Source organism: Apis mellifera, linkage group LG1 (genome assembly GCF_003254395.2).
Source record: "Apis mellifera strain DH4 linkage group LG1, Amel_HAv3.1, whole genome shotgun sequence".
Taxonomy (NCBI): domain Eukaryota; kingdom Metazoa; phylum Arthropoda; class Insecta; order Hymenoptera; family Apidae; genus Apis; species Apis mellifera.
The window spans coordinates 1,491,058-1,764,396 of record NC_037638.1 but is presented as its reverse complement, the minus strand read 5'-3'; the positions used below and the strand labels follow the sequence as shown (position 1 = coordinate 1,764,396).

The following is a 273,339-nucleotide window of genomic DNA, read 5'->3' as shown; positions in this document are numbered from 1 at the left end:
ATTTACTTTTCTTTTGTAGACATTGATATACAAACAATAATACGAGCAAAGCTAGAAGCTACTTGAATTAAAAGATAGACTAAGATCTTAAAATATAACTCATTTACGAATAAAATTTTTATAAATTGCTTTTAAAAATATTTTTCGTAAGAAAACAAGTTATAAGCGACCGATAATAAAAGACGAGAATCTCAAATAGACTCGTGCTTTTACGTTCTATTCGACTTATTATATTGCCTTTTGTCTGCGCTTGGTCGATGTTACCCGAAATTATCCGTAAATACCCGAATCTTAGCCGAAGTTTCCCGAAGTAATTACTCGAATCTTGCTCGATATTGTTCGTTATTTAAATTTTGCTTATTGCTCGAAATTATTCGACATTATTCGATTTTTTAACTTTATTATTCGATATAATATCAGAAAATTCTTATCAAAAACAATTATCGAACAAGATTAATTTGTTCATTTTATACGTAAAATTCTATCTAATTTTAAACACAACAATAAAATTTTGAAAAATCTATATTATCATTAAAAGTTTATTGTGTCCACGTTATATCACGCAAAATCGTGTAATCAAAGCGGAATCAAAGGTCTTGATGGTGATTTCCGAGTATTGTCACGAAACTTCACACACGAAGTTACGACGAGCTTGGATGCGACAAGAAAAATGATCATGTCGTTTATGCATGCGAAGTCCCGTTACATTACCACGTAATTTTCGAGGCAAGTGTGCGATAAGAAAGTTCAACGATAATTATAACCTGCACGAAACTAACTCTCATACGATACTTACATACGTTCTTGTGTTTAAACGTATAGTAAACACACTATACCGAAGAAATAACGTGTATTTATATACGTATATACTGTCGCTCAAAAATTTTAGAATATTTTGTCTTTAATTAAACTTTAATATATAATATAAAATATGTAATGTTTTAAATTAAATTGTGCGCGTTTTCTTCGATAAAATAATTGATGTACAATCGAACTTCCATAACCTCGAAAGCAAAAAGAAGATTTTTATTAATCCGTTGTAGGCGAATATTCATCAAAATTACAATTAAATAAAGTTTCCACGAAATAATTTTTCTTAATATTTATATCTTTAATTTATAATTTTATTTTAAGTAAAAAATATTCTCGATTTGTCAAGAATTAAGATCGAGAGATTATTCGATCGCAAAGAATTATTTCTATTATATATTAAAACTTTTACTAAATCGAAACTTAAACATATTTCGAATAATAATTTGCTATTATGTTAAGTGTATCATTTCGTCTTCATATTTCGAATTCAGATTAACTCAATTTCTGTAAGTGGAAGTTATTGCTTTTACAATTTGAAATACTAACCATTCATCATTTTGGTAACATTCGGAATCTACAAAAATAAAAAATGTTATCTACGAGAAGAATAATTTAATGTAATGTATACATATAGATTTTTTTCAATAAATTTCAAAAATTCATTTCCCTTCTCAACTGAAAGATTAATTGATTATTTATCTCTTTTTTCCATTTTTCTTAACTGAAAAATGTTCATTTCTAATTTAATGATTCGTTTCATTATTGATTTTCGATTAATTTCTTTTAAATTTCGTTTCGACAAATAAAATAAAAATTCATATTATAAATATTTTCACAATATAACCTAACTTTTCAGCAATTTGTTGAGCGTTTGCGATTGCATAAATTAAATTAAATACTTTTTAAAAATTAAAATAATTGCTAAATATCACGAGAAATAAAATTCTGAACGATATATATAATGAATATGTTTTTTTTTTATCAAATCTAGATAATTATTTTTAGAATTAAAGAAAAGTTCTTCATTTCCCATAATATTTACTTTTTTTTCTATTAAACAAAATAAAATTTTCTAATATTTTCTTCTCCGCAACGAATAAACAATAAAAATTTCTCGATTACCATTCCTCTCCTCATTTTCGTCTAATCAAAAAAAATTGAAAATATACATACATCACAAGCATTCAGAACGAATGTGCTCATTCTAATTCTCAAATGTTTCTCCAAATTTTTCTTCTAAATATTCCTTGCACAATATTTTCGCAAAAATTTATTTGTCGCGTTGAAACAGAATTTGGATCTTGTATTCTTGATTAAAATCCAGATTGTATATGCGAATACAGCCACGTGGACGAGAGTGAAAAGGAAAGCTAAATGTTGTAAACACGATTATTGCTTTCACGTTCGTTTAACTACGTATCAGAAGAGTCGATTAGAAATGTATATATTCGGTCCAAGGTGTTCCGCCATACATAGGCATAGACTATATTTGTCACAACGTGTTTTTACGCTACATTCATTTTTTTTTTCCCTTTCTTCTTATTTCCATGAGAAAACACTCGTTTAAAACGCAATTATTCCTAGATATTACGAACCCGATAAATTAAACGTAGCTTTCCTTAGCTGTCTAATTCGGACGAAAGGCGCTATTAATAAATCCAGAACGAAACAAAACACGTAGGATGAGGTTAAGTGCTCACGTGATGGTGAACGAAAATGATAACAAGTATGTATGTACAATGTAGTCGGTGAATAATATTAAAATGTGTTGCTCGTTCGTGACAGATTTCGAAATGAATTAATCCGTAAAAGAAGTTAAAGTAACAATCTTTAATCTTAATTAATAAATAGAATCATTAAAAATCAGTGGTTTTTTTTTCTTTTATCGTATAAAATCGATCGATCACTCGAGGCCGTTGTGACGAGAAATAAATTCTATCCTATTTTATCATTTTCGTGTATTAGAATGGAACGAGAGAGATTCTTGAGAAATTCTTGAATTCTTTTTGAACTGTCAAATCTGATTGATTAATTTTTTAAATACACACCGTTTAAAAATTTTTATCATTTTCTTCCACTTCGTAATTTGCAGATCCAACGAAAAAAATATTTATTTCAGAAGAATTTTTAATCGCAAAATTTGAAAGGTTAAAAAAAAAAAACAAAGTTTTCCTTTATTCGTGCAATTTCTTTTCGTTTCATCCTAATATTTATTTTTTACATTTGCAAAAATTCAGAGATGTAGAAATAGCCTCGACGGATGGATCGATTTTGAACAGAGACGATACAATTCCATAGAAAATAGAAAATAGAAACGTTTCGTAGAAAAAAGAGAAACGCTCCTCGAGAGAGCGTCGAGAGATTCTTGACGAGGAACAAAGAAGCTTCCGCAACGAAGCACACCGCAGCAACGTAATCAATCGTAATAAGCGTAATACGCGTATTATATCGTTTAGGGACCTTAAAAAACCTCTTTTTTTTTTTTGTTGTTCGCGATTATAAAAGTGGTTTCGACGGCAATTGTTATATCGCAATTGTTAAAAATTATTCAAAATTTACCCTCGAGTAACAGATCGGCGAAATTAGCGCGGGAAAACAATGAATTTCAAGTAAGCGTAATTCGTAACAGCGTCGATCATCGATTGAGGATCAAAATGGATCTCGTATATCCAATATTTATATTAATATATATTTTAATTTTTTAAAGTAAGCATTTAATCGCTTCAAATTAATGTTAATGATCCCAGAATTATGCAAAAAGATCATGTCGTTCAATTATTCACATTCGATATCGACAATATCGTTGATAGAAAGAAAATAAATATTAAAAAATCTCGAAATCTTCGATTCGAATTGCAAATTATCGACCGATATATTTCGGTCGATAATAAAGAACGCGTCCATGCATCCGTTCCTCAATTCATGAAAGACGATCCTTTCGGGAGAGTATCGAATCTTAAAAAGAGCGCGAAACGGTAAAAAAGTTCGAAGTTAGCGCACGCGCATAGAAAAAGTTGAATGGCGCGTCTATTCAACGAGCTTAAATTAATTTACCAAACTATTTACACTGATCGCATTAAACGGAAGGTTGTCGAGCTTGTTATTAAACAACACGTGCTCGTCTCTCGCTTTCACTTAAGCTTAGCAGCTTACAATTAGATACAGATATCTTAGTTAGTTCAGAGATAACTCGTGCGTGTATCATTATTATTATTATTATTATTATTAGAGTGTATGTATATATATATATATATAGTTTTTTTTGTTTTCTTTATGTATATGCATCATGTTGTATTATATTATTATATAATATACTATTTATTATTATATATATATCACTAGCACTAGGTGAGTGAGAATTGAAAAAACATGGAGGTTACATTCGTGGAATTCCTTCCTCGTTCACCTAGTGCCCAACGCTTTGTAAAATAACTTACAACTGTTCTCATATACATATATAATCGGTGTAACTTTTTGTAATAACTTTAAGTGGACCCCAACGGTAGTCGAACGTGCACGCCTATGCCTCGAGAAGAGTTTTTCTTTTTTTTCTTTTTTTTTTTCCCCTCCCCTTTTTATTCAATATTAAGATTTTATAATTATCAAATTCAATTATTATTGAATGTGAAAATTTACAGGGGAGAAACTTAAGTGAATTGTAAAGTTGGGAGAATGCTTTTCTATCAGTTTTTTTTTTTTTACATTGGATGGTATTGATTAAAAGTGGAGGAATATGGTCAATGCATTCATAGTTTGAAGTATAAATTTGATAAAAATTCTTAATAATGTGAATATACTTGTTCGTTTAAAATAAAATTATAAATATATATTATACAAATATATATGTATGTACAGTGATGGAAACAAAACAAAAATAAAATTATTATTATTTGTATTATGATGATATTCATGATATCATTCTGAATAAGTATTATGCGATTAAAAATATAATAATATAAAATTATGAATATAAAATTTTGATAATAATTTTGAATTATTGATAATTATTTTTGAATTATGATAATATAAAAATTTGAATTACAGAATAATAAAAATTATCCTTTTGAATATTGTCCTTTTCTCTCTTTTTCTCACATATTTCATATTTATTTATTTTTCCTTTTTATAAAATAACGATGACGATGTTGTATATCAAACTTTCTTTTCTTTTCTTCCATATCCCATATTGTATATAAGTATACAAAGTTAAGTACAATAAATATGATAAGTATACTTTAAATAATTATAATCAGAGATAACAATAAAAAAACTTGTCTGACTCTCTTCTTTCCATTGTTCGTACAACATACAATTTTACAATTGTGCCTAACTATTTGAAAAATACGATATATAGTCCATACAGTCCATAAAATTCTAAAAAGTTTTGCAATAAGATATATATCGTCGATATTAAAAGATCTATAGATATACGCACTATCTACTTTCTCGGTCGTGAAATATATAATTTGTAAAAAGATGTATCAATTCCCACGAAAGTCTTCTCGACACACGGGCATAGAAGAATTTGTAACTGTTCTTTTATTTATTATTTTTTTTTTCTTTTACCTTTTTTCCCTTTTTTTTTTTTTTTAAGTATAAATATTGCAGTGTAAATAGATAATTTAAATATTTTTGTTACTCGAAAGACACATCTAGATCGCATTTTCTCACATTTGCGCCGTAAGAAATCATCGGAAATTATACATACTCGCTACGATTTCTCTCTCTCTCTCCCTCTCTCTCTCTCTCTTTTTGAAAATTTCACCTCGAAAAAATAACATCGAAGATGGGTGCAGGTGCTGAGTTTACATTTATCGACAAGGTGTTGTAAAATACTCATAGTGACGTCCCGTAATTACTTCCTCTATTTTATTCTTATCCCAATCGTTCCTCCCTCGAACGCAACACCGGTTTTTTATTTTTTTTTCTTTTTTTTGCGTAGTATAAGGCTCTTCGAGAAAGATGCGAATAAATCGTCTAACATAGACACGTCGTTTTCTAAAAAAGTCGTCGATTTCTAGCTCTATTCGTCTTCTTTTTTATCAACGTGTTGCCACATTTCATATCTACGAACAGGCACGAGATTTCCAGTTTATTATTTTTTCTTCTTTTTCTTCTTTTTCTTTTTTTTTTTTTTAATCATGACACATCATGATACATCAAATATCTTTTTAACCCATTATGGACCAAAATTAGATGCATGAAAATCGAGATTCAAATCAATGTATTTATAGAATTATTGAAATTGAATTTCGATATCAAAAAGTTCTATTTGTATTTTTTTTTCAAACGGTGAAAAAAACCGTATATTTATAGAGTAGAATTACATTGAAATTTAATTCCGATATAATATAATCAAATTCTCTTTACTTGTTAAACGTATAACTCGTAAAAAAATGGAGGTTAATTTCCTCCAAAATTCGCAATATCCTATTTTTCATCTAAAATATTAAAATAAGTAAATCCTCAAAAAGATCATTGATCCTTAATGGGTTAAAGTATAAAACAAGTCTAAAGAAGTCTTTTGTTTTTTTTTTAAGAGATCAATTTCTTCGAGAAAAACAAATTTTCAATATATTATCGATTAATTATCGATACACTGGTGTATCGAGATATAGAAATCATACGGTCGAATTTAATATAGAAAATGGTTCCTGTAAACGTCTAATTGGTCGTGACAGAAAGTTATCGATATAACGATATACATATAAAAATCAATCTAACAATTTCTACGGAATATCAACGTGCTACGAACATTCTAAGTACCACTTTAATTTGTTTTTTTGTTGTTCATTATTCACGGAACGATTCACCACAATACGTTTTTAAATAGGCCTGGCGCGCGCACACGATTGGTCGAGACAGAAGCTTCTCGCGAAAGGTAAAAAGTGCAAGACAGAGAATAGAATCGTATCGTCGACTTTAACCTCCCGTAATCGAAATTGTGAATAATAATAACCACGAATCGTCGAAGGAACTTTTGAGAAGAAAAAATCATTTTTATACATGAAGTGAAATTTTAATTGATATATATACATATATATATTTAATTGATATATAGAGAAATTGAAATATTAACTCTTTGATTAATTTTGAGAAAAAGATATTAAATTTAAAGTCCCTTCGATTTCACAACGTTTAGAAAACGTTGAATAATTATCGGGATAAAGTCGAGATAGAATTCTTTTTTTATAGACAAGTTTTGAATTTTCAGTTTCTTAACCTCTTATGAATGTGTTATGATGTTAAATGATTTACAGTGCGATAATACAATAAAGTGTATTTTCTAAATAAAATTTTTGTGTTCTAGTTTTGTATACAGAATGGTCCATGATTCATAATCGTGTAAAATATTATTGTAAATTTTAAAAAAATTAAATAAATATTATCAACTATAATCAAAATACATATATTTATATGTATATATAATAAATATATTTTAAAGATTGATTTCTTTATCTTGTAAATTATTATAGATTTACAAATATATCAAAATGTTACTTTAAAATATTGATTCATATATATATTAACAATTAACGCAAGATATCACGGACCATTTTGTATATTCAAGGTAATAAATATGTTTGTCAAACAATATAGACATCTTTAAATTAGAAGAATTAAAATAGATGGTTCTCGAGATTCAGAAGATGTTTATGATAAATTTGTAAAACTACTCGAAGCTAGGCCAATTTTTTTAGATTTCTAACATCTTTTTTAACATTGTATCTTATCGTATTAGAATTTGTATTTACACACACACACATATGTGCGCGTATATATATCGTGATCAACATATATGAAACTATCGAGGAACGTTATGAAAAGAGAGTGCACGAGGAAGTATTACAATATAATATTCTTTTGCACTACTATAAATTTAACTGAACGATCTAAAAATTTTTTAAATTGGCACTTAAAATCATATCTAACAATTTCCATTATTATTTTTTTCTCATTGAATTCAAGAATAATATTTTGTTAATAATTAAATTCGTTAAAATTCATTAAATTTACTTCATCGATTTTTCTAATCTATTTCTCCTTTGACGATGTTTGAATACTTTTTTCTCAGATTTTTCTTCTTCTTCGCGCGTTTTCAAGAATTTATTTGTTCTTATCTTCTGTCTCATTATGCTCGTGCGTTCCGGTTTAATCGCATTAGAAATATACATATAATGCATCTATTCTATGTATACAACATGTTTGTTTTATATATATATATATATTTTTTTTGTACAGAGTTTTTCTTTGGTTTTTGAAAAAGAAGGAGTTAGTCTTTTTATAATGATTTTTATAACGAACAGTTTTCAATTGCATGCATGGTGTTCGATTTGAGAATTTTTTTTTTCTCCTTTTCCCCATTTTGTGTTATAAATTAATCTTTTCTCGTGGAAGAACTATAATTACTCAACTATAATTACTATTTTCCTTATAATTAAATTCCTAATCTGCTAACATTATTACGTACAAATCAATATACATATTAAATGAAATATTTCTGCAAAAAAAAAAAAATAAAACATTCATAAATTATCAACAATATTCAGTACTTTCTGAGATAGAGTAAAAAAAAAATCTTATTTAAAATACGCTTAACATTTATTTCCTTCAACTTTAAATGATTTTTAAAGTTAAAACAAGATTGCAAACTTCCAAGAAAAATTTTCTCTTTATATATATAAAGGTTCGTTCATAAAATTCTATACCACGTTGATCGACTTTGTCTTCAGAAACTGCGATAAGAAAGTTATTCCACTCCTTATTTCCTATGCAAGATCTTTCAACCACTATTTGCATCTATAAGTAATCGAAAGAATCTCTATCTACGAACCATCTTTATCCAAGAAGAGTAATAACATCAATAAAACGATATCGTGGTTAGATAAAGTCCGAACACCAAGCGTACAAGATAGAAAAGTGCACTTTCCTCAGCGACGATTCAAACTGAGTACATGTATGCATGTCGATAATATATATGTATATATAGTATGTGTATGTATGTATATACATATATATATATACATACATATATATATATATATATATATATATATATATATATATATATATATATATAGAAAGTTACAAAAGATAAAAGAATCGAGTATAATATACACGTGCAGACTCTTCTCACCATTTACTCTCCATTTTACTTTTCAGAAGCTTTAATCTATATTTTTTCGCAATTTTCTCTTTAATCTTTCTTCATCTATATTTCTTTCTTTCTCTTTGTAATTTGGTTTGCAACGATTCAGAAGTTCTCTCTTCCATATATATATATATATATATATATATATATTATATATTATATATTATATATTATATATTATATATATATACTTTCATGATTAAGTGAATCCATTTAATTAACCGGTGTATTCTAATATCGATTATTAGGCTTCATCGGAATGAGAACTCTGAGAACTGCGTTTCTTGTGATTGCCATGGTGATGATGATGATGCTGATGATGCTGATGATGATGTTCAGGGTGCATTAACGCGTCGGTCTCTGGTTGATTCTGATGACCGACCAAAAGATCCATCGTGCCTCGCGGAAGTCCAGCTTGATCATTGGTGGGAGGCGGAAGTGGCGTCGCTACGGGCGACTCGGTCGGTAATGGGACGCAGTGCAACACGTAGCATCTGACACCGGCCAAAATGATGCCTGAAAATTATAAAGTTATTGTACTATGTTTTAAAGAGATTTTTCAAATTGTTTTTTTTAGAAAAAAAAAACCCATAAAAGTATTCCATAGTAGAAAATTATTTATACAGAATCTACATCTCTAATTGACTAATGATTATTATTTTTGATAATAATTCAGTAACGAAAATTAAAGTTTCAGCCAAAGAAATAATTAAAATTAGAAATTTCCAGTTAAGTTATGTTCTCGTATCTTTAAGATATATTATACAGAAGCAAATAATAAAGTAATAATGAATGTCTGACTAAATATTTGGATTCACTACTAATAGATGTACATTTGCATACATATTATATGTATTTAAAATCCTTTGATATTCTTAATTAGAAATTTAATATTCTATAATATTCTTCTTCTAAATTTTTGTTATATTTATACATATGTATTTATTCACTTTTTTAGAGTGAAGATGTAATTGCAAGTAAAATTTTCACCAATTATTATCTAAAAAATATTAATTGTTTCACTTATTGAAAGTAATTGTCATATTAACTTATAAAAATAATTAATTCGCGAAATTTTTATTATTAAATAAATTCATTTTTAGAATTTACATTATCTAAATATTTATAATAATAAATAAATTTTTCTGACAATGACAAACATCCTGTACTGAATTCAGAAATTTAATTACATATTAATTTAATAATACAAGAATGTATATTCAAATTTGTTAATTTAAATCTTCGTTTAATTAAAGAAAATAAGCACCTGTAGTTTATGTTGCGATAATTTTCGTAGGTTAGGCCATAATTAGTTTAGTGTTACGCAAATCCGATCAAAATTTATGTAGAACTTCCGAAAATCCATAGAAAATTTATGTTAATCATTCGTCTATAAATTTCCCATTAATATCGTATAATTAATACGCTTTGAAGTATATTTTTCGAATTTAATTCTCCCCATCGTTAAGTTTACGACTGCGCTTTGATAATCGTTGTATATGAATTTCATCGAGATACTTTAATGAATGCAAATATTACAAAGTTTCTTAATTGCATCTGCATTTAAACATGGTTGGCAATAAAACAACGTTCTATCATCGAATTAGATAAACGTATATAATCTTTTTCTCATCCATAATCAACATTTTAATTTCTTTCATCAAAATGCATTAATATTGTATACTAGAGATAATTGTGATAATTGTGTAAAATTTTTGTAAATTTTGAAAAAATATATAATATTAAGTAAATAATATAATTAAACGAATCTGAAAAAGAAAAGAAAATAAAAATTAAAAGTAGAATTTTTTTAATTTGATAAAAAAAAATTAACAAATTAATTAATAAATTTTTTAATACAAAGATGGATAAATATATATCAAGAAATTTTTAATTTCATTTAAAATTAGGAAAAAGATTCAACCAATTAAAACTTTTTTTATGTGAAATTATTCCATTCCTTTTGTAAATACTCGTATATTTTTGCTTCATCATTATAAAATATAATATTACATACTCGAAATTAGATGATAAAAAGAAAAAGAAAAAAGGATTTATCCACATAATGAGAATTAAATTTTTGTTTCAAGAATCTTATTAAAAACATTTCTATTTCAAAATATCAAACAATAACGATAATAAACAAGTAATAACAATTTTCATGGAATGAAAATCACGTTATTCAAATTTTCTCTTGGTCGAGTCAAATAACAGACATCGTTTTTATTCGCAATTACAATGGTTAACTGAACAGTAACTTGGTTACCTTGGAACGGCAGAAATACGATTGGTTTATAAAATCTTCGAGAAAGACGAGAAAGATCTTTCCAAGCTTTCTCATTGTCCAAGTATTTCACTTCTACGAAATAAATAATAGAAACTTTATTTCTACAAAGCAAAGTAAAATTTCTTTTTTTCAATAATTTATAGATTTATCGAATCGTATATTACGTATTCAAATCACAATTCACTTTAAAATTCTTTTAAAACACATCAATGAGTAAATTCTATATAACACCCATACATGTCACATATATCATTATCAATCCTTCTTAAATTATTGAATTGCACTTCTCACGATATTCTCTTAACGATTCATTCCTCTTTTCCGATTTTATTCGAAATCAAACAGAAACAAAGAATGGTATATTTCCTTGACCCATTCTCCTTTCCCATTCGTCAAGAAGGAACGAGTCGTTCTGGCATGAGTTCAGCATTTTCTTGGTACAGTTTCACGAAATAAGAAAAAGGAAAAAATGGCTCACCCAAGAGAAGTAGAATAGAACCCGCAACGAGCAAAGCGAGTCTATGATCTGTAGTCGTCGCACCCGGCGCAAGTTGTACCAAACCGACGACTAACACCACTGCACCCAACAATAGGCACACCACAACCGCGTGCAGGCCAGATATCTGCGAATAACGATGCCTCCATTTAAATATTTCCACAAATATTTTAAGCTTTTGCGAATCGTACGAATTTTCCTCTTCTCGGATTCTCGGAGAAATTTGAATTGTTCGTTTCTCCTCTCTAAACGTTTCTATAGAACGTTGTTGACATACGTACTTCTGTTCACTGCTAGAAAGAAGTCTCGCGAAACGAATGTACGAATCTGATTGGTTAATTTTGGAAGGAAACGCCTACTTCACACGCATCTTTGTTTCATTGTATTTGTCACATATACTAATCCAGTAAAACAGCGATCTGTATCTTATGCATTAGCGTAGGCATAAAAATCAAGAGAATTCTAACATATCGATATAATATAATATAATATATATAATTTTTTCATTTCTCATAATATGCATAGAATAATTATATAATATTTATAGTTTAATTTATAAATATCATTTTCGAGTTAAGAATAATAGAAATATAATAAAAGAATAAAAGAATAATTGTACGAATATGAATAAGCTACACATACTATAGATTTTCTATTAATATTGTATCAAAATAATTAATAGTTTCAAAAATTTTAGCTTCCAATGATGCTTCCAATTTTAGATGATTATTCTAACGTAACTTTATAAATGAAAATAATTTTTACGATTTGAATATTCAAATTATAACTCTTCTACTACTATGTAGTGTGTAGTAATATCAGGATTGTCAACAAAGTCTGAAGTAAAAATGGGCGGTCCTAACGAAAGACCCCTCTTACTCTTGTGTCGTCCCGCGAGATTTCTTTCCAGCAGTGAACAGTATATTTGTAGAACTAGTCTTTGAAAGATCGATTATCCGAGGGATAAAACGAATGTGAAAGTTGATATGAAAAAATGTCGAGACTTTTTTATTATATATAGAAGGTGTCCCAAAAATGTTGGAATAATCCACAAACTGTAGGTAATTTCAAGCAACATTTACGAAAATTTTCTTTACGATTTTGTTAACGGAGCGTATAACCTGGTAGAGCCATGATAATAACGTTGGTTATCGACCGAGCACGAACGACCAACTACAATCGTGTTGAAAAAAATGTATTGGATGTAATAAATATTTTTTTACCGATAAAAATTTATATCGAATTATATTACGAACAATGAATAAATAAATAAATATATATTTCGTTATAATATTCAATACTTTCTTCGAGATTTATTGCTTGGACTTGTTCATATTTAATCGATGATATATAGTTAATGCTATTGTCACTATATACACTATTCGATACACGCTATTCGAAATTGATCAGTGTTTTTTTGTTAATAATTCGTTAATAAAGTCGTAACGAAAGCTTTTGCAAAGGAAAATATTATTTGAAATTGTCTCAGGAATCTTCACGGATATTAGATAGAAATAATATTTTTGGGATACCTTGTATATATGAGTTTATAAGTAGACCGCGGATATTTGTGCGAAATGAAATTTTTATGAACGTGAATAACGAGATGGAATAGAGACTTGGCTTATTCTTCAAATATCATAATGCGCGTTATACTTCGAATATTACATTTTTGCCCATCATGTGCAATGTGAAATATCGCATTTAAATACAATAAATATCCGCAATCTACTTATAAGAAATGTTTCTGTTGGATAAAGCGAGATGGAGATAAAAATAGTTCTTTGATCGTAATTACGTGGCATTCGAATAATGCGATTAATTAAAATATTACTTTTACTAATTAAAAAGTACAGTGAATACAAAAAGTATTTTTATGCCATTATTACATTTATCACGTAATTTATTTAATTAAATTAAGACATATATAGATATATATTAAATTTTGTATTATTTAATACAACTTATGACTAGAATTTGATATTTTACTTTGATAAAAGTAAATCATATAAATTTCATATCATATAAATTTTATAAAATTCAAATTAAAATATCTAATGATATCTAAAATAATAATATTTTACTATAAATGACTTAGTAATTTTTTTAGTTATAAAAATAATAATCTGCATCGATTAATTGATTAAAAGATACGTGATTAAAAAAAGAATTTGACCTTCGTACGTCCTTCCAAATATCCTTTCATTAGCAAAAAAATTATTTATATCTCTTTACATATTATACAACTTTTATTGTTATAATTTATTACAAGTTATTTGAAGTTATCATATTACTCACTCTGCGAGTTTATACACACATTTCTTATTACGTGTACGGTAAATTTTTCTTTTATTTCTTTCATTGAAAAAAATATAAACACGCAATGCAAATACTTTTCTTCACTCACCGTACTATCCGAATAATAGCTTCAATAATTTTTTAAAACGTTCAGATAGCTTACTGTCCATTATATCCACTGCCCATAATTGGACAGGGCGCAAAAATCGAACATTCTTCGTGCTATCACACGAAGCACACCCACGATGCGTATCGTGAGATCGATAAAATAGTGACGACGGGGCTCGGTCATTGCGACATATGTCGAGAAATTTTTACCTTGCCACAGAGATACAGCTCGGGCAAAGGCTCGAGGTGGCTGTTGTGGCCATGGGGGCTGGGTGTGGGTGGCGAACCTTGAGGCGGTGGCATCCATTGGCCCCCCAGGTAAAGCTGGCTAGGACGTTTTAATCTTTTTTCCTGCCGTTTACGCTCGTGGCGTACTGCCACCGCTGGCATCGCACCGATCATCCTGAAAAACAGCGAGGCAAAGTTAGCGAAATAACTAAAAAAAAAAAAAACTTCTCCACTTTGGTGGCTCGAGATTAAAATTGATATTTTCACTTCTTTTTTCTTTTGCAATTTCTTTTTGAAACGAGTATGAGTATTTTTTTTTTTTTTTTTGTAATTTTGATCGATTAGATTTTAAAATGTTTACTTTTGAAATTTGAAAATTGAGAATTAATTCAAACTTCGAAATATTAAAAAAAAATCTTCTATTTTGGTAGCTTAAGGTTAAAAATGATATTTTGTTTTTTTTTGTAATTTTAATTGATTGAATCTTGAGATTTTGGAAAATTGGAATTATTTTAAATATTAGAAACAATATTTTTCATATTTTTTTTTGCAATCTTGTTTTTTTAAAGTTATAAATTTATTTGGTTATTTTTTTTTTTAAATTTTGATTCATTGAATTTTTAGGGATTTTTATTTTTTGGAAATTTGTTGGAAATTAGAAATTTGAAATTTCGAAATATTTTAAAATTCGAAAGATTTCAAAGTTTTTATTTCGAATTTTTTTTATATACCTGTATTAATAATTCATGAATGTTTAAAAATATTTTATTATTGTGCCTCATTCGAAATTTTGAAAATTTTTAAAATTAAAAAAAAAGTTTTTGAAATATCTTGTTATTTTAGAATTTAAAATTCTCAAAAAAGAGATAAAAAATAATTCATATGTAACTATGCAATAGGTAATAATATAAGTAATATTTTATATAGTAATTTAAATAAAAAATTTATTGTTAAAAATATGGATATATATTTTTATTCAACTAATGATAGTCCAATTGAGTAGAAATATATTATATTCTTATATTTTTCAAAAGAAATTGAATACGCCCCACTAGAAAATTCCATGTTCCATACTATAATTCATCTACCCCTTCTTTTCAAGTGTGAAAGTATCTGACGCGTGTCGATGAATCTGTTTGCCCCAATTCCCAAAGTTTACACAAGATTTTACCGTTTTATCTTCCACATATGACGCATGAAAAATGATATATCATAATTCAAAGAATAATGATGATAACAGAAAGAAATTATTTTACATAAAATTTTACATATAACATAAATTTCATATTCTTCACGTATCAAAAACAAAATTATTTTATTTGATTATAAATATTTTTTTTTATAAATATTTATTTATAAATTTATAAAAATATTTTGTTTTTATTTTTAATTTAAGCGAGTATATTCTATCGTATTAAAAATAGTATAAAAAAATATTTAAAAAGTTTAATAAAATCTCAATAATCGAAATCTTGATAATTATTTCTTTAAATAACTTTTAAAGGAAAGGATTCACGTGTGTTTGAAACACTGCATTATAGCACAAATTGTAACAGTGCGGAGAGATCTATAAATATGTACAAGCACGACTGTTTCTCATTTTCGTTTACTTTGATTACAATGAGAACACAGTTGCCAGTAGAATAACTGGTAACTAGTCAGACACGTTGGATTCAACAACAAGATACGATTCTCTTGCAACATTCTACCGAATGAATATCTCTCAATGTAATTAAACTCTGTTCCGTATCGAAGCAAACGAATTGTTATTTTAACATTAAGTTTGATTTGTACAACAAACAAATCAATTATCTCATTATAGTAAATTATCGGTATTCGAGAAAAAAATTAATATTCTTTAAATATTTCGAAAATATCTGATTAAGATTTACACGTATACACAATGTAATTTATTTTTATCTGTAAATACAATTATATTTATTATTCAACATTTTTTAAACTGAACTTGCTCTATTTCAAATAAATATAAATATTGTAGTTTGGTAGTTGACTTCTTAAAAAAAAGTTACTAAACAAAAAGTCACTAGATCGCAAGATATCTTCAATTTTATTTTACCCTATGAAAAATGAGAAACACAATAGCCCAGTGTTTTACATTTCCCTTATCTTGCAAATTTTTCAAATATAAATTGTAAAATATCTCCTAAATAACAAATAACCTTGTTACAAACATGGCTCGATACTAGAATTACCAAATAAATTTTGACTTGGAAACAATCCCATTTGAAAAATCGTTCGAACGACCAATAATTCACTAGGCTAGGAATAATTGCTCTCACAATGGGTTACTCCGTTACATTCATCGATCGATCTCTCGATAAATGTATTCGATACCGTGATATCGATCGTGATCGATCGAGAACAGGTTGAAAGTTCCAATTTCAAAACTTTTTGACTCGAAAAATCGTTTCGCCAATAATAATCTAAATAGAGATTCACAATTTCTTTCACAGACGAAAATGGGTCGTTTCGTTATATTCATCGATCGATCTTTCGAAAAAACGTATTCGATACTCGCGATATCGATCGTTTCACGAAAACAGAGAGAATAGGTTAGATTTTCAAAATTTTTGAAAAATCATTCGACCAATGATAAATAATTCTTTTTCACAGATCAAAATGTCACTCTGTTATTAATTCATCGATCGATCTCTCGAAAAAACGTATTCGATATTCGCGATATCGATCGATGTTTCAGGAAAACAGAGAGAATAGGTTAGATTTTCAAAATTTTTGAAAAATCATTCGACCAATGATAAATAATTCTTTTTCACAGATCAAAATGTTACAAATGTTATTAATTCATCGATCGATCTCTCGAAAAAATGTATTCGATATTCGCGATATCGATCGTTTCACGAAAACAGAGAAAATAGGTTAGATTTTTGATTTCAAAATTTTTGATCATTCGAAAAATCATTCGATCAATAATAATTCTTTTTCACAGATCAAAATATCACAAATATTATTATAATTCATCGATCGATCTCTCGAAAAAACGTATTCGATATTCGCGATATCGATCGATGTTTCAGGAAAACAGAGAGAATAGGTTAGATTTTCAAAACTTTTGAAAAATCATTCGACCAATGATAAATAATTCTTTTTCACAGATCAAAATATCACTCTGTTATTAATTCATCGATCGATCTCTCGAAAAAACGTATTCGATATTCGCGATATCGATCGATGTTTCACGAAAACAGAGAAAATAGGTTAGATTTTCAATTTCAAAATTTTTGATCATTCGAAAAATCATTCGACCAATAATAATTCTTTTTCACAGATCAAAATGTCACTCTGTTATTAATTCATCGATCGATCTCTCGAAAAAACGATATTCGATATTCGCGATATCGATCGATGTTTCAGGAAAACAGAGAGAATAGGTTAGATTTTCAAAATTTTTGAAAAATCATTCGACCAATGATAAATAATTCTTTTTCACAGATCAAAATGTCACTCTGTTATTAATTCATCGATCGAAAAAACATATTCGATATTCGCGATATCGATCGTTTCACGAAAACAGATTTCAAAATTTTTGATCATTCGAAAAATCATTCGACCGATGATAAATAATTCTTTCTCACAGATCAAAATGTCACAAATGTTATTATAATTCATCGATCGATCTCTCGAAAAAACGTATTCGATATTCGCGATATCGATCTATGTTTCACGAAAACAGATTTCAAAATTTTTGATCATTCGAAAAATCATTCGACCAATGATAAATAATTCTTTTTCACAGATCGACCAAAAAACGTATTCGATATTCGCGATATCGATCGATGTTTCACGAAAACAGAGAAAATAGGTTAGATTTTCAATTTCAAAATTTTTGATCATTCGAAAAATCATTCGACCAATAAATAATTCTTTTTCACAGATCAAAATGTCACAAATGTTATTATAATTCATCGATCGATCTCTCATGAAAAATATATACAAATTATACATACGTTTAAACTCGCAGGAAACTGAAACGGAAAAAACGAAAAGGAATAAGAGTTTCGATTTCGTCGAAAATAGTGGCCCCGTCGATAAGAGTAATAGCGGTCGCGAGTTCGGCGAGTTCGTGAACCAGGAGACGCGCTATGAACTTTAGTGACCCCAGATGACCCCGTCGGTCGATACGTTACTACATCCGCCCCCCTTTTCGCCCTGCTCGCTCACCAGCTAGCTGGAACCGTAGCCGGGTTTCTATGGGGTTGCGCGGATCGACGTTAAAAACGAGGTTGCGATGCTTTTAATCGTTCCCCTGCTATGTATACATATATATATATGCTCCCATTACCAGAAATCCTGGGGATTTTTGCTAAATGCCTGTGAAACGATAAATAAAAAGAAGGATCCAAAGCGTGGAAAATAACTTTCTCCTCGCGTTTAAACTATTTTTCATCCTCGAAAAATTTCCTTTCGAGAATTTTTATCGTATAATTATCACTTTCGATCGATCGAGAAAAAGAAGAAAAATTTACGAAGAGTTTCGTCAAACAAAAATATTTATATAGTTCTTTCCATCTTTAAGACGATTTTGAAATTATTCTTTCTGATTGGAAAAAGGAAAAAAAAAAATAAAAAGGAAAGAATTTATGGAAATTTTGTTAAATATTGTAGAATATTGTTTATTAAACATTTTATTTTTAATTTTTTTTAAGGATTTTTAGGTTTATTATAATAAATAAAGATATAAATAAGATAAAGATAATAAATAAGATTTTAATTATTTTCTCTGGTTCTCTTCGATAAATAAAAAGAAGGATCCAAAGCGTGGAAAATAACTTTCTCTTCGCGTTTAAACTATTTTTCATCCTCGAAAAATTTCCTTTCGAGAATTTTTATCGTATAATTATCACTTTCGATCGATCGAGGGAAAAGGAAAAAAGAAGAAAAATTTACGAAGAGTTTCGTCAAACAAAAACTGGAATATTTATATAAGACGATTTTGCAATTATTCTTTCAGATTGGAAAAAGGAAAAAAAAAAATAAAAAGGAAAGAATTTATGGAAATTTTGTTAAATATTGTAGAATATTGTTTATTAAACGTTGTATTTTTAATTTTTTTTTAAGGATTTTATTTATTATAATAAACAAGATATAAATAAGATTATAATAATAAATAAGATAAAGACAATAAATAAGATTTTAATTATTTTCTCTGGTTGATTGACTGAAGAGAAGGAAGAGGAGAGAGAGAGAGAAAAAAAAAGAAAAATTTATGGGAATTCGATAGCGCTGTTGAAACAGAGGAGAACCGAGATTAGAGTAGGTCGTCGAGATAGTATTACATGGTATTATCTAGGCGCAAAGTTATCGATATCCGAGCTTTATTCTTGTTTAACAATGATATTAACTTGATATCTACGGTTGCTTAAAAATCTTGACCGTTTATAATGAGGAATAAGGGTATAAAAGATGTACTTTATCCTCAAGTTTAATTATTGCCACAGTTTATCTAATAAAATTACATCGTTCGATGAATTATAATATTTAATAATAATTAACTTTTAATGATTAGCTCTTTTCTTTATAAATGGTAAAGAAAAATTTCATTAAATTTATTAATTTCGTGATGAAAATCGACAATGTTAAGTTTTAGTCTTTTTCGTTCAAAATTCTTTTTTTATTATTATTATTATTGTTTATTATTTTAAACTGTAATATTTGTTTCGAAAAATATTTTTTCGCGAAATATTTATTCAATATCTCTCTTTTAGATTGTTGTTACTTTTCCTATATGCGTTAAAAATTACGTTGTTTCGTCGTAAAATTCAAAATGTTTTTCCATCAAATTTTTACACGGCAATGTTTAAGAAAATATTTGGCATGGAACGTATACCTTTTTCATAAAAATAAAAAAAAATAAATGTCCCATAAACGCAGGTTTATTTTGAGATTGAAAGTGTTGCGACGAAAACGTGAAATGTAAAATAATGTATTTTATTTATTTTTCCAGTTTCGTTTAAAAATATTATCAGATCGTTTCGATATGGATCGAAAAGGTTGAATCCGTTTTCTTCTCGAATTTCGCGAACAGTTTTAAATTATTGGGAAAATTAACCCTTTTATTTATTCTATTATCGAGTATTTTCTAGTATGCTCTATTTATTTTTCTCAGTTATTCGTAACTTTTATAACGACAATATTTTTTTAAATTTTGTAATTCATTCTTTTTTTATAAATTACATTATTATAATATAAAAAAAAATATATAGGAAAATTTTACAAAATATACGTATATAAAAATATTTCCATTTTTCAAAACAAATATTACAGTTTAAAATAATAAACAATAAACGTATATATTTATGCAGAATCGTTTCCATTAATTTATATTTATATTTTCAATTTTTAAAATATGGATTATATCGTTATATATTTGAAAGAAAATTCTTTTTCATAAAAGTTTCAATCTTTTAATATTCATTCTTTCGTATTCTCTTTTATATTCGATAAAACTTTTATTTAGTTGAATAGTATATATACAAATGCATTATTAAATTTCTTTTCTCTTTTTGTTTAAATCGCTTGAAAAGTTTTCAAATAATTTGAATTGTTTCTAAAATAATAATAATAATAATAATAAATAAATTATCTTGCAGAAGAATATTTCCTACATTCTAAAAAAAAAAATCATTGAAATAATTTTTATAGATAAAAATGAAATTTTATTTTTATCTTAAAAATATAACAATTTCATCATTTCATATTTTCTTAATTTAAAAAAATCAATCACTGTCAAATTATATGAATATAATCAATTATCAACTCGTAAAATTATATGAATATAATTGATTATATGAATATAATCAATTATCACTCGTAAAATATAACCTTATTTAAAATTTGTTGACACGAAAGAATATAATAATTCAATTTAATAATAATACAATAATTTAATTATTTTATATTTCCTTTCTAATTTTTAAACGAATTAATCGATATATCCAGTAAATCCGTTTACTTGCCAAATTGATACAATCAATTATCATATTTGTAAAAGATAACCTTAAAATTGGTTGGCACACGAAGAATATGTCACGAATATGTATTATTACGCGAGGAATAACTATCTGAATATATTCCATTGCAATACATTTTACGCGATAAAGAATACCAGGAAGCAATTGGCGAACTAGTCACTTCTCGACATAAATCTTTCTCGTTAAAGAGCAACCTCTCTCTCTGCATATTTCGTGCCAAAAATATAACGTCTTACAGAATCGGATGTCATGCATATTCGCTCGAGCTCGGCCGATAATAAAGTACGAGCCGGTGAGCGAAGCAACTTTTTATCCAGGTCGTTGAATTTGTCTCGTTGCGCAGTAGAGCAAAAATCCATATCGCGCGCAAACATCGTGGAAAAGGAAAAAATAACTTTGCATCTGATCCCCAATTTTCGTTCGCATGTCGATGAAACTATCCATTACGTATCAAATTATTCAAAGACTGCTTTAAAATCCTATTTTTACGTTTGAATTAATAAAAATGAAATAAATATTTGTTAAATACTGAGTAATAAAATTTTAGTTAGTGACTTTTCGAAGGGATAGTTATCATTATTGAGAATTATCCATTAGTATCAAAAATTATTCAAAGGTTAAAAATTGATGTTTCAATGATTGGAAAAATTAATTATCAATCGTTTGATAAATACAAGATTGTCCGTAAATTTTAAACGACATTTATTATCGATTTGAAATTTTATCGACAGAAAATGAAATTGAATATCGAATAATATTGAAAATTCGTCGTTATTAATACAAGGAAAATTTATCATTTTTTTTTTTTGGATTATAATCTAATTATAATATATCCTATTATAAAAATGATTCTAAATATTTTTAAATTTTTTTATAAACAATTGTAATTAATTTCACTTTAGTTTCGACGAAATAACTTAAAATTATGAATACTCTTGATATAGAATTATTATATTATCGATATTTGGTTTAACAAGGTGGATGGCATAGAGAAGAACATCAAAGTAACGTAACATCGGGATAGGATCAAAGTGGTGTGCTAAATAATTGTTACTTCATTATTAAGTTCCAGGTTAAATCAATGTCTGAAATTCTATCATAAGATTGAAATGTCATTATAGAATAATTATAAATCGATCGATAAATCCTATCACGTTTAAACGTAAATTAAGTTTGAAAAAAATTATGTCAAATAAACAGAGCTAAATAAATCGTTTAATTTTTACATTCTATTTAAGTAATTCGTTTTATAAAAAGATGTATTAAAAAAAAAAGATTTTATTACGAGATGTAATGAAAGAAAAGATTAAAAGTTTAATTGTTTTCGACAATCCTTCGGGAAGAAATTAATTTTCTTTCTTGCCGTTAAAATGCTTTTATCCTCGAATTAATTAATCAGATATTTGCCTTGATTATGATTATTAATTAAATAAATAAAATTATTGTTACATTAATCCACATCCTATCGAATCGTATTAACAAATTTTAATGTATTATAATGTATTATAACACGTATTGTCAATTCATTAATTATTTTCAAACAATTTTAAAAAGATTTTTTGAGAGTTTGACATCAAACGTGCCTTCCTGATAAAAATTCTTTATTCCAGAATCACTTCGATGGAACGTATTTCTTCTAGAAACGAGAAGATGAATGAAAACTTCAAAGATTGTGGACATAAAGAAATCATGGAACGTCACGTTCGATCATGTCTGTCGCACAGAGAGAACACAGTGTCTCTCAACCTTTTTACAGCTGCGAATCTGATATCTGATATCCAAGTTATTTAACTTGCTACCATCTCTTTCTTGTGATAAATAAGACAAATTTAAAAAAAAAATATCAAAAATCATCGTTTAAAAATATTATAATGACCCTTCACATGAAACAAATAAATTGTGTTTTTCTTTTTGATAATTGCGACCAACCACTGGTTGAGAACCACTGAATGAGAACCACTGGTTGAGAACCACTGGTTGAGAACCACCGGTTGAGAACCACTGGATGAGAACCACTGAATGAGAACCACTGAATGAGAACCACTGGTTGAGAACCACTGGTATACGAGAAGCTCCAAGTCCTTCGTCATGAACACGTTTTCACCATGGAAAATTGATTTTAAGATTATTTTACTTAAAATTCACATTGGAAATTCCAATATGTGTATAACCTTAAAAATCTCGTTCAGATTAATTCAAGTCAAGTTGAATTCAAGAAGATGGAACGAAACGAATTTTCTTAATTTTATTGCATCTTTCCCGAAAGATGTTACGTTAAATATTTCATAAAGTATGCTTTTAACTTTTTTACAAAACTAAAAAAAAAAAAACGTTTAATACACGGCTAAACATTGTCACGTCGGTCGACAGGTTATGTATATACAACATCAGATTTTTATTCGGATACCTGAAAGAATTGATATTAATATATTTTGACGTGGCCAAGTTAAATTAATTTTCGAATTCATATTCAAAGCAAGGTGTATAACATACGTGACAAACGCAAAATTTTAATCAGAGTTGGGCCGAAAAATTTAATTATAAGTTATAATATATATTTCGTATAAAAGTTAAAGTAACAAATATTATTTAAAATTCTACGAATAATAACATTTATTAATTGCTATATTTTTATATAATTCCATCTTCTTAAATTATATAAATAAATTGTCGTAAAACTTTATTTGTTAACTTTCGATCGAAAATTTTGAAATAGTCTGTGATTTTGACAAGCGTATCAGGGTATGGGAAAAAGAAAGAAAGAAAGTAAGAAATAAAAGATTCTAGAGAGAACAGCCAAAGTTACAAAGACTGGAGCGTTTCATAAAGATTTATTCTCGAAAAATCGTGCATCAGGTGTATATAAGTGGTACAATAGAGAAACGGCATAAGAAAGCTTATTAATTCCTAATTCATAATAATATGCGGTAATAATATGTATTGCAAGTATGTATGCAATAGACATAGTGTATGCAAGAGTTATATATAATTCTAACAATGATAAAGAATCGTCGCTGCCCAACATCAGCATCATCATCATCATCAATCATCATCATCAGCCATACACGTATTCTTTTAATTCTTATCACTTATCTTACGATCTAATAGAACTTAAATAAGTACTTACAATAAGTATAGAATAAGATTACGACGAATTCTCTTCGAATTGGATTCTGCTCTTCTGATAATCTCCTCCGTTCACGTAATTCAAAATTCGTTGCTTTAGAAGAAAATAACTCTTTGGCTTTCCTTAGAATCATAAAGAATATGAATGATCGATTCAATTTAATTTTAATTTAATTTCACTCGTACTCATAAGAAAAAATATTCGTAAGATCTCACCTTTAAGTGGAATAAATTTTTATTTGTATTTTTTTTTAATCGTCAAAGTGCATTCTCATTATAGAAACTCACTTCTTAGATAAGATCTCGGTTTTAAACAGTAGAGAGAATTTTTTATTATAATTCTACGCGATAATTACAATTGTGTGAGTTTTCCTATTTAATTTAGATCGTTGTCTATTATTTTTCACTTGTTCACATTTTGCTTTCTTTTTTTTTTTCTTCGATTCAAATATGCTTTAACAACAACGAGAATTAACGAGGAAGTGATTATAAATTAAAAATTAAATTAAAAAAAAGAGTTATAATTTTCTTCTTCTGCAACAAATTTTAAGAAGAGAAATTTTGAAAGGAGAAAAATACCAGAACATTACACATTTTCACCGCTTGAAAAAAATGATACGTTTCCCCTGTTGATTCACGTTTCCTTCCTTCCTTCTTTTCCTTAGTAAGTAAACATACCATACGTCCGTTTGTAAAGGTCGGTTTCCAATTGTGATTCGTCCACAAGTTGGAAACGCGTCCAACGAAGGAGAACAGCGATGCGTATTTCAACCCGCTCAGGCGATACGACGGATTCCTTATTATTACCAAAGAACAAAATTCTATGCCTCGAGAGAATTTCTCGCTGGCCTAAGTCCTTTTTTTTTTTCCACCCTTTTTTTCCACTTATCGAATCGATATGAACGAAGAAGTTTCTCGTCGCTCTATTATCGTCCCTATGGGACCATTCTCGCGGCAAATAAAACACGAGTTTTATCAGGTTCTCCTGTGAGCAAAACGGCTCGTGGATGTTCGAAGAAATCGATGATAATAAATATAACGAAGTTCCAATTAAAGTTTCCAACGTGGTATTAGAAAGAAATGGACCTCGAATATAAAATTTTTTAAATATTTATTCATTTAGTTTCCAAATAGATAAATCGATGAAAATTTATATCGAATTTTGTGAATTGTATCGAATCATACAGCGATTAATTCAACCATTTTCGCTGCAGATGTCGCGACGTGTCAGACGATCTCAGTATCTCGGCAGTATCTTAACCTTCAATTGCTTCAAATGTGAAAAAGTGTGAATTTTCGATTCATAACTAAATATCTATATACGGAATCTTCGAAGGTAACAACAATTGCCAATATGTTTTCACAAATTTTATTTCTTTTCGAACGAGATAACGTGATTAATTGTGTTCAATTTTATCGAGAATCGGATTACAGAATATCTTATAAATATAAGATCACTATAGCGTGACAGTGAAACAATAGTGAGTGTATTAGTAATATCTGTATAAACAGTTTTCGATATATGCCGAAAATTTTTCATCAATATTTCGGAAACTAATATAATTGTATTGTTCATAGCCAAATATAATATAAATAATCGAAGCTAAAATTTTACATTTGAAGTCCAACAAATTTCGCGTCGAATCACTAGAGAGAATTCTTTTCGAAATTACAGCTCGAGAACCAGTCGACATTTACGGATGACATATCGTCGACGTACACGTCCGTCCGTTAATTAATCCCAAGGGTTTTCTTTACAAGCCTCGATTTTCAAATTGCCGTAGAAAATGGTCGATTGAATTTCCGCGAAGGCCTTGCAATTTCTTCCGGAATATGCCGTGTTCGAGGACCTCTTCCAAGAGCACTTGCCCATGCCGATTGTGATTTTTCTCTTTTCACTTGACTTTTTATGGAAAAAAGTGTATAACAATTTTCTCGAATGTAATTGAAAGCAAGAAAAGGCTTGTCGAAAGGAAGCTTATCAAGAAATGTTTCGAAAAAAAAAAAAAGAAAAATGAAATCAATTCATCCGAGATAAAATTTAATTGATAAAATTGGCAATTTTGTATCAATGATAATTTAAAATGAATTGAAAAATACAAGAGAAAATATTGTATCGTTATAAAAGAATATAAAAATATCTTTTTTAAAAGATGCATTGTTTAAATATTTTTTATTCTTCTTAGCAAGTATATATTAAAAATTTTTAATTCTTTAATATCTAGAACAGAAATAAATAACTAAAAGTAAGAAGAAAAATGATATAAATATTTAACGAGAAATATACATAAAACAAATTTATAATATAGGAAGAGATTCAAATCTATTTGGAATATTTTTGACAAAATGGATGTTCGAATTAAATCGATCTTATTTCATCAACTATAACTTTTAATTTATAAATTAATACGATTAATACAAAATAAAATTAAAAATAAAATTTTAAATACATCTCGTTACTTCTCCCATAATGTAAACAAAATCAAAAATTTTTTCATATATTTTAACTAATTTTTCGAAGAGATCCTCGACATCACCAAATTTCGTTTCCTCGTTTCAAAGTTTTCATTTTATAAATGCGCACAAAGTACTACGTAAAAGTGATTGTATCACTTATTTTTAGGATTATATATCTTTGTATCTGAAATTAACGTGGAACCCGTCGCCTTCGACTGCAACGCCATCTCCAACTTTCAATAGGTAGAATATACATGTATACAGGAATACGCATTCCTAACGTATTCCTAACGGGAGATCGTGCGTTAAAAATCGATTACAATGTACAGCGATAAAAAACGTTACAATCTGATACGATATACAGAGTAAGTCCACCTTTCGAAGAAGATAGATGTACATATAGATCGTTTAAATAAACGCGAGAAAAGTACAGGAGTATACTTATGATTTAAAGTTAATCTGCGGTTTCAGCCTTTCAGTTTCGAGGGAATGAAATGGAAGAATGAAATCAATCAAGATTTACAATTCGAATCATTAATAACGAGTAATTAAATAATTTCTAAAGATAAAAATACGAAGCAGTAATTATCTCGAATTATTTTTCAAGGAATTTTGAAAATCATTTTTCTTAAAATCCTTTTAAGATTCCAGGCAATTCAAATACTGTGATAATTACTGGTTCATTTTTTTAAACGTATACAGGATGTTTCAAAAACTTTGAAAGCTTCGAAGAGTAGTAAAAGAAAATTTTTTTTAAATATCATCGTTGTAAAACATCCTATATATCGTAAAAAAAAATATTGTGCATTGAACCGATCGATGTATCGATCGATAGAAAATTAGAAAAATTAAACCGTTCCATCTTCCGTTGAATAAATATTATCGATACAATTCCCAATTTCATCGTGATCGTCGCAAGTGGAAACGCTGTTACGTGTTGAGTTAAACGAAAGCAATTGGTTCCCTTCAACACCGAAAAGCTACACGGAATTACGAAACACATCGCAAAAGGCACTTTCACTCAACATTCAATCGAACCAAATCGCTTCGTTTAATTTTCTCTCTTCTTTTTTTATTTTTATTTTTTATTTTTTATTTTTTTTTTTTTCCTTTTTAAAGTTCACTTCTCTCACAACTCAATTTACATTTTTCCCTATCTTTAACTTCTTCTCTCATATTTTCATACGTACTTTGTCGCTTTTTCTCGCTCTCATTCTCTTCCAGCTTTGCAAGAGCATACAAAAAGTTGGAATCGCGCAAAATGCAAAAAGTGGAGACACCACTTATTTCTTCTTTCATTCATATGATTTTCTTTGGCTGTTCTTTTTTTTTTTTTTTTTTTTTTTCTTCTTATTTTCCTCTCCTCCCTTTTTTTTCTTCTAGTTTTCTCCTCTTAATAAATACACGGTGTCCCAATTTAAAAAAGGTAGAGATATATAATAATATAATATATATATACAGAGTAAGATTCCTCGAAAGAACATTATTCACTTTTTCTCGGTATGAGATTTAATTAATTAATTAATTAATTAATTAATTTTTTCATTGGATCACAGAATGATAGCGCCCGAGCGTGGCAATCTCTTCTTGAAGACGTTTCGAAAACGACCTGCCTATATGAATACACATAGAAAATCTTGCTGTTCGTGAAAAAAAAAAGACGTCTTTCTTTTTTTTTTTACCGTGCTCTACTATTCGCGTGATCATCATTAGATTGTCGCATATGAAATGGTCGATTTAAAAAATCGATATACAACGCTTTTATTTCATTCTATGATCAAAATGTACCAACTCTTATTTATCGTAGTTTAATTAATATTATTCTCAATATATAACGTTATAAAAGTTGGATATTCTATTCGAGAATCAAACCATTTCATTTACACTACTTTATCGATAATGCAATTACCGATCAATCGACACACGAAACGTAAACGTCGACCGTGTACCGTAGTATCGGGTCGTTTTCGAAAATCTCGCCGTCTAAAGCTAGCAATATGTAATTAAATACCCAAGGTATTATAAAATGGAATATAGCATATTAAAATTATGAACTATCTTAATAGTAAGTATCAGCGCTATCAGTCACTGGACACTGGACATCCCGGATCGATAAAACAGGGACGTCGAGAAAAAGATTTCAAGCTGCCTCCACTAATTATAGGTTAAGTTATTATTAACCTGTGTACGACTTCGTATTTCGATCATTTATTTCGTTTCACGAGAGAAAAGCGGCACGTAATATACATTGCGTAAATGCAATTAATTCGAGACTACCGAGGATAACGTCGAATAAAATGTCAAGATGTACAATAGCGTTCGAATCTGGACGCAATTTTCGATTTTTAAGTCGTCGTGCTTCCTAAATGTTTTCATCGTTTAAGGTCACTTCTCACGCTACGGACGTAAACATCTGAAACCACGCCCACTTTTACGAGTACACTAGATGTCTCAACTTGGTTGCAATACATCGTAGATTATATGTGTGTGTGTATATATACTTTTTTTTCTTTGTTTTCTTTTTTTTTTTGTTTTTTTTTTTCTAACTCGTCTCGCAGTCTTTTCTCTCACTTTGGATATTAACCAATTCGAGGTCAGGATTTTAGGATAAATTGATAAAGGATCTTGACCATCATTTGGTTTTTTACTTTGGTTCGTATCATCGCTACAAATATAATTTCTTTAATTTAATCTCTTCGATCCATTCGCTTGCCGCGTATATCGAATACTGAAAGTCGACGATCGATCGTGCGTGTTGTTATTCGATGATCGTATCGAAGAGGTTAATTTCTATTTATTGAAATTGATCGATAATAATATATCGAACGTAATTCGATGTTATAAGGCAAAGGGTGAATTTTAATCTATTAAATGTCATTATTTGTACTTAATATAACTTTGTACTTTCTTATTATTTAACGGATTTTATAATGTAAAACTCACTAAATTAATTAAAAATAATATAATAATAATATAACACTCTTATAAAGTTATAAAATACCAATGTAAACAATGACAGAAAAGAATTTTTCATTTTATTATCTTTGCGTTACGTTATTTATTTTGCTTTACATTGGAAATAAACATTTTTGTTCAAATGAAAAAAAATACACGAGAAATAAGATTCAATAAGATTCGAGAATTTATTTTACTTTGTTGTACCAAAGCATTTTCATATTTTATAAAGTTTCTGTATCATCCTGCGAAATACTGTATACTCACTGACCTCGAATGTGTTAAGTATATACTCTTACTCTTTATCCTTAGTCGCTTTTTAAGGCGAAATCTCGTTTCTTAAATCCTCATAAGGCGTAGAGGAGAGACAAGTAAATAAGTAGATAGTAAATAACGTGATGGAAAAAGCGTCTTCTTTAGTGGCCTTAAGCGACTGACATTTTTAGGAAAAGGAAAAAAAATTTTTTTCTTTTTTTTTTTTTTTTTTTTTTAGAACGCAAAATGGAAAATTCGTATTATCTCTGGACTAAATTCTTTTCAAAATCAAAAATTGCTCGAGATTCAAGATATTCTCTACGATCAAATATTTTCTCTCGACTAGATATATTTCTATTTTAAATTCCCTACAAATTCGATTATTCTTTCGCGTAATTAATCGTAAATCGTAAAATTCGACGATTTAAAGCTATTAAAGACTTTGTAAGTTAATTCGAATGGAATGTTTGGTTGTAATGCAATCGAATGCGAAATTGGAATGCAATTTTAAAGAAAACGAAAATCGAAGAGCGACAGATCGTATTATCCATTAATTATTATTATTCTTGATTAATTGATTACATGAGATCTAATAAAAAAAAAAGAAAAAAAAGACAATTTGTATAATTATTTTCGTACACACAGTTACGATAAAAATCGAACGTATTAATTCATATTGTATTACGAATTCGATAAATTGAGAAAATGAATAAATGGGGAAAAAAAAAAAAAAAAAAAGAAAAGAAAATTTGATGAAACGCATATTTCATTCGTATTTATAAAAATGGAAATATTACGAAAGAGAACAAGAAAAATACTTCGAAGAACAAGTGGAAAAAGATAAAACGTATCGGACACAGAGAGAGAGAGAGAGAGAGAGAGAGAGAGAGAGAGAGAGAGATGATGAAATAATAAAATTACCAAGATATTGTACGATACGAGATAAAAAAAAGTTGCTATTAAATTTAGAACCACGTTAAAAACTCCATTATTCGATTATATAAAACCCGATAAGAACGAAACTCGGGTAAAGAAATTTTTTAATTAAAAATTGCGAAGCAGAAACGATCTTTTTTTTCTCCTTCCACGTCAAATCACGTGTAATATAAATCTGCATATACACGTACAATGACTGATATATCGGACCAATATCGATACCGGGACACTTTCTTTCTTAATTTTCTTAAACGTTAAAGGACATTATTCACCTCGAACGAATCGAGCTAAGATTAAATCGAGAGCCCCGAGAGGAAAGGGCCCTTCAAAGTCCCCCGAAAATCGGGGCCCCGTTTTCCCCCTCTTAAGAATTTACATAATTTTTAAACAGTAATGAATATGTTGGCGTCGAAGAGACCTTCGTATATATTTCTTACGAGTCTATTAAATCGAATTCTCGGATTATATTACGATCGATTATAGATTATGATTAACCGGATGAATCTGATCCATTGATATTATTCCACTGATATTCCACCGAGGAGAAATCATCAGCCATTACGATTATCGTACCGCCTCCCCCCCCTCTTTTGCCGCACGTTCCCTCTCCATTCCAGAATCCGCCATTTGCCCCGCGATAATCTTCCTTAAAATTGTCTACTTTCGAGAATTATTACCTTCGAATTAATTATATCTTGGTCCTTGAGTGCATGATTTTTTTTTTCTTTTTTTACATTTTTCAACCCGATTCAACAACTTCCCCCCCCTTTTTCAACGACCCCTCTCCTCCCTCTCCAATAATACTTTCTGATATCTCACATATAGCACATATATTTTCTCGCCTAAAAGGCGTACTTCCTTTGCACGCGGTAAATCCACGACGAACGATCCTGAAATATCCTCGATATTATTATTTCCACGCACGATGTATCGAGGCACGAGAATTCGAAAAATTTCTTCCAGCGATTTTTCTATCGATCGCTTACTTTACACACTTAACGAGGATTAAATCGGTTTTGGTCGAGAAAACTTTTATCTTAAACTTTCTCTAAAGTTTTTCTCCTCTCCCGAGATAAAGAGAGATGGGGAGAGAAAAAGAAAGAAAGAAAGAAAGAAATCGTCATTTCTAATCGGAAAAGTCTTTAATGGACGAAAAGTTTTGCAGCATTTCACTCGCGATCTTATCACTCGCAAATTTCGTCACGGAAGATTTCACTCTTAAGGTAAGTTTACACTTGCTTGTACTTTGCGTTATACCGAGTGATCCATTGCAATGAGAATAGAAATGAATCTTCTACAAGTTGATTCAATATCGTGTTTTTAATACGCTCGATGTATTATTTCGTTCTTCAAGATGAGAATATCAATTTACACTTAACCATATAAAACTCACAAATCCAATGAAATTCGTTGTTTCAAGTACAACAAACAAATTTTACCGACCTCTCAGTTTTTTGCTTCTTCTTACGATCGATTTTTTCCCCCTCTTCGATCTTTTTCATCGTCTCGATATTTAACAAGCATAAACTCACTTTTGAACTTTGCAAAGCGTTAAAAAAAAAAGAAATACACGCGTATCGTCGTTATTTCCACGATTCTGTACTGAAACTATCGAGATCTCGATCGAGTTCCCCTCATAATCGACAATGCCGGTGTAATTCGTCGAGGAAATTGATTTTCTATCGTGTGTCCAAGGAGAAGGTGTCCAACTTTTCCTAACGTAACAAGCACAAAAGGAACTTGTTGCCCTCGACGAGAGAGACTCGATATCGTTTCTATCGGATTTCCTCGCAGGAAATTGGTCGAGTTCGATCCTCGAATAGAATAATGAATAAAACGCGGAGAGGCTATTGCGACAATACGAAACTTTCGAAGAGATAAAAAGGCTCGGATCGAAATTAGCGCAGAGGAAATATTCGACTACGCGGATATACACTTTTGTCGACACGATCTCGATAGTAAATTGCTCACTTCATGACGAATTTGATTCCGCCATCTAGGATCTCTCAAAATAAATGCGAACCTGGTTGATTTATCGATCATCGGTATCAATCGATGACGAAATCAATATTCGAATTTTGAAAAACTGTTCATCAACGATTTTTTTGCATTTGTTTTGCATTGATTTTAAACGAAATTTAACGTTTGCAAAGAAACTTTGGTCCCACTTCAATCAAGTTTTCTTTTGCGAACAATTAAAGCCAGCTTTCTCCTCGCTTTTGCGAGGGGCTGCCTTCTTAATTGGAAACTCGTATGGAGAGTTAAATTAAACGCGAAATCCCCGGATAAAATTACGTTTTAAATGGCTATTACTGTTGAGAGATCTCTTAACGATATCTCGACAAATTAAAAAAAAAAAAAAAACTATCGACTTATATTACCGATAATCGATAATCACGTTGCGAAAAGAAAACCGATTAATCGGACGATTTCTTCTTCTTTTTTTCTTTTTTTTTTTCGAAATACCTCGTCATCATCTCCATAAACCATCACGATGATCCTTTCCCCTCTCAATACGTACGTAGATCCTCGTGATCCTTTTAATTAAACATTCGAGCCAAACCAGGCTCCCAACCATACCCCTCCCACCAAAGTGTCTAAATCCTGGACACGTAAAGCGACCGATGAATCTGCTGAGGATTTCCATTCTGCTTCGAGTAACGAGGATTTTGCAACAATTCCCTGGTCTCGCTTGGCGAGCCGGGGCTCAAGCTGTTGGTAGTCGAGGTTTCCACGCGATCACTGATGATCTCCTCCTCGGTAATCTGTTCGAGGTAGAGGGACGACTGGACGGCCTGGTGATCGCCGTTCATCGCAGGTGGGGAGTAAGCAGGTGGGGGGCTTCTGGGTGGGGAGTCGGGGTTCTTCTCGTTGTGCGTCTCGATCGAGTCGATCTGCTGCTCTTGCTGCTGTTGCAGCATCTGCTTCGCCCTCTTAGCCTGTTTCGTGGTCAAACCGCCTGTCTCCGCGTCTCTCTCCAACCTGTGCCCGGACTTGGACCTGGTCAACTGCCTCTGCACGTACTCCTCCAAGTCGTTCTCCTCCCTCTTGGCGATCACTTTGTTCAACACGATCAGGAATATGCCGAACACGATGGCGAACAAACCTATTGCGACCAACTCGTTCCACCAACCGCCCGACGCTTTCGTGCCCCAACGGGCGAGATCGCCCGGCAGAAGGCCGCTCATTAGGAGGAATGCGCCGAAAACGAGGAAAACGACGCCTATGTGAAGCATCCCCACCGACGTGACCACCTTCGAGTCCAACATACCCTGACCGGCCGAGCGACTCGAGTGGCCGGCCTTGTGGTGCCTCGGTTGATGATCCAAAGAACCGGTAGATGCCCTCGGCGACGTGAGACCGCTCTCGCCCGATTGCGCGCTATAGCGCCGCTCGCGGGCACGACGCTGCTCGTCCCGCCGCTTTCTCTGACGCTTGATGGCCAGCGCCGAATGCAATCCAACCGCGTGCATCCTGCAACACCGGAAACACAACCCTTGCTCAGTCGATCTTTCACAACTCGTTCTCTCTCTCTCTCTCGTTCTCGCTCTCTCTCTCTCTCTCTCTCCCTATTTGCCCGACTACCATTTTTAATTTATACGACGCGCGAATCGCGAGACGAGCATCGCGATTCACTCAAAGCGATATAGATAAGGATACGCTAATTTTAACTAATCTAGTTTTCTCTATATGTATATATATATGTGTTTGTGTGTGTAATATATGCGTTCGCATGCTGTACGCGCCTATAATCCACTACTACGTGACTATTTATTCTTTTTTTTTTTCCTTTTTTTACAAAAGCGGATAGGAGGATTGTATCGTATGCAATTGTATAATAATAATAATGGTTATCAAGAGGTAACAAGAGACAGAAATGATATCCCGCCGGTTTCGAATGTGCGACACGATGCTCGTCCAACGGTTCGATCGATCGGTCGGTACGTAGGTCGCGCTCTAAACAAGGCTGTACAGGGTTTCGCTCACAGGGTTCACAGGATGCACTGCGATAGAATCGCCGCGTTTGTAATATTCGCTAAGTTGTCTAATTCGATTACCAAATACGAGCGTGTGGCCAACCATCAGTGGTCGTCGTACCTGTGGAAAAATTCGTATCTTCCTTATCGGACATCGTCCACTCTCGTCCCTCCATTGTGCGATGTGCTCGGTCGACATGGAAGAAAGGAGATGAGATGAATGTGTCCTTATTGCGGTTTAAAAAGCTGATACGGCTCTTCTCTTTTTGCGCAAAATGGAGAGAAAAAAAAAAAAAAAAAAAGAATTCTTATATTTCGTTTCTCTTTTTTTTTTTTTTTTTTTCTTTTTCGCAGAGAACAGAGTAGAAGAAAGTAGAGTAGGAGAAGTCCATTGTAAGGAACTTTTAATTATTCTGTTACACCTCATTTCCTTTTTTCTCGGCCTCCGTGTACGAGAGTACAATAGTTGGATCTTCGTTAAACATTTGAATCGATACCGTGTTCTTTGATTCGTATTACGGTGAATATTCGTTGGAAAAAAGATCGTTGAAAATATTATATGGTGCAAAATTAATGGATGAGGAAGAAAAATTTGAAATAAGTCGAGAGGAAATAATATTATTTGAAAATTATTATATTGTATTATATTATATTTGTAGTAATATTAATGATTATAATCAGTTATGACAATATTTTTTCAAACAAATATTCTTTTTTATTCGTGTTTCGATTCTACTTTATCAAAAATTAATTTATTTCTATCTCTACGTTTTTTCAAAAAAATCTATTTTCCTGTTGTTCAGAATATAGTTCCGACTTTTCTCTCCTGTTGACGTTGTTTCGACTTCCGATTCATGCATGTATGTCGGAAGTTGATCAATTTACCGACTGATGTCTGGTCGGTAAATACGAACAGAGAAAAATCAAGAAACTTTCGAATTGACGTGTTTACTAAAGATACTTACAGATTTGAGAAAGAAACATAATTTTACAAATCTAAGAACGATTTTTTCTTAAGAAGAACTATAATTACTTCTTAAGTAATTATATTAAATAAAGATGAACGAAATAATTTGATGTATCGGTTATTACTTTGCGGGAAATTAAGTTGAAAGAAAGTTAAAAAGCATTCTTTAATATTAACTTTACAATGTTCTCTTCCCTATAATATCATTATATTTGCTTTTACGGTCGCAAACGGTGCTTTCATAAAAGTGCTTCCACAGTGTTAATTTTCATGGTTTAACTTTTTTTTTCCTCCCCACGTAAAGGCAATAAAAGAAAATTCATCTCGAGAAATTGAAACCGTGAAGTCACCCACCTTTTATTAACATTTAAGAATAAAAAAAAAATCGATGCGACGAATGCAAATCAATCTCGTAAATAAGAATTTACGCGAGAAAGAAAATTCGTCAAGGCGAAACGAACATCGTAATATTACATAAATAATATATTATGTAACGAAGAAAACTCTCAAAATATAAATCTTAATTTGTAAAATTAATTTTTCCGAATAATATTACCCATACGCTTCAAACGTATACTATAAAATTGAGAAAGAAGGAAAAATCTCCTCTTTAAATAATTTCCATACCTTTCATACTTTTTTTCACATAATTCTATGTAACCGAATGTTCCACTTTTTCTCAGAAGGGAGCATTATCGTGCTACGTGATACGAATATAAAATATCATCTTCAAGATTCATTATTAGAAAATATAAATTTCATTCTATCGTAGAAATTATTCAAGAAACGAATGCGACGAAATTTTCACATTCTCACGAAATATCCCTATACAAATATAGAAACGATTTTCGAACGAAATGGAAACTAATTCACTACTTATTTGAATCTTTTCTTTTAACACTTGTTCAAAAAGTTTTCGACTCGTCTTTATCGACGGGGAGAGGAATAAATACACCAGTTGCCGCGTGGAAAAACATTTCTTCCTCGGTTCGAGGGGGGATTCTCGAGCCGAGAAGAATGTATTCTCGTTGCTTTGCGGCTAATCTCCCCTGCCTCTTATGGCTCCTTTTGGACGCCATTGCTCTCTCTCTCTCTCTATCCCCACCATCGTCCCTGGGACGTACTTACGTAAGCCAGGATTCTTGCAAACTGCATTACGTGGAGACATATCTTGCCGGAAAGCTCGCCATATTTCCCGTGTAAGAAAGTTGCCAACGGCGTAAGGAATCTTTTTTTCTCTCTCTCGTAGAATTTATTCCTTATTCCTTTTATTTCTTATTAAGAAACAAAGATATGAAATTATTTGATTCTTGAGAGAAGAAGAAGAAGATATTGGAAATATTTAATAAAACAGTTGAAGAAAATTTCAAGTTTTGTTATGTTCTTAAGAAAAAAAAAATAAAGTATAAAGATATTTTTGATAAAAATTCAAACTGAAATTTTGTTATTCTATTTTTAACATATTTAATGAAATTCAATTATTCAATTGTTTAGAATATTATTGTGTTGGAAAGTTATAAATATATTTAAACTTTGTATCGAAAAATAATGTTAGATATTTTTGATAAAAATTCAAACTGAAATTTTGCTATTCTATTTTTAACATACTTAATGAAATTTCAATTACTCAATTGTTTAGAATATTATCGTGTTAGAAAGTTATAAATATATTTAAACTTCGTTGATCGAAATTTTGCTATTCTAATTTTAATATACTTAATGAAATTCAATTATTGAATTGTTTAGAATATTATCGTGTTGGAAGGTTATAAATAAAATCGAAAAATGATGTTAGATATTTTTGATAAGAATTCTAATTGAAATTTTGTTATTCTATTTTTAACATATTTAATGAAATTCAATTATTCAATTGTTTAGAATATTATCGTGTTGGAAGGTTATAAATATATTTAAACTTCGTCGATCGAAAAATGATGTTAGATATTTTTGATAAGAATTCAAACTGAAATTTTGTTATTCTAATTTTAATATACTTAATGAAATTCAATTATTCAATTGTTTAAAATATTATCGTGTTGGAAGGTTATAAATATATTTAAATTTCGTATCGAAAAATGATGTTGGATATTTTTGATAAGAATTCAAACTGAAATTTTGTTATTCTATTTTTAACATATTTAATGAAATTCAATTATTCAATTGTTTAGAATATTATCGTATTGGAAGGTTAAATATATATATAATAAATATATATATTTAAATATATATATAAGGTTAAATATAAATATATTTAAACTTCGTCGATCGAAAAATGATGTTAGATATTTTTGATAAGAATTCAAACTGAAATTTTGTTATTCTAATTTTAATATACTTAATGAAATTCAATTATTCAATTGTTTAAAATATTATCGTGTTGGAAGATTATAAATATATTTAAACTTCGTATCGTCGATCGAAAAATGATGTTGGATATTTTTGATAACAATTCAAACTGAAATTTTGCTATTCTATTTTTAACATATTTAATGAAATTCAATTATTCAATTGTTTAGAATATTATCGTATTGGAAGGTTAAATATATATATAATAAATATATATATTTAAATATATATATATATAAGATTAAATATAAATATATTTAAACTTCGTCGATCGAAAAATGATGTTGGTTATTTTTGATCCATATCCGAGGTTTGTAGATACTAAATGTCATTCATACAGCGAGAAATAGAACGGATTAGAAAAATGATCTGACTTAGTTGAACCGAAGATTAACAAAACGAAGATTGCAAAACTAGGCAAAAATTGGAATTTTTCTATTCTATATTTTATAATATAAAATTTAAATTTAATTTTTTAAAATTTTACATTTTTCTTTTAATTTTTGGATTTGCTATCTTTCGTGATTGGTCAACAAAATTACACAGAAGAATAGAAAACAACTCCTTTCTGTGCCTCTCTTTAAATTATTCAACCTACTTTCTTCGCGATACAGGGTTGCCAAAAGATCATCTTTGAAGATTGCATATTCATATTTTATACCAATATTGATTCATCTCATTAATTCTATTCGGGATGCTAAGCTCCTTTCTAAGCTGGATATATTTATCTTTTCGAGATTTAGTCAGCCTTTCTTTTTCTTTTTTATTTTTTTTTTTTTTATTTTCTAAAAAAAGAGATCGATTCGCATCCTCTCGATGCATGCACATTAATGATGAAAAATATTAAAAAAATAAAAAAAGAATTGCATCTTTATCGTTGTGTTATATCTAATTTTTTTTTTTTTTCTTTAAGGAATAAAATTGATTTGTTTTCATTCGAACGTTGTTGAATCCTCCATATTCGAAACTATGATTTCTATTTTAATTCGAGTTAAGTATATATAAAACACTCGCGAGAAATATATTTTTAACTTTTTCATGCAACAAACACTGGTCACTTTTATTTTATAACTCGAGGTATCGTGGAATCGATAAACTAAAAATAAGTTTATTATTAAATCGCTTCCAGTATAATGAAACGTTCCATATTCAAAAAGCCAAACTAGTTTTCGTGTTTCAGCAAGTGAAAAAATAATATTCTTCGAAAATCCCCATACATCCCTCCCCCTCCCTCCTCATCGATGAATTTTATATGCAACGAAACTAATTCTGTTTGAAAATTTAATTCTTCCATTTCAAACTTTCTCCAACTTGTTAAGTTATCTCATATATATCCAATCCTTTCCCACGCAACAAATGATAATTAACTCGATTACCAGCATGCTTCAAAAACTAGATATTTCCTTTTATATTCATATTCACGAATGAAGCAACGTTCAACATCTCGAATTTAATTTTTCTCAACACGAATACACGATACTCGCTTCGTCTCTGAAAGTAAAAAATCTCTAGTTCCTTTCAATTACGCAAAATGAATTCGAGATATATTATACAACGTCGAACTTGATTCTTTCATTTCAAACTGCATTTCGTCCTCCTCCAACAACTTCCTTCTCTAATTTTCACAGACTTCTCTTCAAGAAAAGTAAAGCGTACAATTTCTTCAAAATTTAATCCTTCCTCCAACAACGAGATACAAGCTTCTCCAATTTCCAATCCAATTTTCGAAGAATAAAGAGTAATAAATTAAATCGAATATTCCAAATATTCCCCTCAATACTGGAACAAATTTCTCCAAACATTGCATCAGACACGAACAATTTTCTATCTCTCTCGAATTTAACGCCCTCTCCCTTCCAACAACACGTCTTCTCAATTCTCGATCGAACGTAACGTTCGGAATAACCTTCGAATCCTTTTCGAAAATTAACTCGATACTCCTGCACTATCTGATCTTTTCACACGTAGAATTGTATATCCCTCTTTCCATTCACCATCCTCCGCGAAAAAGTTTCCCTCTGAAAAGGCTCAATTTCGCGCCTCCGAACCGAAGGTAATTTCCTTCGTGAATTCGCACACGACACAATGGGCGCATTCTCATGACGCGTTCGTTCGAGAACGCATCGACACGCCTCCCCACCCAATTCCCCCACCCAACTCGCGCAGCCACGCTCGATTGTTTTGCTGAAAACTTTCTTTATCTCTCGGTCACGGAGTGTGTGTTTCGAACGCGCGTTTATATTTATAACCAAATGGAAAATATAGGTCGAGCTTCTCTACGAGGATAGGAAAAGCGGGGATAAGATTTTTATCTTGGTGGCTTTGTTGACCCGTCGTAAACAACGATAATCCTGTTCCCTTCGATCGTATCTTTGTATCGCAGATTGGTATCTTTCTCTTTCTCTCTCTCTCGATGGTTAACGAGATATCTCTGTTCGGATGGGAAGTTGAAGCGCGAGACGAATGCGGATTTCGTGGCATTTAATCGCGCGATCGATGACCGAGGGGATTACCGAGTGGTTTATGGACTTCGTGTTCTTTCGTGAAATTGAGGATTTTGTTGTCGTCGTGCATAGATGTGTGTGTGGTTTATGAATGTTTTCTGCGAAATTTTGGGACATATTTGCGCTATATTTATGGATTATTTTGTTGAGATATAGAGTCAAGTTTGGAATAGATTGAGAGGTTAGGTTTGAGATAGTTTTGATTAGATGTGAATTGTGTCTTTTAATCCATGTTTTAATCCATTTGAAATATAAGTTGAAATATATTAGTTGATCACAATAGTTCGTCAATTAATCTGAATAGTGCCATATCTTTTAATTCAATCGAATTGGTATTATAATTGAATTAAATTTGAAGTTGAACTTGGAATAAGTTGAAGATAAGTTTTGATATAGATTGTTTTGTTTAACTTTATAGTTTAGAGATCATCAGTTAATATACTAGAACGTCAATTAGCCAAACTTCGACTATCTGAACTAGTGTTGCCATTTTGTATTATCGCTTTCTCCGTCCTCTGTTGAAACCAATAAATAACAATTTGGATAATATACATACATTATATATACACATTTCAAAGTACAGAAATAATATTCTTGTATTTAATAAGTAATTTTAAATATAATTCTTATGATTATAAACTGAATAAGTCCGCTCGTGCTTTATTATCCGGACAACTCGATTCTTCGAGCCATTCTCCAATTAGTCCAGATAATCGATTCGCTCTACTGTAATTGAATGCTTTTGGATTTGATTTGAATTGATCCGATCTTGTGAATTTATTTATATTCAAAATAACGAGCTTCCAAGGATATGATTCCAAGGATATCTAGAAAAATTTTGAATTTCATTTTTTCTCTTCTTTTTCTTCTTCCACTTCTTCTTCACGCCATCAAAATATAATAAAATACGAATAAATAAATGTATATACAATCTCATTGTCCCAATTTTTCAAATTTTTCCACTCGACTCGAAGGGATCGCGTGGTAATTAAATGGATGAATTAAAATATTCCAAACCAATTAAGAAAGCCAAGTACCATTTATAATATATATATAAAACTACTCCCGGATAAATCCTATTCAAAAACAATTTGCTTCCAATCACGTGAATCCGGTTGCTTTCGATCAAATGTATTCAAAGATATTCCGCTGTATATAATTATACACAGGAATTACGATTGATTGAAGACGTTCCGTCCCGGGCAAAATATTCAACAGTTATTAAAATATGTACATATATACAAGCAAACCGGTGTCATCGGATCTCGGTCCCCGAGAAATTCTGCCTCGTTTCTCTCGTCTCTGCGAACGATGAAAAATTGCACGTCTTCCACTTTCGCGCATCGCTCGAGAGTCCCTTGGTATATATTCTTGCCTTTTGCCGGAGAGTACACGATTTAAGACGTTCGCGAGAGCGCACTTACCAACCGTCGGTATCAAAAGTCTTGAAAATTTAAAAGGGACGCTCTCGTCGGCGGTTAAAAACGTCTCATTTCCCTCTCCCCTCTACCCCTCTCCTCCTAGATCGTTCCACAATAGCAATATACCACAATCCTTTCTCGCGCAACTTTTATTCGCTGCGGAACGAGGATATTAAATCGTAGGAAGGAAATACTCGAGAGCAGGCGAATAGTAATTAAGAGTTTAACGGATCTTTCATTCGTTCCTTTTTTTTTTTCATTTCGCGTTCAACGATCGTTTGGCGATTTTTTTTTTTTCATGAAATTTAAAATAAGCTTTATTTTATCTTATTAAGCTTGTGATTATTTCAGGAATGAAATATTGAATTAAAAGAAATAGTCGGAAAAGAATAATTATATAAGATGAAAAAATGTTTCATATCGTTTAGTAATTTTTTGTAATTTCGAATACGAAATTATTCTCGTTCTTTTCTTTACGAGATTTATTTTTGTGATTGTTTATTACAATACAGGAATAAAATATTGAATTACGCGAGAGAAATAGTCAGAAATAACAAAGTGTATAATATCAAAGTGAAGGATTCGTATTTCTTTTTCATTTTCATCGTTTTGAAAACTTGTTTAACGTTCATAATAATAAGGAATTAATAATAAGGATAAATTGAATATTGTCAAGGGAAATTATTCACGAGAAACGTTTAATTAGTTATATTTGACTTGATTCTAAATTAGAACCGATTAGAAGTTTGAAAACAAAGATTCGAAGTTGAAGAGTTATTTATGTTATAATTCTCCGTCTCGTTACTCGAATGAATATTTCATTATGAGAAATTTCTGTTGATTTAATCTCTCGTTGGAAATCGAAGCGTACAAAATTGAACATTTCTGACTGTTAAATAAGATAATTTCGAAAGACATATTTTTTTAAAGAATCACGCTTATAATTAATGGAAAGAATATAAATTTCAATCTTTATCCTCAATATATCTATCTCTATTATCTCTATTATTTTATTGAATCTGAGATATCATTACTCTTTATTTATCAAATTCAGTCTTTCAATCTTCGAAAATTACATTTCAGATTTATTCAATACATATGAGTGTATTTATCGATCAAGGATCGAAAAAAAAAAATCAAAATATTTTTCTAAATTTTACCTGTTCAATTTTCGAAAATTCAAATATATTCATAATCATCATTTATACAAATATTTATGTAAATATTCCATCTAAGAATCGAAAGAAAAATTTTTTCCCTAAATTTTCGATCCTATTTTCGTTTTTCGAAAGATACGAATAATCATCATGTTCAATTACAAATATTTCATCTAAAAGAGTAAAAAAAAAAAAAAAAAATTTCTCCCCATTAAATTTCCCTATATCCGTCGATTCGCAAATCGTTCGATCGAAGAACGTGGAAGCAAATAATCGTTCAGCCTTCTCGGCCGAAGGGACGAGAAAAATGTCAAAGAGAGGACGACACACTCTCGTCCCTCGAAGGAATAGATTGATGGGAACCGATGGTTTTCGCGATCACGAGGGCGCGGGGACGCAGAATCGTTTCCTCCACGACCGATCAATAAGCCATCCCCTTTTGCGGAACGCAAACGCAAAGTACATACGGGTTGGGATAGCGCAGTACGCGCAACCGGGTCACACATGTGCTCGTGCATCGTTGCGTGAGCGTGTGTGGGACGCTAGGCGCCGCGACGCTTCGTCGCTATGAACACGACCAGGAAATTAACGCTCTGCGATGACCTTAATTCCCGTGCGAAACGCAGTCTCCTCGGGGTGTTTCGATTGCCCACCATCGATCTTTTCTTCCTTTCCTTTTCTTTCTCTTTTTCTTTTCTTGTCTTCGTCTTCGTCTTCTTTCGTATCGACTGTAGGGAATCATTTTTCTTGTCTTCGAACGACATTCGTTCGATTTGCTTTCTTCTCGTGTCGATATAGGATAAAAAGAGCGATGAAATAGATTTGTATCTTTCGTATGAAAAATTTCGTATAAGTTAATACGTTGAACTATAATATAGAAAGCATTGTTCATATTAAAGATGCGTTAAGCAGACACGTTGAGAAGGTTATGTTAGATGTCGCTCGATGTTGGTCGATTTGTTTTCTTCTCGCGTTATAGGATAAAAGATGAAATAGATTTCGTATGTTTCGTATGAAAAATTTCCTATAAGTTGAATTATAAATGAGGTAAGATCATTTTTTTTCGAATTAAAGACTTGTTACTGAACAATGTTCAATGTCGATAAAATAGATTTGTATCTTTCGTGTGAAAAATTTTATGCGGATTAATATGTTCGTATGATATCTCTTGAGTTATAAACCTAGATGGAGACAGGATCCACTCTCCTTCGAATTAGAAATATGTTAAAACACGTGAAAAGATTTGTGAAATGGTGTTCAATATCGGTCGATTCGCTTTTTCTTTTCTTCTCTCGTAGGATAAAAAAGAAGAACTAGGATTTGTATATTTCACATGAAAAATTTTGTATAAGTTAATACTTTGAACTATAAATGGTGATAAAAATCATTTTTTTTTTTTTTCAAATTACGTTAAACAAAGAGTGGAAAGCTTATGTTGGACGACGTTCAATGTCGATTTGCCTTTTTTCCTCTCGTGTTACTCATAGGATAAAAGAGCGATGAAATAGATTTGTGTCTTTCGTATAAAAAATTTTGTGCGGATTAATATGTTCGTACGATACCTTTTATTGAGCTATAAATCTAGATAATGGGGGCAAAAACCACTCTTCTTTGAATTAGAGATGTGTTAAACAAAGCATGTGAAGAGGTTATGTTGGACGACGTTCAATATCGGTCGATTTGCTTTCTTCTCGCGTTGGTCGTAAGATAAAAAAGCGATGAAATAAATTTGTGTCTTTTGTATGAAAAATTTTGTATAGATTAATATGTTCGTACGATACCTTTTATTGAGCTATAAATCTAGATAATGGGGATAGGAACTACTCTTCTTCAAATCAGAGATGCGTCGAGCAAAGACACGTGAAAAGGTTATGTTGGACGTTATTCAACGTTGGTCGATTTGCTTTTTTGTCGTATTAGTCATAAGATGAAAGAGATAGATTCGTGTTTTTCATATGAAAAATTTTGTGAAATAAAAGTTAAAATATTTTTGGAATATTTTTGAAGAATTGAATCTAGACATAAAAAATGTGGATAATTATTTTATTTAATGAAAAGTTTTATAAATAATTTAATAAATAAATTTCAATTGAGATTTTTATACGTTAAAAATCCTAAACAAAAAGAAATAGAATTAAACGAATTATTTTGAGTATATAAGAACATGTAAAAATATGATTAATAATAATTATAATAATTATAAAATAGTTACTTTTATTGGCTTCGTTGGAACTTTTGTGTTTGTTTTAACATAGAATCGATTCTTCAAAGATGTTCCAAGAATATATTAGTTCTCTATATATGGTTGATCTTTATAATTTTATAGTGATTCTATCTTCTTCGAAATTTTATTAATTATGAAATATAAATATTTTGTTTATCGAATTTATGACGACTACTTGAAAACTTTCGAATATTACCATTATTACCAAAACTTGAGAACAAGATATGAATATTAGAATTTAAATTTTGTTTTTCTTCAGAACGATTTTCAGAAATTAAATAAAATTAAAGTAAATTTATCAACGCAATGGAATTACTCGAATCACAAAACATAACGTTTGTGAAATATAAAAACGTTGTAAACGTTTAATTCGTAATAAAGTTGATATCTCGTTTCATGTCACGAAGCAACAATTAGTTCAGCAATTCTGAAATCGAAGTTCTGAAACAAGTAATTTGTTTCTCGAACAACTTTCACAGATTGGAGAAGCAACTGTTGCTTTTCACGGATCAATTAAACGAATTATCGAACTCGTTCACGTCCGTCAAAACTCGCCGAAAGAAATAATTGCGATTTCTTTCAAATTCTATCGAATATAATCGAAACAAATTATACAAAAATCGTTCTTTATAAATATAAAAGAATATTTTAAATTGATGGAAATATTCCACACTTGCTTTCCATACTTTAACTAACTCGATCGTTTTTTTTAAATTAGTAGCCTCGACACCTCTTTGAAGCACGTAATCAATTCATCGTTTATGAAAGATGACAAGATGACAAGCTCGATATTTATCAAACGATGATTCCAAACGTTTACCATCCATCTTTCGGCATTACAATTATCCGTAATCCTCCATCTCCAGTTTCCATTAATATCTCGACGATGATTGTCAACGAATGTCGTTTTCGTTTGTCTTCGATTTACCATTCTCTCTCTCTCTCTCTCTCTCTCTCTCTCTCTCTCTCTCTCTCTCTCTCTCTCGTTTTTACGAGACTTAAGCTATTATTGTTTTTTTTCCACCCTTCTTCTTCTTCTTTTTTTTTTTCCTACCTCTCCAGCTAATTCCACGTTATTTCTGTATCTTTTACGGGAAATGCGCCATTGTATCGATTTATTGGTATCGGCAAGGCCTTAATAGGGTTATTCGTTTTTAATCGATCACCACGGTCCATTCTGCGAAACGATCTCAATTCATGTTGGAACTTTCGATTAGATATTCGCTTCGAGATTCGCGTCGATTTTCGAGAAGTAAACATAGGGTGGAAGTTTGTCAAAAATAAAAAAAAAAAAAAAAGCTTTGTTCAAAGGAAAGAGGAATATTTTTTTGAAAAAATATCGGATATATTACTCGGCCTTCGATCTCGATAATATTTTAATACGTCGTCAAGGTCGTCATATGGAACGATGTGTGCGAAATTTTATGATCGTTGTTTATAAAAAAAAAAAAAAAAAAGTTATCAACAGTTTAATAGTTTAGATAAGGTTAGATCGTTTATTAAAAAATTATTAATACAAATTAATAATGATTCGAGTCTATATTATATGAACTACACGAAGTGTAATAAATATAATTTTTGTCTTCATATCAATTAATTTAATCCTTTAATTTCGTCAAATTGAAAAATTTTAACTAATTTTGGGCTAATTTAATAGTTTTGTATTAGGTTTGGATTAATTTTTTCGATTCATCAATTGTCTGTAGCAACCTAACCTAAAAAGTTTCGAGAGAAAATTTTTTTATATAATATAATTTTTGTCTTGATATCAATTAATTTAATCCTTTAATTTCGTCAAATTGGAAAATTTTAACTGATTTTGAACTAATTTAATGATTTTGTATTCGGTTTAGATTAATTTTCTCGATTCATCAATTGTCTATATTGTCATCTGCAATCTAACCTAAAAAGTTTCGAGAAGAAACTCTTTTGTTAATAATTCTTCGATGAACGATAAATGTCAAATTTTTTGTTCAAAGTAACGAATTTGAAAAATTAAAAAATTTCAATTTCACAAATTTAAACACAATTTATCGAAAAAAGTATATTTATATTTCTCGAAACGATATTATCATACAACATCGTGATACGCGAAAATAGGGGAATTAACGAATTAAAAATTTTAAACACGTGCACGTTTCTCGCTTGTAACAAAAATTGTATACGTTATAATAAAACTTTAAAACTTGCAAAGCGTGTATGTATACATGTGTGTATGGTTTCATCTTTTTTAAAATGATGAATTTCCGCGGAGGAAACAAGTGTCGCTCGTATTGCATAATTCATCGTGCTCTGTACTCGCGAAAAGTAACATTAAAATCTAGGGACATTTTAGATTGGATAGTTTCTCTTGCAAAATATCGATTTTTCGATCGAGATTTTCCAGCTACTGACCCAGATCTCTCTCTCTCTCTCTCTCTCTCTCTCTCTCTCTCTCTCTCTCTCTCTCTCTCTCTCTCTCTCTCTCTCTCTATCTCGAGTGTTTGTCAATACTTAATCTCTATGCCTAAACCTAGTTTTTTTTTTTTTCTTTTCTTTTTGAATCGTGTCAATCCTTGATATTCGATACACGTGAAAAATACACGAGAATCTTATTATTGCGATATTCTGTCGTAAAAGAACGAACACTCGAGAAAAAAAATTTATGAAATATCACAAATATAATATTTATAATATTTATATATAAATATTATTGAATACAATAAGAAACGATATACGCTTCTTTTCGATATTCGAATCGAAAGAATTTTGAAATATCGAAGAATTTATTAACAAATGTTTATAATATTCTGACTCGAATTTATAGAAATATATCGTGAGAACGATGTATTTATTAGCCGAGATAAACTTAATTGTGAGTTAAATTTTATTAATTGATTACATGTAACGTAAATTAAGATTATAATTAGAATTAATTGGCCCCACAATTCGTCAACATTAGATTCAGACTCGCTGTAATTTCAATAATTCGTGAAATTAGCGTTATCAATCCTGTTACACGATGTATAACAACAATTCTAGTAATTTTAATTGATCCATCAGTTTTGTGTGCAAATCTTATTCTTCGATATTTCGTGATAAAATTTTGAATAAAAGATCAAATTTTCGCTTGATCAAACCGATCTAATAAAATCTATCCACTTTGTGATTACATTCAAACAATTTTGATTGCACAACAAAAATTTCGTTTCTTACTTTTTATTTAATTATTAATTTTATTTTAATTAATATTTATATTAATTTAATTAATATATTTTAATTAATAATTAAATAAAACTTTTAATTTTTATTTATTATTTATATATATATAATTATTTATATATTATAATTTTATTTATTTATTAATTCCAAAAACTTTGAACTGTTGCAATAAAATATTTCAACGTCGAATCACAATTAAATCGATTAATAAAAATAATGGAGATCAGATTAGATTTAATAGATACTTGAAATTTTCACGTTTATTAAACGATATCCGTTATTATCGATCGTGAAAGAAAAAAAAAAAAAAAAAATACGAGGAAATGAGATTTGCACAAAGATGGCTGGCCGACGAACTCCATTCATCCGGAAAATTCAGATATGGAGGCAGGCAAGGAACGGGCAAGGGGGATATCTGCATGACAAATCGATCATCTTTATTGCTCTCTATTTATTTGATCCACGACAATTGAGCCTATCCTCCCCCCGTTTCGCGATTAAATGCCTTTCATTGTCGATTCTGGTCGTCGATTGTGCATCGTGCGAAAATTTTCGAGAAAACGATCGAGTGTTTGCGAATAATGAGAAAAGCTCGTTCGATTGTGTTCAAATTCACGAGCCATGGGATGTGGTCGAATTTGATTGTGCAACGATCAGAAAATATTTAACTATGCGGTTGTGTTGAAACGCGAGGCAGATTTTAAGGCTCGTTCACAAGTGAGGAAAAAATATACATAAATGATTTGTTGTAAAATATTTTTATGTTAAGAAATCTTGCATCGAGATAAAGATTGTCGTTTTTTGATTTATTCGATCACTGAATATTGAAAAATTAAAAAAATTTTTTGGAATATTCAAATTGGTTCTCTTATTTAAATTATCATATTAACAATTAAAATTTTGTTTGATATATAAAATCTCATTTATCTATGAATTTGGGTGTAATTGTTTTTTGCTAGCAAGAAAAAAACACATTATTCATTTAAACGCGAGTTTTAATTAATAAATAATCGAAGTTAAGAAATTAGAAAAAGAAATATCACATAATCGTTATATCTTCCTTACCTTGTGATGGTAATTTCAAGAAGAATCTTATTTAAAGGAAATTTTGATTTAAAATCTAATTTTTCCCCAAAGCAAATTATTGTAAATTGTGTCAATTGATACCAAGCCCAAAGTTTCGAACACAAACTCAATCAATAATTGTTCCGAATCGCAAAAACAGTAAGAAGTTTCGAGGTTAGGTTAGGAACTCGAAACTTGCAGAGTTTCGTGGTTTCGAGCGTTCCATTCCTGCTATTATAACAGAATGAAGATAGAATTGGAATGTACTAGAAGTTTAATAAAAAGGAATATGCAGATGACATAAGTTCATGTAATACCTTAAAGTTCTTAAAATTACACGAATATATAAATATATTCGTGTGGGAGGAAATTATCGTGTATTTTCTGAAAAAAATTTGTATACGAGAATTTTTAGGTTATATATTCGAATAATGTTAAATATTTAAATAATATAATTAAATGAAAATGAAATATATATATATCAGTAATATAAATTAATAATAATGTATTTTCTTCGCAATTCTATTTCTCTTTTAAAAAATTCAATGTTATTAAATACATAAAATATAAAGATTGATTCAATTGGCATTTCTGAGCTGAAAAATTATAATTTTTTAAAAGAATATTGAAAGAAGATACTATTGATAAAGAATTCTGAATTTTTAATGTATCAATATGATATATTTTTAAGAAAAATTGATATAAAAAAGTTCAACTGATTTAATTTTTAATCTACAAATTTTTATGACCTGGTCAAAAACTAGCCACGTTATCAAGTTTACCCAAGCAAATTTTGACTCTGCAACTTTTTTGTGGATGATGAGCAATATTATCCCAAAAACGGGCAACCGAGTCGAGAAACCGGTGAAAAATGTTCTGAAACCAGCTGGTCGATAATGCTATCGTCGAATAAACGTTGTTTCATGTTTTTTAAGAGATAAAATATACCTTATAAAGAGAGTAAACAAACATTTGATATATTTAGAATAATAAATATTTTAATTATATTGATTAAAAGTTATATTTTTTTTGTTTAACAAATATGTTGAAAAAATTAAAAATCATTAACTATCGATTTACACAATCGAGAAGAATTTCACGAATATATTGGAATAAAAATTCCGATCGTAAGAAACAACGCTATATAATTAATTATTATGCTAATAAAGGGCGATTAAAGTGAACAAATGTTGATTTTCGTGGTTTCAATTCGTACGATAATCATCAGTTCAAACAGAGGCTCGAAATGTTCCACGCGGATTAATCAGAAACACAAATGGATAAAGTACGAAGATTCAAATGTAAGAATAATTGATTAATTGTGTGGAGAAGTGTTTGTATTTACTGAAAAGGTAACACTAACGCAATAATTAATTCATCTTCTGTATTTCTAATTGAATTAATCCTTTTATTTATTTCATTAAATTATTAAAAAATATTAAATATAATATTGTTAACAAAAAATTAAATAAATCGATAAAGAATATGAATAACTGTTGCAAAAATTAAACTAAATAATATACGAATATATATCAATTAATAATTATCATGTTAGAATATTTTAATTTTTGTAATTGGAAAATCATTGAATATTTTTAATCATCGATATTTAATGAACGTAAATTCGAAGAATAATGAATTAATAGGGAAAGGAAAGAGAGAGAGAGAGAGAGAGAGAGAGAGAGAGAGAGAGAGAGAGAGAGAGAATGGATAATTGAAATGAGTACGATTGCTTTGAAGGATGTAAAATCCGAGTTAATTCAACCCATTCGAATAGATTCTCGACCTAAAAATATTAAGTTTCGAAAGAAGTAACGAATTTTCTTTTATATGCGCAATCACTCTTTTATCCTTCTCTTCTTCGATCGAGTTACGTACTTTTACTTATATACACCTTGCTAATTTATCTGCTCTTCTCTTAGTTAAAATATTTAATATTTCGAAACATAGTTTGCCATAAAAGTTTTCGTATTTGAGAGAAAATTTTATAATTTAAAAAAAAAAAAAAAATTAAATTTCGAATAAAATTTATTTTCAAAACAGTTCGACATTTATTATACGTAAAATTAAATTAAATTACGCGTTAGTCGATTATTAAATGAATATTTACAAAAATAAGAAAAATAACACACATCGTATTTCATTGCGTAAAATAAATTGCATCTATTTAAAGAACTAGCGCCAATTCCGTGAAAATGGAAATTTTCGTTCGAATATTCGATAGGTTATGTTATATAGTCAACCATGTTTAAATTCACGCTGAATGCGTTTAAATAAACGGCGTTATTATCTTCACTGATCTATTTGCCGCGCGACAGTTGTCTCCGTAATGTAATTAAAGATTAAACCAAACTCAACAGAATAGGGATTACCCTATCGTAGTCACTGTGAAATCGGCTTTATGAGCAGAAAGTGAATCTATTCATCGGAAGGCACGACCGGAAATGAGCAGCAGAGATCGCGTAACGTCGAAACGATTCAACGTAAGCTGCCTTTTGTCGCATTGAATTCACTCGAAGACATGAGTTTAATTCTGGAACTAGCTAGATTCGCTTTTTTTCACTTAGCAAACTATTCGATTCATGATTGTTGCGAGAAAGAATATTAGGAAAACTACATTGATCGAATCGAGAGTTACCAGTTACCAAACAAAATTCAATTAATTTATTGTTACTTAATTATTATTGTTACTTATAAGACTAAGTGAAAATGACGAATGATCACTGTTGAATGAAATTTATATAATTTGTTGGTTATTGACAAAATATTGACAAATGGATATTATAATTTTGATATATTTTCATTAATTATCCATGTGATTAATCTATTAAATAGTAAACAATAAGAATGGCGTAATATTTTTGAAAATTGAAATATTTAATATAATACTGATATTAATTGTCCATATTACTATAAGAAAATATCATGTTTCACTAACCTCAAATATAAATCTACTTATAAACACCACCAAATCGATATGTAATAGAAAACACATATACATAAAAGGAAGTTTCTGTCCTTCAAAATGAAATAAACATTTCTTTTTTTCAATTTTTCGTTTCTTCTTATTTATATCTATTCTTTATTATAATATAATTCAATTCTATTTATTAAATATTATGTTGATTGCAATAAATTAACGACATTTAAATATTTTATAACACATAGATATCACATGAAAAAATATTAAAATAAACGTAATTTTTGAAGGAAAACGTATCACTACTGAAACACTGTAATATAATTTATTTAAAGACGACAGAACCGGTCAAATTGAGCAATTTCCGCGTGCCATCTTGAAACTTAGTTCGTTGAGCACCTAATGATACGACATCTCGAGTCAAGATTATGAACTAAGGATGTTATATAGAATAATAAGCTATTTATTGCAGAGACGTATAACACTTAAGAAACGCTTAGAAACAGAATAATCGATGCTTTTATTGAAATTTTGACTTTGTGTTTTATTTGAATATTTTTGGAAAAAATTAATAACGTATTATTAAACAAATTTCAAGGTTTCATTAATATTATATATAAATTGAAAACTAAAACTCTTTACATTTAAAATTAAAAAAATAAACTGATATTATTAAATATTATATTGCAAGAAATGTTCAAATAAATAAAATTATTATTAATATTCGCATATATTTTAATAAAAAAAAATTTTTAGAAAATTCGATGTAAATAGAATTAAAAAAAAGATTCAAAACTTTTGATCGATGATATATAATAGTGAATAAGAACTGCTACCTAAAATATTCACGCCATTGATAAATGTATTTTTTTTTTTTGAAGATGATATCATTGCATATTTTTTTTTTTATATTTTATAATGCTAATAAAAAAATACAAATTTAATCTACATTTTTTGTTACACAAACTTTTATATTTGTTTTAACTTCTGAAAAATCAACTTCCAAATGTATCACATAAATATATTAAGCATCCTGTAAATATTCGATGCAGATTTTAAAATTTTGAAAATATATATTCGCCTTAAAGTATTAAAAAAAATTATTACTTAAAGAGTTTCGCAGTAAATAAAAGACTGTTCTTGATAATAAAAATGTAATCTTAGAATGATCAGGCGAAAGAGAATTTATACGAATTTCTATCGCGAGGATCGCGATTCGTGAATATTCGTGATGGACGGTCTGCATACGCCTTCTGTCACGAATAAAGCGATCACCACTGTATTATATCATAATATGCACCATCCCCCGACTAATAAAGAATAAATGGAAACATACGATGCAGTATATCGCCGTTAATCTAGTCAGTTAAAACAAACAAGACGAAGTAAAGTTCGAAATTACATCCGATCTAATAGTATTAGAAAATAACGAACGTGACGAAACGGAGAATAATTTATCTTTGTATTTTGACAGCGAGGAAACAGTTTACACGGTTGCCGGCATGCGGCGCAATTTTATTTTCGCTACGAATACTGTTCCTCGACACTGGTACCCCGGATCGCGCGCCAAATCGTTCTTTTCCTTGAACAAACAAATAATAAAGCTCGAAGAAAATCACGAACAAGGTAAAAATATCTGTCGAGATGTTATGCACGGATCGAGAAATTTTCATCGATAAAATTCTGTACCCGAGGCAAAGATTTGGAATAATGCAAATTCGTAGAATCGATCTTTTCTACGAATATATCGAATGATTCTTTCGTTAGTGGATCGAAGAATGACGAGATAATTAAAAAAATTGATGTCGAATATTTCGTCGTTTAAAAAATAAGATAATGCCTATTAAATATTTATAGATTGAAAAGCATTTTCGATTATTTTATAAATAAAAAATCATATCAGATCATATCCGTCATATCAGATTGTTAAAAGATTTTTCTTCGGTATTATCTTGCATTAACGTATCACATTAAAAAAGAAAACAAGTAGAAACTTTATACACGTGTAGATAAATACAAATGAATATGAATAAAGTCGCCAAGTGTAACTTTTGTATTTGTTTTAATTTCAAGAAAGAAATGTTCCATTATTAAATAATCTTACAGAATAAAATAACTAAAATTAGTCTATTTATGTGTTTATATAATAATAAACGCGAAATACAAACAAAGTGGCCAATTGTAACTCTTATATTTGTTTTGATTTCTAGACTCTTCTTTGTATCACAAATATATTAATATCCCGTTTTAAAGGGTTAGAAAAGAAGAATGAAACGTCTATTTATACGCCACAAGTATGAACAAAGTCGCCAAGTGTTATCGTGTCTCGAACGTTGAACAATCCTCGACCCTTCTCCGATCATTTTCGGCCATCGTGGCTTCGGTATATAGAGATACATATCGAGAAAATTAGGTGCAACACCGCGCCACACGTGCCATCTATACGACGAACTATCGAACGATCATAGGCGAGGATGAGCTAGCAAAGCTAGAGAGACAGGAGGAAAGAAGAAAGTTTCCGAGCTATTGTCACGCGTATCCAAGAGGCCGAACGAAGGCAAAATTAGTTGAAAACTGTTGCTTCTGCTCTTGAAAGCGATCGTTGAAAGATAGATAAGTTCAAGTGGCTATGGATATATCCTCGATCGTCTCTCTCTTCTGGATCGTGCAAGATTGTGATAATTAAAAGTGAACGACGATGACGTAAAATGTCTATTGAAGTGTTTAGTTTATCGACGATGCTCATCGATAGATGCGCGAATATATTACGAATTTTTTCTTCTCTTCGATTTCCTATTGCAAGGTGATGATATCGTATAGGATTCTTGAATTTTCGTTACGATTATTTTGTTGTCCAATTTTGTCAATTTTATTGGATTAATGAGTTAAAGAAAATTCAACAGAAAAGAAAAATGAAAATCCACTGGTTCCCTTTGATATTTCAAGCTTCGCGTTTAAACTTTAATCGCATTTGACATTCGCGAAATTTTATTTCAGATTAATATTGAAAGAGATAAATCAATAAATTTGACGGGTGAACATTGGAAAAATAATATAGAAATCTCTGTCATAAACACGAGATTAAAATTTTGAATTTAGCATACTAAAATAATAGATGGAATCTATGTGTCAATTAATCTGGAGAAAATAATAAAGAATTTATTTTTTTTTATTTTAAATTTTATCTAATTCGCGCAATAAATCAAATAATGAAAAGTGATGAAATTTGAACAAGAGCTAAAAGTAAATTTTTTAAATATTTCTTCGAATAAATAAAAATAAGTCATGTCTAGAATTTGAAAAATTTGCCAAAAACTAAAATAAAAACATATAATCTTAACAACTATTACTTATATAAAAATATATATTTTTACACAGCATTATTTCTTCTTTAATATTAAGATGAGGATTTTTAAAAAAAAATTTTTTTCCGTTTCCTTTAAAGTTGGTAAAAATATATCTGTAAGATCTTCATTTCCTGTTACTGGTGAAACGTTGTTTTTATTATTCTCCACGTGGTTCCAGATCGGTGAACGTTTGCGCGATATCCTCGACCCGGCTTCAATTCTTGGCAACATAACGCCGCGTCGGTTGTAAAACACGAGTCGCTCGTAAAAACGAGTCGAAATCGCGCAGAGTGATCTCTCACGTGCGGTAAAACAACAAAATTCGCTTTTAGCACGAGGATAACAAACGTCTGGCGTTCCACATTGGTGTTTTCTTTTTAGCGAACACGCATCGACATTTTTAAGAAGATTCGAGTTCTCTTAAGTATTTCGATATTGAAACCAATGATTTTTATTAAAAAATAAAAAAGAAAATATTTTCAAACTTAATTTGTATAATTAATTGAAAGCAAAATTGTAACAAATTTAATTGTTTTTTTAATTTTCTGATGATACGCATTTGCAGAATAATCTTCAAAGCAAGATTGAAACTGATCGAAGATAAAAAAGTATATACAATAGAACGGAACCTAACCTAACTTAATCACTATATTCGTTAAAAAATTATAATCCGTTTCTCGAGGACGGAAGAATACGAATTAACAAAAAAAGAAATTCCAACCTCCATGCAATAAGAAACTTTTAAATATTAAATTTTTGGATGAACATCGAAATATTTTCTTGTCGAAAAAATCTTACGAATATTAATCCAACTTGATCTAATCTCTATACTCGTTATTATAATCTATTTTTGAAGATAGACAAAATAATATTACAGAATATCAATTTTTTCAATATTAACAAAAAAAAAATCGATTTTCAGTCTCAGAAAATAAATAAAATCCTAAGCAAATATCTAACTTTTGTCGAAAAGTTGTGATTCATGCAAAAAGAAACTTTCGATTACGAATATTGAATTTTTGAAACGAATATCGATTTTCTTTAAAAAAAAAAAAATGCGACGAATATTTGATTTGATAAATGTAGAAGACAAATACGGAGGTTTTCATCTACAATTAACATCAATATATAACTAATCCAATTGATTTACATTTTCGTATAGAGTTACACGGTATTTTTCATCAAGATCATGAGACATCCTCGTTTACTTGGCACCATATTTCGTAATTCCTTAGAGGTTGGTCGCATGAAACTTCCGTCCGCGAACAAGATTCCTCTCTTTTTACTATTATGCAAATCCTGATCGTCGCTTATTTTTCGTTATTTTCAGACTGGCGAGCCGCCAATCCTTTTTGCCCGTCATTGTGCTATCTCTTGAAAGACAGATGCATACCTTTCGATTTGCATTAACCGTCTTCGATGTACGACGTTCTTCTTCTATACTCTTTGTGCAATATCTTTTACTTCGTGCAACGGAAGAAGAGCAAAGAAAAATTCGAACTCGTAATTATAACGTAATTTATGTTTCTGGATATTAATATGTTTTTAGATATGGATAATATCGTTTTAAATATTACATGATTTGTAGATCCTTTATAAATATTTTTAAATACACGAAGCAATTTGTGACGTATGAATATTAATATTCTTAGTATTTTTTTTTTTGTGATATTTGAAAAATTTTTGGAAATATCTTTGCTATTTTTACATAAAGGATAAAAGAACATTTAAAGTTACCATATAAATATATTTTTGATGTATCTTTTCTATTTTTATTATATTATTTTATGGAAATATTGATCTTGTGATAAAAAATTTTGTACAATTCAGATAACAGTTAACATTTTGATCCAAAATTAATTTTATCCATAGTCTCTAAATAAAATCTTCGAATTTTTTCTTTTCCTCCATAATTTAATGGAATAAAAATTTTCAATTTCTGGATCTTCAGAGAAAACTTTCATGAAATTAAAGTTTTTAAAGAAAATTAATATGTCCATAACTCATTGTTCACTAAGAGTTATTTAAAAAATAAATTATAACTTTAATTAATTTTATTAATTTAATCATTCTTAATATACACAATATTTTAATTATTATTATACTAGAAAAATTGAAATTAAAATTGTTACTCATTTTACTCAATTTAATCCTTATATTTTCAATTTTCATCCTTAACAGCAAAATACGAAAATAATGCGAAAAAGAAATAAATAAAAAATATGAATCTTGTTTTTTAAAAAAATAACGAAACTTAAAAAAGCTATTGCTCTCAACGTGAGATCACATAGCGTGTTCGTTTATTTATGGACGATTCACAAATTGAATTTCGCTAAGAATTCTATTCGAATGAAAATAGAAATTGGGGGAAATTCGAAATCGGTTGTTTTTCGAATGAACGATAAATACACGCTGTCTCTGATTTTTTTATTAACTCGCATATCTTGATACATCGTCTTGTAGATGGAAATTGCATAAACAATCTCGAAAATGATATACTAAAATCATTCACAGACTCGCACAAATATAAATAAATCTGGCAGTGTAAATTTTTTTCTCGTTTCGCTTTACGAACGTAAAATACATTCTAACTAGTTTTATTTTCTTGGATTTTTTAAATTTTTGATGACAATGGAATTTTTATAAAATCAATTTTCTTTTTTCGTTTAAATATTAACTGGAAAACGAATGATCGATTCTTCGAATCTTAAATAAAAATATTTAAATAGAAATTTAATTTTTATCGTACAATAAGAAATTTTTGACGAATGAATATCGAGAATACGTTAAAAATTAATAGTCAAATTATTATTATTTTTTAATAATATTTTTCAATTCTACGTTACAATTATAAAATATTTTCTTATTTTATATTATTTTATATTATTTTATATTTTATTATTTTATATATTTTATATTTTATATATAAATTAATTTGACGAATGAATATCGAGAGTATGTTAAGAATTAATGGTCAAATTATTATTATTATTTTTTAATAATGTTTTTCAATTCTACATTACAATTATAAAATATTTTCTTATTTTATATTATTTTATATATTTTATATTTTATATATAAATTAATTTGACGAACGAATATCGAGAGTATGTTAAGAATTAATGGTCAAATTATTATTATTATTATTTTTTAATAATATTTTTCAATTCTACGTTACAATTATAAAATATTTTCTTATTTTATATTATTTTATATTATTTTATATTTTATTATTTTATATATTTTATATTTTATATATAAATTAATTTAACGAATGAATATCGAGAGTATGTTAAGAATTAATATTATTATTATTTTTTAATAATATTTTTCAATTCTACATTAAAATTATAAAATATTTTCTTATTTCAAATTAATTTGACAAATGAATATCGAAAGTATGTTAAGAATTAATGGTCAAATTATTATTATTATTATTATTTTTTAATAATATTTTTCAATTTTACATTAAAATTATAAAATATTTTCTTATTTTATATTATTTTATATTTTATATATAAATTAATTTGACGAACGAATATCGAGAGTATGTTAAGAATTAATATTATTATTATTTTTTAATAATATTTTTCAATTCTACAAATTCTTCTTAAAATTATAAAATATTTTCTTATTTCAAATTAATTTGACGAACGACGTCCTTTTTCGCGAGTCTCCGAGTCTTTCGACGCGCATCACTTTAATTACAACGAATCGAACATCCACGCTAGATCACCCATCCTTTTAATATACGCATAGTTTGCTCGTAATCACGCGTGTTCCCGGAATCCACGTAATTCCCCATCTGTATGAAAATTCGTATCCGCGGTGAGAGAGGTGAATATGGGTCATGCGAATAACCTTTTGAATTGGCAGCAATCGTTCCCGCTCTTTCGAAATCGATCGCGCTTCTCTTCTATTAACGACAGACAGGGAGAGCGTGAGTTTGAAATCTTGGAATACGCGTAACGCGTGGCGTGAAAATTCGCGATTTTGATCTCGACGCGAATTTTCCACGCGAAACGAAAATTAATTTTTATTTTTTCATAGAAAGAAACCTTATCCACGCATAATTTTTAAAAGATCGGAGAAAAGAATTATATTTTTGTGTAAACTTTGAAACTATCGTAAGATGTAAATAGAATTAACCAAATAATTTAAAGTATGACATTTTTCGATCTTATTTCATTTTTATTTTTACGAAATTATCTATTTCAACAAAAATCATTCTCTTCAATGCCTTTTAACACGCGATGTTTCATTCGTTGTATAATTATGAAATATCCATTCCAAATCTATAAAACTCTTTATATTCGTCGCAATGTATACGAAAAGGTTTTCAAAGCGGTTCATCGCTGCTATTCCATTTCAGTTTCGTTTTTTATATCGATGCCAATTTTTACCACACGCCAACGTTCAACATATGTTCTCCAATTTCAAAACACGATTTCTATTATGCGCAGTATATTTTTTCGATACTTTTACTCGAGAAACAAATATAAATTTTTTTTTTTTTTGCAAAATATGCTTTCTAGAGATGCTTAAAAAACAATCGATAACGATATTTTTTTAATATTCGATACTTAATTTATTTTTCGTCGAAATATTTATTCGAAATTTTTCACACGAAACTATTTGTTCAAAAATCTTTACATCTTCGACGTAAAGTGTATTTTAAGAGAAAAGTAGTTAAAATCGATTATTATTATTTCTTACGTGTATATTTTTTAATATTCGATATTTGAACACGCGATTTATTAATCGTTTACTCTCCATCGAAATCTTTGCATTCGACGATAAAGTGTATATTCTAGGAGAAAAATGTTTCAAAGCGATCGATAAACTCAGCTATATTCGAGATGTTTTCGAGTCCTGCTTGTTTTGATTGCAGGATTCATCGGATTCCATCGCACCGATACGATGCGTCCTCACAGAGGCGCGTTCACAAATTGATAAAAAAATACATGAAATCAAAACAGGGTTCGTGTCCCGGCTAAAAGTACCGAGAAAGGAAAACACTCGATCGAAAGAATAATGTGAAATAATGCGTGTTGAACCTTCAATATTTTTCGTTTCGACTCAATAAACATTTCGTTTACATCGTAAATTTTATTTTTTTGAAATAAAATAAATAGAAATGAATACTTATGTTTAATATCCGCTCAGGCAAAATTTTTACTTCAAATTTGCCATTTTGGGAAAATTTTTTTGGGTCACTGAAATCCAAAAAAATGAAACGAATGATTTTTAAATAAATAAAAAATAGTTGAAAAATTTTCGAAATAAATCGATTCTCCGCGAGTATATATTATTACTTGGTTGATGTAAATCCTTCGTCTAAATCTGAATAATTCGTTTCTAATGTTTCTAATTTAATTTAATTCGTTGTTAATTCGACTAAGAGTTATTTTATTTTTTAAATTATTTTACGATCAGCTTATATTGGAAAGATTCAAGACATTTTAAAAATGAAATGATTATTATTTAATTTAGTTTGACTCAAAAAAAATTTGAATCAAAATTTAACTTGAACTATAATTATATCCAAATATTTTTATTCCTTCGAATGAGTTTGTGAATAAAATGAAAATTATAAGAAATAATATTTCAATTATATTTTATTTAAGTTAAACTTCAATTTATACAAAATTTGTTATTTTGAAGAGTAGAATCTAAAAATATATTTAGATGGATAAGATAAAATAAAATTAAAAATTTACGAAATAATGAATCAATCATTTAAAGTTTAATGAATAATAATTGGCCGTAAATTTTGGAAGATTATTTTTATTGCAACAAAATTCAATTAAAAACTCGTATTTTCAATTATATTAAAAAAAAAAAATTATCAATCGTTCGACAAAACAAAGAAGAGAGCATAAAATATTATTTTCATTCGCCATGATCAGTCATCGACCGAAGTACTTAAGTACATTATAGTGTTTACATTCACGTATCCATTACAGATATCTTTAACCTGCCCTTTACTTTAACTCGAAGAGAGGGAAAGATTGTTCGATGAAAAGCAATTTCATCTTCTCGTTGCATCAAAAATACGCGATTTATTTACATTAAACAGTAAAAAAAATTTTCTTTCTTTTCATAATTAAAACAAAATATATAATATATATATAATAAATATATTTTTGAATAATAAAGTATAATCTTATATTGGATTGATTTTGGATGATAAAAGTTAAATTTTTAATAATTAATTGATTTAATTTTAATCATTGTAAATATACAATTTAATTTTTTAGTAATTTAATTGGATCGTAAAAATAAAAAAAATATAGAAAATTTAAAAAATATTTTTATATAAATTAATATTTTTTTGAATTAATTATTACGATCTAAAATTATTTATTAAATTAGCAATCATTTCTGCCTAATTTTCAATCTCTATAATCTCTAAATATCAGTGATAATACATAAACCTGTGATTTCATTTAACTAGTTCCATTCTATGAAGCGTATTGATGAATATTGTCTGTCTGCGGTTTATATACTGTTTTTACATATTCTTTCTTGCGTATTCGAACTCTACAAACATAACCTGTTGCAAAAATCCATATACTACACATACCAATGTCTTTCTATACAAACGCAAGCTGGCAAACAAATTTGACCTATAATATAATCAACTAGGTAAAAACAGAACATTGTTTTGAATGTAAAATGGAGTTAAAAAATGTTTTCGAATAAGGAAAATATATATATAGATATAATCTTGTATAGATTTACTTCAAACAAATATGTATACTTTCTATCGATTAAATAAAATTCTTATTAATATTAAAAAAAAGAAGGTTAAATACAAATGTGATAAAAATAAGAAGATATATGATTATTGAAATCATGATTGATATTTACAGTCAATAAGTTAAAGTATTAAAAATTCGTAATTAAATTTGTATTTCAGATACTCAACAAAAGATGAAAAGAAAGAGCATACTACGTCATACAAATAACCGACTAGAATAATTTTACGTAAAACGCCAATATAATTTTTAAAAATTCGCAAAATCGTATTTTTTATTTACAATTATTTAATATTTTTATACATCATTTCCAAAAATTCAATCCGACAAAATTTACTGTCAATTTCGACAAAATTTTATACATATATGATTTAATGGATGATTTTTCACGTTCGTTTATCTATATATTCGCGAACAAGCAAATAGATTTAAAAAAGCCGGTATAGCAAGGCAAACAGCGAAGCGAGTAAATCGTAAATTCGTCTGATAATTATTCAAGAAACAAATGAAAATATGAGAAAAATATATTTACATGGCCACATACCTGATTTTTCTCAAGTTTCAGCTTTCGTAGAGAAATAATTCAACGAACGAACGGTGCCGATGTTTCACGCCATGGATCCCCTCTGCAAGATGCTTCACTCACGAGCCGTGTGACACAGGAAAAAAGATATCACCTCTTTCTCTTCTTCTGTTTAAGCCAATTTTCCAGACAACTGGCCTCACTATTGAGATCGTTACATTTTCGCGTGCAAGACGATTCTATATCTAGGATTTTTTGATGCGGCGTCTCTGTTACTTGTAGAAGTGGTACGTGGCGACCCGGCCGGACGCGAACAAGATCCACTTCTCTCTTTCTTCCTTCTTTTTCTTTCTCGTTAGAGACACGCACACTCCAGTACGAAAGCTCGTTGACGAGTAAAAGCCCAACCGCGGCTCCGATGATCGAGCCAGGATACACCTTTCGAAAGCACCGCGCAAGCTCAGACTGTTTGTGCGGAATCTGGTCCCCATAGTCGTGTTAAGGGTCGTGTTTCCTCGGCTATGTTCGGCCACCAATGGTAAACTCGACCTGCAACGTTTCGCATGAATAGGACAGACTTGTGCTTTGTTATGATTACACATTACACAAAAGAAAAAAGAAAAATGTTATGGGATACCTTTAGAAGTTTTCAAGAAATCCATAACGAGAATATGATATTAATAATATTGCAATTGTATTATCCTGAAAATTGCATTTTGACAAAATTGCTATGTTTTAATTTGTAAATAGAATTTATGATTATGAATAATATGTAATGTGGCCTATTAGATATAAATGTTCATTTACGTTTGATATTTGAATAATGAATATTAGATTAATTTGGTATATTTAATATCATGTGATATATAATTTAATTAAATACAATAATTTGTATAATAATAAATCAAGTTAAATTTATATATTTGAAACAGAAAAGATATTGATTTTTTATAAAAATGTCGAATATGAAGGTTAAATTTTAATAATACGATAGCTTCATATAAAATCCAATTTATTCTTATTTAAAAAATGAAAAATATGAATGATAAAAGCTATAATTATTAATTATTAGATAAAATAAATAAAGATTGATTTATTATAAATTAGAAACTTTATTTATATTATATTTCTGAAGTAAATTGAAATTTTTTTAATATCGACATTAGAGTATGTATGTTTCAATAAAATATTTCGATATTATTAATAGCATCTTTCGAGTATCGATATGATATAGAATTACGATATATCGATTATTTCACAATCAAATACAGTTATCGATAATACTGTATATTTAATCTACTAGAATACATAAGTTAACATAAAGTTAACTGGGAATGTAAAAATTAATGTGCATATTATTATATAATAAAATACATTTGAAATAAAATTCTTTTTCTATATTATCAAATATGGACGAAATCGATAATCCTCCAACTGTAGTAAGCATATATTAATTTATACTTAACCTATATTCTCTTTAATATTATTTAATTTTTATTATTTTCAAAAATAAAATCATATCATAAATTTGTAAACAATATTTTTTGTAAAAGAGAGACATAATAATATTTTTATAATTCTATTTTTTATTCTGATTATTATACAAATATATTTAAATTAAATTATATCATTTTATTCATGATATAATTTCTTAATTAAATAATAAATAAATATAATTTATATTATATTTTTAAAAATATATTAAGAAAAATATTTTTTGTTTCTAGGATATTCCAAATATTTCTAAAGATCATCTTATTGCTGGAAGGTGGATAAATAGTAGTAGAATCAGTATATATACTACTAAAGTTACAAAAGAAAAAAGTTCAAAAAAATATGATTCAACAGTACATATGTTAAAACCAGAAGTAATTTTATTTTCACCACAATTACGTAAACTAGTAAATGAAAGTAATGGTGTCTTTTTATCCATTAAAAAACTTAAATCTTTTTCTGGAGATATCAGACTTGAACTTTTAAAACACAGTAAACAATATAGATCTATCTTGAGAGCATGTATAGAAAGTTTGCAAGATATATGTGGAAAATGTCTTTCTGAAAAAAGAGAATCACTAGAAAATTTCTTGACCATATTTTATCAAATAGAATGTGTATGGCATTTGGTGGAAATTCTTTACGTAGATGTCATACCAGGTAAATTATATTAAAAATAAAAAATGTATGTACAAAAATCAAAAATTTATCAAAAAATTCTAATATATAATATTTTAAATTTAGGTGATGTAGTTTTACCACAATTGTTAGAATGGATTAAATTTCATTTTCCATCTAGAGAACTTATAGCAGTTAAAATATTAGCTCAAAAGACTATTGGTGCTGATTTGGAATATCCAAATTATTGGGAAGTTGTAATAGGTTGTGCATTACATGGAAAATTAGATTTAGTAAGAGCTTTATTAGCATTGCATAGTAAAGCAGATCATCCTGCTTTTGTAATGGCAGAAAATGCTCTTAAAACTATGCCTGTATATAATGTATATGGTGGTTATTCTATAAATGAATTTACTTTGTGTTGGAAACATTGGCAACTAGATTTATGTTCAAATTTAAATAGTAAAGCTTTTGTTATTGATACTAATTTAGAAATGATTATGAAGGTATTTATAATAATATATAATATTAAGATACATATATATTTAAAAATAAAATTCTCAATAGTTACTCTCATTTATAAATATAATAAAATTTAAAAAAACAATAAAATAATAAATTTAATAAAATTATTAAAAACATTTAATATAGTTAATTGCAGGAGAACAAGATATATTGTGGCAATTTTCACAATATACAGATGCTTGGTACGAATTATTAGCAGCAAAATTATTTTATACTTCTCCATGTTGTAAACAACCTGAGCTTTCTCATCATGCTAATAATATTTCTAAAAGATGGCAAGCTAATAGACCTTCTGATAATGCTATACGTGCTTTGATGGAAAGTAACTTACATCTTGTTATTAAAGAAATACAATATATGGGGGATAATGGATGGTTTGCTGCTCATTTGGTAGATTTATTATATATTTGTGGAAAACTTAAAATATTAGATGAAGATCAAATAGAGTAAGTTATTATAATTTATATTATATTTAACAAATATTCATAAAATAAATTTTATTTTTTTTATAGAGTCAGTAATCAGCTTCATGAATCTCTTATATTGGAATATGGTAACACATTAATGGGACATCATTCTTTGTGGCAATGTGGTGCAAGTTATTTAATACATTGTCCTACTCAAGGCTTAGCTAGACTAGAGATATTGTTACAATCATTACCAATGGGGTCAGAAGCAAGAGTAAATAAGATTTTAGACATAGCACGAGATAATAAAATGAATCATATAGGTTAGTCTTATTTTTTAAAATATTAGTGTAACATAAAATATGTATATATTGGTTATTTAAAAAAAAATTTTTTTTTTTAGTTACTAGTATTTGCAAAATTCAAGGATTAAAATCTATGAAACAAGGAAGATTAGGAAATGCACTTGCATGGGCTTTAAAAGCTCAAGATAATATTTTTATAACATACATTGCAGATCAGTTTTTGAAACGTTATGTAGAATATGGAAAATTGGATTGTCGTGATTTATTAGAAAATTTAGGTTTTTGTATGATGGCTAGTGATAGGCTAACATTTTTAGGTAAATCAATTTTAAAATGTTAAAATTACAAACAATTTTTAAGAATGTTTAATATCAATTATAACTTTTATTATTTTTTATAATTAGGAAAATATTGCGAATTTCATCAAATGTATGGTATTGGAGAATTTAAAGAAGCAGCAAGTTTGTTAGTGTCTCTTTTAGTTTCAAATTTAACACCGAAATAGTAAGTTTTAAATATAAATAAATTTTAAATTTAAATTAAAAGCTATATTTGAAAATATTTGTTTCAGTTTTTGGTCAATACTTTTATCAGATGCTATTCCATTATTGGAAGCCAAAGATGTAATTTTGTCTTCCAATGATTGTTATGAATTATTACGATGTGTAGAAGCGCATGGCGATGATCCGAAATTTCAAAATGAAATTGATATCTTCCGATTAGCTGTTGCTAGAAATCTAGCTCGAGCATTGAGTCTTGAAGGCTGTCAAAAATGAAACATTAAAATGTTTATTATCAATTTGTAATGTAAGAATTTTCTAATTTTTTAATTAAAAAATCTTTATATAATATATATATATATAATCTTAATACATCCATTAAAGCACAATACACATATATCTCTTTTATGTACATATATTGATTTAAAAATTTTTAACTATATATATTTTATTATCATGAATATATATTCAAATAGAAAAATCTTGAATACTTGACAAGATATGCACATAAAAATTTATTGGTTATAATACATATGATATTGAGATCAAGGTCTATTTACATTTATAATTAATAATTAAAATTTTTGTATTAAAATTAAATAAAGAAAAATTAGATTTTTCATGAATTTTTTAAGATAAATGTAACATTAAATAATATTTATATATTATATATTATAATGAAAATTTGTTATTTTTTGATAATTTTTTTACAATATATTCTTAGCAAATATATTAAAATTTTTAAAAATATTTATTATATTATAATCTTCTAACATAAATAAATAAATTTATATATATATATAAATATTTATTACAATATTTTTTATCTTTAAATTAAAATATATGTTACTATAAAAAAAGAAATTATAGTTTGCACATATATATCAGAATTATATAGTTTATTATAATATTTAAAATAATTAATCAAAAAAATTGTTTACTTTATTTATGGTTAAGTCTAAATAAAATGTTTTTATAATAATAATATAATATCATAATAATATGGCATTATAATAATCAAATGAAGAGAAAGATCAGTAATTATATTATGAGGAAGATACTACAAACAATTTTACAGACAAGATATAATATAAATCTATCATTCAATTTTATAATTATTGTAAATAATTATAATTATTTTTGAATCTATTATTTTTAAAAAATTTTTTCTTTAAAAAAATTCAAAAAAACATTTTATAAATTTACAAAAATTTCATTGTATTTTTTAAAATATTTTTACGATTAATATTATTTTACATATAAATCTTATTAGAATTAATATGAAATGAAAAATAAATGCAAAACGAACAAATTTGAACAAAAATTTAAAATAAGTATATAAATATATTTCTTATTTATGGAAAAAATAAAAATAATTCAAAATAGAACACAATTTTTGTACATATTTAGATAATTCTAATATATATCACTTATAATATATATCATATATATATATCCATATCATGATAAAATTTGAATCATTATTCGTGAAATACTATGTTTTTCTGAAACTTATATATATATATATATATATATTTATATATAATATATGAATATTCTTTTATTATAAATTTAATATTGTTCAAAATTGCATTATAATACGGGATTAAAATAAAATTTGAATTCATTATCATTTCATATTATTAAATCTATTAATAATTTTCTTATTATACTTTAGTAAGAAATACGAGAATCATTTTTTAATCGTGAATGATTCGTGATTTTTAATCTGACACGGCAAATTGTGTCGACAGTTCACTAGTCTCATTGTCGATCACACAATACAATATACAATATAAAATTTTGATGTATTGGTGCAATAGAAAACATTTTTTACCACTACTAACTTTACAAAGTTTAACAGTTAGATTGATTATACTCTATACTAAATTCATTTCTTTAATTCATAAAAGATTCTTTTTACACGATCGGTATTTCAGTTTGTGTAATGCGAAGTTTTATAAGTTAATAGATCTATTCTATATTTCGTTTTTGCTAATGCTATTTATTTAAATCGATCCGATATTATTCATGTATAAAATTATAGCTAAAGATGTGTACAGTCGATAAAGAGAACTGGCAAAATGGCGATTATTAAGAGTTATGTTTAGTATCGCACTGGTTTTTCGTTTCATATTAAACGAATTGTTATTGTAATTGTCAGTGCAAAAAAGATACATAAAAAACATGGAGAAAAATTATATGTGTACAGTGAATAATGAAAAATTAAAAAATATCGATCGAACATGATTTTTGTAACATATTCAATCGTGCTCCGATTGATATGTGTTTTGATGTATATGTATGTAAGTTTTTCTACTTATGCATTGAATTTTAAATCACAAATTACAAAAGATTATTCTTTTATAATGAAAAGAAATTTTATAATGAAAAGAACAATCTTATTAAAATTACATTAAAGTCAAAAATTCTATTCAAAAAAATATATATATATATAATTTTTAATATAAAAATAACTAAAATAATAATCGAAATTTTACAAATGTATATAAACAATTTCAAGTATCTAACTTCCACTTTGAACACAGTGGATCTGAAATTTATAAAGAATGATAAAATTTTTTATATTTTAAATTGTATTGAATTAAAAACATTCAAATTTGATCAAATTGAAAATAAAAAATCATATTATGTAAAATATCATAAAAGAAGAGTGTATCAACAATATGACTATATAACTGATCAAATGAATTTATAATCATGTAATCAAGATATTTATATTCAAGATATAATTAGTAAGTACAAAATAATATTTTTATTACGTAGAAAAATATTGTAAAAAATATTAATATAACAATATAAAATGTAAATATTTATAGTTTACAGTATAATCATGGAAGATTATACTCCTATTGATGAAGATTTTCCTGGTCGTTTGTTACATCAAGCTGCTCTATGGGATAATGCAGAATTATTAGAAGATCTTTTAAGAGGAGAGCATGCACAATATATAAATAGTCAAGATTCATGGGGTAGGACACCATTACATGCTGCAGCTATTACTGAAAATTCAAGATGTTTAGATGTACTACTTTTTGCTGGAGCAAATCCAAATATACCATGTGGACCCAGAGGTCATTATCGAACACCATTACACATTTGTGCAGAACACGGTCATAGTTCCAATATTGAAAAACTTTTAAAATTCAATGCTAGTCTAATGATTCAAGACAATAACGGTGAGAGACCATTAGATGTGGCTGAAGAAGCTAAGCAAGATGTTTGTATAAATTTGCTTAAATCAGCAGCTGAAAAATATGAATTGGCAAAACTTGCTGTACATGCTTCTTTGCGTGCAATATGTATCCAAGGAGATTTTGTGGCAGCTAAAAATATCATTCAAAATCATATGTCGGATTTAGATTGCATTATCAATATGGCACCGAATGGCGCAAATACTTTACTTTTTATAGCCAGTGAGATGGGTCACAAGGATATAGTTCGTTTGCTTTTAGAACATAGTGCAGATTGTAGAGTGCATCCTGTTACCAAATACTGTCCATTATATATAGCCTGTTACAATGGTAAAGTAGAAATAGTAGAATTGCTTCTTCGACATTTTCCTAAACAAGTACAATCTTTAACCGTTGAAAAATGGTTACCGATTCACGTAGCGGCTATAAACGGCCATCATTTAGTTATTGATTTGTTATTAAAATTCGAATATCCACAAAATACGTATCAACGTTACAAAGACTCGTCCGGTGAATTTGAATACGAGATGCCATTCGATATCAATTCTCAAGATGTAACAGGACAAAATATTCTTTACATATCTAGTATGCTTGGGAATATTAAAATCGTAGAGTTATTGCTGAATTATAAAGTAAAAGCGAGAAAAATTAAAGAGGAAGATATGGGGGTGGCGCAGCCACTTCCCATGTCGAAAAGAAAAATTTCAAGTGGGATACAAAGATTGATGTCCAGTTTGAATTTTAGAAGCAAAGCATTCGATAAAAAGGACGACAATATGATATGCCCATTAAATTTAGATTTGTATTGCAATAATTCCACTGAAACTTCTTTACATGCAGCGGTGAAAGGCAAGCATACAGAAGTAGTTGGCGCTTTATTATTGGCAGGTGCTGATCCTAATTTGCCTGTGAAAGTTCCTTACGATCAGAACGATCCGGAAAATAATTACTCCAGCGCGTTAATTATAGCTTGTCAACAACGTGACATCAAAATTGCAGATCTATTACTGAAACACGGTGCCGTGGACAATACATGCAAAGCTATCAAAATTGCTGCACAAAACCGTGACGAAGCTCTCACGGCAAAATTATTGTCTATAAAAGCTTATCCTGACTCGGAATACAAAATCAATAAAAAAGCTATGACCGAATGCACTCAAACATCTCACTTTTCTGCATTATCCTCATTTGGCAATGTCACATATTCGACGCTATTTCCAAATACACCGACAATGATAAATTGGCATAATCAACAATGTCATCTCTCACAAATACGGGCTCAATGGTTAACAGATGCCGTGTTACACGTAAATAAAAAGTTGAGCGCCAAAAATAACGATTTGGTGTTGTATGCTATCACGAGGATAGATATTTCTCATAATTCAATCACTTCTGTACCATCCATTGTATTTTATTTACAAAGCCTACGGTATCTTAACATGGCTCAAAATAAAATAGATACTCTTACAGCCGAGCCAAAAAGTTCTAAGGATAAATTGTGTCCAGTTTTAGAAGAGATGTATCTTCAAGACAATCGATTGGAGCAATTGCCGGAATTCATAATGAGCTTACCCACGTTGGAGATTATGGATGTCTCAAACAATAAATTGCAGTGTCTTCCGGATAATTTGTGGCGAGCCCCAAAATTAAAAGAGTTGAACGTTTCCTTCAATCTGTTGAAAGATTTACCGAGTCAAGTTTCTCAAAATATTTCACGAAAAACACAACGAGAAGATTGTTTGAACAACAGTCCTAGCAGTCGAAGTTTAGCATCGCAATTGGCCATTTCTCGCGAAGATTCTTTAGAATTTGAATCATTTACCAAAATAGCAAATGCACAAATCATAGAGATGGATCGGCCCCACGTCTGGACCAAATCCGTTCAAGTATCGGAAAAAGTTTCGGATGATAACGAAGGTGGGGCAAGATCAGTGCTCACGTCCTTGAATTTGGCCCATAATTTGTTCAACAGCATCCCGGTAGCTTTGCCATGCTTAGCTGTTAATCTAGTGAGATTAAACATGGCTTATAATTCTCTTCGATCAATGAGTCACATAACGTCGTATCCGGCAAGTTTGAAACAATTAGATTTATCCAATAATCAGATCTCTCGATGGCCCAGTTTGCCACAAGTGGACGGTGCCGATTTGATGGAACAAGCAAACACTGCGTGTTATTGCCCTACAACGAACGTGCAATCTCCAATCGTTCCCGGCAGCAACAGGCAAACAGCTACGTCCTTGCGCGACGTGGTTCTCATGTCGGTTTGCACGCATAGGCGCCATCTGCGTTTAGAAAATTTAAGAACGTTAATTCTTGCCAATAATTTATTGAACAGAATACAATTGACGTCGGTCGATGATGGAGAAATGCCAAATCTAGAAGAGGAGAATATAGATAGGGATACAAAAACTAATTATTCCGGTTCAAAATTGTACCTTCTGTTCCCTAATGTCAGCATGCTTGATGTCAGTAACAACAAGTTGAAAGAGATTCCACAAAATATTTATGAGCTTAATAATCTATCTGTTCTGAATATAAGCGGTAATCCGGACATCGTCGAATTGCCACCACAAATGGGATTACTTTCTCGTTTGTGGAATTTAAACACTCAAGGTTGTAAACTGCAAGAACCTTTGAAAACTATGATTGAATCGAAAAAATATAAAACGATGGACGTGATTGGATATTTAAAATCAATCTTGGAGGATGCCAAATCGTATGCACGTATGAAATTAATGATCGTAGGGATTCAAGGTATCGGTAAGACTAGCTTGTTGGAACAATTGAGACAAGAAGGTGAGGTTCCAAATAAAAAAAAAGCTACAGAACATTGGGCGAAAAGAATGGGGAATAAAAACATTAATGCAAAGACTGCTAGAGGGACAACAATATCCACTGTTGGAGTCGATATTGGGGATTGGATTTACGAGAAAAAAGTGAGAGGGCAGTCATCTCATGGTCCGGTTTATTTTAGAACGTGGGATTTTGGTGGGCAAAGAGAGTATTATGCAACGCATCAATATTTTTTGTCTAAGCGGAGTTTATATTTAGTTGTATGGAGAATCACAGATGGTTTTAAAGGTGTATCAGAAATATTTCAGTGGTTGGTAAATATACAAAGCAGAGCTCCCAACTCGCCTGTAATTATCGTTGGCACTCATTATGATATATCATACGAACATAGCGAGGCTTTGCAACAATATATTCGTGATAAATTTATAAATGTAGTTGATGCTGAAAAATGTGGCTTGCCAAAAGTGATGGAGACTATCGAAGTGAGCTGTAAAACGAAGCATAATATAAAAATGCTGTGTAATTTAATATACGATGTTGTATTTAGTTTAAGATCACCTGGAAGCAAAGAATTATTACTCGAACAAAAAGTTCCTGCCAGTTATCTTGCCTTGGAAGACGTGGTGATACAGCTTGCACATGATAGGAAATTATCAGGTACGGATCCAGTTTTGAAAGCTGATCAGTATTATACGGCAGTAAATAACGAGCTTCAAAAATTGCATAGATCATTTAGAGATCCTGCTGAATTACATCAAGCGACGCTTTTTCTCCATGAAAATGGTATTATTTTACATTATGACGATGCTACTTTGAAAGATTTATATTTTCTCGATCCACAATGGCTTTGTGACATGTTAGCACACGTAGTAACAATACGTGAAATTAATCCTTTTGCCAGATGTGGTATAATGAAATTAGATGATATTCAACATGTATTTAAATCTTCTACTATATCATCTATAGATACGCAAGGATATATCGTTAGCTTATTAAATAAGTTCGAAGTTGCATTAACTTGGGACTATCGCACTTTGTTAATTCCCTCTTTATTGCCAACTGAAGAGGATATTTTAAGAAATAATCAAATAATCAAAATTCCTGTAAAAACACGAGGTTGGCATATACGTTCTAAAAAAATTACATCTCCAATGATAACATTTCAAAATTCTTCTGGAGATAAATCGAATACAGAATGTGTATTGACATCTAGATCACAACCAGATTGTTCTGTTACGCGATTACTTTTAATGTCTTATTTTCCTAGTGGTTTTTGGTCAAGGCTCATAACTAGAATTTTAGCCGACGATGCTATTGTTGAAATTGTGATGTCATTTTTAGCGCCTTTCAAAGATTTTGTTGATGATAATATCTTTACGAGTTTGTTAGATACACAAGCAGAGTGGATACTTTGGCAAACAGGAATAGAGTTAAAATATTCTAATATCACTTTATTGCGTCTTAAAGAAGTCAATTATAATTTAAAGAATTCGCCATATGATTATAGACAATTTAAATTTAAACTGAAACAGGATGGAATATGGTGTACAGTAGATTTAAAAAATTCTGCAATTTTAGAAATTTGGTTTCCAGTTGATACTTTGGTGATAAAACAACCTATAATGTCGGATTCAGCTGAAGAAGAACCAATGGGCTATCAAGCAATTGTAGTAGAACCTCGACCAGAAAGTATGCCACAATTATTGGCCTTAATAGTTGATCATATCGATATTTTATTAGAAGATTGGTATCCTACATTAGGAACACGTTTTGTGCATACATCTGAAGGTAAACTATTAGTTACACGATTGATACCATGTCCACGCTGTCTGTTAAATAATGGAGAAAATGAAAATGAAATTAGCGATAATGATCGTTTAACGGAAGATATCCAAAAATATTATATAAATAAAGAAAGGCAAAGTCAAGATAGTTATAAGTCTGATGGTGATAGTGGTGTGGGATATGATAGCCTAACGTCAAGTAGAATGCCATCTTTAGAAGGTCATCCAGATATTATTAAGCAAAATAGCCATTCTGAAGGTATTTTAGCATATTCTTGGATGGTCGAAGAATGTATTTTATCTGCTTATAGTAATAAACCAATAAGTTGTCCTAAACATTCTGATATACCATTATCACATGTAGCTCCCGATATAATTTTTATGGATCTCGGATCGAAACATTTAATAAAATCAGAAGATATTAAATTGGGAAAATTATTAGGTCGAGGAGCATTTGGATTTGTATTTAAAGGTGTTTGTCGATTACCAGGAACTTATCAAAAGATCGATGTTGCCATCAAAATGTTACAACCAGTTCCACCAGGTCCAAATTCAAAACAATCTGCTGTTCTTGCTTATAAAGCAGCTCAAAGTAAATGGGATAGAGATCCATTACAATATGCTTGTAAAGCTTACTGTACAGCAAGACAAGAATTAAACATTTTGTTGACTCTCAGACATACAAATATTGTACCTTTAATTGGAATAGTAGTTAGTCCATTAGCACTAGTACTAGATTTAGCACCAGAGGGTGCATTGGATAATGTACTGAAAAATTATAGACGTTCTGGTGCTAAATTAGATCCGTATACATTACAAGCTATAATTCTTCAAGTAGCAAAAGCTGTAGAATATCTTCATCAACAACATGTAATTTATAGGGATTTAAAATCAGAAAATGTTTTAGTTTGGCAAATGCCTTTACCATTTCAAGATTATCCTGAACATCCTGTTCATGTTAAAGTTGCCGATTATGGTATATCCAGACTTACATTACCAACTGGTGCTAAAGGATTTGGTGGAACTGAAGGATTTATGGCACCTGAAATTATTAAATATAATGGTGAAGAAGAATATACTGAAAAAGTTGATTCTTTTTCATTTGGAATGTTTATATATGAATTAATTACTTTAAGACAACCATTTGAGGGTCATGAAGCAGTTAAAGAATGTATTTTGGAAGGTGGAAGACCACCATTAACATATAGAGAAACATTTCATCCTTGTTATGCTCTTGATTTAATGGTTATATGTTGGGCTCAAAATCCAAAAGATCGACCTACTGCAAGTCAAATAGTTTCTATTGCATCAGCACCTGAATTTACACATCTTATAGATGTTATATTATTAACAGAAAGAACTCAAGTAACTGCTATTACTATGACAAATAGAACTATAGAAGAAAATTTAAATGGAGATGAAATTTGGTTTGGACATAATAATGGTGAAGTTGATATGTTATTAGGAACACAAAAAGGTTGGTTACAACATGTTAGGATTGAAACTCCTATAATACCATATGCAATGTGCGGAGTAGATGGATATATATGGATTGGTGATGATATAGGACAAGTACATGTTTATTTAGGCAGTAATTTTGGTTGTGTTGCTAGTTATAATCTTGAACCTGATCATAGCATAGAATCTAAAATAGTAGGTTTAATTTATTTAGAACAAATAAAACATTTTGCAGTAGCACTGCATAGTGGAAAAACATTTTTATTATCAAATTCATTTACACAAATGAAAAAAATGGAAATTACGACTGATATTCAAGACAATGTAAAGACATATTCTTTAGCAGCTGTTTATAAAAAAAAGCGCATATTGGAATTATGGATTGGACAAAGTTTTGGTAAAGTATCAATTTATGTTTTAAGAGACAATAATTTAATAGATACAGCACAAGTTTCTCATGTAACTGGAGAGGCAGCTATTAAAAATTTATTTGCTACACATTTATTAAGTGCAGAAAATTCTGTATTATCATATACATATCCTGGATGCATTGTGTATCAATGGGATGTGGATACTAGACAAATAATAAATAAATTAGATATGTCTAAGTTAGTACCTTGTTCAGAGAGTTTAAAATCCATTTCTATAGAAGAAAATTTATCAACAGAAAAGTGCCAAGTAACAGCTCTGGAAACTTGTAGGAATCAGTTGTATATTGGTACTACTTGGGGATGTATTGTAGTAGCTGAATGTAATTCACTTAGACCTATTACTGTTTTCAGACCTTTTGAAGGTAAGGTATGTCAAATTATATCATTTAAATCAACAGATGAAAAGAAATTAGTATTGGCAACTGTTGGTCAAGGTTACCGAAGTTTAATTTCGCGATATACAGATTTTTTGATTGATAGTTTAGATGCAGAAGATCTTAAGCATAGTATGTATGCTCTCCTATGGAGATCTGAACATTGGTCAGCTGCTTAGTCATAATTTAATTATGATAAAGTAAAGCCAAACCAGTGTTTTGTGGTGCAAAAAGTGATATAATTGTGTGTGATTGATAATTCTATACGTCCATATTTTAGATTGTAGATTTTAAGCTTTCAATCTTGCCTCATCTTATATCTTTTGAACTGAAGACAAAAATATTTATTCTTTATTCTGTCCAAGCTATATGGTGCTTGATTGATACATTCTTTGCAAAATTTTTATTTATGAAATAATATAAAATATAATTTAAATATAATTTAAACAGAATATTTTTATCTTCATATGAGGTATCACAATATAGTTTTATAACTTATCATAAGTACTTAGATTTTTAAAATAATTATATAATTATTTGATAAAAAAAAAATTAGAAAAATTTATTATTAGCTTTGCAATATATCAGAAAAATTTATTTAATGATCTCTGAAATATCACTATATAATTATTGATAATTATTATATTGATCACTATCAAATATTTATATATTTTATTTGAGATAATTTATTGTGTATGCTTTTACTTGATTAAAAATTACAGGCAGGTATAATTAATGTAGTATCAATGTAATATATTTGTACAATATTTGCTTAAAATTCCCTTCGATATAATCTAAGATTAATAAGTGATAACAAATAATGATTCCAAGATGATAATGGTTTTACTATTAAAAAAGTTATCAAATGTAAAACCAAATTTTATTATAATTATAAAAATAAAAGTGAAAGTGAATTTTTTAATAATAATTATGATTATTAATATGTAAAAAAAAACAGGAATGTATGAAAATTATGAATGAGAATATTAAGAAATATGATCTAAAGATGGTAGTTCTTCCATAGTTTCAATGTTATATTTCAGAATTAGGTCTTGACCTCTGTATAAAAAATATCCCTTAAAAAATTGCCCTCGTAACATATAAGGAAACCAATATTCATCATCCGGCCACATTTCTTTAAAAGGAATATCTTTCAAATTATACCATTTTGGTCGCATTTCTGAACAAAAAAAATATAAATATAATTACAATGTATTTATTATATTTTTTAAAAAATACATATTAGATTATATTGCATATAATATGTATATTTTAAAGTTTTTCATTTTGCTCAAATGTATTTTCTGTTTTTTTTCTATTTAATTGATCACCACAATTTGTATAATTTAAGCAGTCACATGCAATTTTATGCTTATAATTAAATAAAAATTACAACATGATTAAAATAAACAAATATAAAATCATTGAATAATAATTGCACATAAAAATATATACTAATTACTATTACTAATTAGAATAAATATTTCATTATAATATTAATATTGTAATACTATTGTTTAAAAAAATTATTTAAAATTTAAATACCTTCAGATTCTATTATCTCTCCATAATATTTATATGTTTCAAAAACATGAACTTCTAATAGAACTTCATTTTCTTCAAATTCAAATTCTAGAATTCCAATTTTTCTTAATTCTTGTGCAGATAAACCACATTCTTCTTTTAATTCACTATAAAATTATGCACTGATTTGAAATTTACTTTCTAATTCCTATCTATTTGTGATAGAAATATTTCGACATGATATAATGTATAATAGAAATAATATACGTAATATTTATATTATGCAGCATACATTATACTTTTAGCTTAAATATTTTTTATACTATTTTTACTAATCACATACAATTTTAATTTAGACATATATATATAATATTTTATATTTATTTAATTATTTAAAAGTGTACCTGTATATACAAGATGATTCATAAAAAATATTAAAAATTTCTTTTAAATGATAAAATATAGATTTAAATAAAATTAAGAAAATAATTTAATTATTATATATAGTAATAATATAGTATTATATTATTAAAAAAATTTAAAGTAAAAAATCATATATATATATATATATATATATATATTTTGTTACTTTAATATAATAGTATAATTTATATATAACTTTTTTGTTACTTTAATAAAAATGCTTTTATAAATAATAGAGAATTTAACTAATATTTTTTTAATTATATTTTTTATGAATCATCTTATATATTGTTAAATAATATGATAAAAATCTTTGTTGAAATTCGTTGTTATTAATGTATTGGTTATTATGAAATATAAAATATTGTTGAATATAAAATTCTTAACTTATTACATATAGAACATATTTTCTATTTAAAAAAGTTCACATTAATTTTAATTTATATTTTTTTTATTGTTACAGATAAAATATTTTTTATAAATTTTTTAAAATTATTTACCGCATGGCTCCGTGTAAAATTGATTCTCCTGGTTCTATTTTACCGCCAAAACCATTCCATTTATCTTTTCCGAATCCTCGTTTTTTTAAACCCAATAAAATTTCTGTTGATTTTCTAATAAAAACTAATGAAAAAGCTTTTCTTATAGACATTTTAATCTATTTAATTAATTTATCAGAAATTTAATTTTCCTTTTGAAAAATTATTAATAATAGTTTTATATAGTTTTTATTTTACACAATTTAAAACTAATTTATATTTTTTTACTTAAGTAAAAATCAACTTATCAATAAAAAATATATTATAACATGATACTATAATATAAATTTGAATGCTTTAATTTGAAAAATACTTGGTAGGTTATGCTATTAAAAGAACGCTAAATAGAACTTGCTTACTAAGGGTAGTTTCCGAATCTATATACTATATTCTATCTTACGAAAATCATGGAAAATTTTATAATTATGCAATTTTTTTTTATTTTTATTTGATTTATCTTTTATTATTTATTATATTATTAATATCTTTAATATTAAATTAAATTTTGCATTTAATTTAATTTAATTTATTTATTTTTTTTTGAAAGAGTAAAATGAAGAGTGAAATGATAAAAATTAAACATTTTTATTAATTTATTATATTTATATTTATTATATAAATTAAAAATAATTTATTATATATTAAATGTATTATATATAATTAAAATAATTAAAATAATAATAAAATAACTTTATATTTCTACCACATTTATAAAAAAAATAAAGAATAAATATATATTATATATGATTAATTTTGTTTTTATTTTTACAATATGTTATTATAAATATAATCTATTCAAAATTCTATTTCTTGTTATTTTTTGTAATTTTTAGTGTCTTTATATGATTTATATGATGTCTCTGATTTAGGTATTTTAACATTATAAGTTTCTTTATAATTTTGCAATGCCTTTTCATATGCTTCTTCTTCTTTAATATTATCCTATTTAAAATAAATATATAGTTTTTATCTGATTTTTTATGTAAAACTGTTATATAATTATATAAAAATATAATAATATTGAAAAAGTAATAAAATTTGTATTTCATATTACCTTTAAAAAATTTTTATATAAAGATAAAAAGATTTGAGTTTGCGTAACATTGTCATGTTTCATATCTACCATAGGAATTTGTATATCTTCGTGAAATTTTCTATAAAAATATATATTTGAAATGTAAACATAAGTTATGTTTATTAATAATAAATATATTTATATGAATTATTTATATGAAAATTAAAATTTTTACTTACGCTCTTATAATATCTTCAGCATAAAATATATCTTGTATTTTTTTCTGTGATGGTTTTCTAGCAAAAACTGGTTCATCTTTTGGAGGAAAGTTTTTATATATGTCATACCATAATGGCAAATTATTTGGATGTATTACATCTGTGCGTGCTAATGCTGTTATTCTAAAATTAATATAAAAATATATTATTTAAAAATTATATAAAAATTATTTAGCAATAGTTTATAATAACTAACTAAAATGTTTTCTATTTTTTCAGAATCGTAAAATAATAAAATTTAAATTTAATTATATTTTAAATAATAGGATTTTGACTTTGTATTTTTAATAATTTTTAATAAAATTTTTTTTTAATTAATTTTTTATTTTAATTGTTTTATATAAATATATAATTGATTATAATTTGTTAAATGAATATATAATATATATAATAATAAATTATCTATCAATAATTTAAAAATATAAATTTTAACCTATTTTATAATAATTTAAATTTTCATAAAATATGTTAAAAGAAATTTTACCTTGTAAAAATTGTTCCAATTCTTTCTGTTCTACTTTGCGCCATATTTTAAAAATAGAATTATAATTTATAAGCTAATTTTATGTATGTAAGTTTCTACTTATTATGAATATATATACATATATATATATATATAATATGTATACTAATAATTAATGCGCATATAAGTATAGGCCTTACGGCTTGTGTTATCTTTTTTTCAGAAATGTTGACTATTTGATATATTCATTTTTATACTTAACCTCAAAAATAGTTTAGTATATAATTTCATGTGTAAAAATTATTATAAAAAGTGACATCGTATATGTGACATCGTAAATAGTGAAATAAGTTTTATAAAATACTAATAAACTCATATACTTAATTGATTTGATTTAAAAAATATGTTGGAAGTAAATGAGAATCAAATTTATGCAATTGGCCATGTCTTAAATGATCAAACTCGACCACTAAAAGAAAGATTTCGTGCTTTATTTACCTTAAAAAATATTGGTGGAACAGAAGCTATTCAACAAATTCATAATTGTTTTAAAGATGAATCAGCTCTATTAAAACATGAACTTGCATATTGTCTTGGTCAAATGCAAGATTCCCGTGCTATACCAATTCTTATTGAAATATTAAAAGATACTACACAAGAACCAATGGTTCGCCATGAAGCAGGTTTTTATCATATATTAGATTAGATATCATATATTTATATTTTTACTATAAATATTTTACTAAAAATATATTTTTTTATAATAGGTGAAGCTTTAGGTGCAATTGGAGATTCAATTGTAATACCTATATTGGAAGAATATAGCAAAGATTGTGTATTAGAAGTTGCAGAAACATGTCAATTGGCATTATCTCGTATACAGTGGTTAAAATCAAATAATAATTCAATTAATTTACAAAAAAGTCCTTATATGTCAGTAGATCCAGCACCACCAACAAATATTACCGATATTAAAAAATTAAAAGAAATTCTTTTAGATGAAAATATTTCTTTGTTTGAAAGATACAGAGCCATGTTCTCCTTGAGAAATATAAATACTCCAGAAAGTATTCTTGCTCTTAGTGAAGGTAAAATAATGATTCATTATTTTTTATAATAGTGATTTCTATAATAATTATATAATATTTATTTATTTTCTTTTTTATCAATGTAATTTATAATTTTAAAAATGTAAAAATTTATTGCACAAATAGGTCTAAAAGTAGGAAGTGCTTTGTTCAAACATGAGATAGCTTTTGTTCTTGGACAACTTCAGAAAGAGATAGCTATCCCACATTTAGAAGCATCCTTAAAAAATACAGAAGAAAATGAAATGGTGCGTCACGAATGTGCAGAAGCATTAGGTTCCATTGCTACTCAAGATTGTTTTGATATTTTAAACAAATATTTAAGTGATAATAAAAGAGTTGTAAGAGAAAGTTGTGTAATTGCATTGGATATGTGCGAATATGAAAATAGTTCAGAATTTCAGTATGCTAATACATTAGGAAAAGTTATGGTCTAAAATTGTATTTTATATTTATTTCTTTGTAAATAAATAAAAGTTTATTCATGAAATAAATTTTTTTTAAAGTCAAATACATAATAAAATTGCTAAATGTCGTATAATTTATTATATATTATATTATAATTATATTAAAATTTATTGATAATATTTTATCTTTTTAGCCAAATTAATTAAATAGAATATTTTTCATTTGATTTATTGATTTTTTTTTGTTTATAAGAATTTTTAAGTTTTGAAAAAAAGGAAATTTTAGCATACAATTAAAATAAGAAAATATGCATATTACAACTGCTTTTTGTATTTTTTTGAAAATTAAGGAATCTTTTAAAGAGATTCGAAGAGGACGAAATTACGATAAAAATGAATCCAAAGTTTGTAACAGGTTAAAAGTGATATTCAGTTGTACAAATATCACGTGTGTCACAAAATATCAAAATATTTCAAGTATTTAAAAATTTTAAAAATGGGAAATTTGCTTACTTATCCATTCCCATATCTCTATAAAAAAAAACAGGAATGGCAGGAAGATAAGTATGTCAAAAGTATTTATGCACTAGATGTCAAAAAAATGAAAGAAATTTGGTCGATTGTAGAGAGGGATAGCATGTATTATGGATTTGCACTATGCACAATGTAATTATAATATTACAATGTAATTTTTGCAAATATAATTATGTACTTATCAATTCATTTCATACAAGCTAAACGAACTCGCAGAATTTTTGAAACTCATCCAGAATACGTGAAATATTTCGAAGATACATCACTTCCATATTTCGTTCAAGAAGCAAAACTTAAAAAAAAATTTAGGAATATATGCGAAATATTGTGTGCTTTATTTATAAATTATGACAATACATCAATGAAAAATGATTTTCTCGGCTACATTGCTATGATTCATAAAGATATGGGATTAACAATTTTTGATTTCGAAGTTTGTTAATTTTTATGTATAAATGCAATAAAAAAAAATTAAATTAATTAAATTTCATTTACAGAATTTCACATCAAATGTATTAGATATGTTAATACAAGAGTTTCCACACCTAATGACAAAAGAATTCATTATCACGCAAAAAATATGTTATAACGATGTATGTAGGTTGTTGGTAAAATTTATAAACAAAAATTCTAGAAAGATAATTGAAATGCAAAATGTATCACATACATCCAAAAAAGTATGCTCTTTTTTTGAAAGATCTTATTATATTATTGTATCATCTTATCTTATTTGTCATATTGTAAAATTAAGGGTGAACTTTGAATAGTGTTTTAAAGGTGAAATAGATCCAATGTCACAGATTCTTCACGGATATCCATTAAGTCATTGGGAATCTAGAAAACGATATTGGATCGATAAGAGAAATTTATGGATGTCATTGGAATCAGATGCGATTAATTTTGATCATTATAATGTACCAAAAGATGACAGGTATTTTAACGAAAAAAAAAGTCGTAAGAAACAATTAAAAAAAAAAATATCGAAGAAAGAGGTAAGTTGGACGCATATGAATTGAATAACACAACGTAAATATTTTAAGCCATTTTATACCATTTTTAATTAACGATAATATGATTTAAAACATAAAATTTAAATTTTTTTAATCTGAATTTCCTTTTATTAAAATTCAACATTTATCTTATTTTATTAACAAAAACTGAATGATTTAATTTTATTCTATTCTAATTATCGTTAAAAAAGATAACTAGCAAAACAAGAAAAAAAAAAAACATATGAGCCAAAATGGTGAGAATCATTTCATAATTATTAATAAATGAAAGCAACTGCTTTTAAATTCAGATTTTCCTCTATGGAAATTATTCAAGAAATAGAATAAATTTTTTTTTACATTTTCCTATTTATTTTATTTATTACATAAATGATATTTTATTATTTTATGTATATTTTATGCAAGGGCAATATCCGAAAGAGACGTATTAGCGTAAATATTTTTTTTTTCTTAGATAAGATATGAATCTAATAATAATGATGATTATGTCAAGAAAACGGCACAAGAAATCTCTTTGGAAGGTATAAATATACTTTTGTATATTTAATAACTTGATTTTTGGTATTTATTTTTATTCTTCCTTTATTATCTATCAATCCAATTGTAAGATAAAATTTTTTTATATTAAAGATGCGATCAAAAAAGTGGTACAATTGACACCAAGAGAACGTAAACGAATGCGTAATAAGCATTAAATAATTTAATGTATTATTTTGGTAAGCCACGCAAATTATATAATTACAATAAAAACGTGTGAAATAATTTTTAAAAATCTTTTCTATCTACCATTTTTATTTTTGTTTTGTTGTTGTTAACATTTTCGTGAAATTTCTTTTTGATCAAATTCATGCACGCGAATACGTTCGAAAACAACGCTTATCTTCTCGGAAAGTTCTTCCCTAGGCAATTCGACAACAATTTGAAAAAAAAAGGGATTTCAACAATATAAAGAGAACCATAGATGAAAATTGAATAAATAGAATGCAAAATCATTTATTGTCTTTCCTTTATTTCTTCTTGTGTCCTTTCAATATTTCCTGAATGTCGTTGAAAGATTTGGACGACGTTTCCGGCAATGCTATGTTCAAGATAATGCCAATTATAAAGTCGACAACGCCGAAGACAAGGAATATCACGTATCCATATTTTTCGCTCAAAAACCGATAAACGTTGTACACGATTATGAACAATATGAATCCAAAAATATTGGAGATCATTGTTGCCCAATTTTTCATGTTTGTCAGGAAAATTTCCGAGGAGACTATATACGGAATTGAGGTTAAACCGTACGAGAAAATAATGAAGTAAATCGCAAGAGCGACCAATGGGATCGTGGAATAACTGCTGATTTTTATCCCTATGTGTTCGGCAAAGAAATAACCACCAATCACGAGAAGGCATAGAACAGTGCCGTACGTCGATATTAGAAGAACAGATTTTCTGCCGAGTTTGTCGACGGTAACCGCGGATAATAAACTTGCAACTAGAAACATCGCGCTTATTACGAGAAGGAGATAATCCTGTTCGAATTGTACGTTGAATTTTCTGATCAAATCGCCGCAGTTGAATAAAATGGCTGCGAATCCTGACAATTGTTGGGCCGCCATCAGTAACAGTAGAAGCGTCAGTGCTTTCCCGTATGGTGAATATTTCGTGAATAATTTTTTGAAGCCATTTTGACCTCTTTCTATCTTTATCAACTCATTTATCTCATTCAACTCTTTGTGGTTCTCCTTCTTGCGTCTTAGCCATACCAAAGTTAACTCCGCGGCGTTTGAATTGTTTTTCGCGTAATAATAATAAGGCGATTCTGGTAACCATGGCATGGTTAGGAGAAATACGGCTATCGATATTAAATTGATAATTGACAGATTCTGGAAAAAAAAAGAAAAATTCATATATTAATGATTACATATCTTTGCGTGTACTTTCGTGTACAAACAAATCTATTTAAATATTACGTCATCTTAAATTTATCGTGAATATGCATAATAGATAAATTTACACGAAGTCGTAAGTTGACTGATACAAGCGAAAACATATATCAATTTCATTTTTTTTTTTTTTTCAGAAAATTGATATCGCTTGCATCACCCGTTTCGCATATAATACGCAATAATACACAACAATCGTTATGTATTCGATATTTTAACGCAATAGCATTCCGATTTCGATGAAAAATTTGAAAAATAAAATTAAATAAAATTAAATAATTCTCACCTGTCTGCTTAAAATTGGTTCAAGACCGAATTCGAACATGATTCCCAGATTAAACATGAATGATAATATGGTGTAACTCGCTCCTCTGATTCTTGGCTCTACCAGTTCTCCTATGTACAATGGGGCCATGGAATACAAGGCGCCGACCGATATACCGGATACCAGTCTCGCCACTAAAATTTCAATCCAAGAATTTGCGAAGTAATTGAGCAACCAACAGACTATGAACGGTACACTGGTCGCGTAGAGGAACCATTTTCTGCCTACGACGTTCAATAATGAACCGGATAAAATTGCTCCAACAATGGCGCCCACCGGTATCGCGTTAATTATCAAAATTCCATCGTTTTCGCTTATACGAAAATTGGAAGAGGTTTCATTTTCCAACTTTGGAACACTGATTATCGGCCAACCGACGGAGATCCCGGCGGAGAATGATGCTAGGCTAACTGGAATGAGAATAATATAATTTTATATATATATAATATAATTTTTATTTCTTTCAATTATAATGATGATCTTTTTTTTTTTTCTTTTTTCCAGATAGAGAAATAGTATTCTAAATAATGAAACTTTATTATTGTATATAAAAAACAAACGAATATTCAAGTTTTTTTTAATATTTATTTTAACTTATTTCATTTCAAATAGTATTCTAAATAATGAAACTTTATTATTGTATATAAAAAACAAACGAATGTTTAAGTTTTTTTTAATATTTATTTTAATTTATTTCACATTTTCTCTGCTCGAAGTTGCACATTGGAATTTTTTTAGCTTTCCACATTTATAAAAAAAATTTTGAAAAAAATCAACGAATATTTCATATTCCTATATTTTAAATCGTATAATCACGAAAATTACAAGTCCTTTATTTAGATGACGAAAGATCCCATTGCACAGTTGATAAAGAAAAGATTTACATTTAAAAATTTCTTTATTGCCAAAAATTTTCTTTCAATTTCGTTTCATGATAAAAAAAAAAAAAATTCATACCTATAAAACTTGATATTAACTGTAAATGAATCTTGCTTTCATTATTGCATTCATTATTAACATTGAAATGTAAGTTCGGTGCTTCAGCCATAGTTGATTTATTCTGTTTATCTTTCCCTATATTTATATCCTTGTCTTTCGTCTCGCTTTTTTCAATATCTTGATTTATTTCCCTGAAAAAGAAAATAATCACGTGAACGCGACGATCGAAGATCCGATTAAATCCGATCGATCGTAAAGCAATGGAGGGGAGAAGGGGGTCAAAAAATTCGAGGAAAATTTTGAAGAAAAAAAAAAAAAAAATATTTCGAGAAACATTTCGAGGAAGGATTAGCGCCTCGCGCTGCATCGTAATCGTTTTCTTCTAATCGCCACGTACGTGAATCGCATGTTGAAAGCGATGTTGCAATTTTCAACCACCTGACAGGTGCGCATTAACCGCTCATTCGTTGGACAAGGAAGACGTTCATTAATCGATGCACGTTTTAGAGGCAGCCGCGCGCGCGAGAGACCTTTAGAGATTTATCGTCTTAAGAATCGTTAAATAGTTTTTTAATACGCATACGTTTCGAAAATTTTGCGACATTACACATCTCGATCCTCTTATTCGTATTATTATTTTATTTCTCCGCGACGTAAACGAGACGTAAAATTTCTCTCTATTTATCTCTCGTCTTTTCTCGTACGGATAGTCCTTTTGGGAGCCTCTTTGTATATCCGATATAGTTCACGATTCGAATGACGTCAACTCGGAGAGAAATTTATCCAGTCAGGATTATACGGACATCGATCACGAAACGTTACGTTTCCCCCCTCCCCATTTCTCTTCTTTTAAGAAGGAAGCTGGAATCAAACTGTTCCATTTAAATCTTACGATTTAACAATTTTTGAATAATATATTATTGCATTATTATCGTTTATCGAAATTCGAAGCAATCTTGTTATTATTAAAAAAGAGAAAAATAGTATGTGCAATGTTAGTGCATTTAATTGAAGAAAAAAAAGGAAAAAATAATTCGTGATATTATAAGAGAATAAAATAATAAGATATAATAAGATGTGTCTTTGAGCCAAGATAAGCACTTCGCATGCAACATCGAAAACTGATTTCAATCGTCAATTAAAAAAAAAAAAAAAAGAAAAGAGAAGATATAGATTGGAGAGCTACGATAAACTAATAATATATTTTCAACAATTACGCGACAATTTATCGCGCAATCACGACATCTATATTTTAACAATCTAAGAGATAATTTTCTCAGATTAATTCTTTTTTTCCGAGCCGCGTCTCGCAGCTCTTATCTCGGATGACGATCCTCAATTTTATCGCGTTTTATGTTTCATGCAATTGATATACAATAAGAAAAAAATTCCTTTCGATCCCCCTCCTCTTCGAAGAAAGGAACGGAAAGAGAGTCGAAAACGGGAAAGGGGGATGCGTTGTAACGAGTTGGCGATAGCCGACGCATCGATGCATCCGCGCAAGGATTGATCGATCGAAATTAACGAGGCTGCCATATCGAGATAACTCGATACGAATTAATTAACCGGATGTCACCCGGGTGGATCGTAAAGCAATTTGGGGAGTTAAAACGAGAGGGTTTGGCCGTTCCATCGCCTGGTTCCATCTCCCCCCTCCCCTTCCCTTTTTTTTAGGTCCAACGATCGAACGATCGAATTCGATTTGAAAGAGAAAATGTATATATATATATATGTATATATTATATGTATACGAGAGTTCAGTGACCAAACGCAGGCGTTAACCAAGTCGAATAATCGGTTAACCGACTTAACCGGTTGGCCGCTGATCGTGTAAAGAGAGGCTTTAATAATTTTAATCATTTAACCGCGTGGCCATTAGCCGGTGGCGGAGGCGTGTTGGCGGAGGGGGTGGATTTAAAATAGCATTAGATAGGCAGTGGCCGTCAGTCGGGCACGAAGAACGAGTAGTCGGCGTCCAACCGTGTCAGCGATTGAGCGAATTGAAAAACGACAGTACGTGGCACGTGACATATCATACAGAATTACGGTAAATTGTGGTGGCTCGATCCGTATCCCGACCGTGTTCGATAACTCGGTTTCATCATGACGTCTCACAGAATTCGCTCTATTTATTATTAAATAAGATCCTCCATTCGTTCTATCTTCTTCTCTTTCTCTTTCTCTTTCTCTTCTTCTTCTTATTCTCCTTTTCTTTCCTTCCTTCCGTTCCGTTCGTTTCTTCTTTCTCTTTCTACTTTTTTTGCACATCTCTCGTCGAGATCCTCTTAAAGATAAAGTGTCACGTGTATATATTATGGTATAATATCGTCAGGCAAGCGTATTCCTTCCACTACAAACATTCCTACCGAATGCTTTTTTTGTTTGCCTTCGGTTCCGTATAGGAGGAGGGGAGGAGGAGAAGGAGGAGGGGAAGGAGACTCATTCCTCGCCTATTTCTGACTTGAAAGAAAGCTCGTTCTTTTTTTTTTTTTTTTTTTTTTTTTTCCCCCCTCCCTTTTCTTTTCTTTCTTTCTTCTCTTTTGCCCAACGACGATACCCAACAGACGCGGAGCGATGGGAACGTTTCTACGTTTCCTCGGGATTTCGTCATCGGACGATAACAGGATCGATCAGGCGACAGGGTTGACCGAGAGGCAGAAGAAATTGGTGCAGAACACGTGGGCAGTCGTCAGGAAGGACGAGGTGGCTTCCGGGATCGCCGTGATGACCGCGTAAGTTTTGCTTTTAAGAGCGGGATGCGTGCGTGTGCGTACGCGTGTGTGTATGCGCGCGCGCGTGTATGTGTACGCGCATGCGCGCGTGTATATTTCTTTTATTATTATTATTATTATCATTATCGTTATTCGAAAAATCGATTGTCGTATCGCGATCGTATCGTAATAAAGGGAAGTCGCTCGAATGGAAACTCTTTTGAAACTCTCTAGTCGTTGTAAACGTTTATTTATCTTTTATTCTTTTATTTTTTGTTTCTTTCTTTCTTTCTTTCTTTTTTTTGTCTCCTTAATCTCGAGAAACACGTTGTCTCTCGAGAACATGAAGTTGCATTATCGATAACCTTCGTCGTAACGATGATGTAAAAAATTGATAATGTAAAAAAATAAGAGAGATAAAATTATTCCTCGTTTGTCATTGCAATTTCATGTCGTTCCTTTTTCTTTCTTTCTTTTTTTTTATTCCCGTTATCTTCAATATCGACACGATTTTTCTCAATTCGCCCTTTCAATCGCGTTTCTACTCGTTCTTCGAATATCTTGAAACCGAAATTTCCTACCACGAATTTTTCTCTCTATTTAAATTCCCCCCCCTATTTTCTTTTCCCCTCGGCGATCGATCGATTCATCCCATCACGTTTTCAACGAATTTTCAGATTCTTTAAAAAATATCCGGAATATCAGCGATACTTTACCGCTTTCATGGACACTCCCTTGAACGAATTGCCGGCTAATAAACGGTTTCAAGCTCATTGTGCCGGCGTAATTACCGCTTTAAATAATGTTATCGATTTCTTGCACGACCCGGGATTAATGGAGGCTAGCCTGATCGGTTTGGTCGAAAGGCATAAAAAACGCGGCCAAACGAAGGAAGAATTCCAGGTACGAGAGTGAAAATTAGAAAATCGAGAGAATCTTATATATATATAATCTAAATGAAAAGACTTTGATCACGGAAGAATTAATATCCTTCGATAACGATTTTTCCTTCTCTCAAATATTCGACGAATATTCGTCGAATATTTCGTTATCGATTTTTGTTTTCTTTTTCTTTGTATCTAGAAATTTGGAAGAAACAAAACTCAAGATATAACAAATATATATATATATATAAAAGATATTAATATAATAACAGGGAAGAAGATTTTTTTGACAACTCTCTCAATTTCTAGAACTTGAAGGAAGTAATGTTGGAAGTTCTTCGCCAAGCGTTGGGGAAGCAATACACGCCGGAAGTGGCCGAGGCGTGGAACAAAACTTTGGACATGATGTTCGGGAAAATATATCAGGTTTTCGCTTCTTGAAGAACGAGACGAGTTTATCCGTTATTATTTCCTCTCTCTCTCTCTCTCTCTCTCTAATTTAGTCGATTAAAAATTGCATCATATATATATATATATAAAATAAATAATTTTACTCGCGATTTACAAATTAAAAATTGAAAGAAACGAATAGAAGAATATTTCGAAAGTTTGATATGGAAATATATATTTTTAAAATGATTTCTGTGAACAATAATAATATTATATATATATGTATATACGAATATAATATTGTTTTACGTTATTTTGTGTACCTTACTGTTGTGTATTTCGCACAACAAATTGATATATATTTTAATTAAAGATACGCAACTATTATTTAAGACAGATTTTCAATTTATTTAAATTATGAGCGAATTTTTAAAAAAAAACTAACTTCTCCTATCTTTCGTTCTTCTTCTTTCTTTCTTTTATTTTTTTTTATCAAAAAAATTCCAAACAAAGCATCTTTGATACTTTATAGAATATTTTCCTCGATTTTTTTGAAATTCAAATTTCAAACTGCAATAATTTGCAAAAAGTGTAATTGTTATTATTTTCTTTTTTTTTTTCGGATCCAGTATGTATGTACGTATTAGAAATGATCGGAGTGGATGATCGAAGGAAGGATCGATCGATCGATAGAATTTAATTGAAACAAGCGATATCGAGAATAATTCGTCGGAAATAATAATAATAATAATAAAGAGCAAAGTGGATCTACGGAAGTAGACGGTGGACGTTTACAGTAGAAAATACTTACTTGATTACTTGATGAGACGAGTATATGTTTCGCGTATAATCAAAAATGCGTTCCATAGTAGAAGGTTCAAGGGTCGTCTAGAATTCTATTAGAAGACTATTCATATTCGAGGTGACCTACTCGGAAACGAAAGCGATATGTAAAAAAAATGTTGTTGCACAATTGTTCGACGGAAACAAAGACGAGAAAAACGATATTCTTCTACGCGTGAAACGCGTGGTTAAGTAAAGTTGATTGAGATTCAAATTCACGAATTTGGAGGAATTTCAACTTAAACAAAAAAAAAAAAAGTTGAGGGGGAGGGAGGAGAAAGAAAAAGAAAAAGAAGAAGAAGAAGAAGAAAAAGAAAAAAATGAAAATTGATAAATTACTCACCTCACAGATGATATTTAAATTGCATACGCGAAGCTCATAATCAGACGTCACAATTTTTTTTCTCTTCTCGATTTGATTCTTACACTCACTGCTTGCTATTTCGATTCGATCATTTTTCTTTTTTCTTTTTCCTTCAAAAATTCAACCGATCAGACAATACATTTACTCACATTAAGGGATGATGAAGTTGTCATCACGATTCCAGCACGATTTGTAACCAAGATTCATACCCGTTGTCTATAATATATAGATTGACATCATAATCGACAATAAAATTATCTTTACCTTTTGTTTAGATAATATTGTTTAGTTGTATGTTTTGTGTCTATCATCATTGCTGGTATTACAGTATTTCTTTTTCTTTTTCTTTTTTTTTTTTTTTTCCTCTCTCCACTTTTTATATTAATAATCTAGCATTATCTATTAGATATAATATATAGATAATATATTTATATATATAATATATATATATATAATTTTAAATTCTTATCTCGAATGAAATCACTTTGAGCGGATAAAAAAAAAAATTTTTTCATTTGTTAAATTTTCCATCGATTTATCTCTATATATTTGATCTTATAAAATTTCAATAAAATTTTAAACTCATTTTCGTCATTCATCCTCTCGTTCGATTAATTATTTTAATAATAATAATCTTTCAAGAGATCGAGCTCGAGAGATTTGAAATACTCTTAAATAAACTTTGACGTGAAGTAAAAATGGCATTTACAAACAAATGGAAGAGATTAAGAGATAATTGTTAATTTCCGATTGATCGTGGATGTTTTCCATAACGACGAATTATATACGCAAGAATAAAAAAAAAAAGAAAAAAAAAATCGCATTCCACGAATATTTACATATTTATTAACAACAGCGCGCAGCTGGCTCGTAAACACGAGCTTATTCCTTTGGTCCAAAGAACGGTCGTTTCGAGTTACAACTGCGAAACCAGTTTCACCGATCGTGGATAAAAACAAACAATATTATTTGTCCCTAACATTTTCGTTGAATTACACAACGTGACAAGTGAACAAACATCAAGTTAATACCGGTGGTTTATTTTTTTAATTAACAATAACCTTCTAAGTGCATCTTGTGTTGTATCATTTAAATATATGCAATGCTAATACATACATATGTACCAACCGAGTAAATACGACCTCTATGATAAATCAATCGCGTTACAATAATATTGAAGCTACAATAATATTCTTAGCTACAAATAATAATAACAATGATTTATATACAGATCGAATATCGATATATCCGAAGAAAAATACGCGACAATTGTTAAAATTCTATATCTATATTATTTTTTTTTCGATTATCCGACAATTGTATCGATTCGAAAGTTGTGAGAGAAACGTGGGACATGTTACGTGTGCATTCGATAGACAGCCGTTTCGCTATTATGATAAGGTAAGTCGATGAATTGTACTTTCGTTTTATATTATACATATATATATATAAAAGATTACGTAATATTGAATTTAGAAAACGTATGAACATTATAGAAAATAAATTCCGTGAGTTTCTTTCCTCGAAATAAAATTTATATATATATTTATATAATAATACTTCTAAAAATATTTCATTAGTTATTTCAGAAAATATTCCCAATATCATGTTCCTCATTTTTAAGAATACATCGATGAGTTATCGTCTAATGAAAAGCTAATTTCAAAGCTCATTGTCGAAATATCGTAGTGAGCGGCTGTATCGATGCTTTCGACGATGTTGACTTAATGGAAGCATATTGCGAGAGACACAGGCGACGAGGTTAGGATAGGCAACAGTTTATTGTAAGTTCGTGCGATTTATTGCTGCCGCGTTCGCTCGTTCTTTTCGCTTATAATATTTTTAATTGGAAATGTTAATTGATAAGATTAATCTTCATTGCATAAAATAATAATCGCAACGTAATATAATTGCGTGGATGAAAAAAGGAAAGGAAATTGGATTTTACTTGGAAATATATAATTGAAAGTTAATTTAAAAAAAATTGAATTTTGACGATGATTAAGAACCGATTATCGCAATCGCGATCATTTTAAGTAACTTGCAATTGTATACGATGAAAGGAAGGGAATGATTTTTACACATTTTCTTTAATTTTGAGATTTTTAATAAATATAAAAAATAATAATAGATTCATCGCATTGCGCGTACTTTGATCCTGTTTCCGAATATGCTCCGTTTATTTTAATGATATTTTATCGATATTTTTATCAGATATGGAAGTTCGATTAAATAAATTGCACAAGTCGATAATTATCTACGTGTTTTAACAAAGATGAATCTTTGGAATCTTCATTATTTGAGTAGTATTTTATCATTATGATGTACAACCATATCGCTTATTCTATATAAATAATAATAATAATAATAATAATTAATCACGAATTATTATATACAACAATGATCAATTATTATCAAAAATAATAAATTCTTTGTTTTGTAAAATAGAATTAATGTTTCTTAGAGAAAAAAAAAAATTGTAAAAAATTGTAAAAAATATTTCTGCGTATAAATTCGTGCTGCCATGATTTTTTTTCACTGAACTGCTAACTTAAAAGAGAAAAAAATCCATTGAAAGTGAAAAGGAGGGAAAGATTGAAACGACGCATGATGAAGGATTTTTCTGGAACAAGGTCAAGACTTGTAGCCGGAAGTTTTCAACGGTTTCAACATTGAGTTGACAATAGCCTTCCGGATTCGAGGAAGGTCATTTTTTTTTCTCTTGATAACAATAACTTCAAGCTTGATTTTATCGACGAGCGAAATAGAATGGAACAATAAGCAGTTTTATAAGTGCAAATTGTAATTTGATTGCTTATTCAATAAAGGCTATTAAATATATAGAACAATGAGTAGTTTTATAAGTGCAAATTGTAATTTGATATTTTATTGCTTATTCAAATATAGACCATTACAATTAATATAGAATTTATATACTTTTCTATTTATTAATAAAAATCTATTCGTACATATATTATATATTACATAATTTCTATAATTTATATATATATTACATAATTTCTTAACTTTAAAGACAATAGTAGTACGCGTATATTTCTATATCTTAATTAATTATAAAATGTAATGCATGGTATAGTTGTTGTTCGAGATTATTTAATAAATTTTACAATCTATAATAATAAGATCAGTAACTATGATTTCAAGTTGAAAAATAATGATAACATTTCAACATCTACAATTATTCTTCAGAATAAATGTTATAAGATAACGATTGCATCAGTAAATTTTACTGATTACTTTTTTTATTAACATTTATTAATAAATTCATTTAAAATGTGTATCATACTTGTTATATGTTATTTTTATCTTACATTTCATTATCACAAAATGATAATGGAGGTAATGAAAGACACGTTGAAATCGAAATTTACTATTGAAGTAGCTTGGGATAAAACGATTGATATCCTTTAAAAAATACTCGAAGACATCGGAAACTCTGCTTCTTGAGTTTGCAAATAAACATTCTTTTATACATCCGTGTCCGAATCGCTTTCTAGATATATATAATCAGTAGTTCCGCTAGTACTGCTTTCAGTGTATTTCTTCTTTGTTTTTTTTTTATTTTGTTTTACATTCTCGTTTTGCTTTACTTTTCTACAATTTAAGCGATAATTTTTTTTTAATTTTTCGATAATTGCGTTTATTTTACTTAATAATATAAAAAAAAATGAAAATAAAAATATAATAACAATCGTACTTGTATTTGATTTTATGTCTGATTCTTTGTATAACCGTGGCGCATATAAGTGTTAACAAAGTTCCTAATAATGCTAATAAAATGGCTATAAGAATAACATCGACTTGTAACCAAGGATCTTCTTTCTCACGTTTACGTGGTTCAAGAGTTACGGGATGACTGCCAAGTAAATTAGAATTATATTATTTATCGTATTTTTAGAAATATAATATTTCAATATTTCTCGATCTTTTCAAGACATCAATTCTTTTTCTAATATAATAAAAACTTACTCTCTCTTCTCACAATTGCATAAAAATGATGTGAAAAAAATATTTATTATCTGAACGATTGTTATTCGAAAAATTCTCATCAAGATTATCGGATGATTTTAATACTTAAGATGCGTGTGGATATTCGAGCAGACTCGGGTGAAATCGGACAAGTTCGGGTGTGTCTCGGGTTGAGATGCAAGTTTCAAATGTCCCGAATATCCGTTTAAGCCCGACTTCTTCCGAATCTGCCCGAAGCATCGAAGCATATTTGCACACTCCTAACCAATATATTTGGATTTCATTTCGATTCCATTGCGCTTACGGTAATTCCGTTTCCTGTTTTCCGAGTTCTTCGAACGTCGTTATCATCGCCCTCTGAAGATCTTTTCCTAATTGTTTAAAAGTGGATTTTCCTAACCAATCTGCCAGATCATCTCGACCTAATTGTCGAAGTCTGTGAGTTAAAATTTCATGAGTGGTGCCTTTGCCCTCGGCTGGAGCACTGTTCCAATGCACGAGATGTCGAATACAAGGAATGGTTTCATCCACGTTACGTTCTTGAAAAAACAAACGAAAATAGATAGGTGGATTGAAGTGCATAAATGTTGCAATAATAGAATAATCACGATATAATTTATTTACTAATCACGATATTTATCGAAATCAAGATTTTTGATTGTTGATATTTCTATGAATGTAGGTGTTTATTCACACACTTGAAAAGGATTTATTTCAATTTTCGGTGGATTTTATGAATACGTTATATTTCTTCTAACAAATAGAAGAGAAAATAATCGTTAATGCATTTTATTCAATCATTAGTCGATTTACCAGCACCTGCCAGATCTCTTGGTAGCTCGTAAGTGGTGTAATGAAGTGCGGCTATCAGTCGTCGACACTCGAAGTGATTAAGACGAGCGGCTAAATATTCCAATTCATTTAAATTAACATCGATCGTGGCAAGGACATCGTATCGCAACAGAATAACAATGAAGCTTAACCGTGTGGGCCATTCGTGCCCATTTTTCGACGATCCTTTCATCGTGAGATTAACGAAATAACCTTTTCGTTTCGCGAGAAATTGGCTCTCGCGAATTTCATAGAGGATACAATCAATGTATGCGACAAATTTCACGAAAGATTTTTAAAATGGATTCACAATTTAAAAAAAGCTCGATCAATCGTGTGATCTACGGAGTATCGATCGATTATTGAAATTATGTTAGTTTATGTAGATTTAGAAGAACCATTCATTGATTCGTTAAGTATTTCTAAAAAGATTGAGTTGTATTATAAAAATAATTGTACAAATTAAATATTTTCATGACTTTGTAATATCCTCGTTTTATAACATTATACAAATGTAGTCCGATAATTCATTTAATGTTAAAATAAAATTACAGGTGTGAACATTTGAGAGCTTTATACAATTTTTGTGTTGAATTTAATATATTCAACACATTTTTTTTAATTACACGCTTTATCTATGCGGTCTTTTCGCTGCTCTCTTTCGTTTCTTCTTGAAACATCTTTGGCAACCTGGTGACTTCGTTGTCTCTTCCGCCTCTTTCGCGGGCGTCGCGGGAACTGCAGCGTTTTGTGTGGCAGTGTTCACCATTTCGTATGATGGCGCCCTTTTCCTTTTCCTTCGTGGCTTTCGAAGGAAGTAACTTCTAGATATATCTCCTCCCTCTTCTTCGATCATAATAAATTTACTAACCAATTATTATTATTATTATTATTATTATTATTACTATTATTATTCATTGAGTTTATTATTACAATAAATTTTTTCGAATTAATCACACTTATAATATTACCCTTTTTTCTTCTTTCCTCGTAATCGATCGAACAGATGCCCGAATTTTTTCTTTATAAACAGAGTGCAACAACATGTAATTAATATAATTGAAATAACAATGATCGTTGCAGTTTGCACCGATAATGTGAAAGTGGTGAGCCCTGCAAATGGTAAGAATATTTATTTATCACGATCAAGGGGGAATTGTTATAGCTGAGAAAAATTTATTACTGATTTTCTCGATTTGTTTCGGCAATTTAGCGTTTGGCGTTGTATTCGGTTGTTGATATTCATCATAGTCTCTGGAGAATCATAAATAAAATTGTTACGGAATGAGAAAAACATTAGTCTGAAACTTACGTCTGTTTATTCTAGATGTCGCAAATAGTATTTCTAGGAACATATGCGTTGTGTTTTCTCTAGTTTTATTTGAGTCATATTTATATTTGGCAGAAATTTCTGAAATAGCTTAAGTGCATGGTGGACGAAAACGAAAATGTTTCTTCTTATTAAAAAAGAAGAAGAAGAAGTATTATTTTAATATTTTTATACATACTGATTATCATGAGAATTATCATGAAGATTGTCATGAAGATTGTCATGAGGATTGTCATGAGGATTGTCCTGAGGATTGTCATGAGGATTGTCATGAGGATTGTCATGAGGATTGTTGTGAAGATTGTTGTGAAGATTGTTGTGAAGATTGATGTCAAAATTTGGCGGACACTCTGAAGTTTGGAACAGCTTGTAGTATCTGTACATTGTAACAAAATATATCAAAGTTTTATCGATTATTCTAACAAATATTAAACGTCAAAGATTTTTTTTAAACATCAAGTTTCCTCAAATTATTTCTCGAGGAAGTAGAATTTATTCATTATCAAATATTAATATCTTACCCAATAGGTTGGATTTGACGAATCACCTTTGGGGCATTCGTAGTTTTCATACTGAATTCTGCGAGGCACGCGACCAAATCTCTTCTTCCGATTCGTTCAAGACGATCGTTCAAAATCGGATACGTGTTCCTTGTGTTCGTTTTCAATTGGCATATCCATTTCACGAGCCTTCGAAAACAGCTTTGATCTCGGGCTAATTTTTGTATCTGCGTTTCCGATAAAGGAGCTGTCGTAATAATTCGTAATAATGTACCTTATTCTTCGAATAATTATTTTTTATCGAATTATTATTATTTTATATAAAAAGAAATTTGTTCATTGCTTATCGAGCGCATATCGCTTCGATGTGATAATTAGAATTTTATTATATTCGATATGGATATTATCTTTGACATGACGATTGACATATTTTTATCGTATCGAAAGTGTATCATCTTGGAAATGAATCACGATGCTAACTAACACTATGTAATTGTGTTACACGTATATTTATCTTGTCATTTTAGAATTAATATCAGTTTTAATTTAATCATTAATTTAGAATCCAACAGTAGATATATATATATAAAACGATAATTTAATTGTAAGTCATGTATAAAGTATTGATATTTAATAAATATTAATACCGATACGTGTTGTTGTTGAAACATTTATCGAATAATAATATGGCTCGGCTTTAAAAAAACGTCATTGAATCATTTTTGTTTAAGGGTATGAGAAATGATTTTAGATTTTATCTCACGCGTATGTGACTCTGCATAGAAAATATTTTTTCAAAATTCTAAATAGGGAGAACAATAACGTTTGTTCACTTACAATTAGAACCTAAGGATACAAGTTTGACACATTCTTCAGGCTTCAAGTTTGACGCTAACAGCTGGAGTTCTGGTACATCAACCTCAGTAATGATCTTCACATAAATAAAAGACGGTACATAATTTTTTTTTTTTACAATTATTTAAGTTACTTATTTAAAATATTTTTGAACGAGATTCTTATCTTGCCTGATCAATTTATATCATTTCATGAAATGAAGTATACCTGGAGGAAAGAAGGGATAAGGTAAAGTAAAAGTAGAATCAGTGCAATTTCTAATGTGTTTCTTAAGTTCATCGAGGTTTCCAAGGAATTAATACAATTCAATTACATTTTTTTTTTAATGATTCTTAATACTAGTTTTCTTAAATTAATGCATTCTTATTCTTCGAGTAAAGTAACACTGATTGTCCGATTTTTATATTCAAATCAAATCTGTTAAATATCCTGTAATAAATAGAATCGGTCGGTTAACGAAAAGTGGTAGAAATATAGTAAGTGAATGGAGAAATTCAAACCTTAAAAACGAAACTTCGTTTGGTACGCTATCCAACATAACCTATAACCTGATATTTGGTTAAAAAAAAAAGTGACATAGAATAATCTTCAATTCCTTAACTATACTACACAAGAAACGACACAGACGAAACAGAATGTTTTAAAATATTTTCAATCGAGCAACTTCATCCATCAATTTCATGTTTCAAACTAATCCGTTTTGCAATACTTATGCGTACAACGTGAACATAGTCAGTTTGATTCACATTATACGTGCAATTAAAAATGATTTGTGATGTCAAATAGATCAGGTTTTGAAATAATTCATTAAAATATTTATAACCGAGGAAAGATATAGTCGCTTGAATAATCGATAGCATTAAAACGACAGTCGATTATGGATCTGTCAAAAATGTATTTTCTCGTCTGACAACAAAATGTAATTCCACCGATTTATACGAATTTTACATGCCCATTTTAGAATGAAATTTGTATGCTCAATTTACATTTTATTTGTGATTTTTGCCGAAAACAAGGTGAGCCTTTACAAGAGAATCTATGATTGTTTAATCGTTTAATTTTACAAAATTTAATAAAAATTATTATCATATCACATGGCGTAACGCGTTGACGACACACTGTGATAAGACAGTGTGAAGATAATCAAATGATTTTTTAACTGCACAATATCATGTTTGGCGCCTTTTGAGTTTTGAATCATAGGAATTTTTTTAGAATTTATTATATTTATTCTTTAATTTTAATTTCTATTATCTCTACAATTCTAACTAATTCTAATTTTTGCAATATTAGTTATCATTTCATATGAAATTTTTAATGTAATTCATTTCAAAAGAAAGTAGGATAAATATTATTTAAAAAAAAATATCAATTTGAAATATTTTATACGATTGTTTGTTAAAAAGATGTTATATTGCAAAAATTAACACAAAATATTATGTGTTTGAATTAATTTAATTTTTTAATTGATGTTCAAGGAAAAATTTTTCGTACAATGTATCGCCAATATAAAGGAGAACGAACTCGTATATCTGTCAAACTTGTTAAACCCTGTAGAATGTTTGCAACTTGTACAAGCTATATACGAAGTAACTCCGATGAAAACGGAACGTAGAGTGAAAAAGTATGAAACTTTGATGAATAAAGATTTCGCTGGAATGTCGACATTGTCGAAGGAATGTCTTCTTAATCTTGAAGAATGGAGCCAAGATTTTCCAAGTAAAAATAATTAGAATCAAAGGTGTAAAGATAGGTGAACATATCTGTTGATATATTATTTATTATTATTAATTAATTTTGTGTATATATTATACTATCTTCAATAATTAGTTCATTCTACTTTTTTTTTTTTTTTTAAAAAATTAATCGAATGTTGAATTCTTCATGAAAAAATAATTTCTTCGTAGCAAATGCGAGACCAAGCGGAAGGACAACGATGGAGATGATATTAAGATGGTTGGGACGACCAGATTTGGCAAAGTACGTGAGAGAAAATCGCAGATCGAGTATTGACTACTACTACGATACAGAGAATTTAGCAGATACGTTAGAATTTCCAGGACACAGAGTGTCGAAAAGGCATACCTCGGAAAAGGATAAAAAAAAGAAGAAAAACAAAAAAAACAATAAGAGAAAGCAGAAAAATTCTAAAACGCAAAATAAAAAAGTTGGGAAAACAGTTGCAGCAACGGGAGCGCATGCTAAAGTGTAACAATTTTTTCAATCTTGCCATGTTTCTTTTTTCTTCTTTTTTTTTTTTTTTTGAATCATATGATTGTGTAAACGATTTTTACACTCAACAAGTATATGTACAAAATTAATATGATTTATTATTATATGAAAAATAATTTTTTTCAACGAAATAATTTTAAAAGCAAAATAAATTTTATTTAACCTAAATCATATTTATTTATTTCAGTAACAAGAATCATCACGACTTAAAAAAGAAAGATAATCGTCATTCAAGACAGCCTAATAACAGTACTAATAAATACATCGCGCACACATCGATGTACTGTTCAATTTTGCTTATTCTATTCTTTATTACCATTTGCCTTGTCGCTGCCTACTACTTTTACAAGCGAAATAGTACGAAGGCACGTGGTACGCGATTCAAGTAATTATCGTAGAGAAAACTAAGCATAATCTGCCAATTTTTTTCATAACGTATCCTTTTTTTTCTTTTTTTTTTTCATTATTATCAAGTCAATAATTTCACGATGCGATTTTCTATCAATTTCATTGCAACTAAATTTTATCATTTCTTTTGCGTATATATATATATATAATAATAATATTGATTGAAAATCGCATAATCATGAAAAACGTATTTAAAACTAACTATCGTTTTGCACAAATTTCGAATTGATTTTAAATATTTATTCTTAATTTTTTATTTTCAGTCATATATTGCATATCTCTATTAATATTTTATCTGAATTATTTATGCATCTCGAATTTAGGCATATGCGGCGACCCAAAGAGGACAAAGATACCGTCACCGATTTGGAATGGAAGGACGAAATTATTTGCTCGTGTACGGATATGGAGGAGTGTTGCACGGGAGAATGTTCGTTGTGCAAAGAAAGTGATTACAAACAACACATGATAGATCGTCGAAGTAGTAGCAGTGACGAGTCTATCAAAGAATTGAATTTTGTGGCGCGTAATAAACCGAAGAAGAAAGAAAAGAAAAGAAAACGATTTGCCTTTTTCCAAAACTCTTGTCAAAATAAGAAGAAGGAAAAGGAACAGGAAAAGGAATATCGGGATAGGAAGTGCGTAAAAAGGAGGAATCTTGGTACGATAGAATTTAAAAATAAGCAAGATGCATCACGATCGTTTAATGCTAATAATTTTTAACCTCAAATAACGTGATGCATCTTGTTGTAGAGTTATTAATAATATAATGGATTTTTCTTTTTCCGAATCAAGGAAAATTTTGGAGAATATGATGAATATGAAGAAACATGAAAAACTATATCCAATGGTTCCAAACAATGTATGTTGTAAATGTTGTAAATGTTCTGTGTATATTAGAGGTATGATTATAACGAGATTTGATTTATCCTTTAAATTCATGTTATATTCTATGCTGAACTTATATATGTATATAGATAAAATATTACGTGAAAAGAAAGCGAAAGAAAAGAAAGCGAGGAAAAAGAAAGAAAAGGAAGAAAAGAAAAGGAAAAAGGAAAAATTGCGAAAAGCAGAAGTACGTCCAAATAATGTATGTTTCAGAGATACGTGTAAATAAACTATTGCTTGATTTGCTACTTAATTGCTTTTATTACTATTTAAAATATTTGAAAGATTTAGAAAGGAGAAAATAATGAAATAATTATTAGATAAATATAAAAAAAATATCAATATTCGATAAACTATCAAATAACATTAGCATAACAATTAAAAAAGAGAACACGTGATCGTAACTATATGTGATGTAAATAATAATTAATAAGCTTTTTTTAATTCGGTATCGTTCATAACTTTTGATTCTCGATTATAAATACGCATTTTTGAAAAATAATTTTTTCTTTCGTTCATTAACAAAAATTTCTTATATTATAAAATTTATTTATTTTTAATTGTAAAAAGATCTGTTATAAAATATTGAAATATTTACATATAACTTATTAGATATATAATAACGAAAATCATGATTGTAAATATCATGTTACAATTTTGATATTAAAATTATTTACAATAAAAATGAATGTTTTATTAATATTAATCTGTGTACTGCATATGGATAATAATATATCCGTGGAATGTATTTCTTATCACAGTTGAAAATACTAAGTTGAAGTTGAAATTATAAATTATTTATAAAAATATGCTTTAATTTAATATAAGTTTAATTTAATAGGTATGTAAAATGAATAATTATTTAAATAACTTTAAAAGAATTGATTATTTTTCATATTAATTATACAAAAAAAATTATTTATATATTTGTATATTATTCATATATTAGTCAAAATAAAATATCGCAATATATAGAAACATTAATAAAATAACAAATATTATGACAATAATAATATTTTTTTTATGATATTATTTTAAATAAATTGATTTTATCTAAATTATTTGAGTTATTAATTTTTTTTGTTTTTTGATGTCATTAAAAGTTATTAATTTATGTTTAATCAATTTTTATTTATTTATATGAAAATATAATTTTTCAATTATGTATAAGTATTTTTTGTAATAGAGATCTGATTAGCAATCCTTTTTTGTATTTAATAATTTAACTCAATTAAACTTAAATCATTAAAAAAAATATATATATAAAAAAAAAATATAGTCATAAATAAAATCAATTATTCAATTTTTTTTCAATAATAAACTATGAAAATAAAGTTAATAAATCATAATTATCAAATCATTTTCCATTATAATGCACATATTATATGAAGCTATCTTATATGTTATCTTATGTTAAACGTATTTGGTTTAACTAGACAATATTTTTTTAAAATTGTTTAATATATTAACTGTAATAATAAAAAATCATTGAACTATACTTTATACAACTGTCAAATCAAATGCAACTTCAATTTCAATCTTCTTTAAGGATCTTCGAATTGACCTTCCTCGTAGTTAGATAGCCAAACTAAAGTCCCGTTTTGTAACATCTTTAAAACTCGCGTCATAATTCGATCCTCATGGAAATCCGCAGGACGATATATTTGTTCAAATGGCTGATAAAATGTGAATGGCGGAAATGTTCGCCTTTTTGGTTCTTTATTTTCTAAAACAAAAACATAACTACTTTATCTAACCTTTAATATCTATGACATTTATTTTAATAACTATAGTTTAATAAATATATTTATTGAAACTATTATGCTATAAAAAACTACTTTATAACTATATTTTTATACTAAACTTATCATGTTTAAATTATTAAATGAAATATTAATTATTTTTCAATTGTTCGTGCTACGAACTAATTCGTGTTATACGAATGCTATATAGAAGGAATTATGAATATTTATGAGTATATTTAAGTTATAAAGAAATGATTATTTTCAATCAATTAATTAATTTCCGATTTATTATAAATATTAAATTTATGTATCTTTATTTTACCGTGAGGATCAAATTCGTCGGCCGAATCTTCCGAACTATCCCAATGTTCATCAAATATTTCGTTATGAGATCCTTCTGGTCTAAAATAATATTATTTTATTTAAAAGTAAAATAAATTTAATAATATTGGAAAATTTAATGTAATTTAATTCTTTGCTGAAACTTTTGTTTTGATTTTTAACATTTTTAGTAACAACTTACAATACGCATAAAAGACATTCGTCGAATGAAGAGCTTGATGATGAAAAACTTTTTTCACTTCCAGTTGGTGATTTCATTTTTGATCCACAAGGAGATTCATAGCCAAATATAGGATCCAACCAATAATGTCTCAAAGTATCTCTCATATCTTTATAATTAGGACACCTAGTGTACTATTGATTTGATCCATTAATATAGAATATCCATAATAATTTTTTAAAAATAAACAATGTCAATTGTCGTATTACATAAAAAATTTAAGATGATCTTAAATGAAATTTGGCTTGTTTTTAATCATGAAACCGTATCTTTTGTACTTATATCCTTACCCATAAACATTCAGTTGAAAAATAATTTTGTTCAAAATCTAATCCTTTCAGATTTGGTAAATTAAATATTATTTCTGGTGCCATTTCAAATTCATTGTTATATAGATCTATATATTTCAAGTTGTGCAATAATTTTATACTTTCAGGTAATTCATTTAAATAATTATGACGTAATTTTAATTCTTCTAACAATGTCAATTCTCCAATATTTTCAGGAAGATTTGTCAAGTGATTATTATTTATTATTAATCTACTCAAATTTTTTAAAGAACAAATTTCTTCTGGCAAGAAAAAGATATTATTGTAACCTAAATTTAGTTCAGATAAATTGGTAAATTTGTTTATCATTTCAGGTATGCTTGAAAGTCCCGTATTACATATGTCAATTGTTTTGAGACTAGATAAAATTTTTTTTGTATTAATAGGCATAGTTGTAAAAAAATTTTGATAACATACTTTTCCATTTCCAATTATTAGTTCTTCAAGATTCGTCATTCCAATAATTATGGTTTCAATATCTTCAGTGCTAAGATTGCATTGTTTCATCAATAATTTTTTAACATAGGATATAGATGATTTCTTTGGCAAATTTAATGTTTGAAATCTTGTTTCATTCAGTGATACAGTTTCAAGTTTCTTATATCTGGAATTCAATATCCATTTTGGAAATGAAAGACAAACATTATTTTTTTCTGCATAAAATGTAGTTAAATTAGTACTCAGAGGATAAAAATCCAATTTTGAATTTATGTTGCATGAAAATTCAAGAATTTGCAAATTTTTCATTCCTTTGCTTATACAATTTGGAATCCATTTAAATTTATTGTCATTAAGATAAAGAACTTCTAATTTATTTAATTTTGCACATGAATCTGGAAGATTTGTTAAATGATTTGTATTTAAAGATAAAACCTCTAAATTCAATAAATTTCCTAAATTACTAGGAAGTTGATTCAATTTATTCTGAGAAACATATAATTTTTTCAATTGATGTAATTCACAGATTACATTTGATAAGAAAGATAAACAATTATTATTTAAATTTAAATATTGCAATTCTTTTAGCATGTTTAAAGAATTAGGTATATTATAAAGTTGACTATTGGATAAATTAAGATCAATAAGCTTTAAAACTGGTTTAGTAACAAAATATTTTATATGGGATTGTTTTTCTAATAAAAATAAATTTTCAATGATTTCTTTTTTTGTCATATTTATAATTTCTTTATCAGTTCCTTGTATCAATAATATATTTAAATCATTTTCATATATTATATTATGTGCTGTTGCACTTAATAATGTATTATTGTTTGATAAACTTTTTGAGTTCTGTTCCTTTGTCATATCTAAAAAATAATTTAAAATAATATACTTTATATTTAATTTATGTTTATGAAATATATATAAAATATAGTATCTATATTTTATATCTAGTATCTATATTTTATATATATATATATATCTGGAAATTGTTTTGGTATTTTTCTATTTTCCAAATAAATTTGTAATAAATATATAAATAAATCATTTTTATTCAATATAAATATAACCTAATAAAAAACTATTGTAATTTTTAATTATTTCTTATATATAAAAATAAAAAATTTTGTACTTTATATTTATTATTTTCAAAATAGTTTATCAATGTTTACCTTTGTTAAAATTAAAATTTATTATAAAAAAAAAAAATACTATAGGCAAAAAAAATATTAGATTAAAAATTGTATAAAAGTGACATCATCTGATAGTAAACATATTGTATATCATATATCTATTATATAGTAGTTCTACCATAGATTACCTAGATAGGAAATAAACTTCTCATACAATATTTTTTTTTTATTACCGGAAATAAGAAATTACATAATATGATTATTTTACATGTTGCATTATCGATTCAGAATATAATTACAAAATATATATAATTAATAAAATTATTACAAACTAAAATCAAATTAATTGTATTCAAAATTACGATTAACGATTATTATATTCATATTCATATTATATTAATATATTATTTTTTATACTTATTTTTTATACAATATTTTATACAATTCTTCATATTTATTCTTTATTATATTTTTTAAAAAGTAATACTTATAATTTACTTTTTTTTTATATTACTTTCTTTATGAAATTTATGATATGATTTAAGATAGTTACAATATAATATTACGATGAAACGTTTGGAAAAAAAGAAACACGTTTTTTTCGGAAAATAAAAAAAGATGCTCTTTTTCTGAAATTATTAAAATATTTTCTTTGATTTTTCTTAATGGAATATTCTATCAAAATGGCTGACAAGATGTTATCATATTTTTTAAGAGAAAAAGCGTTATTTTTAGAATACTGCAAATAAAATTAGTTTATAAAGAAGAACAAATAGTACAAAAATATAAAATAAAACAAAAAAATAGAATACTGTAAAAATTAAGGAATTAGCACCATTTTTAGAGTACCGTAAATAAAATTAAATTATAAATAAGAAAAACAAATAATATAAAAAAAATAGAGATGGCGTTAATTGCTATATTGTAACTTTATCCTCCTTATTTATATTAGTTCATATTAGTTTCACTTAAACATTTCAGAGATGGCACTGATTTCCTTATTTTTCTGCCATTTTTGTTTTTCTTACCTATATTTGTTTTGATAAATAAGATCAGAGATATCGATTATCATTTTTTCATTATTTCTCTTTCAAAAGTGCAATGTGTTTTAATCTTTAATATCAAACATAGATATTACATTTTTGATTATCTTCAATATTTTGTAAAGGATAGTATAGTTTGATGCGAGTTTTTGAAAGTTTGATCTGACAACAAATGAAATAAAAAGAAATTCTGAATATGAAGCAATAAGGAATAACAAATACATTAAATTTTAAATCTATCTTATACTATATCCTATAATCTATCCCATTGTTTAATATTTATCCTAAAATAGAATTATATCTATTTGAAGATATATTTATTGGTATTAAATAAATACATACTCTTATTTCAATGATGATATAAGAAAAACAAATAAAAACAATTCATTTTGATAACAAATTGTATATATATTTATATTTTATAACTATATAATATTTTATAACTATTGTTTCTTTTTGCCATATTTTAATTTGTTTTTTAATTTTTTTGGATTTATTCCATACATTCTTAATCTTTCAGGATTTAGTGAAGCAATATCATTATTGATTTCTTTGTTCTTTAAATTTTTCTTCTTTTTTTCATCGAATTTCTTCTTTATAATCTTTTCCTTTAATTTTGCTTTTTTCAAATGTTTGACATTTGACTCATTATGATTTTGATCATTAAGTTTTCTTTTAGATATAGATTTTTTATTAATAAATTTATCAGTAACTTCTTTTTGCATTTCATTTTTGGTAGACTCTTTGAAATTGTTAATTTTTAACTTTTCTTGCTTTGATTGCTCAAGCTGTTCTTGCTGATTTTTCTTTTCTTTAGATTTTAGATTTTTCTTTGATTTTTTTTGTTGTGTTTCATCAATATTATTTATAATCTTCTTCTTATTAATATCATACTTTTTATTATCTATTAATGTTTCATGATTAATTTTAGCAATAGATGAGTTGTTTTCTATTCCTTGTATATTTTTTTGCTTTTCTCGAGGTTTCTTTTTTGTTTCCATATTGATGGTGTTAATAGTATTTACAACTTGCTTTTTATCTTCTTCATCTTTTTCATCTTCAGGTTCTCTAAAAAAACATCGAATACAGATAAGTAAATAATAAAAATATAATTAAAAAAATAATTAAAATTATATTTCTCTTTCTTTTTTTCTTACTTGTATAAACTACTAAGTATCTTTCTTTTAAGTGCTTCATTTTTAGCTTTTTGTTTAAACATTCGAACATCATTAAGTTCTGCATAATCTGGCTTATGTTGAAGAGCTTTTTTTAAAGAGCACCATTTGTTCAGTTCTTTATCATCAGCCATTAATATCTGATAAAAAATATAAATATAATTAAGATTTTTTAAAAATTAATAATAATGAATAATTAATAAATAATAAATAAAGAAAATTTCTTACTTCTTCCATGGTTAAACCATAATCGTTTGGTACAACTTTTCTATATTTAAATCTACATGGTATATCACCAATCATATCCTCATAATCCAATGAATAATATTTATCAAAATATTCTTCATAAGATTTATATTGTTGTGGATCAAATTTTGGCTTTTCTTGTGCCATAAGTTCTGCGAATTTAGATTTTCGTTTGCGTCTTCTTCTTTTAGGATCTTCTATTTCTTTTTGAATCTTTTTTAATGGATCATAATCTGCATCCATCTGAAATAATTTTTAAATTTTATTTCTTTTGTTAAAATTTATAATAATTAAAAACAAAATTACGTTAATAATAATTAATATAGTTAATAAATAGTTAATAATAAAATTACATTAAAATCTGCATCTTCGCAGTGCGGCTCTTTATATTCTTCTTCTTCATAATTCTCTGTATTTGGATCATAATCATCCCACGTATTTTCAATTTCTAGTTGATCATCAATATCTGGAAATTCAGGTTTAACATCTGTTTCGGGGACGGCATAATAATCATCATTAAAAATTTGTGTCATTTTTCGATCATGTTCGGTAGGATCAAAATCACCTTCCAAATCAAGATTATTAAATTGTATATCATCATTTCCTGTAACCTCTCTTAATGTTTCCATTTTTTCTTCAATTTCTTTTCTCTTTAATGCTTTTAACTGCATAAGTTCCTCTTTCTTTCTTAGTTTTTCGTCTTCTTTTCTTTTTTTTACTTCTGCTCTTTTTTCAGCTCTACGAGTATCTTTTCGTCTTAAAGAATTTTCCATAGTACGTGGGTATCGTTTAATAAATTCCTGATCAGGTTCTTCGAATCTAAAATTATATTTATGCTCAAACTGTTCTTGTTTTTCAATATTTCTTTCATCTTCTGATAAATTTTCGTCACTATCGTGAATTGCGTAAGTTTCATGTTCATTGCTAATATCATCTGATCCTGTATAATTTTTATCTAGATATTTATTATTGAGCACATAATCTCTTAAAAATTTTTCATTAGCATCTAAATTTGGATTTGTCCAAAAATCACGTAAAGGTTTGAGTACTTCTTGTTCATTTTCATTTATATTTGTTTTTTGACCTTTTAACCATTCTTTATAATCAGCCTCTTCCTAAACAATAAAAATAAAATAATAATTCTATTTTTTTTTTTATAAAAAATAGAAAAGATTAACTTACTTTTTCTTTTTCACTTTCAGATTTGATTTTTGGTTTTAATAAGTCATCTTCTTCTTCCTCTTCTTGCAATGCATTTTTAAAACTTTCTTTTAATTCTTTTTGCTCTTGAATATATGTAATTTTCTCAAATTCTTTATTTTTTTTTTGAACACTCTCATCTTCACTATCACTAAATTTTCCTTCTCTTTCTACAATAATCTTTCTTTCGTAATCTCTTAAAAAAATAGCTTTTTCTTTTTTAGTTTTTTGTTTCTTCTTTTCTGAATATAATTCCTGTGTCTTGTTAGTATCGTCGAAAAATGTTACATCTTGATTATAAATTTTTGGATCTTTATTTTTTAAAAGAGCTAATGTCTTGTAAAAGTCTTTATCAAATTGCTCTGTCAGCTCCTATAAAAAATATCTAATTAGGAAATAAAATATATTTAAATATTATAATATATTATAATATATATATTTATAAAACTTTATAAATGTGAAAAAATTTTATTATACATTTCCTTCTTCACTTTCAGAACTTTCACTTTCAGAACTTTCATCCGATATTGCATTTATATTGATATCTCCGTATTTTGTTTTTACTGAAATATAAAAAACAAAAATAGTTTGACATAAAAGGTTATAAAATTATACTATATATATATATATATATATATATATTACTTACATTTGTTTAATTCTTCTTTTTGCCGCCAATTATTATAATTTTTGGCATAATCTTTATTTATCTTTAATTCTTTTTCAGAATCAGAATTATCGCCATTAAATAAATTAGCCATTATTTCAACGAATCAAAAGTTAACTAATATATAATGAAAAATAAAGTTCTTTTGATTTTCAATATTTTATAATTTTTAATATAAAATAATATAAAAAAAAGTCTTAATGTTACTTACAAATAAAAATTATTGCAAGTTATAGAAAATAAAATTTATTCTTTTTGGAATAATATAAAATAATAGAATAGAACGAAAAGGTTATGTTTACGCGAATAGAAGTGCACATGCTATCTTTTCCTAAGAATTTAAATACTACTTAAGATTTTATTTATTAATTGATTGTAAAACAAATTTTTATTATTGGAATAAAACATATTAGATTATCTATTAATAAATAGATAAATAAAATAAGATAATTTTATAAAATTGATTTATTTAAAAATATAAATATATAATATAAATATAAATATAAATATAAATATATAATATATTTGACAGGTTATCTGTATTTATTAAAATTTTTTGAAATATTGTCAATTATATTGTACATTATAATATTGTACATTATAATTTATAAATTAGTATTAATTCCATAATTTTTAATTATTTATTAATATTTATTCAAAATTATATTTTTTTGTTAGAAATCAAATAATTTTTTATAAAAAATATAAAATATTAAATTTTATTTTAATTTATATATATAAATTATATTTATATATTGTAAAATTATTTTTCTTTGTTTTATTAATACTCTCTAGATATATTTGTTCAGAATATTTAAGTTATTAAATGATAACCTGTTTTTTATTTCTGTTATTTAGTTTTCATATATTCGAAATTCGTATTCTTAATTTTATTCTTAATAAATTTATTCATTTCCAAATTTGTATTCTTAATCTTATTTTTAATTTAATAAATTTATCCATTTAATAATAAATAAGCATTAAATTGAAATATATTAGATGGATTATGTAATTCATTAATAGAAGAATTTTTAAATTTAAATCAATTTATTATATATTTCTGTTTTCAAAATTCTTGCCAAAAAAAATTTTGTCATCAAAATAGCTTTCTAAAATTTATAGAATTTTATTTGCCAGAATTTATATTCGTCGAATCTTTGTCTTTAAAGAATCATTTTTTAAAATTTTTATTCTCAGATTTATTGTTCATTCGAAATTCATAACCACAATTTCTGATTCTTCTTAAAAATCTCATTTGTAAAAATCCTATTTTTGAAATTTTTGCTCCCGAAATTTCTATCTTTGTAAATTTAATTTTTTAAAATTTTTACTATAAAATTCTTACTTTCAAAAATCTTTCTAATTTCAAACTCCGAAATATTTCTTGAAATTGCAAATTTTTGTATATCTTTTATAATTAAATAATTAAAATCGAATTATCTAAATTGTTTCTAAAAATTCTGAAAGGAGAAATAAAAAGACTTTTTTTTACGTAAAACAGGGCTTGCAGAGGCCAGCTCATTTTATTTAGAAGGCTTATATTTTTGTTTTGTACACAAATGTATACGTATATGTATATATATATATGTATATGTATATGTATATGCACACACATATACATACATATATATATGTATATTTAAAAAGCGCTGTATACAATTTTTAGAATGTCGTTAAAGTTTTCTATGTATAATATATTTCGTCATTCTCGTTTCAATTACGAAATTTACACATTTGTTTCAAACAAAATCGATGCTCGAAACTATTCTTTTCTTCTGGTCATTTCAAAAAATTTTATCTTCCATCCGATTCCAAAATAATTTTTTTTTCTTTTTTTTTTTTTTTTTGTATATGTATAATATCAAGAAAGTTTCGTTGATGAAATTGTAGAATATTAAGAATTGAATAAATGCCGTAGAAAATTGCACCCTGTTGTTTTCAGAAATTAAGTACCGTAGTAATATTAGCGAACGAGACCGATTCGCTTAAAAAATTCGTTTCCCATACCGTTTTATAATCGCAAAACGTATGAGCGCGTATTTCATGCGTGTTGAAATGTTATTACATGTATAGTAGTTGCTCGATCGAGGGATAATAATGTAATCGCTAATTTCCAATTTTCTCCGATGATTCTTTTCCAGTTCCTATTAAACGGAATATGTATGAAAATGAAAATAATCTTTCCTCTTATCGCAATAGTAATTTTTCTTTCCCTCGTTCGTCCATGTAGGTACGTACGCTAGTAAAATTCTGTTAAACTTGTTACCAGACGCGGGAAAAAAATAGCATTCGAAATAGAAATCTTTGCATCTTAGATATCTTTGATATATATATATATATATATTTTTTTATACTTTGATTAATATCTATTTTTTAACAAAAAAACGATATAGAAAAACGATTAGTAATAAATTTTTTACAAATTTTAATGCAAAAGAAAAAACAAAAAAAATAATAATAATAATTTAACGTTTAAATTAGTGAAAAAAAAAAAAAAATTTCGAATCTTTATCAAATGTCAAATAAACGATTTATAATAAGCTTATCGCTTATTATTATTTTCTATTACAAATACTATCTTTACTCAGTTCCTTTAATTATTAGCGATAAATAATATCATGATCCATCATCATCATGAAACAAAGACGCATTATCATGGTGCATCATCGATCGACTCGAAATGACAAGAATTGTACTAACGTGACATTAAACTATAGCGATAAAATATTAATAATATTAATAATAATAATAACAATAATAATAATTAATAATAATAATTATAATAATAATAATTAATAATAAATAATAATAATAATAATTAATAATATTAATTAATAATAATAGTAATGATAATAATAATAATAATAATAATAATACAAATCGTAGAGTAATCATAGCGACATAACAAATAATATGGTGCGCATTATAAACTAATATGTGGCATAGGAATATTTTCTCTTGAAATATGCAATTCTGATCGTGAGTATGAAAAGTTTTAAAATGGATGGTAAATGTATATCACCGTTAGCTTCGATCGTTATATCTCTTCGAAAGAGTACAATATAACATTTAAGAACCATAGAAAGATATAAGCGTGGAACTTTTTCATATTTTCCTAATGTTCAATAAGATTGCACAATTAGTTTCCCCTCTATGTTACAGTAAAAGTTGGATCAACATTATTCACAATATACGAATGCTTGATAATCGTTTCCTATCTATCACTGGGAGGAATTTTCTTTTTCTTTTTTTTTTTTTTTTTTTTAAAAATATCACGAATACTTAAGATAGATATCGGACAAATGTTCAATAATTATCCTTTGGGATGATTCCATTTGAAATAACTAACCTTTGAAACAACGATTATCATATATATATATATATTTATTTTCACCCATCGTACTTCTTTATATTTTACAAAAATACGAAGAGATAAATTTCAATATTTTATATATAATTTTGTTAAATCTCCTTTCTTAAATTCGTTTCATCCATGCTATGTTTATCTTAATTTTTGGTCTTTCTCTCTCTCTCTCTTTCTCTCTCTCTCTCACTCTCATCTTCTACTATCCTTTTCCACGGTGAAAAGAATACTATAAAGAAGAGAAACTCTCACGTTAAATTTTACACGCTCGTTTCAGCAAAGCGTCTCTCGACTTGGATTTTTCGAGCAATTATCCAACTTTCACTGTCCTACAACAGAACACAGAATATAAATTAGAGCTACGTATATAAAAATTCTAAACGAATAGAAATCGATCCCTTAAAATATTTTTAACCTTCGCGATAATTTAATTTCGTTTCTTAACATACGAAAGGAAGTTCCCGCATTTGAGACTCATCATTGTAAGACAATACAATTTCCGTTTCTCGCGTCACTCGTGTCTATTATTTAATCGTATGCTTATGTACGTGTGCGCAAAACAAACTCGTCGTGCACGTACGTGTCTTTGTGTGTTTGTACATTACATCCGGATTAACTGTACACAGCCAATTATTTCTTAGATATCGCAGGTGGAAGAAACATATATTCGTGACAAACGTCTTAACGTTTTAACGTGTTATGATATATTTTCGAATATATAAATACATATATATATATATATTTTTTCTTTTTTTTTTTTTTCTTATATCCATTAGCTGCCATCGCATATTCTAGAACAATTCTGATTCTTGAAAATCATGATTGGATTCGTAAAAATATGGATTCTGTGAAATTCTATGCTACGTTTAGACAAAATGATAAATAAATATCGAATAATATCGAAGTTGAAAAAATGTTGGCCATTTAATATATGGCTCGTAAAGAAAGTACACGAGTGAATAAATTAAATTATTTTAAATGTAAAAAATTAATTCCAATCGATTTTTGAATCGAATTCGTCGAGATCCCTTCTCCCTGAGTTTAATAAAATTCATCAAATGATATGATAGTTTTAAAAAAATGTTAAGCTCAAATGTTCAAATTTTTTTCAAAGGGAAATACAATTCTTTTTTATTTCTTAAAGTTCAATATTTAAATTTTCATTAAACAGTAATCTAAAAAAAAAAAAAAAATAAAATTTTTCTGCTCTCCGTTTTTATTTTCAATAATTAGATATATAATTGGCTGTGCAACTACTTGAATGGAAATATAATGTACGTAATATATATACTTCGTTACATTCATTTATCTACATATGCATATATTATTTCTTACGTTCTCTTTCTTCAGACGATACAGGCATGTATACACGCACAACCGCGGTGTGTGCATACACAACGCAATGCAAATTGCATACAAATGCGTATGCAAAATATGGTCACTTATAAAATTCTTTCGATTAGAAAATATATTTCTATTATATATATATATAATATATATGTATGTAATTATAGATAATTTTGCGTATGTGTGTACATATACATAATATATACTACATATAGAAACATAACTCAAGTATATATATATATACACTCTTTTTATTTATATATATATTTATTCGTATTATTTTTTTTTATTTAAATGGTAAATTTATGGTACTTAGTATAATATGCTTGGAAATCCTTAAGTAATTCCATACTGTGTGTGCGTGATGAGAGAAAAAAAAAAAAGGAAACGAAAAATTCACGAAAGAAAAAAAATTCGAATGGAACGCGTATATTATTTTCGATAAAAAATAATTGTTCAAACGTTAGATGAATATCGAAGGCATCATCAATTACCAAGGATTTAGCTAAGCATATCACTTTCTCTCTTAAACGTTAATCGTATATTACGTCAAATATGCTGGAAGCTTCACACACACACATACACACACGCATACATACACGCGCATAGATGCAAGATTCGCTTGTATTTAAATTCCGATAAAGTTCATCCAACTTTCAAATATTCCTCTTATGCATGCATGATTTAAGTAAAGATAAGTAAGATCCGAAATGATATCGTGATAATTGGAGGGTTAATTTAAAAAAAAAAAAAAAAAAAAAAAAATATTCTAACGAAGAAATATTTTAAGAAGAAAACACAGCTCTCGTTAATTTACAAAAATCCTACGAGGCTGCGAGGACGAGCCTCGTTGGACGTTTATTCTATAATAAATCTCTAATCTTCTTCTTTTTATTTCAAAGTTGAAACAACATTGATTCCAGAGCAAGGCAAGTATCACAATTTTCAGGCATTTAACATTTGAATTCTCTATTAAATTCGTCCATCTTAATTAATTTTACTTTCACTTTTTATCGGGCAACCCCCGATAAATTCGTTAACTTGAATAAGCATAAGATTCGATTATGCACGGCGCACAATCGAACGCAATAATTAATTACACGGAAAAATGGTCGGAAGGAAGGAAGGAAGGAAGGAAGCGATGTTTTACGCTCGAATCGAAAGAAATGAAATGAAATGTGTCGAGTAAGAGGCAAAGAAAAAAAAAAAAAACACCCACGAGTTTAAGGCGAAAGATAAAAATTGTACGCAAGAGTGGAACGAAAAAAAATCAAAATTGTTTGATTATTTTCTAATAACGAAAAATATTTGCCTCTAATCATTTAGATTTAACGTATAAAACGCGTAATAAATTAATTTAATTTTAAAATTTTCTTTAATATATTTCAAATATAATTCAAATTTATTCAAAAATATTTCTATATAATATATACATATATATTTATTATTATTTTGCCAAAGACAAAAATTAATAAAAAAAAAAAAAATTATAGAATAAATTATTTAAATAATTTTTTTTCATTATTAGAAGTCGCAAATAATAAAAAGGAATTTTCGTTTCGTTCCGCCCTATTGTACGCGACTAGTTCCGTGCATCGACCGTGGACATAATCGATTAAATGCATTGCTCTCGCTCTTTTACCGAAGAGATAAGCGCAAATCTCCGGAAATCGATGAAACGAAGCTAGTCAAAGCGTGTATCCCGCATTTCAACGAGATCTGGTAACTTAAATCGATGTCTCTGGTCCCCCCATTCTCGAAATAATACAGTAAATTATTAGATTATCACATTCGTGATTAACATATATTGCATTAATCACCAACGTGTTAATATACACGTATATATTAATATATAGATATATTTTTATATATATATATATTTATATATATATATATATATAATATGTATAATGTCTAAGGTACGCGTTAATCTTCGAAATCCGTATCTTCAATTATACTTACATACTTATGACCGTTCCTTTCTACTCGATTTAAACATTAAACGAAAGTTTTTTTTGTTTGATCTTTTCTACATTAATATTAATCTTCGATATTTTTATAATATTTGTTTAACATACACTTTGTCAAGCTTTTATACTTTTACTTAATATGGGATAAGAAAATATTTTCATGTATACACGAAGAAATTATAAAGTTTCTAACCTATAATCTGTAACTCGTCAATGTATCATTATAAGACATTGGTATTTCTTTCACTTTATTTTATTTAAACGTTAAATTTTTTTTGTAGATTATTTTAAATTAAATTTTTCAACTTTTACATTCCGTTTAATGTTTAAATCGATGTTAAAAACTAGCCAGATAATTTCTTCGCTGCAATCATTTCCATAAATTTTTCTCGTTGTCGTTCTACGTTGTTGGAACAGCGATTGTCGTGTCGTTTCATCTCAATCGGTCATCTCATTTCGGAGACGACTATTTCCGGCCTGACGAGCATTTCCATTGTTTCCTGTCCAATTTGCAGACCGTAAGACAATTACCACAAAGAAAGAAAAAAAAAAAAAAAAAAAAAAAAAATAAAAGTATTTAAGCACGATGTCACGCGCGGGACAATGTGCAACGAGGTTCTAATACGAAATTCTATCACAGTTTCTCACACACTTTGTTTTCATCATCGAGTCGTACACTGATCATTTATCGTTGTCAATGCGATCCGATTTTACGTCGTCGACCTCGAGATGCTTCAAATTTTGGCCAATCCATCACGAGAATTTTCTTTCTTCGATCATCATCTTCTTTTTTTGAAAAAAAAATCGTTCGAATGCAATTGCAAAAGTTCTTTTTCGTAGTTTGTAGTTTCGATCGCTTCTTTATCGACCGAGTTATCCCCGCCGATACATCATTATTTCCAATTTCTGTTCGAATACCTTTGGCACATGACTAAATACACTTAAAATACGAATTCGCGACAATCGATACGTGTGTGAGCCATTTTATTATCGGTGCCCGACTATGTAATCGAAACATCCGAGGTGTTTCAAGGTAACGATATCATCGGAAAAAGGAGAAGAAAAAAATATAATTCGCGACAGAGATGAAAAAAAAAAAAAAAAAAAAAAAAAAAAAAGAAGCAGAGAATTCTCCAGCCGAATTGGCCGTAAAGTCAGTCTTTTTCTCTTTCTCTGTCAACCTCGCACCTTGTTGGCCTTCGAAAGATCTCCAGAGGTCGACCTTGGGACGGATCATTTCGTAAAAGCCGAATTGCATCTTCTTCAATAAATCTCAAGTGGCTATTTTAACGACCATTTCGACAACGATGATTCTCTGTTCACCATTCTCATTTCTCCTTCTTAAGTTCGATGAAGTTTTCTATTCTCTTTTTTATTTTTTTTTCTCTTGTCATTGTTATTTCTCTCTTTTTTTTTCTCTCTCTCTCTTTCTCTCTCCTTCATTTATTTCGTAAATTTAATCAGTGGCTGATTCTTCTGTTTATTTTTTTTCGTTTCGGGAAGACGGGTTCTCGAATGAAGTTCACGCTTCATCGAATTGTGTATTTATCAACAGAGGATCGATCAGATTGTAGAGGGCGCAATTAGACCAGCTATGGTATCCTACGCTCTAAATCTTCGTGGAGCAGACTGTTATTGTTGGTTTCGTGCATCGATGCTGGTGATGCCTCTTCCGGTTGCTCACCGCCGCTTAATTCTAATTGGCCCGTGCTGTCGCCACTGCTGGAGCCACATTCGCCATCGACGAATCTGAAATTCAATTGTCCCGTGTTATTTTAATTGCCTCGTTTTTGAAACCAGTCTTTCGTTCGTTATAAGGATTTCGTTATAGGGAAGGGTATGTCGATTCGAGTTTAATTATCGATTATTTTTTCCAGACTTTTATGTTTCAACTGTAAATATAATGAAAAAAAGTACTCAAATTTGATTTATTATTGACAAAGCAAGTTGTTAATCGACGAAGATAATATCAGTGAAATGAATATTCGTTCGTAATATTTCAATAACGATATAATTATTTAGATTAAAAGATGGGTATAACATGTATAAATATATAATGTAAAATATAAATTATTTGACGAGAAAAATGGAACAAACCTGTCGATATTTCATATTAACGAAGGTAACAATTATTTCTTTCCTTTTTATTTTGCGCTAATTTAAATACACTGAAACGTTAAATTTATGTGCATAATTGCAGCCTTTGCGTTTAATCGACCGATTGAGATATAAAGTTCACGGTCTTTTGAGACTTTCAAAGTGACCACCAGTATGCATGCAACGTGAATGATCAAAAACAAATCATTTAACGTAACTTTATTTTCTTACGATACGAAGAATTATTGAAGCCAACGTTAAACGATATTTAATGTGAGTTTAGTGATAATTGTTTTTGAAAAATGTATCTGTTTTACAATTGTTTTTTAGGAATAAAATTATACATTTATGTCGAAGAAGAATTTTAAAAACAGACGTATGTCTTCTTTCCTCCTTTTTTTTTTTTTTTTCAAAAAACAATCAATCATATAAAATATCCAAACAAGTCAAGAGCTTTTCAAAAAATACGTAAATTACATAATTTTCAAGCGAGCCGAAATAAAAAGAAAAACATATTTTTTTACACGTTTTATAAAGATTATTTAATTTTTATCTCAAGCATTTATTCATATATATCTCTAACGGTGAGAGAGATAATTGCGCGATGTATCTTTAGAAAATTATTTCCTCGAATGAATGCAAATCTTTTCTTTTTTTTTTTTAAAAGATTTATTTAAAATATTTGTTATTCACGATTATACAATACTAATTGTAATATTCAAATTAAATTCATATAATATCTTCCCCCCTCCTTTTAATTGAACAAATGATTTAATGAATTCGACAAATTTATATATATATTATTTTTTCTCGAAATAAAAATCCTCTCGCATCGATACTTGCCATCAATATTGATCACTGCTTTCAGCAATTATCGAGTAATTTATGCATACACAGTGATACGAATCACAATTAATTATTTTTTGTTGTTTGGAAAAAGAAAAAAATTCTTTTTTTTTTATATTTTAAATAATCAATGCAGCGTGTTGATAATTATTTTTTGCATTAATTATTGAATTTTATTAACAAAAAAAAAAAGTTCTTCCTTAATAAAATATCATTTAACATTTCTTCTTGTTTCGAGACACTTGTACCATATTACAAGATTTTACGTGTCTTTTATTTATTTATTTTTTTTTTTTTGCAAAGATTTAGAAATTGCCTTAGAAAATTTCTTCCAAAAATTTCGAGGCTTTTACTTTCGTAAACTTTGAAAGTTGTTATTATTCTTATTTATATCCTTCGACGAAAAGAAAATAATATTATGAAAATAAACATTCAAGAGTCTTTCCAAAATATATTCGTAAGATTTAGAAATTAGAAAATTTTTTCAAAAATTTCGAGGCTTTTGCTTTCGATAAATATTTTCGTAAAGTTGCATTATTATTATTCTTATTTACATCCTTCGACGAAAAAAAAATAATATTATGAAAATAAAAATTCAAGAGTCTTTCCAAAATATATTCGTAAGATTTAGAAATTAGAAAATTTTTTCAAAAATTTCGAGGCTTTTGCTTTCGATAAATATTTTCGTAAAGTTGCATTATTATTATTATTCTTATTTACATCCTTCGACGAAAAGAAAATAATATTATGAAAATAAACATTCAAGAATCTTTCCAAAATATATTCGTAAGATTTAGAAATTAGAAAATTTTTTCAAAAATTTCGAGGCTTTTGCTTTCGATAAATATTTTCGTAAAATTGCATTATTATTATTATTCTTATTTACATCCTTCGACGAAAAGAAAATAATATTATATAAAATAAACATTCAAGAATCTTTCCAAAATATATTCGCCACCTAATTTAATCGAATCACAACCGATTGTCGACCGACTTTCCTCAATATTATATTTTTCCTTAATTATTTACCGACACTGCATTTCAACTTCGACGACTGTGATGATGCAACTTATTAATCCGACATTGATGTCATTGATTATCGCTCTTACGAGTTATCTCACGATATCCTCTTCTTTTCTTTAAAAAAAAAATAACACTCTCGAAGGATCGATCAAATATCCCCTTTCGAACAATATCGATCGAAGATCGAAAGGAGAATCAGGAGAAATTTTCAAAGAAAATAAAAAAATATAATTATAATCGAAAGACTCGGTTTAAACTCGTTGGCTTAAAGAGAAAGATAATGACATTCGAGAGAAGTATTCCGAGGCGGTGGATAAAGCAAAGGTCGCCGATAATATTGCTGTCCTCACTTTCGAATGTCAATTCGATATCGAGTGCGAACATTGTAATAAATAATAATATTACAAACGTTGAAGAATCGGGGATAAAATATAATCCCAGAATTATTATTATTATTATTATTAAAAATCTTTCGAAATGGAAAATTTTCGAAAAACGTTTAATATATATATATATAACGTCGATCGAAATATTTGCTACGTGTGCACTTGTGAATCTTGTTGCCAACTTGCAACGGTTATCGGTCGATTCCACGATTTAACGAAGACATTTCGATTGCACCATTTTTCGGTTTTGCCGCAACGTGAAATGCGAGATTTGCGGCAACGATATATATATAAAATCGTTCACGTAACTAATTCGCTTGGTATGCATACCTTCCACCTCGGAATTAAGAGACCATGGTTCGCCGCTGCTAGTTTTGCAATTAGAAAATAAGCGTGGATATTTACAATCCGTGAAAGAAAGTCGAGAGTGGCGGCACCTGTTGATCCTGAGGAGAAGTTGTTTGTAAAGTCCTCGCTCTTTTTTAAGATCGGGAAAAATTTTCATCAAAAAGGGAGATTTTTTGCGAGAATTAATTGTAATTGTAAAATTGTATATATAGAAATTTTCTTGATTTTTTTTCAATAATCTTTCTTAGGGAGAAGAGATTGTAAAAATGATAGAAATTAGGAGAATTTTTCTTTCCATCCAATTTTTGATAAATTATTATCACAAGAAATGTGTATACAATTTTTTAATTCTTCCAAAAATAAATTTCTTTTTTTGCAAAGATAGGAGAAATTTTAGGTTCTCTCTTTTATATAGTATATATATATTAAAATTGTATCTTCCCTAATAATAAGAGATTGTAAAAATGCCAGAAATTAAGAAAATTTTTCTTTCCATCCAATTTTTGATAAATTATTAGAATCTATCTTTTGGATAAATTATTAGAAAGAGAAGAAATGTATATACAACTTTTTAATTCTTCCAAAAATAAATCTTTTTACAAAGATAGGTGAAATTTTAGGTTTTCTCTTTTTCTTTTTGCAAAGATAGGAGAAATTTCAGGTTCTCTCTTTTATATGTATTAAAATTGTATCTTTTGATTGAATGGGGAAGAAGTAATATATAGAAATTTCCTCGATTCTTTTTCAATAACCTCTAATAATCTTCCCTAACAATAAGAGATTGTAAAAATGAAAAAATTAAAAAAAATTTTCTTTCTATCCAATTTTGATAAATTATCACACAAAATGTACAATTCTTCTAAAAATAAATTTCTCTTTTTGCAAAGATAGTAGAAATTTCAGATTCTCCCTTTTATATGTATATATATATATATTAAAATTGTATCTTCTTTAACAATAAGAGATTATAAAAATGTCAAATTAAGAAAATTTGTCTTTCCATCCAATATTTAAATTATTATCACATGAAATGTATAATTCTTTTAAAAATAAATTTCTCTTTTCACAAAGATAGGAGAAATTTCAAATTCTCTCTTTTATATATATATAATATATTAAAATTGTATCTTTTGATTGAATGGGAAGAAGTAATATATAGAAATTTCCTCAATTCTTTTTCAATAATCTTCCCTAGCAATAGAAGAGATTATAAAAATGCCAGAAATTAAGAAAATTTGTCTTTCCATCCAATATTTAAATTATCACATGAAATGTATAATTCTTCCAAAAATAAATTTCTCTTTTCACAAAGATAGGAGAAATTTCAAATTCTCTCTTTTATATATATAATGTATTAAAATTGTATCTTTTGATTGAATGGAAAGAAGTAATATATAGAAATTTCCTCAATTCTTTTTCAATAATCTTCCCTAGCAATAAGAGATTGTAAAAATATAAAAATTAAGAAAATTTGTCTTTCCATCCAATATTTAAATTATTATATATAATTCTTTTAAAAATAAATTTCTCTTTTCACAAAGATAGGAGAAATTTCAAATTCTCTCTTTTATATATATATAATGTATTAAAATTGTATCTTTTGATTGAATGGGAAGAAGTAATATATAGAAATTTCCTCAATTCTTTTTCAATAATTCTTCTTCCCTAGCAATAAAAGATTATAAAAATGCCAGAAATTAAGAAAAATTTTTTTTCCATCCAATTTTAAATTATTATCACACGAAGATGTATAATTCTTCCAAAAATAAATTTCTCTTTTCTCAAAGATAGGAGAAATTTCAGATTCTCTTCTCTTTTATATATATATACATATATTAAAATTGTATCTTTTGATTGAATGGAAAGAATACATATAAAATAATATAATATATAGAATATAATATATAGAAATTTCCTCAATTCTTTTTCAATAATCTTCCCTAGCAATAAGAGATTGCAAAAAATGCCAGAAATTAAGAAAAATTTTCTTTCCATCCAATATTTAAATTATTATCACACGAAGATGTATAATTCTTCCAAAAATAAATTTCTCTTTTCACAAAGATAGGAGAAATTTCAGATTCTCTTCTCTTTTACATATATATACATAAATTAAAATCGTATCTTTTGATTGAATGGAAAGAAGTAAGAGAAATATTTGGAAATATATTTGGAAGTACGTAAAAGCGTTGAACGAAACGCTCGAAAATGAGGAAAAAGCTTGATACCACGCTTAATTAATACCAATCGGACGTTGTACTCTATAACTCGGTTACGTGGACGAAATTCGAAACGGTTGTTGCGAGAAGTCGATTTATTTGAAAGGGGATATCGAATGAGATCCATCAATTAAACGTGCGACGCCTTTCATCGAGTTACGATTCTATTAATTTTATCTCTCTCCTCAGAGAGAAACACATCCAATCACCATCGTGAACGTGACGAGAAATATGGTCATCTTTTTCTCTTTCACAATAATCTCTATAACAATCTTTCCCACTCGTAATAACAGGCTGTAATAAAATGCCAAAAATTGTTATTTCTTCTTCTTCTTCTTCTTCTTCTTCTATGATTCGTTTAATTTTTTTTCTTTTTTAATAATTTCAAAGAAAAAAAAAAAAGAAATCTCCTGAGAGATCGATAGGAGATTTACTTACGTGTACGGTTGCTCCTCCCCACGCATTTCGCATATGACATTTGTCAGGGCCATTATGTAATTCTTGGCCAACGTGAGCGTCTCTATCTTGCTGAGTTTCCTCTCCATCTTTACGTGCGGTATCACCTCGCGTAGTTGCTGAAAATCATAACATTGTACCCGATAAAAAAGATCGAACAAGGATCGAATTGATTTAGAGGAATTGTATCACGGAGAAAAATGTCTCGAATGAAATTTGTTGGTAATCATCGTGGATGATGTGTTATGAAAATACGTGTCTGTATTAATGATAAAGAAAAAAAAAAGGGGGGATTTATAGCGTAATAATATTCGATTAAAAATTCGAAATAAATATTAAAAATTATATTTTATCGTGATAAAAGTATCAAATATAATTTCGAACATTCAATTCTCTTTTTCGTAATTTTCTTATGGAATATCCAAAATTTTGTTCAAATTGAAAAATATTTTTATATATAAAACGAAAAGAAATTTTATGAAGAAAAAAAAAAAAATTTGTAAAGAAAAGATTTTTCAATCTAAAAGATTCAGAATTTTTCTTCGTTCGAAAATTATGCAATATTCAAAATTTCGTTCAAATTGAAAAATATTTTTATATATAATTCGAAACGAAAAGAAATTTTATGAAGAAAAAAAAATTCACAAAGGAAATATTCTTCAATCTAAAAGATTCAGAATTTTTCTTCGTTCGAAAATTATGCAATATTCAAAATTTCATTCAAATTGAAAAATATTTTTATATATAATTCGAAACGAAAAGAAATTTTAAGAAAAAAAAAAAAAATTCGTAAAGGAAAGATTCTTCAATCTAAAAGATTCAGAAAATTATGCAATATTCAAAATTTCGTTCAAATTGAAAAATATTTTTATATATAATTCGAAACGAAAAGAAATTTTATGAAGAAAAAAAAATTCGCAAAGGAAAGATTGAATTTAAAAAATTCAGAAGTTTTCTTCGTTCGAAAATTATGCAATATCCAAAAGTTCGCGTGGAATATATTTTTATATATAATTCGAAACGAAAAGAAATTTTATGAAGAAAAAAAAAATTCGCAAAGGAAAGATTTTTCAATCTAAAAGATTCAGAATTTTTCTTCATTCGAAAATTATGCAAAATCCAAAATTTTGTTCAAAAGTTCGCATGAAATATATTTTTATGTAAATTCGAAACGAAAAGAAATTTTATAAAGAAAAAAAATTTCGCAAAAGAAAGATTCTGAAGTTTTCTTCGTTCGAAAATTATGCAATATCCAAAATTTCGTTCAAAAGTTCGCGTGAAATATATTTTTATGTAAATTCGAAACGAAAAGAAATTTTATGAAGAAAAAAAAAATTCGCAAAGGAAAGATTCTGAAGTTTTTTTCGTTCGAAAATTATGCAATATTCAAAATTTCGTTCAAATTGAAAAATATTTTTATATATAAAACGAAAAGAAATTTTATGAAGAGAAAAAAAAAATTCGCAAAGGAAAGATCGGATCTAAAAGATTCAGAAATTTTCTTCTTCGTTCGAAAAAACTTTCAATTTCTACGTTCACGATGTATCTTTGCCGTCTTTCTCCTCGACCTCGTTGCGAAAAGATGACTTTTGCATAAACGCTCGAACGACTTAGCTTAACCATATGAATTTTACAACTCTGAATTCCCTTATTTCACACCCCCTCCACCCTTTAAATAACGTCTGAACAGGCGCGCGGGTCGCCCACGCTCGTCTTAGATCCGGCATTTACTGCATCCAACGAGATATTACGCTTCTATTATTGCCCTCGGACCGGCTATTGTTGCGGGGCACGGCGGAAAAAGCGTTCCGCCACGACATAACGAGATCGTGGCCAGTCGCGTGCTCGATGTCGTATGAATGTTAGGACTTGGAATTCCGTTTCCGTGAAAAAATCAAATTTCGAATATCGAACGATACAGAGAGATTGAAGAAAGTTTGTAAAAATATCCAGAATTTGCATATATTGAGCATAAAGGAATAAAGGATAAGTGGAAAATTGGAATTTTTAAGAATTCTTTTCGTTTCGATCTACTTACAAGTGTGTGTGTGTATATATATATACATATAGTTAATCCAGTAGTTTATTCGAATTATATATTACAAAAAATAAAAAAGAAAAATTGCGGAAAAATAAATAAAAGAGAACGAAGAAACGAGTAGAGTAGAGAGAAATTAAAAAAATTCTACTATAAAATATAGTAGAAGAAAAAAAAAAGAGAAAGCAAAGTTGCAATGGCGGAAAAATAAAAGAGAAAACAAAAAAAAACACGACTGAACGAAGTAGAGCGTAAGAAATTAAAGAAGAATCGACAATAAAATATACGTGATATATATATATATATAATATTCGAATGTATAAGAATATAATAGAATGTATATTGAAAATAGAAATTGAAGGTTAAAAAGAAAATATCAATGGAAACGATATTTGAATAAAGCAGCATTAAAAAGAAGCTAAAATATATCGAAAATGAAAATTTTCATCCCGGATGAAATTTCTTTTTAATTTTTGAACAAACGAGTTTTCCATTCCGCGACCTACGCAAGTGTGTCGTCGTTGGAAAGTTGGTCATGAATCACGGTTATTTTGTAACGCGTGGAAAACTGTGCGTTGTGTTACGTGCGTAATGTTGCTTGCGAGTGACGAGAATCGAATTTAATTTTCGAATAAACTCTTTGGTAAAAAATTTTTTCCCTCGCTATACGCTAATCGAGCGTTTGTTCTTCGAACAAACGGGTCGGTGGTAGGGGATTTTCAAGCGTGTCGTTGGAAAGTTGGCAACGCTGAAGCTCCGGGTAAGATTGTTTTGTGAACGCGTGAACAATTACCTCGAAAGCGTCATTTAGGGAATGCATTCTCATTCTTTCTCTCTCGTTGCTCTCGAGCCTCCTCAGGTTCCTTTCCCGCGCAGAGATCCCGCTCTTTCGCCTCCTCGTCGTCGGTGGGCCACCACGATTCCTTCTTTTAGCCTGTTTAGGGCTTCTTTCGCTCCCGCTGCTGTCGCTCTCCTCGCCCACCTTTTCAATCGTTTTTTCATAAAAATATTTCACCAGATAAAAATCCTCCTCTCGATCTCGATCCTTTTCCCCCACTACCTCGCGATTTCGTTTCGTCATTCTTTTCATTCCTTTTTTTTTTTTCCTCTTTTTTCTTTTTTTTTTTTTTCTTTCCCCTCCAATATTGTGCGTTAGGTAACCAAGGAAGTTTTTATCGTTATTTTTACGATTTAGAAAAGTATCCGTTGTTTTACGAACGATTGTAAACGATTTTTGCGACTTAAAATTGGATACGTGGTGGATTAACAGTTAGAATTATGCATTTCTGCGCATACCGTGCTAAGTGTGGAGTAAAAATAGTTTTTATATTTTTATTTAATTTGCGAGTAAAAAAAAAATTTCCTTCTCGAATTTTTCTTAAAAAAACAAAAAAAAATTATTGCAAAACTTTCTTGGTTACACAGTACAACTGAAAAAAAAAAAAAGGAAGAAGAAGAAGGGAAAAAAAAGAATTTTACGATTACGAAAAGTAATTATTTTGATAGTATAAAAAAAAAAAATATACGAATGATTTATGGGATGTATATACGATCAATGGAAAAAAAAAAAATTCGAGTATAAAAAAGAGAAATTAATTTTATTCGAATTGTTCGAGATCAATCTTTACCTTTAATAAATAATAAACTCTGTTCCGATCAAAGTGATTTCGTTCCTCCCTTCGATCGAAGGATCGACCGATCTTTCGTATTTCATCGATGTATTTTTCATTGTGAACGTTGGTATTCGCGAGATTATATAACGAATCGTATATTCTAATATTAGTTGAAAACTCAAGTTTCTTAAGTAAAAGATAAGATTAAAATTGACGCAAGTGTGTATAATTGTATCTGTGTAATTCTGTTTATTGGCTATCAGAAATTTTTCGTTCGATATCTTTCATTTCGAAAAGATCGAATATGCATCTGCAACTTTTGCATTAGTGACATTTCCAGGAAATGCAATAATACATATATACATATATATATATATATATATATATATATATATATATATATATATATATATTTATATATATGTATATATTGTTCGGACGTATAATTTTCTTATCATTGTTTGTAAAAAGTAGGTACTTACGTGAGCACTTACTTTTGTATATCGATTACGGTTAATTGAATTGAAACTATAACAACAATATTATCTTTGATCGAAGAGAGATAAGGTTAAGTTTGCATCATTTTAAATCATTCGTGGAAATAAAATTATTGTTAAATCTAACCTTGAAAAAAAATAATAAAAACAAGTTGGTAAAAAAGAAAAAAATTTCTTTCAAAAACATTAAAAAAAAAAAAAAAAGAAAATATTCTAAATATGAAATATTTATTAAACGTAACAGCGTAAGTGTTTGAATAATAAAAAGAATACATTTGTATTTTTAAAATCAGATTCCATTTGAATATATATTATTCTAAATATTTTGCCACTGCATATCTCTGCATACATATTTTCTACCAGTTTTGCTTAAAATAATCGCGCAAGTTGTTCAGAACATTTACGAATCTCAATGCCCGATAACCTTATCTTTGAATTTTCTTTTATACGTAACTCCTACATGTATGCAGTATGATTATAGTTCATTGCATACACTTTATATAAATGTTACTTTAATGTAATTAATAATTGATACTTTGATCGATGCTTTTTTTCGATTAATAATCGATAATAATTGATATCTGAAAATCAACACTCGATATTGTTGACGAAATGCCAACACTTTGTTTTAATTAGTCTTTGTACAATAAATATAACCTTTGATTCTATCAACTCAAATTTCTGAATACTCGATATCTTTGCACGAATTAAAAAGTATAACACGTATATAACGCAAACAAAAATTTCTAAATTTATAATTTTGTAATTATCAAATATGAAGTGTATTTGATTTTTTTTTATTAATATAGAGTATAATTTAGAATATAGAACTCGTGATATTATCAATTCGTTTTAAATAAGATACATAATTATCTTATTATCGATAGATAGATCGGTATGTATTGATAAATACGTTATTCTCGTCCAAAAAATCAAGGAGAAATTTACAAACAATAATATAACTACAACGATATATTTCATTTCTATATATTCTAGATTTCGTTATCAATTTATTCGAAAATTAATTGCAGATTTCAAAAATTCAAAAATTCCTACGATTTCAAATGATTTCTATGATTAGAAAAAGAAAACAAAAAATATTGGAAAACTATTCTCAAATCAAATCGATAGATTTATCCTATAAAATGTACGATTGATTAATTTTCTAAAAATATTATTTTACATATTTTTTTATAAGAAATGAATTAAAATGAATTCTCATATCGATATATTATGATAAAATTATAACATAATTGATAATTGAACTGCTTAGAAGATAAACTGATCAATCAAACAACAAAGTGTATAATTATATCAACTTTTTAGAAAACATATAATTAATTATCATAATATTTAACATTTTCTTACTTGTGGACAGCATGATGAGAAATTGCAGAAAACTTTCAAATGCAAAGATATAACAAATAAATAAAGATTTGTTTCAACTTAATTAGACCTCGATTTATTAATCACGCTACGAAACGTGTTCACCGACATGTCGCATTTAGTTGCACCAAAAATAGAAGAGATGTCCTTACCTCCGCGCCAACGACATGATGGCGACTTCGTTTTCCGGTAAGCGAGTCGACGGAAGCGTCGTCCAGGTCGATATACATCTCCTGATCACAGTCTTGATCGCTACCCGATAACCTCTCCAGGCTTCGCATTATCCCGAGGAAAGTAACGCGTTGGACCCCCTGGAATCGCACACGGTTGCAATATTAATCTTCGTCGATCGGTTGAAAATATAATGTGTATGTTTATATACTGCTAATTTCTCGATGAATCATTTATTAGCGATATTCATCGATTCATCGTTATTTATGTGATTCAGACGTTCGATCTCTTTCGAGTTTATTTATTTATTTATTTTTTTTTACTTTTGTAGAAAATGTCAAGAGAAAAAAATCAATAATCTTGTCATGCAATCTCATCGTTAATTATCGAATGGGTAAGTGATTCGACGATTGATCGATTAGAATATTTATCGAATTACGTTGTCTAACAGGTTCTTTTTGTCGCGTGACAGCTTGTGTGTTTGATTTGTGGGAGAAAATAGTTGATAGTGTTGGAATTGGAAGTCTTGAAATCGATAAGAATTCTATTAATATGAATCAGTTGAAAGATTTGTAAACAAGAGGAGTGTTGATCCATTTTTGACAGTTTCCTAAAAAAAAATGAAAGTAACAAAGATAACCTTTTTTTAAAATTTTTGCTTCAAAACTTTACAGATTTTCAGATTTCGATCCATTATATTATTATTCTTATTCATACATTATACACAAATATATAATTTCTGTTCTAAATTCGCCATTAATTAAAGAATAATTATTAAATTGATATTTTTCCGAAACATTTTCGAGTGCAAAAAATCTTTGAGAAAATAAACAAATAGGGAATTACCGATGCATATATTGTAAAATTATTAATGGAAAGATAAGTAAACTGTGGGATCTCCCAGCAATCGGTACAAATGTAAACATTTCAGGACAATTGAGAAACATTGGCACGAGAAACGTGCGCTAAACGAGATAATCGAAGTGGGATATCCCGTTTTCCCTGGCTACGCTTGATTCAATGCCAAGAATTCTTCGCACACAATTACGTTCTCTGTGCTTTACGATCTGCGATTAAGTAATTGTATATATCATTGTGGCGACGTACGTAAGTATATGAGTAATTATAAGTCGAGCATTATCGAAGAAATGATATAAATATACAATCAATAAACTCTTTTCATTTTTTAATATTCATTTACTTCTTATTTATTTATTTATTTATTTCATTCACAAGGAAACAAAATAATAAAAATGATCAAACACGTGTTATTGAATTAAACGGATAAACATGCTTTTTTCAAGTACCCATAATATCACCTCAAAGAGAAAAAACAATGAAAGGAAATATGGAGAGAAAGTCTGCTTCGACTGATGTTTCTTTCTGGATTGTCCAGTTCGATTTTCTCGTCGGGGAAACTGACTTGTAATATTTCTGCGTTTTTATTACTTTAATGTATCAAATTCTTTTAAAGCGTTCAACGTTTTAAAACATTTCCAACATCCAGTGTTTCGACTAATAAACTTCATTGCAACTAATAATTTTCAAACGTTCTGCATGAAATAAACAAGACTAGTAATTACGAAATAATATATTGAGAAAATTTGCGATTCCCTCTCGATGTTCTTACGTTAGCGCGTTACTTATGATCATGTGAAAATAATTATACATTCTGCAAAATAACCTGTTGTTGTAATTGTTTCTAAAGTGTAGTCGCTCGTGCAACGTTTTGTTTTGTAGCACGATGCAGTAAAAATTAGCAAAAGGCATTTATTATTTCTCTAGAATTTATCTTGTGGAGCATTAAATATTCAGATTGTGTATAGTCACAATCATAACTTGTTGGAAACTTAACTTGTTTCAGGATACAGAAAAATGAACATTGTATGGTATTCAATAATAACCAACATGGTATGTGAATTGAAAATTTTAAAATATAAATAATATTTATGATTAATGTGAGTAATGTTTAGGTTAAGTTAGAATTAGGTTAGATTAGGAAGACTAGGTTAGAAAGACGACTTATTACTCTATTTAGAAGCTATTATTAAATATATTTTTTAATAATTACAATGATTGTTATTGAATGCAAATTTTTATTAGGAAATGGAATATTGCGAATTTTTTTTTTCTCAATAAAGAAATATTTTTATTCGAAAAAAGATTGAAATATTTTTACTCGTGTAAAAAGTGAAAAGGAAAAAAGAGTTATTTCACTCAAAATTGAGTTGTAAATGGATAAATTGTTATTTACAAAGAATTTTATCGCTTCGTTTTTGAAAAATATATTCGTGGATTATATTCGTGGAATATAATACATTTCAAATTTTATAACCTCTGACATTTCACTCTTCATTTTTTCATCATTTCGTGATTTGATTTTTTAAACATCTAAATATTCCTCTGTTTTATATAAAACAATTTATACCACAGTTTTGCAATTTCTTTTAGTTCTTTATTTAAAAATTAAACAAGTTTTTATTACTTTAATCGAATAGATTAACTAAAACAAATTAATTTATGCACAATTTTATGTTATAAATAGCTTATAAATAGCTATATATAAAATATAACATAAAAATTTATTTTTTTTCTTGTCTTCGAGTAAATTTTTTATTTTTTAAGATTTATACATTAAATTTTATATATTTTTGTCGTTTATATACATATTCATTCTACATACAAAGCGTAAAATTCAGAATTATATCAATGTCCATATTTTTTTGATCAACTGTTTATTTATATAGAACAGTTTCTCAATAATATCGGTATCGATTAGAAAAAAAATATAAAAAAATGTACATGTCAAAAAAAAGTCAATAAGAGACCAATATTATCTCTCTCGACAAACTTGAAAATATTTTTCAAATAAACGTCCAATAAGATTTCTCATTTGAAAACTTGTTTCCACAAACCGGTGAGCACAATTACACGCAAAAAAGATAATTAAACGAGCATTACTATTGGATGTCACAACAAGATCTCTCGCGCATGCTTCAACTATGAGATATACCACTCGATTCGTAAAGTGGTTTCGAGCATCCTTTGATATTAATCTTCGTCGATAGATCCTTCTAATTTAATATCAATTGCAGTGTCGATCAGAAGAAAATAATTTCTCGGACAGAACAGCTTTTCCATCTATACCAGAACTACAAGATCGAGGAAAAAGGATATCTCTTCTATATTTTCTTTTTTTAGGCCTCATTCGTATTAACCTCAAAATCGACCGACAACTCTCGTTCAACGACATTCTCTAGAAGGTATTGTCGTTCAGTGCATGCTCGAAACTCACGTGTAATGGAACTTAATGCAAATACATTCTGCGACTTCATTAATGACGGGGACGCGGTGTGTCACGTGGGGCCATTACACCGTGGAACATACATGACTCTGTTGTGTGTATACACGTTACTAAAGTTATCTAAGTTGTACCGCTGTGTCAAGTCCTTCGTTGTCGGACGTGTGTCTATTCATTAGCGATATAATGCATCGAATTACGTTATTATCCATACACGAGAGGCCGTATACATTTGAGAGGCCTTATATATATGGAGTATATATACATATATATATATATAAAAAAAGGAGTATTCGGTTCGAAATTTAAAAAATTTTTTTACCGGAGATTGATATACCGAAAAATGTAATACGATCACGTATTATACGTGTATGTATGTATGTTTAAATTGATAAGATAAATGGTGCATTGGTGAAATCGTGTATGAAAATTTCGTCAGAGTATCCCTCGCACGTGGAGCATTTATGCGGGGTTTAACTCTTTCGACCTTGGTGAGATTTTTTTTTTTTTTATTTTTCTCTATCTCATTCTTATTCTCTTATTAATGAAAACTTTAATTATATGTTGTATTATAATTGATACTATTTATTTTTAAAAACAAAAGAAAAGGAATTGAATAGATAAGAGCCGGATAGAGAGCGTGCAAGAGGATGGAAATTAGATACGAACAGTATTCAACTGCAGATATTACAGGTACAAGAATTTAAGGAATTTTATTATTTTTTTTTTTTTTTATTTATTTATCATAACTAATAATATTACCGAATTGGCAAGTGGAAAAAGATATAATTCACTTGTAAAAACTGTGTACTGTGAAAAAAAGAAATATATATATATATATATATATATTGACAAGAAATTGATAAGTTGCGACATATAAAATTTTACTAATAATATTAATTCAATTGCGCAAGAGGATTCGAGTTAATACAACGAGATTTATTTCGCTTGATATAATATTTACTGAGGCTTTGTTGTTTCTCTTGGAATAACTGGTGTGTTTTTTTTTTTTTTTTTTTACGTACATATATATATATATATATATATATATACACACCAATCTCTTGTTTCGACAAATTGCAGACGTTACGATATTATACTCGCGTATGGAAACATAAAATTTCAATACGAGATTAACAATGATTTTTTCAGAGTATAACGTTCCTACCTTATTTCCTGCAAATGGAAATTTCCAACGTACATTTGCATCGTCTTTTATTATTCTCCAATAAGTAGTTAAACTCGTTTTTTAATTTTCCTTTTTTATTATCCCGAATTTTGTAATATCGATCAACGGATCCATCGACACGTGCACGTGTCGTTAAACCAATTAAAAAAATGTTTCTTCGAACGTTACGTAAGAATGTACAATCACAAACATTCACACTCATTCTTCCTTTTTCCACGATTTTTCCACGTTCAACAACTGATCTTTGAATGTTTGAATATTTATAATTTTTTATTCTTAAAATTTGAACATTTCCCATTATTTCTTTTTCTTCGCTCGTAAACTCGAACGTTTCCCCCCACTCCTCCTTTTATGCCACTCTTCTTGCATCGTGAAACGACAGATGTCTCTCGATCACCCGATAGAGTCGAATGCCATCTTTATTTCCCCGATACTTTCGTCAATATCTGTGCGCGCAGTTTTTTTTTTTATGCACAGTTATTCGGATAATTCTTAGCATTCGCGAGTGGAATTTTAGAAAGCAATCCGTGTTCACGATGCGAAACTGTTCCGAACGCGACACGGCTGAAGGAACAGTTACTGAAACGCCGATGTTTCCACTTCTTCTTCCAAGTCCGACGCTCGGTTGTTCCACGGAAAATATTTTAAACGTGTACTCGCTCGCAATTTATTCCCAAGTAAATAACACGGTGAAATATTCGTTTCGCACTTTATTCCTCTCTTGTAATTAACCGAGGAAATAATACTCCCCCAGGTTTTTCTTGCCTCGAAAAATCCTATTTGCGGGAATATCATCTCGCAATGTTTCTCTTTAAATTGTTAAATATATCCTCCTCTCTAGTAAGTAAATTTCACGCCTCCGAGAATAAAACATTTTATGCGGAGATATGAATTTTAATCTTTTGATTATAGAAACTTTTAAATTAGCTTTTTTTTTTTTTTTTTTTTTTATTAATTGTAACTATTTTTTTCAGACGGAAAAATATCTACGTATCTTTACTATTATCTGGAAAATATCTGAGTTATCAATAATATGAAAGATACTGGATTCATTGACTATTTCTTATTTACTTTATTCTTTTTTTATATATAAAAATTATAACAGGAAGAAATAATTGAGAATTTTTCTTCTTTTTTTTAAAAAATAAAATCGATGCAATAAATGATCATTAAAATTTTATAATGATAAAATATATTTAAAATAATCAATATACGGTTGAATTTGTTAAATTTATTAATATTTGTTAAATTTATTAATTTTTATAAATATTGAAATAAATAAATGAATACAGGTGAACAAAGAAAGGATCAAATTTTTATTATCTGGAAATTGATTATTTCTTATTTACTTTATTCTTTAATGATTCTTTTTTATACATAAAAATTATAGCAGGGAGAAATAATAGCGAGTTTTTTAAAAAATAAAATTGATATAACAAACAATCATTAAAAAATTTTATATTTAAAATATATTTAAAATAATAATCAATATACAGTTGAATTTGTTAAATTTATTAATACAGTTTTACAAATATTGAAATAAATGAATAGAAGTCAACGAAGAAAGGATCAAATTTTTATTATCTGGAAATTATCTCAGTTAACAATAATATAAAAGATATTGGATCCATTGACTATTTCTTATTTATTTTATTATTATGATTTTTAGTAATTTTTTTTTTATACATAAAAATTATAACAGGGAGAAATAATTGCATTTTTTTTTAAAAAATAAAATCGATACAACAAATAATCATTAAAAAATTTTATACTTAAAATATATCTAAAATAATAATCAATATACAGTTTTGAATTTGTTAAATTTATTAATACATATTTTTACAAATATTGAAATAAATAAATAAATGAATACAAGGTCAACAAAGAAAGGATGAAATTTTTATTTAATAAACAAGAGATTATTATATTATTCGACAAGACAATTAATTTCTTAACTCCGTTAAGAAATTCTTCAATAATAACGAATTATTTCTTCTCAACTTTGATTAATTATCGCTGAAGATAACGTCACGTTGATAAAATCACGTGCACGTACTCGTCGAGTTAATCATTAAATGTATACGAGTGGCGAATCAAAGAAAAAAGAATTTTTATATATATATATATATATATATATATATATATATATATATATATATATAAAGATGTCATATCCGCTTGCTTCTACTATCTTGATGAGCATCGAGTTTAATATCCTTAAACTATTAATAGCTTCATTTCTTTTTCTAATTATCAATTTCCGCTTAGCCAACATCCAACTTATTTGAAAAAAAAAAAAAATAAAATAAAATAAATCTTCTTCCAGAGAGAATAAAATATCGAAAAATTCTACGATCCACCCTCGCGAGACGTGCAGCAGCAGCAATGACAGGGAGACAAGATTTGCAAAATGTCGGACCGGTTGGATTAACTCGGTGTTCAAAAACACATCCATCGAAGATCCACCACGTTTAAGTAACTTTAAGAAACGTCGAAATTCTATAACCGATTTTATGTAACCAAACGAAAGTGCAAGGGTAAAATTTACGGATTTAAATTTTATTAGATGAATTTTATTAGTTTCGTGAAAGTGTGTGTGAATTTCGACTTTTGATTCGGTCGAATATTTATTTTATTTTTTTTTTAGGGAAGCAAAATGCATGGATCTCGAGGATTTGTTGACACTGGATTGTCGCTGTTACGAAAGTGGAAAAAATACTGGAAAAAAGGAAAGGTTTGCTTCGAATAATCATTTTTCCTTTAATATTTTAAAATAAATGTAGTGGAAATGGTGATTGAACGAGGTGTAGTGATTCACGAGATACGTAAATTTTTCCTTATTTTAATTTCATCACAGTTTTCAGAAAAATTGTGAGAGGGAGATTTCGTTTATTGGAAATTGTTTATCTGTATGTCGCAAAGAGAAATGAAGCGATAAGAGAAAGTGTGATGACCGGTGTAATTATCAGATTGTAAAACAAAAAATTGTTAATCGAGCGAATTAATTAATAATCGTCGATTCACGAGATAATAAATCAACATCAGGTAAGTTTTGAACCAATCTATTCCCAGAATTGCAATCATCATTACATTTGATTACTTTTATAACGAAAAGATGAAGTAGAAAAGAATGTATAAAATAAAATAAAATTCCCAGGTGGTATTTATTAATTTTTTTATTCTTTCAAATCTATCTACATTTATTTATAGACATATTTTCCCTTACTTCGCTTAAAAATTACATCATAAATGAGTATTTTCTTAACCAAATGATGAACCATATAGCATGATGCACCATTTTTCATACAAAACACGTCTAATATCTGTTTACAAAAATATTCATGCTATGAATGATGACTTAATATACATGCTAAAAATATATATGCTATACTACTGGCTTAATTAATTATAGGTATTTATACTTTTTAATAATTAAAATTGGATCAAGTAATTTTTAAATTACTACTATATAATAAACTTACTATACTCATATAATTCATATTACAAAAATATCTTTCTTACTATACACACTCTAGGTAAGAAGAATGGATATTTTATTGCTAAAATTGGACGATGAAGAAAGGTGACAATGCTTGAAAAAACTTTAAACGCCAAAAATAAATTACGACGTCCAACAATGGATTAAAAACATGAATGTATTATTGCATAGCTGGACGGACTCTGGATGGAACGAGTGCTCTGTATGCAAATCCCGGGGGACTAATCCGAGAGTAAAAGTCGTTTCCTGTGTTCGTTTTAATGGGCTGGCCGTGTTCGTCGATATCGATGGAGGAAACAACAACGACGACAACAAGAACGTCAACACCCGGCAACTTGGAAAAATCTATTTTGACTTAATACATTTTTCCTCGCGGATCCTACCTCTAGTCACCTCTTTTATTTGTATAAACAAAGCTGGCTGTACGCGATAACGATAACAATTCCGCATAAAGAACGATAACACGATGCTTTTAAATAGGAAATTTTCCTTTCACCTTCCGCCCGACTTCGCCGATAATAAACCATTTAAAAAATAATTTGTGGAAAGTTGATTTTTTCACACAAATCAATTTGATAAATTATTTCATCGTTGCATCGTTGTTACGTCGATCAATTTCTCTTAAATATTCCGGTCTTTTGTATATTTACATTGCATTGTAATATTAATTGTAACAATCTATCGTGATATTCTTCTCTGTATTTGAATTGCATTGTTATTAATTGTAATAATTTTAATTGTAATAATCTATATTCTTCTCTATATTTAAATTATTATTAATTGTAATAATTTGATGATTTTTTCATCAAATAATCTAAATATTTATAATTTATTCTGATTCTTCTCTATATTTAAATTGCATTGTTATTAATTGTAATAATTTGATGATTTTTTCAACAAATAATCTAGATATTTATAATCTATCCTGATATTCTTCTTTATATTTAAATTATTATTAATTGTAATAATTTAACCATCTTTTTATCAAATAATCTGAATATTTATAATCTATCCTGATATTCTTCTCTATATTTAAATTGTTATTAATTGTAATAATTTGATGATTTTTTCATCAAATCTAAATATTTATAATTTATTCTGATTCTTCTCTATATTTAAATTGCATTGTTATTAATTGTAATAATTTGACCTTCTTTTTATCAAATAATCTGAATATTTATAATCTATCCTGATATTCTTCTTTATATTTAAATTATTATTAATTGTAATAATTTAACCTTCTTTTTATCAAATAATCTGAATATTTATAATCTCTCCTGATATTCTTCTCTATATTTAAATTGTTATTAATTGTAATAATTTGATGATTTTTTCACCAAATAATCTAAATATTTATAACCTATCCTGATATTATAATCTATTCTTATAATCTATTTTTATAATAGATAATATATTCTATTCTTATAATATATAATATATAATCTATTCTTGTAATAGATAATATATTCATATAATCTATTCTTCTCTATATTTAAATTGTTATTAATTGTAATAATTTGATCTTTTTATCAAATAATCCGAATATTTATAATCAATTTTGATATTTAAAAAAAAAAGAAGATCGATATATATATATATATATTTTCTACGAGTTCACAAATTCCGGTTTCTAAATTTCTCTAACTCCTAGAGTAACATCCGTGGAACGAATTCCAGCGCTCATCCGAGCCGGCTTGTTGGAGAAAGTCGAGCAAATCGCAGGCAAATGGCGGCGCGAGTCGATTTTTCGAAACGTCAGATATACGAGTTGTCAGAAACGTGCAAGTAGCAGATTTCTAAACCCATTCCGTGAATAATCGATATCTTCGTACCAATAATAAGCGTATACGAAAATAAGAAAGAAATCGGGTAATTTAATGATCTCGTGCAATTGGCCTTGAACATCTTCCCATGAAGAAATTTTATTAATTAACGAACGAAACATTTTACTAGAAAATTATAAGCATAGATAAGTCTAATATATCGTGATTCCAATTAATTGTGAATTGAAATAATTTTTTTTTTTTTACTATCAAAATTAGACGTAAAAACTTAAATTTAAATTTTTAAAAATTCTGACAAATGGTGTTAAAACGTGGATCTTATTTATTCGTGAAATGAAAATTGTTTGCTATTTTAATTTTTACAAAAAGAAATCAAGAGAAACAGAGAGAGAGAGAGAGAGAGAAAGGATAATGTATTTTATTTCACGTCGTGATAGATGTCGAAACGAAAAAATCAAAATTATACGATAAATTTGTTTCGAATCTTTCAATTTTAATTTTCGAATAACAAAAAAAAAAAGAAAAAAAAACTCATTCTTGTATTTCGACTTAACCCTAATAATAATAAGAGAAAAAAAGAAAAGAGAGAAAAAAAATTTTACCCGTTGCGTTTCGTCCTAATTTTAATGAATGATCAAAGAGGCGATAGTAATTACCAGACGAACGATAACCTTCGACTGCACGACTTATCTATCGCTAGTGCGCATAATCTATCACACAGATACAGTAATCTTGGTTTAACATTTCATTGTGACACGGTGACGAAGTGGCGGGATAACCAAGCCAATATAAATGTTTCATCGGTCGAAAGCGAATCCGATTCGGAAACTGCACTTTTATACGTGTACTCCTTTCAATATTGCCGTATCACGGTTTCATTTGTCATTTACATTTTGCTGTGTAAAGGGAAAACTGACACTGTCGCGCTTCTCTCTCTCTCTCTCTCTTTCTCTTTCTCTTCTCCGTTCTTTTTCTATTTTATGATCGAGCAGAAATTAGATTTATCAAATATACGAAAAATATAATTTTCGAAACGTGCAAAGTTTCTTTTCGAACGAATAAATTAAATAATTATTTATTAGAATTTAACTTCTATTCATACGTTACATTTTTTTTCGAGTGTTCAAAAATCCGAAAATTTCTTACCGATTTATTTTTCACCAAAAGTTCATTTTGTTTCGTGCCTCGATTCATTAGTTCCTATTGAAAAAAGATTCGTTTTATATTCGTCGAAGTTGAACGTATTTTAAATACACAAAAAGTATATAGTACTTTTATATCATTATATATTACTATATACATTATTTATACGTTACTATTATATACTTTACTATAGCATAAATATATTGTGTATATACTATACTTCGAACAACAAACAGTTTAAATAATCGTACTATCCTTATTCGCGCTAAAAAAATTCCCTTACTCGTATAATTTTCCCAGCATATTTCAACGTATTTTTCCCTCGCGGCACTGACGACACATTGAGAACAAGAGCCGGCTCGGTTGGTAAAAATGCGCATCGTTGTGCGAAAACGCGAATAGGTGAATGCACGCGTATTTCTGCTCGATCATAAGAAAACGCGTGGGCATGAAACGCGAGGCAGGAACGAAGGAGGAGAGGCGAAACAGGTGCTATATTTACCTTGGATGTCGGCGGTCCTGGCTCGAGGTGCGCTCGATTATCTTCTACCGCGCTTGTCCATGGAAGGAAAGGAACCCAAAAGCCTCGTTCTTCCTTTCTTCTTCAATTATACATCCGATCACCGAGCAACGTTCTCTCTCCGACACGAAAAACATTCGACACTTTCGTCACTGCCCAACTATTGTACGCTATCTCGATTATCTCTCGAAATTTTCTTCTTCCCCCCTTTCCTCTTGATTCCACGTTTTTTTTTTGTTTTTTCTTTTTTTCTTTTTTCTTTTTTCTTTTTTCTTTTTTTTTTTCTTTTATGTACCCGCACACGACACTTTTTCCCCTCTCCGGTTCACAAGTTTACTCCTCCCCTCCCCGTCACTTACGGCTCCCCCGTCGGGCACGATCTCCTCTCACTCCCTCTCCCTCTCCCTCGCCCTCTCCTTCTCTCTCTTTCTCTGTCTGGCGTTGGCCACAGTCGATCAATAACTCGCGCCTCTGAGTTTCTTTCGGGGATTCCCAGCTGGATCTCGGAGGCGCCCGATCAAATTACCTTCGATCGCCGGCGGAGGAAGAGTGCTCTCTATCTGCGCAACACGTGCAAATTATATTTGATTGGAGGGGGGGAAGGAGAGAAAGTATTGTTGTTGGAGGGAGGAAAATACTGTTCCCTGTCCCTATCCGGACGGCAGCGGACGAAACGACTTTCTTGCGCGAATTTCATTCGTTTCTCTCTTCTTTTTTTTTATATTTTTTCTGACTTGACACACAATTGCCGTTTAAACATGCATACGTTTTAATTTCTTTTTTTTTTTTTTCAAATTAAAATTTTTTCCAAAAAAGAAGAAAAAGAAAAAATGAAAATTCTAACTCGAGAAATACAATCCTTACTTCATCCTTACTTTACTCGACTAATCACTGCTTTGAAAATGATACATCTAATCTAGCTAAACTCGATTTTCTAACGAGGTGATCATTATCTGGTATTAATTGCTACTATTAATTTTTTTTCTCTTAAATTTTTACAAAATAATAAACACGGAAATTGCCTGAATTAAAATCCGTTTTTAATCGCATCATTAAGAATCTCAAGTTCTTTTACATACGGGAAAAATAAAGCGTGCACGATTTCTATAATTCGCATGAAATATTAATCGCTTTACACGGGAGTCTAATCGAAAACAATGTTGCTACACCAATGATAATTTCTCGTCGTTGCCTACGTATATATAATACATATATATGTGTACAACTTTATGAAAATAAATAAGATATGATATGTGTATACATACACATAAAATTGAAACACAATAACGCGCGTCACGTATGACGAAGCGGTTTAAGCTTCTCGCTCTCTAATTAATCGACATCGCTGTCGCTGTGGATCCGCGCATTGTTCAATAAATCCTGCGTGTTATCACCCGTGTTCCAATCACGTGCAAATAGATTAAATTTACTCGTTATTACCGTTAATCGACAGCAGTACCCATGTATCTAACTCCAATAGTTCAAAATTATCACTCATTATAACAGCACACGCCTCGGTTTCAGTCGGATCGATTATTCGCTCGCTCGGTCCAGTGTTTCGCGATCGATCGAGACGGAAACGGAATCGAGCGGAATCGTTTCGCGCGCCACGGACGAAACCATTTCTTCCTCGGGCGTGGGAGGATACCTGTTGCGCGGTCCATCGTCGATTTTACGTTGCAACGCGTGCTCGAAGCGAGTGACGAGCGGCGTGCGGTCAAAAAAACGTAAGAGAATTTTTTTTTAAACGAAAGAGGATTTATAAGTGATTTAATTATATGTAGGAAAATTATAAGAAAATATTATTCGCTTTTCTAGTATCGTTCTCACGCGTTCGAAAGGATAAATTTTTTTTTTTTAAAGCAAACAAAATTTAAATATATGATAGTATTTCTATTTGTTAATTAAACTTGGAATGAAACAAAAGAATAATTTTGTTTTCTTTTTCTCTTTCTCTCTAACGATTTAACATATTTTTAGTAAATTCAATATAATACGCATAGTAACCGAATTAATTATCTCTAGGAAAATTATAAGAAAATACGTTATTCGCTTTTCTAGTATCGTTCTCACGCGTTCGAAAGGATAAATTTTTTTTTTTAAAGCAAACAAAAATTCGAATTGAACTCGAATTTAAATATATGTTGGTATTTCTATTTGTAGAATTAAATTTGGAATGAAATTTCAATCTCAGGATATTTTATTCGAATAATTGCAATAAATAATTTCGAGTACGTTTTATCCAAACAAAAATGATGATTTTGTTTTTTTTCTCTTTCTCTCTAACGATTTAACGTATTTTTACTAAATTCAATATAATATGCATAGTAACTGATTTAATTATCTCTAGGAAAATTATAAGAAAATACGTTATTCGCTTTTCTAGTATTGTTCTCACGCGTTCGAAAGGATAAATTTTTTTTTTAAAAGCAAACAAAAATTCGAATTGAACTCGAATTTTATTAAATATATGTTGGTATTTCTATTTGTTAATTAAACTTGGAATGAAACAAAAGAATAATTTTGTTTTCTTTTTCTCTTTCTCTCTAACGATTTAACATATTTTTAGTAAATTCAATATAATACGCATAGTAACTGAATTATTCTGTTTTATTCGTAAATTTGATTAAATAAAGTTTCCTTCATCTCTCTCTCTCTCTCGTAAAATATCCTTGTATTTACATTTTTGCAAAACGAAATTATACCAATTTATATATACGAATATTTACACTATTTGAATCAGAACAAAAATTCATTACATATCGAAATTTCAACTTCTTCTTCTTCTTCTCCAGATAAAAAAAAAAACTTCAATTCTCATTCAATTTCATCATACAACAATTACTCCTTTAATCGAGAAACAATTTTGCCACATATTTTACCCATCGTTATTATTTATCATATAATTTTATCATATAATTTATTTATATCATATAATTTATTTATCATATTAATTTTAATCAAAAACCAGAATTTTTCCAACGAACATAAAGAAAGAAAGAAAGAAAATAAAAAAAAAAGAATTAATCTGTTACGCAAGACCGGCGCGTACGAAAAAAAAAAAAATAAACAGAGATGATTAATTCGTGTCTCACCCACGCGAGCAAAACGAGGCAGTGGCGGATCGATGCCGAGTGCAAAGTTAATAGCGCACACGCGGCCGAATCAACGGGTTTGTTATTGTGTCGATTCGAATTCATGAATGGAAGAAGAAGAAGAAGAAGAAACTGTGCTCCGCCGACAACGACGACAACGACAACGACGACGGCGAGGCAAAGAAACGAGTTGTCGTAGCGGGATTTTCCTCCTTTCTCCCTGCCCATTATTATTGCCTCCTTTCGCTTTTTTCCCCTCTTTCTCTTTTCCCTCTTATCGCAGCATCACACCAACTATCGCTATCGCGAACACCGCCTCTGAACACCGCTCCACCGGTATTTTTAGTCTTCCCATATCTTATCCCGTGTCACTGGCGTGTAACTGTAATAATATCGAAACGAGAAACGATCGATCGGTTCAAGAGTCTAGCTTTTAATTTAATTTAGAAACGATAGTAATTTTTATCTTTCGTAAAAAATAAAGGAAAGAAATGATATTTCTTTGACCGATTCTCGAAAACTCGTGAACCGAGTTCAGGGAGAGAGAGAGAGAGAGAGAGAGAATGCTTTGAAAAATTAATTCGAATCGATAATAAATATTCGAGAAATATTTGGATGTGATTGATGTAAGATCGGTGTTTTGTTTATTTGAAATATGCGAGAAATGATGGTTTAAAAGGAAAGAGAGAAAAAAGAAGTTTTTTAGAAATGACGAGTCTCGAGTTCGAAGGAAAATTCGTATCCCGAGTGATATTTAAACACCGAGAATTATTACGATTCGCTTCTATGCATATATCCGCGCAAGTTTATATATTTAAAAGATTGGGCGGTAATAAAATCCATCTCTCGAATAAAGAATAGCGTCACGAATTTAACGATGACGCGGCACGATGATGTACACAGAAACCGGGAGTTGGAAGTTGAAGCTTTCGTGGAAATGGGAGAGTAAAACGAGAAGGAGAGGAGAGATTTTCTCTTCTCGCCGTGCCGCTCGTCAACTTCCTCTTTCCGCAACTGCCTTCTAAATCGGCAACTATCATTTTCACCGTAATAACGCTCCTCCTTTCTTCGAAACGAATCTGAAAATCTGAAAATCGAAACGAGAGAAAATTTTTTCGAAGCGAGAAATTTATCAAAATCTCTCTTGAAACGGGCTAATATTTAATTATTTCGTTTCGATTGTAAAAATTTTTCGAAGAGAAAAATGATCAAAATCCGTAAGGAGAAAATTTTCGAAAAAGGAAAAAAAAAGGGAAAAACGATTCGCACGAGTGTAAGAACGAACGAGACATTTCGTGTCACGTGCGTGACATTTCGCTTTGATATCGTAAACGGAACTCGTTCCCATGAGTTGCGAACGTTTTTTCGGGGAATTCTTTGTTTCCCCGCCTCTACGCAACAGATTGAATCGACGAATATATCATACTTATGGAGGAAACAACGGGAAAGAAAAAAATCCGCGCTCCTAGGAAACGAGGAATGGACGAAACGGTTGATTATCTTCTCGCGTTTCCATTTCCATCGTCTCCAACTCCTCGCCGAGTGTTACGAGGTCACATCCGCGTACGAGTGACCGTATTCGTCCGCGTGTAAGTTCTTCTGTGAAGCGTCTACTCGCGCGACACTCGATCGAAAGTCGAAACAAATTTCGAAAGAAAAATATCGATCGATTTTCCACAAATGTTCTATATTTCTTCTGCACGATAGACGAGATAATATCAATTTCTATCTATTGGTTTATCGATCTGGAAATCGAGAGCTCTCTGTCAATAACTATCCGAGATAAAAGAACGTAGAAGTAATGTTTTTACACACTATCGTAAACCGAGAAGAAAGTTGGAACGATCCGATTCACCGACTCTCACGATCGATGTAGATACGGGGAACGGAGGATCGGGAAAAACACGCACGAATTTCGACATTCGACCAAGGTATATAGAGAAACGATGACTACGATGTAACAAGCGTATCCAATTAAATCGTGCACAATGAACCCAGGAACGGCAGCGATGACGTGTTATACACATATATACATACATATTATATATATATATATATATATATATATATATATATACATATATATATATATTCTCCGACGCTGTCGTTTCGTCCGCGCGGATTGCTTTCCGCCACAATCTCGTATATACCGTTAATTGTGCTCGATTCTATTTCGTCAAGTTCCACCAGGTTTTCGGATATAGTCGGGCCAGGAGAATCTCGTTTGTAGAAGACAAGTCGCGCGCTGGATATCTTCGAATGGAAGAGCGAACAATCCCAAGGATCGAAGGAAAACCTCAAGCCTTGGCCAAATGGAAAACCGGTTGGAAACGAGGTTGGAACGACGACACTTCACTCTCGAACTCTCTCCAAAGTCTACTACGGTCTCGATAAAATCCGTGGTGCGAATAATAGTCGCGTTTGATACACCGGCTCGACAAATCGGGGATCAATTGTGTGAAAAAGAGAGAGGTGTACGCTTGGCACGAAGCGATCTCGCCTCACCGAACGCCCGATCCGGACTGACTATAACTGTAAACCATCACTTGTCGCTGCCAACCTTCCCCCACCACGCCCGCGAAGCGGATCGCCCCCCACCACCCGGTATCCGCCACGCCGCTCCGCGCAACGCCACCGAGCTCTGTTCCCGCTTGAAACCAGTTCTCGATGCCACTCTTCCACCTTCGCCGGCTCCGCTTCAGAAGCGGTTTCCACCTGCTGCCGACACTTGGCGAGCCCCGAATCCAAACAGAGCAAACGCACACACCTTGAACCGGCTTCGCCACGAAAAAAGGGCGAACCAGCGCTCTGCTCTTTTCACGCGCGCGCCGATGTAAGAGCTTGGATAACGGATCGAAAATTGGGCAACGAAATTGTGCGTGGATACATATTTTAATTCGAGTTTCCTTTGAATTTTTGACGGTCGTTAAAAGAAAAGAAACAGGGATATAAGTAAATAGAAAATATTGAATGGATGGGCAAATATCGGACGTCGAAATTATGTGTTTATCGAGTAATAGGTATTTAAATTGAATTTCGATTCCAATCGACCAAAGTTCGGACAAAGTTTTCTTCGTATCTTGTCAAACATAGAGAAAAGACAATATATGTAAACTTTTCGTAGATCAAACAATAGGATCCAAACTGTGCATTTATATTGAAATCCTCGAATCGAATAAACTTTGAAATTTCTTTTGTATTTCGTCACTTGAAAAAAAAAATTATATACCATCATGTTCTACAAACACGTCAACATTTAAAACCAGGATATTCAAATTAAGTGAATTTCTCATAAGATAATATATGAACACTTGTGATTGAATGTATATATACATATATTTTAAATCTTTTCACATTCCATTGCTATTTGTAACCGATATCAGCAATTTTTCTCCAATTTATCGAATCTTTCATCGATCAATTCAAATGTTTCTCAATCCTATCGCTACTCGTAACCGTCTATCGCCACCTTTTCGTTTCCAAGTTTATCAAACGTTTCGTCGATCGATTCAAATATTGTTCAAACATGTCCCCGCTCGATCCCATCGCTACTTGTAACCGATAATCGCCGAGACTGTGCGAATCGCGAGTCCATCGAAATTTTCATCGGCCAATCAAATCATCGCGCGCTGCTAACGTATCTGCCATCGTTACTCGCGAGCGACAATATTTTTACCACCTTCTAAGCAAACGCTACCTCGTCTCTTTAGCGCGCTCATCTACGAATCTTCTTTATAATTATCACGTTAGGAAGATATAACCGGTTTCCCCCTCCCCCCCGATATTCCGTACGAACAATGAGTATTTGTATTTTCGTTCCTCTTTATTTCCTTATCCCGAGTTGTGCACGCATGAAAAAAGTGTTTCTTAAAAAAAAAAAAAAAAAAAAAAGGCCGACGTTTCTGCGGTCTCGTTGCTTAGAATAAACACCGAGATAATGTTATCGCGTTTGGAAACACGAATCGCATTGTCCGTAGTGACGTTTGGTCATTCAACAGTTTGTAATTAATTGCATCAATTACAGTGGCCTATGCGTGTATACACGTTTTTATAGTTTAGACTGTTATTACCGTCTGTAGATAGCGTCTCGTTATGCGCGATGAATTATTGCTTTTAATCTGTCCCGCGTATTTCATATGCGATCGTCGAAAATAAACTCGAAATATAATTTGTAGCCGCCGTATAAATATCATTGCAATTATATTTATACATCGAATCGAATTTTTATCTCCAGCTCCGTTGCTCCATTTTTCGTTCCGTTTTTTATTACTTCGTTCGATTACTTCGATCGATTGCCAATCATTTTTAATCGTGCATGGGAATTCGTTTCGCGGGAAAGAAAAAAAAAAAAGAAACGATTTTTTCTCTCTCTCTTCCCCTCCCGTCCGATTTTCGCGACGAAAATTTCGAGAGTCGGGCAAACCGATGTCTCGAAAAACGAATCGTCACTGTCGTATTCTCGCCCAGTGATTCACAATTTATAAATAATAGCCGTATAACGGATAAAATTTTGATTATTTCGAGCTTCAAAATGTGTCAAAAGCAAATTTGAGGGAGAGCGCAGTGATGTTGAAAAAAGAAAGAAAGAAAGAAACGCGGCTAGTGATTTAATTTTTCTAGTGATAAATCGTCCTCTCGAAAGATTTATACGAACGACAATTTACGGATTAATCCACGCGATTTTTCTCGATGTCCGTATCTCGATTTGAGAAGAGAATAAATTTCGTGAAAATTTGAAATCTATCTGGTTTTTTTTTTAACCGAAAATATTTTTTTTGAAACAATAATTTCAGAGATAACTAACGTCCAAAGATTAGACGTGTTGGATTGACGTAAAAGTTTTTTTTTTTCTTTTTTCTTTTGACAAATAACCAGATGGATTATTAGATGGATGGATGGATCGTTAATAATATTCAAAAAATTGTCGATACCGGCTGAAAAATTGAAATAAAAATAAGAATAATTTTGCATTTTTATCGCCCAAGTAAAATATATAAAATATGTGAAAACATAATTATCGTTAACAGTTGGCATTATCGTTACGTAAAAATGAGCTTTAAATGGCATAAACGCAATTAAGGAGTTTATCGAATTCCTTAAGACTTAAGTATCGTATTAATTGAAAATATTTTCTCTGTGGCAAATTATTAAAGAATTTTTTATGCCTCCAAATAAAAAAAAATCGATCCGATCGATTTTCCACAATTTCATTAAAAAAAAAGAACTCTCATTCGTCAAGTTTATCATTATTTAATTATTCAAGAAATATGCTTTTTCTAATAAGCTCCAACAATTGTAAATCTTTCTAGCATACGTGTATATATAAAATTCCGCACCAATTAGTTGCACCGCAGTCCGCTCGTTTCTCGTCGAATTTTCTTGACGACAAATTAACGACATCAGGCTTCAATCTGTCGAAGATATTAAATTCGATCGATAACATCTTTCCTTTCCTATTTCTAAATTAAAAAGTCGTTGTACTAATGTGTTATAAAATAATTTACATTTTTTTCGTGAAATATATATATATATATATATGTGTGTGTGTGTGTGTGTGTGTGTGTGTGGTTAAGAAGAGAGGAAGGAATGCGAATTGAAAGTTATTCGATAAAACGCACCAGAATTCCACGATTCGAGGATAAATTAATTTAAACGAGGTGTCTTTATCAAATTTTCTACGTGTATTTACATATAATTTATACTTTTTAATACGATGTAATGCTCGAGAAGTGTTTCTAGAAAAGAAATCAATACAACGATTACATAACCTCAAAAATTGCAGCGTAACTGTATAATAATTTATTCGGTAAACAGGTTGGGCAATCAATTTCCGGTTGGAAAGTATTAAAAGGGCATGAAACGATCGGCTCGTTTATAATCAAATCAAATTATAAAGAGACGTTAGTTCTGGTGTTGTCAACACTGCAAGAAAGAAAAAACGTGTAAACGATATTATTAATATACGGGTTGGTATTCAAACTCGAATGCATACTTGTCGATGCCAGTCGACTTTAATGTTAGCGTGGGTGGTCACAGGTGAACGTATGAAATTGATAATTGTTAAGTGACGTGAATTCTTAACTCGGTCGTGAGCATAGTTAACATGTGACATGCTTCTGAAGACAATGTACAATACCTATTGATCCTTCAACTCATCTCTCGTCGAATTAAATACTATCGATATTACGTGATATCCTAAAAGGACATACCTCAAAGGACACTTGAACATCTATTATTATTTCAAGCCTTTGTTTCAAATATGATTAATTATATACAGAGTGTTAATATATTCGTGGTACACCTTCGAAAGGAACACAAATGTCGGTATAGGTTAGATTAGACAGCTCTATCTCTATCATACCGTCTTCGTTTAACAATTTCAATTGCTTATATTCCAAAATATATTGTTACTATTCAAAAAAAATTCATTCGATCCTTCGTATTCATTTTTCAGAGAGAGAAAAAAAAAATGGAAAAAAATTGAACGGTCGAACGACAAAGTTGATTTTTATCGCCTATGATAATTCTGGAATCCTCGATTTGCTGGCGAAACGGACGATTCGATCTGCTATTACAGAGGCAAATAGAAACGGTGTATCTATAAATAATCGAGTGGCTATAACGGGATATATAATAACAGGGCCTCGAATTATTCAAGTACCGAGAGCATAATTATCCAATCGTTTGACTCCGGCTCCATTCAAAGTCACCGGAGCAGCACGACAAGCAATAACTTTTAGATCCTGTGCCACGACGCCCCATATTTTACGATTACAACGTCCACGTAGGTGAACGTGATTGTCTGCGGCGATGTTATTTCATAGTAGTCTGATACACTATATAACGAACGAGGCAACGAGAGTTTCGAGCCGATGCTGATTTACCGACCTGGCAATAGTTTCGTTTTGGTAAAGGATTTTAATACTTTCTTAATTCAAAATACAAACTGTATTTGACAGTCGTCATTTTCTCAAAGGATAAAGTTAATCTTCATGGATTCTTTTTCTTCGTTTTTTTATTTTATTAACAATTTATTAAATCTTTCAATTTTTTCATCTTACATATATTATTTTGTTAAAAGTTATCAACATCACCTAAATTCTTCCACCTAACCTCTTTTTCGATCATCCTCTCTCCGAAAGGCTGCAACCTGCGCAAATTCACAACGCGCAACTACACATGCGCACTGTTCGTTGTTCAGCGCAACGATAGCAGCGCTCGAATCGAACGAAACGAACGATACGGATAACTAATAAGTTTTCGTTTCCTTTTCCTATCTTCCCTTCTTCCCTCTCACTCCTCCCAAAGAAAAAAAGAAAAAAGAAGACGGTGGCGTGCGTTACACAAGAACGATAAGAAGGAGAAAACGCTTGGTGCAAAGCGCGTGCACAACTCGAAGGGGCATGTCCTTCGGCGTAAAAGTCCTGGCCCATGGGCCCAACGACCGTGTGTCGTTATCGGGCCTGCTTACGCCACATTTCACTCGAGTCTCTGCTCCAGTCCTCGACTATAGTGTATATACATACATATATATATATATAAGCATTCGATGCTTTTTTTTACTTGGAACGACGTGAACCAGATCTTTTTGCGGCGAACTCGCTGTAACGTTAACTCTTAAACGGCGGCCAACGCCTCGCCACTTTCTGCGCTCGCCTGGCCATTTGCGGCGGCTTTGCCATGTCAATGCAAATGTTCTTCCTGACAATGTAACGACGCCGTGGAAGTACTACTATGGGAAAAGTTTATCCCGGGATTCATGGCATGAGAAAATACGTGTCGCCTCGCCTCCGCAACACGAATTCTTCGTCGATCCTTGAAGGTTAGCGAAAACTGGAGTTTTTCGAAACGATCGATCTCTTATTTTTGGGGATGACGAGAAATTCTGATCTGCATTTCGAAAATGTTTTTACAAGAAGAATATATTGCTATTTTTTTTTCTTTGCAGATTAACAAACTAAAGATCGAAACGGAGACGATGAATTATTACGGATGTTTGGAATTCAATTTTTGGAACGACGAGAAATATTATTTCGAAACGTTTTTATGGAAGATGATCGTTACTTTTTTTTCTTTTTTGACCAATAAAGTCGATCCAAATGGAGAGAAGATGGATTGTATTGTGTATACGTTTGTGAATAACCAGAACTGTTTTTTTTAATTTTCGTCTCGAAAAATATCTTTATATATGATCTTACTTTTTTCTTTTTTCGCAGGTTATAAAAAATAATGGATCCAAATGGAGAAGATGGATCATCGTAATCGGCAATTTGGAATTCAATTTTTGGAAATGGCGAGTTTCTTTTGTCATTTTTCTCTTTTCCTTTTATTCGACCGTACCCGAATGTAATAATTGTGAACGTATTCAATATCCATCGTTCGCAACGTTCTGGAAACAAATGGAGGGCAAACTCGCATTAGGCTCGTGCATATATCGGGCAACTTTCATCCGGGCATTTTTATTCGACCTGCGGACAGCGTCACGGAGTGACCGCGTACATCGAACAAAACGATTTCACGAGCAGAAGCTGGTGAAATGGAAAATCATTCTCGTTTTCTTTCGCCTAGTTTTCTTCTCCTTTTTTCGATGAAATACGAGCAACTCGTGAAACCTTAACGATCGTTGCGCAACCGCACAATTATCGCGTGCTCAGACTGTCGGCAATTCCTGACTTACACACATTTTGTGCCTCGTTGCCGTGGCAAAAAAGACAGAGAGAGAGAGAGAGAAAAGGAACGTGGTTAATCGTAATAATTATTTCAACCTGTTGTCAACCGCCAGTCCATTGTATACGAGCGAAGAATATCTTGGAATATTTTTATCCTATTCCAATAATTCGAAACAAAGTTTCTAAAGTAACGGATTGTTGAAATTCCGAAACCACAATTGTGATGTTTAAACGAAACGAGGTTATTCGAGTTAAATCATTTAAATCTCTATAAACAATACTGCGTAACTTTCACGTTTCTAATTATTCCCATTCCTTTCGATTTGCTCGAAACATAACCTAACTTTTTCCCGCTCGATCGCGCGATTCTCCGACTCGTTCCTTTCCATTTATCCCAGCCATAACCTAACTTTTTCGCGCCCGCTCGCGTGATTTTCACATTTCTCAACTCATTCCTTTCCATTTATCCCGAGCACACTCCAACACTTTTCTTCGATCGCGTGATTTTCGCGTTTCCAATTATTCCTTTCGATATATTCGAGTTATAACCTAACTTTTTCGACGAAACGGATACGAAACATAACCTAACTTTTCCTCGACATCGAAAAATGGAAACTAACTTTTTCGCGGCCAATCCAGCGCTGGAAAAAAGTAATCTCTCGAAAGCACGAAATCACGAAATCACGATTGTCCATTTTTTTCTCGCGTTTTCCACGACGCGCCAATTCGTATCTCGTTCGATTATCGGTCGATGAATTTCCTTCGAATGATCCTTTTTTTTCGGGGCAGGAAATCTAAAGAGTCGAAAAAAAGGAGAGAGGAGTGAAAGTTCAAGATTAAAAGATTACGCGAGAAATCGCGAAACAGGGAGTACAATCGTTTTTTGATCGTTACGTGAGCATCGTTCGCTCGGAATTCATTTCGAGGAAAGTTTTAACGAACCGGAACCATAAACGGAGAGTCGATGCTGCTCCACTCGTTGTTAAATTTACGATATAATTACGATCACTTTGAAAAAGATAGCGAAACCGGTTTTTCTCCTTTTTTTTTTTCCCCCTTTCTTTTATTATTTTCGTTTCTTTTTTTTCTTTTTTCCAGATTATTCACCCGATTGCTCGAACGACGATCCCGATTTTTCTCTTTCTTTCCTTTTTCCGCCACAGATCGATAATTTCGCCTCTCGTTATTGGTCGACGCGATTCAATTCGATCCAATACATTCCTCCTTTTGTTTCAGATTACCATGCTTACGATGGAGGATAAAAGGTGATTAAAATGGGTGATTAAAATAGGTGTTTTTAATACTAGAACCTGTAATATCGATTTATTCGTTTTAACATACAAATGGTCGCTGTATCGTGAAGATGTAAGTAGATATAAGTTTAAATACTAAAAACTACGATATTAATCGAAATATATTTTCATATAAGATGAAACAATCAAAATCATTGTCTCCATTATTGTTCTAGCGTTCTAAAATCCTTGAAACATGATTAATGATGAGTCAATAAAAGGAAAAATATTATGAAATTGTGAAAATTGGAAAGAAAGGGAGTAATTATTAGAAAATATATTTTCCATATTTAATTATACCATTATTTTTCAATCTCCTGCGCGCAAAAATCTGTTTACCTGCTCTCCAACGAAACCATCGTCACACGAGAGGAAGTATTATGCGACAGGAGGAGGAGGACATGTTTTTACGTAACGAAATAATCGTCGCGCATTTCATAACCGCGCTTATTAATATCCATTGTGTGCCCTTTTTCTTCTACAAAAAAGAAAAGAAAAAAAGAAACGCTTTGCAGCAAAAAAGCTTAATTCGCACTGCAGCGAATTAGAAAGCGACAATGCAAAAGTATTTCTCTCGATTCCTTCTTCTTCTTCTTCCCTTTCTCGAGCAAGAGAGACAAAATATTTGGGGCTACCGGCGTTACGCGAGGCATTCGCATAAAATTATCATATTCGATTTAAACGGACTTAACGAACAACCAAGAAAGTTGCATTCCCCCGGTGTCCGGTTGAATAAATTAAGGAGGCGTGGTTGTCGAGAGCCGTTCGTCTCGAATCGATGATTCACGATAATGTCGAGCGTAATTTCTCTTATTTTTCCTCCTCCTCCTCCTCCACTTCTTCCTCTTTTTGCCTCTCGCTCCGATACTCGAGCAGGTTAAACGCTCTCTCTCTCTCACTCCACCGTCTGTTAAACACTTGGAGATAGATTCATTTTGTGTAGTGATGTGTATATATGTATATGTATATGTATACTCGGTGTATATACACGTATGTTGGTTAGTGACAGGAATATTTTCCGAAGTTGAATAATACTCGAGGTTGATCGAGGTAATTCAATCGAGGTGTTTTTTCTTTTTTTTTTTTTTTTTTTTCTCTCCATTTTTATTACGAGGAGAAATATCTTTGAGATATTTGCGGATATTATTATCGTACGAGTATATAAATATCACTTTGAGGAAAAATTCTAAAATTTCTTTAATTGCGAATTACGTTTAATTTATATGGGTTTTTTGAATTAGTAATAAGTTTTTTTTTTATTTTAAGTGGAACATCTTGAATTTTGTGAATGAAAAATTTTGAATTAAAAATCTGGATTTTAAAAAGTTTGGGAAAACTTGTCAAACTTGACCTTCGTACGTCCTTCAAGCGATAAATTACAACTTCTCGAAATTTTCGATAATTTTTTTTCGAATAATTAATAACGATAAGTTTTGAAAAAAATATTTCAATATTTTAAAGATGTTGACCGACAAGATTTTTCCTCCACGAAAATTACTTCGATAATTTTTTTTCGAATAATTAATAACGATAAGTTTTGAAAAAAATATTTCAATATTTTAAAGATGTTGATTGACAAGATTTTTCCTCCACGAAAACTACAAATTACAACCTCTCGAAATTTTTTTTCGAATAATTAATAACGATAAGTTTTGAGAAAAATATTTCAATATTTTAAAGATGTTGACCGACAAGATTTTTCCTCCACGAAAACTACAAATTACAACCTCTCGAAATTTTCGATAATTTTTTTTCGAATAATTAATAACGATAAGTTTTGAAAAAAATATTTCAATATTTTAAAGATGTTGATCGACAAGATTTTTCTTCCACGAAAACTACAAATTACAACCTCTCGAAATTTTCGATAATTTTTTTTCGAATAATTAATAACGATAAGTTTTGAAAAAAATATTTCAATATTTCCAAGATGTTGACCGATAAGATTTTTCCTAAAACTACAAATTACAACCTCTCGAAATTTTCGATAATTTTTTTTCGAATAATTAATAAGGATAAGTTTTGAAAAAAATATTTCAATATTTCCAAGATGTTGATCGACAAGATTTTTCCTCCACGAAAATTACAAATTACAACCTCTCGAAATTTTCGATAATTTTTTTTCGAATAATTAATAACGATAAGTTTTGAAAAAAATATTTCAATATTTCCAAGATGTTGATTGACAAGATTTTTCCTCCACGAAAACTACAAATTACAACCTCTCGAAATTTTCGATAATATTTCGATAATTAATAACAGTTTCCTCCTTCGATAAGTTTCGAATGTACTTTATCTTCCAAGATGTTAAAACTTGACCTTGGCACGTCTTCCTGGCGTGCAGTTACAACAAATTACAACTTCTCGAAATTTTCGATAATTTTTTTTTTCGAATAATTAATAACAACGGTTGTCCCCCCTTGATAAGTTTCGAAAAAAAATATTTCAATATTTCCAAGATGTCGACAAGATTTTTCCTCCACGAAAAACGTCAAACTTCACCTTCGTGCGTCCTCCAGCCGTGCAATTGCACGATAATTATTACAATTTCTCGATTCTTTTTTTCTTCTTTTGATAAGCTTCGAAAATATTTTTTAATATTACAAGATGGAATTGCGATGTAAAAAAAAAAAAAAAACATGATCGGGAAATGAAGACGTTCGAGGATTCGAAAAAGATACGTACGATTTCCTTTTCAACAAGCTTGTAACACGCATAACCTGATCTTTATCTTAACGATCGTGTAAACCGTGGTCCCGCAAAAATGAAGTTTTCTCCTTGTTCCTTTTTTTTCTTGTTCGCTCTCGTGTAACGCGCACATCCATCACTGACCACCAACTTTCTTCTATGCGCTAGAGCCACATCTGGAATGTAGCCGTGTTCACGCACTAATTATTTTAGATAAAAAGTCGGAGATATCTGAACGAAGGGGAAATAAGGAGGAGAAAGGAAGAAGAGGAGAGGTAAGACTTTATTATACGTTCATGGAAAAAAAAAAGAAAGGAAAGGAAAATGATGAAAAATAGAAATAGAAAATTGGATGAAAATGGAGAAAAGAATGAATGGAGGATTCGAAAAGCTCGTGTTTTAAGTAAAGAAAGTTGGTTGAAGAAAAAAGAGAACGGTGGAAAGGAATATTATTTTCGATATAGGAAAGGATTTGATTATAAATAATGAAAAATCTGAAAAATTTGAATTTCACTTTACGAAAAAAAAAAAAAAGAAAGAAAAACAACTTTTGCTGTTAGAATTCATGAATAATTTAAAAAAAAAAAGAACATGTTTTTTTTATCGAATTACAAGACAAAAAGCTCGTTTAATTTTTAGATAAACAATCTAAGGTTAAGTTTTCCCTGGAAAAAAAAAAAAGAAAGATTTAAATAGCCATTTCTTAGACGGTTCAAGTTCCCCCAATTTAGGATGGGAACCGGTTCTAAAGTGGAAGTCAACGAACCCTGAACCCGATAGATTCCTTGGGATTATTTTAGAAACACGAGGATGGCCGTAAAATAGGGATTTTAGTGGCGACGCCTCTAGAACCTTAATAGAGGTTTTTATGCACGGTGGATTCCTTCTTGATCCGTCGTCGAAGGACAGAAAATAGACTCGGAAAAAACTTTCGTTCGAAATAAACGAACGAACGAAAATAAATATTATTCTCGTTATATTCATTTACGTAACACGCGTTTCCATCATCGAGATAAGATGAAAGAAAATCTCTGTAACGAGCAATTGGTAGGATTAAATGATCGTTATATTATTCTGGTTCATCGCGATAACTTTACGAAACTGTTTCTCTCTCCTTCTTTTTCTTTCGCCCTGTTTGATCATAACACTGTTCTCACACCAAGTCGGTAAACGTGTGAAACGAGAAATTCTCGCGCGACATTTAACCGCTCGGTAGGTAATCCCGACGACAGTAAAAACATTGTCTCACGCTGGCGGTGGCCCGTTAAGAATTTTCGGTCAAAAGAACGCGTTCGTACGCGTTCCGAATGCGATTATATCGACTCGGCGGCTATCGCTCGAGACACTAAAACTCGTCCTAAATAACGTCCTCCATTCCTCCTCCCTTCTCTGTGCATTTCCTTGAAATATTTTCGAGAGGGAGTATCGAATTTTATTAATCTCCAATTGTTACCGATCGAGCTTGCGGATTGTAAAATCGCAGGAATTTAGATTTCGACGAATAGATTTAAATTGCAATTAGTTTTCGATGAACCAAGAATAACGAAATTTTCGAAACAAGTTTAAATACTTTTCACAAATGTTACGTGTATTTTCATCGTTTGTTGAAATTAATTTTAATTTAATTTTCGAGTAAGAAAAAAATTTTTAGTTAAAAATTAGTTTTCGATGAACCAAGAATAACGAAATTTTCGAAACATTTCGAATCAAGTTTAAATACTTTTCACAAATGTTACGTGTATTTTCATCGTTTGTTGAAATTAATTTTCGAGTATGAAAAAAATTTTTGACACTTGATTTTCAACCTCGAAACAGATTATCTTCAACATTATAATAATCTCGTATATAAAATTCGTAGAAATTCCAATCTGAACAATTCTTCTCTCGAGAAACGGAATTCAAGAGCGAATGGTGGCACGACAGCGATTTAAGCTTTCTTTCTCGGAAATCGGAAAGGAAAGCGGCGATCGAAACGATCGCCTGTTTGTCATTCCGAGCGAGATGATCACGATCAAACGGTTGCGGTACACGGCGCGCCGCCCGCATATTTTCACGTTTCGTCTCGCGAGCCGTTCGTAGCCATCGCCAGGGAAGCACCTGCACACGACGAGCGCATCGTTCACGCGCCTCGTTCACCGATAATCACGTAGAACCGGGTTGAACAGAGGTGGAAACTCATTCCCACGCGCGGACAGCCCACCTGTGCGTGCACGCTCTCCTCCTTCCCCCTCCTCCTCCTCCTCCCGTTAAACCGAAAAGATTTTGTTTCGACCACTCTGCCTTTTGACCTTATTCGATCGATCGAGAAATTGTCGCAAGATCCACTCTGATCTCTGAGAATTTCATACATTTCTGCGTTGCTTTTGTAATTTGGAATTTAGAGTATAGAAACTTTTCATTTCTCGTTCGTTTTTTTGGTTTAGTTCTTCTTGGCTGGTTCGAGATTTCATCGAGTTTCAATTTCATTACTTTTGTTCAATATATATATATATATGGGAGTTTAATAGACGTGTTTATATTCTTTGAAAATTATTTATTACGATACTTATTAATTATTTTTTATAGTTTCGCGAGGAAATATTCCGAATTCGTTATCATTCGATTGCGAATATTTCGAAATTTGAGATATTGTTATAGAAAAATATATATATCGAAAATAACTTTCTTTACAGATATTAAAAGAAAAATTAAGAAATTATATCTTATTACTATTATAAAATAATAAATTATTTTCTTATATATATAATCGATAATTCAAAAATTATGATAAAGATACATCAATTTTATAAAAATATATAATATTATCGACTGTTCCAGAACCCTAACCTAACCTAAAACGAGTAGCTTCCGAATATAATCTAAACGGTTACGCGAAGAGCGGGAGAAAAAACGAAGGACATATTCCGTTGGAAAAAGGACAACAAACATACACAAACACACACATATATATATAATTTCGCAGGAGGAAGCGTATCTCATTTTAGATACATCGTGCAAAGTATAGAGATATGTATATATACGCACGCACACGAGAGCGCGGCAATTTGAAGCAATTTCTTATCTCTTTTTACGATCGGAGGTTTTTTTCCGCGGATCTCGATCGCACTTCAATCTCTCTCACCCAAGAGTTTCTCCTTTCACTAAGTTCCTCCCTCTACGATTGATTGTCGAACTTCAGCAATCACGATTCTTGGATAACCGGTAATTGTTCGGATTATAGCGGTCGATTTACCAGGAAGCCGAGCTCCCGGGAGATGGGAGCACCTTCGGTCACTCGGTTCTTCGTAGGAAACGCGATCGTGTTAATGCGATTAAGTCGTCGCGCAGGTGGCTCGTAGTAACATTTCGATTCAAAGTTTCCAGCTCTAGTTTTTTTTTCTCCTTTCCCTTCCTGTTGTATATTTCGTGTATTTTGTATATCCAGAGTCCATTTTTTATTTAATTATTTTTTTTTTATTTTCAAAGTTTCAAGCTCTAGTTTTTTCTTTCTTTCTCTTCCTGTTGTATATTTCGTGTATTTTGTATATCCAGAGTGTATTTTTTATTTAATTATTTTTTTTTTATTTTCAAAGTTTCGAGCTTTAGTTTTTTTTTCTTCTTTCTTTCCCTTCCTGTTGTATATTTGTGTATTTTGTATATCCAGAGTCCATTTTTTATTTAATTATTTTTCTTTTATTTTCTTCAAATGATAAATTGCTTTAATTTATTATTAATTTATTATGCTATTTATTATTGCTTTAATTTATTTCATTTTTCATAGAAAAAATGATATTTCAAATTTGATAAGAGATATTTGTTGCCTGTCTTTAAAGTGAATTTTCAAAATTTATCGATTTACGATACGGAAAAGAAAAAAGAAAAAAAAAATCGTTTCGAGATACATCCGTAATTGAAATAATTTTTTATGGAAATCATTCGTCTCTTAATGGACGCAATTCGTTATTTCTTATAGAAAAAAAAAGAAAAATATTATTTACGTCGATTTTACGAATGTTCGTAAAACGCATTATCATATAAAAGACACGAGGACGTACAATATATCGTTTCTTCATCTTTCGCGTGACAATCTCTACGAATTTCAAGTTGTTAAAAATATCTTTTGAACCGAAGATTTTTTTTTAAACATCTCGATACTTCTTTTATAAAAAAAAAAAATAACTGCATCCATAGAGATTCCATTTAAAAAATAATTATAATATATACACGTGCAAAAGTAAAAACTATTATATCAAGATTAATACATACTTTAAACAAGATAATGATCTTAAACTATTTTAACATTCGAAAAAAAAAAAATAACAAAGTTCAAAATTCCACTCTGACCAAATTTCCCCCACTTTTTCTCCTCCCTGCCCCACTTTCGATCCTCGAATCGATCTCGACCTTCGATACGTTCGCTGTATTGTTATTAACGAGCAAACATAACATTTCTCCAATTCGACGAAAAATAATGTTTGTCCAATTGGTGTGCAACCTGTTGCAAAGAGAGATAAGCTCCGCGCGACGTTGGAGAGGGGCGTGGTGGGGGAAGGAGAGAAGAGGGGGGACAGAGACAGAAAGAGAGAGAAAGAGAGAGATTTCAATGGCTGGCTGGCTGGCTGGCACAGAAGGCGCGAATCTCGCGGCGAATCGTTGATATTAATCTACTTGGCGCTCTGCTAGTTTTCTAATCATATTTTAACGATCGAGAACTGTTGCACGATCGACGAAACTGGGCCGCTGACAGCTTTCGAGAATCCTTTTCAGCGACCTCGTTCCAGCTTCTTTAAGGAATAATTCGAATTTTGTCGATTAATAAATTATTGCCGTTTTTTTTAACTCGATTAAATTGAGGTTATCTCTTTCTGAGAGGGAATTATAGGATCATATATATTTACACGGAATGATGATCTAATTTTGCAACAATTCAATTTAACATTTGTTGTATATCCTAATTTTTCGTTCTACGGAAAAATAAAAATTTAAAACGAAAAAAAATTTCTAAAAAAGTTTTTTTCGCAAGCGATCGTTAGTACAACAACTTTGAAGCGAATCGCTCGATCTATCCATTTGCGTTTTAATTTCACGCTGAATTTCGCGGATCTATTATAAATTTTACATATTTCGTGGTATACGCGAAAAGTATTACGAAAAGTATTATCGTGTTTTTAGAAATATATTTTCGATTCGATATTTTTATTTCGATAATCCATGTTTTAAGATAAACTAAAATTTTTTTCCAAACTTTAAATTTATTTACGCCTCGTTTCGTTCTCTTCTTTAAAAAACAAACTGTGCCCATCCAGTTTCCAAGGAATCGATCGATTCGACTTCCGGCCGACGAGGGTAGTATCCGGTAGTCGTTGGATTTCCGCTCGAGGCCAAACTATTCCGTGAAATCTATTCGGTATTCGTAACAATATCTTTCCAATGCAACGCGTAAATAATTCATTAACGAAAGGCAGGAATTTTATTGCCCCAACATTCCTGATCGATCGAACGTTACAAAACAAAAAGGAAGAGAGAGAGAGAGAGAGAGAGAGAGAGGGAGGGAGGGAGAAAGAGTTCGAAAAAGTATCCAATAGTTTTTATTAGAGGCGCGCAATATTCGGGCTCTCGTTTTTCAACGTTAATCAAGAACCAGGAAGCGCAAGCTTCGTTGCGTAATTTAATAACTTCCGTGAAACGACGAAACACAGTGTAGAGACGGTGAGACCTGCGGTTATCGTTATTACAAACAAATTATTGGCGAGAGTATCGTTTCTAAAAAGCTCGAGAATGATAAAAGGGGGAGGGGATAGGTCCTTCCTCCTTTATTCTCGTCGATGTGAAAAAAAAAAAAAAATAGGAATCCATCCAGTCGAAATCGAGGTCTTAATTTCCTTCGCGAATTAAAACCAACTTTCTCTACGTTCCCCGGTAATTGCTAATAAGGCTAATAAATTGATAGACGCCGAACGATTTTTATTCCCAAGCGCGAAATATCGAGAGAAAAATGTAATTCGTAATTTATGTGGATTAGAATTAAAGGTTCTCAAACTGTCGTGAGGATCCTCTCTCTTAGAGAATTCCGTCGTTTCTTACTAATAGATAAAAAATAATGAATAATAGAAACAATTTTTCCTCTCCCCAAATCCTAATATTTAGTTTAATTTACAATTTCGTTATACGTATAAACTCTCTTAACCGGTCGATAATGAAGTTAATACTTCATCCTAGCAAACTTGATAAAACTTTACTAAGCCTTGCCACCAATTTTTCAATGATCGCGCTTCGTAATTTGTGTGGACTAGAATTAAAGGTTCTCAAACTGTGGTGAGAATCCTCTCTCTTAGAGAATTCCATCGTTTCTTACTAATAGACAAAAAATAATGAATAATAGAAACAATTTTTCCTCTCCCCAAACCCTAGTATTTAGTTTAATTTACAATTTCGTTATACGTATAAACACTCTTAACCGGTCGATAATGAAGTTAATACTTCATCCTAGCAAACTTTACTAAGTCATCCCACCAATTTTTCAACTTTTTGAATCGAAGAAAATTTGTTCGAACGATTCGTCAAAAATATCTCCGTTTATCGATCGTCACAGCGGTCGCAACAAGCGATCGTCGTATAACGGTATATACAGACATTCCTGGCCCAATGAATCGCTCTTCTGTTGTACGTTTGTCTATACCGGCCGATGGTCACGCATCGCTTCGGTCAAGGCCCTTCTCTACCATCGTTTTTTATCCTTCTCTCTTTCGCCGCTTTCCCTCTCTCTCTCTTTCTATCTCTCTCTATCTCCTCCCCTCCATCAATCCGTCCCACCTCTACGCCCAACCGCCTTCCTTCACCTTCCGTTATTTACGTTCCTTAATTACGTATTGTCCAACGTAATCGGGCTGCGATCTGACCGATCGTGTGTCACCACTCGTGTCCGATCTAGGCTTGGATTGAAGGCGGGGCCGAATCACACGCGTGTTCGCTCGAGTTTATCGACCCTCGGTTAGTTTCTTTTCGGTGATGGGCAAAATTTATTAATAGTTGAAGTTACTTCGATAACTTATTCTTCGAAACGTAATGAGATTACGTGAAAAACTGATCGATTATAATAGTTTCAATCATTTTAGTTCAAGTAATTATTTAAAGTAATTTTATTCGAAATTTTTAATTAGTTACTTTTTCGACTTTTTTTAATCGTTTCTTTTTCTTTTTCTCTCTCTCTCTCTCCTCTTTTGGCGTGGAATGGAATTTCCTGAAGATTTTTAACTTGTTTTTAACCTCAAATTCGATATTGATTTTCACGTATTCAAAGTTGAAGAATTTATTAAGGCGGAACGTACTTTTCTTCGTTCCTTCCCCTTCTCCACGATAATTATTAGGCGTGGAAGCATGTTAACTAACATTTTAACGTGGTTTCGCGCAACGGTCAATGTTTTTCAGAGCGAAAAAACGATTCTTCTGGCCGCGAGGAAGTGAAAGCGTTCACTTCCAATGATTCATAAATAGAGGCACTGAACGGTGACAGTATAAACAGACTATTTATCACAAGAGAGGAAGGAAAAAAATTTGCGCGCGCTTTACGAGAAAGGAATTCATCCATTGCACGAACGCGACGTTAATTTCCTTCTTTTATGCAACACGATCACAACACAACTTTTCTTCTTTAAAAAAAAAAAAGATTTTAATCTTTAAGAAAATATAAGTTAAAAAAAATAAAATCGCCGAATTCTTTGAACATTTTTATTTTCAAAGCTTCAATATTTTATTTCCTTTCTTTTCCTCGAATTAATTTCGAGAATTAATATTTATTTTTATAACGAACGAATAATCATTATTTAATCATTTCCATGATACACAATACTATCGTAATTGCCAATATACAATGAATCACGAAATTGATACTGAAACATATACTTTAATAGCGCGAGATAAGGAAAAAAAAATGAGCATTTAATCTTTTTTAATATCCCGTCGCGTAAAAAAAAATTCTTTTTTTCGTCAACAAAAAATATTTTATCTTTATCCTTCGCGAGAAGATTTTTATTAAAATTCGCTGGCGGTTTTAGATTGCTATTTATTAAAATTTTCTATGCAAACAATGAAATTGAGTTTGCACAGAGACATGTGTAAACTCTGTGCAATTCGTATTCCGCGTATATTTTTGCATATAAATGCGTAAAAAAAAAAAAAAAAAAAATTAATACGAGTCATTACTCTCATATACATTACGTTCAATTGTTTTCAACTCGATATTTCGATATATTTTCTAATTCGATTGAAAAATTTTCCACTTGAACGCGTAGATTTAATACAATTTCTCCTCTCTCTGAAATTTCTCCTGAATCGAGAGGAGGCGACGAAAGTTCGTCGACTTCCGGTTGGCCGGTCGACAGCCATTATTAAAACGCGGCCGCCATTTACGGCCCGTTGACCGGTGACGTAACATTACGTCAGGTATTACCGTAATCACGCATTGTCGGTTGACAATCCGTCGGTCAAACAGGGACGACGCAGGGATGGTGGAAGGGGCGGTGGCATGGACTTACGAGCCGTTAGACAATACGTAATTAGACGGCACGAAGACCATGAAAGGTGAAGGAGGTTGACCGAAGCGGATGGAAGGAGGAAGAAGAGAGGCATGGGAAAGAGAGAAAAGGGACGAGAGGCCTTGACCGACTCTCAACGTGCCCCCCCCCCCTACTCCTCTCCTCTCTCCCCTCCCCTCCACTCTAACGTTCAGATTGGATTCGTCCTTAAATATAAACCGAGCGAAGACGAGTCTCTGTAGCCATTTCTTTGTTAATTCTTTTTTTTTTAAATAATTTATACAAAATCTTTAATAAATTTTAATAAAGTAAATATTTATATATGATATTTTCTTTGTATTTTTTATCCTTGTAAAATTTTTCTGAATAATTATTGTATTAATTATTAATAGTAATTGGAGGGAAATTTTTGAAGGAGTTTGTTATCGTTTCAGCTTTAATCTTTCATTGATGAAGAATTGTGAACGCGAAGGAAAGGAAGAAAATATGCCGTTATATAGATTTTTATTAAAGTCACACGGAGATTATGGTTAAAAATTATTCCTTTCGTTCAATTTTTAAAATTCTAATAAAAAAAAAAACATAATATAAATAAAGGAGAGTAAAAATTGTAATTGCAATATTAAAGAAAAAATTCGAGGAAATTAAAATTCGTAGAATAATAGTATCTTTTAAAATTATAAATCATCGTGTACGTAGGGAAAGAATAATATTACGGATAATGAGAGAATGGCGAAAGAAGAACGAGGAAGAAGACGTCTTCTTTCTCTCTGATTGTTTCCTTGTTCATCGTCCAATCCAATTTGAGATTCGAAACGATCATCAGGCGCATCTGTTCGAGAATCGAGAGTTGCAATCGATGGATATAGACGGATAGATTGGAAGGAAATTGAAGTAAATTTACCGATTTCGTAGAAATTGCGAGCAGTTGCGACACAGGCATCTCTCGATGCCTCATCGTCGTAGATTGATTCGAGCACGCAGCCGATCCGAGAATAGTTTACAATTACTTGTTATCGAACGAAAAAAAAAAAAATGCGGATTGAAATAAAATTCCGTTTAATAATTCGAGTAAAGAAATGTCGAGAGTGAGGAAAAGAAGTATGGAATTATTCAAAATAAACAAAAAACTCGCTCTCCCTCTTCAAGGACTCGAAAAGGAAAGGAAGAGAGAGAGAGAGAGAGAGAGAGAGAGAGAGAGAGAGAGGCGATTCAAAGCGAACGATAAGAATTGAATAAAAATAAAAAGTATATAAAGATTAAGTTATTTGTAAAAAAAAAAATTGAAAGGAGCTCGAAAAAAAAAAGAGAAGCAAGAATATCACGATTATTCAAGAGAGGATGGAAGCGCGGCGAAAGTAAGTGCACTTGGGAACAAAAGAAGAAATCGACAAGAGGCTTGTTCAGAAAAGGAGGCGCAACAGCTTAGAATAGAGCAGAAACGATGGCGATGGTATCCTCTTCCGCGGTGAAATAACGGGGAAAGAAGGAAAGCAGAAGGTGAGAGTCTGCGCAAGGTGAGGTTAGGTTGGGCGAGGTTAGTTTAACTATGCGCGAGGCTGGACGTTCGCCAAGGTCCCGTGGAAAGAGGGGCAGTCTTGACCTCACGAGATCGTCGACACGCTCATTTCCGATTATATATTTAGATTAGTATCTGTGCAAACGCGTCCATAATATCGGGTAAAAATTATTTTCTCGAATTACTAGTTTCACCGACTTATTTCGAAGTTCGATAATTCTAACCTAACTCTCGATCGCGTTCAAAGTTTTTTTTCTGTATCTTGATATTCGAAATGGTGGAAATAACGTTCAGAATGCTTCGGATATTCTTGAATCGTCATCGAAATATCGAGAATCAGTGAAACGGTGAAAAGAACGTTCCAATACAGTTTTTCTTTTTTACCGACTGAAAACTTCTTTAAAAGGAGTTCAAGATTTCTCTCGTAGAAAGAAACTAGAAATCAGAGTGGCAAAATAGAGAAGTTGACAAACAGCTTCAAATTTCCAACTTTTTCAACTTTGAAGATTATGTGCATAACGTGTATGTGTGTGTGTGTGTGTGTGTGTGTGCGTGTGATCAATGAAGTTTGATAATTTCCTTTGTAAAACCTTTCGAAACGAAATATAGTAAACAAAACGAACGACTTTGCTACAATGTACTCACGTCGCTGCCAAATTCGTCTCTTCGTTTCCTTTCCGAATTTCACGGGAGTGCGCGTTGCTCTTCGATACGATCCACGATATCGAGAGGGAAAAAAGGTTAGGAATCGAAAGGCATTGCCGAGTGAATGATATCGGATCAGGGACTCAGGTTATCAGGTGTACTGTTGTTTCTAAAGAATTTTCGAGTTCGAGTGAAAGGCTGGTCGATCTACCGAGTCGGTCGTGACGTTTGATAAAGCCTGTTGCCTTATTACCATTTCAAAGCTTGCGGACCAAATATTGCTTGCTACAAATTATCGTGTGTACGTGTATATACGCACAAGGGCTATCGAGATAAATTAACGACCCGCGTCATTTCGGTCTGGCATAAGTCGATGATTGCGACCGTTATACTTAATATGCTCATGCATATTCATCCTCGTATACCGTACACGGATAAAAAATTCATTATTCGTTGGAAAAGTTTACAAACACTGCTTCTCTTCCCCTGGAAACCTCGCCACGGTGTCCTCTTTTCTTTCTTTTTTTTGACATCACGGTAGATCGATAAGAATATATTTATGCTGTTTTACCGATAACTTTCTGATTATTCTTTTCTTTTTTTTCGTCGTTATATATTTAAAATGAACTCTAACGTATTATTAATTTTTGTTTATACATGCAATAAACGATTGAAAAGATGATTGAAAAAAATTTTATAGGTTAAGTACAAAGTTGTTTCGATAATTTATTATCCGAAGCAGATAACAATTATAACAGTTACGAATGTACATTATAAATATTATTATATATATATATAATTTTAAACTTTATCCTAATTTACGTGAAACTTTTCTGTTCATTTTTAAATAAAGCATTTCTACGTATTATTAAAAATAGGAAATTCTCTTACTCGTTTCGCATAAAATTTTTCTAAACATAACCTATCATCACATTCTTGAGAAATTACTTTTCCAAGGAAAACAAATCTCGATATCTCTATTCTAATCCGATTACCTAGTTCACCTCGAGTTCGATCTTTTTTTTTCTCGATGAGCGATCAGTAGCGACAGTAGCGACTCATAGCGAATCATCTTGGCCACGATGGAAACAATGCATCAGAGTCGGTTGCATTAGAAGGAGCGAACGGTTACACCTGTAACGGACGAATAGCGATGTCGAAAGGCCGGTTCGAGCACCGTGACGTGTCCCAAGCGAATTTCTTCGTAACCGCACCACGCCAGCCCACACCGTGAGCAAATTTGCAACGGAATGGACGGCGTTTAGGTAGCGCGAATTTGCATTTTCGCCATTTTACGGCCATCCGTGCGGAAAACAGGGCTCGTTCGCCGAGAAAACTGCTCCTTTCCAATGTTTTATTCATTCCAAGTGATTCCCGTGTAACGAGAGAGAATAGATTCATTTCTCGTATCGGCCAATTTCAATCCTCGCGTATTTTTATTATCGAGGTAACGTATGTGTTTATATTTATTACAAAGAGATTAAAATCTGTTGAAGAATTCTTTTAATAATTAAAAACAAAAAAAAAACTCATGATAATATTTTATTTTACTTGACAATCAGTATACTTTGAAACTATCCTAACCTTGTCTTCTTGATGTCTTGACAACCGTTCCTGAAGAGGTTAGGAAGAATTATTTCACATTTTATGGGTACAAATTAATATTTCTTAAATTTCAATATTCTTTTTCGTATAATTGTTACTAAATTTATTATAAAAGTACATTAAATTAAGAGAATAAGTATATTTACATCTTATTATAAGTATAAATTTAAAAGAGAGAGAATTCGAAGTCTTAGTTTCCTTTCCTTGATTCCAGAAAGAAAAGCCTGCATAAATTTCCTTAAACCTTCATCAAAAATAAAGATTCAACGGACATATGTGACAAATAAAAAAGATCAGTGCAGCGAAGAAATAACGGTAAGAAGCCATTTATTTGAAAACTTAACCAAATAAACTCTTTATTCGAATTGTTCGAATAAAGAAATCGGATAAAAATAAAATTTTCGAAATTAACACTCCGTATTGGCCGCGAGGTTCAATTATTTACTCGATTACAGGATTCTCTTATTGTTCTCCTTGGCTTTTCTCGACTTCCATCCGAAGCCAGTTCTTCGAAACTAATTGGCCATCGGTTAACTTACCTCGTTAGCCAACGTCCCAATACTTGCAAAACGGGCGTGCGGTTGAATCATAAAAGCGACGTGCCCATCGGTTGCATCGAAAAGGAAATAAAGAAGGCGTGAGGAGACACGAGCCATCTTGTCACCGATTACGAAAGGAGGAAATTATTACGCGTCCTCATACGCGTTGTAAAATGTCATCGAGAAACGTCGAAAAACTCATTTCTCTCTTTCGATCCTTGGGCTTTATAAAAAAAAAAAAAAAGAAGAAGAAGAAACGTTGCGTGGATCGCGCACGCCTTTCCTGAAAATTGCTGTTTCATTTCAATTAAACCGATGATTAACGACAGCACACACTGCTGTTGGATCCGCAATTATTTAAGGCAATTATCGATCGTCCATGATTCTTCAATGAATCTGTTTCCTTTCCTACGGTATAATAAAAAGTGGAAAACAGAATTTTTTCACTAGCAGAATGTCAAAGTCTCTGTCTTTTAAATGGCAACTTATAACTACATGGTAATATTCCAAATGTTCCTTTCAATGAACGCAGCAACTTGAATCAAGATCATAATCTGTGAACTCATGAAAGTATCAATGTAAATTGTATAGAAGAACGGATTTCTGATTATGGATGTTTCAAAGAAAGGAGATTATTTCATGATAAATGAGAAAATATACTCATAAAAAGTATAAATTTAAAATTCATTTGCCAAGAAAAAGGGAGAAACATATACATTGTATAGAAAAAGTGAATAAATAAATAAAAAATATAACTGTTCATCATTAAAATAGGAAAATTGAACTTTTGAAACATACTTTTTGTCCTTATATGCAATTGATGACATAGCAAGGTAAAGTAAATATATGGAAAATAGAATGTGTAGTCAGACATACACATTCTATTTTATAAACAGTTTTTGCAAAGAAACTGTTGCAAAGATAGTTTAGAAAGCGAATTCTTCCCGACTCGAGTTTTTTTTATTCGCCATGTTCCACTGTCTCTCTGATCGATTCCCCTCCCTCCCTTCTTGTTTCTTAATAAAACAGCCATAACCTTTCCGTTACATTCGACTCGATGGCAAACCGATTAATCGGAGAAACTATTTTCAAAGAAGTGCATGACTGCGCACGAGAGATTTCATGCCGCAATTTGCGGCTGAAAGAGCGCAGCCGATGGACGTAACCGGATTTATCTATTGTCCAACCTCCAGGGTTTCTATGAATCATAGAAAATGATCGAAGAAACTTGTATATTTAATGTCCTTTCCGTGCAATTAACGACTTGCCGTTGTTGGGCTGGTAGAAAGAGGTAAAGGTTTCTGCCTTCGAAGAAAATTACGAAATTCTATAAAATTATTTATTCGTGGATATTTATTAAATTAGTATCCGTTATATACGCGAATTGACCAACCACTGACGAACGAGAACCTCTGTCATTCGTTGGAGCATCGACAGAAATATTTAGATGTATATACGGTAATTTAGATTCATTTACGAGTTGGGTTATAAAAAGATAAAAGGTAAAGATTTTTGTTTTTTAAAATCATTCGAGGATATTTATTAAATTGGTTGTATGGGAATTGATCGATCTTTTCACAAAAGTGTAAATACGTGCTAAGAACTGTGAAATGTAGAAAACAAATTTCGTTTAAATTTATTCGTAATAAATTTAAATATTATTACAGTAATATTATACATTAAGTATTACTTAAATTCATTTACGAGTTGAGAATTATTAGAAAGAGGTTAGGTTTTTGTCTGAAGTTATTCGAGAGTATTTATAAGTGACTGATTTCTGTAAATAAGCTGTCACACGTTAAAGCGTCGACAAAAAAGTGCAAATGTACTAGGAATTGCAAAAAATTATTAAAAAACAAATTTTTTTTTTTATATCATTATATATCACTTAGATACACTTGTAATATGTATACTTAGTACGATTCATCTACGAGTTGAGAGTTATAAAAAAGAGGTTAGGTTTTTGTCTAAAATTATTCGAAGATATTTATTAAATTGATTATATTTCATGCAAAGTGAATGAAGTGAACAAGATCATCGTTTGTTAAAGCATTAATGAAAAAGTGTAAATATGTTAAAAAGAATATTTTATTTAGTACAGTTATGCAATAATATATTACGTAGTATTAGATTCATTTATATTTCAATTCATGTTATGAAATTCTATTCCACATTGTATCATTTCAATCATTGACAAATCCTTACGAATTTTCTAAATTTCCGTTTAACATCCGTTCAACAGGCTTCAATTATTCGAATACCGGTTTCAGAATTAACGAAGTTATCTTTATTAACAATTAAATTAAAGCGAATATAATCACCTCGCGTAAAAACGAAATCACTTAACTCTGTTTTTAAAATTAACAATGTTCTGTCGGTTATGGACAGAATATATCGTGTATTCGAATGGCATCGCGTCATGATAAATATCAAAATAAAAAAATACATTAAATACAGTTGGTAAATAGCGGCCGATTTGAGATCGCTGTAACACGTGGCCGTGGTGTATGCAGATGCACGAGGACGATCGTGTGGAACGTTAGAATGCAGAAAATAGGTGTGTACACCGACGAGTGTAACGTTTTGAGTTAAATTCTTGCCGAGTCAAAGGAACGCTGCGGGCACCGCGTCCATTATCCTCGCCTTCGACGACCGCACAAATCCGTGAGAGTGTAATAAGCATCTGCCAAAATGGATGCCTCGTTACTCTTTATGAGATCACGCCCGTGTTTTAGAACGGTCTATTGTTTCATTTGTGTAAAGGTTCGTCTCACTTGTCACGCGTTCCATCCTATCGATTATCCGTGTCATCCTTCTTCAAGTTTTTCTCTCCTTTTCAAATACATAACACATACACATCCAACGAATATATATATATATATGTATATATATAATTGTTCCTTGCCAATGATTCGACTTAAAAAAATTTTCGAAAAATGTCTATTCTCTCGGTTTTGAAATGGTTTATATATCCTTTCTATTTATGACGATTTATAATAATGATATGCAACGGTATTTCATACTTGGACGCGTTTATTATACGATGTTTATATTGATCGACTGATGCAATATGGATTAATACTTGCCGTGCATTGACAACGATATTATTATATCTATGCGATATAATAATATGCCTGGCACAACCGCATAATTTCTACATATCCATTCGATCGCGTGAAATGTAAATTACAAGTTACGAACTTCGAATCGGTCTATTTTCACATCACCGAAAATGTATCTCTTTTAGGTTAGATCACGTCTCTAACATACACACGCGGTTAAGAAACGTTTCTTGGCCATTCAATCAAATCGACACGCGCTCCCCATCGCGAAGTCGCGGAGATAACATCTGAAGAAAATTCTCTCTCTGTAAACTGTTACCGTCAAACGATATCTCAACTTCTCGACTTCTTGATCTAATGCAATGCGTTACACGCGTACAAATACGATCGATAAGAAGAATGAAAATTTGAAGAATCGAAAGAAGATTTCTATGTAAATTTCTAAATAATTTAACGATTACATGTGTAACGATCTTTTTTCTGAATTTTTTTTTCATACCGTTTAGAAAATCGAATAAAACTTCACATCGATTTATGCTCAATCTCTCGTAGATTAATTAAACACGTTGTCTTCGAGGCACGGTTTCCCTCTTCGAATTTTTCGAAAAGAAAAGATTATGCGAATTAAGAGTAATTTGCAATTTAATAAAAAAAAATTGGCGCATCGCTATTCGCATCGAACGCACCCTGTACACGTGATACCTGCACGTGCTCGGATTCCACGGCGTAGGATCGCTTTTCTTTCGATTCGATCAAGAGATCTACCACTACGAGCGTAACGGGATATAATGTTGTACTGCAGTCTTACCTATACCTTTAGGGTGATTTCCATAAATCATGATTAATTTTAAATTTTAGTTAAAAAAATTTTAGTTTTAAATTTAATTTATCGATTCGTGTCGAAATATCGGAATACGTTGCACGAATGCAGATAAAATTTTCGTTAAATTAGTATAGCAAAATACTAATAAAAATAAACAGATAATATGATACGGAAAAGAATTCGATGAAATTGTAATTTTTTTCTCGATTATGTATTTTAATTTTATCTTATTTTTGATAAGATTTTTTTATTAAAATTTAAATGTAATTTAGGTTGTATTATAATATTGAACAAAATTTTTGGTTCGAATCAATTTTTCTCACGATGAGAATTTAATTTGATCGACGAGCTTTCGTCTTCTTCGAGATAACGAACTGTAGGAAAAGGATATTCGAGCCGACAGGAAAGGTAAGTTCGTGAGAAAGTCGCTTTTATCCTTATAGGCGTGCACGCGAACGCATGTAACGTGTAATGCAACGTATAATTAGGCAGATTGGCGGAACAGGCGAACGAGAGAGGTCCTGGAACATGTACAAGTGCTCTCGTCAAACAGAAAAGTTGCTTTCGATTCGATTCGATCCTGCTTCAAGTCGCGGATCAGGTTACGTTTACGTTTTAGAGCGCCACCTTCTCTTAACTTTTTTCATATTTTTCATTCGATGGTAGTAGGATACTCGATGGATAATAGCGAGCTACGCTTGTTAAGTTAGGTTAAGTAACTTTTGTTGTAGAAAGTCGGCGATGATATGCGTGAGATCGTAAAAGTTTGTCGTAGATACTTTTTCACTTTTCGTTGACAGAAATTTTCACTTGAAAAATTCTGCTTGCTGATTTCACTCGTATCTACGTTTCCAATTTTCTTGTTGGAGATAGATCATTGAATTATTATAAATTTACGTAAATTTATATCGTTATTATATTATTGAAATTGGAAACAAATCTATTATTTTGATGTACGATTCAAAACCTGTAAACTTTGTTAAAAGTGAAATTGAAGTATGGGATAATTCTTTTTCTTTTATATCTAATTACAATCCATCACTTTTTCAAGCGTACTTTTGAATTATGTATGAAAATAACACGGATCTCTTTTCGATAACCTAACATTATAGATGAATAAAATTTTTCCTAATCCCTAATTTTAATATTATTTACTCGATTAGAAGCTAATTTATTTAATTGCTACAAACTGTTTCCACTTTCTTCATTCAACAATTCTAACGCAACAGTTTTAAAATCGAAACATGTATTTCCCGGCAGACGTGACGGTCAATGTACATTTACATTATTGTCGAGTTGTTCCTTATTCTAATTTTATAGCCGTGCTTGCAACCCTTCTCCACACCTCCGCAATACGCAATAAAATATAATCTGATCAAAGGTAACTTTATCTTCCGCGTTCGTCCATAAATCTCCCGTTGAATTAATTCTCTTTCTCTCGACGCGGCAGGAATGATTGAGCAATCGTTCGATTAAACGTAAAACGCGTGTTAAATGTATTGTTGCTCGAAGAATTGACGTGATCGCGGTTAATAAAGTGGTAATGGGTTAATAGCCGCCTGTTCCAAGTCCTGTCTTTTCTTTATTCTCGTTTATCTATAAAGATAAAGATAGTCTAGTTTTTTTTTTGACCAATCATATATTTCGTTGAAACTATAAATTGGTACTGTTTCATCTATTTTCTTAACATGGGATATGGTTGCTTACAGTTAGGAATTATCATACGAATTCTTGCATTGCGATTATTAAAGTGGAAATAAAGAATTAATCGCCTTTCGTGACGTTTCGAGTGATTTTTGTTTATTTTCATTGGAAGATGACCTAGTTCCTTTTGACTAAATCATATGATTTTGTTAATTGTAACGCTCTTCGAATTATTTTGAGCTGGGCATCTCTGATTGTCTGTAATTAGAATAATACGAATTTTTACATTGGAAATGCCAGTTAGATATTATTGTTTTCGATTACGTGTAATCATAGTGTCCGTTTCAAGTTATTTTTGTTTATCTTCGTTGGAAGATGGTCTAGTTTCTTTTGGCCATACCACGTGATTTCGTTGAAACGATAATCTAGTGCCATTTCATTTGTTTTGTTGGCATGAAAGCCATACGTGGTTGCATACAATCAGGGATGTCATACGAATTCTTGCATTAGAAATGGAAATTGATGTAATTAGACTTCTTTTACAAAGAATTCTCTTACAAAAGTATCAGTCATGCCATGCATGGATATTGATTATTATATATAATACAAACTTAACAAATGATTGTTGTTCGAGAACAAAAATTAAAAGTGTTATTCAATGTATATATATTCACATGTGTCGATCATTTGAAAGACTCTTTGAATTTGTATAATATATTCGTATCGTTAAAAATTAGTAATTGTTCGCAAAAACTTCTATTCTTTATATATATATATATATATATATATATATATAGATGACGTTCTGTATTAAAATTCAATGTCATATCAAGTTAAATTTAATTGATACAAAATTCTCGTGAAATTTAAATCACTTTACACTTATTTGCTAAATTGAACAAATGTCAATCGGTCAATTTCCATTAGATTCGCTTCGAATCCAGGAAGAAATAATCGAGGATCTTGTAAAAGAAAGCCTCTTTCAACCGGTGTTCCGCTCCGTTTTGGACCGGTCTTCGCCTACGGTCATCCGGAAGGTGAATGACACCATCGAATAAGGTATATTTCTATCCTCGAGGGCTTGGTCCTTCCATTCTCGCCACCGGTATACAAAAGTCGTCTCTCTTCTCTCGGGTCGTTAATCGATTCTTATTTCTCTCTTCGAAACCTTAAGAAGAGGGAGAAGAAAAATTGAGAAGAGGAAGAAAGAAAAAAAAGAATCTAAGCGACAACGATACGATGCTCGAAATTGTTCTAACACGAATCGATCTTGTTCAGATTGACAAGATACCTGATTAATTTTAATACGTTTTATCGCTCTCGTCCGCCATATTGAATCATAATAGAAACCAGGAAGTGGTGGTTCTGAGCTTCGAATCGAAGAGAAATTTGAATCGTGTTCTCTTCGTGGACGTTCACGCGATATGTTTGGATTTAGTGAAAGCGTGTTTTGGATCATTTTTAAAAGCGAAGATGATATATAACGTTGGAATAAAATTTTAAATCGCGTCTTACATGGATGAAAAGTGAATTTGAATTAATCAACAAAATTGAAATCTACTTGAGAGAAATTTTTCATCTCAAATATTTTCTATATTATTCTACATTTTCCTTTTTTAATTTAAGAAAGTGAAAAAATTTAGAAGAATATAACTTCTTTGAATATGAACTCTCCACCATCATCATTCAGCCATCTGGATAAATTCTAAAATCAAAATTTCCCAGGAAAAAGATTCCTATCCTAAAATTAATATTCCCTCTGAATTGAAATTCCTCCGTTATATATAATTCCTCAATTATATCTCTTGAAATACAAAGCAAAGGAATTAATTCTATTTCACAAGACTTCTTAATTACAGTGATTTACCATTCCGCCAGGCTTCAAAGAGAGCAACGTATAATAACGTACAAACGTTGAAACCTGGTGACACACCAGAGAGACAAAACTCTTGTTCATCATCATTCATAATTACTGGTTAATCGTTTCAAATATTAAAATGTCGTCCAAACATTATCGTTCCAGCGTGATTACGGCCATCGATGGAGAAACGATTTTTCCAATCGTGAGTGGGAGCGTCGCCATTGTGGCAAAGGTCTTCTCGCCGTCCTGTCGTGCAAGGACGATCGAAAGGTTTCTTCCCTTGTACGTCGATAAGGTAATCGCGTTCAAACGTGTACAAACCTTTTTACGGAGAAGTGGATCTCACGAAATATCCGCATCGTTATGGTTATCGGTTAACCCGTGTACGAGATAAAATTTCTTTGAAATTGGACGTTTGTTTATTCGTAGTTGGTAGTAGTTTATGCAGGGAAGCGCACGGTAAATTGCCTTTTGTACTCTGAAGAACGGTGGAAGAGTAGAAGGTGCGTGTATCTGCATTCATCTGTTGGATGAATTTTAATATAAATGGATATCCGAATTAAGATTTCAATTACATGTAATATAATTAATCCTCGTTCAATTAAACTCGTTTGTCTATCTACGAATCCGGCCACTTTTTGATCCTCGGTGTTAAGTGTTAAAAATAAATCTTTAAATTTTCCATCATCGTTAATCCTCGCCTTAATCACCGACTAAAAAAGAAAGAGACGTCTATGGAATGAAGAATACTTGTGAATTTAATGGAATTATATTTTATACGTACGTATAACTTTACATAATAGATATGATTATATGATTATATAAACTCCAATTACGTCTTCGTTAAAAATGTATGTAAAAATATCTTCAAACTTCCATTCACGATCAATCCACATTATTGTAAATAGTCTTCATAGCGAGAGAAAGGAAGGATTCAAATAAAATATCAGAGAACTGGAACTTTATGAACGTGTATCCGATTGGCCGGGGTTCCACGTTCACTTATCTAAATTCCAATTACACGAGACGTCTTCGTAACAACATTAAGAATTAAAAATGTAAAATCTTCCATTTATAATCAATCCACATCATTGTTGATGCTCATCCCACAGGAGTGGAGGAAAGGAAACGGCGTCTACGGCAAAGATAGTTTTTTCATCTGTGTGTCGGGGGGGCACAATCACAATCGACACGTTTTACGATAATGAAAGTCTCGAGAAGGCGGCCTCTAATCACCGGTTAGCCAGCCGCTTATTAATCCTCCAATAAATAACGCTTACCCGTAGAAAGCTGCCAGCCAGTGGGAGGTCTCGAATCAGGCTAATGACGATCGCGATAAGAATTCTCGCGCCATCAAGAAGCTTTTGCTCTTGTCGAGGATTACAATTGGATATCGCGGATAATAACGTTCGAGAAATCGATCTGGAAAGATTTTGAAATAGATTGAAACTGTGGAATATATCCGTATACGCAAATTGAAGATAGAAAGTATCCGTTTTCAAGATATGGGCCATAGTGACATTTAGCAATCAAGTACTTACATATATGTACTAATTTCACTTTATAAGTGTTTCATATTATGTACTTTTCCTTTTTTTTTTTTTTTTGAATGTGAAATTGAAATTTTAAAACGTATTTTCACTTTATTGTCAGATGTTCACTTCATAGATGTTTCATATTATATACTTTTTCTTTTTTGAATGTATTTTACGTTTTAGATTTACCAATATATATGTATTAATTTATTATTAGATTTTATAAGCGTTTCATATTATATACTTTTCTCTTTTTGAACGTGTTTTAGATTAAGTTAAATCAAGTTATACATTACATGTATATTTTCACTTTAGAAGTGTTTCATATTGTATAATTTTCTTTCTTGAGTATAATTTAGATTAAGTTTTGTATTGAATTAATCATTTTACCAAATTTGAGGGATGTTTATCCCACTTTGAAAGGATTATATCCACAATATCCTACATATTGGTTAAAAAAGTGAAGAAAACTTTCCCTTTAAATATCAATTTCAAGAATCTATTTTCTCCAATTGGACTGAAAAGACAGAAAGATAAAGAAATGAATTTACTGTTACGAAGAGAAGAAATGGAGGGAAAGAGAAGAAAAAAAAAGGGGAGGGGGTATACACATATAACATTATTTATCGTGCCACAAGCAAGCTCTCCAAGAAGAGATCGGATCGTTCGATAGCATACAAATGCAATTTCTTAACGGGACACCGGCTGTCTGAAAATCGCTCGTCGATTCCTGATTGTGCAAGATTGAATATTAACGCGCAGGAATGAATATTAATTATTATACGATTGAATATGATTAAAAGTCTCGCCTGCGGCCAAATCCTATGCCAACATATTGTCCTTTATTGCGTAATAACTCGATACAACTATTCGTTGTGTACTGTTCATATGGATTATTGTATTTTCGATTGCTTTCAGATCAACGATAGATAAGTAGCCGTTTCTTTTCTTCTCTTGTCTTTTTTATCAGAGTGGAATTGTTTTGATTTATTTTTCTTTGCGAAAACCTGTTTTGATTTCTATATCAGAAACATAATTAATATAATGTATATTATCGGTTTATAAAAAAAAAAGTAAATATCGTTAAAAAAATTTTGAAAAAAAGGGATATTTAAATATGTAATTAATAAAACTTTTGTTCTACGTATATAAACATGTGTATACCTGATTTGGATTTCGTACAATGTTTAATTTTAGCTCGAGTTGTTACTGTGAAATTTCCGTTTACACAGTACACAAATTTATACGTTTGCATTATCAAGTTACAAAGTACTTAGAAAGTATTCGTCGGTAAGTAGTTTCTAACTTCTTTCTAAGATGTGCAAATTCCGGAAGATCTAGTGAAATTATTAAATAAAATGCCAAAGAAAATCTGCAACAAATTTTTGAAGTTATTTTACAATACTAATTCGTACTATTTTTTATAATATACTTGTTTGCTTTAATAAAAATACAATTTTTAATTATTTTCCAAACCTTTTTTTAGTGTATACAAATCCATATGTACGAGTACATAATAATAAAAATAAATATTATTTCCACGTAAATCGTAGAAATTAGACGAAAAATAATATTTATTTATGGAAACACGTTTCAGTTTAATTTATCTCAAATTTTCTCCTCTCCTCCAGATCCGTTTACCATCCGGCCAAGCGCAATCTGAACGGTGGCTGGTTCCTTGCCAACCAACGATCACATCGGATAATTAATTATGCTCTTGGTTCGGTCACGGTCCAACTACCGTGTCCAAGCGCTTCCCAACATAAAAGCCGATCGTTCGTGGAACTTATCGAGAATCGCTTCTGTACACATTTCGTTTTCGTCCTCTTTGCACACATTACGTTACGTACTCGCCTCGCTTTCTCTCACGCCTCTGTCGATCATCGCTTTGTTTTTTTTTTCCCTTTCCTTTCCTTTCCTTTTCTTCTCATTTTTCTGTCGCCTCTTGTTCGAAATGAAATGATGGCCGATCAAAGATTCACCTTGAAACAAGAACTTTGTAGATTGGTATTTTTGATACTGAAGAAGTTGCATTGTCATCGCATGGAAGAAATTTCAATTTCCGAAATGAATTATTATACTCTGTTGCGTAAACGATGCTGCGTGGTAATTCGATAATATAATAGATAAAATATATATATACAGTCGATCGTAAATTTGTAACCATTGTTTGTTGTAAATTAGATGCAATTGTCTCGTTGGATTATTTTTTATGCAATTCCACCGATATTCTTCAAGATTTAGGTCAAATCATTCTGTATGTGTATATGAATATTATTCCATTCCAACGATTATCTCCAATACTTTTGATTTTAAACATACTTTGCACGACGCAACACGAACGCGTCGTGTTCTTTTCACAAAACTCGTTTGCCCATTCTTTTTTCCCTCTTCTCCTTCGGATTGATTGTCGATGAAACGCGTAATTGCATGACTGTGAAAAAAAAAGAAGAGAGAGAGAGAGAAAAAAAAAGAGGAGAGAATAGTCCAAGCGTGCTTTATCTTTCACGCGTGCTTTGCTATCCGCAATTTATGCGGACACGCATTCCGACTATTTTCATAGCACGCGTTGCTTATTACTCACCGTTTTTCCACCCTCTATTATTCCTCTGTATCGATATCGATTTATCGTACCGACCGTGTTTCTGCCGAGGTGATTGTCGTAGGGATACGTACAGCCTTGAATATCGACGGAGAATGTGAGCCAGCGAGCGAGCGAGTGAGAGAGAGAGAGAGCAATTCGGTCCAGTGTTTATATCGATGGTATCAAGTTCAATACGTATCGCTTATAAATCTAAATCAAATCCAATATCAAAGATTATGATACAATTGATTAAAATTTTGAATATATCTGACGTTATTAAAATAAGTAGAATTTCGGAATTACGGAAGAGTTATTTTTTGATGAATATTTACGAAAAGCTATTTATCAATCTTTCTTCGATCTTGATGTTTTATATTTATACGTATTATCATTGGATTGGTAAACAACGATTAATTAATCCAACTTGAATTGTTTTCTAAAATTGATAACTTTTTTGATGAATAACGATCGGTAAGTAAAATCAACACTAAAAAAACAACACTATTTAGAATGGCAATTATATTATAGAAAAATCATCAAGAATAATTATTAATTTTTTTTTTTTTAATTTTAATCTTAGGTAAAAGATTATTTAATTAATAGGAGAATGGAGGAAAATTTTCATGTTAAATGAAGTTATACGCTATAGAGTCATAGCTTTTACGAATCTTTTTTAATTTTCGATTAACTTTTTCACTCCACCTTTTACGAAATTCACTTAAAGTTTACTTTAAAAAGTACCGTGGTAATGTTGAGCCTGATATTATCTTACGCTCTCTCTGGTATCATCGTACGCCTCTCTCGAACTTGGAGAGAATTGTAAATCTGTCAGGATAACACGTATATATGATGGATCACTGCACGATTTCTCAATTCAGACCTTGAAACTTTTTCGATCGTTCTCTTCGTGTCGTGTATAATTGTCTTCGTAACAACAATTTCGTAACACGAAGCGTGTATATAATATTTTTTTTATTTCTATTTTTAAACAGAATTATAAAACATTGCATCGATTGAAAAGACGAAATGTCACGAGAATACAGGAAATCAATGAACTTTTATTAAGAGAATTTAATTATATTACCTTTGTCTTCCTTTCCAACAAGTTCATATATAAATAAAAGAATATTCATTTCACTGATCCATCCTATCTATCGATCACGATGAAGGTTACTTTCCATTTGATCCAACAACGATTATCGATAAACGCGTGAAACTTTAACTTGTGTACAAAGTAAGCATCCTTTAGAACAAAACATCCGGGTCGATAGCCCGGTTTATACACGTGCAAACGCACGCTCTGATCTCCATCTTGGATTCTTTCTTGCTCGAATGCTACTTGAACCGTTTGTTACAAGCGAACGACGTCATCTGTCGGTCGATTAACCGAACCTACCGTTACAACCATCTTTCGTGCAAATTCGTTAATTTTTCGAAATAACTTATTTTTGATTTGAAGATACGTGCATATTCCAGGAAATAGAAGAAAACAGAAGTGCGAAGAAGCGACAGAGTATCGAAATTCATTTTCAACTTAACACTAATTGTTCGTTACGCTTTGTGTTAATATTGATACAATCTTGTCGAACAAGTTGGCAAGTCTGTCTAATCGCATAGCACGTGACATAGTTGCAATAGTGTAACCGTACAGCAATCAAGAAATTACATATCGCGTTTTATAATCTTTAATATGGAAATAGAACAATTATGCGTTTGAAATTTAATTTTAGAAAGTAGATTTTACGTGTTTCACGGATACAAGTAAGTAGTATGAGCATCGATTCGTTCCGGGCATCAGTGCAATAAAATTCTTACGACAGACTCGTTCCGCTTTTTTTCTCTTTTCTCTTTTTCCTTTTTTTTTTTTTTTTCCTTTTCGAACTTCAAATACATTTTCTTTTTACTTTCCATGAATATCAACACGATTCGGTGATGGTGATTTTTTTTTTGTAAAGTTGTATCCATAAATATTAGTAAATTATTATTGAAATGATACTCGTTAAATGAAATGGAGTTTTAATAATTCGAAAAATAAATATTTTCAAAATTATTTTCAATTTTACGTGATTTCAAAAGTGGATTAATTATCATTTCTTCTTTTTCCTGCTTATAGAAAATTTTCGATTGACATTTTACATTCGATTTTTCGAAAATGATCACTTTTCGTTCGTGCAAAAACTATTTAAAGATATTTTACGTATCTCATGACGCAAAACGATTACAACATTTTTATGTTCGAGCGAGATGAAATAAATTACAAAAGCAAGTAATTAGTATTGAAAATTTTGCAACATTGATAATTGTTAATTGTTCTCTGTGACAGCTGTTTGGAAAATTGTAGTTTAATCGATGACATTCGGATCACTTTTTTACAAAACAGACATTTAAACATTCGTGCAACTGTAAGTTTAAATATACGTTATTTTTTTCGATGTTTATTGTTTTCATGAATTTTTTTTTTTTTTGAGAATTCGATAATTCACATCGATAATTAAATTTACCTAAATTAAATACAATTTAATTAATCGTTTTATGACGTATAATAATTCTCAGAGTGATAACTAGGAAATAGCAATTCTACACGTTTAATTCCGTCACCTGATAGTATTAATATAATAATTCACGATATATTTTTCGAAGTGCAGGGCATAATCCTTCGTCTTCATAATAATAATACGTTACCAGGCAACGGTTAAAACGAAAATTACCGATGTTATACATTTAAATTTTTTTAAACGTATAAACTAATTCAATTTATTATACAAACATTAAATGTAACATTAAATACAATTAAAATTCAAAATTAATTTTTTATTCGATTCGATGGTTAGAAGATGTAAATTATCTTTCTGAAATTTTTCTAAGATTGAAAAATATAAAAATTTCAAAAAAATATATAAGTTATAAAATTAATATATAAATATTCCATCCAAGGAATTTTGAGCGAGCATAAACGAAGAAAATTAACTTAACAAGCGCTTCGTCATCAATAATATATCTTTTCGATATTTAATCAGATATACGAAGCATATAATAGCCACTTTCTAACACAAGACCGCGATTGAAACCGCAACGACGACGGTTCACCTTCCCTCAAATCTACCTACATACGATTTATTCATTGTCAATAAATTGCTCTCCATTATCAACATTTAACAAAACGAAATTTCATTTAATCCAAAATTAAAAAAACCTTTAATTTTGTTTCTTTTTCCTTTTTTTCTTCTTCTTCGAGAGAAGGAAGAAACACAATATCGTCAAAATAATTTCAAAAAATCTCTTAAAAATTCTATACGACGATTTGTCGTTCAAAGAAACGAGCGAACGTGAAATAAAAATCCAAGAAAACTCGCACGCGATCACCTTATCTCGCCATCAATTTCAAGCGCGAGAAGAGCGCACGTTTGAAGCAAGTTTACAAGCAACGACGACAACAATTTTCGAACGCAAAAAAAAGAAGAAGAAGAAGAAGAAGAGGAGGAGGAAAAGTGTCGATACAGCATCGTTTTCACCGCGGGTGAATAGTCTGCCCACGCGGGGACTGCGGCCGAGTCCTCTGTCGGTGTGTGGGTGTATTACACGCGTAATCGAGGAGAATGTCGGAGCAGGGCGTGGTGGTTAAACTATCCTCGACAAGGCCGCGCGCGTTCCGGCTCCCAACGATTGTCCACGAGCAACGATGGGACCCAATACTCGCAAACAGCTTCCCAACATCCGCATCGTGGACAGCATTCGCGAATTGTTTATTGATATTGATAAACGAAATTTTTACTTTTCTATACGCGTGATTTCAGCGTTTCGTTTTTACTTTTGTCCATATTTCTATTAAAATAAATATTATTATGCGTTCTTCTGTAAAATTTGAATTAAAGGATATTTGGAGATTAATGATCGATTTTTGAAAAATAATTAAGGTATATTCGAGATACGTTGGAAAGTTTTCGATCATTTAAAGATCATTTAAATCATCGTTCTACAATAAAATAACGGAAATTTTATGTAAACGTAACATTTATAAAAGAAACTAAAAAAAAAAAATATTAAAATATTTTAATATCGACAAAAATAAATAAATAAATAAATATTGTGAATATTTTAGAATAAAAAAAAAAACATTCTGAACTGCAGATTTGTAAAAATTGTACTTTCCCCTGCAAGAAAGTAGATATTTATCAGAGAATCGCCTTGTACATTGAACTTGATCCCCATCGACGAATCGGTTTCGTTGGTGGATTGATCAAGAGAGATCTCTTGAAATAGGATCCCTTCTTCTTCTCTTCCCGAAGAAAGAAAGAAAGAAAAATGCGCAGCACACCGTTCTTCTTTGCCGGCTGACGACATTATCGGCCGAGAAACGGCCTCGTTGACGTCCGTGAAACGAAACGTGTAATTTGTACGAGTGGAGGGGGAACTGTGTTTCTACAATGCGCAAAACGGGTTACACGGATGCAGTTAGCGATCCGTTGATAGAGACAGATCTTTTTTTTCTTTCTTCTTTTTTTTTTTTTCATACCGGTCACCCGCGTAATTACGAGCGGCAAATTATATATCTTAACTCTAAGAAGGAGACCAGAGTGCGCGTGTATCTCGTTGTTTCCTATTCGAAAGCAAACGAATTAATCTCGTACAATTTTCTTATTTCTTAACTCGAGGGGAGGGGATAATAAGCGAGCCGTCGAAACGATCCCGATTCGTTTACTTTTCACTTTTTCACTCGCTCAGGGAATTTATACCCCCTCTTCCTCGATTCTTTCGGTTATTGGACAAACTCGGTCGGTAATTTGCGGAACTTGTCGAATCCGCATTTCGACAAGTAAATAATTACATATACGCGCGATACGAACGAACTGATAATACAAAAATTTTTTCCCCTCGGAGGGAGAATATATTTCCAACTACTCTCTCTCTCCTCTTATATTTATTCATGCTCCAAGTCGAGGAGTTATAAAAATTTAAATTACGTTATCCACTTATAGATCCATATTTTATATAACGCACGAACTTCTGCAATCTCGTGGAAACTTTAACGCTTTAAAATACAGAATAATATACGCGTTCGAAAAGAGAGATTTCGAGAGTAATCTTAATCTTCTTTGAAAAAGTGTAGATACGTCGGATTAATGATATTGAAAAGTATGAGCGACAAACGAATTTCGAGCCATCTTCGGATTCGCGCGTCGCGAGAAACTCGTGTCGAGGAGCGCGGAGAATCGTGTCCCGCTTGTAATCCGCTTGTCACGCTCGGGATTGAACGCGTGGGCGGACGAAAGAGCGGCGCGGCAAAGAGAAACGAAATTGCGATGCCACGTTTATCCTACTTTTTGACCATTAATCCATCCGCGACGTTGGATTTAATATCGTAAGTACCTTCATATATAGCGTTCAAAAATACATTTCTTTAATACTTATATTATTTTCTGCATTATTGTTTTTTTTTATCGTTATGTCGTTATAAAGATAGTAATAATATCGTTATCGTTATGAAGATAGTAATAAAGATTCATATTATCGATGCCTTGTTTATTCTTGATCGATGGTGATAGAGAATCTTGTCCTCAAAATGATAGAAGAACAATTTAAAATATTTGATAATTATTGGAAGTATGGAAATTATCCATAATTAGAATGCATTTTCATCGCTTTTAAAAAAAAATTCTGTCGAAAAAAAAAAAGGTACAATAATTTTTTTAATTTTACAAAAATTAATTTTATTTATACAAAGAGAAAATTTAAAATTTATAATATGATGAATCAAAATTATTTTAATATATATATACATAAAATAATTATTCTATAAATAAATTGGAAAAATTGGAAAAATTTGTTCTAAATATCTCATCGAATAGTACAATGAAATTGATAATAATAAAAGTTTATTCTCTTTTCTCTCGAGAATCTGCAGTATATTAATTATCAATTAGATTTGACCTAGATAGATTTGACATTTTCTTTAATGGCAATGTAACGGTGTATTATTTGATCACAAGATTATCCGTAATTGAAACTTTGCAATTTACAAAAAAACCTCGACTAATTTTATTTATACATAGAAAAAAAAAAAAAATAAAATAAAATAAAATCCTCTGCGATAAATGAAAATTATTTTGAAGCTTCATTCTTCAATATATTTTATAATACGTATAATAAAACGAACACGGCATGGTTGAAACACTATGCATGGGAAAAATTGATTTTCACCAAGCCAGTGATTGGAGGATTAAATTACATCTTGAATACAACATAAACTAGTAATGAACATGGAAAAAAGTGTTTCATTATGATATAAAAACCGAGAATGACGTCAAAAGGCACGGTGCGCAACCGGTGCAAATATCCTATCCAAGTACTCAACACACGCGCACGCACACACACACATACGCTGTATTACCACGAGCGGAGACGCGTGTGGGTGCGTGCGCACGGCGAGGAGAATGCCAGAGTAGGGCGTGGTATAGGCAGCCAGTGGTCAACTTTCCTCGGCAAGGCCGTACGTGTTCTGGCAGCGCGAGCTGTCACCGCGCTCACGACACGTTTGTCCTTTCAGTACGATCCGAGAGAAAGTGGGAAAAGGTCGAACGAGTTACAAAATTGTAACGCTATTACCGCAATAACTAGCAGCAGCCAACTTCACGATCGTTCAGCTCGTTCCAGAGGCAATTTATTCTCAAATTGCAACATTTAGAAATGCTTGCCTAACTTTCGATCGGGACCATCGATAATTTCCTCCTCTCGATTTCGAGTTGCGAGCGTCACTTTCTTTGCAAAACGTGTAATTAAAGGATTCGTTACATGTAGTCTAAATCGTGGAAAGTATTTTTTCTTTCTTTCTCGTAGTTGGATGATCATATGATTTAAAGTAGGGCAACCGGGATGAAGGAGAGAATGGAGGGGGGCGAGTTTAAATAGAATCGTCCGCGGTGCTCGTTTTTATGTCGTTTTAATGGGTTCGCGTTGCAGTGTTGCGCGGAGTTGGAAGATTTAACCGAGATACCTGTTTGTGGTTGTAGTTAGTATACCGGGTAATGGTGTTTGTAATAGAGAGATAAAAATATATTTGAGCATCTCGTTTTCCCTACGTATTCTCGTATTTTTCATGCGATTCTCTAACCTATGTTTTCATTTCTTTGAAAAAAAATCTATCACTTTAAATATATCCCGAATAATTTTAACGATTCTTTTCACAAAATTATCGGGATGTAAGTGCAACTTTTTTGATTCGATTATAATTCATTTTTTGAACTTCTCACGAATATAATAAAATATAATATTCCGAATCATCAGATTCTCATATATATCGATATTAAATATTTTATCGATCGTATCGATTCTATTTTATCCATACATTTTTTTTTTTCTATTCTCTTGCCTTAACCTTCAAAGAAATTACGATATAATTTATTAACCGATGATAAAACAAAATGGTAAAAGCGATTATATAGGCGGATTATATCTCAGAATTCGGATGATCGCGGATGGTAAAGAAACACGGCGCATATACGTGTTCGATCTGGCTGCGAAATTACCACGTTCAGGATTAAATGGCAAAGGGATACGTACGGCTCGGAGAGCAGGCTGATTATGAGTCAGCATCGATGGTACGGCGATTACAACGGCATGTAATTGCACCGCGGCTCGTTTAACATCGCCGCCGCCGACCGGTGTCAACTCTGCCTGTTCAATAAGCGCCTACAAACCTATATTAACCTCACGAAGGATGCGTCGCGAATTGTTGCCACGCATTCGTGCCACCAGGTAATAAAAAAAAGGGGGGAGGGAGGACGGACGGAGTGAGATAGAATGTACGTAAAGGTTCGAACGATTGGATGGGACAGGTGGAATTTTTTCAAACGAATTTAGTTATTTAATTATATAAAATAATTTTCTTGACGTTTCTGTTTTTCTTTTCCCTCATAAATGGATTGGAATTGAATTTTTTCAAACGAATCTACTTATTTGTTAATTTTCTTGAGAAGTAATATTTTTCACTTCATATTTCCGATATTTTTTCCCCTCCTTCCATTTTTCGTTTTTACTTCTCCTTTACTCCCGTGGACGAGATGGGATCGAATTTTCTCAAACGAAGTTAATAACAAATTTCCTTAATTAGTTCCTCCCTTTGTTTAATTCTTTTAGCAATTTTCTCGATACGAGAATACTTTTCATATTTTTTTCCCTTTCCCATTCTTTGTTCCCCACATTTTATCCTTTAATTGAAGGTAACATTTACATTAATATAAAAGTAACGTTTTTCAAACTGCGATGATTCAATGATACCGATGGAATATCTTTCGATTATCAGAACGGAACGCGCGAGAAATCGCGAGAATTTTTGGATTTTGCGTTTACAAAAGCGAATTGGAAAATTCGAAATTATATCGTTATAGAAAAATTCTACGAAATCTTATCTCTCGCTACTTCTTCCTCGTCTTCATTGTTTCATCCCGAAAACAGGAGGGAGTTATCGACCGCGCTTCGTTTTTCGCGAATCGGTTATCGAGCGAGTCGCGATAGGAAAGGAAGGAAAACTCGCGTTAAAGAAGAGAGTCCTGTCCTCCTCGCGAGGAGAGATTAAAATCGCTTTAACGTCGGCCACTCGACACGCGCGAAAATCCATTTTGCACGCGCGATGCGCACCAGGAATTATTGGCAATTGAAACTTCACCGGTCGTCGGTTGGCGTGACGTCTAACCGCAATTTCTCCACGTCGCTACGTGTGTCTCCGGACGCATGAGGGCAAGGGGAGGGCGGGGGGAGAGGGGAAGTGGAACGACTTCCCCTCCCCTCCCCTCCTACGGATGGATGTTTCGCGAGGAGCCCAAGCACACACAAGCGTACCCGTAATCTTCCTTCTGCCAACACCAACCTTTTTTTACGTAATACACCGATACGCCATCCCACTTGTTTCACACTGACGATCCGATGCACGGCGCTCCTCGCGCCGCCATTACTTTCTAGATCATTTTCCGTTTCTTAACTTTTCCTCCTCTCTTCGCTCGCATTTTAGTCGAAAATTTTGGCTGATTGGTGATCGGTTTTTTAAGCATCATTCCATTCTTCTCTCGCTCGATTAACAGATGTGATTTTTTTATTTGTTGATTGATCCTGATTGTTTAATAGGATAATGGCTGATTAATTATTGTCATTATTGCATATAACGGCGATTTCGTTGTTTATAATTGAAAATATCGATTGTAACGTTTCCCAAATATTGTTCTATTTTCTTTATAATTTCATTTTTGGAATGACTATATTACACGTAATAAGTATAATTTTCGTTGAAAATAATGGCTGATTGATGAGTTATCGTTACTGCTCTATTTTTTTTAATTATACACTTTTTATGCTACTATTACCCCGCCATATTGGAAATGGCGGGAAATTCAAATGCAAGGGGTAAATATTAGGATCGAGTGGAAAGTAAATAACACTCGCTTCTATTTTGAAAACAGATAATAGGAGTGAAAGTGCAATTCAGAATTGTTGCCTATGCTTATTTTCCCTTTCCACTAACTTCTATTTAAGAATCTTTCAACAAGATTTTTCATTTTTCCGTCATTGAAATATTTATACATAATCCAATTTTGAAACCAAATCAAAAAAAATTTTGGAAAGAAAATTTTGCAAGGAATTCAATTTCAACGACGTTTGCAACGGAAAGTAAATTCGAGAGAGAGAGAGAGAAAGTGTGTGTGTGTGTGTGTGTGTGTGTGTGTGTGTGTGTGTGTGTGTGTGTGTGTGTGTGTGTGTGTGTGTGTGTGTGTGTGTGTGTGTGTGTGTGTGTGTGTGTGTGTGTGATATATATATATATATATATATATATATATATATATATATATATATATATATATATATATATATATATATAGAGAGAGAGAGAGAGAGAGAGAGAGAGAGAGAGAGAGAGAGAGATGTAAAGAAACACACACTTGAAATCCTTCGCTCTATTACAACACTAGCCTAGAGAAGACGTATGATTAAAATGTCATAACAGGCCGTAAAGGATCGGGACGTCGAAATATCGAAACCATTTACTCTGTGATCAAGCTCGATAACGAAAAGCGGACACTATACTTAGATGCGAAGGGGAGAAAAGCGAGAAAGCAAAAAAAGGAGAAGAAGAAGAAGAAAAAAAAGATGAATGAATAATCAAGTATCAAAAGAATTACAATGTAAATAGAGACCGATTATATTCGCCTACAGTCATAAAACACGTTCTTTATTACGTCTCTATTGTCGCCTGGCAGCTTGGTAAAGGTTAAACGCGAAATCATTGTGACAGAACTATACTGCAACCCATTCCATGACACCAATCCCAGTTTCCCAAACCTCTCTCCTGATATGTCAATATTCATCACCATCTCTCCCCCCTCCAACGAATATTCCGTCTCAATTAAAGTTCAAACGCGAGGTATTCGAAGTATCTATAAAAAAAATTTTAATACACACGAAAAGATTTATAATGGAAAAAAAAAAAAATATTCTCCCAACCGCACAAGAAAGAATCTCCTCACAGCGCCATCTACGTTTATCGCCAATTTGAATTTCCGCGCCGTCCACGGGTTTATCAATCATCTGTTCCGCGCGAGATTACACACACACGATTACACGCGCGAGCCGCGCAATCTATAATTCGTATAACCGACGATTCAACGAGCGATGATTCCCGATGTTAAGGATCCTAGCGAGGGAAGAGGAGGAATCGAGGAATTTCTTTTCAATATATTAGCCGCCATTTCGTTAACCTCAGATTTACGACCACCCTCGTCGACCTCTCCTTTTTCCCCGATGTAACGATATCCATTCCACGAGCGGATGATTCACTTTGGGGAAAAAATTTTTTTATTGCATGGCCAACTAGAGATATGAATATGTTTAATTTATTCGATTTCACAGTTTGGAAAATACGTTTGCAAAATAATGCAAGTAAGAATTTTACTGTCACGCGTCAATCAGAAACGAGAGTGAACGAATTTACGTTCCGCGCCGATTGATATCGCGTTGTTATATTGATTTATCATATATGTTTCGTTGTTCCACATTCGACGAGAGTGAAAGTCAAGACATTTAGATTTTACGTTTTCGAAATGTGGGACAAAAATTCTAACGCGAGTGCGATCGTTTCAGAATTGAATTTTATTATCGATAATAAAATTATTATTTATAGTTTGGCTCGGGGATTTAATTCACTTTTTCACGGATAAACGAAACGAAAAAGTCCTAACGAGAACACGGATAATATAAATTACACTCGATACTTGAGCGAATTTCGAGGAAACTATCGAGAGAGTAAAAAAAAAAAAAAAAAAACGAAGCTTAAAGCATTGAATTTACATTATACATTAGGAGGTGCATCGATAAATAAAATGGAAAAGAAACCGCGACTACGAGTGTAAATCATAGCCGGGGATAGGTCGCGGCCGGCTGTATAATTGATTTTTACCTAGCCGCGAACGCGGGAAGGAAAGAAACAGGGCTGCGTGCGATACCCGTTCTCCCGCGTACTGCTTTTCGTTCGTGTGTGACCAGCCTTCGTATCCGGATTTGCTCGTGACCTTTCAGCCGTGGATCGAGCGACACCGTGTAACGAGCGTGAAAATTAAAAACGAAATATATATATATATATATTTCGAATATTATCGTGGAGAAAGTAAAGTAAAATTATCGCAAGAACAATAATACAAGGACATAACAAACTTGTGAGTCACTTGGTTGTGAGATCGAATTGGTTAACTAAAAAATTCCGAGATAATTTAAGAATAACAATAAATTCGATCCGAAGCGATTGAAACGCATAATTGGCTGTCAGCCCGATTAAACGATACTAAAACCGACTAATGCGAGTGTGGCTGTGGCCATTGCCACGTGGTTGTTTGATGTTTCGCCAATTCCTTTTCCCTTTTTTTTTTCCTTTTTTTCTATTCTTTTCTTTTCTTTTTTTTTTTTTTTCCCTCGAGCGGCGGAATGCGGTACTAAATGGAACTTTGGTAATAAATTGGCATTTCCTATACCGAGAGTATAACGCTCGTTAGCTGCTTTTTACGCCGATTTCGCAATCACCCGCTTTCATGTTGACAAGTTAATCACGCGTCACATACTTAATCAGACGGAGGATACGTTTTGCCCGTTTTACTTTATCCGGATCTAAGAACGCGCTATTACAATTTCGCAAGCGTTTCGTAGGAGAGTTGGTGAGGCGAGATTCTGGAAGAAATGTTGCGCAATAAAATTGAGGAGTTTAATCGCGAAGGATAGTAGAATTTCTAGGAGAGGGGAGGGAGGGAAGGAGGGAAAGCTTAAACCGCATAATCGATCTTATTTAAAATAATAAATTTTATACGTATCTGATTGCACAATGTACGATTTAACAACGTTATAAAACAATTTCGACGGATTCATTTATAATCGATATAGTTATTTCAGTTGATCAGACACGTGTACATTACATTACAAATTCAACGATCGTATCGTTTAAAAACAATTTGATAATTAAAATAATATATCACTTCTATTCAATCTATATATACAAGCGTTACACGATGTTCTATATCTACTGTTCACTACTGGAAAGAAGTCACGTGGGACGGTGTAAGGATCCTATCCCCACTTCACGCGCTTTGTTGACGAATGTATATCGAATATTTTTCTTTACATTCAAATTCTGCATAATATAATACCAGCATCTCAAAATTCAACGATACATTTAAATACACATAATAATAATATAAATAAGAATAATATAAATTGTATCAAAAATAATTTCAATTCGATTTCGCCAATTCGAAAATGAGATACAAGCGTTACACGATGTGTCTACTGTTCACTACTGGAAAGAAGTCACGTGGGACGGTGTAGGGATCCTATCCCCACTTCAGACGCTTTGTTGACGAACGTGACACCACACACTACATAGTAGCATAGATGGGTACACGATTCTTTATCGATTCTAAAACGAATCCACGCTTACACCGACGAATGTATATCGAATATTTTTCTTTACATTCAAATTCTGCATAAATATACCAGCATCTCAAAATTCAACGATACATTTAAATACACATAATAATAATATAAATAAGAATAATATAAATTGTATCAAAAATAATTTCAATTCGATTTCGCCAATTCGAAAATGAGATACAAGCGTTACACGATGTGTCTACTGTTCACTACTGGAAAGAAGTCACGTGGGACGGTGTAGGGATCCTATCCCCACTTCAGACGCTTTGTTGACGAACGTGACACCACACACTACATAGTAGCATAGATGGGTACACGATTCTTTATCGATTCTAAAACGAATCCACGCTTACACCGACGAATGTATATCGAATATTTTTCTTTACATTCAAATTCTGCATAAATATACCAGCATCTCAAAATTCAACGATACATTTAAATACACATAATAATAATATAAATAAGAATAATATAAATTGTATCAAAAATAATTTCAATTCGATTTCGCCAATTCGAAAATGAGATACAAGCGTTACACGATGTGTCTACTGTTCACTACTGGAAAGAAGTCACGTGGGACGGTGTAGGGATCCTATCCCCACTTCAGACGCTTTGTTGACGAACGTGACACCACACACTACATAGTAGCATAGATGGGTACACGATTCTTTATCGATTCTAAAACGAATCCACGCTTACACCGACGAATGTATATCGAATATTTTTCTTTACATTCAAATTCTGCATAATATAATACCAGCATCTCAAAATTCAACGATACATTTAAATACATATAATAATAATATAAATAAGAATAATATAAATTGTATCAAAAATAATTTCAATTCGATTTCACCAATTCGAAAATGAGATACTTCTAACTAAATAACATTCGATGATCGATAACCGATCCTTTGCCCCGATAAACGACATCGGTTCAAGAGATCGGATTCTTTCGATCGGCAACGATTAACGGCGCACGGTGAACGAGACGCACGTGTTGCGTGTTTGACATTTGTCTGGCATTTCGAAAGTGCGCCGCTTTGATCGCTCTCGACAAATCATAACGTCGGACGATTCGAGCCGAGACGAAGTGAAAAATGATGCGCGCACCAGTGGAAAAAATCGGTTCTCATTGTTCCGTGTGGTTTCCATGTAGTGGGGCTGGCTGGTGGATTAGGAAACACGATGGTGGAAATCTCGATAACGCGTTGGAAGAAGAGATTGATGAATGGAATTAACAAAGGTGGAAATACGAAATACCCGATTTCCGGAAACCGTCTCGAATTTGTTCAGAACAAGGATCGCTTCTGTTTTTTCTTTAAAATCGTCGAGATTTAAAATTAAAGATCATTGTAATTTTTCAAACCTTCGATCGTTTCAAGGATAATCGTCAAAATCTTATTTCGAATCTTTAAGGATCGAGCAAAATGAAAAATTATAGACTCGAATTATCCAAGATATATTTATTATAGTGAAACCAGGAATCATAAGGAAAAAGTTAAAAGAATTTTCAGCTACGAATTTTTTCCCTAACAAACGTGTCTTTGACCTTTCAAAAGAAAGTTTAAGTTAAGTTTATATTTAAACTTATACATCTTATTCCAACTGTTAGAGAAAAATTCTTTCTCGCAAGTTCAATCGCAAGATCAAGTTTCAAAATGATATTCTCATCTCTAATACGAAAGTAATGGCGGTCGAAGTTGTCTCGTTCAGAAATCAACTTCTTAGTAATCACGATGATTAATGCACAAGTTATAATGCCACTTTCGAGTTTGAAACACTATATCTCGATTTCTAAACATAACTTCGCGCTTCGTGTAACCGGCCAAGTCTCGTAGGATAGATCGACGACACCGATTAGTAATTAGCTTACGATTCTAAATAGTTTATTCGCGCGAGTTAAGGAATAATAAGTTGGAAATAAATATTATTACATTTCGATAATATTCATATTATTACATCAAACTTCGAAATGAAATATTTATTCATCACGCTGGAAACAAGGAATGCGATTAATTTGAAAGGAAATTGTTTTTCGCGCATATTTTTGTTTCTATTCCAAGGTATATGCTAATCCAAAACGATCCGTATTATATAACCTCGATGCATAGCATAGACATAGAATTCAGAATATTCTAAAAATTTTGTTATTTCTCATAATATGTGTCAATTATGATTTCTAACGATAATGTTAATTTGTAAATGTAATTTTAATATTCGAATAAATAATAATTGTACGTATATTGATATAAAAATAATTAATAATTTCGAAAATATTCTAATCTTCCATTTAAATGATTATTGTAACGTAACTTCGTAAATGAAAATAATTTTTAACGTTCAAATTGTAGCTTTTCTTCTATTAGAGTGGCGTGTTGTGTCAAAATTGTCAACAAAGCGTTCAAAGTGGGGATAGGCGGTCCTACGTGAAGGACACTTCTTGCTTCTGCGCAGTCCGCCGAGTTTTTTTTCCCCGCAAAGTAAACAGTACGTGTTATGTTTCTTCTACCGTACGTTTTCTCTACCTATTTCTTTACTTTGCTTTTCTTTACTTTTTTCTTTGTAAAAAAAAAAATACAATTTCGAGGAAAAGTTTATTGCAATATCCCGTCTCGCTCGAAGAAACAAGAAACATATCATTTATTTTCGAGGATTTTTTTTCAAAGATTTATCGTATCTCGAATATATTTATTTTCTCCAGCCTCGCAGAGGTAGAAAGCAGTAATTAATATAACGATTATAAATGCTGTTCCACGGCTGTCCTTTTTCTCCCAGTTCGTTTAACATTTCCCTTGTATCATCGTCCTGTCGGCCTTCGCTGCATTCAACCTTTCCGCCCAGGTGGGGGATTATGCCAATAACGTGATTGACGTTGCAAGCTGATACTGTCGGATAGCGGATACATTTTTCTCATAATCCTTCGACGATCGATCGATCGATCCTTTGATAGCACCTTGCTGGTTATAAGATAAGCGCAATATATCGAAACGATATAAAATGTTTCGCACGAAAAATTAGAAGAAGAAACGACACGATGCGTCGGGCGAATTACGTCGAAAGAATAATACGAAGAATAATACGAAGAATTTTATAACGATTCTTTTAATTTATTTTAAATTACTTTTCGATTGTCGTATAAAATAGATTTTTTTTTTCTAAAACCGTGAAATCCGCAAGAAAATCGTCCTCTCGCGCGATAAATCATTATCGCGAAAATCATCATTAGGAGAATGGCACCTTTCTTATTTCTCGAAGTTGAAGTACTCGCGCGGAATGCTATTAGTAAATGTCATTCGGAATAAACAGCCGCGCTAACATTTTTTTCTTTCTTCTTTTTTTTTCCTTTTTTATTTCATTTTCCGTAATTAACGTATCTTCACTTTCCGTTTCTTCAATTTACATATTTATCGTTTTGATAAATTATACATTTTATTCGATCGTAAAAATCTATTCGGCTCGATTCACAACGGTGACGAACGAAATTGGTGCACAAATATTCACACAAGTTAGAAAAAAAAAAATACATAATACAAAATACACATTGGAAAATATAAATAATAAAAATTTCTATCATTCCATCAACTCGACTTTACGAGGATTCAATCCAATCTTTCTCCAAGGGAGAAATCGAAATCGATCCACGTGAAATCACTTAAACCCATCGTCGAATCGTGCGTGAACGCGAGTCGCATGATTAATCGAGCGATGCCCGTTTCCACGGATTTTGCATTGTAACGGCGGGAAGAGGCTCTCTTCGAAATCGGCGCCGTTCACTTTCTTTGGAACGACTTCAGCAGGCCAAGCAGAATTTCTTTTTTTCTCGCCAAGGAATCCTCCTTGCGCGAGCTTCTCTCCACCTTTCCATTTCCTTCTCGTTCCAACACCTCGTTCCCTCCTTGCCAAGGATCCGGGTGAAAGGAGGATCGAGCGAAAAAGGGACGTCGCTCGTGCTCGATAAGGATAAAAAGGAGACGATTGGAAGAGGGAGCGCGAGCAAGAGAGGAGAGGGGGGAAGAGATTCGAGCTTCCGTATATTTCTTTATAGAATATAGATTACTCTTTGTAAACCGATTTTGATTTTACGGATCGTTTATTTTTCTCTTCCCTTATCTTATCGGCGTGCGTGGTCGATTTTATCGATAGCGTGTAATTTTTGTCACGTTGTTCGTGTTACTTTGTATGCTGTTTAATGGTAGAACAAAATAATTTCAATTTCTTTTCTTTTTTTTTTTTTCCGAGAAAATTAATATCATAATTTATCGAGACAGAAATGTAAGTACGTATAACACGTATTTGTTATCACGTGTTATCACGTTTTAATTATTTAACAATAAAATAAAATAGATATTTAAGTACTACAGGTATTGTTAAGATATTTATCCACAATATGATAAAATAATGTGTATCTCCTATGTTACATGCACAGTTATTGAATTAATAAATTATTAATAGAAAGTTTTTCAATTACAATTATTAAAAGAATTGGAAGAATTATTAGACATCTTCGAGAGATGTATCTTTAACAAATCGACGAGGTTTTCGACCTCGATCAAACGAATCATCGTCAATCGAATCGTGACACTCGAGCAGCGGATTTTTTGCTGGGCGATCTAAGCAAGCAAGCAAGTTGGAAGGCTCCGTTGATGAAATCCTGCGATCGATTTCGCGACTCTACCGTTGCTCTCGTTTCGAGTGCCCCGCGCGGGAAGACGAGAAAACAAGAAGCAAGAAACGCACGAGATAGTAAACTTTATCGATTGGCTTGCTGCCAATCTTCGAGTTGGCTTGCTGCCAAACTAACCTAACCTAACTTTTAATCTTATCTAATCGCTTCTTTAAATCTTCAAACTTCATACCTTCTTCTCCATATATATATATATATATATATATATATATATTCCAGTAATCTTTCGAATAATCTTTCGAGTAACGAACAGTTGGTAAAAAAGATTTACGCTGAAACATCCGATTCTAACCTAATCTAATCTCTCTCACTTTTCCCCTTAATTATTCTAATTGGAAAATCAATTATTATCTTCTTTCCAATTTTTCAAAAATGGAAACAACGTTCTTCTCGTTTCCTTTCGAATCCTTTCCTTCGTTAAACTTTTCGAGAATACGAAATTCAAAATTATCTTCGATCTCGAGAGAGAGAAAGCGAAAAAGAAACAATTAAGAGTGGAGAAAGAAAAATGGACGGACACGCAAGCCCATTTAAACGTATTACACGGCCAGGTTATAGGAATAGAGATGTTAATAAATCGTAGCATATCGATCATTAATACGGGACAGGATTAATGTTTCTCGTAGCTAGACGGCTGCAGACGATTAGGGATCTTGAAATTACAGTAGGCGGAGTGTTGCTTAACCCGAATGGAGACGTAATGCTCACCTTCCACTGTCTAGGATTACCATAGTCGTTTTCGACCGCCGTCTGCCATGAAATCGCGGTATCGGTTTTTACGTGTTGCGCCATTTTTTCCTTCATCCTTCCCCCCCTCTCCCGCCTATCACGCGCCTATCACGCGTTCACGAGGCAAAGGACTAGCAGTATTTACAAGGATTTAATTCAATACTGGCCGTGAGAGGATTGAGACACGACACGATTTCTTTACGGGGCGTAAAGGCATAAAGGGGCCTTCACACCGCGATCGATCGAACGATCGTGCTCGATTGTCGATATCTGCGAGGAAAGTCGAATCGAGTAGTAATTTGCGTTAATCGATCAATTGTAATTAATTACTCTAACGTTTTTGGCCTTTTTTTTTTATTTTTTTTTTTTCGTTTTCAATATTACGTATTTTTATGTTTATATGAAGTGTAGTATGTAATTTTAAAAAATTAGGTAAAATTAGGTAAAATATTTTAAAATCGTAGATTGAATGTATTTTTGAAATATAAATTATAAAAATTGCATAAAAATTGATCTCGAAAGTCTCATTTTGATTTTATCAGAAACGTTGCAAGACATCAAAGCATTGATTGTCAAATAATTTTTTGACAGATTTTTAATTTTTTTTTTTATTATTATTTGGAATAATTTTAATTTGAAAAGAAAAAAAGACTAAACATGTATCGATATCCCAGAAGAAATTAATAAGAAACTAATGAAATTTTATGATAGAATATGTTATAAAAAAAAAAAAATAGAATGAAATTTTTAATTTTCATGGAATGATCTAATATTTGACTAACGTCATTCGAGTCAAAAAATTTTTCTCAAAAGTTTCTTTAACAATCGATCAAATCACGTGTAATAAAATATGTTCTCTCGAAATATTTTCAACAATATTATCTTTTAACGATCGTGTATGTGCGCGCCCCTTAAATAAAAGGGAGAGTAGAATCAACGTTTCGTCTCGACTTTTTCCCCTTTTGTTTCCACCATTGTTGTCCACCATTGTTAAAGAGATCCTTTTATATTTAAATTCGTCTCCCTTTTGCGTATCGAGCGAATCGAGAATTGGATATTACGCAACGAAAGTATTCGTTGGAAAGTAACAGGAGGAAACATTCTTCCTTCTTTTTTCGTTTTTTCGTCGAAAAATATATAGATTACCCTTTGATTTCTGATGACCGCATTATTCCCACGACTCGATCGATTTTTATTTCGCTCGTGGTAAATAATACTCTTTATTCGACAACGAGAGAGTGAAAGGGAAACTTTGGATTCTTTTCTTTCTTTCTTTCTTTTCTTTTCTTTTTTCGATTCGAAATATTTATCTCTCTCGTTACGCGGAAATCGTAACACGATTTTTATAAGCTTCGCCACTCGAAAGGAAGAAGATTTCTTTTATCTTTCGTTCTTTTTCTTTTTTTTCAAAAGTCATATTTATCGTACTAGGCAACAAAAAAAAAAATCTATACTCGATCGAGAATATTACGGTTTAGATTAAGAAAATGGTTCGCCACACTTTTCTCTTGTTTGCAGTCTGGCGATTTATTTGTGCCGAAGATTATCTAATCTAATCTTCCCGGTCGAGTGTAGATTTAAGATGCGATTCCTCAGTTTCGAAGGGAATTAAAAAAAGAAGAAGAAAAAAAAAATCCAAATTCTCGAAAAACACGTAAAAGGAAACAGCGAACTCGATTAAATCAAAATATATAAATAGAGTCCAGGCTAATCTAATCGGGATATATCTAAAATGGCGCTTGTAAATCGTTCCAGATCGCGTTCACCTGCGAAATAGACGCAGCGACTCTCCTAACCGCTGTTACACATCTCTTCTCCTTCCCCCACTCTTTATCTATCTATCTATCTCTCTCTCTCTCTCGCTCTCCGCGTCGGCAGGTTTCGTCTCGGTTACAAAAGAACACGGTCGGTGAAGGCTCGACCGATATTGCTCCGCACCCGGAATCTAACTAGCGAGTACATATAGATCGAGAAGACGTTTCGAGAAGACGCGTGGTGGATTGGTTTAGTTCCGCGGCGATCCGCACGGTTTGGAGAAGGCAGGACGATACGTGTTTCTTACAACCGTCAAGAAGCCGCAGGAAAGTGTACGAAACGGGAGGAGAAAGAGCGAGAACGAGCGAGCGAGAAAGAGAGAGAGAGAAAAGAGGGAAAAAATGGGCGACGAGGTATTCGAAGCCAATGTAAATCTTGGTTGCATGCAACGGACGATCCAACCGCATTTTATTCGCCGGCTATTGCCTCGTATATCGAGTAACCGTACGGGGGATTCGTTGCGAAATGAAGATATATATACGCGTGCGCAGATCGGCTCACGGTGGGCTCTTCTCGTAATCACCCATCGTTCGCTTCATTTTTCATTCGGCCGGCCTCTCTCTCTGTCTTCTCTCCTTTCTATCCTCGCGTTACGCGCGCATCTTTCGCGTGACGCGCTTTCATATTATCCAGATTCTTTTTTTTTTTTTTTTAAGGAGGAAGGGGAATATTTTTCGGAACACGTTTACGAACAATCGAAAGGATAACGAATTTTGGAAACGTGTGCGATTCGTTTAAATTAATTATAGCTTCGCGAAAAAATTTTATTACGATTATTTGCGCAGCATGTCTTACGTAATGTGTCATCAATGAAAAAAATAAATCGGAAGAAAAAATTTTCGAGAGTCTTAATACGATTCTAAAATAATTTTTCTTTCTTCCCCAATTTTAGTCTCTAATTACCAAATACATACCTCTTTTCTTCTCAATCCTCAACCTTCGATTCATCCAAATTTCCATCTCCCCTTCTTTATATTTATATTTATAAATTTATAATTTATTTTATATTTATTTTTTTATTATTTATAATATTCTTTATATTTATCCCACACAATTACTTTTCTTACGTTTTCCTTTCTCTTTCCACATCTCTCATCCCCCTTCGACTCTCTCACTTGCTCTTATCTCTCTCTCCCTGCCGAGAGACGTCTGGTTCCGCGGAGCGGTGTCTCCCTCTGGGATACCCTCCCCTCCCCCCACTCCCTCCCCTGCTCCCGAGGCTTCGACCTGAATCGGTTGGGAGAAATTGCGCCCCGGGCGAGGGCGGATTCCTCTCCATTGCCGGTTGTTCCTTCACCTTTTTCATTCGACCGGTTACCCTCGATCCATTATAATTCGTTCCTACGTTTTTCGACCGGTCTCAATTGTACGATATTTCCAATTTAATAAACGTCTCGTTCGCTTCGTTCGAGAAGTATTTTTTCCAAGTATCATTCGGTATTACGATCATGCAAAAAAAAAAAAAAGAAATTTTATTTTCGATTATTTTCGGTGTTAAAGCGAATAAAAATATATGTTATTAATGAGTTAATAAAACGTCATTTAAACGTAATAAAACCTGGTATTTTTTTTTTTAAATTTCACGTTATCAAGCTTCAATTTGTTTTTTTAATATGAATTAATATCGAGAATATTTTTGTTACGTATTTGAAGATATTAACATTTAATATTATTAATTATAATATATAAATTAATTTTTAATAGGAAAGTATAATAAGTAGAACTCTCATGATTCGTTTAAATGTTGTACAAAAAAAATCAAATGTTACGCAATTGAGATAAGATAAGAATAATTCAATTATTCGAGAACTAAAGAAAAATTTAATCAAATACGTAAAATAGTAAAATTTGGTAAAAATTTCCAAAAATTCAAATTATTATACAAAAATCTCTCCACGCTCTCTTCTTCCCTAACCTAACCTCAAAAATCACGCTTGGAAAGCGTCGCGTGCTCGACATCCCCGATTTCCCTCGCACATGGCGATCTACGTCGTAAATCACGCATCATTCCCCCCGCTTGAAATTATATTCCCGGCGACAAGATTGCAGCGTGACGACCACGAGATACGGGCAACACGAATTGAAAACATTGTGATCGCGATTTCGAGCAGCTGCGCGGCTAAAAGTCATGGCCGCCTCAAACTCCTCTTTCGCTTTAACGTTGCTAAACGTTAAGTGCATTCTGTCGGTCAGTCGGACGCGTTAATGGTGACCGATCGATAAAGATATCGTCGAGCCTCACCAAGGTGGTATAAAAGGTTTTCCATATCTAAGCGATATCTCGGGGGATCGATACAATCGTACGAAAAAAAGGAATAAAAAAGTTTGTGGAAAAAACTGAGGACACGTGAAGGGAATATCAACTCGGGATAGGATAATCATTTTTGTATTCTTTATTTAAAAATGGATGTTTAGAAGTGTATTATAAATTTTTTGTAAAAAAGACGCGATGAACGTATCACTCGATGAATAATGTTCCTCTGTAAGATTAAAATAATCGTTGATGGAAGAATATCGAATTTGGGAATTTTCGAGAAAAAATCCGTATTGAAAGCAACTTGGATGAAAATAAATTATTTCAAGCAGTTATATCTCATTTCAATTTCAAGCAAAATTGGTCCAGGTATGGTGAAGAGAAAGCCCGTCGAACCAGGCCGATTCGACAAAAATCAATTACATTTCTATGTAAAAGAGCGTATATATATATATATATATTTTATTTATACTGGGCATTACGATCTCGTTTCACAGTTTCATTTATCTCTTTCCACGACAACGCGAGAACGAATTGTGCGTCAAACGAAAGGAACAGGACATAAACAACGCATGGAATACGAATTCGCCACGGTATAAAAAAAAAAAGTAGAGAGAGAGAGAGAGAGAGAGAGAGAGAGAGAGAGAGAGAGAGAGAGAGAGAGAGAGAGAGAGAGAGAGAGAGAGAGAGAGAGAGAGAGTGTTTTTCACGGTTCGTTTTTAAATAATTCCACGGTTCTCGCGATGACAGATTTACGATAAAATATATTTCGCACGTTTGCGAAGAATTCCAATCAAACAAACCGGTAAAACACGTAGTTTATTTTATTCCGGGCGTGTAATGTTACTGTTGCAACGATATCGTGTTTTTTTTTCCCCCTCTCCCCCCCTCCCCTCCGATCTTCGATGGCTTCGAACGTCGAAACAAGATAAAGAATGAAGCAAATATTTTACAAATTATTACCGGAATTCGTTTCGGTTAATTTCGTATAAATCGATTTATTTTTTAATTCCAAATAATCGGTTTTGTTCGAATTTTCGTTGTGGAATTTTAATATCAAATGTCTGAAATTGTCTCGAAAAAAATCTCGATTAAAACTCGAAAGTTTATCGATATATTTGTTCTACAGAAAGTTTCGAAAATCAATTTTGAGATTCAACTTCAGAAAATTGAGAATCAGGAAAATCGATAGATAAATCCTGATTTAATATTTGTTTCGCACGAGTGATTTACTAATTAAAGCTTTTCAAACAACTTTCTAATCAAGTTCCGCGAAAAATTAGACCGGTTATTATTAAACGCAAATTTCATCCAAATCTCTCTTATCGGACATTTAATATTCAAAAATTCAATAACCCTCGACTCCATTCTTAATCACTTACGTACACAGTGTCACAGGTATCGCACACAGTAACGTACACAAAGTTAGTTTAAAGATGAAAGCTGATAAAAAATAAACACGTAATAATATTAATACGATGAACTTCGTTGTCAGAACTTGTACACGATCCACTCCATCACGCACGTCGCTTTAAACTTCAACACGATCTACTTAGTTTCAGAAAATTATTTTCAACTCGATTTATTCGAGAAGACTTCGTATAACGGTTATTATTCATTGGGGAATAGAGTGTACTACGGCTGTATAAATTTCATTGCAACCTGTCCACGTGGAAATAATCCACACCTCTTAGAACGTGAAACACATCGGTTTTCTTAGATCGGTTTTCCAGGGAGCAATATTCTATTGGATAAGAAAGTGGTTATAAATCTTCGGTTGCGCCCTGTCGTCGTGGATATAATCTCTGTCGGTTGGTTACCGTCATCGACACACTCTTTCGCGCTTTAACAGGGCACGTTTAACGGGCCAGAATCGAGAGACATAAATCTCGTCTCGATTCGTGGATAATTTACGGCCCCCTCATGCGGAACGCCTCGAACCCGAGACCCGAATTGTTTCTCGTGATCGACAAAGTTTTTTGGACGTTTCGATCGGGAATCGAGATGTGTTTATTCTTTCGACGAATCGATCTTGATGCTGCGAGAATACTAAATTTTCTTGAATATTTTCTGACCATTAATTCTGAAAAGCGATAAAGAAAAAAATCTTCACGATTAAAAGAAATGAACTATTCTATAACTATTATTTTTAATGCGCAATTATTGGCAAACAGGTAATCATAATAAATCAAAAAACTCGATAAATGTCTTCATAAATTAGTCTAGATGTGACAATTAGTATATCATACTTTTTTTTTTTTTTAATAAATATAATCTTTCGTTATTTTCTTATTTTTAATAAATTGCAAAAAAATGAATTATTAATGAAAATATAAGAGAAAAATTGTCCATTAACCTATATATAATGGTATTCCTTTCGGTATTAAAAATTCCAATATATTAAAACCTAACCTTTACCCTTCTCCATTTATCCAACCAACAAACCAACTAAGAACAACTATTACATGTACCATAGGCAAGTTGTACTAACCACCTTTTCAACTCGTACAATCCGGCAGCGAACAGGTGGCAAATCGGCGACTTTATAAATCGAGGGATCGATAAATCTCTTTATGAACCTGTCTAGTTGAACGTAATCTGCGCCAGCGCGAGTGAAAGGTCCTGTATGCGCAGGACGAGTTTCTTATCCTTCGTCGCCGGTGCTCACCACATAGATCGACACGTCGAAATCGTTACGAGATTTAACCCCGACAATCCGCCACTATCCTCCAGATTTTCCAATCGAGTATAAAGGTGTCCGTCTTTTCGATCGAAGCGACACTATTGCCGGCGGCCATTCGGGCAAAAATGTCGGCCATTGTTGGCGCATGCGCGCGTATATCCGTGCCGAAGCGGCGTCCTCTGTTCCGCGTGGAATGTAGCAAAAGTGTAAACGTGTAAAAAGTCCTTGGCGGAGAATATAATTAACAACGAAGAAAAATTCGCCGGCAACTTTCAATCGACTCGAATCTTGTGTCAATTTTTTCCTTTTTCTTTCCTCTTTTCTTCTATTCAACAGCAACACCGTATAATTCAGACGCGCGCGCGGTCCCCTCGGTTACCAAGCGATTGCGTATATACAACAAGCGGTGCTCCTTGTCGCGCGTTCTTTTCATGTAAATCGGGTGTCGGTACACCTATGCGATCACGCCCCGAGGTGGGAAAAAATCGTTGCTCGAAAAGTGAGAGGAAAACCGTGGAGAGTCGTGAAATATTGGAAGGTAGTTAAAATATAATGGTGGTTATGTTCGGTGGTTGGTTTATGGTTGAATAATAAATTCGAATGTTAGACGTCTGGATTTTGTGATATATGGTTAAATGTGGATGGATTATTGATGATCGTTATTAACAACAGGAACTTTATTTGGAAATGAAATGAAATTTTCGTTTTGAAATATATTCGCTGAACATACATACGGTAGCATTTCACCTAAAAGTACGTATTTATCTTTTATTTCTTACGTTATATTCGTACAAAATTATCTATCTCTCCGTTTAAACTTTTTAATTTCCATTACTTTTTCAACGATAATTTTAATCGTATAAGTCGAAGAGAGAGCAATTTCGAGAGCAATGAAGACGTCAAAGGTTACTCGAACAATTCCAATATTCCAGCTCGATAAATTATAAGCCTTTAACAGGCAGGCCACAATAAATCGAAACGCAGAACTCTATTATTGTCGCCTCCGACGCGTTAACATAGCCTTCCGTTCCTTCCTTTCATCTCTCGATACTGGTCTGCATTGCGATCCGCTTGTTCGCCAACCGGTACCAGATAGCGAGTAATAAATGTCGACAGGTCGGTCGAGCAATTGACCGATAAAAATTTATCATCCACAGATACCATGGACCGTCAAATTGTTCAGATGCAATATTACTTTTATTGATTTATCGAATAGGAGAATTGGAGAATAGCTCTTCTCTAATCTGTAACTGTGAATCGCGAATTAAATTTTAAAAATTGTAATTATTTTTGTATATATTTTTATAGAAGATTGTTTATTGAAAAATTTTATATTCATTTTCTTGCGTATAAATATATCGAAAAATCGTGTTTCTCGATCTAAATTGATTTAATTCAATCTAACCTAACCTATAAATTCGTAAATGGTTACCGTATGTAATTTATCCATAAATGAGTGAAAAAGTGAATTGTGGCTTGCAGTGAAAATTGAGACAGTGTTAAAAATTCGTTGTGTAAATTTAATATAGGGTGAAAATATCAAATTCAATAGGAATTAAACGTAAATTTCGATTTAGCTAAACGCGTCTTTACATCGTTACGGATCGAACGAAACTGCGGTTACGATACAGTCGTGCCAATAACACAAAGCGTACAACAATAACGTTCCACGCGTCTATAAATAAAGTCACCAAACAGACGTCGCTCGACATTTATATTTAGTACAAGTGTGTCAGTACAATAGATTTTTATATTTTATTGATGAATAATATAACGAATAATATTTAATATTTCATCGATAATATATTTATTTTACTCAATACATTTTTCATGTAATTACGAAAAATGTACGAAGCATCGCGATTATTGTAAAAAAAGGAATCGCAAGAAATTGTTTGCCGCAGAGAAAGCCTCGGGACATCATTGTGCAAAAGATACATTATATAGTGTTTTTTTTCGCGATATAAAATAATTCGAATAGCTTGATAATTTGAATTTTATGCGGGCCCAATCGCGAAAAATGACAGAATAGCGGGATATGTGGGGATAAAAAAAAAGAAAGAAAGAATAGCGAAATGGAAATTAATTAATTTTTAACGATCAAGATGGAACATTATCCAAATTATAATGCTCGCCTTGGGAATAAAAATTGGCTCGTTCTCATTTTCGGCATCCATTAATTGTGTGATAAATGTAATTTTTTTTTTTTCGTTATATCGAGACTGAAACAATATTTTTTTTTTCCCCCTCATTCTTATATGCAAATTGATATTCTAAATGGAAGTATTTCATTTTAACGATGATATAAGAGAATATTAATTGGTAGTTTTATTGACTCAGGGTCAATTTCCTTTTTTTCTCAGATTGCACACGGATGATCCTTTGAAACTTTTTTTTGTTTTTTTATACGTATAATTTTAGACAAATTAATTAATTAATTATTTTTTTGTCTTTCTCCTCTGAATTTTATTACAAGTCTCTCTTCCCATTTTATTACAAGAAAGTTATATTTTAACGTTGCGAATTAAATTTATGGAAAGGAATGAAAAGTGTTCGCCATTAGGAATTCTTAAATAAATAATTCATGTAGGATATTGTGTATATACGGAAAAGAAATTGTGTGTTGGCGCGTTGAAAAATAACGTTTAACATTATAATATTCATTTATATGCATTGATAAAATACTTTTAAACGTACTTAAAAACGTACATTTTCCACTTTATAACTTCCATTTCTTAAACTTCCGAACCGTGCGAGATAATAAAAATACTCGGTGATTACTTTCATAAAGATAAGTGATTCTTTACTTTATTAAAGAAAAAAACGTGAGATTCTATCTATCTGTGCCACAATTTTTATTAAAAATATATAAATATATGTGTATATATATATATTTTTACAACTTATTTATTACTCACGCAATTTTTTTATTTTAAATTTAAAAATAAATTTTTATCGCAACGATTAAAAAAAACTTAAACATTTTTATTTTAAAATACAATTTTCCTTATTCTCATAAAATCGATAAATTTTTAAGACTGAAATATATTTTTACGAATATTTTTTAACGCGTTGAAGAAAGAAAATAACAAAACATTTATTATATTTAACTTTTCATATCGAGATCTTATCCAACATCGTTCGATATGTTCTTATTCGCATCGTTATTTCCTTCATTTATCGATGGACGAACTCGGCATTTTGAAAAAATTCCTTACGAAAATGGACGACAAGAATTGTAAAGAACGAACAATTTCGTCGTAATATCGAGATTCCTTTCAGCATACGTTATTAGGTTATATGATCGCATGGTAATACTCTTCGTTTATCGACCGAGCTCACGTATGAAAATTCTTTCACTCTTATATTATCGAGATTCTTTTCGATATAATTATCACGTTTGATCTATTCACAATGCAATTCCATTCGGATTCATATAAAGTTCACGTCTGGAAGGTGGAAAATTCTTCCACTTAGGCCTTAATGTACACCTTGTATATACGAAGATGGTGGACGTTATTCGTAGCACGGAGCGAAGAATCGAGGGGGTACTTACTCGAGCATTCATCTTCACGAAGAAGGCCGGTGTAAGGAACATGTAGAATCGTTGGCCCCGGCACGAGTTTCGAATAGAAACGGCCTGTGAATACAACGGGCACCGCACCTAGAATGCCACGGATCCCGTTGTTCCTCATCGAAAACTGATGTACGGAGATTGAATGTGTTCGACCAATGAAATTCAATGAAGCGTGTGGCTGCGCTTTGATTCCTTGCATTCGATCGCCTGTTCGTTTCGAATCGACCATTCGCTTTCTTGAAATATTCGTTTCTTTTTAACTCTGTGTATTTTTATTTTTATTTTTATTTTTTCTCTCATTTTCGAATTGATTCTAAAATTTATATTTATTATATTCCTTTTTTTTTTTGATTCAGGAAATTTAATATTCAGATAACGAGAACGAAAAATATCGTTTTAAATTTACGATCGATATATTGTTTTTTAATGTTAAAAATCGTGATTCATTTTTCACGTCAAAATTATAATTTGCTTTTTTCCATTCGTGCCGTCATAAAATTTCGATTATTTTACATCGTCCGTCATAAAGTGATTAATGAGTACTTTTTTTTTAAATTATTTCTAATAAAGATAGATTCTTGTTTTGATATAATGCAAGCATCATTACTTTGGTAATTCAATCTCAAAAACATTTAAATTCCAATGCTTCTAATTTCTAGATTTAAACTATCATTCTTCGAGTTAATTCTTTTTCAATCCTTATTAAAAGAAATAATTATAAAAAAAAAAACTATAAAATAAAAATAACCAAATACAAAAGTAAAAACACAGTAAATACTAATGTAACGAATTTGCAAAAGTTTCATTCTTTCTAAAAAAAAAAAACCAATTTCCGATATAAAAAAATACTACAAAAATTGTTCCATCCAAAGTTGCTCGCGAGACGCTCGATCCCATCGCTACCATCCCATCCTACTCGCGGGATAAGAACACTTTCTCCTCGAGCTGCGCCTTTCTCGCGGTTGCAGGATGGCCTGGCAATGGGATCCGTGGCCCTGTGCGCACGCAGGCCGCACTGTGGAAATTTGTCCACGGGGATCGGGGCCGGCCTCGAAAATAGTTTTGTAATTGAATTTCGATCGGATCGCGAACGCCTGTGGCACGGCGCATCCTGCGTTGCGAAAGCGTTGCCACGATCCCTCGAGATCAAAGGAAAGAACCGTTCGTTCGTTCGTTCGTTCGTTCGTTCGTCCGAAGTAAGTGTAAGTAAGAGTGAGTAACGGTTCAAGTTCTTCTCCTCTCCTGCTTGGTGGCGCATGCGGCGTACACCGCACACCGCACACCGTTTACACGTCTGCTACCATTGTGATTCGCCATAGCGAGAGTAAGAGAATACGTTTATTTCGTTTCTTTGCAAATGGATCGGCGCGGCGGAGACACGCTGCGCTGCTACCATCGGTTTCCATGCAAACAATTCCGTTTCGTTTCGAGAACGAAGATTTCCAGGTAAATTCGTTCGACGTTTTCAAACAGGTGAAAGCTGTAGAAAATAATTGGAGGACGGTATTGGATTCGTTTCTTTAAAAATCCATGTTCAAGATGACTTAAATTAGAATTTTATGGATATTTCTTACTTTCGGAGCTACAAGTCGTAAGAATAATTTTTTTTTATTCTCACTTATCTGGTATTATATCTGCAACGTTGTAAAGAATGGCCTCGATTGTTCGAATATCGTCTGAATTTTTATCGTGTCTCTTAAAGTTTTAGGTTTAATGGCCTATTTTATGTCGTTTTTTGCTTCTAGTCGAATGTCCTTTATATACGTATATACGTATATACGTATATACATGTATATACACATATATTTTCTAGTGCTGCGTTTTTTGTCCCAGTTAAAATTCATCTGGCAAAATTGGGGACGGTTGTTAAAAAGATTCGATATTAAGATAAAACGATTATTAATTATCTTCTTAATTCCCCAAATTACATTATTCCTTTTTCGATAAAAATTTTACACGACGTATTATTATTATTATTTTTCATCGCGAAACTTTGGACGTATTATCCTTTAGGATGAGAAGAAGGAAAAGGAAACGGGCAAGGCAAGGAATAGTGTTAAAGTGAACGTGCTCGGCGGTTCACCCGTTAGATTCGCATTCTTGGCGAGTACGCGAGTCCTAGTTCTCCGACTCTCACCCACAACAGCGTCGAGAGCAGATTCCAGAACAGAATATATACCTGTATCCTGTCTATCCTATCCTATCCTTATCCCTATCCATCTGTCTGCGATCGTTCAAAGCCGGAGTTGGAACGTATGTATCACGTGTACGAATGGCGTCTTTCGAAAGTATCCTGAACGATTGCTAACTTTTTCATAGATACGCGTACAGTTTGTTACAAGATATATGTATATATATACACTTGGAAATACATTTTGTTTTTATCGCTTAATTTTCTCTCTAGTTCCTTTCGTTTTTTTTTTATTTTTTCCTGGAAAATATCCGTTAACCGCGAAGGATAAATTATACAGATAGGATGATCAAAGGATTATTTCGAGTCTCTTTATCGATTTTAAATTTTATTGTACACGGTAGAATTATCTAAATGGAACCGAAGTTCGGATAATCGAACAATCCGGATAGCGAAGTGAACACTTCGTATTATACTTAATACCGATTTATGATTTGTAGGAATTGCAGGTAAAATCATTTATTGAACGATAACAAGGGCATTACTGTAATTTGAAATACAACGTATATTATGCAAAATATATATTTATTTCGAGAGATGGTGGCGATATTTCATAATTATTAATATAAATTGCAAATATTATGTATTGTACGTAGATTTTTAAATTAAAAACACCGTTATATACGTTGCGTTTATTAATAAAGGATACGTTTACAGAGCTCTTTCTTATCGACTTTTCCATCCCATTGAACATTTCCCAGCGATTTTTTCGCAAACGGTTTCGTTCAACCGTTCGTTGTCGACTCGACTCGCATATTTTCAAGCGTATTCGATTTTTCACAATATCAATCGCGCACATTAGTTCCGTTAGAAAGTGAATGTCAAAGGTTCGCGTTACGTTTCACGGCAAATGGCGAGATAAGAAAGAGTCGGCCACGACTCGCTGCACTTCTTTTTTTTCTTTTTTTTTTTTCACCCTTACTTCTTCCTTTTTTCCTTTCAAATTTTTCTCGTCTGAAACGACAATTTTAATATTGTAATAATTTAATGTGTAAAGAAAAAAAAGAGAAGAATTTAATTATCTCCGTTAGATTTTTTTTATCGTTTATAATCTAACCTAATTGTATCTTTAAAGCTATGTTTGTTGAAAGAACAATGTAAAAAAGTCTGTCTGATTATTTATACTTTCGTAATTATCAATTCAAATAGATAATTGTCTAGATTGAATTTAATTATTTAAGTTAAGTTAGGTTAAGTTTTATCGTTTCATTTATCATATAACCTGAGCCAAGTATAATTAGTTATCTTTGCTGAAAGAATAATGGTGTAAATAATCAAGGACAAATCTATCCATTATTTACATTTCTGCAATTATTATTCCATTCAAAAGATAATCATGTCTAATTGAGACAACAAAAGTATCGAGTAATATATTTAATTATCTAGGTTAGGTTAACTCAACTCCTTTTATCTTTTCATTTATCGTTTAATTTCAAGAATCATGAATAACTTTGTTAAAAGATTGCGAATAATACGTTTAAATTATCTATTTATACTCTCGTTTTTTGAATTATTCAATTCGAAAGATAATTGATTAAAATTGAACATAATTATTTAGATTAAGTTAGGTTAAGTTTTATCATCGTTTCATTTCGAATAATCGTGAATAACTTGATCCAACTCTTATAATTAACTATCTTTATTAAAAAGTATAATGAAGCAAATATAATACGTTAATCAAGAACAAATCTATTTTAAAATTTTTACGATAATTTGTGATTGCTCTGTCGGTAATAATTTTCTCCGAGAAAGAAAGAAACTATTCCTTTTTCGTCAGATTCCGTCAGTTCTTTTTCGTTTCAACTAGAGAGATATTTTCTCAAAAACTCGTCGTCGATATCATTCACGAATCGTTGAATATATATTCCAATCGATAACAATCATTACGATCATTTACAAATTGCAAATGATGTGTACATTCATGGATCAATTAACGAGTAATAACACGGGAGTAATAATCTCGCACGAGAGTAGTTAAATAACGTGTGTATAACCGTAGAAGATGAAAATGTCGTCTTTCGTTAAAATGTCGTTAATCATCGAGAGAGAGAGAGAGAGAAAAATTATAAATAAATTATATTTCTTCGTTGGATATCGTTTGTTTAAGAAAGAGTTATAAAAATGTTATGAACGCATATATGAATCTGCATATATAGGTAAGGCCTTAATTATTCTTTCCTCTTTTTTTTTTTTTTTCTTTTTTTTTCAATGACACAATTCCGTTTGTAATAATCGATAATTCTCGCACAACATACTTTCAATAATACAATTTGTTAACAATAATAATTGTGTCGAATTAAATAATCACGAAAACTAATCCTCGTTGACGATTCCTGTTTTATCGATCAAACAACGTTTCCAAGATTTTAAATTCGCGCCCATGTTTGTATACGAGACGTAACGAGTCCTTAATATCTTTCTCCACGATATTGAACAAAAGTAATTCTTATTAATTTCCAATTTTTATTTTATTTATAATTTATTCGAACAATCGTGTCAAACGAAAATTCAAATTCTAAAAGAAGAGTATATCCTTTTCCTCGATGTAATATAATGATGGGTTCGAATATTACTTAAAAGAAAATGAAAATTCGAAAATATCGTGTCGCAGGGGGAGGGGGAGGGGGAAAGGAGCGCGCTTCTTCCTCGTCGAGCCGTTTTGCATTTATTCTCGGTAGAATCCGGACGTAGAAACCGGCAAGCTAGCAACCAGTCACAATCAGCAATCTCTCGAGCAGTGAAGTCCGTTTGCGGCTGTTCCAGATTGCGTCCTTGCCGGGTGCAACGGCATGCGTGCCGGTATATATAACGGGTGCTCCGATCTCTTATCGCGATTCGCCACTTTTTTTTCTTTTTTTTTTTTTGGCAACGATTTTGGCACGAATTTTTTTCTTCCTTCGATTGTAATATAATTGTAACAGTCTTGAAAATTAAAACAGTTCGATCGACAAATGAAATATGTTATCTTTATAATAAATGAATAATAAAAATGGATACTTTCCATTTTTTTTTTCCTAAATATTTAATAATCGTTCGATCGATAAATGAAATATATTATCTTTATGAATAAATAATGGATATTTTCTATTTTTTTTTTTCTAGTATTTAATAATCATTCGATAAATGAAATCTATTATCTTTATTTATATTAATAAATAATGGATACTTTTTTTCTAAATATTTAATGTAAATAAGTTTCGAAAAGTATTTTTTTTTTCCTTCGAAAATTAATCGTAATGATATAGCCTTCAAAATCAATCGATCGATAAATCTATTATCTTTATATAAATGAATAATGGATACTTTCCATTTTTTTTTTTCTAAATATTTAATAATCGTTCGATCGATAAATGAAATATATTATCTTTATGAATAAATAATGGATACTTTCTATTTTTTTTTCTAGTATTTAATAATCATTCGATAAATGAAATCTGTTATCTTTATTTATATTAATAAATAACGGATACTTTTTTTCTAAATATTTAATGTAAATAAGTTTCGAAAAGTATTTTTTTTTTCCTTCGAAAATTAATCGTAATGATATAGCCTTCAAAATCAATCGATCGATAAATCTATTATCTTTATATAAATGAATAATGGATACTTTCCATTTTTTTTTTCTAAATATTTAATAATAGATCGATAAATGAAATATATTATCTTTATGAATAAATAATGGATATTTTCTATTTTTTTTTTTTTTTAGTATTTAATAATCATTCGATAAATGAAATCTGTTATCTTCATTTATATTAATAAATAACGGATACTTTTTTTCTAAATATTTAATGTAAATAAGTATCGAAAAGTATTTTTTTTTCTTCGAAAATCAATCGATAAATGAAATCTATTATCTTTACATAAATAAATAATGGATATTTTTCATTTTTTTTCTAAATCTCTATTTAATAATCATTCGATCGATAAATGAATTCTATTATCTTTATAAATAAATAATGGATACTTTGTACTTTTCATTTTTTTTAAATATAATTTTTTTTTAATATAAATAAGTTTCGAGAAGTATTTGTTTTCTTTTCTTTGAAAATCAATCGTAATGATATAGCCTCCAAAATTATTCAATCGATAAATAAAATCTATTATCTTTACAAATAAATAACGGATACTTTTCATTTTTTTTTCTCTAAATCTCTATTTAATAATCATTCGATCGATAAATGAAATGAATGACCTATTATCTTTATAAGTAAATAACGGATACTTTTTTCCTAAATATTTAATAAATAAATAAATTTCGAAAAATATTTCTTTTCTTTTCTTCGAAAATTAATCGTAATGATATAGCTTTCAAAATCATTCGATCGATAAATGAAATCTATTATCTTCTAAATAAATAATAGATATTTTATATCTATTTTATATATATATATATAGATATTTTATATCTATTATTTCCATTTTTTTTTCCTTTGAAAATCAATCGTAATGATATTATAATATATAGCCTTCAAAATCAATCGATCGATAAATAAAATCTATTATCTTTACATAAATAAATAACGGATATTTTCCATTTTTTTTCTAAGTCTCTATTTAATAATCATTCGATCGATAAATGAAATCTATTCTTATCATCTTTATAAATATAATAAATATCTAATACGTAAATAGGCAAGTTAAATATAGTATTTCGAGAAATATTTCTTTTTTTTCCTTCGAAGATCTTTTTTCTTCGAATCGATAATATAATATACTCTCCAAAATCATTCGATCGATAAATGAAATCGATTCTTATCTTAATAAATATCTAATACGTAAATAGCCAAGCTAAATATAGTATTTCGAGAAATATTTCATTTTTTTCCTTCGAAGATCAATCCTAATATAATTATAGTCTCGAAAATCATTCGATCGATGAATAAAATCGATTCTTATCATCTTAATAAATATCTAATACGTAAATAGCCAATCTAAATATAATATTTCGAGAAATATTCCTTTTTTTTCCTTCGAAGATCAATCCTAATATAACTATAGTCTCGAAAATCATTCGATCGATGAATGAAATCGATTCTTATCATCTTTATAAATAATATGTAAATAGGCAAGTGAAATATTTCTTTTTTTTTTCTTCGAAAATCAATCGTAATATAATTATAGTCTCCAAAATCATTCGATTGATAAATCTCAATCATCTTCATAAATAAATAACATAGATACTTTTGTATTTTCACTTTTAAATATCTAATACAAACTGAAGTATTTCCAAAAATATTTTTTTTCCTTTGAAAATCAATCTTAAAATCACTCGATCGATAAATAAAATGATCTATTATCTTCATAAATAACAATATAACCGATACTTTTCTATTTTCCACTTGTAAATATCCAATATAAATAAACAAAGCTTCAATCAATAAACAAATAAATCAACTGTTACCATCTTCATCACAAACGAACAACAGATATACCTTTACACTTTCCAAGTTACGAATACATATAACACAAAATGAAAAATCCAATATTTCTCGAAATATTATTTTCTCCTTCGATTATAATATAATCGATCAATTATAACACGTAATCCAACTTTACATTCTCACTTTACTTGTAAATATTTCTACAAGTTCTACAATTTCTACATCTACACTTTACTTGTAAATATTTAATATAAATAAGGAAGTGAAATGCATATATTTTCTCGTTCCTTCATCATCCACTCTCAACAATCTTCGTTCTCAAAAATTTTTTAATTTAAATTTAAAATTTAAAAAAAAGCATCGAACAGCGATTTAAAATTTAAAAAAAAGCATCGAACAGCGATTTAAAATTTAAAAAAAAGCATCGAACAGCGATTTAAAATTTAAAAAAAAGCATCGAACAGCGATTTAAAATTTAAAAAAAAGCATCGAACAGCGATTTAAAATTTAAAGAAAAAGCATCGAACAGCGATTTAAAATTTAAAAAAAAGCATCGAACAGCGATTTAAAATTTAAAAAAAAGCATCGAACAGCGATTTAAAATTTAAAGAAAAAGCATCGAAAAACCTTTCGACTCGCTTCTGAGACAAACGCGAAAAAGAAAGAAGAGGAAGAAGAGGAAGAAAAAAGACAAACTTTCTGACACACTTTTCTCACGGGACGGGAAGGCAACGGTACACTTTTCTGCCCGGCCAAAAGTAATCCGAACCGAACGAAATCGACGCATTCCATCCAATTAAAGGAATATCAATGATCCGAAGTACGTTTACCGTTACTTCCCTTGCACGCCGCTCGTGAAAGTGCTCGCCTTTGTGAAAAACAAACCGACCTTCTTTCCTTCTCTCGTTCTTTCCTTCGAAACAAACAATCCACACGATTCGGTGTCGACAATCTCCAGGCAAATGGAATTTTACATCCAGCAGAAGAAACAACAATTTGCAAGATTATTGGAAAACGGTAGATTGAGATTTTTCTTTTCGTATACACTGATTGGAACCAATTTTAGATTTGCTTCTTAAGAATAAAATAAAATTTTTGAGAATTATTTTTTTTTTTTTTCGATCCTGTAATCCTTTTACTTTTCATGCAGCGTGTGTCATGTTAAAGGTATTGAATATTCTTTGTTCCTTTCATTCTTCTCTTTTTCGAATGCTCTATGAATTTTCTAATCTTTCCAATAAAATCTTGAATCGAGAGATTCGTCTCGATTTATGAAGCTTCTCCATCGTTATATGAATCACGAATATCGATATATATATATTTATTTATCGAGAGAAAACGAATCGATCAATTAAAAAAGTATCGAAACTTTTTTCTTTAAAGTGAGTAAGAAGTATAAGAAGATATTCTTAGAAGAAAAAGAAAAGGAGAAACGATCTTTGAGAGAAGGAGAAAAATTGAATACATCGAATTGGAAATAAGAAACAAGGTTAATTTATTCGACCGAGAAATTTGTTCCTCGATTTATCGATATTATGGGATTCCAAAAATTTTTCTTCGATTGTATCATTTTGCCAGATATGGGATCGTCAGTCATATAAAATTTTCCAATCTCGTACGGATTTATCGATATTCGTGGATAAACGATCGATACGTTTCCAATGTTAATCGGAGATTTGAAAAAAAAAAAAAAAAGAAAAGAAATCGCGAGATATCGTGGAAAAACGATATTTTAATATTCGTTCGATATTTATTTAAATATATCGGGGGTGGTTTCCCCCAATTTACCCCCAGCGCGCAACGAACGTACAAGGGGTGAGCAGCCGTGGCCGAGTGGTTAAGGCGTCTGACTCGAAATCAGATTCCCTCTGGGAGCGTAGGTTCGAATCCTACCGGCTGCGAAAAATATTTTTTTCCCTTCCCAATTCCGAAATCCATTTACTTTTGGATAAAATCCGCGCGAACCAATTACTCGATCGATAAACGTTTCACTTACCGATTCATTTATTCTCGATGATTCGCTTTATTTCGTGAATAATTTTATTTCATGAAAAACGTGTTTAAAATAGACGTCTCTCTTCTAGAGAGACACTGCACAAAACTCGAATTAACTTAATTTTTCTCCCCGCATCAATTTGTATGCGAAGATGCGAAGAGATTCGAGGCACGTGGAATAAAATTTTCTCGGTCGGTAAAAAAGTTTGAATAGCTCGGTCGATTTAATCGCGAATTTTAAACGTGCGATTATGACATTTAACGCTGCCCGTGATACGTGTACCGCACAACGGACACACGTTGGAGAATAACGATGGATTAATTGCAATTTGCCAGTCTGGAATTATGGAGGAATTCGAGGGAGGAGGGGGAAGAAACGGGGCAAGAAGCGAATAATCAATGAATAAAGAAGATCCGGCCGGTAATTCGAGCGGAATTTTTCATCGTGCTCAATTATGGCGGACCGTTAAATGGCCGGCCGGCAAAAGCAAATCGTCGCCGCCGATCTCTCTCGTCGCGGCTTTAATAGTTCCAGTCGCATTCCGCGTCCAACCGGGTAATGAATGGAATAGCTTGCCGTTAATTGATCCAGCTTTGATCCTTCCTGGCCGGGACCCCCCGTTTCTCGACAGGAGGGAACCCAGGCCGCTTTCTACCCGGTGAAAACTTTCTTTCCTCTCTTGGACGATATTTTCTCGGATTATAGATTATTTATATATATAATTTAATATATCGATGTATTAAATTTATATTTAAGCGAACGAAGCGAAAGATCTCTTTTTCTCTTCAACTCTTTTCTCACCCGATCTCGAGATAATTGTTTTTTTTTCTTTTTTTCTTTTTTTACAAAGTTTTTTCAGAAAGAAGAAACGAGATTGCTCGTGCAATCCGTGGATCTCTCGCGCGGTAAAGAGGTTAACGAGCCGCGGCAACAACCCAGTCTAAAATTCAGCTCGCATCGAATTTATTCTCCCGAGCTCGTTTATTCATTTCGACCCCGACCTTAACAGGAAGCGGCAGTCACGGCACGCGTTTCACGCTTCTCATACATATGATGCCTCTTGCAATTCGTCTCGTGGGAACGTAGGCGTTTTTAAAAGCGAACACCACGAAACGATATGTGCAACTTTTAATTAATTTAAACGAATCCTAATCTTAAAATCTATTTCGAACCTAATTCAAATCTGAACTTATTCTAAACTCAAAACTATCTCCCATTTCGAATCTAATTCTACCAAGTCGAACCTGATCTACTTAAATTTACTTCAAGTTTAATTCAAATCCAATTCTCGCTTGAAAAATCAAACTCAATTCGAAACTTTGTTGTTCAACAAACCTAAAAACTCGCCAGGATCGGAAAATTTCCAATTCCAGCCTCCTGAGTTAACCTAAATTCGCCTCGACGAAGCGGGGGACGAATATAATCGGCACGAGTCGAATATCGATCCACGATCGAAGGCGCGGATCATGCGTGTAAGGCACGGTGACGGACACGAAGCACGCCGGTTCGTGGCTAACTGTAAAATGCCGAGTTCCGCTATTCCTTTGGTCGGAAAAAGGACGACGAGGCGTCGTCTCTCGGCAAGGCGTGTGGGGCACCCAAGGTGATCGCACGGCCTTGTGTCACGTGTTCGTCCATTAACGTCGCCTCGTATGTAGGCTACGAGAGCGAGACACCGTCGATCCCCCATCTCTCTCTCTCTCACACTCACACTCCCCGGAAATCCGAGCTAGAAGAAGCGTTCGCCTCGCTTCTTCTTCTTCATCCTTCTTCCCCCACCCCCGATCTCGTTTAGATCTCGCGTGGAACGCGCTCGCTCCGCGGATGCGCTTTCACCGAGCCCAATGCGGTTTTCGATTATTGCCACGCTGGTGGGAATGGCGCGCTGACTCATCCGGTTGTGCTCGATTCCCGGCTCGATGGGTCAACGGTCTCTCTCCGCGCCTGCCTTCCTTTCCGCCATCTTGCTCGATTTCGTCCATGTCCACGGTCCTCGCGAGTTGGCCACACGCTTATCTCGACCGATATATCATCATCCACGCGGTTTTTTTTTTGCATTACGCTGCACGGTTAAGAAAAAAATAGTAATTGAAATTATTATTTCGAAATTCAGCTATAAAAACGAAATATTATCTATTAATGTAACGCGTCAACGTGTTCGTTAATATTACGGTAGGCGCAACGATGTTTTAAAATTTTCTTTTTTCGAGCGATTGGAATTATTTTATCTATGGATGAATAAATTATAATTATTTTCAGTTCCAAAGAAAATTATTATTTCGAAATTCATCTGTAAAACGAAATATTATTTTTTCTTGAAATGTGATGGTTATCTATTAACATGGGTAACGCGTCAACGTGTTTATTAATATTAGGGTAGGCGCAAAATTTTCTTTTTTCGAGCGATTGCAATTATTTTATCTAGACAAATAAATTATAATTATTTTCATTTCCAAAGAAAATTATTATTTCGAAATTCATCTGTAAAATGAAATATTATCTATTAATGTAACGCGTCAACGTGTTTATTAATATTAATATTAGGGTTATATTATATTATATTAATATTAATATTAGGGTAGGCGCAAAATTTTCTTTTTTCGAGCGATTGCAATTATTTTATCTAGACAAATAAATTATTTTCATTTCCAAAGAAAAAAAACAGTAATTAAAATTATTATTTTCATTTATAAATTGAAATGTAATGATTATCTATTAACGTGGATAATTATAGCGTATTTATTAATATTAGGGTAGGCGCAACGATGTTTCAAAATTTTCTTTTTTCGAGCGATTGGAATTATTTTATCTATACAAATAAATTATAATTATTTTCATTTCCAAAGAAATGATTGAAAAAAACAATAATTAAAATTATTATTTTCATCTATAACACGAAATATTATTTTTTCTTGAAATGTGATGGTTATCTATTAACGTGGGTAACGCGTCAGGCGTAACGATGTTTCAAAATTTTCTTTTTTTAAGCGATTGACAATTATTTTATCTAGACAAATAAATTATTATAATTATTTTCATTTCTAAAGAAAAAAAACAGTAAAATTATTATTTTGACATTCATCTATAAAACGAAATATTATTTTTTAAAATAAATTATGAATTATTTTCATTTCCAAAGAAAAAAAAAACAGTAATTGAAATTATTATTTTGAAATTCATCTATAAAACGAAATATTATTTTTTCTTGAAATGTGATGGTTATCTATTAACGTGGATAACGCGTCAACGTATTTATTAATATTAAGGTAGACGCAACGATGTTTTAAAATTTTCTTTTTTCGAGCGATTGGAATTATTTTATCTATAGATGAATAAATTATAATTATTTTCAGTTCCAAAGAAAATTATTATTTCGAAATTTATCTGTAAAACGAAATATTATTTTTTCTTGAAATATAATGGTTATCTATTAACGTAACGCGTGTTTATTAATATTAGAGTAGGTGGAATGACGAACGATGTTTTAAAATTTTCTTTTTTCGAGCGATTGGAATTATTTTATTTTATTATTTTATTAATCTGGACGAATAAATTATAATTATTTTCATTTCCAAAGAAATGATTGAAAAAAACAATAATTAAAATTATTATTTTCATCTACAAAACGAAATATTATTTTTTCTTGAAATTTGATGGTTATCTATTAACGTGGGTAACGCGTTAACATATTTATTAATATTACGGTAGGCGCAACGATGTTTTAAAATTTTTTTTTTTTCGAGCAATTGGAATTATTTTATCTAGACAAATAAATTATTTTCATTTCCAAAGAAAATTATTATTTCGAAATTCATCTGTAAAATGAAATATTATCTATTAATGTAACGCGTCAACGTGTTTATTAATATTAGGGTAGGCGCAAAATTTTCTTTTTTCGAGCGATTGCAATTATTTTATCTAGACAAATAAATTATTTTCATTTCCAAAGAAAAAAAAACAGTAATTAAAATTATTATTTTCATCTATAAAACGAAATATTATTTTTTCTTGAAATGTGATGATTATCTATTAACATGGGTAACGCGTTAACATATTTATTAATATTAGGATAGGCGCAACGATGTTTAAAAATTTTCTTTTTTCGAGCGATTGCAATTATTTCATCTACACAAATAAATTATAATTATTTTCATTTTCAAAGAAAAAAAACAGTAAAATCATTATTTTGACATTCATCTATAAAACGAAATATTATTTTTTCTTGAAAAGTAATGGTTATCTATTAATGTGGGTAACGCATTTTATTTAGACAAATAAATTATAACTATTTTCATTTTCAAAGAAAAAAAACAGTAATTAAAATTATTATTATTTTTATTTTTATTATATCTATAAAACAAAATATTATTTTTTCTTGAAAAGTGATGGTTATCTACTAACGTAACACGTCAACGTGTTTATTAATATTAGGATAGGCACAAAATTTTCTTTTTTCGAGCGATTGCAATTATTTCATCTAGACAAATAAATTATAATTATTTTCATTTCCAAAGAAAAAAAAACAGTAAAATTATTATTTTGACATTCATCTATAAAACGAAATATTATTTTTAAAATAATTATTTTTAATATTTTTAAAATAATATTATTTTTAAGATAAATTATGAATTATTTTCATTTCCAAAGAAAAAAAAAACAGTAATTGAAATTATTATTTTGAAATTAATCTATAAAACGAAATATTATTTTTTGAAATATAATGATTATCTATTAACGTGTTTATTAATATTAGGATAGGCGCAACGACGAACGACGTTTCAAAATTTTCTTTTTTCGAGCGATTGCAATTATTTTACGTATCGCGCGGCTCCGTAAGCGATCGATCGTCCCTGTTGCAGAGGTGTTCTCTCCAACGATCAGATAGCACGTCTTTCACGGTTAACAGGTTAAGTGATTAATTATATTTAATAATTAGCCGTACACTCGATACTACGGGGAGCCTAATTGGTATATCCGAGCGCCAAACGTTAATAACACCAGCAGCCGCTAATTAGTCGATTCATTAATAAGTGGAGATAAGTTGTAATTGGCTCGGTTTGCAAAATTTCGAGCTTCAGATTTTCATTTTGACGATTCGTGTTTTTTTTTTCAAATTTTTATATTTAAATATTTAAATTTAAAGATAGAGAATTTTGGAAACGAAAATTTGAATAAATTAGAGAAGAAAATTATTGTTAATTCGGTTTTGAAATTTTAGGATTTTAGGAAAGTTATGATTCATGAGATGTTTCGTGCGATTGTATTATATAAAAAAAATCTGTATTCAATGGAAGAAGTTGAAGTGAAGTTCTGCAGCAACTTTAAATGAAATTTAATTCGATGAAATTTGTAATACCAAGGTAGAATTGGAATTCTACGAAGTACACTTTGCACGACTATTACAAGAGAAATCTAATTGTAATTTCTAATATTAAAGAGAGTCCTGTTCCCAAACGGCGACATAATTTTACAATTTTCCAATTTTTTTAGAGGATTTCGATCAAAAGTAATTTCACAACGTCGCGAATATCTCTTTTCAAAATATGGATTATTTGATGACAATTCCACTGTCTGCTTCGTCCACAGTTTTACTTCCAACGGAAGATAAAAAGAAGTGAATAAAAATCTAGCGAAAATAGAGAAAAATTCTTCTCTTTAAAAATCTAATCTTAAATAAAATTAACTTTAAAATTAGATTCGAATGAACATCACAATAAATTCAGAAATTCAGAAATTTAACCTTCTTTCCTCAACATTTTTTAGGTTTAATATCAATACCACGACGTTATTCTGATTATCCAAAATCGAATATTAATTTAACCATAATGATTTCTTCAAGTATAATTTTATAATTTAAATTAACAATAATTTCACAATTTTTTTATTTATGTATATCTGACGTAATATTTGTAAGGATGAAATTAAATTGACTAATTTAAGATTTCTTACAAATGTAATTTTATTAAATTTAAAAATTAACTTAATAATCCTGCATCCATTCCCACATTTCCATTCGTATATAATAATCCAAAAAGTAAATATTCATAAGGAACGGAGGATGAAATCAATTTTGAAAAATTTTAAATTCAATTTTTCTTAAGAAAAAGTTATATTAACAACAGGATAATTATTTCAATTCCCATATATATATTTCAATATTTACAGAATATTTACAAGAAGCAAGGATAAAATCGATGAATTAAATGTTAATTTACACGATTTAATTTCTTCTCAATTTTGAATATAATTTCAATCTTTAGTAACTAATGATCTCTCCATCTCCATCTCCATATTTCCAATCTAACTCTACGCGAAAACGAAACGACGAAATCGATGAATTAAACGTTAATTTACACGATTTATAATTTCTTCTCAATTTTTAGCAACTAATGATCTCTCATCTTCATCTTCATATTTCCAATCTAACTCTACGAGAAAACGAAACGACGAAATCGATGATTTAACCAGAAAAACGATGAAATCGATGAATTAAATGTTAATTTCTTCTCAATTTTGGATATAATTTCAATTTGCAACAGCTACTTTTAGCAACAAATGATCTCTCCATCTCCATCTCCATATTTCCAATCTAACTGTACGAGAAAACGAAACGAAAAAAAAATCGATGATTTAATCAGAAAAATATTCTTCGATCCTAAAAAACTTCTTACCGTCAAATCGTAATTTTAATATCGTATATTAAAATACGATATTTTTGCCCATCCACGACGCACAAAACTTTCCACGAGATCAAATACATATCTGATGTAACGTTGGATAGACGATAGGTCTATCGATAACTTAATATCCAGTTATATGGTTTAATGGTTTCTAATTCGAAATCGGGGGGTAAAGATCGCGAAAGAAGGCACAAAAGGCGCGATATCTGGCTGATATCTCCGGTATCGGGGCTTTTAAACAATTCTCCTCGCGGAGAGAGAAAACGTTCCGTTGTCTCTCGATCTGAAACCCTCGCGGAGAGGTCATCGAGAGGTTTCTACAACCAGCCTCGTCATCGAGGATCGATATATAACAGAATAACCTCTGTCATCGGGACGATGTATTCGTATTTCTGAATGTCGTTTTGAATATTTCTGGTGTCTTTGGTTTGGTTTCAGAATCGGCTTTATCCGGGATTTAAGATTTTTGAGGAGTTTACGAGATTTGGTTTGATCGATTATTTTTTTGTTTCTTTTGGAATTTGTGTATTTTTGAATTTATTGCGACGCTCATTTAATTTAGAATTTAATTGTAGAACTGGTTCGAAAATTTTTTGATTATTTTTTAGTTTTCTGTACTTGTGAATTTATTTTAGAACTGGTTAGAAGTTATTTTTTAGAAGTATTTCTGAATTTATTTTAAAACTGATTAGAAGTTATTTTTTAGTTTTCCGTGTTTCTGAATTTATTGTGATGTTCATTCGAATTTAATTGTAGAACTGGTTCGAAATTTTATCAATTATCTTTTAGTTTTCTATATTTCTGAATTTATTGTGATGTTCATTCGAATTTAATTTTAGTTTCTTGTCAATAAATATCATAATAAATTGAATTTTTAATCATTTAATAATAAGCCAGTAATTAATGGACATCAATGAATAAATCTTGAAATAATTCCAAATACTGCTTCTATTGAAAGAATATAATGAAAATAACCAACAACAACATAATATGTAATCTATATGAAGAATAATATCAATATAATTAATCCTCCAATAGTGAATAATATAATAAAACCTAAAAATCATAGAACTGAAATATTTAACTTTAATTTTGACAAGTAGCTAATCATCAAAAAAAATTTAATTCCTGTTAAGGAACAGCAATAATTATTGTTGCTGAAGTAAAAATATATATACTCGAATATCAACATCTAATCCAACAGTAAATATACGATTTCATCCATCGATTCGTGTATCTAAAAAATACCTCGTCTCTGAAATCTCTTTTTCCTTCGATTCTTCGATCAATCGTTTCCAATTTACCACCCTCGTTATTCATTATTCGAATCCTCTCCCTGCATTCTTCATTCAAACATACAAGATGATTGGAAAAAGAAAAAAAAGAAAAGAATAAATATATCACAATTTTTCAATTCAAATGAAAAAGAAAAATAAAATAAAAAAATATCGAAAATATATTTACCTTTCTCATTCAAGAATACTACAATACCAAAACTCTCGAAGAGAATCTCTTCTTCTCCGTCACCCTGTATGTACACACATCGCCACTACATATACGGAGAAAGTTTCTGCGGAATCGATCGAATCGAAAATATATAACACGGATTTTCGTTCACGCTGGTCGATCGAGATCGATTAATGCCAAGATAAGGGGGATCGAGTTCCGCCGTAAGCGTCGATAAACACGTATGCGCAGGAGACGTATAAGGGTCGAGCTTCGATCGATATCCCCTCCCCTCCCCTCCTCCCGACGCGATGAGAAACACAGTCGGATAACGGAGTTTCTCGAAGACGAGACCGAGGCAACAATTTCTTGCTATTTTTATTTCGAGTCGAGTTTAATATAAAATGCATGGCGTAATTGTTAATCGAGCTTTGAATTTTTATTTCGAGGTGATATCCGTCGATGGTTCGTTGGATTTGGAGATCGAAACTCTGTGGAAAATATCGTATGGAAAAATGTTCCATTTATATTATTCTATTTCTTTCCAAACTTCTACACGGAGTTTTATTTTTATCTCTACAGAGGATATTTCTTAGAAATATCATAGTCATAAATTAAGTTAAAAATTAATCATAACTTAAGTTAAAAAGTTAAAAAATTTCGAGTAACATTTACTCGAAAATGCTTGAACAATCGTTTAATCATCGAAGCAATTTTGTTCGCAAAATTTTCCCAATCACCGTTTAAAAATAGGTTAGCGGTTGGGAAGCAATCGAACGTTCTAAAAATACCGAAAATATCCATAGAACGACCACCCCCTTAACCGGACAATAATTGTCCAATCTACTGTACAAGCGCTGGTTCATCTGAATACTCTGAATATATTCTGAAACGCGAGATAATAATCAATTTTATCGAGATTATCCATCAAATATTCCAATTCAATTCAATAACAAAAAGTACGAAATACGAGGGAAAAATATATATATATATATATATATATATATATATATATATATTACACATTGATATTATTATACACAAACAAGGGGATAATTGATTTATCGAACGGCAATTAAGAGAGTCTCGTTGCGATTACACCCACCCCCGATGTCTCGAGCAATCGAGGTTTCATAAATCATGGCGGCGATATTCGGCTCGGTCGGTAATTTATCCCGGCCGGGATCGAAATCGAATAAATTGCGGGCCGATAAAAGGTGCGCGACGCACGCCTTAAATTAACCGAGCGAAATTAAATTCCATCCGATCGTCGGCCGGCCCGAATCGGGTTCGACGACGACGTTATCCTTGCGAGCAGAACTTTGTTACCGAGGGAGAGAGGGGAAGGGAAAACGATGTAATAAGAGAGTTTCGTTTAAAAACTCTCTCGGTTGTACCAACATCTCGGTTGACAAACGTTCAATTAAGCTGGAACTCGGATTTTCAATTAACGTTATTGCTCCTCCCCCCCTCTCTGTATCGGAGGGAGGGTTATCTTTTGAAACGTTAGATAGGATTTCATTTGTCTTTCCACGATACAACGGGTTCCGTCCTATCGTTTCCAATATTTTCATGTATCGCGTGAACGAAATTAAAATAATCGTACTCGTACTTGATTTCGTTCAAATTTAATCGTAATTTGTCATATTTTTTTCTTCTTTTTTCAATCGCGTTAAAATTTTACCTCATCGTTGGATAAAATAATACGAAATACTCCTTTTCTGTCTTCTCGAGAAATTTTGAGTGAATCGATGAATGTTTAAGAAAGATCAAAGTTGGTTAAGAATATAATTAGAACTTGTATTATTCGTACGAACTTTTCAAAAAGTTTCGTGAAGAATCTTTTTCATATTGATATCTGAATGATGAAACGTTTTTTCAATTGCCCGGATATTTATCTTTCCGTGTTCGAGTAAAATGATCGAAAAGCATCGATATTTGTCCGAAAAATTCGATATTCGGTTGTCAAATATTTCTTATACTCCGAAAAAATTCCGATATATTCCGAAATTTTTATTAAAAAAAAAAATACTCCGATATTGGTTGCGAAAACTTCAATAAAAATTCAATTTTCATGTTCTGATTCGAGACTCGTTCCATTTCTCCCTTTATTACCACGCGACTCGATAAAAATTTCTAATTAGTTCTTAAATCTCCTCTTCCATTTGATACCATTTCATTCCGCTACGAATGGTAGACACGCGCGTGAAACAAGGACTGCCTCTCGTCTTAACGTGTGTTACGCACATACAAAGAAGCGTACGGGAGCGCGCATGCGTCGAGCCGCGGATACCAGTTTAGATGTAAGTACATTCCAAGGAATCATTGGGCTCATTAGCCGGGTACATTGTGCACACGCGAGTAACGAGTTACGCGAGTTGTTCACGAGTCGGGAGAGAACGATCGTTTCCCCCTTTTCCAACCAATTTTCGCCTACTTGTCTCTTCGTTCCACTCGTCCCTTTTCTAATCTCGTCTTCGAGAACGAAATTGAGAAGAATTATTCGCATTTTCAAAACGATCGAGATTGATCAATTCAATTTTTAAAAAGTTTAAAGATTAAATAGAAGAAGTAATTAAAGTTTAAAAAAATCTCGAATAAAAACAAAAAACATTTTCAATTTATGTAAAAAATTAAAGCTTGATAACGAATCGAATTATTTTTGAATTAATTAATTAATTTCCTTCGACTTGCAATAATATTGTCAAAGTTGTCTCATCTCTCTTTACGTCGCATGACCTATTCTCAAAGTGTTCTCACGTTCTAAAGAACACTGTGTGCTATATATATATATATATATATATATATATATATATATATATATATATATATATATGTGTGCACGGCTTTAGGAAGGCAAAGAATCGCGAGAGACGCGCGATTAAATCAAGCAGAGAAGGCGAAATCTCACAGCATCGGGATCGAGAGAGGAATTTCGATTGCGCGCTGCCCTTTCCAAAACTAAATTCTTGTCCTCGTTACCGTCGTGATTTCGTGCCTTCGACCGTGATAATATTTCGATATATGTAGAATGGCGCACACGATCGAATTCCGATGGTAGATAGGAACGGTTTCGATTCGTGGTTATTGCTCTTTGTTTTGTCCCAGCGTGTGCTGTTCAATGGCGGAGAATGTGGGCACTTTTCAAACGTGGGCAAATAAATTTCTAGGTAATTGAAAACGTTTTATCTCGGCCCGCGTGTTATCTTTGAAATATTAATATCGTTGCGCGAACGTAAAGTTCGAAAATAGCGGTCTTAATAAGAAGAAAGGAAGATTCTTTACGAATTTTACAAATAATACAATCTCTCGTATCGATCGATTTGAAATTTCTCAAGGAGAGAAAAAGAAGTGTGAAAATTTTAAAGAGTTGAAATTAGAAATAAAATTATTTTAATAACTTACTTGATTAATTTATTATTATAAAGCACACAACAATTAGGATAGTCAAAGTTATAAGAGAAGAGCGATTAATTATAGTTACGATTAAATATTATTATTATTATTATTATTTAAAATAACTTTATTCACCTTTTATTTCCAATGAATTTTGCCAATGAAAAAGAATGAGAAAACTTGAAAAATTGGGATTCTTGAAGAAATGGAATTAAAAAAGAAAGTTGATACGTTGAGAAACACTGCGTTACGATCAGTTGAGTTAATTAGCACTTGATTACTAGAACCTCGATTCTTTTGTTCCGAATTGAAATATCTTCTTATCAACGATCCGATTGATCCAGATTAGGTATAATAAAAGTTTAAATTTTTCATTGTCGGTATTTGAAACGAAGGAAAAGAATCAAAATGATTGATGGCCGTGAACGAGCGAATATTTGCAACGATGCCACTTTCTCTCAAAAGGAATCTACGAATTCTGTTATTTCTCGAGTCCTTTCCACCATTTTGCTATTCGTTCCTCGATTATGAAAGGCACGAGATTGAAACAAGCGTGCTAATTAACGCGTTTTCGTCCATCTACCGGATCTTTCTGGAAATATCACACTATTCTAGTAATTTATGTCGAATATTATTACGATTATAAAATTGGATGGAATTATTTTTATTCGAAAGATAGATTTATTTTTCTTTCCTTTTGGAATAATGAATTTGTTCTAATAACATAACAACAATTTTGTGTTGAAAATGCACTAGTGTATCGCACTATGTTACTGTTCGCTAGTGAAAAGAAGACTCGCGGGACGGCAAAGAGGCAAGAGGGGTCCATCGCTAGGACCGCCTATCCCCACTTCAGACGCTTTGTTGACAATCCTAACCCTACATAGTAGCAGAGCTGAGCATTAATTCGTTGAAAAAGTAACTAGTTAAAAATTTCTAAAGTTACTTGTAAATAATTATTTAACTTAAAATACTTGAATAACATTTATTCCCAATTATTCGTTTTTCGCAAACATTAGTCGTTTGTTACAAATATTTCCAATTATTATTATGTTTTGAACGATAAATTAGTAACTTATTAGATACATTTCTTGGATTGGTATACGTGACGAAACCATGGAATAGAAACAAAAATACGTGTGAAAATAGACGTTTTCTTTCAAATTAACCGATCAGATCCACATTCCTTCCGCGAGACTTCTTTTCATCAGTGAACATTGAGTGAATAATTACGATACTTCTAATGGATACATTTTCTGTTTGATTAAAACGTGCTTATAATAGTTTCGCGGTGTTCGACAAATCATGCAACAGTGGAACAGTGAAAAAAATGTAGGAAGTAGAGAGAGAAAAAAGTAGCGTCGCTATTAGCAAATAAAATCTAAATATCCAGTGTGGTTAGCGGTAAAGTGAACAGATCGATTACGAAACAGATGCAAATTGCAAAAGGACAGCGTCCCGTTTTACGCGCGATTCGCTTTTTTCTCATTCTGCTCTTGTTCGAAAGTGGAGTGGCATCAATATTCATTACAGGGATGTGATAGAAATAGGAAAACGCGTGTGATATAGTAAATGTTATCGTTCGTTGAAAATTCAGAGGTGTCCAGAATGCAAGTATTAAACGTTACGTTTTAATAGGAGAATTTAATATTCCTAAAATTAAAATTTAAATAAGAGATTAAAAAAGAAATGTGCAATGAAAAAAAGTAACGCGTGTAATTATCCATATCCCACGTAAAACGTCATGTTATTTAATCAGATTTGATCTTCGCGTCGGGCACTACTTCGTGTTACGTTATCTACTTTTACTCGTGTTCTACATAATCTACATAAATGAATAAAATTAAAGAGGATAAGAATAATTAATCTTTTAATGGAGGAGTACTAAACTTCGAAGTATTAAAAACCGTTGTTTGCACGCTTACAGAAGAAGTTTATTTACTATTATATCGTGGCAAGTTTGAATGCAATCTCGTTGCATTTTACGACGTTACAAAGTTCCGTCCAAAGTAATATGCTTGCGTCAGCTCTCCGAGACGCTCGGCTAGGAAATTCCGTTTAAACGATTAACGGAAATTCTTAAACAGGCGTAATTCTCTTCCAAGATGCGATATTAATCAGAATAACCGGAACTCGCTCAAAGTATTTCGATATTTTTACTTCGTTTTTTCATCGAATGAATAAATAATACTCGATAATACTTATTACCATTTATTCATAATTAATAATTGTTTTTTCTTTTTTCTTTATTAAATTTGTAAAATTATAAAACTATTAACTAAAAAAAAAATTGTTTTCCAAATTAAAATGAAAAATTCTTGAAATCAATCGAGCAATTTATTCATATTTCCGTTCGATGCTTCGAAAAAAAAAAAGAAGAGCGTACGGTAGTGAGATACGTGTTATATCACACGAGGGGGGAAATTAAGAATGCGTCAGATGGCATTCTTGCATTAGGAAGCGGATCGTTGACCCCAACCTCAGACGAACCAACGTCCAAAAATCGTCGGCCGGACGTGAAATTGTATTCAGAACCAGACACGGGGGCCGTGCACCGCTTACTAAATCGACTCCATCGAAATTCCACGGGGGAGGGGAAGCAGTGAAATTCTCCGGCCGGTATCCGCCCGATCCGTTCCGAAAAAGAAAATCTCGATTCCACCCGAGGGGAATTGCTACGAGAAAAGTTCAAAATCTGAAACGTTGTAAAACTATATATATAACGATTTCCAATATTCTCGAAGAGAAATTTTAAATTTCTAAATTTCTCAACGGTTGAATCTTTTTCATTAAAATTTATCTCGAACACGAGTCTTCGATATCGAAGAAGAAGAATTCGTTTCAACAAGAATTTCTTTTCTAACGGAAATATAATAAATTTTGCGCAGTTCGAAAGAGGCGTGGAAAATTGAATTTTTGCTCGGTTACAGAGATATCGGTGTTTCACCTTGTACAACGCGCGTGTTTGATATTCACAAGATATTGAGGCGCAACGAGTCCTTTAAACAGCTATTTCGATTCCAAGGATCCCCGAGGCACGGCCACGATCCACGAAACCTCTCACGAAACGAGAATTCATTCTCCCGCAGGATTTTCTTACCTCGCGTACAAATCGCCCCGCGTTTTCTCGCTCCTCCCCTCCACCTCTCCCCTCTCCTTCCCTCTCCCTACTCCTGCGCATTCGATTCGGACGGATTGCGAAGAGTTCGAAATTTTCCAGAGCGGAGTAATATTATTAGACATTGGAATCGTTTACGTTCGTAAAAAAAAATAAATAAAAATAAAAATAGAGAGTCGAAACTTTCGAGAGTAGTTTTTTTTTAATTATATCAAAAGTGGAAGAACTATGGCAACAAGTTTCACTCCCGTTCGAATTCCTTTCGGTCGGTGATAATTGCTTAAAAAAAGGAAAAAAAGAGCCACCGTTTCTTTTTTTATGATTTCTTCGATCCAGTTAATTGAATCAAATTAAACGTGAATCGCATAATGTTAATAATATTGAAATAAAATTTTCACGAATATAAATAATCGTCAGTCAATTTTTTTTAAATTTCTCTGTATACTTTCGAAAGGAATTCCTTGAATTATTCAGTGTCTCATTATCTGAAAGAGACAACACATTTCATAACGCGAGACAAATGTTTCGTACAATTAAGCAACTATGCCATCGTGACACATTGTGCACGACAACATTCTTTCCAAGACCAATTACACACGTTACAGTTACAGAAGCCTGTTTTGCTTTTTTTCTTTCTTTCTTTCTTCTTTTTTTTTTTTCAATACGTTACAACGAGCGTTTGTACACATACACGTATCTTCTTTTTCTTTTTTTTTTTATTATCATTTTTCTCATAGAACCACCGCCACGCACGGTGATTCCGTTATCTTAAAGCCAAGGTCCACGGTGAGTCATAAATTTGCACATAATTACACGGTATAACGAACAATGCTGAAAGCCGTTGACCGGCCTAGCTCTCGCGTTACATATTCATTTTCCACGAAAATCACACCGGTCAATTAATTACTCGGTTTTCGGGGATAATAATTTATTCGCTGAAAATCGAGCCCTTAATTTAAATGTGATGATAAATAAAAGTTTCGATCCTTTTCAAACTCGTTTTTCAATTTAGCGTAATTTGAAATAAACGATTGTTTCGTTTACGTCGCGTTCTTTTATTTTCAAATCTTTCGGTTTCGTCGAATCATTAAGATATTGGAATTTTTTTTTTTTTATTAGGATTTTTAACAGAGGGATGTCATTTCTTGTCTCGTTGAAGGAAATTCGATAAATTCATTCTTGATTAAGTCGAATGAAGTTCGATTCAACTCGATTAATATTCTTATAGAGAATATATATATATAAAATATAAAAAATGAAACTATTGAAATTTGATTAATAATTAAAGTCTGAAAGAAATAAATTAATTTCAAAATAAACTTCATCGTAGATAAAATTTGAATAAAGAGAATATATATATATATATATATATATAATACAAATATATATAAGTATACAAGTATATTGTATATTGTATATAAGTATATACAAGTATATATATAATACAAAGGATGAAATTATAAATTTGATTAGTTATTAAAGAAAGAAATAAATTAATTTCAAAATAAACTTCATCCTAGATAAAATTTGAATAAAGAGAATATATATATATATATATATATATATATATATATATATATATAATACAAATATATATAAGTATACAAATATATTGTATATTGTATATATATATTGTATATAAGTATATACAAGTATATATATAATACAAAGGATGAAACTATAATTTTGATTAGTAATTAAACTCTAAAAGAAATAAATTAATTTCAAAATAAACTTCATCGTAGATAAAATTTGAATAAAGAAAATATATATATAAGTATACAAGTATATTGTATATTGTATATATATATTGTATATAAGTATATACAAGTATATATATAATACAAAAGATGAAACTATAAATTTGATTAGTTATTAAACTCTGAAAGAAATAAATTTCAAAATATTTTATATAAGTATATTATATATAAGTATACAAGTATATTGTATATTGTATATAAATATATACAAGTATATATATAATACAAAGGATGAAACTATAAATTTGATTAGTTATTAAACTCTGAAAGAAATAAATTAATTTCAAAATAAACTTCATCATAGATAAAATTTGAATAAAGAGAATATATATATATATATATATATATAATACAAATATATATAAGTATACAAGTATATTGTATATTGTATATATATATATTGTATATAAGTATATATAAGTATATATATATAATTATATATATAATATATATATATAATATTATATATATAATATTATTGTATTATATATAATACAAAGGATGAAATATATAAATATAAATTTGATTAGTTATTAAACTCTGAAAGAAATAAATTAATTTCAAAAAAAACTTCATCGTAGATAAAATTTGAATAAATTCCCAAAATTAATGATACAAATAATATTCTATAAATTAATTAATAATTAGATGTGAAATTCGTATGACCAATAAAAGACACGATAAAAATATTAATATCGGCCTATAATAATATAATAAATAAAAATATATAATATATATATATAAATAATAAATAATAAAAATATAATAATATAATAATATAATAAATGGATAAATTCGAATTAATAATAAAAAGAAAATTTCATCCCTAGATTCTCACTCGATCGAGAAGAAAGAAGAAAGTATCATCGAGCTATTAGTTTCGACCAATAATATTTCATGCAACTAATATTCAACTAATAAATTAACAATTACGACTAGAAAAAATTTCTCGAATTCGAGGTTTGGTTTACGATCGGCGAGGACTTCTCTCTATCTCTCTCTCTCTCGTATGAATTCCCTAGCGTTTCTCTGCAACCACGCGGTAATTTAAAGGAACAACGTTCCCTAACGCATTCCCCAAATGCGCAACATAGCAGAACCGGAATGCAATTAAACATATTTACACGTTGTTTCACGCAACACTTGGAAAACTCTAGTTCCCGAGTTCCAATTAACCAAACAGCGATTACGCGATCGTAAACATCGATGGCCGCCACTTCTCCTCGAAGAATTTTCCATCGAAAAATCGAAAGAAGGAAAAAAAGGAAGAAAACGAAAGGAAAGGAGAATTTTTTTAAATTTAATAAAAAGTAACGACAAAAAATTACGAACGAATTCGTGATTATCTTTTATCGTAAGAGTAGTCTGTCCGCCATTTTCATAATCCTGTTTTATCGACGAAATTAATAAAATGGCGACTGGATGATGAATTTCGATATATCTCGAAATATATCGACAGGTAAAATTATAAATGGGTAATAATAATCGAAATAATTTTAATATTCCATTGAGAAGTTTTCCATAGAATTTGAAAAATAATCGTTTCGAATAATTCGTAATATAATATTTCGAAATTAATCGAGCGTTGTAGAATAAGTTATCACGAAATATCACGGATTTATAGAGAGGAGATCAAAGTTAATTTCCTGAACTGTGTCAACGATCGATATATCACGAACACACGTGTGCGTGTACACGCATACCCAATCATCCATAATCGATCTCAAACATAATCGGCACACACGTTCCACCGCGTACCAATTCTCTCAAATCCTTCGTGTACGTTCAAGCATGTACAGCGTGTATCTCGATATATTACACTTCGCCTAATTTTAGAATAGAAAATCAATACGAAGGAAATTTGCGACATTTGTGAAATCATTGTTAATTACATCCTCTCCAGAAAACAATTTTTTAATTTACAGTCAAATAAATATATAGCAATTTCTAAATGTTGTTCGAAATGAAATTTATTACGTTATTTACATTAAAGTGAATTATTTAAAATTGAAATCGTGTTGAAGAAAATTTTCGTAAATGTTTATCAATCGAGATATTGTTAATTTATTATACGTGTAAAATAAAATGTTGCTCGAATTATCTAAAATTAAAATTATATTCAAAAAAATTTTCTATTATCCAAGATATATTTAATAAATTATTCTATTAATTTAGAGACACCTGCGAAATTTCGAATTATTTATTCGAAATTAAAATCGATCATTCAAGACGATCGAAGAAAATTTTCGTAAATGTTTATTAGTCGAGATATTAATTTATTATAATATCTGTAAAATAAAATATTGTTCGAATTATCTAAAAATAAAATTGTATTCAATCGTATTGAAGGAAATTCTCATTTTTCAATTTTAAGGACACCTGCGAAATGATATTTCGAATTATTTATTCGAAATCAAAATTGATCATTCAAGACGATCGAAGAAAATTTAGATAAATGTTTATTAATCGAGATATTAATTTATTATATCTGTAAAATAAAATATTGCTCGAATTATCTAAAAATAAAATTGTATTGAAGGAAATTCTCATTTTTCAATTTTATGGACACCTGCGAAATGATATTTCGAATTATTTATTCGAAATTAAGATCGATCATCGAAGAAAATTTTCGTAAATGTTACCACTTTCAGGATTCATTATTAACGCGAAACAACAGTTGTTCGGATTAATTAAAATTAAATTGAACACGATCGAAGAAAATTTCTACGAATATCGTTGTCCACGATATACTAAATTATTCTATTAATATCACGTTTACGAACACCTGCGAAACGATATTTCGCGAGTCATTATTTGAGTTATTAAAATCCTGTTCAATACGAATCGAAGTGAATGTCGCTGAAAATCCAGGATGTATTAACTTGTTTTATTATATTATCACGATATCGGATAGTTCGTTTTATAGACGCTTGCGAAACCGCACGTTGTTCGAAATAAACGAGCCTACTTCATATCCTATTTACCAATCCAATATTTCTAAAACAGAAAAAAAAATAAAAAATAAAAAAAAAAATAAAAAAATCCAGATATACAAATAACCATGGAAACCACTCGTATCAGCTCGTCCAACCGGTATTCAATTCAAATCAAACGGAAAACGCATTTTATTTGCATTTCTAAGAAAGCAAAAATTGATAAAATTGAAAGAAGGGAAAGAAAAGAAAAGACAAAGAAAGGACACACACACACACACACACACACACGCACGCACGCACACACACACACACACACACACACACACACACACACACACACACACACACACACACACACACACACACACACACACACAGAGAGAGAGAGAGAGAGAGAGAGAGAGAGAGAGAGAGAGAGAGAGAGAGAGAGAGAGAGAGAGAGAGAGAGAGAGAGAGAGAGAGAGAGAGAGAGAGAGAGAGAGAGAGAGAGAGAGAGAGAGAGAGAGAGAGAGAGAGAGAGAGAGAGAGAGAGAGAGAGGGAAATTAAAAGTAGCGATACGGGCTAATTGGCTGAACGATATATCGAACCGTGAAGCATAAGCACGATCGTGGAACAATTTATTATCGATATTGTAACAAGCTTGGAAGATTGCCACGGAAATGGCGCATTTACATAACGTGGCGCGTAATCTGCGCAATTAACATCGATCAGAAATGTATCGTATATAAATACCGTGGCAGCTGTAACACAGGTCCATATCTCGCTCTTCGGGACGAATAATCGACAATCTCCGTCGATCGAGCCTATCTCGACAGCTGTCGTTGAAGGTGAAACAGTTTTGCGATGATTACGTTACGTTTTTTTGCATTTCTCCCTCCCTTTTCTCGCTCGTTCTCTATTAAAAGTCGTTAAGGATAATTATTTTCTTCATTCATATTTCCTTCATGTCATTTCGAAATAAATCTCATTTTTTTCTTTTTCTTTTTGCGATCTTAAAATTTTTCTTCTCTTAATCTTCTCCAAAAGAAGTTAAAAATAATAATAATAATAGATTCGATTTTTCAATCTGGTTCGAATCGTTCCAGAAAACATGGAAGATTTAATAGCCGATTTCTAATGATGATTCGCTTTCCAAAGTGGTATAAACGCGAGGGGGACTTCTCACGATCGAAATTTACAATTCGGAATGTGCGAACTGTTTCACGGTCGCGTTCCGACTGCCCTGAGAACCTCGTTTCACTTATTCCAAAACAGGAATAATATTTAGAGAGAGAGAGAGAAGGTAAACAGATAAATCGAAATTCGAGATAGAATATTCACAATCCATTTCGATTATCGTATAAATTAAAGCTAGTTTATCCATTTTTCGTTCGAAGGATCTTCTTTGAAGAACGTGATCGAAAGTATTTCGAATTATTTTAAACGAGTCTCATTTAATCGGTTTATTTAGAATTAGATTTTACGCGGCATCCATTATTGGTCCATTTATCTTCGAATTCTTGGAGAATAATTCTCCAAGTAAATTCTTATCGAATTCATCGATTCGACACTAATTTCACCGTGAGAATATTCCTTCGCTTCTCAACACAGTCTTGGAGATACATTGTTACATTAACGATAACAACAATGGGTCGGCGTATAAATATTAATCGCGTTTGCAAATCGGGTGAAACCGCGCAGATCTGACACCTGGAAACTCGGGTTCCCGCCAGTTCCCATGGAATTAACGTCTCCGATAAAATATATACGCTACGTACTGGATGGACACATTTCGGACGAAACTATCGTTTCAACATTTCGATATTGGATATGCTTATTTCATTCTCTGATATTTTTTCCCGTCCGTAGAAACCGTATTTCGAGGAAATAAAATTTATTTTGATATTACAATCGCATTCAAAACGATCGAAGAAAATTTTTCCTCCGTGTTGAAAGTTTCGAAGAAAAAAAAAAAAAGATCGGATCGACTGCTAAACTTGTCGTTTAAAATGAGCGCGATACTTCTCAACTTTCTCCACGCGGAGAACTTTTTTCGAATCTTATCCTTCATCGAGAATAACATTTATGGCGAGCGAACGATATTACGTATTAGCATAAACGGTATATAAAATATATACGTTTTTAATATTTACGATGCTGCATATCTTCCTAATATTAATAAAAAAAATACATAAATCGCGAAACATTTTGATACGATAAGAGAAGATATTCGTATTAAAAGATCGTGATGTTCAATTCTCTCTCTGCTGAACACGGTTTTCAATAATATAAATCGCGCGCCAGGTGGAAATTGGTCGGTTAAAACGGTTGGAAGGACTTCGCGTTTAATGGAAGCAAAAACATCGAGGGCAGGAACACACAGAGAGAAACGAACGGTCTAATGACGAGACATCGTTTGCGGTTACACCATAACGTATCGTTGCCCACGCGCCAATAAAAGTTATCGCGTTAAATACCACGTGTTACGACTTTGAATTCAAGGAATTCTTGAAAACGTACGAGTACATATCCTCTCTCGAATATTATATTTTCGCAGCACTTTTTTTTCTTTCTTTTTTTTTCCCTTTCCTTCGTAAAGAAAAATCTTTACGTTTACGAAACGAACATTTATTTCGTTTCTGAAATTCGTATCGAATCTCGATCAGATTAGATTATAACGTTTATAACCTAATCCGACCTAAATTAAATTATCCTTATCAATAATACTTTTTCATTCTTCACGAATGTAAAAAAATCATCGGGGATCACTGTGTTCATTCAAATATTAACATCGAATTCTAACAAAATTATTAACAAAAATTATTTCTTCCTCTCTTTTTCTCTTCACGAATTTCTCTTCCAACGTTTTTCTTCAACTCTATGCTCGGAGAAATTTCAAGCAAGGAAAGAAACGTAAAGTAAAGTATCCATGCGATTTCGAGGCGGATAAAACTTTTTGCCGAGATCTCTGGTCGAGGGACGAATCCGTTTATTACGAAATTACATTGATCGGCCACGGTTTCGCGTTGGCTACGCGTTAATTGGTGGGAAGAGCGTGCGAATCCTCGAGCCTCGATAAGAAACCTTTCATCGGGAATCACTTTTCTGCCCTTCGTGTCGCCTCTCGAGCCACTTCCGTTACAACTTTCTCATCGTAAATTGCGAATGGGTTCGATCATAGCCCGGATTTCTTATTTTTCGAGACGATATTTACCCTTCCTTCCCACAATCTTTATCTCGATCGAACACTTCGGCAACGATTTTCCGAGGAGTTTTAAAAGTTTTAAGGTTTTTGCTTCGTGGAAATTCGTCGTTGTGCTTATTCTTTATCTCCAATCCATTGGAAAAAATTTGTCGGAAGAAAAAATCGTAGAACAAAGTTTCTTAATTTATCGACGATTTATATGAGTTTTTTTTGGAAACATTCACGTAAGGAAAAATCGTAGAATAATTTTTTTCCAATTTATGGATCTCTAAAGGTCGTTGTAATTATTTATGTAAAATATTCAAACGAGGAATAAGGTTTCTTAATTTATGCAATTTTTGAAATTATTTAAAATAAAAAATATTTTGTGACAAATAAAAATAGAACAATGTTTTTCCAATTTATGGATCTCTAAAGACGTTGCATTATAATTATTTTATATTTTTTATGTAAAATATTCAAACGAGGAATCATAGAATATTTTTTAATTTATGCGATTTTTGGAATTATTTACGTAAAAAATATTTTGTGACAAATAAAAATAGAACAATGTTTTTCCAATTTATGGATCTCTAAAGACGTTGCATTGTAATTATTTATGTAAAATATTCAAACGAGGAATCGTAGAATATTTCTTAATTTATGCGATTTTTGGAATTATTTAAAATAAAAAATATTTTATTTTAGATATTCGTAAGATATTATTCTTTAAGAATATTTATATATTTACTATATTATATTTTTTTATTTATTATTTATATATTTCGTAAAGAAAAATCGTAGAATAATTTTTCTAATTTATGGATCTGTAAAATTCTAATTATTTATGTAAAATATTCAAATATTCTCAAACGAGAAATCGTAGAACAGAAAATTTTTTCAATTTAATCGTTGCATTCTAATTATTTATGTAAAATATTTCGTAAAATAAATTATTTCAAAATTAAGAAGACCCAATTAGAATAATTCTTTCTTTTCGATTTGATCTTGAAGTTGGCGAAGATTGCAAAATGGTTTCTCTCGCAAATTTTTAACGCGGTTAAAAAAGAAGGAAAAATGGGGGGAGGATAAGAGATAGAAGTTTTCAAAGCTGGAAGAAAGAAGAATTTGTCATTTTTGAAAATAGATAAGAATGACGAATGTTTACTTTGAAATTTAAATTTTCATAATAAGTATTTGGGTGACGTTAAGTGGCATATTCATTGCTCGGAATGAAATATAGTTTTCGTTAAGATCGACGGTGATAAAAAGTTGATGACTCGAGGAGAAGTTGTGAAACTTAAAAAAAAAATTACGTTTCCCATCCGTGTGTTTAATAACGCTCAATTAAAATTAAATACTTTGTAAAACTTGCATACTTGTAATGATAAATGAATAAGAGAAATTTATATATATATATATCAATCTTCATTAAAGCCTATGTAGAATCAATATAATTTCCCTTTAAAATGATTTTATTTAAAAAAAAAAAAAAAAGAAACGTATATAATTATTACGAATTCGTCTTAACGATGCAATTATTTTTTTAAGCAAACTGCACAATCTATATTGATATTTATTTCCATCTGATGTGTCAAAATATAAAATAAAAAACGATTATGAGTCATTCTTTTTTTAAGGAATTTTTCGTAAATAAATTTCCATTCCATAAAGATCGATTCACATTTACTTTAATATTTTAATATTTTAACGTCTTAATATCGTGTATATATTCCTTGGAATAAGCGGAAAGAAATGTTTTTTTTTTTTTGAAATTAAAAATTCAAGCGCGAAAAATGTTAAACAATCTTTGGAAAACGTTTCCCTTCTTCCTTTTTTGGCCGATATAGAATAATAATAAACCGTGGCGAATAACCGTGTCGAAACATCGCCTCTAATCTCGGCCCGTAGCAATGCATGACTAAGTCGGCATGCAAAAATGGCCGCGTTGCTCCCACAACAATCTATTTTGCGCGCCGTCCTTTGCTCTGGATCCAGCCAATTACCTATCTGGAACGTCGCGAGATTTCGATTTACGGGATTGTGCCGTGACACGGTGAAGCCTGGCCCGATTCAAACGCAACACGCAATCGGGCTATTATCACCATTAACTTTGTTGCAACAATTGCTTGCCTTCTTATTTCACGTGGCTCCGCTCCGATATGCTATATAATCCCGCTTTAAAGATCGGTTTTCTCGCTCTTCTTCCGCCGCGACTCGTGTTTTTCTTCGATTCAGCAATTCGAATTGCGAGATAACGAATATCTTTAGAGTTTAATCTATTTTTGTTTGAAAAAATAAATATCAATTGTAACCGTATAAAGTTTTATCGTAAAACATTTCTGATCCTCCATCTTTCGTCTCCACTTTCGTTTCTCTCGTTTCGCATTCATCGAGCCGCCACTTTCGTTTCGAATTTTTCCATAACCGTTCCAACGGCCGTTTCAGCCACGCGACTTTCACGGACGCGATATCTCGTCGCGAATAATCGATTCCGCGGTCCAATAGGGTTAGGAAGTATAAATATTCAGTGGACCAATCGAATTTCTTTCCTTCCCCCTCCAAGAATTATCGAAAGAGAACGAGAAATCACTCTTAGAATCTTTATTAAAATATATTTTATCTCTTTACTTACTCATAATAATAAATTTTCACTCATCTACTTTTTCTTATCATTGTGACAAGAAAATTATTCCAACGCATCGAAACGAATAATTCATCTTTCATCAATTTTAGGAAAACCTGAACGGTAGATTCAGTTTCGCGACCGATAGATGGCGCGTTGGAGTGGAAATTAGCCGAGAGGGCGTCTCGGGTGTCGAAACGAACGAAAGAACGAAGTAACATCGTTCGAACGGTGTGTTTACGATCGCTTCGTGATTTCCCTTTCGCGGGGCGAATAAGTCAATCGATTCCGTACGCCGATTCCACGTACGATGTTGCCGTTTATTTTCACTTGTGTACACGATCCCGTGAACACGGATGATCGAATCGATTCGCGTTCGATGGCCCATAAAGCTTGTTCTCAAACCGTACGCGGCTCGCTAACAACGCGTGTCGAATTAATATTACAAATAATCGCACGTTTATCGATACGTTCTAATTTATTTTTAGTTTCGTTTCGTAGCATCGCAGTTATATATATATATTTCATTCATTGTAAACGAACTCATGTTTTTAGACGAGATTCTATGGGATTAAATTCATCGAAAATATTTCATTGGAATTTTTTTTCAATAATAATTTCAATCTATTTATCGTGATGCTATTGGCTACGTAATATATAATATTGTTTTAAAATTGTTTTGAAGAAAAATAACGTTGAAGTTCGATGTACACACCCGTTATAAATAAATTAAGGTTATCGATCATAGTGTTATTGTAGTATTGAATAACATCGAATCTGTTATTTAATTGACGATTCTTCTTAATTCTGTGGAATTAAATTTATCGAAATTCCGAAGGTATTTCGTTGAACGAATATTTTCTTTCAATGATAATTTTAATCTACTTGTTGTGGCGCTGTCAGTTGCGTAATATATAGCGGTGTTAAATCATTTCAAAACCAAGTAAATACATTACAAACTGACGTTATTATCTACTATATTATTTATTATATATTATATACATATATATCATATATGTAACATCGAATATGTTGTTCAGTTAATCTATGGAAATAAATTTACCGAAATTCGAAGGTATTTCGTTGAATATTCCTCTCAATTATAATTTTAATTCACGAATTCTTGTATTTACAAGCGTTCCAATTTAACGAATTTACGAATTTCTCGCGACTTTCATTTATTCGTCGTCGACGGATCATGGAATTGAGGATGAAAAAATCAATACGATTATCTTTAGATAATTCGGGCAACTTCCTTACCGACAAGATAAACAAATATATTCAACAACCCTCGCGAAACGGACGCGTTAATTAAGGACCAAAATTCTGGAAATCGAATCTTTTTTTTTTCTTTTATTTACAATTTTTTTCTCTCCTTTTCCCCTCGATATCTCGAACCGTTATCTCGAGCAGGTGGCATAAAATTTACAAGTTTAAACGAACCAAGTGTCGAAACATCGATTCGGTTAATCGAATTGCAAGAATCGACGATTTCGTAATAACTCACCTGTTAGTTTTTTTTTTTTTTTTTTTTTTTACGTTTACAAGAATCTCTCTGGCAAACATATTTTCAAAATATTCGCAATTTGTCGCGGATACACGCACGATTCGATTCATTTACTTTTATTACGGAACGAAAGATTGAATCGAATAATAAATTGATAGGGAATTTGAACGAATATCGAGGAATTCTACTCGGGAAAGAATTTAAACGAATATCTTCATTCACGGAAATATATATATACATATTTCGAGTATAATTTATTTCATTTGAATTTTGGAAATTATCATCGTACAAAGACCGGTTTCAACCATCTTTCGATATTAATTTTTGAATCGATAAACTTCACGGTTTGATAAAAAAGATTTCGTAGAATCAATATTTCTATTTTATATATATATATACGATAATGGTTTACACGATAAGTCGTTGCGCTGCCGTCACGAATTCGATATCTTATCTGTGTGTATATAATAGCACGAGGATATTTCTTCGATCGATATAGAAACCGAACGTTTCTTCCAATTCCTTCAATCATTCCATTGTTTCCTTATTTTATTTCGCTATTTATTATTCTCGAAAACGCAATCCAAAATTTACATATCGAATTCCCTCGTTTTCTTATCGAGTTCGAGAATCATCTAAAATAAATAAATAAATAAATAAAATTAATCAATACAATTAATTTTTATATTTTTATATTATAGATAATTATAATTAAATTTATTGATTTTAGGTGAAATTTAGAATTAATTAATAAGAATTATAAATAAATAATTGTCATTAAAAAATTTAATAACAAATCAGGATTAGATAACCTATTATAAAAAGTTAAGTGATTAAATGTAGGATCATTAAAATTAAAAAATATGGTTTTTTATATCTAATTAGAGATGCTTGTCGATTAATTTGATAGTCCATTTGAATTTAAATTTATATTGTTTTAACTGAATTTATTTAAGTTAGAGATATTTTAGAGAATAATTTAAATCAAAATGTAATATATTCAAGATGAGCTTCAACAAATTTTATTTCAGAATTGTTTATTTTAATGTAAATAGAATTTAAAAGTAAATTAAAGTAATTTAAAATTAATTAAAAATAGTTTTAAAAGGTGAGTCGATCTAATTGCTCACGTTTCGTACAAAATAATCCTCTTCGAAGAAGAGAGAATATCTTACGTACAATGTTTATATATTAAAAATAAAAACTAATAAAATCCATCTTATCTTTTTAATTAAACAAGTATATGATAAATTATTCTCTTATCGAGTTCGAAATTCGAATCTGCATCTAAAATAAATAAAAAGAAAAAAATTTGCGAGAAATATTCTCGAAGATAAAAATTCGAGAGTTTTGACGTTGCAAAACCTCGATTTCGACGAAATATAGAAGGAATCGAGCAAGCTTGTCAGATTAATCATTCGTTTATAAATGGCCAGTCTCTTCTCGAAGAAAGGTAAATATCGACAGTTTCGAAGTTGCAGAAAAGCTGTCTCCTCCTTCGATTTCGACGATTTCGAAACACGACGGTGAATGACAACGAGAATCGGACAATTTGTCGGACGATCATTCTTCTTCTTATTGCGATGCCCACACGAGAAAAGGTATTCTCGAACTGTAAATATTGACAGGTTCGAAGCTGCAGAAAAAGCTATCGTCTCCTCTTCTCATTTCAGAAATATTCTCGCGGAGATCGTGAACGATTTTTCTTTCTTTTTGTATAATAGATTTTAATTTTCTATTAAAAATTTCTCCTCGATGATCAATTTCTGTGAACAAAATATATATAAATTATAGAATGTTTAATGTTATCCAATTATTGCATTATCCACAAAAAGAAATCTCTTTTACTTTGCCTCGTCGTCGAGATGACGAGCCTCATTCATGAGAAAAGAAAAAGATTAACATCCGCGCTCGAATTCATCAGCTCGAGTTCCGAAACCGAGACGTCGACCGCTTTTCTTAATGTCGGATTATCGTTCGAAAAATTACGATTTTTTTTTATTAAAAAAGGGAAAATGTAAGAAAGTCTTTTAATCTTTGGAAGAAACCACGAAACCTCTTTCGAGAAAAGAAATCATTTAGAATTATTAAGAAGAAAAAGATTATTTAATAATTTTTAATTATTAATTTTGAATTATTGAATTAATGAATCGATACAATAATATGTGTTAAAAAAAAATATTCTTTTTCTCGATGATAAAATTTCTTTAAAATTTTCAACGAACGTATAATAATACGTTTCGATAATAAATAATTGCGATGAAGAACAAGAATTGTTATTTTTTTCCCAATATTTCTGATACTGAATTTCATACGAAAAAAAGAATGCTCACAATATTTTTTTTAACATTGCTCGTTTCAAATATTCGTTGAAAAAGATGATAAAAGTAAAATTTCAAGGAATCTAACCTAACCTGTTGATAATACAAAAAAAAAAAAAATAACTGCGCGACACACTTCTTCGAGAAGACGTATTTATAATAATAAGTTTCGAGGTACAATTCCATCTAGAGGTACTTCGAGGTACTATCCATCCAGATAGTAGAAGAGAGAAGAAAGAAATATATTTTTATAATTACGGTTGATTTGAATGGAGAAAGAAAGGAAAAAAAAAAAAGGATTCTATCTTACGTAAAATCGTATGCAAATAACGATTAATCCATCCATCGATTCAATTCTCTTCACTCTCTCGATTATCTCGCACAAGGGAACGTCGAATCCGTTCGTCGAGAGGAGATTGTCCCGTGGCCGATCTATCGATCGATAGATCTCTACCGGTTGATCGACAGACTCGATCGAAAACTTGGTGAAAGTTGGCCGCGGCTCTCCGTATTCGTTGCCTCCATTCCCGTCGATCCGTTTCTTTCGACGCGGAAAACTTCACTCGTCTTTCTCGCTCTTTTGCTTCATTCTTCTCTTTTTATTTCGTCCTCTTCAAACGATCACACACACACTTGATAAATTTCATACTTTACGATTCATCTCGATGTTTTTATTTGACGAGTTTTACTCTTCTTTTTCTTCTTGCGACGAGAATCGACGAGAGAGAGAGAGAGAGAGGGAGAGGAAGGAGAGCGATTTGTTTCCAAGGGATTTGAAGGATTGGAGAAAGAAGGAAAGATGGAGGGGGAAGGTGGTCGATTCGATGATGGACTCGCCACTCGGCAACATGGTCGACGAAAGAACTGTACACATGGTAAAGGAAGTATAATGACACGATAAAAATCTTCATAGAAAAATTTCGAATTCAATTTGATTCTACTTCTTTTCATCGAACACGAAAACCAAATTTCAACTTGGCATGTGAATTTACATTTGAATGATCGAAACGCGGAGAAGAGCGACGAGAGAGATAACTAGTTAAAAAATTTCGAATAAAGTTTTAAACTTTAATCGAGTTTCACTTGTTAAAATATTCGAATAACATTTATTCGTAGCTTATTACAACCGTTTCGCATTACAATTATTATTATTAAATTATTGAGATAACACAATTTATTCTATTAAATAGAATTTATTCTTCTTACCATTAAATTTTTCTCCATCGTCGCTGCCGATGATTAATCGAATCTGTTAACCGGACCCTGCTATCCTATCGAAGGAGAGGGGGAAAAAAGAAAAATGTCTCTCGTTTTACCGTTTAGTAAATCGAATTAATTCACGCTCGAAAACAAGATTGATCGAAAGGGGAGGACGATCATCATCTTGTTTTCGCCCAGGATAAAAGCTCTATCCGTTTTATTTAATTCTTTCGCAACTTTCTCTGTCACGCATAAGCATTATTCAAAAAACGTGGAAGATGGCACAAGCAACCTGTGGAAATTAATTTTTCAAAAATATACACGCACTTTAGACATTGATTGAAATTTTAAGAGCAGTATAATTTTCTTCATACTTTTATCTTATTACAAATAAAGTGCAAATAAATTCTTCCTCCCTTTTTTTCCAAATTCATGATTTTATTAGATAAATCAATGTATGTACCAAGATTATTCAATTATTTCGAACAGATACCTGTCGATTCTTCTCGCGTCTGGTTCGAGCGATTCTTCTAACCTCCTCGTCGAACTTTCTCGATGCACCTGAACAATTGTTCTCTTCCAAATTAAAATTCCCAAATTTAAATCTTTGCTACGATTTTTTGCATGTTCTCTTCCAAATGGCGCGCACAAACCATTTCGATAGCTTCGACAGTCGATTTCCTAAGCAAAAAGTAACGCGAATGACGTTTCTTCATACACGCCATATTGCTTGAAATTGTCGAACAGGACTGAAAAGCGCTCGGAGCGCTCGAAGCGACTCTTCTTAAAAACAAAAGAACATTCTTTCAGATGGCGCCATGAACAATAAAGTAATCCAAATTCGATGAGAAGTTATGATCTTAGTAGAAAAATGGTAGAAGGAATTTATTTGCACGCCTGATGTTATCTGGCCTCAGGATAAAATTGGATTTACAGCTAATACAACAAGGTGTTAATAAAAATGTAAGGGACAAATGTTTGTGGAGAGTGAATTCGCCTAACTGTTCCACATTTTTATAACACCCTGTATATTGTGAATAAATTATCAGTCAACTTAGAGATCCTCATATCCTTTTATTCAGAGAATTATTTAAGAAATACATCTAATTTAACTTATTATTGTTATTAATTTTTACTTATATCGATAGAAGATATTTTTATCGACCAATTGTACCACATCTTCACAAATGCAATATATATCTTTATTCGTAAGCTTATATAAGTTTAAAAATCAGGAAAAAAAACAGGATATTATATATCGATAAATGTATTAACATGATTTTCGAAACATACATTTTCAAAAGAATAAGATAAATTGCTCGTAGTAATTTGTATAAAATAAACGATTCTTGCGAGTCTTAAATGACATACATTTCTCGGAATAAAAGAACAGCAACATCGTTAATTATTGCATATCGCGTATATCTTCGAACGAAAACCGATTCCCCGATACGTATTTTCCAATTTTTATAATCGTCAGTTTCGTCAGAAACGTTAGAAATATTATGGATCAGAACTTGATTACATCCCGGACGGATTCTTTCGAACTTCGTTTCGTCGGATTATTGACTCGGCAATAAACAACAACAGATCCATCAGAAGCAGAAACGTAAACACGAAAGGAGAGAAGGTCGTTAATCGGAGGACTGACTGGGCAGCCGGGAAGCCGGAAAAGTGGCTCTCTCTGCCGGTTTCCTTGTACACGATGGAACAACCTGTAATTAGATAGAAAGCAGATGCGCGCGCATACGTTTCTGTCCCGACGGTGCAACAAGGCCGCGCATGATCGACCCATCATCATCCACCATTATCCTTGTTGTTAATTACGTAATCGCGGTGTTTTTTCTTTTCTTTTTCCTTTTTCCATTTTCCAAGGGAAAAGAGGAAGAGAAGGAAACGTTAATTTCATCGAGAATATTAGAGAGAGAGATTCAATTAGGGGACGAGTGATTCGTTTCGATTCGTACGAAATCTTGGCTGGATTATTTTTTTTCGAGAATGGCGAGAAACGTTGAATTATTGGATTATTCGAAAGTGGACGATAATATTTTCTAAATTTAGGAGAGATTATTTTCGATCTATGTTCGACATATTTTTCTTCAACGTGAAGTCGAAGATAAGCTGAAGTGCGATTTAGGTTAGAGGTCGTGTATCGATAAAGAACATTGGCAACGATGTAGATGGAAGAAAAATAGATATTGGTACGTGTGTACGTAATTTTCATTCCGTTCGAAGTTCTGAACGTCTATCTATCTATAATTTCTCAGAGATACACGAATTTACGTTCGTGTTGAATTAATACAAAGATTCAAAATTTTTGTTGATAAATGGAAGGTTAAGAATCATAATGTAGATAAAGGTTTCTGAAAGAGGTTTCATATATTGCAGTGTCAACGTCAGCAAATTTTTTAACGAGGAGTAAAAAAATGTGAAATAATTTTTCCGATAATTTCGATATAGCGAAAGTGGCGGGGGGAGGGAGGAGAATCTCACGAAAATGAAATTTCGTATTTAGAAGGAAGAGAGGCGTAATTTGAATCTCATCATTCATACGCGATGGGAATTCATTATTTTTTCACAAAGTGCACCGAAGAAACGGGTAAATAATAACGAGCGTGTGCACAATAATGATCTTAATTACACGTTCTGGTACAGGATATAATCCCCCGGTGATCCCAGAATCAAAACTTTCCACTTTCACTTTACGAATATACACTTTTGCGTTCTTGCATCTTGTAGGCAATTCACCGAGCTTAATCTAAATCTTTTACCCCCGATGTCCAAAATATTCGAAAATTATTCTCGTTTTTAAAATTTCTTCGAAGAAAGAAGAGAGAAGCAAATGATTCATTTCGACGAATTCTAATCCAAACTTAAAACTACGCGAATCAAAATATTCGAAAATTATTCGAAAATCGATTTCTAAAATTTGTTCGAATCCAATTTAAGACGATGTGAATCAAAATATACGAAAATTACCCAATTTCGAAAAAAAAAAATAAAAATTATTCATTTCGATAAATTCTAATTCAAACTATGTGAATCAAAATATTCGAAAATTATCCGATTTCCAAAAAAAAAAAAAAATAAAATTATTCATTTCGATAAATTCTAATTCAAATTATGTGAATCAAAATATTCGAAAATTATCCGATTTCCAAAAAAAAAAAAAAAATAAAATTCATTTCGATAAATTTTAATTTAAACTATGTGAATTAAAATATTCGAAAATTATCCGATTTCTAAAATTTCTAAAATTTATTCGAAGAAAGAATAAAAATGATTCATTTCGACGAATTCTAATTCAAACTATGTGAATCAAAATATTCGAAAATTACTCAATTTCTAAAATTTACTCGAAGAGAGAAGAGAGAAACGAATGATTCATTTCGACGAATTCTAATTTAAACTTAAAACTATGTGAATCAAAATATTCGAAAATTACATGATTTCAAAATTTATTCGAAGAAAAAATCAAAATTATTCATTTCGACGAATTTTAATCCAAACATAAAACTATGTGAATCAAAATATTCGAAAATTATCCAATTTCGAAAAAAAAATTAAAATTATTCATTTCGATAAATTCTAATTCAAACTATGTGAATCAAAATATTCGAAAATTACTCGATTTTTAAAATTTGCTTGAAGAAAGAAAAGAAAAGCAAACTATTCATTTCGACGAATTCTAATTCATCTTAACTTAAAATTAAATTTGTGAATCGAAATATTCGAAAATTACTACGATTTCTAAAATTTGTTCGAAGAAAGAATCAAAATTATTCATTTCGACGAATTCTAATTCAAAACTACGCGAATCAAAATATTTGAAAATTACTGAATTTCTAAAATTTGTTCGAAGAAAGAAGAGAGAAGCAAAAATGATTCATTTCGACGAGATCTAATCCACCGTAAAACGACACGAGTCGAAAATATTCGAAAGTTTGTAAAATTGGAGGAGAGAAGGAAGGAATGATTCGATAGATCAACCTTGACATTTGTATCGGCCAATATATCCGCCCACGTATTCACCCACAGTCTATTATTCACTGTTGCTAGATAATTTCCACCCACGCGCTCGCCTTCCACCCTTGCATCCACGTCATCACCTACGCCCCCTCCATCCCACGCTCCAACACCCTCCACGACCATCTTCAACCACCCTAAAATCAATTCCTTCCAATTTACCGCGTACAATCCTGCCTCAATTTATTTTTCAACCCACTCGCTTCTGCTCCTCGAGCAAACATTTCTCATCCTAAAATTAACCCCTTCTAATTCAATTTAATTTCAATTACGCGAGAAGAATTTTCTTTAAAATCCGTCAATGGAATAATTTAATTTGAAGAAAAAAAGAAAAAAAAGGTGATGCTCTTCTTCTCGCGTCTTAAATCATCTTCACGTCTACACCCTACATCCCATATTCATCCTCAACCTACCCTTTGAACTCGCATTCCATATTTATGACCTCCAACGACCGTCAAGAGGGTTGTAAAGTATTTTCCAAAGGGTCGTCGCTCGTCGCGCCCTATATTTAGACGAGATATATGTATAATTAAGTACGATATAATATATAATATAAAAATTCCATTGTTTAATCTCGACACGATCGATAGACGATATATATATATATATATAATATTAAGTACAATATAATATATATAATATGGTATATAATATAAAAATTTCATTATTTGATTGCTCATCAGACGACACGATCGATATATATATGGAGGATATATATTATATAATTATATAAGTATATGATATATCACATCTAATATAATATATAATATAAAAATTCCATTATTTAATCGCTCTTAACAGATGATATATATATTATATAATTAAATACGATAATATAATATATAATATAAACACGATCGATAGATGATATATATAATATATAATTAAATACGATAATATAATATATATAATATAATATATAATATAAACACGATTGATAAACGATATATATATATATAAAATTAAGTATAATATAACATATATAATATAAAAATTCCATTACTTAATCGTTTTCGACACGATCATCAGAGATCACCTATACGTATAATTTTTCTTCCATTCGAAAAAGGAGTATAAAACGAGCTCGATCGAGTTCTAACCTGATCTCCCAATGACATCCCAGGTGATTCGAGATTTAAGGCGCGTTTCCACGAGTTTAAGTTCGAATCGAAACGATTCGAGGAATTTTGGAAAAACCGTGGGGAATGGAAAGGAAGGTAGAAGGCGGGTGAATCGTGTTCTGAAATTGGTGCCGTTGATTCAGAGGGGTCGCGCATGCTCGCCCTCTTAACCTCTTGCGTCTCGATTGCCCATTCATTGGTAATGATCGATGATCTCGGGGCTTGGTTTTGATAAGCTCGTTGGAAACTGTATAAGGCGTGGAAGGGCGAGTGAAATATTGAAACGTGCGTTTCCAAATGAAACGTGAAACGAGGTTACAGGAAAACTCGAGTCGCGATAGAATTCGTTTCCAAGAATTTCACGATGATGAAGAAAAAGAAGAAAAAGAAGAAGAAGAAGAAGAACAAGACAAAGAAAAAGAATAAGAAGAAGAAGAAGAAGAAGAAAAACAAGACAAAGAAAAAGAAAAGAAAAAGAAGAAAAAGAAAAAGAAGAAAAAGAAAAAGAAGAAGAAGAAGAATAAGAGAAAGAAAAAGAAGAAGAAGAAAAAGAAGAAAAGAAGAAAAAAAGAAGAAGAAAAAGAAAAAGAAGAAAATGAAGAAGAAGAAGTCATTCGATAATGATTTCTTTTTATTATTGGGTTGTGTGCACTGTGAAGTTGTCAATTTTTGAATAAATTAAAAGAAATTTAAATTATATTTTCTTTAGCATACTTGTTCTTTTATATCCTTAATAAGTTCTTTCTTTCGTATCATTCTAATTGTTGAAGCGAATTTAGAATATTATTTCTGCAGTTGAAGCGTATCATCGAAATTTTAGGTTAGCTTTGCAGAAGAAGATTCTAATCGAATAATTTAATTCACGTTTTTTTAAAAAGAAAATGAAACTGTATTTAGAATATCGTTAATTAATTAGTTAATTAAAATATAGGAGGAAAGTTGTTGTTGAATATCAATATTTATATAAATATTAATTTTCCCGTATTTGGATAAAAAAACGATGCCACGAATTCGTACACAATTTGAAAATGTGAATCGGGAAACGTAAATTTCACGATCTAATTTTATTCGCTATCGATAATGGCGAACGAAGATGAAAAATTTTATCAACGAAAGAAATATCGTGAATTCTGGCGAATAATCGCGAAAAGCAATTATTATCCGCGAATTAATTTATTCGATTAAAAAATATTACTCAAAGTAATTTAATGTTAATTTGTTTAAAAGAAAATTTTTTATCTCATTACGCATGTACGTATAACGTTAAATATACGTAATAAACTTCGTGTTTCCTTTTTTATACATTCCTGTATTATATCTGAATAATTATAAAAGTCAATCAAATATACAAAGCATGTATGTAATATGAAAATACAGAAAAATAAGATATATCTATACATTGATATAAATACTCTTGAACCGATAAAAAAATATTAAAGTTAACTTTTATCATAAATATTGTTTTCCATATTGTGTTTTCGCACACACATATTTAGAACAGGTTCGTTAGAAAAATTGCAGATAGGCCAGACTCTTATCTAAACGTTTCGAAAGGTCACCTTGATATTCTTCTTCTTTGTTTTTCTTTTTTTCTCTTAATAAACGTCATTGGATCATATTTCTATACTTTTTTTTTTTCCTTTTCGCGAAAACGTCGACACAAACTGACTAAACAACGATAATAAAAACGGAGTAATGAAGACGCGTTATCTCGTTCGATATCGTTGGCACGCTTGTTTTTTCTACAAATTTAAAAGACTCTCGCCACACACTCTCTGTCTCTGTCTCTGTCTCTATCTCTCTATCTCTCTCTCGAGCCTCCATGCGCAAAAAGTACACGAAACGGAACGAAACATATTCGGGAAAAAGAGAAGAAAGAAAGAAAGAAAGAAAGAAATAAATTCGAATCGCGTTCAATCAATTAAACGAAACTTTTATCGCGGCTTCGGCCCACCATACATTTCTATTGTTCCTTTTTCTCGAATGTCACGACACCGAGATTAAAAATAGCTTATTGGATGCCATAAACGTTTCATACGCGTGCTCGATGTGAGTCATCGAGCGCTGCACGTGTAGAAGAAGACGAAAAACAGTTTCTATCACCTACATACCCATTTGCCGAGCCGCGTGTGACAAGAATGCGCGAATTCCTCGATTAAAACTGTAACGAGACCGATGCGCTCCCTCTCGATCCTTCTTTGCAATTTCTTTGCGAATTTTATAATTTCCAACTAATTTTATCATCGACACGATAAATTCTCTTCCAAAACGCGAAAACGTAAATAAAAGAATCTCGCGTTTTTAATCGAGGGATAAAATTGATGAAATTTCGGGTGTCGTTTGAATAGGCGTTTCAAAGGAGAGAGAGAGAGATAGAGAGAAGGAAAGGAGTGGGGATGTTAATATTGCGGACACGTAAGGGGACGTGGCTCGAAGCTCGTGGCTTTAAACGCATGCAGGGAGGACGTGTTTCGTTTCGGAATTCACGGGCGATATTTCGAGTCCGTTCACCCCGAAATTAGATAATTCGACGATATTAAGAATTCACCGTTCGACTAATATAAATATATTAATTAATATAAATATATCAACGTGAAATTTTTAATCCGGATATATTTATCGATTTGTGAAAATTATTTACCGATCGTCGATATATAATTTCGGATAATTTGCAAAATGAAAATCTTTTTCGATCGTTTCATCGTTGATACTTCCTGCGCGGAGAGAATTGTCATTTGTCAACGTCGAGATAACAGATCTCTGCCGCTGTGTTGCACAACTTTTTTTCTTCCTTTTCCTTTTCTTTCCGTTTTTCAGTCCTATCTGTGTCTTACGACTTTGCGTGAATAATAGTTCGTGCACGAGAAATTATTACGCGGAATAGATAAACGTGTGTGTATAAAATAAATTTTACAGAAATATGATAAAATTCTGTGCAAGAATTTTCTCCTTCCTTTGCTTTCGATCGTGAAGGTTAATTTTTATTAAAGATTTACGAATCATTATATCTACGCAAGTCTTTGAAATATTTTCTTTGAAAATGGAATTCGGATAAGAGTGTTCTTCGATCGTTCTTGACAAATTGAAAAGAGATGGATTATCCCTCTGGCAATAAATAATTAAATCTAAAGCGACTAATTGAAACGACGTACAATAATAATAGAAAATTAATTTTTTTTTTTTTGAGATTATTAGATGATTTAGGGGATTTTTAGATGACAATATTTCATTATAATTTATTATTTCGTTAAAAATATGATTGAATGAATAATCGATGTATAAAAAAAATATACAAATATTTGGATAATAAGTGAAAAGAACGAAACAAAATTTTTCAGTTTTCTTTAAATATGGACTGTATTAAAAAATGTTGCTACGTAGTTTTATTCGAATCTGAAATCCTGAATGACTTGGGTAAAAAAATTGACAATCTATTCTAATAAATTTCTAATACGAAGTAATTAATTAATTTTAATTTACAAAAAAGGAAAAAAACTTGTCGAAAAATTGCATATTACGATAAAATTGAAATTTAAATGCTTCTTAATTTATAGAATATTTCTATTGATCGATCTGTTTATATTTCAACGTGTCATTGATACGCACTCGATTATTTCTTATAAACTTGAGAACGAATCTTCTTCAATTAATTATTACATTTATTCGAGCCGTGCTGCGTTAACACGAGAGGCAAACTAGTGTGTCGATTTAAAGGCAGAGGGCCACCCCTGTCCATTGCGTGACGGATTCATTTTTCTATGCGCATGCTCGAACGTTAGAGGTGGTCACGAGTTTGAGAAGTAGATGAAGTAGTGGAGAGAAGACGAACAGTTGGAAATTTATTGCATCAATTTATTTAGGAATCGTGACGATTGGCAACGTGATATTTTTACGATAAAATTAAGATCGATAATTAATTATTAATTGCAACAATCCTTTTCAATAGGGACGATGTGAGAAGGTGAGAAGAAGGAACGAGTTTGTATTCTTACGTCCTCTTGTTCAAGAAATTCTAACGTTTCGTTAGCGTTGAAGAGAATTACTCGACGATTTGAAAGGATAAATATACACAGTGTTTACTACCTCGAGTTTCAATTTAAATTCAAATTATTACCCTCGTCGTCTCTCTCGCGAATGAATTTCTTTTATTTTCTGTCAGATTTGCGTTTACTTTTTTAATTTCGATAGATAATATAAAAACGGTATCGCAAAATAGATATCTATTAAATATTTACGTATCCCTCGCTTTGAGTCTTAAGTTTAACGATAAGTGTTGGATTAAAAAAAAATATAAAAGGGGAGGAGGAAATTAAAATTAAATAAACGATTAAATGTTATAGATCACAAAAATTGAAATACAGATAAAAATATTATTGTCACAGATGGGGGACGAGAAATTTTAAATTCTTTATAGCGCGGAGAGTGAATAAATATTTGTACTTGTATTTTTTCTTCGAGCCTGATTATTTTCTCAATTGTTATTATAATTGTTAAGAATTATTCTTGGGGATCGTTGTTATCGGATATAATAAATTATATTAAACACTTTTGTCGTTCGAAATTTATATTGTTTCAGGATTTTTTTAAAATTTAAAAATTTTTAATTAATATTTTTTTTTTTTGGAAGAAAAACTTGTTGGTTTCGAGACATAATCCTGTATTATATTAAACGTACGCGTGTGTGTTGCGCGTTTTGTTTATTTATCGTTAATTTTTTATCAATATTTAATTTGATATCTAGGCAAACGTTCCACGATTGGAAACAAATTAATGACGCCTCGTAAAATTCACGATTCATAGCTTAATTAACTCGTTTGAAGGAAAACGGGTTTGAAAAATATTGCAATGACTACATTTTAATACAATTTTTGCCTGCCCCTCGTTAAAACACCTTTACTTTATTACCTCGAAAAATAATTGAACAAAAAGCGAAGCTTAAAATTATTCAATCCACGTTTCAACTTTACTACTTTAATCTCGTCGTATACGCAAGGGTAAAAACGTATCCTTATTATTTTTATCCAATAATAAAAATTGCAAAATTATATTTCCTCCGTTGTTTTCTTATCTCTATCTTTTCTTTTTTTTTTTCTTCGAAAAATCTGGAAGATCAGAAGAAACTATTGCACTATTATCGAAATAATCGTATATACTTGAATAAAAATTGCAAAATTATATTCCTTGTTGCTTTTATCGATACAAAATCTGGAAGATCAAAATTATTGCACTATTAACGATCGTATGTGATTTGAACATTTTTTCGTTTTATTTTTCATTCGTGAACGAATCTTATTGATCAAATAAAAATTGCAAAATTATATTCCTCGTTATTTTTTTTATTTTTATTGATATAAAAACAACTATTGCAACTATTAACGAAATAATCGTATATTTGAATATTTTTTCGTTTTATTTTTCGTAAACGAATTTTATTGGTTAAATAAAAATTGCAAAATTATATTTTTTATTATTCTTATTTTTTTTATTTTTATCGATATAAAATTTGGAAGCAACTATTGCAACTATTAACGATCGTATATGATTTGAATATTTTTTCATTTTATTTTTCGTGAACGAATTTTATTGATCAAATAAAAATTGCAAAATTATATTCCTCCTTATTTTTTTTATTTTTATTAACTATTAACGAATTATACGATTTGAATATTTTTTCGTTTTTTAGTCAAATAAAAAATTGTAAAATTATATTCCTCGTTATTTTTTTTTATTTTTATCGAGATAAAAATCTGGAAGCAACTATTGCAACTATTAACGATCGTATATGATTTGAATATTTTTTCTTTTTATTTTTCGTTCGTGAATCTTATTGGTCAGATAAAAAATTGCAAAATTACATTCCTCGTTATTTTTTTTTTTTATTTTTATCGAGATAAAAATCTGGAAGCAACTACTGCAACTATTAACGAAATAATCGTATATAATCGATTTGAATATTTTTTTCGTCAAATAAAAAAATTGCAAAATTATATTCCTTTATTTCCTTATTTTTTTTATTTTTATCGTGAAATAATATACGATTTGAATATTTTTTCATTTTATTTTTCGTGAACGAATCTTATTGGTCAAATAAAAAATTGCAAAATTATAATATTCCTTCTTATTTTTTTTATTTTTATTAACTATTAACGAATTATACGATTTGAATATTTTTTCGTCGAATAAAAAAATTGTAAAATTATATTCCTTTATTTCCTTATTTTTTTTATTTTTATCGTGAAATAATATACGATTTGAATATTTTTTCATTTTATTTTTCGTGAACGAATCTTATTGGTCAAATAAAAAATTGCAAAATTATAATATTCCTTCTTATTTTTTTTATTTTTATTAACTATTGACGAATTATACGATTTGAATATTTTTTCGTCGAATAAAAAAATTGTAAAATTATATTCCTTCATTTCCTTATTTTTTTTATTTTTATCGTTATATAAAATCTGGGAGCAACTACTGCAACTGTTAACTGGAAACTGTTTTTCGTGAAAACGAAAAATCTTCGCGCGAGAAAATTGGCGTCGAAAAAAGATTCTTTGTAATAACAGGTTACGAAGCAAGTTACGGGATCGAGGGTGATCATTATTGGGTGATCAATTTAAGGTTGCGATTGTGGCTCGCGCTTATCCTTCATCATTGACATTACGATCGCAAACATAACCTCCTTAAACGAAAAAACACCGAAATTGACTGTTCAGTTTAAAAAGAAGAAGGAAAAAAAAAAAAAGAAAAAAAAATCTTCGTCGAATCCCTGGCTGTTCTCTTAATCCATTCACGTGTTATCGATATTTTTTTAATTAACCGTGAAATTGTTATGACAAATTACGGGGAAGGGGGGGGAGGCAATTTTAGCAACGAGCGATTGAAATTAACGCGAAGGAACACGCGGCCATCTTCTTATTAAGCATCCTACTTTCGATTCCCTCGAACGGATATAATAAATTTTCAATATACACTTTGGATGCGAAGTATTATTCGTAAAAATGTATGGTGTAGGTTATTAAAATTAAAAGAACAAGTTTTTTTAATTAGGTCAGATTATATTTCGATCGGATTTAAGACGCGAATTTATCTCACAAGATATTTTCTTCAAATTATGATGAATGTATTTTATATATAAAATAAGATGGTGTTAAAATTAAATTATCTCGAGTCAAAAATATTATCGAGAGATTATATTTAAAAAAATATAATTAATTTTATTATTACTTATAATTTGTTCTAAAAAAAGAAAAAGTTTTAAAATTATTAGAGTTTTAAAGAGTTAATCACAGATCCATGTTTTTTTATTGGAAGAGATAGCGGCAAGGAACGAGCGGTGATAATAAACACTATCGACGCTTTTCATTTAATAACATTGATATTGATATACTATGTAATATACGCATCTTTTTACGAATGTCATAAACTTGATAGCAACGAACATAACATTATTTTTATCGTAACAGTTGATTGCTAATCAGTGAACTTTTAATTATTAGGTAACACGAATTACAATATCTGTTGCATATAGCTTAGATATCACTTAGTTGTTAAGCGTGTTTACGACTCTTGGAAAAAAAAGAAAAAAAATTCTTTATACTTTTAAACAAACACATTTAATGCGAAGGATGCTATTTTTTGAAACAACAACGCAAATCGTTCAAATTGTAATTACTTTCGCAATAATTTTATATCGTAATAAAAAAATTATAACGAAAATATTAATCTGCCCCTTTTTAACGTACGATGCGATTTTGACCACCTTAACCTTAAATTGATCGTGGAAGCGATGCGCATGCGCGAAACGCGGACGCGTCTGAAACGTTGGAAAAATGGACGCGAGTTGATTGACGCGAAACGGGAAGTCGAAGGATCGTTTCCCTTCTATTTAACCGCGGGGAAACGCGATTCATAGGCATCGAGAAACGACTCGCGGTTTAACGTGACATCTGGCGCGAGACCGAGCGAAATGTCAGCCCGATGAATTTGCATCTCCTAAATGCCACTGCGTGAAATCGGTCTCGCGAAATTCCTCGCTCGATCGAAAGTTGCTTCTTCTTTTTCTTTTTCTTTTATTTTTTAACACGGTAAAATTTTATTTCGAACGAATTACTGACTGAGGAAAATTAACGATGGTTATCGATTTTTATATAACACTTCGATTCAGGTAAGGTTATGTTTTCTAGATCAATTAAAGAAGGGAACTCGACTGGTCACGGTTTGGACGGTTATCGTTTCCAACGCAAAGCGTGCGTTAGGTTAGGTTAGCTTCAATATGACTTCGATACATACGTAAACAAACGTATTTATACTATTCGAACTGTTCGCTGTTGAACGTTAACGCAACGTTGAAAAAAATAAGTTAAAAATAAAGTTACTTTAACTAATTATTATTTAACTATTAAAATAATATTTATTCGTAGCTTATTATATTTAATCTACTTTTCACGTAACCTTGACTATTACGATTATTCGCAATTATTATTACATTTAGAACGTAATAAACAAATAAATTATTGAAGTTAATTATTTATGGAATAAATTATTTATGGAAATGTAACTTTACTCCAACTATTCAATTCTCCTTGTCATTGTCAAAATGTCTATTCTTAAATATATATTCTTACATGCTGCCATCTTTTTATCTCCTCCTTGATGGCAAACGGTATCATCAAAAAAAAAGAAAACACTTTCTATCCAACTTAGTATCTTTCGATCTATAAAATAATTGTGCAATCCGTATTCGCTTCTATAATTAATAGCTCGATAAACAACGATTATTCTTAGTACCCTTATCTTGCTTCTTACGATGCCTTTATTTACGATATTATGGACGACAATCCATAACTCACTGTTTATTGACCAATTAATCGGGGATGACCCGCCTCCGTTTCCTTCTATTCTATTCAATCAACTATGTTGTTGTTCCACATAAATAAGCGAACGACACGAAGTTGGCGTAACGTTACGAAATGAAATCGAGGATACGATGCGGGTATCGCGACCTAAAAATCGATTCGATCTCGCATCCAATGCAACCTGGGCTCCCCCCTCCCCGCGGACGGGCTTCCCTTCCTTCGTTTTTTCGCCGATAATGATAGCTCGACCGTCGACCGTGTGCGTGTGTATTTGTGCTCGATCCACGCATGCGCCATTCTCTAGTAATTTATCGCATCCACCGTGAAACGCGAACGATATATAAGAAAAATAATTTTGAAAGGATCTTTAAAGGGACTCTCTCTTTTTTTTCATACATATATACATATATTTTTTTTTTATATAAAAATATTTTTACTCGTTGCATTCTTATTGATCGTTTAACGTATACACGTGAACGATACGAATAATTTTGAAAAAACAATATTGCCAATAATTTTTGTAAATCGTGCACACTGGTTAGGGAAAATTATATATATATATATACACGTATTTTTCGTAGTTTTTTTAATTTTATCGCGTTTCGTATTATCGAGACTTCGAATTATCTCGAATTATACGACTGTAACTTTGATTTACACTTCGAGTATTTCGGTAACGAGGGAGAAAAGGAGACGAGTATATTTTCTCTATAATTTTTGCAAATTATACAGCGCGGCAAAGTTTGTTAGAGGGAATTATATTCTCCCCTTCTTGTTTATCGTTTCATTTTGCATTTCGATCATTATTTCCCTCCCCGCGACATTAATTAACTCAACCAGTGTTTCAACGACAAGCTTCGAAATAAAAATTATTCACATTTTTTTCTTTTTTTTAACGTTTTCTATTAAACGGAGGAAGGAATTTTGATTTAATTCGCAAAACCAACAATTATTTCCAACGCGCGAACATTCTATGATCGTATCGATTTTCTGGCGTATATAAATAAATTTCGACTGGAATAAATTAATCTTAGCTAGCCAACCGCTCGGTGGTTATCCTTGATTCACTTTTTCCCTCTCTTTAAATTCTAAGCCAATTTGATTAATAAATTGTACCGTAAGTTTATGTACGTAGCAATTTAGAAATATCGCGTTATCTGTTGCGCCAACATTCCCTCCGATATCTATGCAAATTTCTTACCCGTGTGTCTATAATTTTCGACTCTGTATTACACGAATTTTTCAATCCAGAAGACAGAAATTTCCTCTCGATTTTATACGGCAATTAATTTTATTAAAATTCCGTCGGCGAATAAAAAATATTCACGTATGTATAATTAATATTTGCTAAGAATTGAATTTCTTGTTAAATTAATGGAAATATAATCAATGATTTTTCCACGCAAGCTTCGAGTTTAAAGATATACTCGTATTCATGATGCAAGATAGAATCAGCTTCTGATAAAATATTTTTTCTCAAATATTAAATTCTCTTTTAATATTTCATCGAGATCCTTTTTTTAATTCTTAAGTCCGCAAACGAGAAAGAATTTTCGAGGAATTTAAGAAATAAATTTTTCACCGGCTGATAAAGAAAATTTGTTTTGATTAATTCTAAAAAAGAAGAGAGAGAGTATTTTTATCGGATCAATTGCGAAAAGGATTGGAAGTTATTCGGAAAAGTAGGTCGTGTTTCAGCGAAAGGTTGAGTAACAATGATATCGGTTCAATTTTGTGGCCACACTCGTTCCCGATAAAACCTGCATATCTGTCGTGCGTCGCCTGTTTGGTGTGCACGCGGCAGATACATAGATTGCATCGTTAATTGCACAGGTGTCGAAGCGATAACAAGGTTAACAATCCTTTAAGACCGTTGCCCGATTCGCGTGACGCGTCGTCGGGATCGAAATACTTGATCTTAATTGAAAGTCGTTTTCCTTCTTTTCGCCGAGCGAAAAAGGACGAAGTCGAGGTTAGACACCGAGTCTTCTTCTGAGAATGTATTTCTAATTTTCATTTTCTGTATTCCAAATAAACGATGATAAATGTTAATTAGAAAAAAATCGAAGAAAAATGAATCGTATTTATCTAAGATTTCTTTTTTTTTTATTACACGAAATAATCTTATCTTTGAAAAAACAAAATTGGCGATATTTATCAAAGAATTTATATAATTTATATATATATATATATATATAAAAACATTTTCAATTATGATAATTGTAATATTTCTTGTAACATTTTTATAAAGATAAAAAATTGTTTTGACACGTGCGATGTATTTTAAATGCGATTCAGGATGAAACGGAAATTAATATGTTTTCATCGAGTGTCTGACACTTGAAAAAATTTAAAAAATCAATTATTTCTTGTGAATTTTTTCAGATGGGAAAAATTTTTCCATCAAATATTAATATAATTAATAATATAATATTGATGGAAGAATCCGTCAAATATTCCTTTTCGTTGTAACAACGAATAAATATAAATATATAAAAAATTAATTCGGATCAAAAGCAGATTAGGATTTCCTTTCCCGCAGAATTCGAGGAAAAAATTTATTCAAAAATTCGATCGATATTCCGATTGATAATTTTTCAGAAGAAAAGGAAAAGGAACGGTTAAATAGCTCGATAGCGAAATCCTCGACCGATTCGAGCTACACGATAAAAATTGAAATCGATTCTTTTCAAGGGTCAACGAATCCCGACAAGGTAAGAGCAGAAGCGAGACGTGCAATGGAAGCAAGCATGGCTGTCGCGTCTCGCGTCCTTCTTGAAAAGAAACGCGTATACAAGCGTGGATATTCAGCGGGCATCGTACGTTCTTTTATCTCTGTTTCTCTCTCTCTGTCTTTCTCTCTTTCGCTTAGATCGACTTCTCGAGCATGGAGGGGAAAAAAAACGAGAGAAAAAACGGAGGAGAAAGATGAACGATAATCCTCGCTATTCCGAAGGAATATTAAACGAAGACAGACTGAGTGGAAATCGAGAACTTTAGGCGAACGAGAATGCCCATAATGCTTTCTAAAAACTGTTATTTATCGCATTCGCGACACACGTATCTCGAGGATCTCGTTTCGGAATTTATCGCACAATGTTTACCTCGGCTTCGACTGGTCATCGACGAACACATGGATAGCTTGACACCGCAAACGTTTTGTTGATTTTCTCTCGAGTATTTTCTGCAGAATATTTATCGTTCCTTTTTTTCACTCAATAATTTTGTTCTTAAGGAACAATTTTATTGCTATCGAGTACCAAGAATTTGTAACGAATAATTTGAACGATATAAACTATCCGTGTTATTTCGATAAAATATATTATACTTTATATACAATATATATCGTACGCGTCCGTTTAAAAACGTATCCATCCATTTCTTCAAGCAATCCTTATGAATTTATTTTCCAATTTGCCTCTGGAATTTCGAAGCCTCTTATGGAAGAAATCGATCCTAAAACGTAATTAGGTATCGGGGTTTGGCCGATTATTGGCACGCTGTGTATATCGCCAACTTGCGCAATCGTGCCGCACTCTGAATAACATTATTTACACGTATCCGGAAAACACCTGCCAAGAACTGTTCGTGATTTCATTATCGCCCGCGTTGTTTCGTGATGCGTCATTTAAAGAAGACGGAGACGATTTTGAAAAAAAAAAAACAAAAAAAAACTCTTCACTTAGAGGGGAGGGGAAAAAATATTAGAAAAATTTTCGCAAAGTGCGAGTCTTTGCGGGAAGAAATTTTTTTTTTTCTTGCATGTTGAGAGTTTATTTGGCCAAGTTTCGAGAATAATTTCAGATTCTCGTTTCGAGGAAAAAAAAAAAAGAGAGAAAAAATTGTTATGATACAAACTTATGTAATGTAATGAATGAAAAAAATTGATGATTATTTTTCTTCTTTTTTTTTTTTTCCTATCCTCAACAAGCGTTACGCGATTTGTTTAAATAACCAATGAAACGATATCGTTGCACGATTGTGTAGTGTTCATTAACTTCCTCGTATTATTAATAATTCAATTTTCAAGGATTTACAATGAAATATCGAGTTTCATGGATTTATATTTTTAAATCGAGGAATAATTAAATTATATTCCAATCTTATTTACATTTTATTAAATATTCAATTCTCGTTGTGGTTTATGCTAATGCATTTATTAAACGCGGGGAATAGAATATCATTCATTTCGATATTTTTATACAATATACGCGCGCGTAATATCAAACGTGGATTCGATTAAAAGAAAAAAAAAAAAAAAAAAAAAAGAAGAAGATAACGATGATAAAAATTTATTTAATTTAATTCCTGGTAGAATTTATATCTCTTGTTGCCGATATTTCAATCAGGAAAAAAAAAAAAGAATTTAAAATCCTGAATTTAAAAAAAAAATACACTTGTACGAAGTCTAATCCAAAACTTATTCCAAATAAATTTAAAAGTATGTAATGTATAAAAAAATATATTAATTACGTTACATAAGTATAAATAACGAATTGACAAAAATCGTTGTGTTATTTTTATTATCCTTATTATGATTGTGACAGTTATGACAGTTGGCATCGAACTGTCGCATCGTATCGATTCTCTATCGTTGTACACATCTTGGTAATGAAACCGGTTCAATTGAAATTCAAAGATTCGTCGTATTCTCCATACAAGTCAAAATCACTAATAAACATCTCGATTCCGATTAGATAATTTGAGATCGAATTGCTTGATCAGTTACAACGCATCATCGATTTAATTTAAAGTAAACGAAATTAAAATAATTCGATAAATTTTATAATGTTTTTTATCTATATCGAGATAAAAACTTCGAGTATGTGTATATTCTTAGAAGATTATCATCATTGGTTGGTATCTTTTAGAAATTTCTTTTCCTCGTTTGTTTAAATTTGTTTTGAAACTGCGTTGCGATTATATTATATAAATTTTATTTATTTAATTTAAATTCGATATTTAAATTGGACAAAATAATCTAAAATATTTCCGTCATTTTTGTCTACGTTTATATACATTTTTTAAAAAAACGAAAATCTTTTATTCTCAAATTGATATTCACGAAGTTGTTTCATTAAAATCAAGTATACACCATTCCCCATAATTTTTAACTCGAAAATTTACATAATTAAAAAGAAATCTTGATATTTAAACATTCGATTTTTATAATATTAATATTTGCAATATTTTTAAATTGAGAAATATCCGCAATAATTTCTCTTCGAATGTAATATTATGCATTACATTTCCATTTCATTATAGCGATTGTTTGAAAAAGAAGAAAAAAAACAAAATCCATATCTTTTAATGACATGGACGTTTCAAAGAGATTCGAATTATTTTTTTATTCAAATATTTGAAAATTCCATCGGAAAGTAAATATTGTATATTTCGATTTCGTAATAATAATAATAATAATAATAATAATCAAGGATCGAAATAAACTCGTCTCTTTCGATCGTACGGAAAGGAAGAAAGAAACGGATCGAATGAAAACATCAGTTCGAAATCGAGAATGGAGCATATCGATCGATCGAATGTTCGCGCAAGCCAACAGGTGTCTTCGCGTAAAAGCACTTTCGATCTTAACAGTTACCTCTCTCTCCCCTCTGACAGCCGGTCGTACCACTTCTCTCCGGCTTGTTTCTCTCCCACGGCCAGCCACGATGTCAGAGACCTTTGCCCCAATTCACTTTTCTCTTTCTCTGCCACGAAGGTTAGCCTCGAATTGCCTTATCGGTTTCATTTCCCCGCTTCGTCGTCCCACACCTTTCGCTTTCCTTCCTTTTTCCTCCTTCCGAGGCTGAACGCGATTCACTGCTCGTATTCACTCAATATTCGAACACTGGTCCCGTGTCTCAACGTTTCCTTACGATCACTGTTAACCAAGTTCACCCGACGCTTTCAACATTTACGATATTTCAATATCACGACACGCGATATTTCTTTTAGGCAGAACGATTTCGTTTAAAGAAGAAACGATCGATTTGGAGCATGGCCGCTCTTTGACGTTTTCCACGCGCGTTTGACGAGCCTGTTCGAGATATCGAGACTTTGGTTAACCGATCTTGCGCACGCGCGGATCACGCGCAAAACTCGCTTCGAGATCGAGTTACAGTATTTATTCGTCATAAGCTCCCAGCTAGGAACCAGCTACGAGTATACTATAGCTACTTATTAGGAATAAGAAATTCTAACCAACAAACGAGGATCTCGTAGAGGTTAGGCAGGTAACGAAGGACGAGGAGGCATTGAGAATTGAAGTATTTATAAAGAAATTTACGATGTATATTTTCGACGTGAAGTTGGTCGTTTCGTTAATTAAATACGAGAGAGATTCGTTCGTATTGGTGAAAATGATTCTCGACCATTCGTGAGAAGAATTCGAGCATGCAACGAATGAGTGAGTGTTGTGTATTTCTAATTGTGTACCTACGTCAAATGAACCGTAAAAGAAAAATTGATCAACTTTTTTTGGTCTGATTTAAAATCGTTTATGAGTTCTGTTTCAAACAAAGTTCATTCGAAAAAGATTAAAAAGTAAAATCTACTCGGTAATATTACCAAAGTGAATCTTAACCTTAAAACATAGGTTAATTGGCGTACGTATTTACATACTTAAAATTATATTATTTAATACTTGTTTTTTTTCATATTTTGTTTTTATTTTCTCGTAAATTTAATATTTTAAGTATAGAAAAATATAAAATTCAAAGGGATAACCTTTTATTCTATAATTTTTACGTAATAAATTTTTATATTTTCGATAGAAGCTTGACTAATATATTTGCATTTAATTGTAATAATTTGAAAATATCGCACGGATTACGATAAAATTTATCATTATACATCACCATTAAATTTATGTGATACTTTTTTAAAAAAATATATATTTGTCGATATTATTACGTATATATATATTAATTTAATATAAAAATAATCGCAT

General features: G+C 30.7%; 15 protein-coding genes, 5 long non-coding RNA genes and 1 other non-coding gene across 50 annotated transcripts; 12 read left to right on the top strand and 9 right to left on the bottom strand.

The window, feature by feature from the left end:
* Positions 1-8,120: 8,120 nt before the first annotated feature.
* LOC724679 lies at positions 8,121-21,612 on the bottom strand. Its single transcript, XM_026444468.1, has 4 exons — positions 21,418-21,612; positions 14,365-14,557; positions 11,731-11,875; positions 8,121-9,481 (listed from the first exon to the last, which is right to left on the bottom strand). Exons 1-4 carry the CDS (start codon positions 21,495-21,497, stop codon positions 9,210-9,212), a joined length of 690 nt encoding a protein of 229 aa, XP_026300253.1. The 5' UTR covers positions 21,498-21,612; the 3' UTR covers positions 8,121-9,209.
* Positions 21,613-24,937: 3,325 nt separating this feature from the next.
* On the top strand, positions 24,938-28,634 carry LOC113219182. Its single transcript, XR_003305923.1, has 2 exons — positions 24,938-25,854; positions 26,194-28,634. It is a non-coding gene; the product is annotated as an uncharacterized LOC113219182 (long non-coding RNA).
* Positions 28,299-64,024, bottom strand: LOC113218523. The gene is made up of 2 exons (XM_006558575.3): positions 63,556-64,024; positions 28,299-34,595 (listed from the first exon to the last, which is right to left on the bottom strand). The coding sequence occupies exon 2, from the start codon at positions 34,592-34,594 to the stop codon at positions 33,719-33,721; it is 876 nt and encodes a 291-aa protein (XP_006558638.1). The 5' UTR covers position 34,595; positions 63,556-64,024; the 3' UTR covers positions 28,299-33,718.
* LOC102654759 lies at positions 54,949-57,874 on the top strand. Of its 2 annotated transcripts, none has more exons than XR_407921.3 (3): positions 54,949-55,706; positions 56,429-57,487; positions 57,581-57,874. It is a non-coding gene; the product is annotated as an uncharacterized LOC102654759 (long non-coding RNA). The 2 variants fall into 2 exon arrangements; XR_003305921.1 differs by having other exon boundaries at positions 54,967-55,706; positions 57,413-57,487.
* Positions 64,025-64,814: 790 nt separating the features above from the next.
* Positions 64,815-67,734, top strand: LOC408625 (nuclear pore complex protein Nup85). The gene is made up of 8 exons (XM_026446052.1): positions 64,815-64,973; positions 65,262-65,688; positions 65,773-66,152; positions 66,298-66,617; positions 66,684-66,901; positions 66,982-67,200; positions 67,288-67,387; positions 67,455-67,734. Exons 1-8 carry the CDS (start codon positions 64,944-64,946, stop codon positions 67,657-67,659), a joined length of 1,899 nt encoding a protein of 632 aa, XP_026301837.1. The 5' UTR covers positions 64,815-64,943; the 3' UTR covers positions 67,660-67,734.
* A 2,230-nt stretch (positions 67,735-69,964) lies between these two features.
* LOC113219396 (leucine-rich repeat serine/threonine-protein kinase 1) lies at positions 69,965-77,666 on the top strand. Its single transcript, XM_026446051.1, has 2 exons — positions 69,965-70,139; positions 70,224-77,666. Exon 2 carries the CDS (start codon positions 70,238-70,240, stop codon positions 77,618-77,620), a length of 7,383 nt encoding a protein of 2,460 aa, XP_026301836.1. The 5' UTR covers positions 69,965-70,139; positions 70,224-70,237; the 3' UTR covers positions 77,621-77,666.
* Positions 77,667-78,094: 428 nt separating this feature from the next.
* Positions 78,095-80,359, bottom strand: LOC410765 (7,8-dihydro-8-oxoguanine triphosphatase). Its single transcript, XM_003249309.4, has 3 exons — positions 79,889-80,359; positions 78,987-79,132; positions 78,095-78,621 (listed from the first exon to the last, which is right to left on the bottom strand). The coding sequence occupies exons 1-3, from the start codon at positions 80,038-80,040 to the stop codon at positions 78,428-78,430; spliced, it is 492 nt and encodes a 163-aa protein (XP_003249357.1). The 5' UTR covers positions 80,041-80,359; the 3' UTR covers positions 78,095-78,427.
* A 402-nt stretch (positions 80,360-80,761) lies between these two features.
* LOC100576088 (28S ribosomal protein S23, mitochondrial) lies at positions 80,762-81,867 on the bottom strand (the record flags this gene model as incomplete). The annotated part of the gene is made up of 4 exons (XM_026446259.1): positions 81,705-81,867; positions 81,182-81,343; positions 80,982-81,081; positions 80,762-80,869 (listed from the first exon to the last, which is right to left on the bottom strand). Coding segments are annotated over exons 1-4 (414 nt in total), but the record flags the coding sequence as incomplete, so codon positions are not given.
* Positions 81,868-81,905: 38 nt separating this feature from the next.
* LOC410763 (deoxyhypusine hydroxylase) lies at positions 81,906-83,264 on the top strand. Its single transcript, XM_006558574.3, has 3 exons — positions 81,906-82,366; positions 82,451-82,771; positions 82,898-83,264. The coding sequence occupies exons 1-3, from the start codon at positions 82,087-82,089 to the stop codon at positions 83,206-83,208; spliced, it is 912 nt and encodes a 303-aa protein (XP_006558637.1). The 5' UTR covers positions 81,906-82,086; the 3' UTR covers positions 83,209-83,264.
* A 172-nt stretch (positions 83,265-83,436) lies between these two features.
* Positions 83,437-84,663, top strand: LOC113219395. Its single transcript, XM_026446050.1, has 2 exons — positions 83,437-83,844; positions 83,929-84,663. Exons 1-2 carry the CDS (start codon positions 83,675-83,677, stop codon positions 84,152-84,154), a joined length of 396 nt encoding a protein of 131 aa, XP_026301835.1. The 5' UTR covers positions 83,437-83,674; the 3' UTR covers positions 84,155-84,663.
* Positions 84,664-85,286: 623 nt separating this feature from the next.
* LOC724874 (facilitated trehalose transporter Tret1) lies at positions 85,287-93,299 on the bottom strand. 4 transcript variants are annotated; one of them, XM_003249306.4, is made up of 5 exons: positions 93,092-93,299; positions 92,717-92,832; positions 87,939-88,111; positions 86,943-87,391; positions 85,287-86,596 (listed from the first exon to the last, which is right to left on the bottom strand). In XM_003249306.4, exons 2-5 carry the CDS (start codon positions 92,770-92,772, stop codon positions 85,730-85,732), a joined length of 1,545 nt encoding a protein of 514 aa, XP_003249354.2. In that variant the 5' UTR covers positions 92,773-92,832; positions 93,092-93,299; the 3' UTR covers positions 85,287-85,729. The 4 variants fall into 4 exon arrangements, with proteins under 4 accessions (XP_003249354.2, XP_026301833.1, XP_006558624.1 ...); XM_026446048.1 differs by having other exon boundaries at positions 93,262-93,280; XM_006558561.3 differs by lacking the exon at positions 92,717-92,832.
* Positions 89,786-92,297, top strand: Glob1 (globin 1). 5 transcript variants are annotated; one of them, XM_026442989.1, is made up of 4 exons: positions 89,786-89,933; positions 90,485-90,652; positions 91,309-91,534; positions 91,825-92,297. In XM_026442989.1, the coding sequence occupies exons 2-4, from the start codon at positions 90,495-90,497 to the stop codon at positions 91,954-91,956; spliced, it is 516 nt and encodes a 171-aa protein (XP_026298774.1). In that variant the 5' UTR covers positions 89,786-89,933; positions 90,485-90,494; the 3' UTR covers positions 91,957-92,297. The 5 variants fall into 5 exon arrangements, with proteins under 5 accessions (XP_026298774.1, XP_026298734.1, XP_026298706.1 ...); XM_026442949.1 differs by having other exon boundaries at positions 89,811-89,933; positions 90,323-90,652; XM_026442921.1 differs by having other exon boundaries at positions 89,830-89,967.
* Positions 93,300-93,543: 244 nt separating the features above from the next.
* On the top strand, positions 93,544-104,402 carry LOC113219394 (DNA ligase 1-like). 12 transcript variants are annotated; one of them, XM_026446042.1, is made up of 8 exons: positions 100,617-100,714; positions 100,821-100,846; positions 102,097-102,337; positions 102,526-102,826; positions 103,038-103,235; positions 103,582-103,896; positions 104,054-104,160; positions 104,236-104,402. In XM_026446042.1, exons 3-8 carry the CDS (start codon positions 102,217-102,219, stop codon positions 104,376-104,378), a joined length of 1,185 nt encoding a protein of 394 aa, XP_026301827.1. In that variant the 5' UTR covers positions 100,617-100,714; positions 100,821-100,846; positions 102,097-102,216; the 3' UTR covers positions 104,379-104,402. The 12 variants fall into 12 exon arrangements, 11 of the variants coding, with proteins under 11 accessions (XP_026301824.1, XP_026301823.1, XP_026301828.1 ...); XM_026446044.1 differs by having other exon boundaries at positions 102,097-102,371; XM_026446039.1 differs by lacking the exons at positions 100,617-100,714; positions 100,821-100,846 and adding an exon at positions 93,544-94,513 and having other exon boundaries at positions 102,526-102,598.
* Positions 97,375-100,309, bottom strand: LOC100576820 (myb-like protein A). Its single transcript, XM_026446049.1, has 5 exons — positions 99,785-100,309; positions 99,442-99,639; positions 99,117-99,187; positions 98,905-99,046; positions 97,375-98,799 (listed from the first exon to the last, which is right to left on the bottom strand). The coding sequence occupies exons 1-5, from the start codon at positions 99,832-99,834 to the stop codon at positions 98,565-98,567; spliced, it is 696 nt and encodes a 231-aa protein (XP_026301834.1). The 5' UTR covers positions 99,835-100,309; the 3' UTR covers positions 97,375-98,564.
* Positions 104,403-105,446: 1,044 nt separating the features above from the next.
* Positions 105,447-108,464, bottom strand: LOC100576789 (leucine-rich repeat protein SHOC-2). Of its 2 annotated transcripts, none has more exons than XM_003249303.4 (5): positions 108,399-108,464; positions 106,747-108,092; positions 106,418-106,590; positions 106,217-106,296; positions 105,447-105,875 (listed from the first exon to the last, which is right to left on the bottom strand). In XM_003249303.4, the coding sequence occupies exons 2-5, from the start codon at positions 108,088-108,090 to the stop codon at positions 105,694-105,696; spliced, it is 1,779 nt and encodes a 592-aa protein (XP_003249351.3). In that variant the 5' UTR covers positions 108,091-108,092; positions 108,399-108,464; the 3' UTR covers positions 105,447-105,693. The 2 variants fall into 2 exon arrangements, with proteins under 2 accessions (XP_003249351.3, XP_026301821.1); XM_026446036.1 differs by lacking the exon at positions 108,399-108,464 and having other exon boundaries at positions 105,458-105,875; positions 106,747-107,389; positions 107,466-107,518.
* A 1,330-nt stretch (positions 108,465-109,794) lies between these two features.
* LOC724948 (protein KRI1 homolog) lies at positions 109,795-113,038 on the bottom strand. Of its 2 annotated transcripts, XM_026446035.1 has the most exons (8): positions 112,902-113,038; positions 112,673-112,807; positions 112,501-112,586; positions 112,006-112,395; positions 111,177-111,938; positions 110,806-111,066; positions 110,560-110,717; positions 109,795-110,470 (listed from the first exon to the last, which is right to left on the bottom strand). In XM_026446035.1, the coding sequence occupies exons 2-8, from the start codon at positions 112,782-112,784 to the stop codon at positions 109,846-109,848; spliced, it is 2,394 nt and encodes a 797-aa protein (XP_026301820.1). In that variant the 5' UTR covers positions 112,785-112,807; positions 112,902-113,038; the 3' UTR covers positions 109,795-109,845. The 2 variants fall into 2 exon arrangements, with proteins under 2 accessions (XP_026301820.1, XP_006558683.2); XM_006558620.3 differs by lacking the exon at positions 112,902-113,038 and having other exon boundaries at positions 112,673-112,842.
* Positions 113,039-119,783: 6,745 nt separating this feature from the next.
* LOC100576700 (class A basic helix-loop-helix protein 15) lies at positions 119,784-272,398 on the bottom strand. 4 transcript variants are annotated; one of them, XM_006558552.3, is made up of 6 exons: positions 149,133-149,504; positions 143,870-144,447; positions 132,433-132,591; positions 129,578-129,766; positions 126,729-126,865; positions 119,784-121,120 (listed from the first exon to the last, which is right to left on the bottom strand). In XM_006558552.3, the coding sequence occupies exons 3-6, from the start codon at positions 132,559-132,561 to the stop codon at positions 120,964-120,966; spliced, it is 612 nt and encodes a 203-aa protein (XP_006558615.1). In that variant the 5' UTR covers positions 132,562-132,591; positions 143,870-144,447; positions 149,133-149,504; the 3' UTR covers positions 119,784-120,963. The 4 variants fall into 4 exon arrangements, with proteins under 4 accessions (XP_006558615.1, XP_006558617.1, XP_026301818.1 ...); XM_006558554.3 differs by lacking the exon at positions 149,133-149,504 and adding an exon at positions 271,990-272,398 and having other exon boundaries at positions 120,964-121,120; XM_026446033.1 differs by lacking the exon at positions 149,133-149,504 and adding an exon at positions 145,328-145,738 and having other exon boundaries at positions 120,964-121,120.
* On the top strand, positions 132,512-134,581 carry LOC107963981. Its single transcript, XR_001702158.2, has 3 exons — positions 132,512-132,648; positions 132,783-132,845; positions 133,383-134,581. It is a non-coding gene; the product is annotated as an uncharacterized LOC107963981 (long non-coding RNA).
* On the top strand, positions 149,675-158,175 carry LOC102653619. 6 transcript variants are annotated; one of them, XR_003306488.1, is made up of 4 exons: positions 149,675-152,639; positions 152,797-153,312; positions 153,437-154,804; positions 154,931-158,175. It is a non-coding gene; the product is annotated as an uncharacterized LOC102653619 (long non-coding RNA). The 6 variants fall into 6 exon arrangements; XR_003306489.1 differs by having other exon boundaries at positions 149,675-153,312; positions 154,931-155,116; positions 155,199-158,175; XR_001702156.2 differs by having other exon boundaries at positions 149,675-153,312; positions 154,931-157,016; positions 157,120-158,175.
* LOC113219393 lies at positions 171,160-173,135 on the top strand. Its single transcript, XR_003306491.1, has 3 exons — positions 171,160-171,755; positions 172,128-172,228; positions 172,369-173,135. It is a non-coding gene; the product is annotated as an uncharacterized LOC113219393 (long non-coding RNA).
* TRNAS-CGA lies at positions 222,058-222,139 on the top strand. The gene has a single exon. It is a non-coding gene; the product is annotated as a tRNA-Ser (tRNA).
* Positions 272,399-273,339: the final 941 nt, after the last annotated feature.

Bases quoted from the DNA above. Each gene is read 5' to 3' on its own strand.
- LOC724679 (XM_026444468.1), bottom strand. From the start codon at position 21,497: ATGGAATATATTCAGATAGTTATTCCTCGCGTAATAATACATATTCGT. The intron at 14,558-21,417 runs GTTATCTTTTAC...GCTGTTTTTCAG, and splicing joins GTGTGCCAACCAATTTTAAG to GATGATCGGTGCGATGCCAG. The intron at 11,876-14,364 runs GTAAAAATTTCT...CGTTATTCGCAG, and splicing joins AGCTGTATCTCTGTGGCAAG to ATATCTGGCCTGCACGCGGT.
- LOC113218523 (XM_006558575.3), bottom strand. From the start codon at position 34,594: ATGCACGCGGTTGGATTGCATTCGGCGCTGGCCATCAAGCGTCAGAGA.
- LOC408625 (XM_026446052.1), top strand. From the start codon at position 64,944: ATGGACGAAATCGATAATCCTCCAACTGTA. The intron at 66,618-66,683 runs GTAAGTTATTAT...TTTTTTTTATAG, and splicing joins TTAGATGAAGATCAAATAGA to AGTCAGTAATCAGCTTCATG. The intron at 66,902-66,981 runs GTTAGTCTTATT...TTTTTTTTTTAG, and splicing joins TAATAAAATGAATCATATAG to TTACTAGTATTTGCAAAATT.
- LOC113219396 (XM_026446051.1), top strand. From the start codon at position 70,238: ATGGAAGATTATACTCCTATTGATGAAGATTTTCCTGGTCGTTTGTTA.
- LOC410765 (XM_003249309.4), bottom strand. From the start codon at position 80,040: ATGTCTATAAGAAAAGCTTTTTCATTAGTTTTTATTAGAAAATCAACA. The intron at 79,133-79,888 runs GTAAATAATTTT...ATAATTTTATAG, and splicing joins ATTTTACACGGAGCCATGCG to TGAATTAAAAGAAGAATGTG. The intron at 78,622-78,986 runs GTATTTAAATTT...TTTTTTGTTCAG, and splicing joins AGAGATAATAGAATCTGAAG to AAATGCGACCAAAATGGTAT.
- LOC410763 (XM_006558574.3), top strand. From the start codon at position 82,087: ATGTTGGAAGTAAATGAGAATCAAATTTATGCAATTGGCCATGTCTTA. The intron at 82,367-82,450 runs GTTTTTATCATA...TTTTTATAATAG, and splicing joins AATGGTTCGCCATGAAGCAG to GTGAAGCTTTAGGTGCAATT. The intron at 82,772-82,897 runs GTAAAATAATGA...TTGCACAAATAG, and splicing joins TATTCTTGCTCTTAGTGAAG to GTCTAAAAGTAGGAAGTGCT.
- LOC113219395 (XM_026446050.1), top strand. From the start codon at position 83,675: ATGGGAAATTTGCTTACTTATCCATTCCCATATCTCTATAAAAAAAAA. The intron at 83,845-83,928 runs GTAATTATAATA...ACGAACTCGCAG, and splicing joins GGATTTGCACTATGCACAAT to AATTTTTGAAACTCATCCAG.
- Glob1 (XM_026442989.1), top strand. From the start codon at position 90,495: ATGGGAACGTTTCTACGTTTCCTCGGGATTTCGTCATCGGACGATAAC. The intron at 90,653-91,308 runs GTAAGTTTTGCT...ACGAATTTTCAG, and splicing joins GGGATCGCCGTGATGACCGC to ATTCTTTAAAAAATATCCGG. The intron at 91,535-91,824 runs GTACGAGAGTGA...CTCAATTTCTAG, and splicing joins AAACGAAGGAAGAATTCCAG to AACTTGAAGGAAGTAATGTT.
- LOC724874 (XM_003249306.4), bottom strand. From the start codon at position 92,772: ATGGAACGCATTTTTGATTATACGCGAAACATATACTCGTCTCATCAA. The intron at 88,112-92,716 runs GTAAGTATTTTC...TTTCTTTTTCAG, and splicing joins TCGTCTCATCAAGTAATCAA to GGAAATAAATCAAGATATTG. The intron at 87,392-87,938 runs GTATGAATTTTT...TTCTCATTCCAG, and splicing joins GTTAATATCAAGTTTTATAG to TTAGCCTAGCATCATTCTCC.
- LOC113219394 (XM_026446037.1), top strand. From the start codon at position 94,259: ATGATAAATCAATCGCGTTACAATAATATTGAAGCTACAATAATATTC. The intron at 102,827-103,037 runs GTAACAATTTTT...TATTTATTTCAG, and splicing joins ACGGGAGCGCATGCTAAAGT to TAACAAGAATCATCACGACT. The intron at 104,161-104,235 runs GTATGATTATAA...ATATGTATATAG, and splicing joins ATGTTCTGTGTATATTAGAG to ATAAAATATTACGTGAAAAG.
- LOC100576820 (XM_026446049.1), bottom strand. From the start codon at position 99,834: ATGAAAACTACGAATGCCCCAAAGGTGATTCGTCAAATCCAACCTATT. The intron at 99,640-99,784 runs GTAAGATATTAA...TACAATGTACAG, and splicing joins CGTCAAATCCAACCTATTGG to ATACTACAAGCTGTTCCAAA. The intron at 98,800-98,904 runs GTAATATTATAA...ATAATTGGTTAG, and splicing joins CGAGGAAAGAAGAAAAAAGG to TAAATTTATTATGATCGAAG.
- LOC100576789 (XM_003249303.4), bottom strand. From the start codon at position 108,090: ATGACAAAGGAACAGAACTCAAAAAGTTTATCAAACAATAATACATTA. The intron at 106,297-106,417 runs GTAAGTTGTTAC...ATATTATTTTAG, and splicing joins GAATGTCTTTTATGCGTATT to ACCAGAAGGATCTCATAACG. The intron at 105,876-106,216 runs GTAAAATAAAGA...TTTTTGTTTTAG, and splicing joins CGACGAATTTGATCCTCACG to AAAATAAAGAACCAAAAAGG.
- LOC724948 (XM_026446035.1), bottom strand. From the start codon at position 112,784: ATGGCTAATTTATTTAATGGCGATAATTCTGATTCTGAAAAAGAATTA. The intron at 111,067-111,176 runs GTAATTTTATTA...AAATTATTTCAG, and splicing joins GCGAAGATGCAGATTTTAAT to ATGGATGCAGATTATGATCC. The intron at 110,471-110,559 runs GTAAGAAAAAAA...ATGTTTTTTTAG, and splicing joins ATACTTAGTAGTTTATACAA to AGAACCTGAAGATGAAAAAG.
- LOC100576700 (XM_006558554.3), bottom strand. From the start codon at position 132,561: ATGCGAAGCCTGGAGAGGTTATCGGGTAGCGATCAAGACTGTGATCAG. The intron at 129,767-132,432 runs GTAAGGACATCT...ACGATTGAAAAG, and splicing joins ATCATGTCGTTGGCGCGGAG to GTGGGCGAGGAGAGCGACAG. The intron at 126,866-129,577 runs GTAATTGTTCAC...TATGATTTTCAG, and splicing joins CCCTAAATGACGCTTTCGAG to CAACTACGCGAGGTGATACC.